The sequence below is a fragment of the Triturus cristatus genome, chromosome 3_2 (assembly GCF_964204655.1).
Source record: "Triturus cristatus chromosome 3_2, aTriCri1.1, whole genome shotgun sequence".
In the NCBI taxonomy this organism is placed as follows: Eukaryota; Metazoa; Chordata; class Amphibia; order Caudata; family Salamandridae; genus Triturus; species Triturus cristatus.
This window is the reverse complement of record NC_140584.1, coordinates 546072524-546360881: the sequence shown is the minus strand read 5'-3', so window position 1 is coordinate 546360881 and position 288358 is coordinate 546072524. Positions and strand designations below refer to the sequence as shown.

General features: G+C 43.0%; 1 protein-coding gene, 1 long non-coding RNA gene and 1 pseudogene across 2 annotated transcripts; all 3 read left to right on the top strand.

Moving 5' to 3' along the window:
• Positions 1–10367: 10367 nt before the first annotated feature.
• Positions 10368–26095, top strand: LOC146857680 (uncharacterized; annotated as a pseudogene).
• An 18835-nt stretch (positions 26096–44930) lies between these two features.
• RCN1 (reticulocalbin 1) lies at positions 44931–268416 on the top strand. The gene is made up of 6 exons (XM_085648260.1): positions 44931–45397; positions 178853–179046; positions 203540–203718; positions 211553–211613; positions 247388–247587; positions 267770–268416. The coding sequence occupies exons 1-6, from the start codon at positions 45183–45185 to the stop codon at positions 267875–267877; spliced, it is 957 nt and encodes a 318-aa protein (XP_085504386.1). The 5' UTR covers positions 44931–45182; the 3' UTR covers positions 267878–268416.
• Positions 268417–279203: 10787 nt separating this feature from the next.
• Positions 279204–285830, top strand: LOC146857678 (uncharacterized). The gene is made up of 3 exons (XR_014979942.1): positions 279204–280168; positions 283369–283468; positions 285258–285830. It is a non-coding gene; the product is annotated as an uncharacterized LOC146857678 (long non-coding RNA).
• The last annotated feature ends 2528 nt before the right edge of the window (positions 285831–288358 follow it).

The following is a 288358-nucleotide window of genomic DNA, read 5'->3' as shown; positions in this document are numbered from 1 at the left end:
TGCAGACGTCGTGGGCACTCCGAATCCAGCTGCTGGTTATCGTCGATCCCTCCTGGACCTCGTGAGCAAAGAGACAAAACACCATGGACGACCTGAAGCGACGTAACATCTGTGGTCATCCATCTTGCTGGCCACCGGTCACTGGCAAGTGACTTTGAACACTGTCCCCTCAATTTTCAGGTCCTCTTCATCTTCAATCCACCTTCGAATTCCAGCGGACACCTCGTCAGTCGTCTCAAGCAGCAAGTCTTCATTGGTCTCCATTGAAAACAGCATCGCGACCCGACACCAAAGAACACCTATGCACCCGGCTTCCCTGGGTAAGGTAACTCGCGCACTCCGTTGCCCAAGTGTGTGTTGGCCCTCGAAATACTTACCCTGTAAGTGGCTTGCTTGTTGACTTCTTTGAAGTGCCCTAAAACTTTAAAATACAAACCGCGACTTGCTCCATTGTAACCCATAGGAAACCCGCGGCTATGTTTAGACACTGCACGCGTCTCCCGTGGGCTTGTTGCTTACCTGCTAACACTGCAGTAGTAAAGCCCCAGCGATTCCCAAAGCCCTAGGCTTTGTCATTTTGCAAGTCGACTTTGTTAAACCATTTTTTTCGTATATGGTCTGGTACGCCCCTAGGGCTCCAGCCATATTTGTGCTTAATTTATTGAGAACTGTTGACATTTGAATGCGTATCTGGGTTCTAATCTCATAAAGAGATTAGTAGAGTGTATCTAGAAATAAATATATATATATAACTGATATATATACCTGTGTGGTGTCCTTTTCATTTGGTAATTCATGAGATTCTAAGGTAAAACAAGCTGCTTTACATTCCTCAGAGACTTAGCCTGAAGGCTGCTCTCCACAGCTACTACTAGGATAGCTTTCTTTAAAAGGTTGTCTTAAACCTATCTACCATAAGAGTCGTATTGGACTGGTGCAAGGTGGCCACTATAACTAGTGACCAGCATATGCCAGGCCAACTTCTCACACTGGCGAAATCACGACATTACTTGGGAGCGCGCGGCAGAATTTTGCGCTGTTTCTGGGTAAAGTTTTGTTGTGTAAAACATGAAGCACTGAATGGGACTACTTATGGTGTGGATGCGCAAGAGCTGAATATTAGTGTGCACAGTCAGGTAAGCCAATGGCTGAAGTGGGCTGGTTATGTGCTCTGTTCTATGGTGAGTGCAGGCAAAATGTGGATTACAATATAGCAGAAAAAGTCATACAGAGAGCTGACTAAATACCCTTGTAAGTATGTGTAGTATATCTTTATTTATTAAAACAAAAGGTCTTGGTTAACGCCAGACTTTAAGAGGACGGGTGATTCAACGTATCAAGACAACACTTACATTTCAAAGTGAGCTTTTCGTATGCAGTGCTTAATTTGTGCCAGTTGTTTCCAGCCCTCAGAACCAGGACTGATCATAGAGGGTCTGAACTTATATTATTCTGTGTCTCGATACTGCACAGAGATTAAAAACGATACATGCTGCGGTGGGAATAAGCAGCACAGCCTGAGCCACGGCCAAAGACAAACTCATACTTAATTTTGAATGATGGATCATGCAAAGAGTTGTGAGTGTGTAGCAATTTTTGTCACTGGGTGCCACAGCAGCAATGGAGAAGGTAGATCTAAACTAGCATGAGAGTCACAGTGCTGACTGTCCTTCCCTCAGTCCTTACATGTCACACTAGTGCATCACCACCTCTTGATCCTGCAGATTTTATTCTGTTCACACACTCTACCCTGCCTCATTCCACTGCAGTGAGTGCACCCGTTGTAGGCATGCAAGGGGCTCTGAGGCAGAGAAACGACCATTTGTCAAAATAATCCGGATATGCATTCCCCTTAGATTCAGCCCTGTTGGCTATGCCAAGGTAAGCAAGTGCCTTCGTTGATTTGATCCAAAGCATCTTCAAGAAGCAGCATGCTAAGAACAGAGTAGGGAGGACAGTAGAGTACTATGTTACTGTGCATTTATACAGATTACGGTCTACATTTGTGATTCATCCAGGGCAGGTTTCCTACTGGGACAATATTATTCCTGCGTCACCTAGTCTGTTTATCTCATTTTGAGGATCAGGGCTACCCTCATAGTAGTGTTCCTTAAGGTGGGTGCCGTGAGTCTCACAGTCTTCCAAGCTAACGTGTGGGAGTGTGTGGTGGGCCATTTCTGAGTGGTGGTTTGCAGAGGGGGATTGGGTATTTTACCCTCCACCTGACCCTTGTCAGCTGATGACAAGAATGTCCCAGATAGTCTGGGGGACATAGCACAATTGATCCTAGTGTCCCTGGGTGATGGAGAGATGGTACAGAGGATCCATATGTCTAACAAAACTAAGAAGAACAGTCAGTGGGTCTCCATCAATGGGCAGAGGGTGGAGGCTCTGAGAGACACAAGAGCCAGTATGCCAACTGTCAGGTGTCATCTGGTGTACTCAGAGCAGGTAGTCCCTAATGTATTCCACCGGGTGGTTGTCGCTGTCAACCATGTGGCTCTGGTTCAATTTGAATGGGGTGTCTCAGGTCTGCTTAAGGTGGCTGTGAGTCCACCCATGCCTGTGAATTGTCTGCTGGATAATGACCTGGAGCGTACCACCAGGAAGGAGGTGGAGATCAGGTTCCACGTGGAGATGTTGGAGTTGCCTGAGTAGGTGTGCCTGACCACACGGTTCATGGCAGCCAGTCAGGGTGGTAAAGAGGACTTTAAGCCTGGAAGAATGGGCCAGGCACCTGCCAAAAATAGAAAGGACAAGGGGTGCGGGAAAACTGCTCCTGAAATTCCCATGGTCCAGGAGGAGGCTGACCTGAGAGGGAAACTGCAGTACCTACAGGGGAGGAAGTGACCGAATTGGGAACCTGCCTGAGGCTGACCAATTGGCAGGAGAAAGGAGGTCGCTTCTGGTAGGAGATCTGCAGAACGCAGAAGGAATGCCCTTTTCTTGAGGGTCTGTTGAAGCAGATTGAGGCCCAGACAGCTGGTGATGCCTCTGGCAAGCACCTGATATACTGGGAGAATGGTCTCATCTATAGTGAGCCTAATATTCCTGACCCTGGTGCAACACATGTGTTGGTGGTCCCCCTGTGCTACAAGGACCTTCCTACTGAGTGTGGCTCATGGTGTGCCACAGGCATGTCATTTGGGGCAAGACAAGACCTTTGAGAGGCTAGCAACCCTCTTTCATTGCCCTCAAATGAGGAAGGCCGTAGATGTGTACTGTAGGTCCTATCCTACCTGCCAGTGGCAAGATGAAGGGAAGTGCAAGGCTCCACTGTAACCTTTTCCTGTCGTTAGTACCCCCTCTGAGAGGGCGTGTATCAACTTCATTGGGCATCTGGACCCCAAGACAGCCATGGGTAGCAGAATCCTTCTGGTCTTGGTGGACCTTGCCACTCAGTACCCGGAAGCTATCCCCCCGAGGACAGAGACTGTGCCTGTCGTGGCCAAGGCACTTGTGGAGATATTTGAATATGTGGTTTTCCCCAAGGAGGTGGCATCTGACTGAGGTACAATCATCATGTCTTACTACATGAAGGTCATATGGAAAGAGTGTGGGGTGACATACAAGTTCACTACTCCTAACCACCCCCAACCAATGGGTTGGTTGAGAGGTTCAATCGAACCCTAAAAGGCATGATTATGGGTCTGTCAGGCACCATGAGTTGTAAGTGGGACGTCCTCCTACAATGCCTTTTGTTTGCTTACAGGGAGGTACTACAGAAGGGGGTTGGTTTTAGCCCCTTTGAACTTCTGTATGGATACCCTGTGAGAGGGTCCCTCGGCTTGGCAATGGAGGGCTGGGAGAAAACTCACAGTAGAGCCCCCAAGGATGTGGTGAGCTACAGGCTGGCCCTCTGCAATCAAACAGCCCACTTCCTGACACTCGCCCAGCAGAATCTGGAAGCCATCCAGGAGGACATGTAATGCTGGCATGACCAGAATGCCTCTCTGGTTGAGTTTCAGCCCGGCTAAAAAGTGTAGGTAATGGAGCCCATGGAGACCTGTACTCTGCAAGACTGCTGGTCAGGGCCCTATGAGGTAAAGGAGTGCAAGAGTGATGTCACCTACCTGGTGGACCTCAAAAGTCATAGGAATCCTTTGAGAGTCCTGCATGTGAACCACCTCAAGCCCCACTTTGAGAAGTCTGAGATTACCATGCTCTTGGTAACTGATGATGGGGTGGAAGAGGAAAGAGAACCTCTCACCGACCTCCTATCTTCCAAAAAGAAGGATCTGTTAGTGGAGGGTGTCAGTCTCTCCCCTACACTGATCTAGACCAACAGCGAGACTGCTGTCAGTTGTTGGGCCAGTTTGCATCTCTCTTCTAACTTACCCCAGGGCTCACTACATGGTGTACCCATGATATTGACACTGGGTACAGCCCACCTGCGAAAAATAAAATGTACAGGTTGTCTGACAAAGTGAGAGCAAAGATTAAGGAGGAGGTCTCCAAAATGTTAGCACTGAGCCTTCAAACAGTCCTTCGTCAAGCTCAATAGTGCTGGTGCCCAAGGCTACACTTTCAGGTGTCACACCTGAACTTCATTTCTGTGTGGACTACTGTGGGCTCAATGCAGTCACTAAGACTGATGCATACCCCATCCCCAGAGCTGATGAGCTCATTGATCGGCTTGCAACTACTGGTTCCTCAGCACGTTTGACTTAAAACCTGAGTACTGGCAGATTGCCTTGACCAATGGAACAAAAGAGAGGTCTGTGTTCTCCACACCAGAAGGGCACTTCCAGTTCTGAGTAATGCTGTGCAGATTAAAGAACGCCCCAGCCATCTTCCAGAGGTTGGTCAAACAGGTCCTGGCTGGCTTGGAGAATTTCAATGCTGCATACTTAGATGACATTGCGGTCTTCAGCTGCAGCTGGGAGGACCACCTGTCACCTCAAGAAAGTGCTACAGGCTCTGCAGAGAGCAGTCATGACTATCAAGGCCACTAGGTGCCAGATTGGGCAGGGATCTGTGGTCTACTTGGGTCACCAAGTGGAAGGTGGCAAGGTGCAGCTCCTCCAGCCAAGACTGAGACAATTCTGGCTTGGGAACCCCCCCAAGACCCAGACAGAGGTGAGAGCCTTTTTAGGCCTCCCTCATTACTCCAGGCCGAGATTGAGATAATTCTGGCTTGGGAACCCCCCAAGACCCAGACCGAGGTGAAAGCCTTTTTTAGTCCTCACTGGTTACTCCAAGAGATTCGTCAAGGGGTATTGCACCATTGTTGCCCCCTTGACAGAGCTGACTTCCAGGAAGCAGCCACGTCAGGTGATCTGGACGGAGGCATGCTAGAAAGCCTTTGACGCCCTGATGGAGGCCATGTGCACGGCACCTGTGCTTAAGGCCCCTGACTTCTCCAAAGAATTCATTGTTCAGACAGACGCCTCACAATATGGTGTAGAGGCCATACTCATAGCTAAATGAAGAAGCCTGGATTCGCCCGTAGCCTTCATCAGTAGGAGGCTACTACCAAGGGAACAGAGGTGGCGCTCAATAGAAGGGGAAGCCTTTGCTGTGATTTTGGCGCTGAAGAAGCTAAGGCTATACCTGTTTGGCACTTGTCTTCCAGGTGCAGACGGACTACAAACCCCCTCAAATGGTTAATGCAGATGAGGTGTAAGAATTCCTAAACTGCTGAGGTGGTCCATTCCCCTACAGGGAATGGACTTTATGGTGGAACACTGCCCTGGAACAGACCGCGCCAATGCTGATAGTGAAGAGAACTCCCAAAGGGTTGGGTAGCTCTCCTCACTTTCAGATGGGGGACACACATGTTAGACCTGACATCCTTGGCGTGGTTTCCCTTGATTGATTTGCTTTCTGACCTCCTATTTTGCTGACTTAATTTTTGCTGGCTTTAGGATTCTGGGCACTTTACCACTGCTGATCAGTGTTAAAGTGTAGGTGCTCTGTCCCTAAAACATGGTAACACTGACTTATCCATAATTGGCATATTAAGTTTACTTATAAGTCCCTAGTAAAGTGCCTATAGCCTGTAAATTGAATGCTACTAGTGGGCCTGCAGCACGTATTGTGCCACCAACTTCAGTAGCCCTTTAAACATATCTCAGGCCTCTCATTCCAGAGCCTGTGTATGAAGTTTTAAACTGCTATATCGGCCTGGCAAGGAAACCCACTTTACATGCCCAAACCTTCCTTTTAAATACATATAAGTCACCCCTAAGGTAGGCCCTAGACAGCCCAAGGGCAGGATGCAGTGTATTACAAAATTTGGACATGTAATTTTAAGTTTGTTTTTCACTGCTGCAAGGTCTAACAATCATGGTTAACATTGGGATTACCTTGCTCCATCTTATAAGTGTAATTTCCAATTGGTACATATCATTTATGATTAAAATGAGTGGGCCTGTAGATTGAAAGGAAAGAACATGAGGTGTTGGGCTGTGATTTAGTAGTGAAAGGAATTTTCTGTATGGTACGCGTTTGAGCAATTTGTTTTCTCGATTTCAGTGCAATAGTGCTAGCCTCTGACCTGAATGCATTTATGTTGAATTTCCTGAAATGCCCATTTGAATTTTGGACTATCTTTAGTAAAAAAAAAACATGTGATTTCCTTCTGCTTTATTGCTGTTGCTGCAGTAACTACAGCCTCTAGTGCGGCAATGCTGCAACCTGCCTAGCCGTTGTACCATCTTATCAGATAGACAGCAGATGCTATGACCAAGAATGCTTATGTTTCACTAAATCTATCTTTGGAAGAGCCAATTAGTTGGCTTTGCAGTGTTCGGTTGAAGGAAACAAGATACAAAGCATTCCTCACATCTCCCTCCTCCCAAGACCGCAGGGTATTCTATGTACCTTGGATGGCTTAAAAGAGGTTCATAACTGAGCCCTGTTAGCTCCCGTGCAGTAGCTTCAGGCATGTGCAATATTCACTTGTTTCTAAGGGCACAGCATGAAGTTGATCTGTCTACTGGCATGGGTGGGGATGGTGCAACAGGCGTATCCCACTTCCGGAAAGAGAGACTAGTGTAATGACCTGGCTCTGGTCATTCAGGGTAGCACACTGTGCAGGGCAATCATGTATACAGACACTTCGGCGGCAATGTCAGAGATGAACCCTGAACGGTTCACTCTCATTTATTAACTACAATGGATGACATGCAAAGTACATCCGGTCCACACGTGTGCAGCAGGGCCGCTGACCTGCTACATCCCTTACCAACTTGGTCTTGTAAAATGTTGATGATGTTCCACATGCAAAGTTCTGGAGCCGCCAGCTCCGTTGAGGATTCCGCCTAAGACTATAGCCATGAAGTTGACCTCAAACAGGCAGCTCGCAACGCAGGGGTGTGACCGGTGGGATGCCTTGAGGTGTTTCAGGTGTGTCTGCTGGGCCTCGGCCCTCGGCGCATCTGCTGGCTGCATTGCAGCCACCCCAGTCCGGCCATCGACTGTCATCTCGGTCTGAATCAGAGGGAGATGGTGGAACTTCTTAAAACCAGGAGACATTTTGCAATATTTCCACAGTTCCCTTCTGGGCTGTCACCATGGTGCCATTGTTTGCAGTGACTGTCCAGGTTCCGGGCTCGTGCGGGGTACTGAACTCGCCACCTGGGTGGCAGTCTTTGAGGATGACTGTAGCTCCAGGCTTATTGATCTTGGAATGGCCCGACACCGTATGCTGGCCTGGTCATTTCACTGTTCGCGGTGTGCTTGGGTACCCCGGATGTCATGAGGTGGTGGAGTCCACCCTGGACAGATGGGGATCAGGTCTCTCCGTGGTCCGTTGAGCATCAGGGCCCACAGGGTTTGTTGCGTTGTGCAGTGGGAGTTCTTGGAGGAACAGGAGAAGACATTGTTCCGGGTCAGCTTGTTCGATCATGGCGATGCGCAATGTCTTGTTCAGCATGCGCATGAACATCTCGACGTCCCTGTTGGCCTGCTGTGGCAATTGTGGGGTGCTATGTTGGTGGCGGATCCCTCGCTGCTTGAGAAACTCTGCAAACTCAACCCCGTTGAACGGGTGCTCATACCACCCGATGGCATGGGGTGGTGAGACAGAAAGTCTGCTGGGTTCTTAGATCCTGATCGGTAGACCACTTCCACTTGATAGTGTTGCAGCTGGATGGCCCACCTCTCGATTCGCAGTGGCGGGTGAGGGGCTGAGCCTTAGGAGTGCGAGACCAAAGGTTGGTGGTCAGTCATGACCTTGAAGGGTTGGCCACTCAAGTAAAGGTAGAAGTGCTTGCATGCCCACTTGATGGGCATACCTTGCCTCCATTGGTGTCAACGCCTTACTGGCAAATGCTAGGGCAGACGATCACCCAGGCTCTTGTTCCTGAGTCAGCACTGCTCCGAGCCCCATGGGACTGGCGTCTACTAGCAGCACTGTGTGTTTCTCTGGGTTACAGTATACCAGCATGGCCTTGCTGAGGAGGGTGGCCTTGATCTTTTGAAACAATTCTTCTTCATGGTGGCCCCAGTTACATTTCGCCTCTGCTTTTGTGAGGGCCTTGAGTGGTTCGGCCAGGGTATTGAGGTCAGGAATGAATCTTCTGCAGTAGGTTGTCATACAGAGAAAACTCCTTTCGTCAGAGGGTGTGCCAGGGGCAGGTGCTCGTCTTATTATTTGTGACTTGTGGGGGTCCACTTGAATGCCTTCTTGGTTGAAGACATATCAAAAAAAACTCTAACGACGGTTGGAAGAAGGAGCACTTGTCGCGATGTAGTGTCACTCCGTGTTCGCTGAGGTGCCACAGCGTATCTTTCAGATGCGTGTGGTGTTCTGCTATGGTGGCAAAGTGAATGAGTATGTAAGATTTTGGTTCAGGACGGCGTTAGGGGCGTCTTGGATCAGAGACGGTTGTACTGCTGGACTCCCATTACGTTGACTGATGCCTCCGTGTCGATGATGGCTCTGACCTCGGACCCAGCTACCTTGATGATGCATGTCGGCTGTGGTCTCTGGCGGAGTTTCAGCTCTCGTGTGAACTAAATGAGAAAGGTTTCTTACTCTTCTTCTTCGTGATAGTAGCCTTTGAGCCTCCGGTATGGCCTACTTGCCCCTTTGGGGTCGTCTTGTTGTGCTATGTTTGTGATGGATAGTTGGTGTACCGCCCTTGACAGTGACCTCTGGTTCCTGGCATCTTTTCCTCATGATTTCTTCAGGTAGACCACAGCAAAATGTTTGGGAATTCCACAGTTGGCACATGTACGGCCCTGGGCGGGGCACTCACCGGCTGGGTGTTTGTCACGGCCACAGTATCTGCACTTTGTCTTGGTTGCTGGGGGGTTTCTGTCTTCTGTTCATGTCACTCTTAGTTCTTAACGGGATTGCGTCGGCACGCTCCGTCTTTATGCTTGCTGGTTTTTCCTGAGCTCTTGTGAGGGCCTGGTCCATTTTGCTGGCCCACGCTGCTGACAGATCGGGTGTTCGCGCCAAGATCAGGATGTCTTCTAAGCTATGTTGGGTTGGCACAGAACTAGCCTTTGGAGTACCTCATCTCAACATCCTTAGATGACTTGTGCCCTAATCTCCTTGGGCTGGTCGTCTGCTGTATAGGTGCTGGCCAGTTCTAGCATAGAACGCATCAATGAACTCTCCTTGGCATTGTCGTGCTTTGCGCAGCTTGAACTTCTCGAAATCCGGGTTGAGCTATGGGTCAAAGTGTGCATTGAGTGCCCTCACGGCTGCGTCATAGTCTGTGGCGATATCTGTGTTTGGTAGGTGCTTGAATGGTTTGAATACTTTGTCACTGGCATAGTGAAGGAGTAGCAACCTCCTGATGGCTCCATCAGTCTCCCTTTTGGCGATGAAGTAATTTTTGAGGCGTTTGGTCCAGATCTTCCGCCATGGGGATGTCGCTGCCGGGTCCTCTAGTTCACTGAATGGTGGCAGCACCCCGGTGAGGGCGTGTTGCACTGGGGCCCTCTGTTGGGGCAGGGCTCGCTCTTCATCTGCCATGTGACGTTATCTATGGATGTCACCTTGACCGTGCTGGTTAGTAATTTCCCTGAGTCTGCCTTCACAGTTGGGTTGTTATTATGAAGCTCACAGTTTTCCTTTTGTTTTGTTGCTATTTTTTTTCCTTCCTTTTTCTTCTTTCCTCTTTTTTCCTTCTCCTTTTGTGTCCCTGTATTTATTTTTTTCTATATTGTATATTTATTCTTTTTGCCACTCTTTTCTATTTTTTCTTCTCTGCGTCCTACCAGGTAAATGGGGGACCAGTCAGTCTTCTTCCCAGGCCTCTGGTGGCAGTGCAGCCGTCAAGCTCTAATTGGGCCATCTCAGTGGGTGGTGCAGGTGTGAGGGAGCCGCTCGGGAGCACACACGGCATCGACCAAGCCTAAGCGGCGTTGGGCCTGGTGGGGCATGACTGACTCACCGCTCACATGCCATGGAGCTGCTCTTCTTCGACCGAAGTGCCGCGGTGCTCCTGGACGTCTCGCTGCTCACAGGTATGAGCGCTGTGGCGAGTCGTGGGCACACATGCCAGAGGCAGGTCCGCGGCTGCCAGTCTGGAGTATCCCGACATCCAGGTTTGGGGAGCGCTGGGGTCCGCTGATGGGGAAGAATGGGCACTGCCCAATCATCACCAGTGTAATGAAATGGCTCTGGTCATTTAGGGCCGCGCAGGGTAGCACACTGCAAAGGGCAATCATGTATACGGACAATTCGGCGGCAGTGTAGGAGATGAACACCGAGCGGTTCACTTCCATATATTAACTCCCTGCGAGCCACACCTGGCCCACGGATGACGTGCAAAGTACATCCATATTCCACTTGTCAGCAGCCGGACCACCGACCTGCTATAACTAGCAGAAATGGCCCATTCCCTTAATAAGCTCCTGCTGAAACCACGGGCATTCATGCTCTGGGTACAAAGGATTTGCAGAGAGATTTTTAACCATAGAAGACATCCCGGCACAGATCTGTGGCGGAGCACCTCACTCTTACAGGAAAATGTTGTTGTTCACCCTGGTTGTTGCAAACAACAACATGAAAATAGGTGAGTGAATGATTTCTGCCTTTGTCTGTGAAGAGGACCCCTGAGCGTCTCTTTTTTCCCAGCCAGAAAACCACCAGATGCCTCGGCAAGAGTCAGAAGCGCTAGAGAAAAGCAATTGCAAAACAGTGTAGTCCAAAATGGCAAGCATTGGAGACAGGAGATGTTTCATGACTTCTGTATCAATATCAGCTAAAGAATTATGTATTGATTGCCACTGTGCGCCTTTCTTCGTCTTGAAAACAGACCTCTCTAATGAGCAATGTAAACACGTACAGAAAAAAATAGTAGTTATGGATTGCAATAATCAAGCATCAACATTTTTAATTTTACAATTTCCTCTGTTTGCCTTCTACACCAGCATGATGGTACAAGTAGAGAATGGTATCAATTGGGAAAATTGGTGGGTGATCCTCGAAACCCCGAGTCACCGGTACCCATAGTATCAATAACTTGTATGTGAAAAAATACTACCCATATCACACATAACATCTCTCCTTCCAGACAACAAACCTTTACACTATTACATCTTCCCTACCCACAATAATGGCTCCATCGGACCTGATTTTCATAGTGAGATGTAACAAGAGTAATTTTGGAAACATAAGGGATAGTTATCTTTGTTTTTATGACTGTAGAAGATGTTGTATTTGTAAGTCTTTGAAACATCCTGTTTGATTTAACGTATGCAGCAATGTATCTATTTTTAATTTCCTAATTTTATTTTGATTCTTCACTTTTTTGAAACTTTTTTTATTGAAACATTTTGGTTCTATGACATGTATCAAGTACATTTGGTATGATGGTGATGAAGCATGATTTTGCAAAATCAAATCCTGCTTCATTAAATCTACTCATATTTGTGTTACTGATGAAAATAATGACTAATAGTGTTAAAAACATTAACATGGGAGACACATTTTATAAGTATTAGTGAAAAAATGCAAAACAAAGCACTAAATGTGTAGAAGAATGAAAGTAGCATTAAACGTGCGGAGAGTATGAATAAATAAAGTTTCTTTTATGTGAACTAAAACATTTACGGAAGAGAGCGAGAAATAGAAATAATAGAAATGCTTATGAAAAATGTTACTTGAAAATGCTTATTTTTCTTCACTTATAATGTAAAAGAGACATAGTACTTAATAATGGGTCTAATTGGGTAATATTTGTGAATTTAATAGAATAATTATGATTAATTTGCCATAATGATCTTTTATGAATTTTCGTTGTGAACATTTAACTGAAACGTGTTTTCTTTTCCTAGAGAGAGATTCATCACAAAATCCTACGAAGGCCTCATACCTTGCTTGAATGATTTTTCTTTTCTTAAAAATGTAGGCCTCAGAAGAAATTTATTTTGTCCTTCAATAGTTCTAAAATGCTGTGTTAGTTTGTTTAGCTGTGCACAAATTAATCTCAAGGAATTTCCACTTAATTATTCTCTGTGAATGAACTTGTCGACGAAAGTTACAAATGAGCGAAACATGCACGAGGATGTGAATAATGTTGCAAGATGTTTTCCTGCTTCCGCGGAAGGGTGGCTTCATTAGAACTAACAATGAATTTTTTCAATGAACTTTGACGAGCTAGTATTGTCAGAGGACCACTCTATTCTGAAAACCAATACATTCTTGAAGAAGCTATGAATAATACTTTTAGGAGATTGAAAATTAACATTTAGGGTATACATATTTGTGCTAAAAGAGAAGTAATTAGTAGCTGTTTCTATGAGAGGAGAGCCTTGCTGGTGTTTTCTCTATGCTACTCTGGCTCGCTGCTGTCTTTGCTAAACCTGACTGAGACTGTCCTGATTCTTTGCAGTTCATCGGCTGGTGGTGTTGCTGTTAGCAATACCTTTTTGGCCAAGAGGTTAGCTTCCCTTCTCATTTCACGCTGTGCAAATATTCTATAGGTTCATATGAAATTGAATTGCATTTGATAACTGCAATGAAATATTTTTCCTTTGTCTCTTTCTCTCTCCACTCAATTGCCTGTTATTGATATTGTGATGAATTTATTATAAACTGTTTCTTTATATTAGTGATTTACCTGTAAGATTGTTTATGAAGATTTCCTATAATGTTTGCTAATGTATTCATGTAGTGACCATTCATATTCTGAAAATCTTAGATAAAAGTGACTTGATGAGTATATCAGAGTTTGTTGTTATTAATGAGTTATTGACAAGTTTAGTAAATATTATGACAGTTGGTATAGAGTTAGATATTTCCTTCATTTAGGGTCCTCATGAAGGGAATTGAATCTGTTTTTCATTGCCTAGTCACTATTAGTTCTACAAAGATCCATCGGAGGACATGATGTTGTAAGTGGGTATTGAGTTCTCATGGGCCCGAACTGCTAACTATATAAGAGTCTTGTGATATAAAATAGTGATATCATTTATGAAGTATACAAATGTGCCCTGATTCCCCTGCAACAGTTTCCGGTAGTTGCAGTGATGGTCAGTTTAGACTAATCATACTGAGTAATGAATAAGATGAAATTTATAGGGATAGACGATTATTGATTATATGTTGAGGTCCGTCGCTGACCTTAAGAAACTGAAGTAACTGGTCAGTCGTAGGCCTAAGATTCCGGGATAAGCCTAAGGGCAGACTTAAGTGTGGCATACACTAAGTGGAATTGCGTTGTCTGCTGTTGATGCAGTGCTGAGCAATTGTCGGTATTGCACAGGGAATCTTGAGTCACTTCAGAAAGTGCATCTGGGTAAGTCCCGAGAGTTTTTCCACTTGATTGAGGGTAAAATCGCGCTGGTTGAGATTTTGCCGGAAACTAGAGGAATTCTCAGATTACATGATTACTATTGAATTATTTCTTTTTATTGGAGTAGACAAGCTGGTTTTAATATAGTTTGTTTTGTCTAAGACTTTGAAAACATTGACATTGATTTTGTGAAGAGAGGGTCAGCTGTAGGAGTTACACTGATTTCACAGAAGTGCCTCACTGGTATTGGACGCTTGATGTGAAATCATCATAGAAAGTACCATGCTGGTATTGGTTGGTTTTTGTGAACCGCGCTGGGATTGAACAAGTGAAGTTGATTCTGGTTCATGGTAGAAATTCATAACATGGAAGAAGAATTGTTAGAGAATTACTTATATAAATTAGAGTTAGAATAGAATAAACATGAAGATACTAAAAGTGTTGAAAACATTATTGAGCAAAGATGAGCCTATACCTATTAGATAAGGAATTCCTGTACCCCCGAAGGAACAACTGCTTCCTTTATGACATTACAGAGAGGTTATCATATGTGTACTTGGTTAGGAAATTGGATGACATACACTGAGAAAGATGGTGTTTTAGCATTTTCAGAGTATGGTACTTTCAATACTAGAATTCTACAGAATTTGAGGAGACAGGTGAATGATTTGAGACCTACTCTTAGACCTATGCAGTATGAAACTCTCGAAGAATGGGAACATGAGGCATACAAAAGAGAAAGATATAGAAGTCAGAATAGATATAAAAATACTGTCAGTAGATATTCAGAAGCAAAATGGGATGCTCAAATGAAAATGTGGAGAAGAGACGTAGCAGAAGAGGCAAGAATGTTTCCAGTAACAGTAGCAGAGTCTAAAGAAGAAGAAAAATGTACGGAGAAAAAAAAGAATGCTGAAGAACAAAAACCTAATAATATAGAATTGATCAAAGGAAATTATGATATAGATGATGAATGAATTATTAATGAAAAGACCTCCTCCTTATCACGAAGAACAGAACAGCATAGAGACAAATTCCTTGCCAAAAGCTCCATTGATTAAAATTGAAGCTCCTCAAGAAAAAGATTCTGTAAATACAAGTCAAAATCAGAATTTAGTGAGAGAAGATTTGGTACAGAAAAAAAACACAATTTAATTTGAATCCAGATGTTTTGTCAGTTTCAGTCCCATTATATAATGATGGACAAGGTATTTCTCAAGTACATGCTTTAACAATACCCAACAGAAGTATGAATGGAGTTCCTGTAGTATATCGAAAAATTAGTGAGACTAATTAAGGAATAAATTGAAATTTCATAATAAATATGAGTGTAGAGTCAGGAGATTCAGAACAGTTGAATAATGTTTCAGAAAGGATTATTGAAACTCCAAGGTGAGGTATAAATATAGATCCAGAAAGATTAGTACAGGATGAGGAAAACTTAATGCCTACATCAGGATCGAGAAGTGGAACAAGTGAAAGTATTCAGAAATCATTAGGTTCTTCGTCAGACAAATTGGATAAGAGAAATAGCACCTGGTTGTAGTGTACAGAATAGAAATAATTCAGGTATAGATGTGAGTAAAGTAAAAGCAGATTTGGAAGAAATGATTCTTGGTACAATTAGCCGAGAGAGACTAAGTAAATATCAGGATTACTGTTTGTGTGTAAAAAATATTACAAAGAACGCAAAGGCGCTTCATGAAACTTTTGCTGAGATTTCACAAACATATGGAGATGATATAGTGAAGTCTAAAGCTTTACAAAAAACATATAGATTTGATTTAAGCTATAGAGATTTGGAGAATCTGAATGCTTAAGGAAAACGATTGCAAATTAAAGAGTTAATGAGCACACTAAAGCGATGGGGAGAATTAGATTTTTGGAAAGGAAGATGGGCTAAAAAGAAGGAAGTTAGTACAGCAACTACAGTGGATTTACCATTGTATCCTGTGAGAGAATCAGGAATGGGAAGAGTTGATGCTACAGTGTACCCGATGAGAGAAGTACCAGGAGGTGGATTTGTTCATGTTCCGTGGTCAAGACAAGATATATTGTCATTCACAAATGTTTTCCTAAGATTGAGAGAAAAACCAGTGGAATGGTACAAACAGGTAGAGAGGTTTGTGAAAGTTTCAAAAGTATTGTGGAATGATTTGGATGGCTTGTTTTAAATTGTAGTTGCAGCAGATTTATGGACTGAGTGTAAAATTGCTGTAGATTGGCCAAAAGAAGAATATCCAGGAGATTTAAAAACAGGAGCACCTTCAGAAGAAGTTATGAAAAATTATAATCAGGTTATTACCTATTTGAAAGGAAAGATTTCACCAAAAGAAACATATTGGGTAAAAATAGACATAACTACTCAAGAATTGAAAGAATCAGTGCATGCTTATTATGAAAGGCTTTTACAAATGGTTAAACAGTACAGTGGAAGTGAGAATATCACTGATAAAGAAATGGGACATTTTGTATATAGGTTTGTGTATGGATTGAGACCAGAAATTAGTCTTATTATTCAACAATGCTTGATTTGTTGGCCAAGCAAGACGATTGATGAGATTCTTCATTATGCCAAATATTGTGATGACATTGACACAAGGCATAAGACATTTAAAAAAAAAAATAATGCTAGCCCAAATGAAGGCAGCAAAGAAAGGAGGATTTGTGAGTACAGATTATGTAGATGGTTTTCAGACTACTACTAGTATGAGAGGTGTATCAAATGGAAATACTGTGACACAAATGATACCGATACCGCATGGTAGAGGTAAAAATAACACAGATGAGATGAGCCTTGCCATGTGTTTGGAAGTTGGGACATTGGAAGCGAGAGTGTAGGAGTTTATTGGCAAATAATGTTGCTACAGGAGTAAATGATATGAATCAAATGCAACCAAATAATCGGAACCAGAACCAGCAAGTGTCAGTTCAAAAAGGAAAAGCTATGCCTCCAGCTCTGATACCTGAAGCTCCTATGCCAAATCAAAATGTGAATGGTCAAGTACAGAGATTCAATGCGAATGTGGGTTTTCATACAAATGATCAAATGAATTCAAATATGCAGGTGACACCACAGTATTTGATGCAGTGGCCAGAAAATGATTCAGACACATCTCAATGACGGTGCCTGAAGGGGGAGGAGGTGTGTGTGCTAGGTGCATCCTTAGAGGTAGATCAGAGTGGTCCTTATGAGGATGGCGAGGTAAACGGAAATGCAATTATGTTCCTCGTAGATACTGGTGCTACCCGTTCCACTGTGATAACTGTGGAAATTCCCAACCTACCCCTCTTGGGAGAAAGTATCCAAGTCATAGGTGTCTCAAACAAATTGATTAAAACCCCAGTAACAAAACCAATGAAAGTGCAGATTTGAGGTTTTTATGATTTACACTGATTTGTGGTATGTGATACAAGTCCAGTTAGCCTATTGGGAAGAGACTTACTTTGCAAGATGAACTGCTTGATTTATTGTACACCAAATGGAATAGCATTCCATACAAAAGATGAAGACGTGGCATTCAAAATGGCGAGGCAGGGTACAGAAGTGAATGATCTATATCCATTATTTACAGCGAATGGTTTGCCTGTTGAATTGAGAGATATGGTGTTGTCTGATGAGTGGGATTTTTCTGGGAAAGATAGTGGACTAATGAAAGGAGTAGCTTCAATTCAAAATACAGTTAAACCAAATGCAGGATTTCCAAGAACACCTCCTTCCAAAATGAGTTCTGAGAGGATTGCAGGAGTAACTCCTGTAATTAAATGTTGCCTGAACAAGGTATTTTAAAAGAGATTTTGGGTAGTCCATCAATTCACGTATTACGGGAATTCACAAACCTAATGGAAACAACAGAATAGTTCACGATTTGAGAAAAGTGAATCAGATATTAATACCTTGTTGTCCAATAGTGCTAAATCCTGCTGTGATTCTTTATCAAATTCCCTAAAAAGCAGAATGGTTCACAGTGATTGATTTATGTCAAACATTTTTCTCGATTCCTTTGCACCCGGATAGCCAATATTTATTTGCGTTCCATTTCGGAGACCATGTTTTGGCATGGTGCCAAGTTCCTCAAGGCTATACAGAGAGTCCCTCAATATTCAATCAGATGTTGAAGAAATGTTTGGAGTCACTGGTAATGCCTAAAGACCCAGTCCTGGTGCAATACATCGCCGATCTGTTGATTGCATCAAAAACAAAAGAGGCTTGTGTGACAGATACAATTGCTCTACTGAACCATTTGGCAGTAGGTGGGCAGAAAGTGCCACCAGCAAAACTACAATTTTGCCAATAAGAAGTTCTTTATTTGGGTCACAAAATCGAGAAAGGTACCAGGAAAGTGTCTCAAGAACAGAATAATGCAATTTTGCAAATGAATCCAACAAAAACACAAAAAAGAAATTGGAATGTTTTTGGGAATGGTTGGTTAGTGTAGACAGTGGATCAGCAGTTTTTCTTTGATAGCCAAGCCATTACAGAGATTGACACACAATGACAAGTCAGATCCAATACATTTGGATGCTTAATGCATGAAAGCATTTGTGGAGTTGTGAGACAGTTTGTGTCAAGCACCTGCATTGGGAATTCAACATTGCAATAAAGATTTTGCACTGTTTTGTAGGGAACGATACCGATGTGCACTTTCAGTTCTAACACAAATGCATGGAACAGCATGCTGTCCAGTAGTATACTTTTCTGCCACGTTGGATCCTGTGGCTGCAGCATTACCTGATTGTCTGAAAGCAGTTGCTACTTACATGAGTTTGCAACAGAGTGAAACAATTGTGATGGGACATCCTTTGAAAGTGTATGTACCACATTCAACTGAAATATTGTTAACATGAACTCCCACGGAGTATTTTACCAGCAGTCGGCTAATAAAATATGAAAGTGTGATTCTGTGAGCTGAGAATGTGACAGTGATGAGATGTGCACATTTGAATCCAGCTACTTTGTAACCAAATCCGAGTTGTGAAGTGGTAATGGATGAAGCAGATCATGATTGTCTGGATGTTACTGAGTTATTTACGAAACCGAGACCTGACATCACCGAAATTCCTTTGCCAGAATCAGATTTTGTGTTGTCTGTGGACGGATCATGCTTGAGAGATCAAGAAGGTACTTTGCGAGCTGCATATGCAATATGTACGGAAGGCGAATGTCATCGAAGCATCATCGTTGAAAGGAGTGAGTCCAGCTCAGGTTGCTAAATTAATTGCACTTACAAGGGCATGTTTTTTTTAAAGCACATGAGAATAACCATATTTACAGATAGTAAATATGGTTTTGGACTTGTGCAGGATTTTGGGGGGTTGTGGTCCCAACGCGGATTTTTAACCACTTCGATGTTCACCAATAAGAAATGGAGAGTGTGTGAAAGATCTGTTGATGGCATTACAATTGCCGACACAAATTGGGGTGGTGAAATGTTCTGCACACAAATCTAGATATGATTATGTTACAGTTGGCAATAGATATGCTGACAAAATTGCATGTTATTGTGCACAAAATTCAATTACAATAAATGGGAAACAATTGAAAGACATGTATGATCAAGAAGAAACAAGACTAATGTTTTCATCTGTTGAAACATGGGAAGAGGTTAGACAGTTGCAAGACACAGCTAGTGTTGAAGAAAAATAGAATTGGATCAAAGCAGGTTGTACACAAGGAGCAGAAGATTAAGTATGGATTTACACTGATGGAAGACCAAAAATGCCAGATAGTTTATTGTCCCCGATAGCACGAGTCTATCATGGTCCTACACATGTAGGTAGAGATGCTATGATTAGATTATTTAAGCAGAACTGGTTTAATCCCAAGTTTAATGTCATTGCAGAAAGTCTCTGTCAAAGGTGTGTCATTTGTCAACAACAAAATGCAGGGGGTAAAACTTTTGTCAGTTTGTGTCAAATTCGAAAGCAGCAGGTCCATTTACCCGCATGCAGTTGGATTTTATGGAGATGCCTCCTTGCCATGGTCTAAAATACGTCTTGGTGATTATATGTCTGTTTTCTCGTTGGGTGGAAGCTTATCCAACAAGATGAAATTACAGTATAGCAGTTGCTAAATTGCTGATCAGAAAGTTAATTCCTAGATTTGGATTTCCAGTCTCATTAGAATCAGATAAAGGAACTCATTTTAATAATGAAAAATATGTGCAGCATTGCAAATTGATAAAAAATTATATTGTGCTTCTCGACCAGAAGCGGCGGGTGTGGTCGAGCAGATAAATGGCACAATAAAGTCTAGACTTGCTAAAGTTTGTGCATCCACATCACTGAAATGGCCAGATACAGTGCAGTTGGTCTTGATGAGTTTGAGAAGTATTCCTGGCAGAAGAACTGGACTGTCCTCACATGAAATTGTGAGGAGAAGGGCATTGAGACAGCCAACAGTCCCAGCAAATCAATTGATGAATTTAACTGATGACTTAGAGCTCGATTATTGCAAAGGATTGGCTGATGTAGTGCGTTGGAGAAGTTGCAGCTACAACACAATGAGAACAAGGCCATGATTTGAGCCCTGGAGAGTGGGTGCTCATCAAGAAACACGTAAGGAAGTCACTTTTGGAACCTCGATGGCATGGGCCATACCGAGCAATCCTTGTGACAGCAACAGAAATCAAATGTGGTGGCTTGCCTAATTGGATACACGCAAGTCATACAAGAAGAGTCCCAAGTCCACTTAACAGCACAGAGTCAGTTGAAGGTGAACAAAAAGAAAGAAATAAAGCTGAACAGACTGAGAATCAAGTAAAGTGGGCACAAGCTACTGGGTCTCGTAATACTTTCATTGTTGAAGCTAAAAGAGAGTTGGTCCCTGAGAAAAACAGAGAAAAAGAAAAAAGGGACTCAGTTAAGAGAAGTATTGAATCAAGTGAAATAGAAAGTGTTTCAAGAAAAAGAACGAGGAAAGGAAAGGTGATAATGGCATAAAGGAGTCAAGAGAGTAAAGTACACTTTGAATACAAAAGTTCCAAATACCATAATTGAAATTATTTCTAGCCAATCTGAACAAAGTGATACTGAAGGAGAAGAAAATACAGTGCGGAGAACAAAGAGAGCAAAAGTTGCAAACAAGAAGTACACAGCACCTGAATGAACATATTTAGCTGCTGCAACCAACATCTCAGAGAAAGAAATCAGAAGCAATTCATCATATGAGCCACCCTAAATGAACTGTGCGAAAGAAAAAGGGGTGCAGGAAAAGAGGTAGGAGATTTGAAGAAAAATCGAATGTGATAATCGCTCGAGACATCAAGATTAAAAAAAAGTGTGGGATACACAAATTTTAAATCTCTCGAGACATCAAGGTTCAAAAAAGTGTGGGATACACAAATTTTAGCAAACAAAAGCGTTTTTCAGTGTTTTCAATTTTTTTTTTTTAGATATAGATTTACTTACAAAATGGCTAGAGACTGGTAATCCAAATCAGGGTTTAATTAAGCGAAGATGTTTTATTGCTTGCTTTCTATGTGTCCTTTTAATGTTGTATGTTTGGTTAATATTAATTTTAATAATACCTTACTTTATGCATCCTACTAAAGCTAATATTACTAATAATGATGTTTCCACAAAAGTTAACATAAAGAAAGATCTTAAAGAAGATCCGTAGACTAACATTAAGGAACTAACAGGAAGTGACTTACACTAAGAAAATTCTAATAATGATTTTTCTTTAAATGTTTTTACAAAATTGCTGTATGAGTACATTGATACTATGTATGCAAGAGATTGTTATGTGTGCATGCAATTACCATTGTCTGTCTCAGAAGGAGTGACTTATCACCACCTTCCATTAACATATGGTATTTTATGTAGTGTACTAACAAGTTTATTCTATGGGAAGGATCAATTCCAGTATTTTTATTCCAATTATGATTTAGTATTTTCAGAAGTCCCTATTAAAAAGAACATGAATATAGTGAGTTGTGCAAGAAATGCTGAGTACAAGGGAGAATTCTTCCATACGGCTAAAACAATAGATACTGTATATGCACATCTAAATAATCTGACCTGTAGATTACAAAGTGTAGAAATAGAATTCATAAATACAGTAGAAGACAGGCAACAAGATTTTAAGAAAAAGCCTGAAGAACAAAAGACTAATATACCTCCTTGGGCTCACAGGGAAGGGGATTACAAGAAAGGCGAGACATGGTGCATTGGCTCTAGACTGGCATCACAAGGTAAAGGTTTGCTTAACAAGACAAAAGACTGAATATAACAATTATTACATTGGTTCTAGTGAATGTGAACATACCTTCCTAATTACAGGGGGTTGGGGATTGAGAGGTGGTGCTACCCCTGTTTATCCTGGAGTTTGGTATGTGTGTGGTAGACATGCTTATTATAGTTTGCCACAACATTGGTATGGGTGTTGTTATTTGGGAATAGTTTTCCCGAAGGTTTATCATGTGAATGAAAATCCTAAAACCAATGAAAAGAAGCTAACCTGGAGTAAAAGGGGAATTAGTGCCGCTGAAATAGTGGGAGATATTTTTGGTACATTAAGACCTTCAGTCGGGGTAATTTTGAGCTCACATAAAATCTGAAAATTGTCTACAGTAGTTGATTGTTTATCAACGAATACTGCTGGTGCGTTTTTAATGATTGATACGGAAATGGTGGCCAAGAGATCCATTGTTTTGCAAAATCGACTTGCTCTTGATGTACTATTGGCAAAAGAGGGCGGAGTCTGTAGTATGTTGAAGATTCAACAATGTTGCACATATATTCCTGACAAAAGCAAGAATTTGGAGGGATATATCAGCAACATTACACATTTACATAATGATTTAAATGAACTGAAGGTTGATGGTGCATGGGAAAAACTTGGTAAGGGATTTTCCTCAGTAGGTAATTGTTTTTCATCACTATGTAACAGCTTGTTAGTGAGAATACTAACACCTATAACTGCTATAGCTATTGGCATACTAATGGTAATTCTAATTTACAAATGCTGTAAGAACAAGCACACAGAGACTAAACGTAAAAAAAAGAAAAGAAATAGAGATGGAAGAAAGGAAAGGAGCTTATTATGAAGTAATGAGAGATGTAGAGGGTGTTAGGTTGAAACAGATGAAAACCACTTCTTTTTTAAACAAGAATCAGATGTAATCAGATTCTATAGATTATATGATGGCTTGGGAGACAAATTTGATAAGTATTAGTGAAAAAGTGCTAAATGAAGCACAAAATGTGTCGAAAAATTAAAGTAGCATTAAACGTGACGAGAGCATAAATATAAATAAAGTTTCTTTTATGTGAATTAAAACATTTACGAGAGAGAAACAGAAATAATAAATAATAACGCCCATGAAAAATCTACGTGAAAACGCTTATTTTTCTTCATTTATAATATAAAAGAGACATAGTAATTAATATTGGCTCTAATTAGATAATACTTGTGGATTTAATAGAATGATGATGATTCATTTGCCATAATGATGTTTTATGAATTTTCGTTGCGAACATTTAACTGAAACACGTTTTATTTTCCTAGAGAGTGATGCCTTACAAAATCCTATGAAAGCCTCAAACCTTGCTTGAATAATTTTTCTTTTCAATGAAATGTAGGCCTCGGAAGAAATGTATTTTGTCCTTAACCAGTTCTAAAATGCTGTGTTAGTTTGTTTAGCTGTGCACAAATTAATCTCAAGGAATATCCTCTTGATTATTCTCTGTGAATGAACTTGTCCACAAAAGTTACAAATCAGCAACCTGTGTGCGAGGATAAGACCAACGTTACAAACCAGCAAAATGTGTGCAAGGATAAGGATAATGTTGCAAGATGTTTTCCTGCTTCTGCAAAGGATGCCTTCATTAGAACTCAGAATGCATTTCTTCAATGAACTTTGTCGAGCTAGTATGGTCAGACGATCACCCTATTCTGAAAACCAATAAAATTGTGAAAAAGCTATGAATGATACTTTTAGGAGATTGGACATTAACATTTAGGGTATAAATATTTGTGCAAAAAGAGAATTAATTAGTAGTTGTTTCTATGAGAGAAGAGCCTTGCTGCTGTTTTCTCTACGCTACTCTGGCTGGCTGCTGTCTTTACTAAACCTGGCTGAGACTGTCCTGATTCTTTGCACTTCATCAGCTGGTGATGTTGCTCTTAGCTATACCTTTTTGGCCAAGAGGTTAGCTTCCCTTCTCATTGCACGCTGTGCAAATATTCTGTAGGTTCATATGAAATTGAATTGCAGTTGATTACAGCAATTAAATATTTTTCCTTTGTCTCTCTCTCTCTCTCTCTCTCTCTCTCTCTCTCTGCACTCAATTGCCTGTTATTGATATTGTGATGAATTGAGGGTCTGTTGTAGGACCTACGGTCTTCTTGGGTTTAATGTCTGTGTCTGCATTCAAGAGGAGGTGATGTTTGCCCTAATGGCTGGGTGGCCGAGTAGTCTTTCATGTCTATGTTTTCAAGGCTGGTTAAAAAACATTCTAGGTCGTTGTTAGACCTAGCCCTTTTTGCAAGTTTATCCTCAAAATTTGTGCCTTTTGCCTCTTATTTTTCTGACCCTGTTTTTGTTGGCTATAGAACTCTGAGCACTTTACTACTGCTGACGAGTGCTAAAGTGCATATGCTTTCTGCGTAAATTGTAATTATGATTGGTTTTCCATGATTGGCATATTTGATTTACTGGTAAGTCCCTTGTAAAGTGCACAGGGTGTGCCAGGGCCCGTAAATCAAATGCTACTAGTAAGTTTGTAGCACTTGTTGTGCCACCCGCATGAGTAGCCCTGTAAATGTGTCTCAGACCTGCCTCTGCAATGTCTGTGTGTGCAGTTTTAAACTGCAATGTCGACCTGGCAAATGCACCCACTTGCAAGGCCCTCACCTTCCATGTTCTTACATGTAAGACGCACCTAAGTTAGGCCCAAGCCCAGGGACATCTTAAGAATTTTGGGGGCCCTGGGCCAAATGTATTTTGGGGGCCCCTGTTAGGAAAGGTTTGAATATTTGATCTAGTTTCAGCTCTTTCATGCCCTCTTTGGCCGGGTAGTGCATAGGCACACTCGTCCAAATTCTAAATGTGTTTACATCGAATATTCAGGGATAGTGACATGAGTTTTCAATATTGTAACAATGTAGCAGCTCACTAATATTACTACAAATAATCTCAGTGACACCCTTCCATTTCTCATATGTGAGGTCCTGTTTTAATTAACTTTTTAAAGGATGTTGCATGAAACAAAAACAACATTTCTCTGCAAAAGGTGCGTTATAGACTCTCACACATTATCCACATTTAAAATAAATGTCAGGAAAACAGTATTTATAAAAAATCTGTTAAAGAATTATTAAAGGTAATCCGGGCAAGACTTTGCAGAACAGAGCTGGCTCTGTCAGGGGGCTGCCCTGAAAGCCTGGGGCCGTGGGCCAGAGCCCACTTTGCCCATGCCTTAAAGTGTCTCTGCCCAAGGTAGCCCTGTGGGCAGAGTGGTGTGTATGTGAAAGGTAGGACATGCTGTTGTGTATTTTACATGTCCTGATAGTGAAATGCTGTGCATTATGTTTTTCACTATTGGAAGGCTGTCTGCCCCACAGGTTAATATTGGAGCGGCCTTTTAACATCTTACAAGGGTACCTTTCCATTGGGACAAGATAGAGAAATTGAGTTTAGGCTCTCTGAACTCAGAATTTAATGACACACCTTTTCGTAGAGGTGGTTTTTAAATTGCGTGTTTGAAAATGACACTTTTAGGAAGTAATTCTAAGAAACAATAGTAGTAGATTGTGCACTCCTTATTGAAACTGTACTAATACCAAAAATGGTTTGATCAAACTACTTTGCGTGCTACATGTGAAATGTCTGCCTGACATGTATGATAAATGTTAAAAAACCAAAGCTTATACTTCAGAAGAAGCCAATGAGATCTACAATCTTATTCAAGAAACAAAAGCTTTCAACGCACAAAGTGGTACCATATCACAACAATTAAGACAGTTCGAATTTTTAATATGAAGCGAACTCGACCAATGGCTCCATGCGGCAACCCTTATCCAGTATCATAAAGTTAAACGCAGACCCCGTGGCTTGCGATTTGCAATTAAACTGATGTTGTTTAGACTCCAACACAACCACATATTTATGGAGAAGTGGCATGCAATACTAAATAAATGCTCCCTAGACCTCATCCTTCTTTTAATTGAAGAATTATCCAAAACCATCAAGGATCTTGAAGAAGAAGTTCATAACATCAGGAGTGACTTGTCGCAAAGGATGGATGAAGGACCGTGGAAACAGTTTCTGGAAAACCTCAACATAAAACTGGATAAATATGGTCAAGAGTTGAAAGAGGCAAAATTAAGGAAGTTCAAGCGTGATACCATAGACTATAAGTGGAATGAAGCATATACGTGCGGCTGAAGTATATGCCCAAAAGCACTTCACGAAGAGAACTCACATGGCATCATCAGAAGAAGGCGTGGCATCGGATAAGTATATTGATACTAGAAGGGCACCTTTAAAAACTTCTCTTGTACATAGTGAAGCAGCCAGCAGAGAAAACACAGAACGTGCACATGGAAATTCGTCAACTGTTTCTTTTTTAGTTCAGGCTGGGGATTCCGGACAACCATCGGATCGATTCATTACATACACTGTGAGATGTGATACAGTGGGTTTGTTATCATAGTGTGAACCCATTCCAATATGGCGTACACACTAAGCAGAGGTCTCGAGTCTCGCGAGACTTTTAATGTGTTCATATGCTGAATGCCGGCAAGTTGATGAGTATGGCTAATTTCTTTCAGGAAGGAGGCTGGTTGTTGCGCTGGTAAAGGCTTGAGCAGGAGAATCGGGACAACGAAGAACGTGACTAAGATGAAGGTGAGGGGTGTAGGTTTGCGCGCAGATCCTATATCATTTTGAAGGTTAACACATCGTTTTCGAGTGTTAACACGGGTATTTTTCACCCCGTTAGGTTATCGTGGGACAGCGGAGTTGAGTTGTTGGCGTTTCAACCTTTTCAGTGATCATTGAAACAGGTATGTGCAGTTAACATGATGAATTTGTAATTATCATGCAGTGAGGCTAGTTGTGGTAATCTTAAATTTTAATTTTCTTAGATATCGGTGGACGTGATAATTTCTTGGATACACGCATGCCATTTCGTCGTCTTTTTGAGTAAGTGTCTGTGTGAGTAAGTGCATTTTGCATACTTGGTGAGGAGTCTTCACGGGTAAAACCACATGTGATGGTATGAAGAAAGACACTGGTTGTCATTCAAATGCACAGACCGTTCAGGGTGCATTGAGTTAGATGTGGCACGCACGGTGATATAAGTAAGGCTCCCTGATTTGAATTTTTACTGATTTTTACAGATAAATACAGACAGAAAACCATTTATTTTCTTGTCTGTATTTATTTTTAAATGTGAATAAAAACGGGAATTGGGTGCTTTTTGAGTGATTCTAAACTGACATTGCCATGACTGCCAGGCTGTGCGGATTGATAGGTAAGGGGGTTAAAAAAAGAAAAGAAAATTAGCAAAGAGGCTTACATAGCAGTAGATATGCACAAGGCTGATACTAAAATATGCATATTTTCATATAAGTGCATTGATTTAGCTTCTGCGGGTATTCATATCCCTGAAACCTGGCAGGCATTCAAACATGACTACATATTCATTGGTTAAATAAATGTGGAAATATACCAGTTTCAGCTTTATTTTTTTCACAAAATCCATAATAAATATGGATACATACAGATAAAGTTGACAAAAAATAAATATGGATAAATACAGACGGAAATGAAAAAAAAAATACCATAAAACCGGGAGTCCTAGATATAAGGTACAGAGAGGACATCAGGGTGTTCTTTTAGAGCCCAAATTGCACACATTTTGGAAATACCACAAGCTATGTTCTTTTCATCCAATGACATTGTGAACAAGGTACCATGGAGTGTATGATGTATTATTTTACTATGTTTTTTCAACAGGTTTTTCCCCTGATGAAGGGACTAGCAGTCCCGAAATGTATTGGGCGTTACTTCTGTTTTGTTGCTTTGCTTGTATTACAACCTTTATAAATCAGTTTTTGAATATTGTATTTAGCTTTTGAATCATTGTATATTGAAATACATGTAGAGCGTGGACTTGCGCTCATCATTGATGATGAGAAAATGAAAAAACAAGGAAATGCATATGGAAATAAATACAGATTTAAATGCAAAATTTGGGGTGAACAACATGTTATAATTGATCTATTAACCTATCATGCTGTGCACGTTTGAGAGCAAGTTGCCGATAGGGACTTGGCTTTTTTTACTTTTAGAAAGTGGGCATTTCCTTGCTTTACCATTATGTGTGCCTCTGCTCTTTGTGTATTCGCCGTCTGGTTTTGGAGTGACAGGAGCTGGGGATGTGCATTCACTCTAAACAGTCACAGGGGGGGTTAAGGTATGTCCTGCCTTTCCTGGGCGACTCAAATAGAGGTTGAACAGACCTTTCTGCATTTAGAGTGTAGGGAGGAGTTTTCACTAGCACAAGTGTGTGCTCTGCACAATGCTGTCTCCACCACCTGTAGTGAAGCTGGACCAGAGAGAACAGAACTGTTTTTACTGAGAAAATACTTAAAAGGGATATAAGTAATAGACCTAAAACCCCTAACTATAGAATACTTCTGGAATCAAGAGGAACCTCTGCCAAGGAAGAAGAGCTGAAGAGCTATGAGGAGGAGTACTGCCCCTTTGCTGTGTGTTGCTTGTTGGGTTGGCCAGCAGTTGCTGCTTCTGCTAAGGAGAGGACAAAGACTAGAATTTGCTTTGAAACTTGCTTGAGAAGATTCTCCAAGGGCTTGTGAGTGCTTGCCTCCTGTTCTGAAGTCTCAGGCCCACAAAGACTTTACCCACAGCTTCCTGGAACTCCAGTGCAGGGAGTTCTGACCTGCCAGGAGGTGCCTCTTCCAGTTCTGGGCCTCTGGAGGTTGTTCTTGCTAAAGGAAGCTGCCAAGAACTAAAGCCCTGAAGAAAATTGATGCTTTGACCTCCTGGTAGCTGAATTTTCTGACACACAGCCTGTAAAGTTGACGCAGCACCTGCCAGAGGCCCGATAAACCACTGTACGCTGAGTCCCGTGCACTGATCTCTGGCGCCGAAGATCACCGCACCGGCCCCGATGCAAAAAGAAGCGATGCATGGTCGGTCAGCAGCTGGAGATATCGACACAGCACCTGGTTCACCATCACTGCATCGCCTACAGCACTTCCAGATTGTTCACGCATCACACCTGTGCGCCAAATCTACAACAACACCGGTTAAGAAACCGACGCATCAGCTCCCTGCACAGTAATCTAATCTAATCTAAGAAACCAACGCGTCACATCCTCTCCAGTAAGGAACCGACTTATCACCTCCCCTGCGTAGCAGTGAGGAACCGATGCATCACCTCCCCTGGAGCAAGGAACCGGCGCATCACCTTCCCTGCATGTAAGGAACCTACACATCCCAGGTACTTTGTGCTGAAAGTGACACATTCATAGTTTCCTATGGACAGAACTGTTTCTACCTTTTAAATGTCAGAGTTTGATATTTGTATGTTAGATTTTTGTCGTTTTGGTCTTGTTTGGTTTAGATAAAGATACTTTATTTTTCTAAACTGGTGTGGTGTCCATTTGTGGTGTTTTCATTGTGTTACTGTTGGTTATATACAAATGCTTTACACATTGCCTCTCTAGTTTAGCCTAAGTGCTCTGTGCCAGGCTACCAGAGGGTGAGCACAGGCAAACTTAGATGTGCACTTTACTCATCCTGACTAGAAGGAAGGGTCCCTACTTGGACAGGGTGCAAGTCACTGCCAACTAGAGACCCCCATTTCTAACAGTTGTTAAATTCAACATTTTCTGATGAGTTGCCATAGATAGCAATCCAAATAATGGCTTGTTCAATGAGGCCATATTTTATATCCCGTTTAAGGAGTCATGGGCGTAGCACCAATAAATCTTTTCCCTTCACATTAGTTTCAAGTGAAAAGTCAGCTGAACTGTTAACATTGTGTTCTCCCAGAGTGCATGGTACATTCTTGTGGGCTGCTTGGATTACTTGATGAGCGTGCTAATGTCTCAGAATGAATGCAATGATAGGTCGTTAGGACATACATCCATGGCTGCAATCTTAGACCTGATCGGTGATCCATTTGAAATTCCAGTGCTAGGGAAAAGGTGATGCTCAGGCTGGAGCATCATCAGGAAGTACTTAAAATCTACCTTTTCTAGTTTCTTGGGAATCCAGTAGAATTTTCAGGTTTTTTATGTAGGTGCCACTCTTCATGGCCCCAACCAAGAGCAGAGTTCGAGTGATCCTCAACACTGTTCAGAAGTTTTTCTGACAAGGAGAGAAAGGCCCAGAAGTATGCCCTCCCAGATTATATTTTTAACATCAATACCAATATTCTGCCATCCAGAGTCCCCATCTTGTGCCATTCATGGTAGGTTCCTTCATAATTGCCTTCAGTGTGATGGCATGAGTTTTTAGAGTGGCAGCACTCAGTGACACTTTGTTGCTCACTACTTCCAAGAATAACAGCTGTCTCGACAGTTGCTTGGTAGGTGAGGTAGAAAAGTGTCTCTTTTTGCATGGTCACCCCTATTTCTTGTGACGGATTATGCTGTTCCTTTACCTTGTGCACTGGGACTCTGCTAAAAAAAAACAAGTGCAAGTGCTCCAACTACTAAAACATATCAAAATTGCTTATACTCCTAATTTGCATATTTATCTTCCTAGGAAGTATCCAGGGCCTGCAAGTGAAGTATCACTCGTGGACCGCACCAACAATTGCGTCTGCCACTACAAAGACAGTATAAACATTGCTTCAGGTGAACCAGTGTAGCCTGACTGTAGGAGGGTGAAAATATGAAGGCAGGGGACGGCATCGGACAAGCCTGTCCTCCGCAAAGGCAGCAGGGAGGCAGGGGTGTGCGCCGCGCACAAGAGTGACGCGGTGCCTCACCTCCCCATCTAATTGGCTGTTCGGCACACGACCCGGAAGCAGTCGGCATCGCTTCCGGTTCGCGCATCGGATCTGAGTCGGGAAAGCCGGTTAGATCCGGCTCTCGGCGCAAAAGTAAATAAAAGACTGAGGAGCGGCGGGGACGCTCGATTTCCTCGCCACCCCCCCCACCCCCCCAGCTGCGCACACTGAGAGATGGGACCTCGCACTGAGGCCCCATCGGTTTTCATCTTTTGTTTCCTCTGCAGGAGCAGCGCCGGCAGTGTTCGGGGGCATTTCGAGGACGTGGACCTCGTGAGGAGGTCCCAACAATTTTCCCCTTTTATTTCCACTACAGGTGCAGCGCCGGCAGCGTCGAGGGCATTTGGAGGCAGCAGCTGGGGGCTTCTTTGACTCGAGCAGTGTCTCGTGGGTTTAAGGCAGTTTTCCCTGCAGGGCAGCGATCGGTCTACAGCAGGCAGCTGGTTCTGGCAGGGACACTCCGGTCCCCAACGTGTTTTTTTTGTGTTTTACAGCAGGGTCACAGTGCCTTCAGGGAGCAGCAACTGGGGCGTTGGCGACAAGCTCTTCTTGTCGGTCCAACATTGGTATTACCCGTGTGTTGGGGGGCACTGACGGGCCTGCATTCCAGCGCTTCCGGGAGCCACGCGGGTTAGAGTTTTCTCACCCGACCCACTGGATTAGCTGGTGGGCATGGCTCTGGTTGCGTGGGTGCTTGTGGCCGGTCGCGAGCTCCCTAAAACTGCAAGGTAAGGGTCTGGGGCAGTGTCCCAGACCAAGCAGCACTGTGGGTTTGTAATTGGTGACTAAGCACCTGGGCTGATACAGTTTGAGTGGGCTGTGTCAGGGGGTGTTTGCAATTCTTGCCTTAGCATTGTGGGGTTGTGCTACCAGCGTGGTAGTGGTTGGAGTATCTGCGCATGTGTTTTTAGCAAGGGGATCACTGTTTATATTACTATGGCCCCTAAGGCAAAGCGGAGTGACCAGCGCTCACGCATGGATAATTTCATGGAGGCAATGATGTGTAAGATGGGGGATATGGAGGCCAAGATGAAGAAAATTGACGAAATGTGCCAGGCTATTGCATACTTAAGTGATAAGGTTGATGGACAGGAGGGGACGGAAGACAGGCCCAGGAGATCCGGGGTGGCCCCTAAGGCAGCATTCCCACACGTGCCCAAGAAGAGTAGATCAAAGAAAGTTGGGGCACCAGCACCACGCGAGGAGGGGGAGCGGACGGGGCCACGGAGCCGGGGAAAAACTGGCAAGGCGTGTGACACAGGAGGTGAAAGAAAAAATTGGGAAAGGTAGTTATGTGAATATGTTTTCCTTACTACTGGGTGAAACTGAAAGGGAAGAGGCCAAAAAGAACAAAGATTGGATGCGCCCGAGAGAATGGGCAAGCCAGTTGCAAAAATATAGGGTTGAAGAGTCTTTGAATAATTGGGTCAGGGGTTTCTCAATGTATATGGAAGTCATGGCTGAACGCTTTCCAGGCTTAGCTGCAGAAATGGCATGCTATCAGAGTAGGATCACTAGCGCACACGATAAATATGGGGGGATCGGGTGGAAGGAATACGATAAGGACTTTAGGAGAGCCTGACCCTGCCCTCAAATGGGACCAAATTGATATGATTTTGTAGTTAGATCACTTGGGACATGGATCGCAAGACAGCTCTAGGGTGACAGTCCTTTCGGGCAGGCCCCCTCCCGGTTAGCTCGGGGGGTGGTGAGGCCAAAAAAGGGGCATTTTGGGATTTTACCAGACACACGACAGGGCAGCAGGCACGTGTAAATTCAAGCACTCATGTTCTTTCTGTGGCAATACATCCTACCCAGAGTCCAAGTGCTTTAAAAAAATCAAAGGATAGAGGGGGTAAGAAACAGGAATTATTCTCTTTCACTCATGAAAGCCCGTTCCCCCATAATAACCAGTGCTTTGATCCCGTGGTTGAACGAATACAATTGCCCTGCGTCTGCCAGAATGCTAAAAGAAGGTTTCAGAGATGGCTTCAGAATTCCCGTGCCTGACTACGTAGGGGTATCACACTGCCAGAATCAGCTATCGGTGAGGGCTAATCCTGGGGTGGCGGCAGCAAAAATTGAGAAAGAGTTGTGCCTGGGCAGGGTAGCAGGTCCATTTGATTGCGTTCCAGTGGAGGGTTTTGCTTGTTCTCCACTCCAAAAAAGAGCCAGGGGACTTCAGGTTGATTCATAATCTTTCAGCTCCCAAGGGTCAGTCTTTGAATGACGCCATTGATGAAAGACTGTGCACGGTCAGGTACTCATCCTTTAATCAGGCTGTTGAGATGCTCAGAGGTCTGGGCCCCGACGCATTTCTGGCAAAGTCAGACATCGAGTCAGCGTTCCGCTTGTTGTCAATACACCCTTTAGATTTCCATCTTCTGGGTTTCCAATTCCAAGGGAAGTTTTACATGGATAAATGCATGACTATGGGGTGCTCTGTTTCCTGTGCTTACTTTGAGAAGTTCAGTTCCTTCTTGGAATGGGCTTTTAGGCAGGTAACAGGGCACCGGTACATTTTGCATTACCTAGCTGATTTCCTCTTCCTGGGAGCGCTAGTCTCTCAGGATTGTGGCTGGGCACTGCGGGAATTCTGTGAGCTCATGCAGGAGTTTGGGGTACCCCTTGCGCAAGGTAAGACTGTCGGGCCATCCACGGTGATATAATTTTGGGGAATTGAGTTGGACTCGGTTCAAGGTTGCTAACGTCTGCCCAAAGAAAAGATCACGAGTTTCAGGTCACCCTTGCAACAATGCTTGGCGAAAGAGAAGGTTACACTGCACCAGCTACAGCAGACAGTGGGACAGTTAAACTTTGCATTGAGAGTCATTCCAATGGCGCGACAATTCTCACACTCCATAGCACAGGCCATGTCAGGATTTAAAGAAAAACACCATCACACCAGGTTATCCAGCGAGGTCAAGCAGGACATGCGTATTTGGATGGAATCCCTGCGGGACTTCCATGGTAAGGTACTATGGCCCGGCCCGCCCACGCCTTGTTTGGAGATAGGCTTGATGACTGACTCCGCGGGTAGTGAAGGGTTAGGCGCCATACTAGGTACCGAATGGGTAGCACAACGCTGGCCAGCATGGTGGGTTGAAACCGGTTTAACAGGTAACATTGGTTTCTTGGAGCTGTTTCCCATCCTGGTGGCATTGTCTGTCTGGCCGGAGCAACTGAGCAACCAATCGGTTATTTTCTGGTCAGACAACATGTCTGTGGTGGAATGCATCAATCATCAATCAGCAAAGTGTAAAATTATCCTGCGTTTGTTAAAAGAAATACTACTGCTGTGCATGAAACTGAATATGCAGTACAAGGCCAAACATGTCCCAGGGGACTTAAATCATGCCGCTGACGCATTCTCTCGCTTTAAGATGCAGGTATTCAGGTATTCAGGTCCCATCACCCGAAGCGGCAGAGCAACCAACACCTTTCCCAGAACAGCTTTGGTAGCTTGGTGTCCCCAATTACCAGACCTCGTGGCAGGTAGCCAAGCTCCCAGGACCAGGAGGGCATAAGAAGGGGCGTTTTGTGCTTACTTTACTGTTTTGGGGGACGATTGGGAAAGGAGTTGGCACGACACAGGGGTGGTGTTCTCTTACCTGAGGGCATTGAAAGATGAGGGGCTCTCAGTGGCAGCATCACGGCGACACATAGCGGCTATCCTTTTTTGCGCAAGTAAAGGGCAGACAGGACCCCACAAATACATTTTTAGTGCGGAAAGCCTTAAAAGGATGGCAGCGTCTGCACGGTCCACAGCTGGACTTAAGGCGACCAATAGGCATTAACAGACTGGCCACCATACTGGATGTGCTTAGTCAGATTTGCAACACGGAGGCCGAAGCTTTACTATTTAGGGCTGCTTTTTCACTGGCGTTTTACGGCGCATTCAGGATTGGGGAACTGGTTGCAAAGAATAAGCAGGACTGGCAGGGAGGGCTGCAGTTTAGCCATGTGAGAGTTCAAGGAGACTCATTATTCATTTCAATCCGCAGGTCGAAGACTGATCAGGAGGCCCGAGAGGAGGAGGTGGTGCTGCGTTGGGCACAGGGGAGCCCTTGATGCCCCATCAGCAGGTTAGAAGCATTTTTGGAACACAGGCCTAAAGGCGTAGGGGGCCCATTATTGATTCACGCCAATGGAATCCCACTCACGAGATTTCAGTTTCAAAGGGTCATGGGCTTGGCTATGCAGAATGCGAGTTTAGACCCCAGCAGTTTTGGAACCCATTCTTTCACGATAGGGGCCGCCACTGAAGCGAGAGCAAGGGGTTTTCCTGGGAGCGAGGTGCAGAGGATTGGCAGGTTGTCTTCCAATTGTTACAAGCGCTATGTGCGGCTGCATATGCTCTAGAATTCGAAAGGCGGCTTCACTGACAGAATTTTCTCTCAGTTTCATTTCAGTTTCTTCTTCCTGTGACTCAGGGGGAAAACCCGTATCGGCTCATCATCGCTCAGGATCTATGCGGGACTAGGTGCACACCTGGGAACATGGCATAAACAATGTATGGGTCATTGGACACTCCTATGTGACAAGGTTACAGCAATGTTTTTTTTCAGGCAATTACCAGTTGACAGCAAGGCAGGCTGGTTTTAGGGTCTCTTTTCATGGGTGAGGGGGGCCTTCATTTCGATCAATTCAGGAAGTTTGTGGTAGACCTACTGGACCGAGAAGGGACTTCCCCTAGAGTCTTTATTTTGCACTTGGGAGGGAATGACACTTGGGTCGAAGAGTTTTGGTGGAAACCTTGATCACAGAGGTTGGTTGGTTGGTTGGTTGGCAAAACGATGCCCTGGGTCTATCCTGGTGTGGTCACATATGATCCCTAGAGGGGGGGGGGGGGTCTGTGCGGGCTTTGAAAAATTTGGTTAAGAGAATCAATAACAAGATGGATAGACTGTTCAGATCTCCAAATTTGCAAACAATAGCACATGGGTGCATTAGGGTGGGCCCGTTTTTCTTACAAGACGGCGTTCACCTGTCCAGGTTGGGTAATAAGCTTTTCATGGAGAACCTTTGGTGGGGCAGAGGGGGGTGGCCAGATAGTCGGGCAACAATGCAGGCCTGTGGCGGTAAGGTCATGATTGGTGAGCTTAAATTTAAGGTCCTTAGTAGGCGCCGCCATTGTAAAATGGGGACGCCCGAGGGGGAGGGACAGATGGTCTCTCATAGAACTCCAGGGGCAGTTACAGCCGGTAGGCTGGAAGGGTGTGGGCGGGAGTTACGCTTTCCGGTAGGCAGGTTGGCCCCCCCGCACGTGCACAAGGGCGCAAGTAAGCTGCGCATAACTGCATGGGCCTCTTATGGAGATAATCTTATGGGCGTTGGGGGTGCTCGGGGTGAGGTATCCGGTAAACTGGGCCCCCTGCGCAAGGACACTCCGGTAGGAGTTTTTGGCATAGCTTGATCAGGATCAAGGGGCCAGTCATTGACCTTGCCGTAGGCTCAAACAGGGATACACAGAAAGTTAATCTTATTGTTGTTGAATGTTTTAGTCTAGGATAGGAATGTCTCTGCATTAGAAAACATGTTAAGGTTAGCCAATAAGACATCCTGTACCTATCAATGTAACGGCTGGACTTTCTGCGTATTATGTATATAATGTCAATATAGTAATGTTTTGAATATTGTTTTTAATAAATACGGCCGTGGTTTAATCACCCTTAATCCAAACTTTGGTGTTAATAAATGTAGGAAGGTGGAATCTGACTATATGGTTGCCCCCACTTTTTTCCTGGTGTTTGAATGGTTTTTGACTAGTCTGGCTGGGATCCTGCTATCTAGGACCCCAGCCTATCTGCTTACTCCCTTAAATGATTGGTGTGCATATTAGATGCACTAGTGATTGGATACTGTGGTACCTTATGAGCCCCTAGTATATGGTACCTTAGGTACCTAGGGCATTGGTACTTCACAGGCCTACCAGGGGCTGCAGCATGTATTATGCCACCCCTGGGAAGCATTCTCAATCTGACACCACAGGCCTGCTACTGCAGCCTGTGTGAGGTAGTGTTAGCACTCCTCACTGAGGTATAGGTTCCTATTTCTCACCATACACACACATATAAACCTATCAGCCACCCCTCTTGCAGGCCCTAACAATCCTGAGGGCAGGGTGCTTGGTTTACTTTGTGAGGGGGTGCTTCTGCATGAGCAGGACCCCTCTGCAGCTGGCAGAGTCTATTCTCTGCTACTGTTTGTGGATGCGGTTAAACCATATACTCTTAAGTGCATTATAACCTCGCGGTAAATGCTAACTTTGGAATGACTGCATCAAATCATGTCGTGTTTGGTGTCAAACAACTTTGAATCATACCCCCACACCAGTAACTGGTGTGGGAGTATGATCCCACCCTTCTAGAGGGGATGACATGTATCCACTGTACTAAACGGTAGAAATCTCCTAGAGCCCTGGCATCTCAAAATGGATGCCACCAGCACAGATATTGGGCTGCCCTCCTGCTGCTGACCGAAACTCGCAGTGGAGGAAGCCCAACAAAAGGCATCCTGTCACAGGGAGGTGTCACCACCTCCCAGACAGGATTTAGTGTATTGGAGCTGGGTGGGTGCACTCTTAGAGTGCTTTGAAGTCCTGCACTGGGGGAGCAGTAGGCTCCTCTGTGCATATGCCAGCTCAAACCGGTTCAGGGGCTACCTGCCCCTGCTCTGGCACGAAACTGTACAAATTGAAGTGGGGGTAACCACCCACTACTCTGACCCTCCTAGAGGAGTGGTCATACAGCTAGTCCCTCCCCTATCTTCACTATAATATAGCAAGCATTGCCAATGCAATTCAAATTACCCTGGACGACGCTCTACAAAGAAGAATCCTGGCCCTTTGACGTTCCACTATCTCTGGAAGACTGAAGAATCTCCCTTGGAGTCAAGGAGTGACTCCCCTGCTTGGCAGGCACCAATAACTTCAATCGACGGTTGCAAACTTCACCGCTCCCGCCGGAGTCCGAAGTCCCTGTGGCCCCAGAAGCAGATTTCCTGGCCTCTCGATGGCCATATAGAGTCCCCAGTGAAGCTGTGGCATCTAGACCCCACGAGTGACGAGGAACAGCAATACCTGGGAACCGTGCACTGATTTCGAGTGCAAACCTTAAACAACATTCTACGAACTTGTGCTTTGGACCATTTGTGGCCCAAATCTCTAGCAGGTCTTGTTCCAAAAATCAGCGGCCTACCCCATCCCGAGTGACCGTGGGCTCCTGTGAAACTTTTCCTGTGAAGGCATCTTCGCGGTTCCTTGCCCATTGGCTAGTGACTCCCCCGAAGACTTTCTAACTGACTTCAAGGGCTCTCCTGGTTGCTCCGGACATGCCCTCACTTACCTTTGCTGGGTAAGTCCATCAGACCTTGCTGGTTTGCATCACCGACTATCTTTAGTCCACACAAGACTTGCAGTTGCCAAGGCTTGTTGGCTCCAATCCGGTTGCTGACACCGTCATCAGCTGCAGACGTTGTGGGACACTCCGAATCCAGCTGCTGGTCATCGTCGATCCCTCCTGGACCTCGTGAGTGAAGAGACAAAACACCATTGACGACCTGAAGCGACGCGACATCTGTGGTCATCCATCTTGCTGGCCACCGGTCACTGGCAAGTGACTTTGAACACTGTCCCCTCAATTTTTAGGTCCTCTTCATCTTCAATCCACCTTCGGATTCCAGCGGACACCTCTTCAGCCGTCTCAAGCAGCAAGTCTTCATTGGTCTCCATTGAAAACAGCATCGCGACCCGACACCAAAAGACACCTATGCACCCGGCTTCCCTGTGTGAGGTAACTCGTGCACTCCGGTGCCCAAGTGTGTGTTGGCCCTCGAAATACTTACCCTGTAAGTGGCTTGCTTGTTGACTTCTTCGAAGTGCCCTAAAACTTTAAAATACAAACCGCGACTTGCTCCATTGTAACCTATAGGAAACCCGCGGCTGTGTTTAGACACTGCACACGTCTCCCGCGGGCTTGTTACTTACCTGCTAACACTGCAGTAGTGAAGCCCCAGCGATTCCCAAGGCCCTAGGCTTTGTCATTTTGGAAGTCGACTTTGTTAAACCATTTTTTTAGTATATGGTCTGGTACGCTCCTAGGGCTCCAGCCATATTTGTGCTTAAGTTATTGAGAACTGTTGACATTTGAATGTGTATCTGGGTTCTAATCTCATAAAGAGATTAGTAGAGTGTATCTAGAAATAAATACATATATATTTGATATATATACCTGTGTTGTTTCCTTTTCATTTGGTAATTCAAGAGATTATAAGGTAAAACAAGCTGCTTTACATTCCTCAGAGACTTAGCTTGAAGGCTGCTCTCCACAGCTACCACTAGGATAGCTTTCTTTAAAAGGTTGTCTTAAACCTATCTACCATAAGAGTCGAACTGGACTGGTGAAAGGTGGCCACTATAACTAGTGACCAGCATATGCCAGGCCAACTTCTCACAATAAAGTTGATCGACTTGGGGGGAGATGGGCGGTGAGCAAACTTGGGCACCGGTAAACTGGGATCACCCAAGGGCAGGAGTTAAAGGAGATGGGGGACTTGGCCGTACCTGGCCATACTGCAATTTGACCTGTCAAAATAACCCCTTTCGACAGAACAAAACCTCCCATTTAAATGTTAATAAGTCACCATAAGGAGTTCTTATAGCCCATAATGAAATAGTATTTAAAAGTATGATGTGTAGAGTGTAATGTTAACATGTCCTTACAGTGACCAACACCTATAAGATATTTTTCACTGTGACAGGTCTAGCTGTCATAAGTATAAAAACAGAGCACAAAATATAACACTCTAATACTATATCTTGGGACAGGGACTAGCTAGGAAAATAATTATTATTTTAATAGATATTAAACTTCCAGTTCAATGGTGAAGTTGGATTTTTAATAAATATTAAGGAAAAGGTACTTTTAGAAAGTTTCCTTTTCCATATCCTGAAGTTACTGGAGGCTTACTTGCTTTTGCTTTCCTTATTTTTCCAACCCATATTAGCACATGAATAGTTGTGAAAAATGTATGAAATGCATCCCTGGGGCAAACAATAGGCTGACCAGAATGGGCAGAGACGACTGCCCTGAGTCTCACAGAATATGCAGTGTGGAGGCTGTGAATATCCTCTTTGACACTGCAGTGTCAAATCCTGCTCGAGTGTCAACTCCTGCTTGACAGGTCTGCCGGGTTATCATATAACACTTGGGGCACACTTGAAAAGTACAGAATGGAGTACCAAGACATTTCTTGTGTGTCCACTGTCTGGTTGCTGAAAACCCCTCTTCTTTTCCTACATATCTATCTCTAGGTATTGCATATAACACTCGGGGTGCACTTGAAAGAAAGGGAACAAGATGCTAAGACAATTCTTGTGGATCCACTGTCTGGTTGCTAAAGGACTCTGTTTTTTTCCTACCAGACTTGCATCTGTGGGTTTGCTGTGGGCACACTACCTGTGTCAACCTGGATTTTAGTGGTAGCTGTGGGAGGACACTAGGATTACCATAGTACAATTCCCATACACACCCCCAGCTCTCAGAGCCCACGTTTAGTATGGCTGAAAACCTTTACCATTTTGAAAATGTCAAAAGTGGGTAAGGCTGGCCTGAGAGGTTTTACCCCATGGTGACATGTGCCCAAGAATCCTTCCCACCCACTAGTTTGTGCCAGGCATAAAGGTGGCATCTCCATACACCCACTTCGGAACACCCCTGGACACATGGAGAAAACCAAGAGGGCTAGACCTGTTGTCTGCAACCTGGGAGGAACTCTGACTGACTGGAGATGCTCCTTCTTGATATTAGGACAAATAAGTGGACTCCAGGGGTTATACGGCTGACCGCCTATTCAAGCTACAGGGAGTTACAAGTTACAAGAGACCTTTCCTGCAACTGCCCAGACAATGCTGTTGGCCTCTGCTTGACACCATGTGAATCTCTAAGGACCTCCCATGAGGTCCTGGGTGCTTTAGAGGTGTACTTCTGCGGTACAATCTTTCACAAGGATGAACCTGCTTTGCTCCATTGTGGCCAGCGTCGGTTTGAGCCTAGGTCCTGGTCTATCACCACCAATGACTATCATTGGTGCTTTGGCACTATTTAATATTGTTTTGGTACTGCATAAACATCCTACGCATTGCCCTAAGTTAAGCCTGTCTGCTCTGTGTCATAGCTACCAGAGGGTGGATCGCAGGTTAATTTAGTGATTTTAAGAGTTCACCCTGACAAGATTTGTGATCATTCTTTGAGGTGGGTAGTCACCCAACTCAATTAAAAATGTAATTACTTACGCTTCTCAACTCTGAGATTTGTGGTGTGGAAAAATATTTATTGTTGATATCCTGCAGATCTGGCTCGGGCCAGAGCATTTGGACACACTTCAAACATCCCTGGTGGTCTAGGGACTCTAGTTGTAGAAGTGAGTTGATAAGATATTCCTTATGGTCTTTTTGTGTGCACACTTGATATGGACCTAGGTATTTCGTGGTTGTTTGTAAGCACCCAAGCAGTCATGCTTGCGAACACAAGATTACTTATCGACTTTACATACCTGCCAGGTGGCCCCATGTCTCACCTTCAACTAGACATGTTTCCTGCTACCAGCTGTTCAATGGTGTGACTTTGAAAGCCCACTCTCATAACAGCAAGCCCAAAACGACAAGTTCTTAAATGCATATTACTGCTGAATAAAAAGCCAGCGCTGCCTTATGGCATCACAAAGGACATGGGCAACTTAGCAGCACTGCATTTCGTGCTCACTAAATTCAAGGTGGCTCTTAATTTCTTTCTGAATTCCAATATTGTTTTCTAAATGCTACCACATTGCTACTTGCCATGAGATCTGCTTTTTAGCTACCAATACTTTTTCACACCGGGACTTGCAAAACGCTCTTAGGTTCTACAAGTATAAGATTGCAAAGTGCCCTTGAGGCAAAGCCAGAACTAGATGAAGGTGACCCCCGTGAGATGGTACCAGTTTGGCTGAAATGTAGGATTGTATTGTATTGTAGCACTTACATAGGAATGTACTATTTAGTATTAAGAATAGAGATATTGTGGACAGAATATCAAGAGGCAAAATATTGAAAGGCAAGTGCATAGAGAGCAAGTATAGATTTACTCTTCCTAACTCCACAGCTATGTACCTGGAAGACACATATATTGTCAAGATACATATATGTGGAGTTAGTTATGGAAAATCTGTGCATACTTAAACCTTTCCATATTTTGTCCGTCAATATTTTTTCCATTATATTAAGGTCCCAAAACGTTTCCTGCTCAATAGGGTGCACAGCCTTATATAGTGCTTCATACCCTAATATGGTGTGCCGAAGTGCATTTCCAGTGGGTGGCACACTACACAAGCCTGTGGTTGGCAGATAGTTGTATTTGTTGTGATCCCTAGGTGGGAAGCATTAGGGTGTTGTATGCAGGTGACCAGAGAAGTACTCCTATCTTGTTTTGTGGCACAACACTTAGCAGAGTGATGGAGGAGGCAATATAAGAGATAGGAATTAAAATGATAATTATTGTTAGGATTAAAACATATAGGCAGCGGACTAGCCAGATGGGCAGCGAGGAGCTATGAGCATGCAAGTCAAAATATAGGGGGCCAATCAAAGAAGGCCCAGTAATCCATGTGGCAACATGATCAAATCAGAGATGCTGTTGTATGAGTAATTTGGTAAGAATGGAAGGTGATGAGCAGTAGCCATTCACCTATCTTAAAGGTAAGGATACTATCTTCTGCTGTACAAATACACCTCATAAACAAAGAAAGAAGTGGAAGAAAAATCAAGCTTGGCAACCTGAGTTAAAACTGCACAATCTTTAAAGGCCCCAAATTTCTCCTACTTCTGCTAGGCTAGTGCTAGGGACTATGTGAAAATCTGCCAGTATGACAATTTCTCAGGGTGAGAAGAAATCGTTCAGCATTACAAGATGTTGATGTAGAATCCCTAAACCTCATCCACTTACAGAAGAGTGTGTACGGGAGGTGCGTACAAGTCCTGGGATTGCAGAACACAAGAATAAGATAAATGTTATGTCCGCCTCTAAGTGCCGAACAAGGCAATAGTTAAATTGATTATGCAAGCTCCAAAAGAGTATTTGATCAGTGCTCAGTCCGCCTCTAAGGCCTGATTGTTTAGGTCAATGAGTGGCGAAACGCATGAGCATACCTTTACACTTTTGGTGACATTGGCAATTCTGTCATTAGTGACATGCCAAATTTAAAGGGAGCTCCCCATGTGACTGATTAATTACCTACTTCAGGCTGATCTTACTCTTGTTTTGGTTGACTATTCCACAGCACTCTGCATGCTATTGAACGGGGCAGGAGTTATGTTCTTCCTACCAGTACCTTGAAAAGTGTTGAGGTTTAGCTATATGTGAACCGTTTTCACACAATTTGATAGCACATCTGTACTTGCAGTCTACCATTTTGGGTGCTGTTTTGCTGGTAGTAGTAATATGAACATAATGTGTCATGATCTAAGGAATTAATTAGCATTACTACTGATTTTGCCTTTCCATACAGGATACATATGATAATTCCAATGACAATGTTGTAAGGTGAGAATCTGTAGTTACTAACCCCATAGAGGTAGGGCCTAAATAGAGTAGCCATTTTAGAGTCGCCAGTTAGGTCCTGATGACAGAGTTCACCAGAAGGGCTAAACAAAGTGATCAATATGGAGTAAGAGGAGGCTTCCCTAATAGTGTCAACATCCTCATACTCCATCTTTGCTTTTAACCTTGTGCGGGTAGGCTTTTTATTACTTCAATAAACATACAGAATCAGAACCCATAACCTGAAGCCATTGTAATACCATCAATTCCAGGCCCAAGTTATCTCAATCAATACATAACAACATCAAATATTTCCTACTGTTCACCCAGAGACTGCTGAACATCGTGATTGCTGCTCGCGATGAAGTAACCCCGATGATGAAGATGCCATTATTAGCAAGTCCAACAAGAGTTGACGTGTAAGTCATCATTAAAAGACACCACTATGGTGAGCAGTTATACCATACTAGTCTGAGTATAACATCCATCAGAGATTGGCAGTTTCGTATCATGAAATAAATTGTAATTTGGTAGCACAGCTTTTCGGGCTTTTACATATTCCTCTCATTTCCCTTTTGTGTCACTGACAAAAAGATGCAACATTTTTTAGCAGGGGTCCAAGGCGTGCACCAGTTGGGAAATCCCAAGTCTGGTCATGGGCCAGACCGGTTCCTTGTGCAGGTGAATGTGGGAGAAAAAGTTCTTATAGGTTACTCCCCTGACAGAACAAGAACGAATAGCCCAGCCCTGAGTTACCCTTCTGTCTTCACCCCTCCATGCGAGCCCTACGCTTTTTCGTAAATCTCAGAAACCCTTGTTGTTTCTCGTTATAGGCGAGGAGGCATACTCCACCTAAAATCACCTCACAGAAAAATGTGACTTTAATTATTAGAAAGGAATGACATGTCATGCTATACAATAGACAATGTGGTGAAAGGAGACTTGCCCTGGTTACATTATTTCAGCGAGGCCAGCAGCATAAGGTGGGCACAATGAAGTTGACTTGGTGCCCCAAAGCATTTATAGGCAACTGTAATGTGCCATCTTAACACCTTACACAGCTAAACAAACAACCAGGTGCCCGTTTATTATTATAAACTGTTATCCTATATATTTTTTATGGCTAACTACTTGCATCCCTGTCTGTAACAATTCATAAAGCAGCCGATTAAATACTATTTTAAGGAAATCATCAGACGGGTTATTAATAAAGCTTTGCGAAGAATTAAAGATGCACTCATTTTATTCACATACTCCACATTCTTCTCAGTGAGGAAACGGGTTGGGGAGAGATTAAATACGCTTTATTGCGCGGTTTTGCAAGTAGCCTTTCCTAGATTGCCATTCATAGTTCGATTTGCTCTGCATTTAGTGGGAACTCGGAAGTGACACTGAATGTGCACTTGGTGTAGTATACCTGGCATCTGGTAACAGGTTCGTGTCTGTCCCCATCATAAAAACAGAGACTGTCACACCGACCCTGGACGCTCCTCTCCCTGCTAGAAACACAACACCATAATCTCATGTTCAGTCCGTACTGCAGGCTGCATTCTCAGCGAGCACCACTCTGCTGCAACGTGGCGACCCAGCCCCTTCTTCTTGGCCAATCCGAAGCCTTCTTACAGCCGAACCCATTCCTTTAAGGGATCTGTTAACTGCCTCAGGATTGCTTCGTGCAGACAGCAAGGCGAAACTTTGGTGAACTTCTACACATTCTCTGGTCTGGTGGTGGAGAGTAGCTGCCAGTGAACTGATGCCAGTCTGAGACTTGGGTACAGACGCGGGCAGCAGGAGAGCAGCGCCTGACCTGTGCGAAGCGCGGACCCGGCTGAGCTTGCCACACGCGCCAACTTTCTTTGATTTGGATTTTTGAACCTGATCTGGTCCTGAGCTGGTTGGGTTCAGAGAGATGGGGGTCTGGTGCTGGCTGATGCTGCTCTGTGCTGGAGGGGTGCTGAGTAAGCCCACCTATCGAAAGGACAGGATGCGCCCGGAGCTGGAGCTCAGTGACCTGCTGATCGATGACAACCAGAGCTTCCAGTATGACAACGAAGCGTTTCTGGGCAGGGAGGAAGCCAAGAGCTTCGACCAGTTAACTCCGGAGGAGAGCAAGGATAAACTAGGGTAAGGACACTCCTTTTGTGGACAGTCCCGCTTTAGATGTTTATATTAAACCCCACTCAGCCCGATGTATGTGTAATAGCATGGGGGAGTAGCTGTCTGTTTTACACTCATGTGATGTCTGAAACTGTAGCCGGAGGTACCAGCAAGGGTGACTCCATGTCACCAGAACTTCACTTTTCCAGTTCTAGGGTCTGTTCCTACAAACCATTTTCAGTTATGTTAGTCCAGTGGGCTCAGCCGAACCCGACGACAGCTACTAATCCGATTCACGATGATTTCTTAAATGAAAACATTACTGGAAATGAGGTATCTCTGTGACATGGGGCAATCTTGTCACCAAGGGCGCAACAAAAGCCCCTGCAGCGCTTGGGAGGTTGTGGCCACCTTTCAGCCCACGGCCAGTGAATAGCAGTGAAGATCTGTAAGACTCGGGGGGGGCCCTCATCACATTCTGTTTGGGAGCCCCATTACTTTGCGTTGCGCCACTGCCTGCCACCCTAAACATGAAGGGGCAGATTTACAAGTCCCTTGCAACACTTTTGCGTCATTTTTCCTATGTTAAAAGGGAGCAAAAGTGGCGCAAGGGTCTTGTAAATCTGCCCCAAAGTTCTTTCTGTGCGCGGCGAGTAGAGTTTCCTTGGTGAAGAGGAAGCAGGCTGGCACCGGCCCGGCTGCCGTCCAGCTCGGGTCACAGTTGCCACTATCCACCCACCCAGTGCTGTTTTTTTTTTTTAGCCAACTATTGAGTCCGTGCTGGAGCTTGCTGACCCGAGTTTAATATTTAAACAAAAATCATTACCACAGGTGATAGCTAAAAAAAAAAGTCCAGGGTCGGGTTTGGTGAAGGTGACCCTTCTGACATGACAGGGGGCCCGCTCCAAATGTGTGTGAGTCACCTGACCTCTGACCTGAAGATGGAATTACTTTTGCAGTGTGCTCATGGAGTGGCATGCATTTTACAAAATGTGTCCAGGGGTCCTTGCCATGCTCTTCAAAACAATTTGGACAAATGGATAAAAATATCACCGACGGAGCCGTTTGGTGGTGCTGCCTTCGGTTGGTCTTGTGAGTTGACACTGGGAGTGCGGAGGTGGGTATTTTTAGTTTTTCTTCGTGGTGGGCTCGGCCAGCGAGGAGCATCACGCAGTAAGATGATAACGTGGCAGAGGACACGACAGAGAGGCGAGGCAAAGAGGGAAGGCCTAGGAACTTACCTCAAGAAGACTTGGTGTGAGGGCGGTGCCCGCACATCACCTCAAGTAGGCATGGTGTGAGGGCGGTGCCCGCCCATCATAAGCTCACAGTGTATGTATTAAGTCTTCGTGGTGTCTCCCGACGCGCAAGGCACTGCTTTTTATACATCAAGGCGGGGGATGCTGCATGCAAACAACCCCTGCAACCCGATCACCTCTCGCCATGTACCTCTCGGAATCATGGCAGTGTGCCATCACCCCTTCTATCCTTCTTCAACTGAACGTTTCAAACGTGGACTTCTGTATACCCTAATGTCCCATGTAAGACCAACATTCCGAAATCAGACGTCATGATTTGCAATTTTAAAATCATGTCCCATTTATTAACTACCCGAACTCTTTCCTAAAAGAATAAACCTAAACTGTAGACCAACCCCAAAAGGTTGCTTTGGTAAACAAAAGATGTGTTATAGCCTATAACACGTATTTTGTTTACCAAAGCAACCTTTTAGGGTTGCTCTACAGTTTAGGTTTATTCTTTTAGGTATAAATATTTTCTCCCCTGGAGAGGTTTGTAAGCTTTGCAGGTGTTTTCCTTCTTACTGGGTTTGTAAAATTTGGATATAGTGTCCATAGTTTCGAAGATTTATACCAGAACAATCCTGCATGTCAGGACACCGGGTGCCTCGTGTTTCTGGATATCGAAAATCGGTTAATTGCATCTTGGGGGGGGTGGGGGGGGGACCTTTGTCAGAAAGCATGAACAGCAGGAAGCGCACAAATAAGGATTAGAGTCCGCCATTCTTTGCCTCCTAACTCCATGTTTCCCATCGTGTCCTTTTCTGTGAAATAATTATAAGGTGTATTCGGCCTTTTTGTTTAACTGAAGCAAATCAAAAACCGTAGTTCCTAGGCTGCATCAGCTTGTCAAATGAAAGCCCACCAGTGGATTACAGCCACTGAACAGTAGGTGGAAGCTAAAGTGTCCGCTCACACGGAACATTACACCAGGCTCGTGGACTTGGTTATCTCGGGTACCGCACTTAAATGGGTGTACTCACACCTGACTGACGAGCAACAGAGGGTTATCCACCCTCCTTTTAAGTGTGAACCCAGAGTCCTTAACTGCGCTGGCCCACAAGGGTCTATTCTTTCCCTCATGCTTATAAACTCCTGGCGTCCTGTAGCCCAGCATTTAAATCAAAAGGGGGTGAAATTCTACCTGGTGCGCCGATGACACACAGTTGGTCTTAGGGTTGTCTAAGAAATCCTCACATATTTCGGTTATGAATGACACTGTGCTTAAACTAACCTGATGAAATGGGCTCCTGCCCGGATTATTCTTCATCTGTTGGAAATTTAGACATCTTCTTAGACTCTAATTTGTCCCTTGAAATGCAGGTGTCCAAACTGGCTATTACAGCAGAAAAAATTGCATCACATTTGACCGTGTGTTGATAAGAATCTTCATGTGCCTGTCATTCATGCTGCAGTCCAATCTCACTTGGCAAGGAGTCAACCAACACAAGGGGGGTAGCACACTGCCTGTTAGAAGAGCACACAATTTGCATTTGTGGTAAATGCAGTACTTGATAACACTCACTTGTTTCTCCATTGTTGGCGTAGCTGGTGTGATTAGCTTCTTTGAGCTATTGGGCTGACAAGTCAGTTGGGATGCACCTGCACTCTGGGAGGGGTATAGAAAGCTGAGAAGACTGTGAGCAGCATTGCCAGCACCTTCACATGTAACTTGTTACCCTCTGCTGAAGAAGGACAAATATCCTCTGTTGGAAATTGGGCTACTGGTTGAGGGGGTGAAACCGTACTCCAGCAGCAACCCCAATCTCTGTCAGGGTGAAACACAAGCAAACCCCAATTTAACCTTTGCTTAACCCTCTGGTAGCTTGGGGAAAAGCAGTCCGGCTTATATTAGAGGCAATATTTATTTATGCAGGTTACTGAGATGGGTGGATGAGTCTAGGTTTCACACTACAGTGATCAGGGCCCAATATTGATGGTGGCACACGCCTCACAAATGGCTGCACCCAAGTGCCATTGGGAATACAATAACTTCAGTTGTGGGTGGAGGTCTGTGCCTTCTTATTAGATGTCGCAAGAGTAATAATTTCCAAAACTCATTTTTTCATGTTGAAACGGTGTTTTCCTTTTAATAACTAGTTCCAAATGTAAAATCACACAAGAAACAAGCATTGGCATAGCCAATAGGTCTCTCCTTTGGGACATTATAAGTGTTTAGCCATGCAACAGTTGATGTTGCACCAAGGATATTGTGCTGCATGATTAAATACTTATAAAGTCCCAAAGGCGAGACCTATTTACTATGCCAATGCTTGTTCCTTGCTGTGCCTGCTGAAATGATAGAGGTACCTCATCCGGTCCACATGCAACCCCACAGTGTTTTGAAAGTTCTGCCTATCTCCTGCCCAATACTGAAGCAGCCTGCCCCCTTCCCCCGGGCAATACATCGCAGGTACCATATGGCTTGGGAAGTAAGCAACATTTTACCTGCCCTCCTGCCATGTGTGTTGGGCGTTATAGATGAACAGATGTGTAGGTGAGCACTGCGTCACTGTCTTTAAAGGTTCGGACCAGCTTGTGACTGTCCTTGATTGGCGGCTGCGGCGGCGACACTCAGTTGAGACTACAAACTGCACTGAGCTCCATGAATCTGTAAAAAAAGAGTATCAGCGCCTGCCTATCAGCGTGACCGCAATTTCAGTGCATCAGCACTTAAACAAGCAATTTAATAAGGCACTGCTAGAGACCACTACACTGGACTTGCAGCATTTCCCAGTTGGTAAGTGAGGTTATGCCTATCGGTCAGAGCTACGAACTTCAGATCTAGTGAACTAGGCTAAAATCTCTGCATCGACGCTCAACATTCTGTGACTCTGGGCAAATCACTTATCCTCCCCTTGCCTAAAATTAAAAAAAATAATGCATACTTGTGTAGTATAACTGGTTCTCATATCAAGCACTCCAATACCTTTAAGTCAGCTTCATGCTATATAAAAGTGCAAAAAAAAGTGTCCAGTCAGGAATGGTCAAACACTGCCAGAGAGTGAAGCCTGTTTGGAGCGGTTTAATGTGGTATGCGCAAGAAATGTTTCACGTAGGGGTTTGAAATTAATGATAAGTCTAGTTCTGGTAAGGTGCATGTAGCCAAACATGGTCTGGAAATGTTACACCCGAGACAGCAGTGTGGCCTGTCTGTGGTACAGCAAGTAGGTGCACTGGAGTGCACGTAAAAATATAGGATGTGACAGATCAGTAGGTTATTGTCCTAGATTTAAGTTGTTTTGGTAGTTGCAGTATCTTTTTAAAGGTTCACATTGCTCAAGGCGGGGAGAAAGGCAATGCAAACTAAGGTGGGAGGGGGCGGGAAGAAAGTGAACACAGACAATGGGAGGGGGCATGAAGAAAGGCAACACAAACTGCAGTGTAATAGGGGCAGTAGTACATAGTGCTTGGTCTGGAAATCTCAGGATCTAAAACGAAACACAGCGGTTGGGATTGACTATACTAATAGGAATGTATTACTACCCACGGAACCCTTTTTTAATTTGTTTTATATCGATCTCAGAATAAGGCTGAGCAAATAACAGGGATTTCCTAAACCTATGCCTTCCGTTTTCCCTGCAGCTCTCTGATGTTATCACCCCTGATAGCAAGGCGCTTTGCACCGTGATTCCAGAAATATATGCATGTGGCCGTTGTCTCAATTCAGGGTTATTTTACACATGAAAAGGAGGCAAAGGGGGGTAATTTCACGGAGTGTTATGCCAATAAGATGCGCGAAGCACCTCCTTGTCCCTTTGCAATGTCCGGAGTCGAAGCATCGGAGGTGTCCGTATTTCCTGGTGTCGGTGGTGCAGACGCCACAGAGCCTCTGAGGCAGTCAAGTATCGACGAACGGCCTGGTATTCTGAAGTCCAGTGCGTCACGGTATTACGAAGAGGTGTTAATGTCCCAGCGGATGGCGGTGCTGCTACACAGGAGCATGACCCCAAAGAGCAAGTAATTAAACAGGCCTTCCCATTTGCCTCTGTTTCGTAGCTGCCAAGGTTTCAGATTGAAATGTGTGACATTTTCATAATTCCAGTGTAATTATGAGTGACATTTCAACGCATATGAGTGACACTATCTTGCGGGCAAAAATCAAGCAATGAAGATGAGAGGCACATATAAATATCAGAGATTCTACCCATTAACGCTCTGCTGGTTTTGCTGCAGAGGAGACTGGCCTCAGAGGACAACGATCTGCTCTGAGTCAGACCGGCTGCCTGGGACCGAAATTATGTTTGGGAGTGGGGCGCAGTCAGCACTTCGGTAATTGCGACGCGGGGGAAAAAACATCCTGCCAACACCACTTAAGTTTAGAGCCAGGGACAGCCTAGGGCAGCTTGGTAAAAAGAACCAAACTGCCCGTTTCCGTCTGGTCTGCACTTCATGAAACATGAAGCGCAGTGTTGTGAAGCGGAGAGGTTGTGAGAGAGAGGGGGAGCAGGAGGTGAGCCCGCGAGTGGTGTGCGCACGCTTGGGAGAGCAGTCTTCACATTTTAAGCACTGCATTCGTACTTGTGGCATGCCGCTGCTCGCTCCCGCAAAGTGGATGCCGCCACAAGCACGAGTGCAGTGCTTAAAGTGAAGACCGATGGCTAAAGGTCCTCCTAGGGCAGCGCATGCGCGCTGTCTAAGCGAGACCTAAAAACAGCAGATACATGGCTAACTGGCCACCGGGTGAAACCTGTGTCAGCTGTTTTTTTTTTTGTGTGATTTCACATTTTGAACTAGTTATTAAAAAGGACAACACCGTGTTAACATGAAAATAAGAGTTTTGGAAAATATTACACTCACAACATCTAATAAGAACGCTCAGACCTCCACCCACACTCAAAAGTATTCATGCAGCACTGCAAACAGTAATAAAGTCAAAACAGAAAACAAGAAAGTTACACACACCAGTTTAGAAAAATAGAGTAACATGTAATAAATTATTTGAGAGCAAAACGACAAAAGTCCAATCAGTAGAACCTGCGATATGCAATTTTAAAGATTTTAGTCAAAACGGTGCTTAGAAGCACAATGCCAAACTGGTTATCTGGTCATGCCGGACCAGGACAAAGGCACAAGTTCAGGCCAACCACAATAGAGTGCGGGCCAGATACAGGGACACATTTAGGACCACTTAACAAAGTACCTTAAATCCTGTTTTGTGGAGGATTGCGAGACTCTGCTTCGATGATTCATCTCACAGCAGCAGTTCCCAGGAAGCGTTTATGGTGAGGTTCTGCGTTGGGGATGCATCACGCAGCAGCAGTTCTGATGCTGCTGTGAGGAGATGCATCAGTTCTGCTCGTAGAACCACAGCTGGGGTGTCAAAGCACCTTCTGGCCCACTTCCAAGGGTCTAGGACTGGGGTGGCACCACTTGGAGGGGGGTAGGACTCCTAGTAGGCAGAGTCCAGGTGCTGAGTTCTGGATGGTTGGAGCCTTTTCTGCCCCTGAAGCTCTGATCAAGAGGTCAGTCAACTAACCCTTGGAGCCAAATTGTTGGTCCTGGGTTCAAGATGCAGTTCCAGCTCTTCTCGCACAGGCAGCAGAGTAGCAGTCCTTCTTGCAGGTCATCACTGCAGTCCTTCTGAGTCTTTTAGAGTCCAGAGGTACACTGAATAGTTTGGTCTGATAATCCACTATTTATACCTGGTGCTCAGTTTGAAGTAGGAGATGTTTCTAGAGAATTCCCCTTTGAAGTCCTTGAATCTCCCTGGCTCCCTCCAAGCTGGATACATGAACAATGCAGTGGCAACAAGGCCTTTGTGTGAAGGCAGGGCATAGCCCATTCAATTTAAGTGGCGCTGCTCCCAGCTTGCCTCCCTGTCGTGCCACTTGATGACCTATCCAGGCACACCTACGTCCTTTATTGTGTGGCTGTCTGGGAAGAATAAGCAAGGTTCACCTGCCAACTACACCCATTCATATGACTCATGAACAGGCTGAACTGTTGCAGGCAGAAAATGACAACAAAAGTGGCATTTTCAGAATTGTGACTTTACCATTTAAGAGTATTTGGAATTACAATTCTTTAGACCCCAAACTTGACATTCCTATCAGCTCCCAATTGAAAGTTACAACTTATTAAAAGGAATAAGGGAACCCAATGTTACCCTATTGGAGAGATAGGCCTCACAGTAGTGCAAAACAAATGTAGGAGTTTTTCACTACCAGGACATGTAAAACTTAAAAAGTACATGTCCTCTTTTTAAATACACCAAACTTTGCCTTCTGGGCTAGGTAGGTCCTACGCTAGGGGGTGACTTATATGTAATAAAAAGGGAGGTTTGGGCATGGCAAGACGTGTATCTTTCAAGGTTGAAATGACAGTTTAAAACTGCACATACAGGCTGCTATGGTAGGCCTGAGACAAATTTAAAAGGCTACTTAAATCCGTGGCACAATCGGTGTTGTAGGCCCACTAGTAGCATTTAACTTGCAGGCCCTGGGTACATGGTGTATCCATTTACAGCGGGCTTTCAAGTAAATTAAATGTGCCAATTGGTTGTAAGCCATTTTCACCATGGTAAAAGGAGAGACCACAAGCACTTTAGCATTGGCTTACAGTGGTAAAGCATGCATAATCCTATGAGCCAACATAAACGGGTTCAGAAAATAGGAGGGTGAAGACTAAATGTTTTGAGATGACCCTGCAGAAAGGATCACTTCCAACATCCTTAAACACTTGTCTAGAGTTACACAGCACTAGTAGCACCAACAATGATGAATGCTAAATGCTTCCAAATAAAATGAGCATTATCATGCACTGCATTTACTAAAATGCATCTGGCTAAATTGTGGGCTGGTATGCCAGGTAGTATGCCCCCCTCCTTAATATGAGCAGTTGAAGAAAGTTTTCAATTAAGATTTCTCACATTGAAATCCTCTCTCAACTAATTTAACTGACTAATTCTCACAAACCGTCTGCAGACTTCTAACCTGAGGGAACCACTTCTTTTCTGCCTTCTTCACCTTTGAAGAAAAGGGCTTGCATCTCTCCAGAAGGCAGACCTTTTTTCTAAGAGTTATCTTGTTAATAAACCTCCCCAAGAGAATTGTTAAGTTGACATCAACTGGTTCCAGTCCCGGTAGTTCGACTCTGCCGTTTAAATGTTTGGGGGTGGGAAAGTATACTATTGTGCACAGTACACCTTTTACCTACATAACTGTGATGCTGTAAGACTGGGTGATTGACCCATGTAATAAAAGTTATCTTTACTTCATAAGGGTTGAGTCTGTGGAAGAGGGCGAGCACTACTTACTTACAAATTTAGCCTGTGTACTTTCTTTAGGAAAAGGGCTTGCCAAACCAGGCTTGAGCAGTTTTTGGGTACCTACAGCTCTGACATTAGAAACCTACTTTGCTTTTATAAGGCAATTTGATATATTAATTAGGGGTTTTATTGTGATTGATGAAACCAAGTTCCTAATTAAAATAATAACGAATTAGAAAGATGCAACCTACACCTGGTATTAGACCAGTGAAGGCTAGATAGCAGTATCTTCCGGGTCAGCTACATGGGACCTGTGGTGTTTTCTGGTCTGTATGGAAAAACTACCCTATCTACACAGTGTCGGAAATCTCTGGGTGTGAATTCTCAAAGGGAGATAACCAGTCACTAATTTATGATAAATGGATACATATTCATGAAGCGCCATTCCATGTCAAGAGGAGCACTTTACAATTTGAAGAGTGGGATAGGTACGTGCATGAGTTGTGGTCTAGTGGTTAAATTGCTGACCAAGGAAGCCAGAGAACTGGGATATCCTTCCAGCTTTGGCATCAAAGCGTGTAGTTCAAGGCAAATCACTTACTGGCACATGCATCAAAAATGTCATCTGCGATTCCTTATTAGCTCAAAATAAGGATTCGCTAATAAGGAATCGCAAATGCCTATGCATGTAGGAATCCCTAAAAAAATATAAATTCCTAAACATTCCTTAATTGCGACTCGCAAATTGCGAGTCGCAATTAAGAATTGCTACCCATTCATTCCTATGGGCCTAGAGGCACATAGGAATCAATAGAAATTGCATGCTTAATTTGCGAGTACCCAATAGGTACTCGCAAATTGCACATGCAATTTCATGGGTGCAAGGGTGCCAAAAGGACATCCTGTTGCACCCCTGAAGTTGATATGTGAACACATGTTGCGCATACACATGCCCCAAGGGCATGTGTGTGTGTAACCTGGAACTTTGAAAAATGCACTCTGGTGCATTTTTCAAAGTTTTCACTATATTACCATCAGGTATAATTTTCTGGTAATTAGCGGCCCCTAATAGCGAAATCGCTATTTTAAATAGCATCTTGCATTGCATTCAAGGCATCGCAATTTGCGATGCCTTAAAAGCAATCGCCATTTGCCATTTTTGCATTTTGGATGATGCATCCCAAGTGCAAAAATACCGGTCGCAAAGGGGCAGATTCTGAGAATCTGCCTGTGTTTTTCCTTAAAGCATGTGCCCCTTCATCTTTTTAAACCTAAAATATAAACTTATAATGTAAAAAAACAACTACACACTCCACTGTCCAAATTACATACTCCCACCCTTCTTGGGCACAGGCCTCAACTAGACTCCACAGGGTTCCATGTGAAAGCATAGGTTGCAGAAAACTTACTTTGTAAATAATTGAACTCCAAAAGAGAGACTGCCAAACTCTCTGCTTTACATAAATATTGCTCTATTTAACCTTTTATTTAATTCGTACATTCAGCTTTTGTTATGTGTCTGAGTTAGCTTTCTGTTCTAAGCCAATACTAACATAATTGAGGGCCAGCAGCTTGATAGTGGTATTAGTTGCAGGTCTCCATTTTTGTAGGGATATTTCCATGGAAGAACGAGATTTTGGTAGTCTGTTTGTGAAAAAACATGATTTTTGCAGTCTTCCCTTTATATATACGCTACACAACACATACTATTCAGTGGGCAGCACCTCTGGTCTGAGATGCTCCCAGCACGATACACTTCTTTGCTGTAAATCTATCCGCTACTAATTGGCGGGAGGTCCGTACTTTGCTCTATACCTTAAACAAGACAATAAATGAACTTCCCATTACTATTGAACTTTTGAATCATAGAAGATGTGTGTATCCTTGTAAAATCAAAGGTCCTTCCTTTACCACCACAAGTTGAGGAATGAGCGCTCCAGAGACACAGTCCATCCTTGATGACATTGGAAAGTGATGAAACCTCTGCCTGTGTAATGACCCGTGTGAAGTAACAGGTGAGACCACCATCAAGCAGACGTGTCTCAGTGCCAGAAGGGTTTGTAGTAATACAAAACTGGAAAAAAAAGACCTTAAGGAGAAAGGGAAACCTTGAATCAGCTACATCCATTCATCAACTTAATTTTTTGGGGACAAGTGACCACCCAAGACAATCTATGACAAATTTCCGAAAGTTACACAGCAGACACTCACCATTAAAGCATCTTTGAATGTATGAGTCAAGAAAAGAAGATATATTGTTACAAAGGAAAAAGCTGCATAGTGACCTTCCTCGCAACTCAACGGCGAAGCCTTACAAGATACAAAGTAATTCTCTGTGTCTAGCACTTGAGAGATAGTTCCGATGCCTGCCCTTCAAGTGTTTTGCCAAAGAGGTTCTGGTGAGGTCCTGAGGACAAGCTCACGCCACACTCTGATGCAAAAAAAACCCGTTAAAAATACATATCCACTAAGCCGATGAAACAGCAGTTTAGTGTTGAGTTATTACGTTAACTCATTTGTGCTAGTAGTAACCCTCACAGTTGTATTTCAACTTTCCTGTGTTCAGTCATGGCTTTTCCTAAGATGTGAATTAGAGACTGGATCAGGGAATCCGATTCTGTGGCTATGCGGCTCTATGAAAGGGAGGCGGTGGCTTGAGATCTCCACAACTACAGAAAAAAGTTCCAAGGCAAATGCATCTGTATTTCCACTGTATAAACACTGTGTAAATAAAAGGCAAAAGTATCAATCAATATGTTTTTCATCCATTTGCAAATGCATGTCTACAAAGAAGACAAAAGTTATCACGGTATGCAAGGTACTATCAGAGGTCTCATTGCTTGCGTCCGTCATGAGGAATATACTTCCCCCTGCAATGTGCATTCCATTAACAACATTTAAAATTCCAAGATTACTAAGGCACACAAATTACATTGCCTTAAAATATGGAGATATTTTCCTGTACGGCAACAAATGGACATTTTCACAGGTACATATATATTCTTGGCATCCAGATGTTTGGAAGTGTTACAATATACCCATAATTAATTAATGTGTAGCAAAATATCGCTGTCTTTTGTTTCTAGTTACACAGCAGATAGATCATCTCCTCATTTGTCTATTTTCCCCATCTACGAAGTACTTGTCTGACTGGAAGAAGCCCGGTTTCAACTGAAGCATCCATCTTCTATTCTGTATATGTCCATACTGTGTCTGTACAGCTGTGGGAATGACGATTCTCTGAGTGTTAGGAGTAGGAATCAAGATTTCATTAAAGACACAAAGGCTAACATTATGCATTACCCTTTTAATTGCCACTCCTGCTGCACCTTTAAAGAACTTGCAAACAATAAAACAACAATCTAGAATTAGAACTCCATAGTCCATTAATATTCCCCGCGTAGAACACTCTTCCTCTTTTAAATGCATCAATTATCTTCAACTCTTATTTTCCCTAATCTTCTCTCTTCTTGAAACTGTACAAACTCTATTCTTACTTATTCTTTTTTCACTGAGCATCTAAGAACAATAAACAAGGGAAAATTATTTTCCATATTCACAACTATGTATCTTCTGTGAATATATGTAATTGTTATAACAAGAAAATCAATTTGTGCATACATAATATTTCTGTCCCAACCTTTCCCTTTTTTTCTAATTTTATTTCAAGTTACGTGGTTGGTGGGATAATGCTAGCCTCCATGTCCTTAATGAAATCTTGATTCTCTACTCATAATACTTTTAGAATCGCCATTTCATTACAAGACCGGACGCAACCATTATGCATGCTGAAAGCCCTTCAGCAGTACATTTGCATATACTTTATTAAAATAACGCATTGCAAAAATACTCTCATTTGACCAATCTGCTGCTTTCATGATCTCTTCCAATCTTCCATTAGCCAAAAAGCTTTATTTCACATAGCACCCCTTATCGAATTTGCTGTAAATTTCCCCACATCTATACCTGTATGTTCCATCACCTATTTAATCCCTCTCACTATAATAGTAGTACTCACTGCACCATATGGTTTAACATAAGATATCAACAACTAATTTTCTTCATCCCTTCTGTATTCTATAATTCTGTTCTTATATGTTGACAAGCATTCCACCACACATAACTTCTTACATTCTAGAAAACTTGGAATTTTTTTTGACTCAGACATTGTTTTCACTCTTTTCAAAATGTCAAATAACACTCCATCTAAACCATACACTCTGTTACTTACTAAGATTTTACATCCCACACTCTCTGGCAAGAGATTAAATATAACAATGTTGTGAATTTAACAAAACGTCTCTTCACATCTAAATATTTATTTACTGGCCAAGACTCAAGCAAACTCAGCACCATGCTCACATCCCATAAAAACTCATGTTTAGCTCTAAGAGGCATTCTCAACCTCATACTCTTCTAGACTCTACATACCATAGTATGTCACCCTACTGATCTTCCATCAACTTGAACAGGACTAGCTGACATTGCTGACCTATTGCAATTTATTGTTCTGTAACTGAAACCTTTTTCAAACTGTTCTACAAGAAAATGAACTACCTCTACAATAGGAGCCTTCACTGGATCCAAACTCCTCTCCATGCACCAGCAAACCCACATATTCCAAATTCCCTTATACCTTAATCGAGTTCCTGGTGCCCAGAACTCCTCAAGCAGTTCAACAGCCCTGTTCAAAAGTCCCTTGAACCATTCAGATCTCCTGCGATCTTCCAAACAAGAAGGTTCAATGCCTTGCTCTGTACTAAAGGATGTTCCTCTCCTTCTCCATTCCTCAGTAAACCTTCTCTTGCTGGAATCATAAAAGGTATTTTGCAAGCCAATTACATCACTGTCGGAAACCGCAGTCACCAACACTAAATGACACCTCTCTGTCTTCACCTTCAACAGAACCCTCTGGGTAATTGCAAATGGTGGAAACATAAGCTTGCACTCCTGTCCAAATCTGCAGAAATGCATCCACTGTAGCTGCTCCTGAGTGTGAACTGAAATATCTGTATATTTGATAAGTCAACCTGCTTGCAAAAAGATCCTCTTCCAGAGGCCCCCCAAATCTCCTCTATTCTTTTGAAATATGCATGATTTAGCTTCCAATTGCTGAAATCTTAAGATTCTGTGAATTTTAACATGCTACAGTTTTCATCTATCCTGGTAAGTACTCTGCTTTCACGCTAATCTTGTGCTCCAAACAAAATGACTATAACTATTTTGCTAATTCTGTTATGTTATGTTAATAAAACTTATTGAGCGTGCAAATACCAGGAGGTGTCTTAGCGCTAGGACTGCGATTAGCGTCTAGTTCTGAAATAACCAAGGTTTTAGCCCTTTTCTAAAGATGGTAAGTGAGCTTGCGCTTCTGAGCTCCATTGGAAGCATGTTCCAGAGTTTTGCAGTGCCATACGAAAGACTTTGGCCTCCCCAGTTTGAAGACCAGATGCTCAGAACTTTCATGAGTCTAGTGCCTGTGGAGCGTAGTTCTCTGGCCGGTTCATACCAGGCAAAGAGATTTCTGAGAAAATGCGGTCCTGTATTGCTCAGTGCCTTGTATGCTAGGCATAGTGACTTAAATTTAATGTGTTGCACCACCGGAAGCCAGTGGAGTCTTTGAATTTCCTTGGCTACTGATTCGTGCTTAGGGACATTCAGAAGAATTCTAGCGGCTGCATGTTGCACCGTCTGAACCTTTTTTTGGTACTGCTTCTGCATATTCAGATAGAGTCCCTTACAGCAGTCCAGTTTTGACTGTATTGGTGTGGTTACAACCATCCTTTTAAAGTCGGTGGGGATGTAAGGTAGAATCTTCTTAAGTTTCTTTATCAGAAAGTGGGAGGCAGACACTATGGCATTGGTCTGCTGAGATAAGGTTAATTTATTATCAATCAACACCCCCAGGTTTTTTACCTTCTGTGCTGGTTTTGGCGGTTCACCCATCTCCGCCAGCCACCAGATATTGTCCCACCTGGGTTGCAGGTTGCCAAAGATCACTACCTCGGTCTTCTCCGAATTAAGCATGAGACAGTGCTTTCCCATCCATCTATTTATTTCACTCACACGGTTCTGGTACTGTGATGTTGGGGAGGCTTGGTCTTTATATGCTGCCACCACTATCTGGGTGTCATCAGCGTAAGACGTGAGACTGAAACCAAACTCTTGGATCAGAGGGGCAAGTTCAGATACATACATGTTAAAAAGAGATGGACTAAGTGATGAGCCCTGCGGAACTCGGCATGGGAGGACGTAGGGATCCGATTTATACTTGTCCAATGCCACTGTTTGTCTCCTTTCCTTCAGAAAGGAGGAAAGCAGGGCCAGTGCCGTACCCTGGACACCCAGCATTTCTAGCCACTGCTGCAGAAGATTGTGATCCACAGTGTCAAACGCGGCCGACAGATCGAAAAGAATGAGGGCGGCCGTGCCCCCTTTGTCCATCACAGTCCTGATCTCCTCGGTGGCCTTAATTAATGCCGTTTCAGTACTGTGCTCATGTCGAAAACCAAACTGAAATTGACCAAGTAGATCGCTTTCCTGGATGAAGTGACAAACCACGGGGTTTACACCCTTTTAATTGATTGATATATGCCTCCTCTGACACAATGTCCATCCTCATCAACACTATCTGACCATTCAACACCTCCTTGAAGCTTCTCGAAGCGTATAATCCAGCTGTCAACTCTAAGTAATTGTTGTGTTGTATCCTCTCCTTTTCTGAGCAGACTCCATCTGCTTACTGTTCTCCTGATCGAGTCTTTCAAACTGGCATCCGTTTCCAAAACAAAATCTGGGACAAATCCAAGAATAGTTGACCTTTCCATGCCTCCATATTGTTCAACCACCAATTTAGTTCCTCATTTTCTTACTGATTCAGCACTATTCTGTCACTGTACCACTGACCTTGTCTCCAAGCTTCTTCTTTTACTCTCTGTAACGCACAAAAATGCAAGGGTCTTGGAAAAATAGCCTGAATTGAAGATAACAGCCCTATCATCCAAGCTAAGTCTCTCAATGTTAACATGTTCTTCTTTAAAACATGCACTATCTCTTTTGTGATCATCCTCACTTTTCTCTCTGGTAACTATAACAATACTGTAACAATGGTGTGTGGTATAGAAAGCTAAACACTCCATATTTTGTAACAAGGGATTAAATGAACTTTTCGTCGATTTATCAAGAATCTCAAATTAAATTCTCCAAAAGGCTCCTTACCAACATAATTGACTCCTCCATTCCTCTAAACCTGACACATTATCAATATGTTGTCAAGGTATACTAAGATCAAAAGTTAGGCATTGAAACTGAAACAACTGTTTCCTCTATCTGATCTGCAAGTACATCTGACTTTGATCCTCCATTGGAATTGTAAAATAAGCATCCTTTAGGTCTGTAAACTAAGTACTTGATTAATTCCCTTAGATTTAAAACTGGCCTCCATTCTTTGTCTTTCTTTTCTACAAAAAAATGAGTGTTCACATACTTTTTGACATTTTCCTCTACACACTGTATTGCACCTTTTGTAACATGGGACCTATTTCGGAATCCACTACCGACTTTTGTTTTTCTATCAAATCTCACTCTCTTGAGTCTTTTCCCTACTTTGGTAACTCCACAAACTGTATCTTGAAACCCTTTATCTTTTTTTAGTACCCAAGGATCTTTAGTTATTTCCTCCCATGTTTTCACAAAGTATCTTAGCCGACCCCATACTTTCCTTGGAAAAAACCAAACATAGTCACCATACGCACCCTACACTCCAGAATAGTTTTGACCTCATGCATGTACAACTCATCCTCTTCCCATTCTTCCTCAATTTGGGTAGATACTTGTAGTGGCTTGGAAGCCCCTTCCATATGCTCTTTTTTGATAATTATATTAGGATCTTTGTATTCCTCGGCCAGCTGAAAGTCCCCTTCTTCTGCCCATCCAAAAACACCTCCTCCAAATACCTCCCTCAAGTTCAACTGTGCCTTATCCAAGGCTGTAACTGTAGAAACAGATTTAGCTAAGCTTTTAACTAACCCCTCTCCAAAAAACAATCCTTTTGCTTTTTCAGTAGTTTCGTTTTCAGCCATATCACCCTATTTTGTGCGTATTTTTATTAAAATGGCCCCCCTCTTTTAGCAATAAGACCTGTATGAGCATTTCGTAATAACATGACTGCCGTCTGACTCCATCCACAAAACCATTCCAAATCCACAGAGGACCCATTCATATGAGCCTCCTCTGCTATGTCCAATATCCATGCCAATGGACCCAAAATGTCTTATACCTTGTTTTGGCACTGTTTCAAAGACCTATTAAAACCCTTGCGAGGGTCTCTACCCAGCCAGAATAAAAAACGAATCATCCCTGGCTCCAAATTTGGGGTGCAGCAAACTTTCTCGTCTATCACTGATTTTGAGCACTCAACCTTTAAAACTCTCTTACTTACTTCTCCAAGGGTTTCCTTATCCTTTTCCTTTTCCTTTATAAATGTACTAACATGTTCCACAGTCCACCAATCTCCACTCCTTGGCTGCCTGATGTCATATGAAGAAAACATCTCCTTTTCCAAGTTGTTCCTAGTAACCTTGTTAGAGTTCGATCTCACAATATTTTTATCACCATGCTGCAAATTCAAACATATTCATCAAAATCTTCATTAACATCGGACAATGCACTATGACCCAATTCCATTTCATAGAATTCATCATCCTCAATGATTATGTGTGTCGCTTGGGATACCTTGTCCTCGCATGCCGCTTTGAACCTTCTTCTTTTTGATGGAGTTAAATTCATCCTTTCCTGTCTTGGACATGTCTGTGCTCTCAATATATTTAGTCTTCTTCAATCTCTTTCCATCTTTTTCACCTCTTATTTCTTCTTCCTCAGATATTGAATACAATTAATCACCTTATCCCAATTCCTTCCTTTTTAGGTCTAGCCTGGGCAGCGCTTGCTCTGCGAGCCATGCTGTATTGGAGTATGTACTTGATGCCCCGCCCACTCTCCGCCCATATTTGTAATTGGCTTGTGTCATTGTCCTTTGTAAATACTGGCTTCTGATTTGCTATTAGGCCTCTTAGTCCCTCCTTAGTACCTTCTTGTCTTCATTTGTAACCTCCCATGAGGACTGGCCCTTTTACTTCAGTTGTTATATGGTACGTCTTCTTTAGTCTGTAAGCACTATTTTCTTTAATGAGTTTCTCTTGCTGCAGGTGGCCAGGAGGGTCTCTCGTGCGCAGTTGTGACCACCGGCGGCTTGTTTATTTAACTTGTAGCAAACAGGGAGTTCTTCTAGGGCCATGGGAGACAGAAGAGGGCAACTCAGCGATACCTTTAAGCATTTGGAATGCAATAGGTCTCGCATTTGCGAGAGTTTAAGCTACTGGCATTGTAAATGACAATGCCTTTTATTTATGTTTTAAAAACCAAAACCAAAATAAAAGGCATTGTCACTTACAATGCCAATAGCTCAAACTCTCGTAAATGTGAGACCTATTGCATTGGAGATATTTGTTTCCTCTAGCAAGTTGTCTGTTGTTTCTTTAACTTGTGCCTTCATTTCATGATGTATTAATCTCCTCCTAATCACATCCTCACTTATTTTTTCTGACCAGTATTTCTACACTATTTCCTAGATCAGAATCCATTACTATTTCACAGTGTATCAAAACGTAAAAAATCTAGTTTAATGAACTTAATTCTGGTAATTATGTAAATAATCTAGCTCAGTGCTCAACAAGACAATCTCCTCACAAAAACTCAGTTTATTGTTAATCGTTGCCGTTTAATGTTACGTTTTAGAGAGCTAACACCCTTTCTATGCTTGTAATATATTTTTGCCCAATCTAAGATGGCCGCCAGTTCGCGTGAGAGTTTGTATGATGAACATGCACGCCTGAGCCTCTCCTATAGTTTGGTCTCATTACATGCTGTCTGCTGTGCGTGCTACCATCGTGCTGATTCCCATGGTTGGGGCTTGAGCAGAACAACTTGCCGTTGAGAGGCAAACCGGCTCTCAATCAAAATGTTTTGTAATTTTCAAACAAGTGCTTAGTTCATTGCAAGGTATGAGGTCTCCCTTCCCTCTTATGTGCACTCTGCTTGATTTTAGAGCACCCCCAACAATCGTGTACCGCTCAAAACATCAAACACAGCTGTTGCATTTATTTAAGATATCACATATTATACACAAAGTTCACTTCTAAAAATTAGAAGCCTAAACAATTATACAGCTCAATATTTCTACACAAACATTCCCACAGCTCATTGTACTTATCTTTCTCAGGAGGAGCATTTGAAAAAGGATGAGTGTTCTCTGAGGGGAATATTTATGCACTGGAGTTCTAATTCTAGATTGTTGTTTTATTGTTTGTAAGTTCTTTAAAGGTGCTGCAGAGGCGGCAATTAAAGGAGTAATTCATAATGGTAGCCTCTGGTCTTGTAATGAAATCTGGTGCTTTCTGTGATACAAATAAATTATATTTAAATATGTGTTTTTGCATAGGTCAGTATTTGCAATAAAGTTTGAAATCTCGGTATTTAATTTCACACTGACTTTTGCCTTAGAATCTGCCATATATTTTAGTTCTTTATGATCACATAAACCTGTTGACTATAGCACATTCGTAAGATTGTCACACTGGTCTTAATCACTGTTACCTTTTAATTTGTGCCTTCTTTTGATATATGGGTATGATCTATCTAGTTTCATAAGATTTAGAAATATTTGACAATCGTAGATCCAAAATGAAAGAGCACCTCTTCTTTCAACAGGATGTTTGTGTCCATTGTCATCGTTCAACACTTTTACAAGGTAGGAGAAGACAGTTATACAACAACGGTGATGGTTCCTTCAAATCGCGCATATGCTTTAGTGGATTGTATCAGACCCCATTTGGGTAAAAGGGGCACTGGGCAAGCAGGGCCTACCAGGCCTCAGAAGTTGAGGCTGGGGTAGTGTTAGACATGGCATCCTTGGCGTGGTTTCCCCCCAACCTTTTGCCTTCAGACCACTTTTTTTCTGACTTCGTTTTTGCTGGCCTCCGCACACTTTACTACTGCTAACCAGTGCTAAAGTACTTGTGCTCTCTGCTCAAAACATGCAAACATTGGCTTATACCCAACTGGCGTATTTAATTTATTAATAAGTCCCTAGTAAAGTGCCCTACATCTGTGCAGGGCCTGCAAATTAAATGCTTCTAGTGAGCCTGCGGCACTGGTTGTGCCACCCACTTAAGTAGCCTTTTAAATGTGTCTCAGGCCAGCTATTGCAGTCTGTATTTGCAGTTTTAAACTGCCATTTCAGCCTGGCAAGATCAACCTTTGGCCAGGCCTGAACGTTCATTTTTAATACATATGTCACCCCCTAAGGTAGGCCCTAGACCACCAAAGGGCAAGGTGCAATGTATTCAAATAGTTGGACATGTACTTTTAAGCTTGAATGTCCTGATAGTGAAACACTTAAATTCAGTTTTCACTACTGCAAGGCAATCTCTCCCACAGGATAACATTGACGTTGGCTTATTACATTTATAAGTGTAATTTCCAGATGTGAAAAGATAATTGGTTCATGTGTGCTGTCTCTGGAATCCTAATTTAAAATCCTAACATAGTGAAGTCAGATTTTATATTACAATTCTGAAAACACAACTTTTAGAAAGCTTGCCATTTTCATTGCCTTAGCCATTTGGTGCCTGTCTCTGGTCACATGACTGGGTCTAGTTGGCAGTTGGGCGTTCTATATTCCTCTTAGACAGCCACACACAGTGGGAGCTTAGGTGAGACTGGATGGGCCATCACTGGCAGGACCGGGAGGAAGGAACCGGGCCCAGCCTCACTTACACCTGAAAAGGCTGTGTCCTGTCTCCACACAAAGGGCTACATACTCCCTGTCTGGAGCCAGGGCCAGGAAGGCAGGGTATCTGTGCACTTCAAAAGCATGCCTCTATAAATTTCTCCCCACTTCAAAAGCACAACTGTGTGTAAAAGAAGGACCTCAGACACTACCACTTCAGTACCTGCTGATACCCTACGAGGAAGAAGGGCTGATGTGCTGCTACAAGGACTGCCACTCTGCTAGACTGCTGCTCTGTAGGAACTGCTGCCCTGCTGTGCTGACATGCTGCCTTCTTGCGGGGGAGAGAAGGACTGGACCTGCATCACTTGCACCCAGAGTGACTCCATGGGCTATTTGGCTGGCATCCTGAGCTGAAGCCTCATGGACATAACAGGCTTCCGAACACCTTGCATCCACACCTCAACTCTGCCAACTGCGAGTCTTCCCTGCCTAGTGGTGCCACCCCTGTCCTGGACCCTTGGAACTGGGCCTAAGGTGCTCTGGCAGCTTCTGTGGATTCAGCAGAACCGACATCTTCTCTTCTGCGTGGTGCAAACCTGAACAGATCTGCCATATCGCTGCACTGTGTCGATCGGAACTTCAGCAAAAGACGCGCATCATATAGCAGTACAATGCTGCATTGGAACCGCCGCTGCGTGACCCCGGTGCAGGCCCTCACATCTCTTGTCTGCAGCAGTATTGATGATGACACCAAGCTCCGCATTGCAGCCTCACAGCTCTTCCCAACCGACTCATCACCCGGCTGCCTGGCTCATCACCGATGCTGGACTTCACGTTGCAAGCCCTGTCAATGGGATACTCAGTGTTTACGCAGCAGGACTTTGCACCGCAGCCTCAAACGATGCATCACCTCAGCTGCGCAATGCATCTTTGCCTTGGATCCATGCAACTCTCCGTAATCCAAGATTAAAGGTATGCTGTTAAGCGGGCCTAACTGGCTCCCTGTAGCCGGGCCACACTCCATCACGGTTGACCTAAACTTGTGACTTTGTCCCGGTCTAGCACGACCAGATATCCGCATTTGGCGCTTTATGCCTTTTGGCTCTTTCTACTCTGAAATCTTTAAAATTCAATATTTCTGGTTCTACTAATTGGATTTATTTCATTTTGATCATGTTTTATTTATTACATTTTGCTTTAATTTTCTAAATTGGTGTGGGATCTTTATTATGTGGGGTTTTCACTGTTTTATTGTTTGAAGTGTTGCACAACTACTTCACACATTGCCTCCAAGTTCAGCTTGACTGCTGTGAGCCAAGATACCAAGGGGTTCAGCACATGTTAATTTGGGGTTTTCCTGTGCCTTATCCTGACTAGGATTGTGGTTGCTGCTTGACCAGGGCTCACAAACCAGTAAACCAGTAACCACATTTCTAACGGGTATTTAATCTCTGATACCCTTGGGCATGCTCTTCTGTGGGTCGGAAAATTGGTCCAAGTACAACTCCTTGAGCACTTGACTTTCTATGGTAGCGATGGTGAGCAGTCACAGGCTCCTCTGGAAGTGTTGGACCTGGCCTTTTTAGCACTGTTATCCCCAGACCTTTTGTATTCCTCCTGTATTTGTCTGACTTGGTTTTTGCTGGTTTTAGGACTCTGGGCACTTTACCACTGCTGACCTGTGCTAAAGTGCAAGTGTTCCCTATGTAAATTGTATTAGTGGGTGGCTGAGAGCAAGATGGCAGCGGCGTAGAGCTTTGCTGCGGAGCCTTTACCTTGTCCTCCCACACTGGCTAAAAAGTTGAGATATTTTCTAAGGGATTAATTGTACCTGCCTGATGCTGCTGACATTGGGAGAAACTGTTTGGAGTGTCGCGGGCCCCGCTCGAGCCGCGGAGTTCCCGAGGATCAGTGTTGCAGACGTGCTTTTTCAAACTCCGCGGAACGGAGTGACTTACTGCAGCTTGCTGGAGATGGAGTCGGGAGCATCGAGACGCGGAGCGGCCGCGCTAGTAAGTACGCCCATACAGCTGGCGGGATCCCTGCGATGCTCCGTGAGAATTTGGACTGAGATCCTGGTGGCTGCAAGCGGTAAAATCATTTGGAAGGCGCAGAGAGCCTTCACCAGCTGGATTTCTATTTTTGGTATAATGCCACCCAAGTCGACGCGACAACTACGTGAGCAGAAAGAGATGGCTGGGACTAACACTGTTCTACTTTCCCCCGCAAACATGGAAGCACCAGCAGGTAAGCCCCAAGAGAATCGAACTGTTAAAAAACAACTAGATACAGGGGCTGCTAAGCGGAGGGCTCTCCATGATAGAAACCAAGCTGCAGGCAAAAAAGGTGGCATGCTAATGGCCGTAGAAGAAGGAAAGGGAGTACAGGAAGGTAACAATTCAAACATTACTGCAACAACACCCCAGCTGGCTATAACAGCATTTTTTAAAACCCGGGATGGAGTGACAAGTACAGACCTGAACTTGGATAATCTAAAACCTAATCTGGATCCTGAAAACAATTCTAACAGATCGGTGGGCATTGATCATACTTTTGCTGTATTGGGGCCACTGGTAGCTAAGCACTTCAGTAAAGACTCTCGGGTGCACTGTGTCAGCCCAAACCACCTTGTCTAGATACTGCACAGTGCAACTCTCTGGCTGAATTTTTTATCGCCAAAATTGATACCATTTATTCTGATTTTGAAAAACTTGCCCCTCCTCCTTCTCTGTCTCACCTACCAGCCCCAATCACATCTTCTGATCGAGTGACTTTAGAGGATAGGTCCCTTACCCCTGCACAGCAGACCCACCCACAGTATCTAACCTTACGACCTCCTGTGATTCAGGGGTCCCACGGGATACCTGTCCTCCTGCTTCACAGTTGATCGACACATGGGATCCTCTTAACATCAATACTCTCTCTGATATTATCAGTAAAGTCAAATCCGGCTCCCCATTGGATCCTTTTCCCCCTCAAATATTAAAAATGCTGGACAATTCGTCCCTTGAACTCCTCCCTTAGAGAAGCTACAGTACCCTCTGCATGGAAACATGCGATGATAGTGCCTCTGCTAAAAAAGGCCAATGCTGACCCTAGCATTCCATCTAACTTCCGTCCTATTTCACTTCTCCCAGTTTTCTAAAAAATTATGGAAAAGCACATCAACTCTCAACTCTCTTCCCATGTTGAATCCAGGGGAATTTTACATCCATCCCAATCCGGTTTTAGGTCAGGTTTCTCGACGGAATCTACTCTATTGGGGGTCTCTGAAAACATACGATGCCAAGTGGATAGGGGGGAAACCTTGGCACTCCTTTTGCTTGATTTGAGTGCCGCATTTGACACGGTTTCCCACCCCATTCTTATCAATGCCCTTAGATCATCTGGCATCACCGGCTCAGCCCTCAACTGGTTTGTTAGTTTTTTATCAGACCGTACCTTCCAAGTCTTCTCTTCCTCATCAGCTTCCCAAACCTATAAATCGGCGTACGGTGTTCCGCAAGGTTCCATCTTGAGCCTCTTTAATTTGTATGTCAGACCTTTGGCTACTATTGCGGAGCAAGCTGGGCTCACTATTTACTCGTACGCCGATGATACCCAGGTCATCTACTCTCTTTCTACGGGTTCTCACTCCTCCCCCTCTTCCCTCTGCACAGGACTCAGTAACATCGCAGCTTGGATGTATGATACCAAACTGAAACTGAACGGGAGAAAACAGAGCTTCTTCTGTTTGGCCATAATACCACCTTATGGGGACCCCAACACTGGCCCTCTCAAATGGGCATTCTACCTACTCCATCTAAAACAGCACGCAACCTCGGCGTCATTTTTGACGACCAGTTATCTATGAAAAACCACATGGTTAAGACTTCCTCCACTTGCATCACTATCATTAAGTGGTTGCGTAAGATCATCTGGATGCTCCCCCAGGATACTCAGAAAACCGTGGTCCAGGCCTTAATCACCTCTAGACTGGACTACGGGAACATTCTTCTCCTGGGAGCTTGCAAAGAGGTGATTCGTAAATTACAGACAGTCCAGAATATGGCAGTGCGACTGCTCTGTAAACTCCCCAATACATCCCCTACCTCGAACACTCTACGCACTCTGCACTGGCTCCGCATTGAAAGCCGCACAAAATTTAAGGCCCTTTGCTTCATGTACAGAATAAATGCTGGCCTGGCCCCACCCTATCTTAACTCCTTGGTACAGCACTACTGTCCCCCCCCCCGTACTCTGCGATCATCTAATCAGCATTTGTTCTCGGTTCCTAGAATCAAAAGATCCAGAATGGGTGGCCGCTCCTTCACCTGGCTGGCCCCCTCACTCTGGAATTCCCTTCCTCTCCGGTTGCGAACGGAACCCTGCTACCTTAAGTTTCGCAGACAGGTAAAAAATTGGTTATTCAATATGTAACAGCCTTCCTTTCTGACTCTCCCCCTCTCATTTGTTTTTTAGCGCCGGGAAACCTACGGGTAGCTGAGCGCTTTACAAACTTAAATATAATATTATAATGAAAGACACACCCTGCGATCAGAGGACGGAGACCCAGGATGTAGAACTTAACATTCCAGCTTTAATACAGCTATCTCTACCCGCTGAGGCACAAGATCCACATGCTTAAGATAATAGGGTAGGGGGTTTTTCACAGGAGGGTCCAGGTTGTGGCACGGCGGTTGACAAGCCAAATATAACTGATGCTATATCTAAGGTTGCTTCAGACGGCCCGAACAAATTTAATTCTCTGACGGAGGATTCACGATCGGGGACCTCTGACACTACCTCAGGGTCTCGTACAGTTGAAGACCCCGAAACGACTCGCAAACGTCATAAAAATTCACGGAGGACTTCAAAATGGGCTAAGGACCTTAAGGAGACACGGAAAAAGAAAAATGATGTTGCTTCCGGTCTAAAATGGGATTATTCAGACACTGGGATTATCGGCCCTCTTGATCAAGTTTCGGGCTTGGGTGGTACTTCCTCCTTTTCTGAACATCTCGGGGAGCCTGCAACAATGGGTAAATCAATGGCGAACCTCATTTTGGAGACTATTAAAGATCATCAAGCAGAGATTAGAGCAGATGGGGGGAAAAAGACAAGACAGGGCACAAAAAAACTGGAAGGAGCTATCTGGAAAGTAGGGCGCACGTGCGGCGAAATCTGCGAAAGGCTGGATGCTATGGAACTAAGAACTGTCGTTGTCGAGAAAGATCTGGTTGCTGTGAGAGTGTAAACAAAGACCCACGAAGCTCAATTGTCTGATGTAATGTGGAAACTGAAGGACTTCGAAAACTGCCAGCGAAGAAACAATCTTCGAGTCCTTGGGATTAAGGAAGGCATGGAGGGGGAAGACATTTGGGGCTTTATGTTAGGTCTTTTCAAGGAGTCCTTTCCAGAGCTTATCGGCTGGGACTGGAATCATGAGATCCAGAGGGGTACATATGTTCCCCTTTGTCCGCCATAGCTTACCTAATGGAGATTCCAGTCAGCCGAGGGCAATTCTGGTATTTTTTGGTAATTTTTCTTTGAGACCGGCCATTTTTGAGAAAGCCCGCCCGGAGGCTAGACGACAGTTTAAAGGGGCCTCCTTTTTCGTATGCCCTGATTTCTGCCACATAACTGTGGAGCGTAGATGGCGTTTAAGGCAATTAATCAAGCCATTTCAAGATTCTGGGTTTGAGGCTTTTTTGTTGGCTCCAGCAAGGCTAAAAACGATTGTTAAAGGGGCTGTCAGATTTTTCGCGTCAGAGATCCAGGTCAAAGAGTATTTGGAACAAGCTCAGGGGGAGAAGAGAAAGGCATAGGAGGAAAAAAATGTTTTTTTCTTCATATATGCAGGCGACTCTGAGCAGTACAGGAGGCTTTTTACGTTTAGTTAAGAAAAAAAGAAGGAAAACCTTAAATAGGATATAGGAGGTGGGGGTGCCATAGCGCTTCGCATTCGCCCGATCACCCAGACCTGTGAGGTCTGGCTGCTTTCACAGGGAGGGGGTGGGGTAGGGGTAGTTGAGATAGGTTTGTTTTGCTTTTTTTGGTGATGAAAGCAAACCACAGATAAAAAAAACTGATATCTTCGTATGTTTGTGGTATTAGAAAGCAATCTGGAAAAAATTTGAAAGGTACTAAGGGAAAAAATGAAAAAAGATATACAATTTTGACGACGAATTTATACAGCTATTTTTTGTTTGAGGCTAATAATCTGCATATGAATTGTTTGATCATTTTGGGGAGATGCGCACTAATGATTTATGGCTAAATTGCGCATTGCAACTGTAAATATTTGTGGTCTCAATGATGGGGTTAAGAGAAGAAGTAGTAACAAAACATGATACCTCTGTCACCATAAATCAAGGGGTCGATTTCTTAACGTGGATTTTTATTTTCCACCTTGTACATGTATTCTTCATGGACTAAGTTTTATCTTTTTCATCAAGATCTGTTCAGTGCTGTACAACTTTAAATCAAATTACAAAAAACATTTAGAAACGATTAACAATAAAGACCAAATCGACGATTGGACAATCATGTACAGGGACAATATTTACATGGAAAGACAAAGACAGTTCTAAATGATACCTTATAAATAACGAAATGTGAAGTAATCAACAAGCAAAGGGAGTCCTATACATTTCATGTAAAGTACCTGGGACCTATTCTTTTAGTCCTCACAGACTAACAGTATTTTTTGAGTGCCAATAGGAGGAAGCCTCCAGACAGTAGGGAACAGGTTTATGACACTGCACTTGGGTGTCGGGCAAATGTTTTTTAAGGGACTTGACGTCGATCTTGTTCCTTGGAGTTCTTAATACGGCTTGCCTCCTCTAGAAACCAACGCGTTTCGACCTTCTATGTGGCACTGGTTTTGGAAGGTCTTCATCAGGGTAGGCACATGTTTGTGCAAAGGACTGGGTGTATCGGTTGGGAAGTCCTGTAGGAGTCCGGTGGTTGGGTCTCTTGCGACTTCAAGGATGGACGCTGTTTTAATGCAGCGAAAAAGGGAAAGGGAAGGGGGAAGGGGGGGGGGCCTCCAAGCAATGGAGGTCGGGCACCCCAGTACCAGCTTGTGTCTGGGTCAGGAGTTCTCCTTGGCTCCTGCGAATCGGGAGCTTAAGAGCTGTGGAGCAGAGTTTCACTTTCTCGCCAGCGTGGTCGTACAGCATGCAGCTCGGGGGCAGTCAGTCATCCCTCCGGAGTGTTAAGAGAAGAAGCATCCAAGAAGATCTTAAAGTCTTACATGCAGACTTGATTTGTCTTCAAGAGACTCATATAGCCTGTAATGATTACAAAATATTGGATAACTTAGGTTTTAATTTAATGGCCTACACAATGCAAGACGTCAGGACTAAAGGGGTGGCATTTTTTTATAAAAAACAAAAATATTATAGGTGCAAGAAGAAATTGTGGGTAAACATGGCAGATGGATAATTATAGAAGTCAGAGGAGGTACTGGGTTGTTTACTCTGTGTTCAATCCATGCCCCTGTCTTAGATGATCCTTCAGTGCTAAACGTCTTAGCTATGGAGCTCCTGTCCTGGCCTGAACCCTATATAATTTGTGGTGATCTTAATATTAACGGATCGAAGTATATGATTGATAAATCTGCGGGTGCAAGTAAGAATCGCAAACCCCAATCGTCCAAGGCGCTTAAAAATTTGATTAAAGACATAGGTTTAGTTGACGCGTGGTCTACTTTGAGAAATGCAGAGTTTGGTTATACCTACTTCTCTGCGCCTCATCTTAAATTTGCTAGACTAGACTATTTTTTGGTGTCCCCCTCTCTCATGAAGGATGCCAGGATTGCAATATTCAGAGGATAATGTCGGATCATAATCCTTTGGTTTTTGAATTTCCTGTGTCAGGAGTGAGAAGTGTACAGAACAAGTGGACTTTTGAGAGAGCATTACTCACTGATCAAGACTATGTGAGTCATATGAAACGCTGGATTATCGAGTTTTAAAGCTTCAATAAAGAAAGTGCACCCCCAGGAATGATTTGGGATGCATTTAAAGATTCGGTGAGAGGGGAGACACTGCGATATAGCTTGATTAAGCAAAGGAAGCGCTCAGAACAAATTAAAGGCTACTAGGAGAAAATCGCTCCTTTGGAGACAGAACTTATTGGGATGGTTAATAAAGGTGGGGATCTCTCTATGGTTACTGATCTGATAATGGTGACTAAAGCTGCTTTGAATGATTTAAAAAAAAAAAAAAAATTTATTTCAAAAAGTTTTATTGGTTGTTTCCAAATAAGGCAATACACACAATATAAAAAAGAGGAACATATGAAATAGACATAGACATACAAAAATAAACAATGAGGATAAAACAATAATTAAATGGTCAGCAAAGTCATTAATAACCAAAATGACATGGCGTTACATCACAGATTAAGCATATGTAGTATCATTGTAATGCCTCACAGGCGGTGAAATCCGCTATCGAATACATGAGAGGTATCCAAATGATCAGTATGGAGAGTTCTAGCAAAAGAGGTTCATGGCGGTTTGTGTGAACTAAAGTAGTGGTCGAGAGTGTCCCATATATGTCTGGTAGGACATCGCATTGAAGAGTTCTGGAGTGTTACATTATTAGCCCCTCTTAGTTTGGTGACCCAGTTTAGCCAGCAAGTAAAGGAAGCTTTGCGAGTGTCCTTCCAATTGCTGAGAATAATCTTGACCGCCGCAGTTAGGAGTAGATCTAGGAGCGCCCTATCATTTTCATTGAGAGACTCAGCTTTGAGGAAGCCGAATGCCAGGGTCGATAGTTCCCTGCTAGGAGAGTATGAGAAAAGTTTAGATAGAAATTCAAAGACCTTATCCCAAAAGGGAAACACGCATTCGCACTGGATCAATAGGTGTTCCAGGTCACCTACTTTATCGTTGAAATTCCAACACACAGAATCCTCTCTGATTTTGTGTGAGTGAAGTCGCGCTGGTGTCCAGAAGGCCCTATGTAGCAACCAGAACTTCGTCTGGTAGAGTGCCGGGCTAATCTTATATCTCATGGTTGATGTCCAGGTTTTGGTCCATTCCAACTCTGAAATCGGAAAAGAGGCGTGGGACTCCCAGAAATGTGTGAGCTGTTTATTGAGGGTAGAGTGGGGTGGGCGTATTGGCTTATAGAACCAAGAAACCTGGTGGCCTAGCTTATTTAGTTTTGAAAGGTAGCTCAGGAGGGAGGGGGGCATAGTTTTGCTTTAGTAACTGCTGACTTTATTTTTAAAAAGTTACAGAATTCTAGTGAATCAAAATAGTATCTGGATTGAACATCTTTGAAGGAGAGGGTAGGCGCCATTAAACAGCTGTTGGGGGAAATAGATACCCTTTTCAACCCATAAGTCGTTATGTAATGTTTTCCCTTTATAGAGTATTTTATGATTGTGCCAGAGAGATTCCAGATTAGACCGCCTAATACTAATGTCTAAGAGTTTGTCAATCTTTAACAGAGCGGATTTTGTTTTCTTAAATAGGGCTTTTGAGCATGTGACCGTGTTGAGGCTTGCGGTCAGGAGGGCCGCTGGGGTAAGGTTCATAAGAAGTGACTTCTCTAAGTCCAGCCAGACGGCGGTATAGTCAGCGGGAGGTACCAGTCAGTAGGAACCTTGTTTTGCCAGAAGTGCCGTCTGATATAGCTTGAAGTCCGCCAGGTTGACCCCTCCCAAGGACTTATCTAGTCGGAGCTTTTTCATGCTAATTCCTGCTTTTTTCCCCTTCCATAACAATTTGGAGAGTAAGACATCCAGCTTATCGTGGAAGTCCTTAGACAGCATGAGGGGTAGCATAGTAATTAGTTCATTAGTGAAGAGATCATCATCTTAATGGCCTCGACCCTACCCCACCATGTTATAAACCTTGGAGACCATCCGCCCAGGAGGGTTTTAATTTTCTCTAGGGTGATGGCTTCGTTGCGCTGGAGCGTCTGCTTTGAATGATTATTATCTGGATAAAACAGCCGGTAAGTACCTCGCGAAAAAGCAACAATTCTATGAATATAGCGAGACAGTAGGTCGATTACTAGCTGTTAAGGCGAGACAACAAACAGCTGTAGGGCACATTAAACGGATCAGGAATCTTCAGGGAGATTTAGTTACGGATCCTACAGAAGTTTGGGAAGCTTTTAAAAAGTATTATGAGGAGTTATATACTGCTGTAGATATGCCAGAAGAGAAAGGGATGTCATATGAGTATGAATTTCTACCTAAAACAAAAATATCTCAGGAGGAAGCTTTTTTTTTTGGGGCATTGAAATCTCGCAGGAGGAGCTTTATTTAGCTTTGCAAGATCTTCCATCAGGCATGGCTACGGGCACGGATGGTTTACGATGAGAATTTTATAAGATCTTCATTAGTGAGGTGGGGCTCGAGGTTTTGGGGCTTTGGGGTTAGAAAATGGGCAGCACCACCAGCATCTTGGGGGACCCCCAATATTATTATCTTTGTAAAGAAGGGGATGTACCCTTTGAACCTGGGCTCTTATAGACCTATCACACTGCTAAATAGTGACACAAAGTTATACTCTTAAGATATTTGCATCCCGTCTTAGCAAGATCATGCCACAACTAGTGACAGCTTGGCAACATGGCTTCCTTCAAGGGAGGGGGACGGATGATCATATTAGGCGCCTTATTGCTCTATTTGATGCGGCAGATGTTTTAAGGAAACCTATAGCTGCTGCCTTTTTAGATGCTGAGAAGGCTTTCGACCACGTGTCATGGAAATTTCTCTGGAAGTGCTTGGAAGCCAATGGGTTGGGTTCAGAGTTTATTACAGCCATTCAGGTATTGTATGCGAAACCTATAGCTCGTTTACAAATGATGGGAGGGGAGTCTGAATCATTCTTTATAGGAAGAAGAACTAGGCATGGTTGCCCTTCTTCCCCCTTGCTGTTCGCGCTATATATAGACCCTTTTTTGCGCTGTTTTGAGTCTTCTCCCAATATCTCTCCAATTACGCTGCATGGCTGGGAGGTAAAAATAATGGCATATGCCGACGATGTAGCGATAATCACATCCGAACCTGATACAACAATGGCCGAAGTTAAACTACTGGCAGATAGCTTTGCTTCACTTTCCGGCTATCGGCTGAACAGAGTTAAAACTCAGATTTTGGCCAATAGATACACCACTATTGCTGACAGCAGGGTGGTTGATGAGGCCCCATATTTAGGTATACGTATAAAAGCAAAGGTTGATGACATTATTGATATAAACCTTAACCCCATAATTGGAAAAATAAAAAATGATATGTGCCAATGGGATAACTTAACTATCAATAATTGGCAGATGTAATTTGGTTAAAATGACCATTTTGCCAAAATTATTATATATTTTCCACACGATTCCGCTTGAAATTTCTAATGATTGGTTTAAACTGATCGAGAGGGAGGTTTCCTGGTTTATATGGTCATATAAGCGTACACAGAGATCGAATGCTTTCTTATCCCTTCCAAGGGATAGGGGGGGGGTCTTGGAGTATCTAATTTTAAATTCTATTATTTGGCAGCTTCTCTACAATATTACTGGCATTTTTTGGTGTAAAAAAGGAGGTAGTAACTGATTCTAACCCCATAACCTCAATCTTTGAGTACTTAATTGGTTCACACGCTAATGGTTGTCTTTTAAAAATGTATGAACCTAGCTATTACAAAAAAGCCCGTTTCAAGACTTTGTTAGCGGCATTTCGAAATTGGACTGGGATTAGGAAGAAAATGGGGATCGGCAGATATAGCAGATACACACCATTGATTGAAAATGAGCAGATACCTGAGGCCTTGTCAGACTGGCATTTGCAGAGATGGGATAAAGCAGGTGTTCATAGGATAGACGATATTTTAAACAGAGAACATATTGCATCTTTTGAGGCATTTAGGATTAAATTCAAAATTGATCGTCAAGATTTTTTAAAATTCTTACAAATATGAGATTTTCTTCTTAAAAAAGCTGGTGGTGCGATGGGATTTTCAGTTATACCATTGATGGAAGTCTTAAGCCATACATCCAAACTCTCAATTTCTTCTCTTTATAGCTTATTACTGGAAAACGTAATGGATGATCTCGAAAAACATACACTGAAATGGCAGGCTAGGGTTGATGTCGTAGATTCATGTTTTTTAAAGTCTATAGAAATGGTCAATTTGGTCCTATGTACTGCCAATTTGCGGGCATAACATTTTAAGACTTTGTTCGATTTGTATATCATGCCCGCGAAAATTGTTAAATGGGGGGGCACAGAAGGAACCCACTGCTTTAGGTGCAAGGCTTATGATGCGGACGCAACTCATATTTTTGCAACATGCCCCATTTTGGATTTATTAAGAAGAGAAATTTCAACTTTTTTGCAAATTGTGCTGAAAAAATAAACTCTGCTTTCTCCTTAGTTAATGATACTTGGGGTAACAATACAAGATAGTCACAATAATGAGTTTCTATTTATAGCCATGGCAGTGCTTAGACTGTGTATCGCTTCAGCATGGCTTGACCCTTCTCCCCCAACTTTTTCGCACTGGAAAACACGGGTGGTTCATATATTTAATCTTGAAAGAGCACTTTATGCACAAAAAGGTAAAAAGAGCAGAGAATTAAAAATGAAGATTTGGAATCCATTAAAAGATTGGGTTAATGGACTGACCCAGGAATCTTTCTAGGGTATACTTCAAGTATATTATAACCTGTCTTGTGTTCTTTTTCTTTCTTTTTTTTTTTTCCTTCGTTGTTGTTTATTCTTTTCTTTTTATATTCTTTCATGATGATTAATTTGCCCAGATTAGAAATGCAGATGGAATACGTGTTTAGCTTTCAGTACACTTGTTCTATGCAAATAAAATGTAAAAAATGAAGAAAAAAAGAAAAGTAAATTGTATTAGTGATTTGTTTAACCATTATTTGCATATTTGATTCCCTAGTAAAGTGCACCAGGTGTGTCCAGGGCCTCTAAATCAAATGCCACTAGTCGGCCTGCAGCGTTGATTGTGCCACCCACATGAGTAGCCCTGCAAACATGTCTCACATCCGCCACTGCAGTGTCTATACATGCAGTTTTAAATGGCCATTTCGACCTGCAAGTGCATCTACTTGCCAGGCCCAAACTTCCTTTTTGCTATATGTAAACCACCCCTAAGGTAAGCCTAAGGCAGCCCCATGGGCTGGGTGCTGTGTGACATGTAATGGTGTGGTTTACATGTTCTAATGATGAATACTACTAATTTCGTTTTCCACTATTGCAAGGACTATCTCTCTCATAGGGTAACATGGAGATTTCCTTGAAACATCTTTTAAGTGTAATTTACCATTGGTAGAAGATAGAGATTTGGAGTTTGTGGTCTCTGAACTCACAATTTCAAAGTACGTCGTTTAGTAAAGTTGTTTTTTAAATTGCCTGTTTTAAAATGCCAATTTTAGAAAGTGGACATATTTATTTGCTTAACCTTTCTGTGCCTCTCTGTAGATTCCAAGTCTGGGTTAGGATGACAGTTGGGCTCTTGTGCATTCACTCTAGACAGTCACACAAAGGGAGCTAAGGTGTGCCTTGCATATCCTGATTTACCATCACCAGGGTGATGGGCCTTCCTGAGCCAGAGTGGTGGGAGGAGTTGTCACTGACACCTGAATCGGGCTGTGCCTGTACACACAAAACTGTCTCCACCCCCTGTAGTGTGTCTGGGCCCAGGTCAGGGAAAGGCAGGGTCTTGTGCACTACAAAGACTTTCATTTGATGTTTGCCTACTTCCAAGGCAGAAAAGGGGATAAGTATTGGACCTCTGACCCTCTCAGATCAGAACACCTCTGGTCTGAGGACATTCTGCTAGGGAGAAGAGCTGGATGCTGTAGGAGGGACTGGCACTCTGCCTGTTGCTTTGTTGTTCTGGCCTGCTGCTTGCTACTTCTGTCCTGGGAGTGAAAGGACTGGTCTTTGCTTCTAAATCCTGGTTCTATGGTTCTCCAAGGACTTGTGCATGCTTGCCTCCTGTTAAGAGGTCTCACAGCCATCAAAAACTTCACCTACCAGTGCAAGGGCTTTTCTGCTGAAAGCCCTGACTTGCCAAGGTGTGCCAAATCAAGTTCCCCATCCCTTGGAAGAGCAAACTGTTTAGAAAATCCACAGCACTGCCGTGCAGCTGAAAAATCAGTGCATCACTGCTGTGCGGTAGAAGAATAGATGTATGGCCTGCTTCACGGCTGTGAAGTTGACGCAGTGCCGTCTTCGCCGCCACATCGTTCTTGTCCTCGTGTCCAGAGATTGACGCATCACCTCCCCTTCCAGTAAGGAACTGACGTATTATCTCCCCTGGCTGTAAGGACCCAATGCATCACCTCCCCTAGGAGTAAGGAACCCCAAGGGGAGGTTTACCATTAAAGAGAGTTTCTCAATACAATTTCAAAGACAACTAACATTACATAACTACCTGCTCACAGTTAGAAATTACAGCTTATTAAATGTAATAAGGAATCCCCAATGTTATCCTATGGGAGAGGTAGGCCCTCATAGTAGTGAAAAACAAATGTAGGGGGTTTTCACTATCATGACATGTAAAACTTAAAAGCATACGCTCAACCTTTTAATTACACAGCACCCTGCCCTGTGGGCTACCTAGGGCCTACATTAGGGGTGACTTATATATAATAAAAGGGGATTTTAAGGCTTGGCAAGGAGGTTTAAATGCCAAGTCAACATGATAGTTTAAAACTGCATTCAGGCTGCAGTGACAGGCCTGGTGCATGTTTTAAGGTTCTGCTTAAGTGGGTGGCACAATTACTGATACAGACCCACGGGTAGCATATCATTTACAGGCCCTAGGCATATGGTATACCACAGTACAAGGGACCTTAAATTGGCCAATCAGGTGTAAGTCAATTTTACCATGTTTTAAGAAGAGAGCACAAGTTCATTAGCACTAGTTAGCAATGGTAAAGTGTACGGAGTCCTAAAGTCAACAAAAACAAAATCAGCAAATATGTGGAGGGAAAAGGGCAACAGGTTTGGAGGTGACTCTGCAGAGAGGGCCAGGTCCAACAGGACCCTTAAGGGGTTCCTGGGGGTCTTGAGGTCCGTTAGGTAGGTGACCTCCCCCTATAACTCCTACACCTCACAAGGCCCAGACCAACAGTCTTGTAAGGCTCTAGACTCCACAGGCTCCATCAGCCACACCTTTTGGCCAAGCTAAAATTCAACCAGAGTGGCCTTCATGCCAGAGGTCATCACCCCCTGGCTAGCTTGCAGATTTTCAGAGACCTTCTTCCAGAAGTACTGCATCTGGGCCCTGAGATCTTACTTGTAGCTAATTACACTGTGGAGGTGTTTCTTGGGAGCTTGCTCCCACTCTTCCTTCACAAGACTGAGGGGTCCCCTACCAGAGTGGCCATGCAGGAGCTCAAGGGGACTGAACCCAGCTCCTCTTTGTGGTACCTCCCTGTAGGCAAAAAGAAGGCATGGTAAGAGGACGTCTGTCTTCTGCCTCAAGGGCTCTGATAGGCCCATAATCATGACTTTGAGGGTATTGTTAAACCTCTCAACAAGCCCATTGGTCTGGGGGTTAAAGGGTGCGCAGAACGTGAAAGTTACTCCACACTTATCCCATATTGACTTCATGTAGGCTCATATGACGTTTGTGCCCTTGTCGGACACCACATCTTTGGAAAACCCCACAGTAAAAATACCCATTGGGCCCTGGCCAATGAAGGTGTAGTCACCGTCCTTAGAGGTATGGCCACTGGTTACCTAGTGGTATGGTGCACCAAGGCCACAATGAATCTGTTGCCTAAGACAGTCTTGGGGTCCATGAGCCCAATTATGTTGATTTCCACTCTGTGAAAGGGGGTGCCAACAACAGGTAAGGGAACCAGGGAAGCCTTTTCTCTGACTTCTCACTGCCCTGGCAGGTAGGACATAACCTGCAGAATGCATCTGAGGTCACTTTCATCTAGGGCTAACAAAAGTGGGTGACCGGTTTGGCAAAGGTCTTGCCCTGCCAGGGATATATTCTGAGCCAAATCCACTAGGAAGGCTCTGTAGCACTGAGGGACCAGCAACACATGAGTTGCCTCACGTCCAGGAACCTTAGGCTCACTATACAGGAGGTCATTTTCCCAATATATCAGGTGATCTGCAGAACTGTCGCCAGCTGCCTGGGCCTCGGCTTGCCGCCTGAGGTTCTCAAGAGTAGGGCACTCCTTTCGAGCTCTGCAGAACTCCACACTGGTAGTCCCACCTTCTGCTTGCCAATCACCCAGCTCCGGCAGGTCTCCCAGGGCAGCAATGTCCTCCTCTGTAGGTTCTGTAGTCTCACCCTCCGGTTCAGCCTCCTCTCTGATCATGGGACTTTCAGGGGCAGGTTTCCCACAGCCCTTGCCCTTTCTCTTCTTAGCAGCTACCTGGGCCATTTTCCCTGGCTCCAGGCCTCCTATACTAATTCTCAGGCTTCTATTGACCTTGTGGTCAGGCACACCCAATAAGGCAACCCTAACCTCTCCAGGTGAGACCAGGGCTCCACCACTTTCCAGATCCAAAAGGAGAAAAATCTCCACATTACCTGCCTTCAGTCTTTGCAAAGAATGAAAAAACCAAACCAAGCAAATCAAGAGTGCCTCTTCAGTGACCTTACGAAACAGAAGTCTCTAACTCCCACCTGCCGATCTCTGATCGACCTAATGGTCACTGTAGAATATGCCAAAGAAAGCCCCAGTCAAGACCGGCCACCACCCGAAGGGTCAAATCGGGAAACCGGAAAAGTCACGTCGGCCTGTAAAGACAAGGGTCTTCTCGTGCAGTGCGCATCTTCAGCAATATTTCGATCCTCCGTCGAGACCACTCCTTTGGACGGCCGCGTCTCCGATGGGGCCCCACGTGTCTGGAGCGCCAACTGTGGAAATCTACCCAAAAGTGAGCACACTGGTGCAGGGTCACCCTCTTGTCCACGGGTCCAAAGACCAATAAAATAGAGATCGGAACTGGAGTTGAAGTAAAATAAATCAAGTTTATTAATCACTCATGAGTAGGACCACGTCCACACAACACTCTCAAGTGCTGCAGGAGGTAGTACCCTGAACTCACAAACCATCGTCCTTATATACTCTTTTTCTGCAATGGAAGCACGTGGACAGAAATGGAAAGAACAAGTTTAGAAATATCCATCGGCAAACAAGGGCAGATGGATAACCACTTGGTCAGCAAGTAGGGAGGGGGAGCAGGAATGCTTATGGCAGCAGTAAACAGTCAACAGATAACGTCTAAGACCAGGTGCACTGGCAGCTACAAACCCCCAGCACCTACATTGCTTAGCCATGTCAAAAGAGGTCAACTAAAATAGATGACACAAGCAGAGTGAAAAGGCAAACAGAAGAGTATGAAAGAATTGCAAAGGAAACTAAATGGACACCACAGCCAAAATGGCTGTTGCTTATGCTAAGTAAAATATTACACATTTCCACAGCCCTTCCCTAGGGCCAGTAATGCATCCCTCCCTTCGCTGGGAATGTGCCTTCAGAGACTGGCTCCGCAATCCTCAGGGATAGTGTGTATCTCCAAGGCAACCTAATAAGTCTCAAACCACTTGTCAGTATCATCCTCTAAAATAAAGCTTGGTACCAGGGCTTTGGGGCAGTAGATCCTCCTGTCTCCACTGGGCACTATGGTATCGCTGCCACCATTTCTGCTGGACTGTGAGACTTGTTTTGAATTTCTGTCCAGCTCATTAAGGCTCACTTCATGAGCTAACACCATTTTCCTTTCTTCCAAGGCCCTGTCGGCCTCAGCCTTCCTCTCCTTCGAGGCCCTCTGGGCAGCAGCTCCCTTTGCTGCCCTTCTTGCAGCAGCCTCCTCTGCAGCCCTCTTTGCAGCAGCCTCCTCCCTGGCTACTTCAGTTTTAAGCTTTGCCAGCTGTAGCTTGAACTCCCTTTCGGCTCACCTACCCTCTAGATCTTGCTGCGACAGGTTGTGGAAGAGATGATGCTGCTACCTGCTCTGGATCTGGTTTGGACCTCATTCCTGTGGGCTCCCCTCTCACCTCATCTAGGGCCATGGTCTGGAGGTTTTCTCCCTCCTCCTCCTCCTCGTCCTCCTCCTCCACCACATCCTCCTTCACCACATCCTCTTCCTCTTGTTGCTGCTGTGAAGTAGACTGTAACTGGTGGGCCTTCTCCCAAGCCCTGAGGGCCTTCTGGAGCTCTTGCTTCTTGGAGCTATTGGTTACTAGTAGCCCCCTTTCTCTGTAGTATCCTTGAGCTCAGCCACAGTGTAGCTCTCCAAGTTGTTGAGCTCGGACTCCATGCTTAGAGGTAGAGTTACAGGCGCAAAAAGTCAGCTAGAATGGAAGTGAATTTGAGAAAGCAAAAGAACGCAAACAAGAAGAATTAAAGGTCGAATGAGGTATCATGTTATTTAAATGGTATTTTAGTTGTGCTCAAAACCATTGAGTGGCACTACACATGTACAAGTACTGGATCACAGCACTGAACGGATCACTGACAAAATATCGAGAAGGAGAATATCGACCTACAAAAATATCGAGGAAAAAATATAGAATGCCAAAATATCGAACCCTAGCTCCAAACAGGTAAGTACAAAAATATAGAATCCAAAATATCGTTGTAAAAAATATAGTTGGTCAAAATATCAAATTTTTTAAATGTCTTAAAAGTAATGTAAAATTAATGAAATAATACATATAATTAAATAAAACATACTTAAAAATACTTAAATAACTTTAAAATTAATAAATAATTAATGTAAGTAAAAAAGAAAATTAATACATACATATTAACGTAATATTAATTACAAATATTCAATATTTTTGGCGTAGGATAGAGGGCGGGTAAAATTTACTATTACCACTCCAGTAAGTGCAATAGTAGGTAAAGCGTTGGATAGCGGGAGGGTAAAAACTACTGTTCCCACTCCAGTGAGTGCAACAGTAGGGAAAGCATTGGATAGGGTAGGGGTAAAAATTACTATTCCCACTCCAAAGAGTGCAACAGTAGGGAAAGCGTTGGATAACGTAGGGGTAAAAATTACTATTCCCACTCCAGAGAGTGCAACAGTAGGGAAAGCGTTGGATAGCGGGAGGGTAAAATTTACTATTCCCACTCCAGTGAGTGCAACTGTAGGGAAAGCGTTGGATAGCATAGGGGTAAAAATTACTATTCCCACTCCAAAGAGTGCAACAGTAGGGAAAGCGTTGGATAGCGTAGGGGTAAACATTATTATTCCCACTCCAGTGAGTGCAATAGTAGGGAAAGCGTTGGATAGCGTAGGCGTAAAATGTACTATTCCCACTCCAGTGAGTGCAATAGTAGGGAAAATAATAATGTAATATTTTATTAAAAATAAATTAATTAATAATACCCCAAAAAAATGATTTAAATTAATTACCAATCACACAATATTTAATAATTCATTATAAATACCATTTTTTAAATTACCTATTAATAATTAACAACCAATTAATTTTCAATACCAAAAATTAATAAATACAAATACCAATTAATAATTATTTAATAATTTAATTATCAATGTACAATATTTATTTCAATAATTAATTATTTACAATTAAATTACTTCCCACCATATTCCCCTATAAACCCAAAACCCGCTACAAATAATAAATTAATACAATTGACATAATTATCAATTAAACAATTAATACAAATTAATTACCAATTAATACAAATTATTTACCAATTAATATTTAATCAACAACCAATTAATTTTCAATACCAATTAATAATTACCTAATAACAATTAAATTACTTCCCACCCTATTCCCCTATAAACCCACAACCCGCTACAGAAGTAAAACGCAAAATTAAATTAAAAATAATTAATAATTCCTAAAAATTTGTATTTCATGTACTATAATTAAATTAATTCCCACCCTAATCCCCTATAAACCCACAACCCGCTACGGAATTTAATTACACAAAAATTAAATAACATAAAATTCATTACTTTAAAAATATTCAAACATACATTCCAAAATTAATACATACTTTTAACACATATACTAACACTTAAAACACTATAACAAAATTCGATATTTTTAACAACTATATTATGACTGTCGATATTACTTACTTCTATATTATTTACATCTATATTTCTTACCTGATTTTTGATATTCTTCACCACTATATTTTGGCAATTCGATATTCTGTCCATTCTATATTTAAAAACTCGATATTCTGTCCAGTCGATATTTTTTTTTCGATATTATCTCTGTTTACCCACTGAATACCAATGTAAAAATGTGGGTTATTGGCTAAGGGGGGGATAAAACCCTACTCAAGCAACAACCACAATCTTTGTCAAGGTGAACCACAAAAGTCCCTAAATAAACCTGTTAAAGAGGAATCCGCTCTCACCTTCTCAGCGCCCGGCCCCAAACTCAGCAATTTTGGGTGGGGCCAAGTGTAGCGATGCATGCAATAGATCCGCACCACCACGCAATCCTAGTGTTGTCCACTCCCAGAAGTGTGCTTGCATCCAGCCGGCAGCATGGCAGTAGATCTACTGTCTCCATTGCCCCAGCGGCAGCCCAGTCCTGGCATCCGTTGGCTGTTCCATCGCTCCACTCCTCAGCGCTTCCACTGCCTGGTTTCTCAGGCCCCAGCTGTCAGCTGTCCTTGTAGCTCTTTGCCTCCAATCTGCAATCGAAACAATCATCCGGCTAATATTTACAGATTAATGGCAAGCCCGGCAGAAGCCCAACTAAATGGCAGCCATGTTCGTCAGCGCTCACGAGCACCCATTCCGCCTCTCACTAGGGCCCCCAGTATGATTGGTTAGCTACCACTCATCCCACTGTGGCTCTCTGTTGAATAAAACATCCATTCCTGGATTCAGCATCTAACCTCAGGATCCCAAATTCTAATGGAAGCAGGGGCAATAGGACTTTCATCCTTCCGAGTTAGAAAAAGTACCATTCAGTTGGGTAACTATAAACATCTATTGCTCAGTGCATTATTCAGGCTATGCATGTTACATGTATGTGTTTGCAAAAGTTTTCAAAATGAACGATATAAATATATCTTTCAAATGCCTCCACAGCTTTTTCCATGCTGCACTAGCCATAGCAGTGAATCGTCTGTGCCTTACTAGAATGTTCTTTTAAGATTTGAAAACGATATTAAGTTAAAAATGTACAGATACATTTCTATAATGTAATTGTTCTGTCGCTGCAGGTGCTGGCTGCAGATGCAGCCAGGCCAACACGAGCATTGACAATAACCTGTTCACAAAAGCAATGCTTGTTTTCACTTTTTTAAACGCCACTTTTTATATATAAAAGCATGTATAAACCTACTCCTAAAAGCATCACCCAGGTATTGCAACATGTGTTGTTGACTTAGGCCTGTGACGGAGACCGGTGTATGCCATCGATTATGACACAGGGTCGTGTCATTGGTCATGGTTCAGGATCATGCTATCGGGCATGTGACTCAGTCACGCCTTCGGAATTGAGATGGAAATCCTGATCCCTTGGCCCTGGCTCCATACTGGAGAGTAGAAAGACACCAGCAAAGGATCACCAAAAATATGCATTGCAGTTCAGCAAAATAGTATTGCAACAGATCCAGGCCCATAAAAAGAGAATTCAAGGTGTTCCTTGGGAAGAAGATCACTTCTTCGGTAACTGCCCAATAGAGAAAGTTGCATGCCTACTTGACCAGAGAGAAAGTATATGGTAAAATATCATTTGGAGCAACACTCCACAAACCTGCAGAGGCTGACGCAGCATTCTGGTAAGATAGGATCATTGAAGCAGTCCCTTCTTTCCCAGCAAAAGCTCTTTTATTGTCTGATGGAAGAACCTGAGGCTGTAACAGACGCAAAACGCAGAATATGCAATGTGCTTGCAAAATATAAGGTAGCTTTTACAGTAGCAGAACTAGTTAAGGAATGTTTCCTTTTAGGCGTCGACATTCCATCTGCAATTTACTCCAATAAAACAAGCATTCTCAAAGGAACAGGCGCATCACAACTTTCAGGTTCCACTTGTGCAAATATAATTGAGTCAACTGGTGAAAAAGTACAGGTGGTAGACAAGGGGAAAGAACTGCATTTCCTAAAGGATTCTGTGGGTGAGTAGGCAGATGTCAGTTATCTGGTCCAAATATTTTTAGTTTTAGTGAGTAATTTGGATCAATCACTATTTCCAGTAGAAGTCCAGTGCCTTTCAGTAGTGCATGGACACCCAAGATGGACGACATATTGAAAAGCATTTGTAACTTCTGCTAAATGCATCACATTGCATTTGGCTGTGTTTTCTCCTCGAGAGGGGGGTTGGCCTCAAACAAAGAGGTATCTAGTGCCAAATATTTCGTTTTCTAAAAATAAGGATACTTATGTGTCATTTAAACCACTGAAATAATCAGACAGACCAAGAGAAAGAATCACTGTTGTTCATGATATCGTTTTTTATGTAATACTTAAATACTCATTATTATACATCCAATACTCGTGTGTCGGACATATTTTAGCAAAAATGAATTGCAAAACACATCTAATAGCAAAAGTAATTTCCCATTAATATATATTAATTAACACACCTAACCAAGCAGACTCTTCATTCACACAGTATATATCAAAAGCTCGGTAACAGGAGATTCCATTCAGTAGTGCACTCTAATGTAGCTCACTCAAATGTACTTAAATCTTCAAGTGGGTGTCTGTATTTTTTGTGGGTCCCTCGTCCAGCCCACTGACCCGACATCAATAACATATAAGAACATGTATATTTGTGAATGCCACGGTCACCCTTGCCTCTCTTTGCTCTGAAAGAACAGATGTGCATTGTTAAACAACTCAGTGGTACTCGATACACACCGGAAATAGTACTTTTTGGCCCCTAAGAAAATATTTGTATGTATCCATCGTCTAAGACAGAACGGACTGACGTGGTCATCTGTGATTGGTGGACTACCATTAGATAAGAAGGAGAAAGCACCATTGCAGCTTCAGATCCTGAGGCAAGGCGTGTTTTGTGCTGTGATGTAATCGCACCCTGAAAGAAAGCCTGATACTTATTTATGAGACACAAGGTCCTGGTGATGTAGGGTTTTTTTTTATTAACTTCCCACTCGGATCCTTCTTCCATTTTCTGCTGATGGTTTTTCCCCATTCTACAGCATTTACCTCATATGGATCAAACGATCGGTCAGGGTTCTAAGTCTCAGAGAGGAGCATTGCCTCTCAGCCAAGCTCCTTTCACAGGAGGCTGAGGCTGCACACCACTCTGTAGCCCTGCTTCAGCAACTTGCGTGGTATTTTATGGAGTTGATCATTTGTAGAGCGCATCGTAGCGCTGTTGAGTCCCGAATCGCTCTGGTCTGGTCAGAGGCAGGAGTGGCAGAGTGTGAGTTTATAAAGTGACCCCAGTGGAAGGCCTTCATTGTTGTGTGTGAGGTTCCCAGGCGTGCTCCAATCACATGAGGTGACCTTATACCTGCGCCACTTGGGAATGGAGTGAAACAGGAATGTGTTAGGCAGATGTATCCGATGATTTCGTAGTCTGGCCTATTCCTGAGCTGGTCATTTGTTTGGTGACTCCAGTCTTTAGCGTTCTTCTCATAGTGTGTGTGGCGCATCCTTATTCTTGCCGAGCGCATATGTCAGCTCGTGGCCATTTGTACAGAGAATGATGCACCGCCTAAGCAAGACTTTATGAAGGAAGGATAGTCCGGAGAGCGGCCAGTGTTGCTTTTAAGCTATGCCAGAGAGCGTTGATCCATCGAGCTAAAAATGACTCCTATTTTCGTGTCATTCGGAACCCAGTTTGCAGAGATTTAGTTGATAACAAGGAGGAGCATTTCAGAGAAGTGCAGACGATCTGTGATCTGGCAGAGGCCCAGCTCTCTGTCAGTCAGTCACTCCTTTTTGCATATTCAACACACATTTGCGTTCTGCCACTGGTACTCAGCACTGATCCTTAAACCCACAGATCGTGATATGCAGTGGCTTTATGTACGTGCTATTTAATTACTTGGGGGCAGAGACGGAAACACAACTTTGGCCTACACCGATCATAGACGCCCCCTGAAATGTCATTAGCTGAAGGGTAGCTGCAATGTCCAGTCAGCTCTCCTTTATAACCTTCTCCAAATTTCAAACTGCCGGATAACGCAGCTCAGACTAGGCCTGTGAATAATTTTACTACCTTTATTGGGGTGATACATTTGTATCCCTTCCACATGATGTCCCAAGGAAGCCAGTTGCGTTTGCATTCGAAGCTGTAGCCACATTGCATTGTCAATGTGGAGTAAGTAATTTTTGTGGCACATGAATATCCGGTAAGGAATCTTGCACTTCTCGACTATGGATGCACACAGATACTATTTCAGGCTTCTCCAACAAGTAGCTCGTGACCCCAACTACCCACAAGTAGCTCTCCTTTGCGCATAAAAGCCTTATAAATTGGAACTTTTTGTTTAGCTAAATTCATATGTTCAGGCCGAAATTGTCTATTTAAGATGAACATTTGTGTATTTTCAGAATTCATAAACTGATGTTTATAGAAAAAAATGGTTGCATTTCCAAAATATGTTTGACACTGATTTTTAAGTGATACATCATGTGGGAAGACTTATTACTTTTGTACCAGGGCCACTGCACTGTGGTTGGCATGTATAACCTACATAGAGGCATCCCAAACCGTCAAAGATTTTTGTACTTTACTACTGGCAACTTTGCCTGATGCAGTAAGGTGGTCACTGCAGGTAAACTTTCATATGATGGTAACTAATGTTATCTTGTCTGATGTGTTAATTATTACAACACTACTAATAATAGTAGCTTGTGATGATTTCAATTGAACAAAAGTAGCTCATATTACACAAAAGGTTGGAGACCTCTGTACTATTTGATTTACAGCTTTTCTCCAGCTTTTTTTTTAATGTTTAGTGCACCAATATTTAGGTTATTGCCATACTTAATAAAAAAAAAATGAATCCCTTTTTTAGGTTTTGCCTGCACAGTGCCTGCACTGTGCTTGTGATTAGGTTGCGCCTGCACAGCGCTTGTGCTTGTGACATCTGTTGTTTTTAATATATCTTATCTTGTTTTAACAAATAGGTTGATTTTTATGGACTATTTGTTGTCATGATTTGATTTTCTTCTGTTAAAGAAGGAGCACTGCATTTATTAAGAGTATGGTAGTGGCAGAATAATTTGACCAAACATTTAGCAGGAAGCAACAAAAGTTCTGAAAGTGGCACTAAACTGGGTTCTTCGAAGATACACGTCGAAGCTAACTGCAAGGAGGTGGTGTGGAAAGCTATAAGGATAACTATAGGAGTCTTCACAGACGAATACATGTGATCCCGATTTAGAGTTTAACGGACTGGATGCTATGTAACACCTGGGACTGATATTGCATCCACCGTTTTATAGGTGCATCATAATCTATGGGATTTGTAATACAGTGGACGGAGTATGTCATCCCTGAACTCTAACCAGGCCCTTAGTCTGTCTCCTCGGTTCAGAGGGCCAGCTTCCTGAGAGAGCTTTCTAGCTGAATTCAAAGTCCAAGCAGTTGTAGTCTAAGCCACAGATTCACACTAACATACAATAATTCAGTTAAGCAAGCCGAGCCCAGGGAATGCCTAAGAACTGATGAGCATTCAAAGGTGCAAAACACAGATAACTAATACACTTCTTTTCTAAAGAGAAACATAAAGTCCACCAAACTGTAAATTCAATGGGCAAGTTGACAGATTCTTTGAGTAAAATAACCAAGCCTGGTGATAACCCACAGTCCAACATAATTCAGATATAATCTCCTTACTTAGTTGGGCCATTGACCATCCACCTCTATAGGCATTTGACTTCCAAAACCGAATTATATATACCACAGCAGAGCACATACTCTTAGGATCTATGCTAGTACAAGCCTCCCACATTTCTCTGAGAATTTTCAACCTTGTCAGATACTATATTCGGTGAACAGCATCATCTTACTGTCCCAGTTTCTCCTGCATTTTTTGTGCCACGAACTTAGGCTGATGGACCTAGCCTTCCATCCTCATTATCCAACAATGAAGTTATCGATTAAAATTGAGTTCCAAAAACCCCAATATCCAAGCACTACCCAAATACTGCAACTACTCACAAGAGGTGTGATGCCAAACATGTTACAGTTTCATAGGTTTCACAATCTGGTGCGAAACAGCCGCATAATATGTAACCAAAAACGCCCAGAAGCTTGAGGCCGCACAATACTGCAGATGAGTAACAAACTCTATTTAAACCAAGCAGGCAGCTTAACATCCCTTTGAAATCCATGGCCTGACGCGTTTCGATGCCGCTGTTTGCATCTCCTCAGAGGACGTGTCAGCGGAGGTGATTTATGGCTACCGCATTTCCCTTGCGTGTTTCCGTAATTGGGGGCTTTCGGTGCTCCTCCCTTGGTGGAAGTTCACCTGCAGTGTTGTGCGTCTTCAAGCTTCTGGGCGTTTTGCTTCAGCAATATTGGTTACATATTATGCGGCGGTTCCAGGCCGCAGAGGGATCGCACTTCCCGCAACCAATGGGATTAGGAGAGAGGAAGATTCCTCTTTCCGAAGCTGCAGGTTACCTTTAATGAAGCCGGCAGAGTCTCATCCAAGGCCCAATGGAGGGCCGAGAATAATTGTCCATAATTAGCTGCAGCGGAGGTAACCCACTAGAGGGTGTCAATTGGGAAAATGAGACCTCAGATCCCAGCGTGCATTTGAAAATGAACATCCACCAAGGGAGGAGCACTGAAAGCCAGTCAGTTATATATATATTATCTACTGGCGGTCGCCAGTAGATAGTTATAGTTAGGACCGTGTTTCCATAGGAAATCCGCAACATTCTATTTGGAATAACTTTAGCGTCGATTGACGAATCCTCGCGAAATTTTCAAAATAGGTGGGGCGCTCCGCTCCGCTCCTTCCCTGAAAGTCTCGGGTGAATTCGTCAAGCGGGGGCTGAGAAATAGGGGGGGGTCCCAAAACGCGTTTTCCCCATGCATTTTCCCATAGGACCTTTAGTCCGCGCTACAGCCCGAACGGCTGAACAGAAAACCTTGAAATTTGGCAGAGAGGTAGTCCTCAGGTCAGGGATGTGCCTTTTGCAGGTCTGGTGTAAATCTGTTCAGTATTTTCTGAGAAAATAGCATTTAAAAGCATATATATATCTATAGGCGCGCACCGTGCGCGTACGGTAAGCGCACCCTGCCGTGCGCGAGCGCAATTCTGATTGGTTGTTAGATCTTAGTAAACATTCAAATCGGTCGAAACCAGGAAGTGTCGGCCGCCATTTTGTCTCTCGCAGTCCGAGGGAGGTGAAAAATAAAGGTGGAGAACATGAAAAGGGGGCAGGGTGGACAGTTCCTGACCCCCTAGCCATTGTCAGGGGGTCCCCAAAGGACCCCCAAGGCCCATAAATGTTTTTAATATTTTTATGAAAAATCGCGGAGTGCGCTTACCGTGCGCGCACGGTAGAAACGGGAAAATTACGCGAACGGCGTAACGTGGGCACGCGGTGCGCGAAGCGCACCGCGTGCCCACAGAGCGCGCACGTTGCGCGAAGTGCAGCGTGCGCGCACGGTACGCGCACGGTGAAAAACCATAAAAAAATTAAAATAAATAATAAATACATAACTTAGCATTTAAAAAACCGTATAAATTCACTGAAAAAAACATAGGTTTCACACATGTTATAGTTAGCTGGACATTTCCCTCGTAAAAAAAACAATGAAATTCCCCCATTATAGTTAGTAAAGGGAACTATAACTCACGCGACCGCAATCCACTGCTGATGACGTCAGATATTACATCACTGATGACATATGTGTCTTTCTGTAAAATAAATATTTATTAAATATGTATAGCTAAAGGTTAAAGGAAAGAAAAATGGGTAAATAAGTGAATAAATACAGTGATGCAATATCTGACGTTATCAGCAGTGGATTGCGGTCGCGTGAGTTATAGTTCCCTTTACTAACTATAACGGGGGAATTTCATTGGTTTTTTACGAGGGAAATGTCCAGCTAAATATAACATGTGTGAAACCTATGGTTTTTTAAGTGTATATATATAAATATATATTTTCCATATGAAATCGCTCGCGATTGAAGACACTTCACGCAACGCTGTGTTTCCACCTTAATTATTTGGGAGGCAGCAGCGGTTTGGAACAAGTCCTCACAGCATACTCTTGCGCTGTATTGCCATACGTGTTTCAGAAGTCTATTCCCTGTTCACCGGCTTGGTGCTTCTGGGGGAATGAGGAAACATGCAAAATTGTTATATATATATCTATATCTATAATTCACTTAAAAAAAACATAGGTTTCACACATGTTATAGTTAGCTGGACATTTCACTCGTAAAAAACCAATGAAATTCCCCCGTTATAGTTACTGCAGGCAACTATAACTCACGCGACCGCAATCCTCTGCTGATGTCAGATATTACATCACTGTATTTAGACACTTATTTACCCATGTCTTCTTCCATTAATCTTTAGCTATACATATATTGCAAATATTTATTTTTCATAAAGACACATATGTCATCAGTGATGTAATATCTGACGTCATCAGCAGAGGATTGCGGTCGCGTGAGTTATAGTTGCCTGCAGTAACTATAAAGGGGGAATTTCATTGGTTTTTTACGAGTGAAATGTCCAGCTAACTATAACATGTGTGAAACCTATGGTTTTTGAAGTGAATTTGCAAGGTTTTTTAAATGCTAATTCGTAACTATAACGTGTGTGAAACCTATGGTTTTTTCAGTGAATTTGTACGTTTTTTTAAATGCTAAGTTATGTATTTATAATTGTTATTTTTTCAGGTTTTTCACCGTGCGCGCACCGTGAATTATTTTTATTTATTTTTTAAATCGCGAGGTGCGCGCACCGTGCGCGTGCTGTGCGCGCTCGGTGCGCTTCGCGCACCGAGCACCCACGGTTCGCAGTTCGTGCCGTGCGTGCAGGGTGCGCGCACCACCGCGATTTTTAAAAAATACAAAAGATTGTTTTTTCCTCCCTTGGGGGTCCTTCTGTGACCCCCTGACCAAGGCTAGGGGGTCAGGAACTGTCCACTCTGCCCCCTTTTCACGTTCTCCACCTTTTTTTTTCACCCCCTCAGACTGCAAGAGACAAAATGGCGGCCGACACTTCCTGGTTTCGGCCGATTCGAATGTTTACCGACATCTAACAACCAATCAGAATTGCGCTCGCGCACGGCAGGGTGCGCGCACAGTGGGCGCACGGTGCGCGCATATAGATATTGATATGCTTTTAAATGCTATTTTCTCAGGAAATACTGAACAGATTTACACCAGACCTGCAAAAGGCACTTCCTTGACCTTATGGCTACCTCTCTGCCAAATTTCACGTAATTCTGTTCAGCCGTTCGGGCTGTAGCTGTGTCTAAAGGTCCTATGGAAAATAACATGGGGAAAACGCGTTTTGGGACCCCCCCTTTTTTCTCGGCCCCCGCTTGACGAATCACCCTGAGTCTTTCAGGGTAGGAGCTGAGCGGAGCGCCCCATGAGTTTTGAAAATTACGCGAGGATTCGTCAACCGGCGCCAAAGTTATTCAAAATAGAATTTTGAGATTTCCTATGGAAACTAGGTTGTAACTATAACTATCTACTGGCGACCGCCAGTAGATAATATATCTATATATATATCTATATATATATTCACTTAAAAAACCATAGGTTTCACACAGGTTATAGTTAGGTGGACATTTCACTCGTAAAAAAACAATGAAATTACCCCGTTATAGTTAGTTCAGATAACTATAACTCGCACGCCCGCAATCTACTGCTCATGACGTCACACATTACATCACTCATGACATGGTCAATGGCATCACTCATGACATCATCCTTGTGATAGAGTTATAGTTATCTGAACTAACTATAACGGGGAATTTCATTGGTTTTTTACGAGTGAAATGTCCACCTAACTATAACCTGTGTGAAACCTATGGTTTTTTAAGTGAATTTGCAAGGTTTTTTAAATGCTAATTCCTAACTATAACGTGTGTGAAACCTATGGTTTTTAAGTGAATTTGTACGTTTTTTTTAAATGCTAAGTTATGTATTTATTATTATTAATTTTTTTCAAGGTTTTTCACCGTGCGCGCACCGTGCGCGCGCTTTGGGCGCACGGTGCGCTGCGCGCACCCCGCGATTTTTTTCAAAAATATTAAAACATTTTTTCACCCTTGGGGGGCCTTCTGTGACCCCCTGACAAACGCTAGGGGGTCAGGAACTATCTTCCCTGCCCCTTTTCACGTTTCCACCTTTTTTCCACCTTTCATTTTCAGTGCGACAGACAAAATGGCGGCCGATTCGAATGTTTACTGACATCTATCAACCAATCAGAATTTCGCTCGCGCACGGCACTGAGCGCGCACTGTGCGTGCACGGTGCGCGCGTATAGATATTTATATGCTTTTAAATGCTATTTTCTCAGGAAATACTGAACAGATTGACACCAGACCTGCAAAAGGCACTTCCCTGACCTGAGGACTACCTCTCTGCCAAATTTCAAGTAATTCTGTTCAGCCGTTCGGGCTGTACCTTCGACTAAAGGTCCTATGGAAAAATGCATGGGGAAAACGCGTTTTGGGACCCCCTTTTTTCTCGGCCCCCCCTTGACGAATCACCCCGAGACTTTCAGGGTAGGAGCTGAGCGGAGCGCCCCATTAGTTTTGAAAATTTCGCGAGGATTCGTCAACCGGCGCCAAAGTTATTCAAAATAGAATGTTGCGGATTTCCTATGGAAACGTGGTCCTAACTATAACTACCTACTGGCGACCGCCAGTAGGTAATATATCTATCTATATATATATATATTCACTTAAAAAACCATAGGTTTCACACAGGTTATAGTTAGGTGGACATTTCACTCGTAAAAAACCAATGAAATTCCCCCGTTATAGTTAGTTCAGAAAACTATAACTGGCGCGACCGCAATCCACTGCTCATGACGTCACACATTACATCACTCATGACATGGTCAATGGCATCACTCATGACATCACTGATGACATCATCCTTGTGATAGAGTGGCGGTCGCGCGAGTTATAGTTATCTGAACTAACTATAACGAGGGAATTTCATTGGTTTTTTACGAGTGAAATGTCCACCTAACTATAACCTGTGTGAAACCTATGGTTTTTTAAGTGAATTTTCAAGGTTTTTTAAATGCTAATTCCTAACTATAACGTGTGTGAAACCTATGTTTTTTTCAGTGAATTTGTACGTGTTTTTTAAATGCTAATTTATTTATGTATTATTATTTTTTTTATATATTTATTTTACAATAAACTACGTATTAAAAATTATTTATTTTTTGGGGGGGTTTTCACCGTGCGTGCACCCCGCGATTTTTTAAAAAAGAAAGCAAAAAATGTTCTGCCTTCGGGGTCCTTCAGGGACCCCCTGACAAAGGCTAGGGGGTCAGGAACTCTCTACCCTGCCCCCTTTTCACGTTCGCCACCTTCCTTTTTCACTCTCGCACTGAAAACAAACAAAATGGCGGCCGACACTTCCTGATTTCGACCGATTCGAACGTTGACTAACATGTAACCACCAATCAGAATTACGCTCGCGCACGTTAGGGTGCTCGCACGGTGCTCGCACGGTGCGCGCACGGTGCGCGCACCCTGCACGCGTATAGATATTGATATGCTTTTAAATGCTATTTTCTCAGGAAATACTGAACAGATTTACACCAGACCTGCAAAAGGCACTTCCTTGACCTTATGGCTACCTCTCTGCCAAATTTCAAGTAATTCTGTTCAGCCGTTCGGGCTGTAGCGGCATCTAAAGGTCCTATGGAAAAATGCATGGGGAAAACGCGTTTTGGGACCCCCCTTTTTTCTCGGCCCCCACTTGACGAATCACCCCGAGTCTTTCAGGGTAGGAGCTGAACGGAGCGCCCCATTAGTTTTGAAAATTTCGCGAGGATTCGTCAACCGGCGCCAAAGTTATTCAAAATAGAATTTTGAGATTTCCTATGGAAACACGGTCCTAACTATAATGATCTACTGGCGACCGCCAGTAGATTATATATATATATATATATATATATATATATATATTTCCATTACTCCGTCGACATGCATTCCGAAAAGACGAAGATAGACACAGGTTTGTGTGCTCTTTCAAAGATTTATTTTCCGAGCCCCTACACCATCGCCATTACGCGTTTCAGCCTCGCGCAGGCCTTGATCACATGATATGCTGATACAGAGTTTTTTTCAGTTTTTAAAGTGCCAGTGCGCAAAAACGTGTGTGAAAACACTCCCACCTCGTTTCATAGACATAGAGAACAGATCAACCCCACAACTGCAGGGTGTTCCCAGAATTGTGCAAATAACGCAGCGTAATACAGTACCATGATAGAATATCAAAGTGCAAAATGACGCCAAACATAGTAAATATATACAGATAAATATATAAATACATGAAAATGGATAGAATCATAGCATTGATAAAATATCATAAAAATGCTAAAAAATAATAATATTCCACTGTTAAAATGTTATGCTCATTAAAACCAATAGCACCTTGAATGGTTTATCTCTATTTGGAGTGCAAAGTTTAAACATAAACATCTTATTCATTTATCAAGGACACCAGTATTGGACCTGAATGCCCCTGGTGAATCCCAACAATTAGGGAAAAAAATTCTCCGTCTCTCAGCCTTGTTTGCTCAATGCATACAAAGAATGTCAAGTTACCAAAACGCGTTTTGGGACCCCCCTTTTTTCTTGTTCCCCCCTTGACGAATCACCCCGAGACTTTCAGGGTAGGAGCTGAGCGGAGCGCCCCATTAGTTTTGAAAATTTCGCGAGGATTCGTCAACTGGCGCCAAAGTTATTCAAAATAGAATTTTCAGATTTCCTATGGAAACACGGTCCTAACTATAACTATCTACTGGCGACCGCCAGTAGATAATATATATATATACACACACACATATATATATATATATATATATATATATATTCACTGAAAAAACCATAGGTTTCAGGGGTGTTATAGTTAGCTGGACTTTTCACTTGTACAAAACCATTGAAATTCCCCCGTTATAGTTAGTTCAGCTAACTATAACTCGCGCGCCCGCAATGCACTGCTGATGACGTCACATATTACATCACTCATGACATGGTCAGTGACATCACTCATGACATCACTGATGACATCTCAAATGACATCACTGATGACATCACTGATGACATCATCCAGTGAATGTGTGTTTTTCTGAAAATTAAATATGTTTTATATATGTATATCTCAAGGTCGATGGAAGAATAAATGGGTATATAAGTGTCTAAATGGATGATTTGTTTTTGAAAAATTGATTGTGTAACTGACTGATTAAGTGTATCATAGTGAATACATGGCTTAGTGAGTAATGTTTAAATATGTAAATATCTGTATCAGTCTCTCACTTTGTGTATAAGTGGCTGCATGGGTTGGTGAGTAGCTACATGGGTGTCTATATAGGTTATTAGTTGGTTTTTTGAGTATCAGTCTGAGTGTCTGCATGGTTCGGTGGGGGGTATTACGTAGTGCATAGGTGCATGAATGAGTGACTCACTGTTTGTATCTGTTGAACACAGCATGTGTGCAGGACTGTATGGGTGGATGAGTGTGTGTATGGGTGTGTTAGTGAGTGAATGACTGTCTCAATAGTGTCTTTATGAGTAACTACATATGTTTTAAACTAGTATATGTGACTATTGGTGTATATGTGTGAGTATATGTGAGAGTGAGAGATTGAAAGAGTTCCTGTATGAATAAGTATGTGTTTCTATAAGTGATTGTTTAAAAGACTAAGTATGTGTAAGTTTCCGTAGAAGTAAGTGTGGTGGTGTGTGTATAACTGTATATGCAAGTAAATGTATGTTTGATTCTTTATTAGCATGAGTGACTATGTGTGTGAGTAACTCTATGGATGAGTGGCATTGTGTAACAGGATGTATAGGTGTATGAGTACATATGATGAGTGAGTACATGTATGAGTGACTGTATAGGACTGTTGGTGAATGAGTGTATGTGTATGTGGATCTTAGAATTACTGAAGAGGTTGTTGTAACTGGTATTGGTATGTCCATTGTCTTGAACATTTTAGTCTCTATTTTTGAATGTGTGTATATCAAAGGTTATATTAGGGTGAGAGGAGGTCTGCCACTCTATCACAAGGATGATGTCATCAGTGATGTCATCAGTGATGTCATTTGAGATGTCATCAGTGATGTCATGAGTGATGTCACTGACCATGTCATGAGTGATGTAATATGTGACGTCATCAGCAGTGCATTGCGGGCGCGCGAGTTATAGTTAGCTGAACTAACTATAACGGGGGAATTTCAATGGTTTTGTACAAGTGAAAAGTCCAGCTAACTATAACACCCCTGAAACCTATGGTTTTTTCAGTGAATTTATGAGGTTTTTTAAATGCTAATTCCTAACTATAACGTGCCTGAAACCTATGGTTTTTTCTGTGAATTTCAAAGGTTTTTTAAATGCTAATTTCTAACTATGCCTACAGAGATAGGACATGTGAAGAAAGAAGAAAAAATGCACAGAAAGAAACAAAAGAAGTGCAGAAAGAAGCAACAGAAGTCCTCAAATACGAAGATAAGTGCAGGAAGAAGGATAACGTGCAGAAAGAACAAAAAGAAGAGCAGAAAGAAGCCTTGTTGCAAAATCATCCTGTACCCTCAACTTTTTCAGACGGATACTGGTGGTAACTGAGTCTGACTAACCAGTCCTAGAGCCAGTGCTATGTTAAAAGACACTTAGAATACAGTGAAAACACCTACATACACTAGGGAACATTATGCGTTGGGGTCCCCCTGTGATTAGCATGACCTCCTCTGTAAGCCCCTAGTATATAATAGGGCATGGGGATTAAAGCTACCTCTTAAAACAGGCCACAGGGCGTTTTTGCACACGTTAACTCAGGCCCCGTCCCCTCCCTTCACCACTGTGTAAACACGCCCTGTGTCCATTTTTAGTTGGGAGATTAAGTTCATTTGAATCCTGAGGGTCCCTAGGGTCCAACTAGCCCACTAGGTACCTCCAGTAAGTGCCACAGAGCTGCGTTGCAGAGAGGTGTAAAAAGTGGCACGGCCTGGACCACCTCTCTGCAATGCAGCTCAGTGGCGCTTACTGGAAGCACTTGGTGGGCTAGTTAGCCCCCAGGGGCCCTCAGTATTGAAGGGAAATTATATCCCCAATTTAAAACGTGCCATAGTGCGTGTTTGCACACGTCACCTCAGGCCCCGTCCCCTCCCTTCACCACTGTGTAAACACGCCCTGTGGCTGTTCTAAGTTGAGAGATTAAGTCCCCTTGAATCCTAAGGGTCCCTAGGGTCAAACTAGACCACTAGGTACCTCCAGTAAGCGCCACAGAGCTGCGTTGCAGAGAGGTGTAAAAAGGGGCTTGGCCTCAGAACACCTGTCTGCAGCGCAGCTCCCTGGCGCATACTGGAGATGCCTGTTGGGGGCGCGTTTGCAGAGTGCTGCACGGAGGGGGCATGGCCTCCGGCACGATGCCAGTCTTTTATTTATTTTAATTTTTTAAGAAGGGGGGCTGTGTGGTTCCCCTTCTTATTCTAATTTATTGGCCCTGATGACCCCATCCCCCAGAGCCTGTCTCCTAATTATATTTTTTTGACCCCAATCCCCAGGGCCGGCCACTGTTTTTTATTATTTAAAAAAAATACATATTTATAGACACACCTAGGGCATGCTGGACAAACCGTACGTACCTATCACCATGACGATTTGCGTGATATTCATTAAAGGGCGACTATGCATGCAATGAATCCACGTGGAATGTATTTACACCACTAGTGAAGCTCTGACATGTCTGATGCCCTACCGTGCCTAATCCCGGTAGACACCCTTGTCGTTTATTTATACAAACATGGGTAGCTATTGACGGGCACATTTAATACACATGCACACCAAGCCATTCAAAGCCATTCAAAGGGGATTCAACAAAAATTCGACCAAAACTATGCAAGAAACCTCCCTCACGGTTAATAAAACACACATCCACTGCCGGATGTGTAATACTTTTTATTTTACTCTCTGGAAAGGGGACGAACATCACTTGAGAGTCACAGCGCGCTCCTGACAGAGCCCAATGCTGTGTTACACCCACCATTGCCTGCCGAGTGCCACACACCTCTGTGTTGTTTTCCACTAGCTAGTGCATATGCTATGACTCTCTCTAGCCCATGTGCACTGTAACACCACCCCGTGAATATGTCATGCCACACTTGTCTTCGCACGGGTTATATTGCCCCATCTAACGTGCCTTCCTCGATGCCTATGTTATAACGCACAGTGCTATGCCATACATATTACAATCTGGGATCCATATCTTTGTCACAGTGCATATGCAACGTTACACTCCCCAGCACATATTTTATATTACAACTTTAGAGACTAGTTAGGTTACACAACACTGCCCTGTGCATATTACACTTCAAGGCGCATATCGCATAGCACGCGCTAGTGCCTGTGCTATCTCGCGCTCTCCAATGAATCTGTCATTGCGCACAATGTATTGCATATTATATTTCACGCCCGGTTCATCTTATATCACACTTTTTGGTGCATAGTTTATGCCATACACTATATCTAGTTTTCATTTTCAATCGTGCTCTCAGGACTATGTTCTATATAACACTGTGTTCACCTACCCTTTTCACGGGCATTACATTTTGCGATAGGGGGTGGAGGGTCAGGGGGTGTTTCTGCCAAGTGAGCCCCGAGTCACAGTCACAAACGTCCTCTTCTTCCTGAATAAAAGTGAGATTATGCTGCATACTTGTTCATATTTTAAGTAGTTCGCACACAATGTTTTAAAAACAATAAAGTTCCTAATACCCGCCTTCTCTAAACAGTTAGCTTGCTGCCCCATCCCCCTCCTCCCTATCCTCTGTTGTGTGAATCCATGGACTATCGTCCTCCCTCCTGCCATGCATGGTCTGATGTGCTGCCACTGCCCTCAATTTAGTATGATGTACCAGTCCACTCCTCCTGCCCTCCATTGCCCAATTCTAAGCCCCATCATTGACCTCCTGCTTAAACTCTGTGCTTAGCTTGCTGCCCCTATTCTCCTTCCCCCTGCCCTCCGATGTCTTTGTGCATGCCCCTGCTCCATCCTTTTTGCCCACCATGTCCCATGGACCTGCCACTCCTATCTACTCTGAGTGTTCTGTTGAGCTGCCACTCCCCTCCCACCTGCCTAGCATTGTCAGATGACTGTAACCTGTCCCTGCCACCTCCACCCTGCCTGTCCACATGCCATGCCCCTATCCTCTTGCTCCTGTCCTACATGGTCCATTGTACTGCCACACCCTTCTGCCCTCCCTGGTCTGTTGTGCTGCAACTGCTCCTCCTGCCTGCCCCGTGTGGTCTGTTGTGAGGTCCCTTCCCCTGAACTTTCTTGTCTGTGCACAGGTCCGGACCCTCCCTTCTATCCTCCATGGTCCTTTGTGCATGCCCCTGCACCCTCCTTCTTGCCCATCATAGCCATTGTGCTGCCACTAACCCTCCCACTTGCCATGCATGGTCTTCTGTGCTGCCATGGCCCCTCCCACCTTCCCTGTGTGGTCAGTTAGCTGCCCCTGACCCCCTCCCACCTTCCCTCCATGGTCTGTGTGTATGCCATCACAGTCTCACTGTTGCTCTTCATGGTGTGTCTTGCTTCTAGTGCCCATCCTGCCTGACCTCCATGGCTATCTTGCTGCTCCTGCCCTGCCCCCTTGCCCCCAGCCCTCTGTTTACATGTGCAGACCCCTACTCCCTCCCTCCTGGCTTGTCTGTTCCATTGTAATGCCCCTGATCCGTCCCTCCTTCCCTTTATGGTCTGTTATGCTGCAGCTTTCTCTCCTGTCTGTCCATTATGGTCAGCTAGCTACCATTGCCTCTTGCCCCTCTGTTCTCTGTTGTCCATGTGCATGGTCCTGTCCCCTCCCTCTTGCTTTCTATGGATTGTTGTGCTGCACTCCCGTCCTGCATGCCCTGTGTGGTGTATTGTGCTGCTTCAAACCCTGATGCCTGCCCTGCAGGGTCAGTTTGGTGCACCTCTCCATGTCCCTCCTGTCCTCTGTTATCCAAGTCCATGTTCCTATCCCATTTCCTTCCATGATCCAATGTACCATACTTGCGAACATTTTGAACTTGGTAAGAGGGAGATTTTGAAAAAAAACTGGGGTATTGATTTTCCCCTTTGAGTTACATTGAAAAAGAGGATATTGTAGACAGGAGACAGTCAAATAAAGCCCATTTGAGCTTAAAAACATTGGACGTTTCCTGGCTGAATCGGGTCTGTTGGCATGTATGGTTGTACTACCATTGCCTCTTCCTTCTGCCCACAATGGTCTATTACATTGCCACAGCCTTGAAGGAGGGTAGATTTTGTATCACAGGGGGCCCCTGGCCCGTTCTGTCCACACCTGAAGTATGAGACCCTTGTCCTTGCCCTGTCAGCCGCATTTGTAGGCCGTATTAAATTGACCAGCGGGTCCTGTGTTGCTATATAATTATCCTGAGACATCCTTACCACTCAGCCAGCATAAAACCCCTGTGTAGGCCCTTCTGTTCAATATGTAGGCCTCTTTGTTAAATTGACCATAGCTCTGCAATTTTAGTGTATAGCAGTCTGAAGGCAGGTCTGCGAGGCCTTCTGCTCCAAACTAGTAGCCCCCACCGAGTGCTCCGTGCTCGGTATCAAAGTTCAACATCCCCCTGAAGCTGTCGACATACAGTAGGCTGCATCCTGGACTGGTACTTGCTTCCTGGGCAGGTTTCCCGCTTTTAAGGAAGTGGCAACCGCAGAGCGTCAAGTTAGGAGAACTGAGGAGATTTTATACATGAATATATTGAATTCCCGTACAATACCCATTATTTTCTGCTTGCTCTATGGAACTTACGATAAGCGATTGGCCTGAGAGACTGACCTTTTCACCAAGTCCATTGTCAGCATTAAGTGGGTAAATGACGAAATGTCTGGTAAAATCTGCAGACGAAGCTTTTGGGTAGCATACGTAGGTAGATGTAGCGTGCAAAGGAGCCCACAAAATGATATAAAAAGGGAGCACCCACAAATATCGACGGACTACCTCGCCGTCTGTATGTAGGTTAACAGGCTGTGCAGGTTTTCCCCAACAGCTGGGAGCTCTTGTCTTCCTTTGCTTAAAATGTCTTGCTCTGCTTTGCTTGAAGTATCTTATTCTATTTTACCTATATGAAATGTCATGTTATGTTTAACCATTGTTCTCTTTACTTTTGCATTTAAAAGATTTTGTATTGTAATTGCAGGAATGCTTGCTCTAAGAGTAAACGTGAGTGTTCCTAGGTAACATTTTCCTTGGTGTAACTTGTTTCTCATGATGCATTTATAGATGTGTTTTCTCTCTCTCTCTGTCAGTATATTAATTGAGATACAGAGAATATCATGACAGCTGTATGAATATCTGGATTCTGTATTTTGTACTTTATGTCTCTATTCTGCGGTATCTTTGAAGTTGCATCTTCTCATTAAACTGCCATTGTATTCTGCCTCCAATTCCATGTCTCATATGTCTGTTTTCTTCATTTTCGGAGCAAGCGTTCCTAGGCACCCCGGCTAAAATTAAGGTGCCCCTTTTGTCCCTGACTCACTCTCCTGCTCAGTTCTGTGGTGGCTCCCGGGGCTCTGAGGACCGCCCCTAGCTTCCTTGACCCGTAAAAGATCTTCCCTCCAACAGCCTCTCTTGCAAGTCCTGTATTGTTGGTTTGTTGCCCCTGCCCCCCTTTCTACTGCCCTCCATAGTCTGTTGTGCTTCCACGGCCCTTTCTGCCTGCTCAGTGTGGTTAAATTGTTGCCTTTGCACCCTCCTACCTGCCTTCAATTTTCAGAGTCCGTGCCCCTGGCTCTGCCTCTCAACAGTATCCTAATGAACAACTAGATTGCTAACATTCTATATTTATTACAAAAGTGTGGAACGCCTGACATCATCTTGATGTAATCAAAACTGTAATACCTAGAGCATTTCCTTTAGAAATTACATATATGAGAGGGTCTTATTGGCATCAAAATTATGGTTAGTGCTCTAAAAGACTAAAATAAGGACATATTTTCTGAGTTTTCAAATAGCGACAAAGCACTTTTAAATTATTTGTTATCTTTATGTTTTTTTATCCAGTTGACCACTTGATTAAATGTTGCACTTAGGGGAGAGGATGTGGTGTTACTTCCAGAACTGCAGACTTTGCAACTGGGGAACCAGGTTGAAGTTTCTGCTTCAGCTCGACATTCTGTGATTCTGGTCAAATCACTTAGTCTCCCCATGTCTACAACCAAAATGAATTTGTTCTTGTGTGATGTAACCAATGCTCATGTAAAGCACTCCAATACCTGACAAGTCTGCACTATATAACACTGCAAAAACACAAAATAATAAGTGTTTTGCACACTTCTGTCATTGGGCTATATTTGGGCTACATCTGGGTGATTTTGGGCTACATTTGGGCTCTTTTGTCTCCGGTGGCCATCTTGGGAGATTTATTTGTTATGAAGTTTCCTAATTTCCTCATGTACTGCAGTCTCCTCAGTAGGAAATGCTTTCAGTTTTGTACTTTGATTCCATCATGAAGGTATTCAGATATGTCACACATTTGCCATAAATTCTGAATGTTAGCACTCTAGTTGCTCATTAGATCACTGTAGTAAAACTACTGTTCACCATGGAAGTCTGCTCCTGGTATTAAAAGTGCATGTTTCAGTCTGCATGTCAGAACTTTTTAATGAAATAGAAGAGGATTTGAGAAGTCACTCAAAATGTGCCCTCATTTTCTTCAGCATTAATCATAATTTCTATGGCAAAATGAACCCCCTCATTGTGTTCCTTTTTAAATTAAATGTTTTAAGTGTTACCAGTTTATTCCAATCAAGATGGCTTCAGGTGTGCCATACTTTTGTCATAATGAAGACAGTAAGCGCTCTAGTTGTTTTTAAGAACACTCTGGGACATTCTGTCATTGGGCTATACTTGGGCTACATCTGGGTGATATTTGGGCTACATTTGGGCTCTTTTGTCTCTGGTGGCCATCTTGGGAGACTTATTTGTTATGAAGTTTCCTAATTTCCTCATTTACTGCAGTCTCCTCAGTAGGAAATACTTTCAGTTTTTTACTTTAATTCCATCAAGAAGGCATTCAGAGTTGTCACACATTTGCCATAAATTCAGAATGTTAGCACTCTTTTTGCTCTACTGCTCACCAGGGAAAACTGCTGCTGGTATTGAAAGTGCACGTTTCAGTCTGCATGTCAGAATTTTTTAATGAAATAGAAGAGGATTTGAGAAGTCACTCAAAATGTGCCCTAATTTTTCTTTCTGCAGCACTAATCATACTTTTTATGGAAAAATGAACCCCCTCATTTTGTTCCTTTTTAAATTAAATGTTTTAAGAGTTACCACTTTCATCCAAGCAAGATGGCTTCAGGTGTGCCATACGTTTATCTTGAGTAGGACTGTTAGCGCTCTAGTAGTTCTTTGGAACACTCTGGGAAGCTGCAGTAGAACACAAAGGAATCAACTGACAGTCTCTGCCCTTGTTGGATGTACATGTTTTACTGAGAATGTCAGACTTCATTCTCACATGACTGAGAAAGATAATGTGAATTTACAGAAAATAAGCTCTCAGTTTAGCTTATAGATCACCTTCCAAACCTCTGTGGTAAAAGCATGAGAAAATATTTTTCTCTCAATCATGATATCCCAGCAGAAGGTTTTTCACATGGTGAAATCACCTTAGAACATACCACAATTCCTAAAATGAGTATGGTACCATCAACAAATGATTTATAATGTAACTAAAGTCTTTAAACCTTCTATTAACTGCAATGCTTTTTAATGAGGTGCTATCATGTATATTGGTCCCAAGATGGCTGCCAACACTTCTTGGATGAAGTGCTGAAAGCCAATCAGATCTCAGGATGAGATGTGTGGTTAGGCTCCGCCCACATATATATATGCTTTTAAATGCTATTTTCTCAGGAAATACTGAACAGATTTACACCAAACCTACAAAAGGCACTTCCTTGACCTGTAGACTACCTCTCTGCCAAATTTCAAGGAACTCTGTTCAGCCGTTCGGGCTGTAGCTGTGTCTAAAGGTCCTATGGAAAAATGCATGGGAAAAACGCGTTTTGGGACCCCCCTTTTATCTCAGCCCCCGCTTGACGAATCCCCCCGAGACTTTCAGGGTAGGAGCGGAGCGCAGCGCCCCACCTATTTTGAAAATTTCGCGAGGATTCGTCGACCGGCGCCAAAGTTATTCAAAATAGAATGTTGCGGTTTTCCTATGGAAATAGGGTCCTAACTATAACTACCTACTGGCGACCGCCAGTAGGTAATATATATATATATATATATATATATCTCTAGCTGTCGCCAGTAGGTAGTTATTGTTATGACCTAGTTTCCATAGGAATAGCATATTTTGTTTTGCTAATAACTTTGGCACCGTTTGACGAATCTTCACAGAATTTTAAAAACTAGTTTGCCAGTCACTCACTTCAGCTGCTGTGTAGAAAGTTTCAGGGTGATCCGTCAAGCGAGGGCCGAGAAAAAGAGGGGGTCCCAAAACACGTTTACCCCATGCAATTTCCAGTAAGAAACGCTGAACGGAATTGCACCAAATTTGGCAGAATGCTAGATCTTGGTCCAGAAAGAGTGCTTTTTGTAATTTGGTGTAAATCTGTTCAGTAGTTTTGGAGTAAAAATTCTTATGTATATCCAGAGATGCTGATACACAGAGGCAGATCCTCCACAGATCTGGGAAGATTCAGGATTCACGTGCCAACAGCGATGCCGTGATTGGCTGGTTGTAACCTGAGAGGAAAGTTGTGGCTGCCATTTTGTGCATCATGGCACGGTATACAGGGAGGAAAATAAAACGTACAAGTGATAGAAGGGTTCAGGGTAGAGCTATCCATACCCCATGGGAAATAATGGAGGGGTCTATGAGGGACGCCTCATGGGTAAGAAATTGTCCAAAAATGGTTTTTTTGTAAGCGCGTGAGGATCCGCCTGGATCCTTCCTGATCCTCATGGATTCGGGTGGATCTGCAGATCCAGACACCAATTTTAAAAGCAGATACACCCATTCACAGACCCACAAACCTACTCACGCACTCACACATCTACTTACACATCCACAGAACCATTCACAGACCCACACAGCCACTCACACACCCACTCACAGGCCACACACAGACTGATTTGCATATGGCTGGGTTCAAACTGGAATGGTATGATGAGCAAATATACGATGGATTTAGGCCCAGATCTCTGTACTGGGGTGAATGTATGACATTGTTCTGCATTCTGTCCATCAAATGTTGTTTTTGCATTTGTCACCGCGAGTGGGACGGGTATGCTCAGACGTGAGTCCCGTGCTCTCCATGCCACTGGAATCCAGCTATCCTGGCTGAAGAGGGGTGAAACCCCGAAACCGGTCCTAGGATGCTTGGTTCCAGTCCAGGGAGGACCTGGGTTGGCAGTTCGGGCTGGACTGTTCCCATGAGGCACAGGGTCAAGACTGATTTGCATATGGCTGGGTTCAAACTTGAATGGCATGGTGAGCAAAAAAATGATGGATTTAGGCCCAGATCTCTGTACTGGGGTGAATGTATGACATTGTTCTGCATTCTGTCCATCAACTGTTATTTTTGCACTCCTTGGCCACCACAGCCACTCACACACCAACAAAACCACTCACGCACCCACACAATCACACACCATTAGAGCCTCTCACACACCCATATGGCCATTCACATAGCCATTCACAGACCCACAAAACCACTCACACCTACACACACACAACCAGTCCTACACCCACGTACACACCCACACAGCCTCTCATACACTCATATACCCACTCACACAGCCACTCTCACACCCACACACAGACAGTGATACACTTGGATAAATTGGAATAGCATATCTTTGTATCAAATGTGTTGTTGTTTTTAGCCTATGTTTGTATTAAATGTGTTGTTGTTTTAGAACTGAATGAGTGCAATATTACCGTCAGACCCCATATTTGTCTGAGGATTCACGACAGATCCGTGGATTCATAAAATAAATTTTAAAAAAGGACTGGTACATGCATTTATAGAAAAACTACCTAAATTACCTTACCTTAATTTAACAAAAAATAGTTTTAAAATATATAATAGGAATGAATGTATGAATAAAATGTATTTATAAAATTGTGAAAATGTATATTAGTAAATTAAACTTATGGGTCAAATCCTAGTACAATTTATATTTTAAGAACATTTTGAAATTCACAAAAAGAACAAAGTTTACAGGGACCTTCTAGTTAGGAAGTAGCATTAAAAAACCTTAGCAATTCACTGAAAAAAAAACTGCAAGGTTACAGGGAAGTTATAGGTAGAAAAAAGAATTAAAGAAACCTTAGAAATTCACAAAAAAAAACAAAGTTTACAGGGACGTCATAGTTGGGTAATAGCATTAAAAAAATGTCAATTCACTGCAAAAACAAAGGTTACAGAGACGTTATAGTTAGGAAATAGAATTTAAAAAACCTTTAAAATTTCCTGAAAAAAATCAAAGGTTACAGGGATGTTATAGTTAGATTCAGATTTTGCACACGCAAAACCATTGAAATTCAGCAGTTATAGCTATATCAAGTAGCTAGAATTTGTGCCTTAAAAGTACTAAAACTTGCACCCTTGCCATGCACTGCTAATTACCCCACATAATACATATGACATAAGTGATAATATCACTGCAACATTTGCAGTGAAAATATTGATGAGAAAACTGTGCATGGTGAGGGGGCGAGTTATAGTTACCGTTGGGCGAAAGTTATAGTAGATAGTATATACTAGAGATAAGTAAAGTATAATTGCTGAATTGCCATGGTTTTGTGTGTTGAAAATCAATCTGAATCTAACTATAACGTCCTTGATTTTATCAGTGTGTGTGTGACTCTCTCTCTCTCTCTCTCTCTTCTCTCTCTCTCTCTCTCTCTCTCTCTCTCTCTCTCTCTCTCTCTCTCTCTGTCTCTCTGTCTCTCTGTCTCTCTGTCTCTCTGTCTCTCTGTCTCTCGCTCTCTCGCTCTCTCGCTCTCTCGCTCTCTCGCTCTCTCGCTCTCTCTCGCTCTCTCGCTCTCTCGCTCTCTCGATTATATAATATATATTTCATATTCCTTCCCAGCACCCGAATTCCAAAAAACACCAATGCAGTGGCAGAGCATAGAATATCAGCAGATGATGGTTTTAATGCATTCATAAAGCACTGCATGATGAAAAATATATACACACACAAAGGTTACGGCAACACTATACTTCTGTATGTTAATAGTTACTTTACATAAAAGCACCCTAGATATTCACTTAAAAAACAAGGGTTAAAGTGACATTATAGTTAAGTGAAAATGTCCGTCATAACACCACGTTGTAAATCTGAAAAACCACTGAAAGTCATCTGTGATAGGTTACTGAGCTAACTTGATCTTGCGCACCTGCCATGCACTGCTTATGACCTCCCATATTACATCACTCATAGCATGTTCAATGACCTCTTTGATGATATCACTGATGACATTTCAAATGATCTTATTACCATACCAAGCCTCTTGCCGCACATGGCCTTTGCCCATGTGTCAAGCAACCACCTCCCCTGTAAGCGACCAGCCCCCGCCGCGTACAGCCTTTGGCGTGGGGTTGGGTGCAGGGCATGACCGTAGCTCCCAACCCCCCGTTGACAGCCATCCCTCATTGAATATTTTCTGTGATTCTTTTTCCCGGTACCTCAGGAGTCCCAACGGACTCCCGTAGGATCGCATAAACTTTATTTTAGTTAATATTTGGCCCAGCAGGGGTTGTCTTAGACCCTTGCCTAATTGCCTGAGGGTGAGGTTACCCCTAACCTGCTTTTTTATATGGTATTTTTGTTAAACATTTGCAGGACGCGGTGACCAAGTCCCCATGTCCTGTAATGACACCTGTATGGCCTGAGGGTGAGGTTACCTCTACCCTGCAGCCTTATATGGTATTTTTGTTAAACCTTTTCAGGACGCGGTGACCAAGTCCCCATGTCCTGTAATAATGGCCACAACACTTCATCTGATGTTGTGGACTGCCAATCAGAAAGCTCGCTTCTGCAGGAGCGATCTCAGTCCCACAGGAGCGAATGACTGACTGGAGAAAGAGCCTGGCCAGCCAATCACAACACTTTATTTTTCAAATGAACTCTCCGTGGGTCTCTCAAGGGACAAACTTTAAATATATTCCAAATTGTCTAACATTAATTCCTACAAAACTATAGAATGGATTTACTCCAAATCTTAGAAAGCACACTTTCTAGGTAAATATCTAGCTTACTGCCAAAATTGGTGTAATTCTGTTCATTTGCTTTTCCTATATCGTTGTGTAGTTTTCTCTTTGCAAAAGGCATGGGGAAATTTCATTTTGGGACCTCCACCTTCTTGTTAGCCCCTCACTTGACGGATCACCTCAAAAATTACTTTCCAGGAAGGAGCTGTAGGAAATTAGTTCGAAAACAAAATTCGACTTGCATACAGTGTTAGAATTGCACTTTATCAATGCATTTAAACTGCTGCAGAAATGTTTTCACATAGAAAATGACTTGTAGACTAAATGTGCCCATTTCATAATGTCAAAGAATCCTTATGAATGCTCCAAATAGATATATTAATTCTTCATATGTAGAGGAAGCGTGCTTACAAAATGTTTATGAAATGAGATAATTAAATTTTGTTGTACTAAGCTATCATTCTTAAATGTGCACTTTTAGTTAGACCTCAAAGCCTTTTTCTCTCTTCTTACTCACAGCTTAATAGATGTTTATTAGAATATTTTGCCTAGCACCAGCAACTTTCTTAGAATATGCTGAGTTCAAACTCCTGTTTCATTCGGTTCCCTCACCCCATGTTGGGTAATTTTCCTTAATACAATGAAACTTGCTGCGATTTTATAATAAATACTGATTTAGACATTTTATGTATGCCTCATCAGAATAGTATTGTTGGTTTGCCTCTGCATCTCTGACAGGCCTTTGTCTTCACACTGAAACTCATAGTGCATCTTTAAGCTTGGGTAAGAAGGTTGTCACAAGAACTTTCCTCCATGTAACAATGTCCTGAAACAATGTTTAACACTATAGCGGCATGAAAGTTTACCTTGAGAATTGAGAGAAGAACATCGGAAGTTGATGACCCCATCAGATGAGCGGTTTCCATTGGCTGGAGGAGCTAATACCTAATAGAGTTTTGATACATTATTGTGTGGTTCATAATAATGACTGTTCTTAGCTAGAGGAATTTGAAGATCCTGATGCGAGACCCAGACCTACCTTCCCTGCTTTGCGGCTCTTCTCCTGGACAGTTGATCGTTTGCTTTGTTACCAACAGTTACTGCTAAAGGTTACTTATTTTCTTTTATCAAATGACATTTTCCTGATCATTGCTACTGCAGAGAACATTAGATCATTGACGGTTGCTACTGCAACTGTAGGGAACTCCGCTGAGTTTCTAGAACGACTCTTTAAGGCAAGTTCTTCTTTTATTCTCACTCTTACTTTTTCCCAAAAAGGATCTTCATGGGTTCTACTTAGAATATGTCCCCTAGTTAGTTTAGTGGCGTTTTTCTTACGGAACCCTGTGTATTGAGTTATGCTATCACTAATCAACCTTTTACTGATATTTCTGTAAACCGACTAATCTGAATGAAGATGACAAAACAATAATAATCCTTTAAAATAAATAAAGGTGTTGAAAACCTAATCAACTTCTCATCATTGACTGTATATTTAAAATTAAAAATGTCGATAATATATGCATAGTTTGTTCTAGCTCCTATTCACAAACGTTGGCAAAGGGCCATTGACCTTTTCAAAAGAAAACAGAATTTCCCAAGGACCAATTCTGTAAGTTGGGTGTTTAACCTTGAAACCATACTTGACTTATCCTCAGGCTTTCAAAAGTTGAGGTGGAGGAACTTTAAAAAAAAAAAAAGGTTTAGTGAAGATTTCTCAAACCCCACTATAGTTATTAGCAAAACAAAAAAAACATTGTTTAGATGATGAGTCAAGTGTTCTGTATTGGTGGACTCACCAAGGCCATGCCTGTGGCATCTACAGATTTTCCTCAACACCCATGTGTGTCTAGACAGGTGGATGTTCGTTAACAGCAAGTCATCAGCTGTGTGGGTATGGCATTTCCCTAAGGTAGCGCACTGTGACGCAAAATCTGTTGTGCTATAGTTATGGTTCCTGGTGTGTGTGGACAAAGGACTTATTGCTGTGTGGTGCTGGGTTTCCCAGTAGCGAAGCAAGTATCCCTGTCTTCACACCTCAATGTCTCTGTGTCACTGTCCCTCTGGGTGCTGTTCAGTTTAGCTTAAAGTAACTCACTGAAGGTTGAGCCAAGTAGATGGTGCCTCTTGCTGGAGCACAGTGATGTTTCTTTTTCATTAAAGAAACAAATTTTCTTTTGATAGCTTGAGAGCAATGAATTGTCTTTCAGTTGCTGCTTTTGTAAGACCTGTGACACTTGCATGTCGCTTTGAAAATCCTGTCAAGATTATGTTACTATTCCTTTGTAGACACTAGACTGACATGCACCCCTAAGACTACTACTCAGAGTGTGAGTCAGAGGCCCCAATGGACTGTTGAAATTATTTTTGGTATAACTAGCTTTTTAGCTTGGGCATGATGTTCCCTCAAGAGTTGACCCTTGAGCACCCTTCTAAAACAAGCATTTTCTCCAATGGTCCACGTTTCACCTGGAAGGGAATTCCAAAGTTTGATCCCAGAAATGCCTGAGAGTGAATCCTCTTAACCTTCAATATGTTTGTAAATCTGGGCACAGAGATGGATGGTGTGAATACTGATCTGAGACTGTACTCCGTCTAGAACAATTGCCGCTTTGCCCTCCAGTGTTCTGAATAGAACAAAAGGGGATGCCGATGCTGCACTCAATTTGAGGAGAAATTTTGTCAAATGAATAGATTAAATCAAATCCATTTAAACCATTTAATGGCTATTTTTAATCAGAAAATATATTTATGCACATTTTTAATTTTTTGCACGGTAGTATTTAGAACATTTAAACAATATCAATGAAAATTAAGACAAACATTAAAGTACATTTCAAATATTTACATAACATTACATAGACACATCCAAAACATCACACCACTAGCATACCTCAAACATTCAGACAATGAAACAACAAAATTTTTTTGAATTTATATATACACAATAAGTCCATAAGTGAAAGTCATTTGCAATCTTTCTAAAGCATATATTTTAGATCTGTTTTGGCAGTTTTTTACAAGCTGAAGGCGAAGACAAGTCAACATGGGTCAACGCGTTTCGAATCCCTTCACCGGGGATTCTCATCAGGACCAATATAATCTAGGAGAAAGGAGAAGAACACTAAGTTGGACCAACAACCCTTTAGTCATAACCAATTCAAGGCCGCTATATTCCAATGGTGAACCTTACCAAAAATGACGAAGAAAAAGCTCTAATTGGATGGTGGAAGGACTTTGCAACCAGGATCTGAAACCATTAGAGTGACAAAACCGTTTTAGACAAAGATTTTGAAAACAGAATAGAGCAAAGAAAAGAAAAAGCACTACTGTCCCTATGTATGGTCACTAGACACTGTGTTGTACTTACTATCAGATGTGTGTATAGTCTTCTAAACACGTCTTGGGCCCCTTAGATTAATCAAAGTAATGTAGAGACGCTTGAGTGCGAGGTAAAGGGTCGAGGACAAACTCGGCGACGCACGTTTGCAGTCTTTAGACTGCAAACGTGCGTTTAAATCATCCTAAAAAGGAACACTGATGTGAATTTGTAACATCACATAGTTAAACGCACTCTAGTGCAATAAAGTTTTATTGACGGATATATAACCAACATTCTTGTGTCCAAAGCCAGTAATACAGCTGATTTCGGTGCCGTCTACATTACGAGCACCGCTTTCATAATTGGTCCCGATTTCCAGAAGTATGATAGATCCGGGTTCTCGTACCTTCAAGGGTTAGTTTTGAAAATAGACTACACGTCCCAGAATTCCCTCCAGTACCGCCCCCGTTTCGTCAACCTCGCGGTTTGTTAAAATGGCCGCAACCTCCGATTTTAATCACCCACCCAGGTGCACGGTTCACGTCGGCTCCAAGGACGCGGGTCTAAAACGAATTACCAGGTATTTTGCAAATCAGATACTTTACAGACAATACGATCGTGCGAGTGAGAATATCGAATAGAGTTAGGCATTTCAATTGTTTTACGCCGACTCTTCATTGATTTTTAGATTTTGGCCGCCGAGTTTGTCCTCGACCCTTTACCTCGCACTCAAGCGTCTCTACATTACTTTGATTAATCTAAGGGGCCCAAGACGTGTTTAGAAGACTATACACACATCTGATAGTAAGTACAACACAGTGTCTAGTGACCATACATAGGGACAGTAGTGCTTTTTCTTTTCTTTGCTCTATTCTGTTTTCAAAATCTTTGTCTAAAACGGTTTTGTCACTCTAATGGTTTCAGATCCTGGTTGCAAAGTCCTTCCACCATCCAATTAGAGCTTTTTCTTCGTCATTTTTGGTAAGGTTCACCATTGGAATATAGCGGCCTTGAATTGGTTATGACTAAAGGGTTGTTGGTCCAACTTAGTGTTCTTCTCCTTTCTCCTAGATTATATTGGTCCTGATGAGAATCCCCGGTGAAGGGATTCGAAACGCGTTGACCCACGTTGACTTGTCTTCGCCTTCAGCTTGTAAAAAACTGCCAAAACAGATCTAAAATATATGCTTTAGAAAGATTGCAAATGACTTTCACTTATGGACTTATTGTGTATATATAAATTCAAAATTTTTTTGTTGTTTCATTGTCTGAATGTTTGAGGTATGCTAGTGGTGTGATGTTTTGGATGTGTCTATGTAATGTTATGTAAATATTTGAAATGTACTTTAATGTTTGTCTTAATTTTCATTGATATTGTTTAAATGTTCTAAATACTACCGTGCAAAAAATTAAAAATGTGCATAAATATATTTTCTGATTAAAAATAGCCATTAAATGGTTTAAATGGATTTGATTTAATCTATTCATTTGACAAAATTTCTCCTCAAATTGAGTGCAGCATCGGCATCCCCTTTTGTTCTATTTATTACTTTTGACTTGGCCCTGCTGCCTATGAGTCAAGACCCAAGCTTGTCTTGTAAGTTGTCTGGCGGGTGCATACCCGCGAGGTTTTTTTGGACATTAATTCAGTCGTATTGGTTGTGAAGGTTTTTTTCACGTAGAATTGGCAGCAATTGTTTGCAGCTTTTTAGGTGTCACGGTTGGTCTCGGGTGAGACACTCTTAAATAGGTTTTCTCTAGTCTCTTTATATCCTTTTTCACTGTGTTTTGTTATTCATTTTTATTTTATCTTAACATGTCCTCCAGTGACACATTTGCATATAGCGAAGAACACATACAGAAGTTGATCAATGACCCCCCTTCATTTTCTGCGGCTGCATTGAGCACAACAGCTAAAATCAACAACGAATCTGACAAATTAATCAGATTAAAGAAAAAACAAATTAGGACTGACCTACACGGGCATTTTCTAGTTGAACATCTGCGGGCTGGAACTATCCCAGGCGGCCTTCAAATACGGAATGTCCCGGTAATTTTTACGGAGGATCCTATCTATAAAAAAGGCTACAGCCAAATCGAGACAAAGTGTAGCAGGGATCTTATGGTTTTGACTGTAGAAACAGCACAAAGACTTTCGAAACAGCAACTGGAGGAAATTGCTATTCTTGAAAACGAGATAAAATCCAACCAACTGATTTCGGACGCTAAGGCGTTGCTTGACAAAGTTGATAAGGACATTCTGGAGTTTAAGGACTTTTCAATCAACCAAAAAAGCACTCAGTTTGAAAAAGATAGGAAATCCTTCTCATTGGAAAAAGTCTACCCGTATTTACAACTGGATTTTTACACCAGACCGGACTCACGTAGATTCCTTTCGGATTTCCAAGGGAGATCTAGGCAAAAGTTTATTACTTTTTCTGACACCACGTCATCTTCAAGTGGGAGCGACACGGAGAATACCTCTACAAGAGGCGAACCTAACAGACGAGGCAATTTTCAACAGAATTACCAGCCAAACTACCAACAACCGTCTTTTTTAGGACGGGGCCGACAGAGACAACGAGGCAGAGCAAGATTTACCAACCAGCCGTGGGAAATGTCCACGAGGCGCCAGAACTACAAGAATTAAATATACAAATGGCCTCGCCTCTACGGGAACCTCAGATACAAACCACCTCACCGATTTTCAATCTCTCAGACAAAATATTGTCACAGGATGAACTGGGAGTATTGGAAAAAGGTCTATCATTCGTGCCGTCTAAACCAACAAATTTTGTTCTATTAAAGACGGAATTCATTGAATTTTGCCGCAAGATACGCCTAATCACGTTTTTTTCAGACAATCCTACAGAACAGAGCAGTGAAACAACGGGCTTGAAGAAAAAATCTACTTTCTGCCCCCCCTCTGCTAAAACACCTAAAGAAGTGTTACTTTTTGAGAAAGTGGTGCTTTCAGCTATTGCTGAAACAGAAAACAAAAGGAAGAGATTTGTCAGACCTAATATTACAAAAGCACAGAAAGAAGCGCTGGTCTCACTTAAGAACGACCCGTCGATAGTAATTAAACAGGCCGACAAAGGCGGTTCAATTGTCATCTGGGCCACCGAGCGATACACAACAGAAGTCATGAGACAACTCTCCAACGTGCACTGCTATCGCAAATTAAACAAAGATCCCACTACCGAACTGCAAGGAAAACTCTTCAACATCTTACAAAAAGGTTTCGACCAAGGCTTCCTTGGAAAAAAGGAGTATGAGTTTCTAAGGAATAAAAATCCTCGGATCCCAATTTTTTATGTCCTCCCAAAAGTTCATAAAGATCAAAGGAGTCCTCCGGGTCGCCCGATAGTCTCGGGCTGCGAGTCTTTGAACGAGTCAATATCAAAGTTCGTTGATTTTTTCCTTAAACCTTTTATGAAGGATGTAAAGTCGTACATACAAGATACAACAGACTTCCTGACTAAATTAAACCTAATGGAATTTGATGAAAATGTACACATCCTTGCAACTTTGGACGTCACCTCGCTCTATACTGAGATTCCTCAAGACGAGGGTTTGGCAGTCTTGGAGTCATTTTTGAACAGTAGACCAAAACCAGAAAAAGTTCCGACGAATTTTATCATGGAGCTAGCCACATTTGCCCTCAAAAACAATTATTTTTGCTTTAAGGAAGATTTTTTTCTGCAAACCAAAGGAGTTGCGATGGGGTGTCCTTTTGCCCCAGAGTTGGCAGTGCTCTTCATGTCCAAATACGAGGACCAATTTGTTTATAACAACAATCCGTTTACAATCTATATCACAAATTGGGTCCGATACATCGATGATGTGTTTCTAACGTGGACAGGGGATGAAAGACAACTCCAAGAGTTTGTCAACTGGCTTAATAACAGAACATCAGACATAAAATTCAGTCTGAATTTTTCGAAATGTAAGATTTCCTTTTTAGACGTTGAGATCTATCCCAACAACGGCTGTCTGGTTACGACACTGTACAAGAAAAAAACTGACAGGAACAAGGCCTTGCACTATTCGAGTAACCATCCAAGGAGTCTAAGAGACAACCTGCCATACGGCCAATTTTTACGAATTCGTCGAAATTGCACCTTTAAAGACGAATACTTACATCATGCTGATAATTTGAAAAATAACCTACTATCCAGAGGTTATCCAAAAAAACTATTAAAGAAAGCCATCAAACGAGCATGGTGGACCCCACGAGATGTATTGTTGGAAAGAAAGGATAAATCAAAAACCAACAGGATTGTATGTGTATCGACCTATAGTCCCACCGCAAATTGGCTCAAGAAGACCATATCTCAAAATTGGCATCTCATTAAAAACCTTGATGCCTCACTTAAAGAAATCCCGCTATTTGCGTTTAAAAAGGACAAAAGTATTGCCAACCAGCTAGTCCGAGCTGCATTACCCAAAACAAAAAGTCCGGACATAAGAAGTCTTTTGAACTTACCCCCGATACAGGGGCATCACAAATGTGGGACATGTGTCTGTTGCGACTCCACAATCGAAGGAAATCATTTCACTCATAGGGATGTACATTGGAAACATAATTGTTTTTCAAATTGTAAAACAAAATTTGTTGTATATGGGATACTCTGTCCTTGTGACAAACTTTACATCGGGAAAACAAATCAAGAGGTACGGACAAGAATTCAGCAACATAAATCGAGGATACGCAAGAAGGTGATTAACGCTCCATTGGTGAACCATTGGCATCTCAATAACCATACAGAAAGAGATGTGAGATGGACTGTGATCTCAAAAGTCACACAGGATGACCGAGGAGGCGACCTCGATGTTAAACTTGTGAAGAGAGAGGCGATGCTCATCATCAAGTTTAATACATCAGTTGTAGGATTAAATGAGCTGTCCAAGATTTTCAATTTGTAAATATCCCTGTACACATTCCGATTGTGGGAGTCCAAAATGCTCCACTTTACACATGAGGGTATGTGTTGTCATACCCACTTTCTTATGGAATATGGGTCCCATTGGGCAACGAGTACGACCCGCCGTTGTACACTGCAAATGCTCGAGGAGCCCACCCTAAGAGTAATGCTCATGTGAGTCCAAACTGTACGTATCAATTATCTTAAGAATATGGGCCCCATTGGAATAAGAATATAATTTATCCCTGGCAAGACGCTGTCTAAAGACTGCAAACGTGCGTTTAAATCATCCTAAAAAGGAACACTGATGTGAATTTGTAACATCACATAGTTAAACGCACTCTAGTGCAATAAAGTTTTATTGACGGATATATAACCAACATTCTTGTGTCCAAAGCCAGTAATACAGCTGATTTCGGTGCCGTCTACATTACGAGCACCGCTTTCATAATTGGTCCCGATTTCCAGAAGTATGATAGATCCGGGTTCTCGTACCTTCAAGGGTTAGTTTTGAAAATAGACTACACGTCCCAGAATTCCCTCCAGTACCGCCCCCGTTTCGTCAACCTCACGGTTTGTTAAAATGGCCGCAACCTCCGATTTTAATCACCCACCCAGGTGCACGGTTCACGTCGGCTCCAAGGACGCGGGTCTAAAACGAATTACCAGGTATTTTGCAAATCAGATACTTTACAGACAATACGATCGTGCGAGTGAGAATATCGAATAGAGTTAGGCATTTCAATTGTTTTACGCCGACTCTTCATTGATTTTTAGATTTTGGCCGCCGAGTTTGTCCTCGACCCTTTACCTCGCACTCAAGCGTCTCTACATTACTTTGATTAATCTAAGGGGCCCAAGACGTGTTTAGAAGACTATACACACATCTGATAGTAAGTACAACACAGTGTCTAGTGACCATACATAGGGACAGTAGTGCTTTTTCTTTTCTTTGCTCTATTCTGTTTTCAAAATCTTTGTCTAAAACGGTTTTGTCACTCTAATGGTTTCAGATCCTGGTTGCAAAGTCCTTCCACCATCCAATTAGAGCTTTTTCTTCGTCATTTTTGGTAAGGTTCACCATTGGAATATAGCGGCCTTGAATTGGTTATGACTAAAGGGTTGTTGGTCCAACTTAGTGTTCTTCTCCTTTCTCCTAGATTATATTGGTCCTGATGAGAATCCCCGGTGAAGGGATTCGAAACGCGTTGACCCACGTTGACTTGTCTTCGCCTTCAGCTTGTAAAAAACTGCCAAAACAGATCTAAAATATATGCTTTAGAAAGATTGCAAATGACTTTCACTTATGGACTTATTGTGTATATATAAATTCAAAAAAATTTTGTTGTTTCATTGTCTGAATGTTTGAGGTATGCTAGTGGTGTGATGTTTTGGATGTGTCTATGTAATGTTATGTAAATATTTGAAATGTACTTTAATGTTTGTCTTAATTTTCATTGATATTGTTTAAATGTTCTAAATACTACCGTGCAAAAAATTAAAAATGTGCATAAATATATTTTCTGATTAAAAATAGCCATTAAATGGTTTAAATGGATTTGATTTAATCTATTCATTTGACAAAATTTCTCCTCAAATTGAGTGCAGCATCGGCATCCCCTTTTGTTCTATTTATTACTTTTGACTTGGCCCTGCTGCCTATGAGTCAAGACCCAAGCTTGTCTTGTAAACTCCAGTGTTCTGGGCGTGCATAATGAATAGCTTTATGAGCTATGAAGAACACATTTGCCCGCAAAGGAACCAGCATCCGGGAAAGGCAAGCCATTTTGGAGGAGTATGGAATTGCTCAATACTGCAGCTTTGCCATGTCATACATTGGACATCCAATATGTTGTCCGTTTCAGCACTAAATATGAGACACTACTTTTACCATTTATTTTAGGCAGCCCATGAATGAAAATTAAAACTGGTATAATTTGCGTGTTTATCTGAAGATTGATGTTTCAGGTTATAATACACGCCAACATTTGTTTTCTATGAAAGACTTTGTGATCGAACTAGATGCTTTGGTTTTTGATTGCACATTGAAAGTTGTAGCAGCACTGAAATGGTTGAGCCAAAGAAACTGCAGTAGTCCTGGAACTACATTGCCCTCTACCATGATTCCCATCATCCCCCGTTAATGTTCCTCATGCTCTGCTGTATTCCGTCTTTTGTAGAAGAACTGGGAGAAAATCCACAGGCAGTGTCTATAACTGCATGTCTGAGCTGGAGACTGAGCCCCACATGAAGGGAGGACTTGGTCAGTCAGTCAGTACTATGGGCATAATTAGAAATCTGGCCCATCAAATTTATAGTTTCTCATATTTGAGAGAATGGTTGTCATATTTAAGGGAATATTTCCTCTCAAATCAACACCTGACTCCACGGGGGAGCTGGGGAGGGGTAAAGAAAATGGTGCATGATGGTCTGCCAAGACTGGTCCCACCAAAGAAAGGAGCTTTCTTTGGAAAGTAGGGTGTTTCTCAGTGTGGGGGAAATCACAGACTTTTTCTGTCTGGGCCTGCTCTAAACTGGGTATCCTCCGTGATGTCATTCCCGCTGTCATCCTATCTACATAGTCGTTTTCTCGACTGTGAAGGTGGAGGCCACTCCTTCACTGCAAACTCTAAATGAGCTGGAAGAACCAAATGGTTGGTGAATCTGCTGTTTTTGGTGACTTTCCCATTCCCACTACAGCCCTACTCTAAATGAGGGGTTAAGTGTGACACCTGGAGGTGTTGCAAATCAAGCACCAAGCTGGCACTAACTTGTACAAGAGGTCAAAGCCTGATCTTTGAACCCACTTCCTGGGCTCTGCTGACGCTTCAAATGCTAATGACAAAGGATGGTCCAAGGCAAATGGTTACTACTTTCTAAGTGATTGCTCATCAGTGACGCAGATGAAGTAGTTGCCAGAATGTCAGAGGATGGAACGTGGCAACCAAATGTCTCAGTAGCCTGTGAGGTGACATGTTCTAGACTATCCTGCCTCCGCGTTGCCCCCTAAAATGCACAAATTAGCTCTTGCACTGGGACACAGCCTGTCAATTTATGGGTTATGGAGACCGTAGCACTGGCTCCTAATTACAGCCTCCTAGGGATCCAGTCCGAGACTAACCTGTTTCACCAAAGTATCGTTGTCAGTTTGAACGTCAGTAGTAGATGTTTTCTGAAAATACATAGCAAAAACCAAAGGAAATGATGGACAGAGTGTTGAACATTGCAAGCACTCACCCCCAGTCAACTGATCTGGGTTTAATCCATCACCGTTCTTTAGCCCACTCTGCCGCCCCAGTTCAGACATGGCCATATGCAAATCAGTCTGACCCTGTGCCTCATGGGAACAGTCCAGCCCGAACTGCCAAGCCATGTCTTCCCTGGATCGGAAACAAGCTTCCTAGGACCGGTTTCTGGCATTTCAGCCGTCTTCAGCCAGGCTTGCTTGAATCCAGTGGCAAAGTGAGCAAGGGACTCACGTCTGAGCATACCCTGCCAAATTATGGCGAACAAATACATAACAAATACATAACACACGGACCTAATAGGTTGTTCCCAACTTAGAAATTACTGCCCTGACCTGACAATGGAATTTTTGGAAATTATTTTCAGTTATAACTTTCTGTCCTGTAGAAGGCGGTTTGGGGGCGGCGGGAGGCGTGAGTCTAACCATTGCAGGAAAAGGCACAAGGGAAAACACCCTTTGGCACTCTGGCCATTCCTCGGTAGCCCAACGCCTTTCTCCGCCATCATTTAGTGATTTTGGGCTTGCCAATGTTCACACAACCGGCTGCAGTTGCGTCTTATTGAACATTTGCTTGTTCAAAGGACTGTTTTAACGGAATCTTGCTTTGACTGTCCTCTGATTAAGTGCCGTTTATGTGAAAAATAATTTATAGGAGGAACTTTTCAGGACGAAAGATTTTTAGCAAAGTCTGGCAATAGAGGCCTGTGTGAAAAGGGCTGGCTTCAGTGCTGAAGTCTTCGCCAGAGCTTGTCTTTCTGAAGACAAAAGCAGAAAGCCACACTTACGATATAACAAGAGTCAAAGTTTGGAAAAAGATAAAGTAATATCCATCGGGTGATAGCCAAACAATTCCTTAATTACTAATTGTATAGCAGGCAATGAGCGTCTGAAAGGATATCCAGGCATCCCTTTCACAGCCGACATAAATTGCTGATGCAACAAGAGAACAGATGGCTGCACACTCAAACTTGAATGGTCGCTCTAAGATAATGCATGGGCACAAGTGACATTCCTGGCAGCTCCGTCTTTGATGTTTACTCTCTCGGGAGCGACGCTGAAATTAGTGGACGGAGAAGTGCTGAAATTAGATACACTTATTCGGGAGTATCAATAAGAATATGTGGTTAAAACATGCTAAAAGCAAAGCTCCGCCCCCAGGCAAAGCATTTTACACGAGTCTTTACTTTGGGACTTTGTTTTCCCACCTCCGCTGAAGAGTTTCTTAGAGTAACACTAAATAGGATACCTAATTGCAAACCTTAAGCAAGCAATGATAGTAGCTGAAAACTGAGCACCCCTCAGCTAAATCGAATGAATTACCTCCTATTCCAAGTAATACATAAATTGTTCAGAGATGCTTCCTCGTGCAGTAGAGTTAGACTCCAGACAGCAAACCTCAACCTTAAAAAAAAAAAAAAAAAAGTTATTTTTAAAGGATCTCACTCTTTAGAGCCCCGGACTTTTATTTTTAGTAAACACTGGCACACAGAGTGACATGTACTCCCAGCTTTTCTGCCCCCCTCATTAAAGCATGTCTTTGCCTCCAGGCTTCCTTCATTGTTTTTCCTACAGATATTCCGGAGGAATCCTATTCTGTTTTGTCAGAGCATTTTTTAGTTCAAATATTTCATTAATTCTCCCCAACAAAAGGCAAATGACAACATAATTTAACATATATCCAAATCTAATCCACTGTCACATGCAAGAAGGCAGCAGAGCGTGCGGACATAACATACAATTAGTCGCTAAATAATAGTATTGTATCAAAATGACAGTGGGTGCGTAATGCACCATTCCCTTCAAGTACATGAAGGCAGTTGCATAGATTATGGTGTGGTTTGAGGGTCAAGCTACACATTTCAGTATGCCTCCATGTAAAGCAGATTGAAGTATACTTCTGTGTTCTTAGACCTTCTGGTGGTCTGATTTAGAATGTAGGAGAGCCTGCTGAATAGGGAAGCTGAAGGTGTTAGCGGGGTAAGTGCTGTCTTGTGGGGAGAACAGGCCAGTTTGAATCCTATATATTCGTTTGCGTTAAGGTTCTACTGCTTTGTGACCAACTAGCAGCCTAATTTGGAAGTGAGCTTTAAAGTATGTAGCAGACAGCATATTTGGTAAAATTACACCTAATGTGAGACATTCATCTGAATTATTAGCTCACTGACTTTCTATGATGGTCAGAAAGAGGTTGGATTTGCTTAAAGTTTGATTCAATGCACTGTTCAATTGAAACAACTGTACCTCAGCACTCTAAGTTTTTTGTCCCAATTTCGAAAAGTATAATCCGTATATAATTTAACAATATAGCTCCACTCAGGAAAATAATCCAACAGAAAAATTCTTGCAAAAAATCAATTTAATACCAACTGGGGACACTACCGCCGGACTACGGCGATTGCGCCGGGATCAGAGGGGCATATCATAGACCTGGCGTTCACACGCGACTGAGAAGATCATCACATGAATATTGAATTTTGCAACACCCTCGCTAACTTTATGGCGTAGGATACACATACCATTGATAGGTAGCACATATTTACTTTGGGAAGGACAAATGCTGAAACTACCCTTCCGCTCTCTACTTTGCATTTACTATTCGACTGGCTGGTGATCGACGCCAAACAGAAGGTCCTCCATTACTGCTACGCTAATTTCAGGATTTTTGTGCATATGGGACAATTCAAAATTATTTGGAACAAGTTTTTCGGACATATAAGCCTTGAAGTTACAATCATAACCAAACACGTGTCGGCTGTTTCCATTGTTGTCAACTGAGAGGTTATACGAATCGGACCTACGTGGGACTATTAGCGAAAATTAACACCTATGTAACATGATCTTTGTCTTTGCCTTGCACTTTGACGATTAGGTCTCCACATTTGGAATGTAACAGCGTTAGCTGGTATTAAATACATTTTTTGCAAGAATTCCTCTGTTGGATTATTTTCCTGAGAGGTGCTATATTGTTTAATTATAAACGGATTATACTTTTCAAACTTGTGACAAAAAAACTTAGAGAGTGCCGAGGTGCAGTTGTTTTGTTAAGACTAGCACGGGAGTTCTCTGGTACTTCAGTGTGTTGCCACCCTTGGTAGTGGGGTGTTTTTGTTTGTGATTACCTTGAGTGGCCCCTATACTGATTGTTGGTAATAGATACATTGAAATAACATACTGTTTGATAATTGATGTGCTACTCTATATACCACCACTACCCTCTCTTGTGCTTTGTCACTGTTCAATTGAAGACGTATTTTCACTGTGCATATTTGTGGTGGGGAGTTTAAAAACTAGAAGACTGTATATTAAATAAACAAGTATAAGTTGACATAGAATGCTCAGTTCTGATCCACCAGATAAGGTCAATTATCTATCACAACATTTCTGTTCAATCTGACATTTTAGGAGTCCGAGTCCTGCATTTTACTTGTGTCACAATCAGTTAAATAAACTGCATTAGTTGTGTCTTCATTGAGTGCTAATGTTAATTTCAGAGTTTCCTGCACCTAAGTTATTTGGGGACGAATTCAAGGAGAGTTACAATCTTTCAATTGCAGACATACACCAATGATCAGCATGGAGTAAGACATTTTTTAGGGATTCCCAGCCTTCCAGCGAATACACTATGGCAATCTGTACGAATCCTAGAATTCTAAGAAGTGTCATATTTGACTAGGTGCCCCCATGTTGGGAAACTGCGGTGGTACACATTGCTGGTGAAAATTGCTAGTACATCAATTCCATTTTAACCCTGAAAATTAACTTCCCCTTCCCCGTCTTTGCAGAAGTAGCTTTCAAGGGAGTGGAAAGAATTTCAAACTGTTAATAAAACCCACAAAACTTTACGTTTTGTGGGTGTTCACCAGCTTTTAGTAGGACACACATCAAGTAGAGCCACATTCCAGACCATGAATAGATATCCTCCAAGGGACAGTCTACAAATATGACTGCAGTAGCAAATCCCATCTGCAGGCAGGAATGTTTGCTGATCAGCATCAGGGTATTTCTAACAGTGGACATGTTTTTTTTGTGTGAAAATGTTTGGCATATATGCTTGAAACACTATAAATTGGGCACTTCATGTCTCAACGGAAGGGAAAAATCATAGAATTTGAGATTTGTAAAAAGTCTTCTGGCAGTTATCCTAACCCATTTGCCTGCTCCGCAAAGGTCCTTGCTATGACCACCAGAACTTAGGAATTGAGAGGGAAACCATGCACAGAGACCGGGTGAGGATTGGGTTGCGTTGACAACATCAACATGTTCATTTTATCTGGCTTAGCCCTTTTAACTCTAGAATTTTTTATTTTATTTTAACTGAATTTAGATTATGGTGGACCCTGTCCATCCTCTTCTGAGCTTTGGAACAGGATCTCAGAATATTTAAGGAGTCTATTTAGCAATTTGTGGTCTAAGTTTGGGGTGATAGGTTAGTCTCACTATGATGTACCAAAGAGTAGAGAGCAGTGACGGCAAGAAGTGATGAGCAGAAGTATTAAATCGCATCATCTATCGGTAGAAACATCTCATATGGCTTTGGTGAGAGCTGCTGAAGCACCCAAAAGATTATTGTTCTGTACAGGCTTTGTGATTGTAGTTCCATGAAAGTTTGCAATGGTTGCTATCTTAATTGTTTGTGTTTTTTGTTTTTCCTGATTGGTTGTAAGGTGCTACCGCCTCTGTTGGTCTCCTAGTGATTAAGGAGAAGTTCCTTGGTAATTGTGTTAACTGCTGTTGTTAAAATATATTTTTGAGAATCCATTATTTCTTTTATTGGAGTTTTAAGATCAAGACTGTTCTGCTATAATGTAGGGGGGCGGGGTCTGTTAATTGTACTGTTTCTAACCCCAGGCAGCATTCACACGTCCCTATATGCATGTATGCACTAACTCACAAAAATAATTTTACGGCACTAACTTTATGTCCGGTACTCAATTTGTATCTGTTGAAATTAATCCAGTATGCTGCTTCTGCTGTAATTAGCAACCCTAAGAGGAAAGAATGAACATGGAAAGAGTCTATAGCAGTACCACATACAATGATCTTGGCTGTGCTGTCTGTTAGAAACAAACTCAAATCTCAAAAGAAATAATACCTCTGTGACAGAAATTTCAACTGTACGATCTTTGCAGCTTGAAAAACACAAGTTTAGTCGAATAGGTTATTTTCTGTTAGCAGAATCCTGTGTGCCACTTGCATGTTACAGATTTCAGTCTAAATTTTGCCCAGTCTTCTGTTCATTTTCCCAAGCTTGAAAAAATAAACACTTTTAAGTTAAGTGAGTGTAATTCCGTTTTAAAGAATGTGTAAGTAAAGATAATGCTGTGACCGGAAAGGGTGTATGAAAAACAAAGCAAGTTAGTTCCACAACATTTGGCAGTTGTTCAAAAGAATAAAAATCTCCTTTTCGACTTTCATGTCCCTATACCAGTTTAGGGGGCCTGGTTTATGTTCATACTTTGTGGTAAATAAATACTTTTGTATGCTGTTCAACCTCTGTCTGGCACGAAAAGGAGGAAGTGTTTCTCAAATCTCTCCATGCTTGGAAAAGTGTTGGCCTCCTCCTTTATTATGGAGTGTTTGGCAGCTTCAGTTTAGTTCTGTAAAGTCTCTTCCTTATGTGTACTGCATGCTGGAGTTTTGGCTGTGTAAGCATGGATGGCAGTCCACGGACGGGCATTTTCAATCCGACACCCCAGGATTTGCGATATTACGTTTTGCACAAAAATTGCAAAATCAATACGTGTGTAAAACTCCTGCAATTTGTTTATTTAAATAAAAGCCCCTGGAATTTTTTTTAAATCATTAAAAACTAGCACATTCCAATAGGTCTTGCTTTAATGTGTGGAAGCAAAGATCAGTATAATATTATTGGTGTAGGATAAAAGTTTGGCTGACAGTTAAACTGTCAAGCCAGACCTAAAAATCCAGGTAGATTAAGGACTGCCCTCCTCTTGTCTGTGCTGCTGCCAGAGGAAAAAAAACAACATCATTTTTCCAGTTAGTTAAGAAACTTTAATAGCATTACAATGTCATGAGTGTGCCCCTGAAAGATCAACCTCAGGCAGCTGGATATATAAACATAATTATCACAGCTGTGTGACAGGCAAGCACTTTTTCGTGGCAGCACAGTCAAAGCATGTCATCCTGGCTCCTAGCATGTGGGTGCAGCCAAAGCCCCTCTCCTAGTGATTCCTGCATAATTGTCTGGTGACAACTGTGCTGTCAAGTCAGACTATAAAAACGGACACTCCGTTTGGTACACTGCACTGCTGGTGGGTCAATAACAGGAGGATGAACAGCAGAATGGAGAGGTGTCTCCCGCGGTCCCATGTGTTCTCTACTCCACCTACCCCTATAGCTCTGCACCTCCTGTACCACACTCTGCCCATAACTGCATGACTCCAGTGCCCACCTTAACCCTATAGCACCATTCCCCCCTTCCCTCCATTGCCTCATTACTCTAGTGCTCCTATCCTCCTGTAGTGCTGTCTCTTCTGTACTTCCCAGCCCTTGTTGACCCTTGACTCCAATGCCTAGACTCCAGTGCTTCCCTCGCTATTGGTTCCTGGGCCATCTCCACCACATGTCTCCAATGTCACCCTTCCCCTGCTGCACCATCTTTCCTGTGGGCCTGTAGCTGCCAGAAATCAGAACTTTGGTGCCAGAGAGATCGCAGTCTGCAATCTATGGCACCAGGATTCTTTCTGTTCTGTGGCGCAGTGCTGCTGGAGCCTCCAAAATGTCTTAGAGTAGACTGTAACATGGCAGTCTCCAGCAGCAACATACCATTGGCCAAGTGGTATTTCTGTGATGGGCACATTTTCTGCACGTTACAAAAATATCACACAATTTTGGGTTTTGCGATGCAGATTTTGCTTTTTTTATGTAAAATTTGCCAACCTATGCAACACAATCCTGGGGGCACTTTTCAGTCTACTGTTTTGTTATTGCCTCTCAGTTAAAGCGATCACAGGAGTTCTTCAAAGCTTTGATGACGTGTGGACAGGGCAAAGTTCGCCATTTATTTCTGTGGGATTCCTTCAGTAAACGGAGCTTCTTCCACTGTCCAAGTCTACGCATGTCTTAAGGACCTAACAAAACTTTTTCTTCCCATCAACTCATATTTTCGCCTGCTTTTTAAGCAACCTTTCATATATTCTGCTTCCATTATTACATTTCCTTTGTCATTGCAGTTATATAGCACACTACTTCAATAGTGTGGCATGGTAGTGTAATGGTAATGCTTGGAGGAGATGTGGATAATGTATGTGAAACCAAAGATGTGCTACGTTCACGAATGGCTTTCTATCCCTGAAGGTACAGTTCGGTTTAGAAATATACATTTAAGGACCCATCAAAAGCCAGGTATCTCATGTTATTTACTTCTGCTACATTTGATACATGTTTCTCTAAATGCATTAGCTGTCCCTTTCAAACATTGATTGTCTTTCTGCTGAGTTCTCAGGATCTTTGTCCTTCTAAGTATTCCACACAGAGAGAAATTCTCTCAAAACACACACACACAACATTACACAAAGCAATACACAGTATCATTCCCTTATTACTTCTCATGGATATATTCATGCATAACCTAATGCACACGGTACTAACCTAAGCCTTATGTGAGCACCTTGTGCCAGTGAACTCTTGGGTGTCTGACGCTTTGTTCCACTTTGAGGTGAATGGGGCCAATGGAAGAGTCCCCCAATCTGTATTTGAAAACAACAGTTATGGACATTGTTAAAGTAACCTTAAAACTCACTGTTTTACATTATCAATTAAAATTCAGTCAATGGAACCAAAGATAGTTTCTCCAGCTTCCCTTCTGGCTACCAGGTAAAGAATACTTTCTTAAGTTGAATTTTGTTCTATTCCTTGGATGATGGTAGGAGTGAGCTAATCCCATCTTAAACGAGGTGGCATGAATGTGCTGAAATCAACAAAGTTCGATAGTTCCTCTCATTAGCATCATTTGTCCAGAGCAGCTTGATGCGCTGACAGCTCTACCGTGGTCCAAGTGTATGCCGAATAGAGAAAAGGATTGAAGGAAACCAGAGATAATGTTCTGTATGCCCACCTCAAGGAACAAGGAGATGTTAGGAGGTGGTGGCATTTAGTCTGGGATGTTATTATATAAAATATTTTCCACCATTATTAATCCTGAGCAGCTGGCTCATGCCAGATTTCAGTGCCACAATTTGCTGTGAACCTGGTATGGACCATATCAATCTACAGAATAGGCGAGATTTCTTTCCTTCCATCTTTTGCTCTAAAAATCCTAACATTAACTACCCCAGGATGTAATATAATGGCGTGTCAATCTGCATGGCTTGCCCAGTTAGCATTGTCGTTCACCTTAACCTCCAAATAGACAAACTGTCTTAGTTGAGGTTGGGCGAACAGGGCACTCTGCTCTATTTAGAGTTAGGAGAACTGTCACATTTCAGATGGCAAAGCCCCCTCATGCACTGATGCAGGAACCTTGAACCAACAGCCCCACAGACATTGGGCTGACCAAGTAGCTTAGGCAAACTGGCCTGGCAGAGTTTGGCTCAGCCTGCTGGATCTATTTCATTCTTTCTTGTTATGTTACTTATATTTCTAAAGCGCAGCGGTTACCCGAAGGTGTCCTGGCGCTGGCTTCTACCAATGGAAACACAGGATGACATGGAAATCTTACATGCTGAAATGCCAAGTTTTTAATGCTTTCCTAAACACCATTAGGTCAGTGGCGGCTCTAAAGTGAAAGGGGAGTTCATTCCAGGCCCTTGCAGCACAGGTGACAAAGCTTCTCCCTCCCCAGTTGACTTTCTTAAAGGGGAGTACTGTCACCAACCTAGCTCCTGAAGAGCGAAGAGCTCTTTGAGGAATATACCATTGAAATAGACATTTGAGATATTCTAGTCCTATTCCTTGAAGGGCTTTAAAGACGGTGCATAGGGATTTAAACCACACACGTTGTCTGACTGGCAGCCAATGAAGCCTTTTAATTTATTTGGCGACTGATACAAATTTTGGCATGCCGGTAAGCAGCCAGAATGGTCTGCGGGGGGGGGGGGAGTTGCACAACCAAGGGACTGCTCCTTTTGAAGTTGCTATAGGGGTGGAAGGGCGTTGTGGCATCTTAAAACATCCCACTTCAGTTTTTAACCATGCACAAGGAAATATACTTTTTTAAGAGAGGAACAACAGGAAGAAGGATGTGCTCACAACATTAATTTGTCCCTTGTCTGAGTAAAGGGACTCTCTGTTCTTGCACTAAAAGGACATCTGTTGGGCTCTGACTCCAGATCTAGTGCACTACCTCCCCACTACTCTTGATGCCAATAGAGGCTAGAGTTTCTGGAGACCTTTAGAGACCCTTGGACTTCTTTGGACTGTGACTGGCACTGGGACTGGCAGAGGGTGCCATACATGGGTGTACCTAGGCCCAAGCTGGTCACTCAGGCGCTTTACAAGTGACTGATCCTCGAAGTGCCTGTACATTGCAGGCAAGGACAGCGGTCTGCCTTGAGTACTGTAGAGTGCTGCTGCAGGTCAAGAGACTTACAGGGCTAGGACAGGAGGGCAGTTCAAAATTGGTTTGGTCCACTTTGGCTATGAGAAAAAAGCAGCAGCACACAGGGGCTGTAAAATGTGTTTAAAACCATCACGCAAAACACCTAGAATTTAGAGGCCAGGAGGCTAGAGTACTCCACCAGAGTCAAGCGACTAACCCTATCCATATCTGTTTATCAGGCCCGAGTTATTACTGTATTTGATCTAACTGCTCCTGGGTGCTACTTTGAATGTCTGTAGCAAAGATCTGAGGATAGTGGGCAATGGTGCAGTGAAGGAGATCCTAGATAGGAGATTTGTTTCACCCCAGGAAACTGTATCCCAGGAAGCTTTAAGTGTTTTTCCCTCTATTAGGGGTGGGGAATTGCCTTTCCTTTCTTCCTGGGGAACCCCACATGGATAGCCCTGTGAGAGGAGGGTCTCATTAGGCCAGAAGACTGTCACAACACTCATGCCCCTGGTCCTCCTGCTTGTGTTTGAGGGGAGGGAGTAGAACATTACAGCTGGCTCCCCTTCTCTCGCTTGCCGAGTTCGAGAGCTGGAAAAGAGCAGGCAGGACTCGAAGTCTTCAGTCCTGGCTGATGTGTGTGTGTGGATTCCCAAGAAGATGCCTGGGACACCTCTCAAAAAGAAAAACTGCACCAGAGAGTGCTCTAACTTAAACCAAAAATAAAGAAGATGCCAGCCCACTGCTTCCATGTCAAAGGCTTTGTTGCGGGCCAAAAGGTCTCCCTATAAACTGGCATGGTAATTTTCAAATTGTATGGGGTGATGCCCCAGGAGGGCACTACCCAGTGTTATAAAGCGCATTGAGGTTTACCAGGAGAGCGTCCGAACCCCCTCAGGATCTCTCCTCACCATTCAACAAATTAGCCACCATAAGTCTCCCGTGGCCCAACCAACATTAACCTGGGAGAAAATGTCCTTTAGTTTCAAATACTGCAGGGCTGACTGGTCTGCTGGGCATTTGGAATTTATGGGCCTGTTGAAATTCCGGGTTCCCAGTAGTTGCTAGGCAATCTGGTTTAAAAGTAGAAATACCAATTTCACAGACCTGTTCCAGTTTTGTTTTGTTTACTATGGAATGTATGTCGTAGCCCAAAGAATGGCTTCATTAGGTGTGAACGGGAAAATAGGAGCACTTTTGTGGTAAGATTGTGAAATGCTAAATATTGGTAAAACGTTTATCTCTATTGAATGGCTTTTAATCCATTGTTGATTATATGGTGACATCCTAGTAGACCTACCTTTTTATTATTGTATATATAAACTTTGTTTAAGATCTATATCAGAACATTGTAGCTTTAGGGAATAAGGTCTATTGGTGTGCAAACCAATAAAGAAGCCTCTGGCATAACTGATCCAGGTACATTTAGGAGGTGTTTTGTCAGTACTGTGACTTTTCCTTGGTGTATTGCCAAACCCCCACCCCGCCTGTTGAAAGTCCTTGTTGTATATATGTGCAATTTTGTGTGTGCATTTGGTTCTGTTTACAGGAAGGTTCTTTAAATATTTTAAAGACAAATAGTGACTGGACATTGATTTAATGTTTTTGTTATTTGTTGTGTTGCTGAGATCGGCGTCTGTAGCCCACAACACCCGCATGAATAAGCCTTGAACAGCAGTGCCTTGCTACCCAGAGGGTTGAGGTACTAAAAAGGGGCGTTGGTTCCTAGTTTTGGAGTCTGCTGTACGGGGCCTCAGTATACAAAAAGCAACAGACTCCAGTTGTTACAGATTCTCTGAGCAGAATCTCTCAATAAGATGAACCCATTCCACACCCCCAACAACCATCTTCATCCCCTTTGTCAGCCAATGTAGATATTACTGTGGCAGTAGATTAGGGAAAGGTAGGGATAACCAGGAAACAGCGCAGTTAAATATATCTCTAGAAGCTCATGCATGTTCCCAAGTTCGTGTTACTAGAACCATTATTGTGTTGGTCTCTGATTAGTAGTTCCATGTGATTGTAAGCCTTTAATTGGGAGTGTGAGGCTGTCCTAAGCCTATTTTGGTTTTGTAATTGTGAACTAATCAGCTGTACAGCTCATCCAAAACCAAGTCCCTATATTGACCTGCAGAGTCATATGACTTGTAGGTAGGACACCAGAGAATCTTTGCCCAAGCATATCTGTAAAGGTCCCTTTCCGACACCATTTAATGACCTTGAGTAGAAGATTGGGTCACTATTCACTTACATTCTCATAGGTAGACCTCCATAAAAGCACCTTCCAAAAAATACCAAATGGCTAGACTTTGAGGCATCATACACAACCATTGGGAGGATGTGTGGTGTGCTGTAAGAAGCCACATCATAATTCATAACACTGGCTAGGTCATTTGTTTTACTTCAATTAATGACTGATGTAAAGGTAAAGATATTGTGCACCAGGAGACCGTTCGGTCTCTGTTGAAACTATAAATGGTCAAACACATCTATAATAGATGGCACCTATATTGATTACATTTCAACGTAAGTTGCTTTCAGCTAGAAGCTAAGGATGTCTGCAAATAAAAAGCTGCTTCCGATTAAAAAGAGCATTTGGTGATAAAAAAAAATGAAATAATTTAAAAAAAGTCCTGGGTAAAGCAAAAAGTGTGAAAGAATTTAGTGTGGGTCCTTGGGAGGAAGTACAAGTTTTTTTGTGGTGTCGCTACATCCAGTGCTGTATTAAATACTGCATACAGTGGGCTTTGGGACAACCGCTTTCTCATTATTAGATGGCTTTCTTGACTACTCTTGATTAAATGGATTTCCTTCCTATTCTTATGCTTGTTCTGACGGAGCATTTCTTTTTCACTCTTGCCTTTGATTGGCTGAGTTGTGTCCTTCCACTTTTGACGTCATTGAACTGTTTTTGTAATGTTTTATTTCTTATTTAGTATTCCATTGAAGCGCATGTCCTACTTCTGCCTCTGCTCCGTATACACTTAGAATGTGCTCATGCTCTTTCCTTTCGCTTCTGAACCTTTCTCACCCTATCTCTACCATCCCACCCTGATTTCTGAGGCCAGAGATGTGCTTAAATTGTCTGCAGTATGCCAAGTGTTGGATGGCAGACTTGGTGAAGCGCTGGATGTTGTATTATAGTGCTTTCCTGTGCTTCTTACTGAGGCCAGACATGCTCTGGACTCCACTGCAGCATGCCAGACCCCAGAAGGCGGGCTCGGTGATACTTAAGATGTTGTCCATTGCATTTTCCTGTGCCTCTTTCCTCCCCTTCTCCAGTTTTCACTTCCTTCCCCTCCATGGTGTTAGCAAAGCAATTTGGAGAGAAGAGCCATCTTGGAAGTTTCTTATAATACAGGATGGTTGACACATTGAGTCACTCAACATGGCATGCCATTTTGAAAGTATATGAAAATAAAGTTTTCATGATTTTAAGACGATGGCTGCATTGCATCGCATCACATTGTGTGACGCAATGTGGTGGCCATCTTAAAACTATAAAAACATTATTTTCAGTACTTTCAAGTAAGCCACCAAGTTGCATCATGCCGTGCTGAATCACATGCTCTCCATGCCACTGGAATCAAGCTATCCTGGCTGAAGAGTGGTGAAATCCTGAAACCGGTCCTAGGATGCTTGTCTCCAGTTCAGAAAGGACCTGGCATGGCAGTTCGGGCAGGACTGTTCCCATAAGGAACAGGGTCAAGACTGATTTGCATATGGCTGGGTTCAAACTGGAACGGCATGGTGAGCAAAAAAACGATGGATTTAGGCCCAGATCTCTGTACAGGGGTGAATGTATGACATGGTTCTGCATTCTGTCCATCAACTGTTGTTCTTGCCCGAATCACAAAACATGGCATCCATTTTGAAAAGCATAAAATATAAACTTAAATGATGTACTGGATCTGCGTAGGGTTTTGAGTATACAGGAAAAATGGCGCTTGAGCTGGTTCGCGGAAGATTATTAGAATCTATGAATAGTTGCGGTGCAGCCAGGTTAGAGGAAAAACCCAGGTAATCCCTGAAAATATGTGGGTGCGGACCCACATTGAAATTAGCAACCAAGTTCTGGGCACACGTATAGAGTAGTACTTGAGGTTACGAATACAAGGTAATGGAGCTGTGTATGAAACAAGGAGTTATAGTACAGGTCGACACCAGTAGGTTAATTTTTGCTCTAGAAAATTATTTAATCAACATCTTTGGATGTATCACATAAGAGTACCAGCCGACACATGTTTCATCACCTGGGTGATAACCTGTGACTCTTCGGGGCTGGGAAAGACATAAAAGTGTGGTATAGTACAGTATAAGAGATATATGATTACATATTATATGTAAGAATGACATGAGTGAGGTGACCAACTAGAAAACGCCGCTCTATTTGTGGAAACCCTATAAGAATCATGAAGAACAAGCATTTACAATGCAACGGTCTCGGCATTGTTAAAGTTAGAGCTATTGGCATTGCTCATGACAATGCCGTTTCTTTAAATGTTTTAAAAACATAAACAAAAATAATGTCATGAGCAATGCCAATAGCTCTAACTTTACCAATGCAGAGACCATTGCATTGTAAATGCTTGTTACACCTTGCCCTCGTAGGAGCAAGTGTGAAAAGGGGTGCAAATGTTATTAGCATATGGTGTAGCTCTTGTTCGTGTGCCTAAGAGACCTTGTTAGTGTGTTCTCAGAACCTGTCCTATAGGAAACAGCCCCTCCCCCACACCCAAGCACTGCTCTCGGTGGCTTATTTATTTTGGATTTTATATAGCGCGGGCCACGTGGCCAGAGCGGTTTACGCTGGCGAAGGCAGAGCGCAGAGAGCCATGTGCAAGCACACTGTGTGCAGTACAAAACACAGAAACAACGAGGGTGTAAATGCAAATGCAGATCATAAAATTATAGCTGCACCGTCAGTTGCCTCGCTCGGTGAGCCGCAAACAGGACAAAATGTGTCTTTGATTGCCGAACATCCTTGAGAGAAACAGGTCTTCAGCAGACAGTCTTTTTTCACTCACACCATTGAAGGTGACAGGTGGCATCCCAACATTAAAAATAAGAGTCCTCCACTTTCTGTTTTTAAACTAATTATTTTGTTCCAAAAAAATCTGATGACTAAAATAAAACATGGCGCAGCGGTAAGGCAATAATGCCACACTCGTATTTATGACGCTGAGAAACGTCAAACTTTCAGAGAGGCGCTATTTAAAGAAAACAGATATTAATGTGCCTAAAAGAGAGGCTATTCCAAAACCTCAAAGTTTACATAAATAATTGTGGTAGTAGAGGTAGTGCTCCCAAGGAAGGTTTTCCCTGGGGAATTATGTTTACAAACAGGACTATGGACCATTTACAGGCTAACCATACAAACAGGCGCCAGAAAATGTCTCCCAGTCCGTGAGGTGGCAAAGCCAAGATTTAAATATGGTCTCATTGTGTTGAAGTCGTCAACTTTGCCAGCAGAACACATTCCTTTCCCACCTCCTCCCATTCCGTTTCCAAACATACGCGTTTTACATTTACATGGCGCAAGGAATCTTAGCCTGTTGCCTGGCTCGTGGCAGGGGTTGGAAGAGCTTTTTCTTTTAAAATCGGGCTATTGTAGTTGGGATGAGCAGGGAGGCTAGACGGATGTATTTTTTCAGCATCCCATGATTTTCTTGTTGAAAAAACGATATGGAAACAGTATGAGAGAGGTGTCTAATTTAAGGATGTCGTTTTCAATGGCGCAGCAGGTGCAGTGACACCGGGGGTCACTTGACCCCAATCCATGGCTGTTTTTATTACCAAACCACGGGATGGGGACTAATTTTGTTGCTTCCATTACCGCCCATGGCCACTGCTCTGATTGTGGGCTGCTGAAGTCTCAGACTCTTTCGGTTCACGTGGCTAAAAACATGTACCAGGATGAGATGTCCTTTCACCACCAGCAGCTACCAGCATAAGGTGCACGGCAGAGGGTAATCCACACCGTGTAGGACAACAGCAGATTTCAGACAGCAGGGCCAGGGTGTTACCGGCGGGAAGAGGCAGACTGCCCCACCCCCTTGGCTTCCATCACAACACAGGGCGATTCCAAAACCATTTCCTGCAGCTCCCGCGACGCAGGGGTCCCCTAATCCCCCAGGGGGGCACGCAACCGTTCAAGTGGGGGGGCACATTCAGCCCAAGGCCAATGAATAGCAGCGAGATTTGGGGGGGGCATCATTTATGCTTTATGCCACTGACCTTAGAATGTCAGTGCTAAAACCAACATGAATTCAGCACAGGGAGGGCACTGTTGATTACCTTAAAATAAACGAGGAAAGCGAGAATGGAGAAGCCTGCGAAGCTAAACAGCTATTTTGGATCCGTTAGGGATTGGAAATAATCAAGCATGAAGGCGCCTTCTTTAATTAAGTGTTAATGAGGGCCTCCTGTCACCTCCTGCGACATCATTAGCCAAAAAGGCTTTGCATTGTGTGACTTGTAGTTTAGTTCATCCATAGCATATGCGCCTTCAAGCTGTGCAAGCAGCCTGTTTGTCGCTGGCTAAAGGTTTCACGCGGGCAACGTGGCCCGTTGGCAGTTGTGTTTGATGGACCTGCATTGTGGTGTTCTTGTATCCGGCTCAATGGCGGATCGAGGGAGGAGATGGCCCCAGGGGCTCGCTACACGCCGAGGAGCTCTTCTCTGCGGATTTCAAGCAGAAAGCCACGAAAGGCGGGGGTAGGTTTATTGCAGCCATTTGTCCTGACACCAGCTGCTCTTCGCTTCCTCCAGGAAGGAATGCGAACGAATCCTACGTTGGATCTCTCCACCGTGACCTACTTGGAACAAGGAGGAAGAAAACATAAATGATGTTGCATAGTTAAATCCAGGGCTGTAAGTGGACCGGGTCCTGCCCGTGCTTAAAAGCAGCTGCCGAGACAGCCATGGTTTAATAAGTCAGCAAAACAGATCTCTATGACGACGAAGCGTCGTATTACTTCTGCAGCAGCTGCAATGGCGCCCGCAGCTTAAAGGGGAAAGGTAACAAACAGCTGATCACGATGCACGGACACTTCCTTCCCAACGTGGGCAGAGAGAAAACAGAATATTTACGGATCGTGCAGGAAATCTATTCAGGTGAGCGGCAGAGGGAGCCGAGAGCAGGGGGAGAAGACAAGCACACCACCGCCTTTCTCCGAGGCAGAGCAAAAATGCCTCGGAGAAACGCAGTGTCCTTTTCAGATTCGGGGGCGTGTTTGTCTTTTCTGTCCTCCAGCCATTGGCTGGAGGAGAGAATGAGACTTTCTTTAAAAAACACGCCCCCCGATCCGAAAAGGACGGGGCCTGATCGGAGTGACTGACCTCTTCTCCAGTGGCTGGCCAGCATTTACGAGGCCAGCCAATGGAGAACAGGGGAGAAGAAGGGCTGGATCAAGCCCCTCTTCTCCAAGTCATTAAATCTCCGACTTCCGGTTCTGCCTTTCGGCAGACCAGTAGTCCTCGACCTAAAAAAGGGCACAAGTAAGTGACTTCACTGCATACCACCGGAGTTTCTCTTCTGTACACTAATGACTCAAGAACCCTTGGCCCCCCCCTTTTTTAGGTCTCGCCTGAGCCAGCGCATGTGCTGCTCTGCGAGACATTTAGTATTGGGGTTTTCAAAGTGCTGCCAGACCTCGCTGGCCTCAAGCTTGCGTTCACGCGCGCAGCCACCATCTGCCTCTCTTCCAGCGCAATCACTAAGGCGCGCGCACTACTGCTTAGCGCGCGCTGGCGGCAGCACGCGATCACTTTCACTTTCGCGCGGACCACTCGCACACAACTCCCGGGCTTGTTTATTTATGTTACTCATTTGCAACAGGTAGTTATGACTGGCATTCACAAAACAGCACTAAGTTTTTCACGATTGCACTTATTTTTTAAAATATGTACGGCATAATAACTTTAGCACAGCCGTTTTCATCTTCCAGTGCCCTAAACGTTAGTGATTCCTCTTTATGTAACATTGCAGCCTGTTTAGCTTGTAACCTCCTAACAAGATTCTATCAGCAGGCTTCCGGAAAGCAGCATTAGCTGCCTTACTCCGCGCAATAAAAGCATTTAATTTGTGTGGAGGGAAAACCGTTCCGGAGCACCACTTCGCTAAACTCCAGCAGACGAGGGAAGCGAGCATTGACAAAGCCTGTAGTTAGGCTGAAGTGTGGTGAACACGTAGAGCGGGCAGCAGAGTGCAGTCAACCCTCACATAGGGTAAGTGCAGTGTGGAACCCTATAAGCTTCGCCTCGTGTCACAGTATGTAAAACACCGTGAAGTATGAAACCCTCTCAGTCAACTCGGACCTCTGTTAGGGTAAGTCTCTGGTGTCAAAGCTCTAGAACCCTGTGGCGACTTCCTCGTCCCCTTCCCTCAACCTCTCCCTTAATTGAACTGTGCATATTTTAAATAATGTGCTTTATTTATGTCTCGATTCTGCAAGGTTGAGAGTCTCACGTGCGTACAGTATATTCTAGCTTGATCAACAATTTAATAACTGTTCTACTCTAAACCCTGTGCTTCTCTTCTTTACATTTCCTTCTGAAATTCTCCCGATTAACTGTTTCATTTGTTGAGTTTCCCTTCTTTGGAAGGGCTGTTTGGTTGCTCTGTGGACAGACACTTTTGTGACAGCCCCGCGTAAAGGAAGCCCTAGTTTACATACTGATGTCAAATTCTTTGTTCCGGTGGGTGACCAGCCCTTTCACTTCCTCCAGGCCCTCACCCCTCCCCCGTTCCTTTTAGACTTTCCTTTCTTAAACACTACAAGTCCTGTCTGACGCTCGCTTCTCCTTCCTGTTCGTGCTACTGAAGGTCAGATACGGGATTGGAAGTTTCCTTTGCATATTTGCATAAATGTGTTTTCAATTGGCTGCTGACTCTTGAAAACATGTCGTAGAACTTCAAATGCCCGTGTGTCTTTTGTCTTTGTGTTGCAGCTTACTGTGTGGGTGTTTCAGTTGGTTCACTACTCAGAGTTTTAGCCTGATCCAGTGAGTAAAATGTGGAATTGTGGACACACGAAATTCTGAGACCAAAATCCCAGTTGATTACAATTGTGACCTTTTCCTGATTATTAGTGTCTTATTTGTTTACGTTGTTTTTCTACAGCATCGTTTCACCAGTTGGTATTAGAATGCTTTACATGTATGGTTAACTGCGTATACATACATGGTCAGTTTACAACTACATCATCATAAAATCTACCAGTGTGCAGAACAGCACTTGGTTCCTTGAGATATAGCAACTTTTCTTGAAACTTCTTAGCTGAGGTATCTTGTGAACAAATAGGCCTTGAGATTTTCTTTTTTTTGCTGAAGTAAAGAATACCACGCACAGATGGCGAGGGTGTTCCAAATTGTTGGTGCGGGATTGGAGAAAGATTGCCTTTGACCTTGTCTTATTGTGCCCAATGTTTTTTCTTTAGAATTTCTGTAACTTGTGGAGATTATTGTGTTTTTTAGTAAAAAATTTTGGGGGCTGAGCCCATGTTAGCGAAGAGATTCTTCACCTGTGCGAACATGGAGCCCTTAAACAGGACTTTAACCTTTCACCAGAGCTGGACTCTGGATGTGAATGTATCTGTTAGGGCTATGGGCCAGAAAGATTCAGACCCTTTACCTTTCTCAGGCGGAGTACTGACAACACAGTAAAACAAGCATAGGCATAGCCAATAGGTCTGGCCTTTGGGACCTTATAAGTGTTTAGCCATGCAACAGTTGATGTTGTTGCACCAAGGGTATTGTGCTGCATACCTAAATACTTAAGAGGTCCCAAAAGTGAGACCTATTGGCTATGCCAATGCTTGTTCCACCATGAACCTTAATTATATTGTACTATATGTCATATGTACACATGGACTCGTTTCTTCAAATGCTGCTTCAAGAGATACCTGGTTTGGTCCCACTCTGGGCCTTACAACGAACTATGAACCTTATTTGTCAATGATCCTAAGTTTTTTTTTTTTTTATATTTCGCCCTTACCTTCCATCACGGAACCTGTGACCCTTGACCATCAATCCACCTCGATGAACTATGATGCACAATTATTGAGCCACCACATGGTCCAATACACACTACGTATTACTTTGATGTTTCTATTTTTGAGCTGCCACTAGGTTCAATATTACTGTGTATTATTTTGATGTTTCCATGTTTGAACCCTGCCATACAGCTACTTTGCTTATTTATTCTTTATTTACAACATTGCGCCTTTTCTACTTTCTGTCTTCCTGAGCTAGAGAACCGCTCATATTCATATCTAACCCTCAAATCAGTCGTTTAATTCACAGAATTGTCGTCTCCGTGTTTTTTAGATCTTACATTTTAACTGCATTATTATTTTCGCTAAAGTTCCTCACTTCATTGGGTATCTGCACGTATACTTCTTTCGTTTTCCAAGCTCTGTAACTTCACTCTTCTCTTTCTACTATTTTGGGCAGCATGCACACTCACTTCCGGGCACCCATCATTACTTGCGATGTGGCGTTCTAGTCTTTCAACACACCCAGTATTTTGTGATATCTAGACTTCCTGCCCTTTCCGCTCCTTCCACAATCGGAAAGAGAGACGGATACAGGAACACTCTCCTGCACTTCAGGTAACCTTAGCGCTAACGCTACTTCCTCCACTTGAGAGCCTACAACTCTCAGTGATCGCCCATATTAACTTACTGATTACACCACTCGTGAGTCCGTGACTCTCAGTAATCGTTTTTATTTACTTCTACTTATTTGCCCAACAGGAGACAGCTTTAACGGACGCAGCTGCCCGTTTACCTTTTGATTTCCCTTGGAACCGGAGCTTTGGGGATTTGGACTCATCCGTCCGCCCCAACCCTTGACTTACGCTCTCCCTTAACACCTCCTGCTTTTTTGCGCATTTCAGACCGGGTTGGAAATATCACCGGTCTAGCGGTGAGTTGTTAAGATATTTTCCTGCCTTTTCCACCCCGCCCTGCCCTTTCTCGCTCACCTAATTACAGCCCCTACTCATGTCTGCTTCCTTATCTCTTTTTCCCCTTTCCTCAGATTTTCGCTCATGATAAAATGTTTCTACTCGGGTATTTGCGATTATCCATTTTGCCATTAACCTTATTTCCTTACACCAAGCATGCGCCAGTCCCTTTTGCCTTTCTTGGCGTTCATCACTCCTTACGTGCTTGGGATCTACCCCTCTCAACGACCCCTCTCTGCTCTATCTTGAGCTCTTGCTTTCACCATATTCGTATTTCATTGTTTAAGAGCCCCTCCTTAATTTCTTTAGTATAACGTTTATCCAGTATACCAATACATATTTATAGTAGGATGATGCCATAAAGCTTGTCACTCTCTTCTCACCCACTTACACGTTCACCACACGTACTCAGTAATGTCTCTTGGTATGATATGTAATACGTGGAGGCGTAATATGTTTATTTTTTCTTATTAATTTTCTCACTCATCTGACCGCGTTGACACCTATCCCGCATGCTTTGCAGTGAAGTCACTTACTTGTGCCCTTTTTTCTTCACGATTCTTATAGGGTTTCCAGAATTGGAGAGGTGTTTTCTAGTTGGTCACCTCACTCATGTCATTCTTACATGTAATATGTAATCATATATCTCCTATACTGTACTATAACACACTTTTATGTCTTTCCCAGCCGTGAAGAGTCATGAGTTATCACCCAGGTGACGAAACACTTGTCGGCTGGTACTCTTATGTGACCCATCCAAAGACGTTGATTAAATCATTTTCTATAACATAAATGAATCTACTGGTGTCGACCTGTACTATAATCCCTTGTTTCATACACAGCTACATTACCATGTATTCGTAACCTCAAGTACTACTCTATACGTGTGCCCAGGACTTGGTTTCTAATAAACGTAAATGATGGCCGATTGAACTATTGGCGTTGCCAGTGCCAGCACATTTGAAAAGTTTCCGATATTGATAAAGCCTATATAAAAAGACCAAAGCAAATTGGCATTTTGAGACCAATTGGCATTGCCAATTCTTTTTTTTAACATTGAAAGAACAACTTTGATGGTCGTAGAATCACTTTGTCTGCCTGTGAGCTCGATTTTTCTTTTTTTTTTTTTTTCCTTTTCAAATAAAAGGCGGAAAATAAATGTGATTTAATCATCATTGTTGGCAATCACTGGAGTAATAACAATGGGTCAAATTAATTGTTTCACAAATGCTGGGAATGCTATTTTGTGACACCACTTTGTTAAAATAGTTTGATACTGTAGATAAAACTTAAAATGCAAGTTTATCACGTTCTTTTTATCCCTTAATCATTAGGTTAATCTTAACTTCGTGTAATGACAGCCTTAAGGCATCACTTCTTATTGAAATAACATTCCTAGGCAACTGAAGACCAAGTGAAAGTCAAGTCCTATACATCATGAATGGTATTAACAGAGGCTCAGTGTACTACATGAATAAAGTTAAAAACAGTTCATTTTATTCATACAAATATTTTAAAAATCAGACATAAACATACACGATGACACATCACTAACGTCACAACCAGTAGAACGACACATGTAATAAAATGATCAAGTCACATACAATTATGGAGCAAATAGCTCAACAACATATAAGACAGAATTCATATTTGTGTGGTATGAACCACAAGTGGCTAGACTTTGTAGATAATATTCTCTATGCGCGTTTCGGCGTGTCACACGCCTTCTTCAGGAGAAGCCACATAAATATCTGTATAAAAAAGATCATATAACATAAAACATATGGTAATAAGGTACACTGAGTCTGTGTGGGATATAGGCTGTACTATATACATGCATCTAGTGAACTCCATGTGTAACAAAGGTTTGACCTAGAGAAAAAAGAAATCCAGAAAGCAACCCGTGCATTAGGTAGAAAGAGAGGGGAAAGAGAATACCCAAGAACTCTACACCCGATCAAGTGATACATAGGCAGGACTTACAGTGTAAATTTAAGAAATAATTATAAATAAATCATAGCAAAAGATCCTGTAGTGTAAGAGCAACTTACCAAAGGAATAAGTGGAAGCTTGACACTGACAGTGAATCTTAAAAAAGATGAACAGTTCTGTTAAAGAGAGCGACCAAAAAGGACCCGTAAACAGAAATGATAATGAAGAAAAATTAAGCAGCAGACAGATATATTTGGATAATTACCTGTTGATGACCCTGGGTCTACCAAGTGTGTAGGCAACTGTAAGTGTTGCATGATGAAAACAATCGAAAAAGGTATCTAAAGAACATAGACATAACCATCTATTACAAATAAAATATATGGATAAACTCTAAAGAATAACTTCGAAATCTGATAAACGGAAGTTCACCTGAAAGTAATTAAACCGGTTTCAAAATGAGTGAAAAATGATACGAAGATGACGCTTGAGCCCAAGACATCAAACCGGCAAGACTTCGGGGGGAAGGAAAGAGTGACACACCCCTTTCACAGGTATCTGCAAGAGGCAAAATAATACCTTGTAGAAAGCCTGAATTCAATACTTTACTAAATGCTGTTTATACCTGCATAGATTAAGGATGAAAATACCTTTGACTCTGAACTGAGGGTCTTGACATATTGGTAATGGTTAGCTAGGAAATGCACTAGCCACGATGGATAAACTGGTTATGCTTGGCGTTTATCTAGGATAAAGACGTGATCATTTTTTAACAAAATGTACATGATTACAGTGCTCAAAAAGAACTACATTTATGTGTGGCAGTGGTGCTTACTTCTTGGTTACATACGGTAGATGATAATCCGCCCCCTACTCAATATAAAGGAACATTAGAGTGCGGGCATATACAGCTAGAAACTACGCCGAGATCATGCTAAGGGAGCCGCTCTAATGCATCAAAAACGTTTCGAATCGGTACCTTGCACTATACATCAGACAAACTGATTGTATTATCATGATATTGGCAAAAGTGTCAGGCACAAAACTTAGCCTGCCACATCCTACAAAAGGATACTCCTATGCAGCAATGCAAAATAGGGTCAGCCGGGAGTCCATGCGGTGAGCAAAAGGCTTTAATTGCAGGGATCCTTAAATAGTAAATTTGAACATGTCGATCCTCTCGAATCGTTGCTTCCGTATAGCGTGACCATAGAGCCCGCGTAGACAGTACACCAGAAGCTCTATGGTACACGTTAGAGAGATCGTCCTTGCCACTAGAACGCTAACTTTCCACCTTGACGAAATGATAAAAATAGACGCGTGTAAAAATCCAAATTGGTGCAGATCAAACAAAGAATAATACCTGGTTGAATAAAGAATAAATCAAGCTGTTAAAACAATTACAAGACAGAAGAGGGGGATTTCACAGATATGGTATTAATGAAGAGTGAAATCAGATGACTCCTCAAAGTGTGTAGCTATATTAGTCATGATCCTAGACAGGTAGAATGTCATTCATCAAGTGGAATTATATTTAATTGCGTTTTCCCATGGGATATTGTTTTTCAGGCCTTTCCTATTTGTGGCTACGGTGAAAATCCCCAAAACGTCACATTTTTTACGGATCTTATCAGTTTTAAGGTCACCTTCTGAATCCCGATTTTCGATTATAAACCAACGGATATCAGTTGGTTTATGTTGGTGTTCCAAATAATGCTTCACTAAGGGAGCATTTATTTTGGACGTGTGGATAGCAGAACGATGTTCAGTGAGGCACGTGCTGAAAAGTCTAGAAGTCTCTCCCACATATCCCAGATTACATGGGCATACGAGGAGGTATATTACGTTTTTAGTCTTGCAGTTCGAAAACGTATGGGGTCGGATGGTATATCCTTGGTAAATGTAACATGCACCTTCAATAACCGTATCACAGGCTTTACATTTAGTACATTTATATGTTCCTGTGACGGGGGCTGTACCATCAATAGTTTTCTGAATGAACAGGGTACCTTCTACAAATCTAGACTTAGTAATGAGGTCTTTGATATTCTTATTTCTCCGGTGAGCAAAAAGAGGTTTCGGTAATTTTTCCTTATCTTCCTGATTGCTGTTTAGTATATGCCAATTGGAGTTGATGATTTGCCGAACTTTACTTGTTCATGGTAGAGTGTTTGATAATGCATACCAATTGGCTATTGGTGGTAGATATTTTAGGTTGCAGGAGACGGTCTCGGTCGTAAAATCGTGCTCGTTTGAAGGACTCTCTAATAAGTCTGTGAGAATAACCACAGGCAAGGAATTTAGATTTTAACGTATTTGCCTGATTATCAAAATCATGGATATTTGAGCAATTCCTCCGAAGACTGAGGAATTGAGGAATACTCTGTTTCTGGGCACGAGGATGGTAGCTATCAAAATGTAATAGCGTGTTGCGTGCAGTTGGTTTAACAAACGGGTCCACTTCTAGAAAACCCTGGTTGCATTTAATGAGGATATCGAGGAATTCCACTTGATTTTTGCTAGTGTGTGACGTGAACTGGAGATTACTATTGCAAGCATTCAGCCACTCGAGAAATTCAGATAACTTATTTCCGTGTCAGTCCAAATGAAAATAAATTTGTCAATATAACAAGACCAATGCGAGACAGACTCAAAAAATGGAGCCACTTCATTATGAATGTGTATCATTTCAAAGTGAGCCATATCAATATTGGCTACCAATTGGGCTACAGAAGCCCCTATACTTACACCTTTTGTGTGCTTAAACAGGCTGGTACCAAACTCAAAGGTGTTCTCGGTCAGAACTATTTCCAGACGTTGAAGGAGAAATGTTTTGGGACATGCAACGTTATATTTATCTATGAACAGGGAAGTGGCCAGCATAGCTTTATCTTGGAGGATGTTGCTATATAAAGATTCAATATCTAGCGTGGCTAGTGTATTATTAGCCTGGTTAAATGGGAGATGTTCCACTTTGTTGATGATGGCCGTAGTATCCATATTTGGAAAGCGGTTCTGAAATAGAGCCAATGGTGGAAATTATTGGGTGATAGTTCACCAGGAATGTTTCAAGCACCAGGAACACATTAAACCGAAAAATAGAAAACATGCAATCAAACTCCAACATACAAAAAATACATGAAGAACATAAACAGTAATATTCATCAAAGTCCAAATAAAATCATTAAGGGCCCTAGAACTCAAAACCTTTAGTTAAAATAGATGAGTAAATAAATACATTTTAAAAACAATATTTTTGTGGGAATAAATTTCACTCCTGGGAATTAGGCGTTCATCAGAAAAAGACTCTCATTAACCCCAGCTACAGGTAAATAGTCATAAAACAACAGTCTTTGAACAATTTTGCCAGTTGTTTGAGAGCACGTCAAAGTGAAAAGGAGAAATTGAACATGGGTTGTTATCAATTTTTGCTCAGTTTCTCTTGTTCTCTGATGTTGAGAATGTAAGGCTTTGTGTGAGTGGAACTGATATACCAGGTCTTGATCAGTGTGGAAAACCCGGTACCAATTCCAATGTGAACCCACTGAATGTTCTGTACACACAAACCCACAGCACTATCCGTCCTTATCCTGCTGAGTTATCATAAGTGCCTCCTCTTTTGAGGTGGCCCCCTCCTTCCATTGCCTGAACACGGCTCTTCTGGGCTCTCTGTAAGAGTGGAGGTGAAGATATGCAGTGCACCCACTCTATCCAGTGAACCTTCTGCCTCCCGTGACCTACACCTCAACACAGCAGGAACAAAAGGAAGCAGAATCACTTCCTTCACATAAGTTGCTGTCTCCTCTAATTTGATATGGTGCGTACCTCATCTAGTAGGCAATGGATGTTTCAGCTGTTCACCAAATTGAAGAAAGACAATTTCTGTTATGGGGTTGTAGCACCTGAGAAACAAAAGGCACACAAAATTACACAAACCCCCCTCCTGCCTGCAAAGTGCCGAAACAAGATACAGGATATCACTGCTTCCCACTTTTTTCCATCAATTCACTTACAACCACATCTCCGACATGAGATCACTCATCTGAAATGTTTTGGAGATTCCTCAATTAATCTTGGTTAGCCCATACCTTAAATCACTGTTGATACCACTATCCCTGAAGGCTTTAGTCTTGCTCATCAATACCAAGTGGAAGTATTGGAAGTGGAGTAGGAGTAATTTACAAAATTGAACTTAATTGCTCCATTCTTAGCCCTCCCTCAAGCTCCTAGTTTCAAGACCTGTCCACAAACATCTAAATTAACTAATGTATATTGTTAACATTCCACTCCCTGTGCCAACCTCCGAGGTAAAATATAATTGATGTAATTAATTACATGGCTAACCAACTATTCTCCTGCTCAGACAGTATAAGTTGGGGGATTTTATCCTGAAATGGGATTAAAATAAAGGTCTGGCCCCAGTGAACTTTTCGTCCTTATTGAATAACAATAACCCCATGTAGCATTCCCGGATTCCAATATCCCCACTAAAACAAAGTTGGTAACCTCAATCTTATTATAGCTAATAAAGTATTAGTTACTGTTTATTCTATTGGACAGGGTGCAATAGCATGTAGACCTAAAAGTGCCTTGATTCCTTCAACACGGTCCGCCTCAGTTCAATGTCCCAATAGCCGAAATGTGAGCTAACCTCGTCAGGAGACCTATGGAATATTGACATTCACATTGGGGAGAAGCTTTGAAGTGCCCTGTTAGACAACAAAGCAAAATTTAACACTGAAGGGCTCTCCTAAACCCTTGTCCCTACTAATGAGACATCCACATGTTTCGACCTGTATAACACAAACAACCTACACAATGTTGTCCCTCTCAAAATACAAAGGAGACAAAAATGTGTTCCACTCTCCCCTACATAATGAATTGAAGATATCCACATGCTGGGAAAAAAGTGAAAATAGCCTACCACCTATCACATAGTACTTAAATAAAAAGATAGAACTACAAGAAACAGGTCAAAAACTAAGCAACATTCTTTAAATATTACACTCTGCTCAAAAAAAGGTCTTAAACACCAGGAACCTCAGCAGCAAAGGAAGATCCTAACTTTTGGATCATTATTAAAAAAACAATCTTACTAAAGCTTTTTCTGGAAATGCCTCCAAAATATGGCACAGTTTAAAGACACAGCAAGCTTCTTTCCTGTCGTATCCTTTGGGCTGAAGTTCTCCACCAGTCACCTTGGATAAGCTCGGCTTTAGTTTCATACATTTCTTCCCAGATTTCAGACTCATTTAAAGTCTAATTAGTGTTGCATACCCTTTCCAAACTGCAGAACATTAGTCAGTTGCTTTTATAGCATTCAGTAGTTTTTTAGGTCTGTGTTTTAACAGCACAGCTGTCAAGTATACCTACTGCTAAGAAGTAAGTGGGCTTTGTGTTAACCCTTTAAATCATTTCATTTCTTTGACTATACTCTTTCAGTCATTGGTTAGAGTCTTTTTTTCAGTTTAAAATGCTTTATTGAAGTTTTATTATTATTATTATTATTATTATTATTATTATTAACATTTGTTAGGTGCAAAATGAATCATCCCCAAGGGGATCTCTCGGCGCCACAATAGCAGAAGAACAGAGGGGAGACAACTGATTAGTGACTGAACAGCCAGGTTTTAAGACTTTTTTTAAACTGCCCTAAGTTGGGGCAAGTGCGAATGATGTCTGGCAGCTTGTTCCCGTGGGAGGGAGCAAGATGCGACAATGAACAGCCTCCCATTCTGATTTTATTGATCCTCCTAGGGCACAACAGCCACCGATCGCTCAACCTCAGTTGCCGGGAGGGAATATAAGGTATTAGCTTTTTACTGTGGTAGGCCGGACCATGCCCCTGTTGAGTTTCAAATACCAGACACAGAAGCTTGAATACTGCTTGTTTCCTAATGGGCAGCCAGTGAAGTAGTCGCAGGAGTGGTTCCGAAGGTGATCGAGAGGGCCGATTGAGGGCCAGACGTGCAACTGTGTTCTGCACAACCTGCAGACTAGAGAGCTAGGAGAAACAAATATAAAGTATACACCAATATTCGAACAATTCAATTCAAGCACGGTGAATAAAAGAAAAGATATGCGCTCTTAACAATTCCATAGACCAGAACCCGAATTGAAAAATATAAACTATTAACAAAACAATATGCCTTTTTAAAACATTTTAAGAGAAGAGAAAGAGAGAAAGAAAAAGAAGGAAAAGAGAAAAAGGAAAAGCAAGGAATCGGTTACAGCATTGCAGTAATAACAATATTAACCTAGTGAAGATTTACCAACATTTATGGAGGTTCATAACTAGTAACATTAGATTTGGATAGAACAGCTTGTCTGGATAGGAATCATGTGAGTGGTAACCATAACACATTTTTTATAATCATTAAAGGAGTGGAAGTAGCATGTGCACGATCCAATCTGTGATGATGACATAATAGATTCCACCAGCCAGTAAAAATAATTTTAGTGGTGTCTTTCCACTTCATGGTGATGGTCTGCAGGGCAATAGCTATAATCAAATCAATAAACTTTCCTACATTCCCTTGAGAACGCCACATGGGGGGAGAGTTTCCTCCAAATGAGCAACCAAAGCTTTTTAACCAAAGGGCAAAGAAAAAAATGTGTAGGAAATCCCTTTTATCTTGAGAACAAGGCCAACATTTTGCATTATTAGTCAGCTGGAACTTATGAAGGTCCTCAGGGGTCAAGAAAAGCATGTTATAAAAATAATATAACATTTGAATTGTGCTTGCTGAACGAGAGGAAGTATGGATTTTAGCCCATATGGAGCTCCAGGTCTGGAAAGAAAACTCCTGATGAAGTTCCCTCTCCCACAAGAGTTCCACCTTGAATTTTGTTCTCAAATCAGAAGGACAAGACAACATTTTATAAATACCAGAAGCTTTTATTTAAGAGGAGAAATATAATGTGTGAGAAGGAGGCTGACTTTGTGGAACCAAAGAAGAATCCTGAGAGAGGAGAAGAAGAAGGAAAGTCTTAAGATGTAAAAAATGGGTGGCGTGTTGAGTATGTGATATTTTTCTTGAAGCTCTAAAAAGTCCATAAGAGAGCTGTCAGTAAGTATATGACCGATAGTTATAATACCTTTGTCAATCCATTCTTTAAAAAAAAAAACTCTATTGTTTAGTTTTAAGTACTTATTGTACCAAAAAGGAGATTGCGACATAATATCTATATAAGAATTAGAAGAAGCAATTAAAGGTTTAGCAACTGCGATAGAATGGGCAAGAATAGGAGAGAAAAAGGTCCTGGGGGTCGAAAGAGATGAACCGCCGCATTTAAAGAAAGTGGAGTAAGTTGGGCTTGCTCCAGTTGGCCCCAGGTAGTTAATGTTGTGTGCTGGTTAACTGAAAGGGGAGTCAAAAATCAAAGGCAGAATGATAACGCCTAAGGTTTGGAAAATTTACCCCACCAGAGTCTTTGGGTTGTTGAAGACGGTTTAATGAAATTCTTGGCTTGCGCTTATTCCATACAAATTTGATCAAAGAACGGTTAATGGTTTTAAATAAAGAGAGTGGGAGGGTAACAGATAGCATGGATAAGTAGAAATTGATGATTGATAGCAGCATCATTTTAATCGTTGCTAATCAACCCCACCAAGACCGAAATAAGGGAGACCAACCTTCCATCAACACCGTGATTTTCGTAATAATCTCGTTAAGGATCATTCTAAAGGTTTCTTTAATGTTATTTGTATATAAGACACCTAAACACTTAATACATTTTGAATTCCATGTAAATCCTGTGTCTTTAAACATATCTGGGAGGTGATATTTATTTAGGAGCAAGACCTCTGATTTATCTATATTACGTTTATATCCGGAAACTATAAAATATTCATTTAATAAATAAAGAAACGCCAATACAGACATGTTTGGGTTAGATAGTTATAGTAAGATGTCATCCGCATATACTGGAAATTTAATGTCGATATTCTTAAATTGAAAGCCAGTAAACTGTGGAGAACAACACATTTTTTTATAAGAAGGGTACTAAAGCTAAAATAAATAAAAGTGGAGATGAAGGGCAACCTTGTCTAGTTCCTCTTTGGAGGGAAAAGTGGAGGGTGCAGAGTATAATAACTGAATGTAATGAATGATGTGGGGGCTGAAGCCGTGCCATTTCAGTGCTCCGAAATTGAACTCCCAGTTTACTCTGTTGAATGCCTTTTCTGCATGTAGAGTTATGGCAGCAATAGGTGAATACAACCTCGAAGCCAAATGAATTATATCAAGGAAAGTTCTGGAGTTGTCCGCAATAGAACGTCCCTTCACAAACCCTGACTGATGTTTATCAACTAATTCGGGGATGAACTGATTAATACGAAGAGCCAATAATTTGTCAAAAATCTTGCAATCCGTGTTAATTAGTGAGATAGGTCTGTAGTTCCCACATTGAGAAAGATCCTTGTCCTTCTTATGGATGAGACAAAGCATGGCCTGAGTAAAAGAGCTATGTGTTTTTTCCATATTAGACTAGCATTGGCATAGCCAATAGGTCTCTCCTTTGGGACCTTATAAGTGTTTAGTTATCCAGCACAATATCCTTGGTGCAACAACATCAACTGTTGCATGGCTAAACACTTATAAGGTCCCAAAGGAGAGACCTATTGGCTATGCCAATGTTTGTTTATTATATCTCACAGATATACTGCAAGTACAAAGTAATGACATCACCTGACTTGAAACCAAGAAGCCAAAAAAGCGAACGCATTCTCAAGAGATACCACCACGACCTGAACAATGTAATACCACATAAACGCCTTATGCATTCCCTCCTTCCCTTCAGAAAGAGCCTTAACACACAAAGCAACAGGCAAAAACATGGCTCTTTTAGCCATTGTTTGTTTTCAATCATCCCCGCTAGCCTCACAATGTGCACAGTTGGTTTTATTCTATGCATGCTTGAGTATATGCAAATACTAATCAGTGCAGCAGGGTTAAAGGTCAGCACGAAACACATACACAAGGGGAAGCAGACACAATGGATCATCCATGGTTTTAGGTATCAGTACATAAAATAACAGGCCGGGTTTATAAACGTGACGTGAATCTGAGGCATTAGCCAGTTAACCCCTTCCACTCAGGGGTAATTCCCCCACGGTGCGGGGGGAGGGGAGGGGGGAGGCTGACGAGCCCAGCTTGTCATGAGGCACAGTGGAGCTGTGCTCATGACGAGCTGAGCTGAGCTCGTCACGACCCCGCCCACTGATTGATTCTCCCGCACAGGGGGGAATCAACCGCGCGTGGGCGTGCCGTGATGGTTATGACGAGCCCAGCTCGTCATGAGCACAGCTCCACTGTGCCTCATGACGATCTGCATGACATATCAACATCTTGTTTGTTTTAGATGCACCCACAGTTAATTCCTAACAGGACAATGTGACACACCCAAAGTATGGCGTCTTAAAGGGGCCATCACATGATTGATGTCACAATAGAGCTCAAAAGCCAAGCAGACACCGTCAAACAAGCATTATAGAAATGCCTACTGCCGGTGACTGTGAGAGGTGCTGGGTTGGGTAAAGAAAACCCTTTTTATCTCCACACCAGACGGCCCCTTTAAACAGCCTTCTAGCTGCCACTCAAAGTCAAAGACTGGCTTTTAGCACAGCTAAAGGATAGATCCTGTCAACTCGAACATACCCATGGCAAGGATTTTCAACCCGACAACTGAAGCAATGCCATTGGACAATGGGAATGTCCTATAAAAGAACAGTGTATATCCTCGCCTATTCCCCGCTCCCCCCGCCCACACACACCTCCCTAGGTAAGTGTTATTACGCGTTGTGAGGTGGTTCGCTGGACACGCGCATTTGGGAAGCCGAAAACGCAGCCGAGGTTGGTATGTATGGACAGCAAACCACAGCAGACCCTGCTGATCCGGTCACGGTGGAAATAAATACTATGAGAGTAGCTCTTTTTTTGTGTAATGGTATGCTAATGAATGAAATGGGTAAAGTTCAACAATAGCACGTTTGAAAGTAGTAAAGACGGCTTAAACATGAAATAAGAGCATGCTGTCAGTACTTTAGTATTTCTTCAGTTAACTACAAAATTGCAAATAAAACTGTTAAAGATACAAACACCTGTAAATATTAGAAGTTCGAAAGATGTTACATTTAGGAAGATTATGGCCATCACTGGTTAGGTGCAGCAATAAAAGGTATTTATAATCATCATGTGAAGCTCATTTAGAAGATTTGCTTCAAAAAACGTACGTTTGGATGGGTAAAATGTATATTTTTGTCAAAACGCGAGACCTATATGGAACAAGCGCTAAAACACAAACTGTTAACTGAGAGGGGGAGCAAGTGGTGAGCCTGCGAGTGGTGCGCACCTGGTAGAGCGACGGCTAAAGGCCCAGAGAGGAAAGCCAGATGGCGCCTGTGCGTGTTACTGTGCGCGTAACCGCACTCTCTAGGCCACACAAAGCTGTGGTCGGCTTTTTGAAAGCCCACATACTAAAAGTTTCGCCAGAGCAGCGCATGCGCTGGCTCAGGCGAGATCTAAAAACTGAGTAATAAGAAGCAATAACTTAGGAACTAACAGGTGTTTGAAATGAAGAAAAAAACATACATAAAAACCTGTCAGGCCCAGGAGTTTTATCTTTTGGAAGGTGGTGAATGGCCTTAGAAATTTCTTGTTCCGAGATTAGGCTATCAAGAGAGGACAAGTCAACAGTATTTTCTGGAGGTTTTGGAATGGATTGAAAAAAAGCATCAATCTGATCACTTGAAGGAGAAGTCTCAGGGGCATACAAATTAGTGTAGTATTCTGTGAAGCACTCTAATATCTTGGAGTCACTAATGTTCCTAACCCCATCACCATCTGTTATAGCAACAATTGGATTTTAGTTTTTTAATTTTAAGGTAGTTGGCCAGAGATTTACCAGCCTTATTCTGACCACCATACATTTTAGCATTAAACCTAAGCAAACTACTATATGCGTTTTCCCAGGACTGTGTATTATATTGCAGTTTAACTTTAATGAGCTTAGACATGGTATCTGAGTGGTTTGAAGAGAAATGTTCATGTTCTAGGATCTTAATTTGTTTTAAGAGTAGCGTTGAATCTCTAAGTGCCTTCCTCTTTTTATTTGCAACAAAATCTATTATAAACCCCCTAGCTGTAGCTTAAAATGCATCCCAAATAAAATTCATCTGTGAATCCGAGAGAAGATTATTCTAAAATAATTCCTGTAAAAATAGTGTAAATTGCTCTGCAAAGTGATTGTCAAGCAGAAGAGCATTATTAAATCCCCATCTGGGTGAAGTGGGTGTATGAATGGAATAGTCCAAATCTACTATGACAGGAGCGTGATCTGAAATAAGTATTGAACCTATCTCGGCATGTGCCAAGGTTGAAGAGTGGATTGTGTGAAAAATATGTAGTCTAATCTAGAGTGGGAACTGTGTATTGGAGAGAAAAAAGAGATCTCTAACACATCAGGGTGTGAAATTTTTGAAACGTCTATCAGATCCCTAGAAGATATAGCATGTATTTTGTTTGAAACAAACCTAGTTTGATATTTACGATCTAAAAAAGGATCCATCAGTTGATTACAGTCGCCTCCCACTATAGATTTTCTGATGCATGGGAAGAAAAGATAGTGGAAAATTCATTCCAAAATACTAAATCTATACCATTAGGACCATAAACATTGCAGATTGAAAACTGGGTATCATGTATCTTAAGGTTTAACAAAAGCCATCTACCATTATCATCTTTAACTTTAGTCAGCAAATGAGTACATAGCGATTTATGAACTAATATTATAACTCCATTCTTATTATTCACAGCAGGGGTGGCAAAACATTCCCAACCCATTGTCTGTGTAAGTATGGTATATCTTGCTCTCTAAGATGTATTTCTTGTAATAAAGCTACTTGGCATTTCAATTTTGATAAATGAAACAACACTGTTTGCTTCTTGACTGGGTTACGATGGCCCTTAACATTCCATGAGACAATACGTAAACCACTCATCGAAGAGATATATAATAAGCTATTAAAAAAACGAACGGAGACCTGTAAAAGGTGACCATCTCAACCCGCCACCACATGTATGAGAGAAAATAGTGGAAATTTGAGTACACATGACTACCAATAATCAAAACAATTGTTTTAAAAAGGAGGACATGAAAAGATGTGAGGGAAAAGATAGTATAAAAGTAGAAAAAGTAAACCTGTTCATCCAACCCAACGGGATTGGGTAGAAAAAAGTAAAGAACCAAAAGAGCTTTTTTGCATTTAAGAGTTTGTTGTATAACAATGGAAAAAAGAATGGTAAGAAGTAAAAGAGGAAGACGAGAAAAAGATGGTGGAAGGACGAGGAGCAAGAGGAGAACGCGGCCTCCTCTGGTGTTTATATATAGAAGAGAGATGACAAAAAGCCAAAGGGCTTTAGCCATAAAATTCAAGAACAAAAAGAACAATAATAATGAGAAGGGGGAACAAGAATAACAGACACCACTCTAAAAGAAACACCAGGAGGAAAGACATATGATAAGAACGAGTAGTGGAAGGACAATATGAAAGTGAAAAACTGTAACCACCACAACACTGCACCACGAGACTTACCATACATTAAGGAGACAGAGTAACATGACAAAACGTGGACATTGGATTAGATGGACAATATTGAACAGAGAAAACTCCATCAGAACAAGGGGAGAGTAGGGACCTGCACGGACAAAAAGAGAAAACCACATGTTAAATAAGAGATGTGAAACATTTAAGATTTACTAAGTTCCATGTCTTCTCCTTTGTGCATTTGTATAAATTTCTTGAGCTCTGCAGGATCCTCAAAAGTAATTGTGCTGTCCGTATATGTCACTTTGAAGAAACAGGGATGGATAAGACCATAACAAGCGTTCAGGGTTCGAAGCGTTGGTCTGAGATCTAAAAATTCCTTTCGACAATTAGCAGTAGATCTTGAAACATCTTGACTGAAAAATATCTTCTGACCAGACCATAACATTTGTTTACGTTATTTGGCTTCTGTAAGAATCAACATGAAGTCTCAGTACTGAAGAAAGTAGGCAATAATCCCACGTGGTCTGTCGAGGTTGAAACGTTGAGAGGATCAATCCTGTGTGCCCTTTAGATAATGAGATCCGTAGGTTTCGGCAAGCCTACTATTTTTGGTATAGGCATCTTAAAAAACCGATCATGTTGGGGCCCTCTGAACTCTCCGTATACCATAAATTCATAAGTTATTGTGTCTGTTACGGTTCTCCAAATCTTCTGATAACTTATTTAACTGAATAACCTCTTTAGATAGAATTTCTACCTTAGTGACAACATCCTGAGCGTCACTAATCCTTTGTTCATCCTCAGTAAGTCTTGAATCCAAACCTGACCATTTGTCCTCAATTCTTTGAAGCGGCGCAGTAGTATCTTCGATAAAAGGTTGTACATATCTCAGCTCCTCCATAATGTCCTCTAGTGTCAAAGGCAGAGGTTATTTGTTTGAGGAAGAGGGGTCCTTTTTTTAGGTCTCGCCTCGCGTTGCAACGCACGCGCTGCTCGCTCGGCGAGACATATTGTGAGAGAGGACATTTCAGAAGAGGGCTTGAAGCCCCGCCCCTCATTTTCATTAGAAGGCGTCATTGTTTATGGTAAAGATGGCCTCCCATTGAAAATGAGGCTTCCTTGTTACTGCCCTTTCGCCTTTTGGGACTGCCCATCCGGACTGGATCGTTTGCTTCACGGCTGTCTTGAAGCAATTTCTTATCTAAAGTAGGCGTGTTATCTAAACAAGCCATGGAGCAAAGGATCCAGTCCGGATGGGCCGTCTAAAAAGGAGACAAGGCGGTAGCGTAATGAGGACAGTTTCCCCTTTCTTCTGTTTCTCTCCCCGAACACACACCGTGTCAACCACATGCCACCACACAGTAGCTTGCAGTGAGTTCAGCTCCGTGAACAGCCAAGAAGTATATATGCGTGCTCTGTCGAAAGCGGGACTGGGAGGAAAGAGCCTCAGACACACAAAAGAGCGAGGAAACCCAAGGGGTGGGGGCTGAGTCACTCCCCCTCGGGACAGCCCAGCAATCGGGGCACAGATTGCAACACGCCACGAGCAGGGGGGCACACCCAGTGCATTGAAACTGGAGCAGGGGACGGCGCCCAGAAGCGGGAAGAAGAGGAGCCTCGACAACAACAGAGCAGAGGAAGGCTTCCCGGACACCAACCTTTGGGGATCAGAGAAAACTAGGGAATCCTGCCCTGTCTGTGCCCAGTACCATGGACAGTATCTGGCACAAGTGTTGTCTTTCCTGTGTCCCGGTGTCGGTCAAGCAAACCCCATCACGTTTGACCCCATTAGAGGATCGCGTCGTTGCTGTTGCAGAGGACGCACAGCGCTCACCTGATCGCCTCCGGATGCCTCGCGAGTCCTCAGGATGCCTCGGGACACCTGGTGCACATGTTGCTGAGCATTTCGAGCAGGAATACGGCTCCCATGGCACACAGAGCACTACATCTTGACCTAGGCGCTGTGTCGAAGCGCTACATCTTGACCTAGGGGCTGGGTACCACAACCAGCACACTACTCATGAACATGAGCCCCTCCGGCTGATCGCCACCCCCGGTGCCCACCTCTCTGCTCCTGCCCCCACACCCGCCTCCCCCTGGAGCCCTCAGAGCCCTCGACCGGCCATAGGATGCTGCTGGCCTCTGCCGTGGTGGTCTGGGAGTGGCTGAATTAGCACAGGCGATGGAGGCCCTACAGCCCGGCTGTCAGCCTGCACATCTAGTCAATGATCTGGGCCAGCCCCCGCAGGGGCAGCGTGGCCAGCCCCCACGAGGGCAGCGTGGCCAGCCCCCACGGGGGCCACATGGCCCTGGGCCAGGCCAACACCCGGCTGGCCCCCTACATCTTGCACCTGCAGTCCATGCCCCAGTTCTGGCAGGACACAGGTCCGTGCATGCCTTATTCAGAGTTCCCACCCTACCTTTCTTTTCGTATTTTGTCCCCTGAGATCCTCTGCATTTTTTTGGCTGCGTCTGTGTGGTCCCTAATGGATGATGCACGCAAACACCGACTAAAGTGCCCCACGGAGGAGCCCTTGGTGGCTAAAGAGATACCCACAAATGCTCTCCCAGCCCTGTGATTGTTGAGGAGGCAAGACACATCTCTCCCTTACACAGAACTGGGGGTGTGCAGGGAAAATGTCCATAGACCACCTAGACAAATGTTCAGTGAAAAATGATTAATGTTTATGAATGTAACCATCAAAGGCTTTATCGCCCCCCTCCTTCCATTAACCACCACCTGGCTTTTGTGCTCTTAGCATATGGATTTTAACAGCTTCTACCAACAGGCTGCATCATCCTGTTGCACGACAGAATACAAAATAAGACAGTGTGGATGCGACAAAGGCCCTGATACTATGCAGTGTAAGTGTTTGCCGTTTCATGATTTCAAGTGTTCGAGTAACTGATTTTAAAGTACATCGCAGTCTGTGTAGTCCATGTACTCCATGTAGTCTCCTTCACCAGCACTGTAGGTTACCACCTCATCAAATTGCTTCAAAGATGTGCTGTCTCCTGAAGCTACTAAATATTTTAGAGGATAACCTTGCCAGCATTGAAGTTTAAGACAGGTTTAAGACATGGGCAATCTTTGTTTTTATCAATTATTTGATGGCCTCATCAATTCCCCTATCTTTTTTCCACCCAATTCCACACCCTCGTATATTAAACTTCACCCCCTTAATCTGATTGGATTCGTTTTTCACTTCTAGATGAGCTCACTTCTAATATAAATTCCACTCCCAGAAAACCAAAACTCTTTAAGCACTCGGATGGGTCATTCTGGACAGTATGGGGTGCAGGGTGAAGCTGTGTACCTGTTGTGCAGTGTTGCCAGATTTTGAGATCTTCCTCCTACTATCTTCTCTATGCCTTATTTCCCCTTCTCACATGGCTCATCATTTCTTCTCTCTCTGGCCCCAACACACTTTTTTTTAAATTCTTTTTTTTTTTACTTTAATAAGCGCGGCGCCGTCTTCACGGACGCCTGGCTATGCAATGCAATAGGTGTTGCTTTTGGTATTGTAAATAACAATGCCTTTAAATTTTTCTAAAGGCATTGCCATTTACAACGGCAATAGCTCAAAATAATGTCATTGCGAGACCTATTGCATTGTAAATGCTTGTTTACCCTTTTATTAGAAATGACAACAGATTATTTGCGTCCGTTAGCATTAGAATTGCTAGAAGCTTGAGGTTTACTTGAGTACGTAGAATCCATGTTGGTAACAGCCAAAGAGCAACAAGCTTGTTTAGGGCCATATGCATGAGCACATGTTCTCATAGACTCAGAATGGGCAAAACCCTTTGATGCATCTGGCCCTTAGTCTCTAAATAACCACCAAGGCGAAATTTATTTTATTTTATTTTAGGAGTTTTATATAGCGCTAGCTGGACCCGAGGGTATCCGAGCGCTTTACATCAAGTAAATTATGTGCAACTAGGCAGTACAGAGTATAGTACAACATGGGGATTGAGCCGGGTATAGGGCGAACAGAGGCGCAGTCGCACAGAGGGGCATGGAGGGCGCAGGTCAAACAAGACGGGCCTCCAAGAGTTTCTTTGTTCACACAGAACGAGTGTCCAAAAAGTTGTCTTAATCCGAGTCAGTGTCACCTGTCAAAAATTAGTTAGATAGAGTGCCGGCTAGGGTGCATCCTTGGCTCCTATCGGTTCGCTCGAGAGCAGTCAAGCAAATTTTGGGAATTTTGGAAATGAGAGGATCATTCTGATGTGGGGAGGGATGGAGTTCCAGATTTTGGGGGCGTTTACAGCAAACGATTTTGCCGCGTTTTTTTGCTTGCAAGTTTTCAGTGGGATGAGTAGCAGAGTGTTGGAGCTCCTGAGGTTCCTGGACTGGCCGGCCCTTTTGAGTTTGGCAGTCAAGTATTCCGGTTTGCCTCTGTGCAGGGCTTTGTGGGTGAGGCAGGCTGTTCTGAAGCTGGCTCTCAACTCAATTGGGAGCCATTTGAGTTCTCTGAGTGCGGGGGAGATGTGATCAAATTTCTTAGTTCCAGTGACTATTCTCGCTGCTGCATTAAAGGTTGTTTTCAGGGGGGCGAGGTGGGATTTTGCTGTCCCAGTCAGGGCTGCAATCCCATAGTCCATTCTGGAGAGCACCAGTGCTTGGGTGGCTTGTTGAAGGTCCTTTGGCGGGAGGAAGGGTTTTATTTTGTACAGTAATTTCAAATTGAGGAAGTCACTTTATGCGGATCTTGTAATATGCTTTTTCATGTCCAGTTTCGGGTCTAGGGTGATACCTAGAGACTTTACCGAATCCGCCAGGATGAGGTTACCATTGAGGGCATCAATAGCTTTGAGCCATTCTGCGATTTGTGGGTTTTCGTCCTTGTTGGAGATGAGGAGTATTTCCGTTTTCTCCTGATTGAGTTTCAGATGAATATTTGCGAGCCAGTATTGTACCTCTCTGAGCGTGGCGTTGAGTCTCTGGATGTCGTTAATGGAGGTGGTTTCCAGATAGAGTTGAGTGTCATCCGCATATAGGTGGAAAGGGATGTTGGATTTTCTGAGTAGAGTGGTAAGGGGTTCAATGTAAATGTTGAAAGGCTGAGGGGAGAGTACTGATCCTTGTGGGACACCCCTGTTGATTGGGTGGAGGTCGGACTCGAAGTTTTTAATTTTTATTCTTTGTGAGCGATTGTGGAAAAAGGAAGAGAACCAGTGGAGGACCGTCTCTTCAAGACCAGCCCTTTCTTGTAGAACCTTGATGAGCAGTTTGTGATCGACTGTATCGAATGCGGCCGATAGGTCTAGGAGGATGAGAAGGCAGCATTGGTCCGAGTCAAGTGACTTGTGTAGATCGTCAATGACATTGAGGTTTGCGGTTTCAGTGCTGCAGCCCTTTATGAAGCCCGATTGGTGGGGATCTAGGAGATTGATGTTGTCAAAGTGTTGGGTCAGCTGAGGAAGTACACATCTTTTCTGGATTTTGGACAGAAGAGGTAAGTCAGATACATGTCTAAAGTTGTTCAGATCCTCAGTGTCTAGACCTGGCTTTTTCAGCAGTGGAGTGACTTGGCCAACTTCGAGGCAGTCTGGAACGACTCCTGAGCTCAGTGAGCTGTTAATGATCTTGCACCATAGCGGAGCTGGGACGAGCTTCAGGTCCTTGGTCAATTGAGGGGGTAACTGATTCAGGGAGTGGGATGAGGGTTTAGCTTTGGAGATTAGTTTGATTATATCTGCTTCCTGAATGAGAATGAAGGAAGACCATTGTTTTGGGGGGTTTAGGGAGGCGCAATCGTTTGATTCAGACGCCTTGATCTCGGCGGAGGGGATGAGATTTGTGCCAAGTGAGAGGTCGATCTTAGCTATTTTGTCATTGAAAAAGATGGCGAAGTTTTCACAGCGTTCATTGGATGCCTGAGTTGAGGATGTCGCTGGCTTAGAGGTTTGGTTCCTGATGATATTGAAGAGCTCTTTGGTTTGTTTTTTTGCGGTGTCTAGTGTAGAGCAAAAGAAAGATGTCTTTTTGTTCTTAATGTGCTTTTTGTAGGTCCTGCGGGCTGCTTGGAGTTGATCGCGATGGAGGGCGGTGGGATTGTTCCTCCAGATTCTTTCTGAGGCTCTTAAATGTCTTCTTTCTTAATTGATGTCAGTGGTAAACCATTATCTGGATGGAATGCTCCTGGATTTTTTGAGTTTCAGAGGTGCAAGGTTGTCTAGGGTGAGCGTCATATTAGAGTTGTAAAGAGAGGTGAGTTCAATAGTTGAGAGGTGATCAGTGATGTTGGGGAGGAGCGAGCTTATTCTTTCTTCTAGAGCAACTCGAGGGATCTGAGCTGTGTTCCTAACCCATTTGGGGGGGTCCTGCTTGGGGTGTTGAGTTAGGCCCGCTTGGTTGATGCAGAAGAGGATGATGTGATGATCAGACCAGTCTACGGGAAGGATGTGGTCAATGGTGATTGCATTGCTTTCGGCAATAATTGCGTTGAGTGCTGCTCCTCTGTGATGAGTTTCTTCTGAGCACTGTTGGGTCAGATTGTTTTCTAGTAGGAGGTTGTTTATGGATTGAATGAGCGGGTTTTTTGTTTCATTCCATCTTAGATTGAGGTCACCTAGAATTATATTGTTTGAGTTACAGAGTGCGCAATGTGCAATCAAGTCAGAAAGGTGTTCCCCAAATTCGGAGGAGTTGCCTTGGGGGGGGGGGGGGCGGGGTGTTAAAGGAGATGGCAAATTGATGGTCTGTTATCGCATGTCTTGATGTTGACTGAGAGACACTCAAAAGTGCTATACAGGCAAGATGCAATTTCCGTGTTGGAGATTATGTTCTTGTGAATGATTGCTATGCCCCCTCACCTTTGCTCTAGTCGATCTTTGTTGATCAATGTGAATCCAGGAGGCACCAGCATGTCCATGCTGGGGTAAGAGAGATTGTTGAGCCAGGTCTCCGTGATGAATGCTATGTCTATGTCATGGGAGAGGATGGCTTCTGCTAGTTCGGTTGCATGTTCAGTGACCGATCTGCAGTTTAGGAGCATGCAGTTAATGGGGGACCCTTCTTTGCTCGAATTCTTAGGAGACGGGGCTCTGGGAAGAGAGGTTAGGTGGGCTAGGGGTCTAGGGTCTCTCAGTGGAGGGTGTTTTCTTCCGACTCCCGTAATTACTTGGATCATAGATTTGGGGGAGGAATTGGAGGGAGAGTCATAGGTTGAGACGAGGTATGCCGCTTCTCGAGAGTAAAGTGCGGCTTTTGCTCTTCTGGGTCTCTCAGAGCGATTTTCAGTACCCATACTGTTAGTTCAAGGCAAGGACCTGGGGGGACAGGGGACCCCCTGGGGGCGATGCCTTGGCACGCGCGGGATAGGTGAGAGTAGGCAGTGCTGTGGGCAGCTGGGTGGGCTTTCGGATCGAGACCAGGTTGGATAAAGTTTTGTTCATGCCACGGATCAGAGTTTCAAGCTGAGTTTCCAGGAGGTTTAGGCGCTGCGTCGTGATATCCACGGTGGGAGGTAGGGAGTCTGCGGCCGCACTGCAAGAGGGGGAGGGGGGGTGGGTCCCAATCATGGAGGCTATTGGGGGAGAAGCTGCCTGGTATGTCTCTGGGATGAATCATGAGCAGGGGAGTACTGACTTATGACGAGGGTTAGGCCTTGTGTGGCCAGAGGGCGTGGTGGGGCTGAAGGGAGACTGAGCTTGAGGGTGAGGCTTACTCCTGGATGGCAGGTTGGGATGAGAAGGGGGGGCATGAGTGGGAGGGTCGTCTGCCAGTGGGGATGGGATCTTTGATCGGAGGTGTAGCATTCTGGGAGGTGCCTCGGGAGGGCCTCAAGAAGGCGGGGATGGGGATCTCGAAGGGGATGTGAGAAGGGTCTGGCATCTCACCTGCCGTGGAAGGTTAGCTGGGGGGAGGGGGTGGTCGGGCCGGCTCGCGTGATGTGCCAGGGTGCCTTGCGGCAATGAAAATAGACTTATTTTGTGAAAAATATTGTATGTAGTCACCAGATGCGCAGACTAATCAGTATGAACCAATAGGAACCAGAACGCTTTAGTATAATTTCCTTGAATGTTGCCCAAATATATTAAAAACCGTGAGGAGGGCAAGTAAAAATGTGTTTCTTAATTTGGGTACTCTTATTCCCACCTCTAAGTCCACTTTGCTGGTGGTGAAAGAGAAGAAGGAATCACAGGTGCGCTGGCTCCTGAGGAGACTCTAGCGTCGGAGCTTCCAAAATGTCAGCCGATATGTGGAACGTGCCGCGAGCAGCAAGGCAAAAGAAAAAAAGGTATCAATTAGACCAATTAGACTAATAACCTACCTCGCTGCTCCAGGGTGCATCCGACATCCTTTCTCATGTTTAACAGCCGCGTTGTGCTGATTAGACGTCCCTCAATGAATGAAGGATTCTCGGTGCCTCGGAGGGGCTTTAGCGAGTGGCCATTTTGTCCCGCTGCCGCCGCCTCTCTGTTGGTTAGAGACTTTCTCAGTCATGTGGTGGCTAAACCCAGTTTAGTATAAACTTATTACTATATGCTTTTGTCTGTTTGAGTGCATACTTCTGCCTCCACTCCTTTACTTATATTGAACTGCACAAGGCAGTGTTTCTTAACCTATATAGTCCATGTACCGCTAGAGGTTCAGTATGTCTAATCAGGGTGTTTGCGACCACTTACAAAATTAAATAGGAGATTAAAATAGTATATATACATAAAAAGCAAAATAAAATATTAAAACTGCCTTTAATTGTTTTTTTTTTTATAAACACATTTTTATTGTTTTAACACACAATATCAGCCAATCATCTTGATACAATGAAAATGCATAAACATATTAAACGGCTTGACTTTCCCGAAAAGCGGATCTGGTATGGTACAAGAAGTAAAGCAAGTGGACATTCCCTGTAAGTCTATACCAAACCCCCCAACCACTTCCCCCACACCCTACGGTATTTCTTGGGATAACTATGTACCTTGTACATAGTTTTTTCTTGTGTGGCGCACCAGTCAACCCCGCTCCACCAGCGTCCAACGCTCGGGGGATCAGGGCATTTCCAAGAAGCAGCTATGTCCCTTTTGGCTACAAACATTGCCGTAGTAAAAAACATTTTTGAATTCCTATACCCATCCAGCCCATCTGTAATACCCAGAAGTGCGTGCAGTGGATCATAGGGGACCTCCCAACCCAACACCTCTGTGAGTTCCTCCTCAATGTCACCCCAGAACCGTGCCAAACGGGGACAAGCCCATACCATGTGGAAGAAGTCAGCTGGTTCATGGGCGCACCTGGTGCAGGCGGGGGTCGGGCAAAGGCCAGACGGTGAAGACGTGACGGGGTCAGTTATGCTGCATGCAAGTAGTATAGTTGAACCATACGGAGTCTGGTGGAAGCAGTGACAGTCCTGGGGGCCACAAGGGCATCACGCCAGTCCTCCTCATCCAGAGCCCCCATCCACTGCCTCCATTGATGTCGGATTTGGTCTAGCGTGGTCGGGTGTTATTGACCAGTGTGCACTAGATGCGGGAGATTCCCCCCTTCCCCAGGTCCCCAAGCAGGATCTGTGCCTCAGGTGGGCTGTGTTCAGGGATCCGTGTGCCTTTCGTGAGGTGCACATGGAGGGCATGGTGTAGTTGTAGATATTTGTAAAATTGTGACTGGTGCAGGGAGTACCGGGTTCGGAGGTCCGTGAAGGAGCGCATATGACTGCTTGCCCACGCATCACCCAACTGTGAGATCCCTATAAGATCCCAGGATCGAAAACCCTGTAGTCCACTCACCTCTTTCAGCCAGGTGCCTTGCCAGAGGGGGGTACACTGGGTCAACTTTCATGTCCACCTAGTATGCCGCAGCGCAGCCCGCCAGTCCAGCAGCACAGAGCGCGTGACTTCTGGCAGTCGGGATGGAATGGGTTCCCGTATAGCATAGATTGGATGTCGGTCAGATCCAGTGCGCCCAGGTCAAGCCTGTAGGCCGGGTCGGACCAACCTCTGTTAAACCAATCGTGTATGGAGAGCAAGCGCGTGGCCAGGTAATAGAGGTATAAATGGGTCATCCCCAGACCCCCATCAAATGACGGTATCCTACAGATGTTCAGGGCCAGGTGAGCCCTTTCCTTCCCCCAGAGGAACTTAGAGGCCATGCTGTCTAGTTCCCGAAACCAGGCCCTCGGAAAGCAGAGGGGGGTGTTTTGGAGAACGTAGAGTAACCTGAGAAGAATCATCATTTTAAACAGGGTGACTCTCCCTATGGTAGTGTCTGCCATTTCTGGAGATCCGACTTAGTTTTCTTCACCAGAGGAGTAACGTTGAGGGCTTAGCCCAAATCGGGGAGCGGACTCACCCATATCCCCAAGTATTTAAAAGATTAGCACCGGAGCGGTATGTTGGACTGCCAATCGTAGCATTTTCTGTATAGGTGGAGAGGGACCAGGACCAACTTATCGGGATTCAGATTGAAGAATCCGCAGGCAGTGGGGGCTGGACCGGGCGAGATCCGCCAGGTAAATAAGGACATCGTCTGTGTAAAGAGCGATCTTGTCAGCCTCTGCAATGGGCTAATCCCAACCCTGCACACACCTCTCAGACCTTATTAGGGCTGCCAGGGGTTCCAGCACCAAGGCGAGAGCAGGGGGGAGAGGGGACACCCCTGTCTCATTCCCTGGCAGACAGAGAAGGGCTCTGACAAGACCCCATTGACTAGGACACGAGCCCTCAGGCAGGCATATAGGACACGGACCAGACCCCGATAGTGGGGACCAAATGCCCATCGTGGCAAGAACGGCATCCAGAAACCACCAGTCCACCGAATCAAAGGCTTTCTCAAAGTCCACCAGGAGGACCTCCAAGTAGGGGGTGAGCAAGTGACAGTGGGCCAAGGCCAGATGCAACCGTCGGAGATAATGCCGGGTACCACGCGAGGGCATGAACCCACACTGGTCCGGGTGAACCAGTACGGACAGGTGTGGTTGGAGCCGCTGGGCAAGGTGTGTGGCGAAAAGTTTCAGTTCCGTGTTGACAAGGGAAATGGGGCGGTGGTCCGTACACCGTGGGGAGGGTGGCTGGGACTTGGGAAGAACCACGATGGTGGCCACGTCTGTCTCAGGCGGAAAGGAACGTTTGTCAACCGCCTCCTCAAACAACCCAGCAAGGTATGGAATGAGGGTCTTGCGATACAGAGCGTAGTATTCTTGTATGAGGCCATCTGGGCCCGGTGTTTTGCCAGAGGAGGTAAGGGTTATTGCCTCACTGATCTCCTCACGAGTAATAGGGCGGTCCAAGTCCACTTGGACAGTGGGGTCCAGGTGCGGAAGGCGAGTCCCCCCGGTCTCTAGCAAGCCCGGGAGCGAAAGTGTCGGGGTTTTGGCTGTATATAGTTGGCGGTAGTAGTAGGCGAAGCCGTGAGCCATTTCCATTTGGGAGCAGTACACCGAGCCATCTGGATCGACTATTTCGGGAATAATGTGGTTCACCCTTGGATAGGTAGCCAATCTGTGGAGGAGGGAGCCGTTCTTGTCACCCCATCCATATAGTCTGGCAACTGATGTTCGCCAGAGAAGTTTAGCCGCCTCCAAGGAAAGCTGACCAATCTCAGTGCGGAGGTGAGCAAGAAGTCTCTCCCTGGAAGCGTCAGCAACCCCAGACAAGGTCTGTTTGAGGCGCAGCGCCTGCGCCTCCCGCGAGGAAATCTGTTGCAGTTGCACTTGTCACTGGTGCTTAAGCTGACCTTAGCGACACCCCGGATTGTGGCCTTGCTTGCCTCCCATAGGGTGCCTGGAGAGGACACCGACCCATCGTTGGCCAAGAAATACTGCTTGAGTTCCCGTCCCACTACCGTCCGGAACTACCTATCTTGGAGGAACCAAGCGTTCAACCTCCACGTCTGACGCATTGAGGGGGAAGGGGGCCCCATGCTAAGTAGAACTGGAGAGGGATCAGATATACCCCTAGGGAGAATACGGACGTCCTGGATCACGGCACAGTCCGTCGAGGGAACAAAGATTGCATCAATGCGCGCCTGCGTGTGATGGGCTGCAGAGGTATGGGTGAACTGTTTGGTTCGTGGATGCCAGACACACCAAGCGTCGCAGAGACCCAGCGACTCGGACCAGTTCGTTAATTGTTTCGCCTGCACGATTCTAGTGTGGAATGAGGGGTCAGAAGTATCCAGGTCTGGGGAGGAAATCGCATTAAAGTCTCCCCCAATGAAAATGGAGCCCAAGGACAGTGAGGACAACAGCTCGGCGGATTTCGCCAGGATCACTGGAAGCATCTAAGGGGGCGAGTATGTTGATAAGAAGTTAAGAGGGTTGCCATTCAACGAGCCGCAAAGGGCCACTGATGTGCCCTGTGTGTCGTGAATGACCCTTGAAGTCACGAAGGGGAGGGAGCTCTATAAACAGGATTGCTACCTCACGGGAGCCCCTGGTGAAACCTGAGTGCCATACCCGATCATACCCATAGCATGCCAGAAAGGGGCAGTGATTACCCAGCAAGTGTGACTCCTTTAGTAGGAGAGCCTCTACCCCGAGGTGTTGTGCGTATCGCAGTACAGCCATGCGTTTGAAGCGGTCCAGGAGACCGTTAACATTCCAGGACAATATGTGAAGGGAAGCCCTTGGCACGGGTGTGTCAGTCATGGCGGTAGATGGTCGCAATGGCGGATAGAAGCCTTATCGAGAGTCGTGGCGGAGAGAGGGATCGCTGGAGCGCTTGACCAGGTGCCAGAGAGAGGCCAGACGTGTCTCACAGGGAAAGAAAACAGTGTTGTGTGAGTGCTGGTGTGACAAAACACTAAAAAACAAAAACAAACTTAGGGAAAGAACAATCCCAACCCCCTCCCCTGCCCCACCCCCCACCCTATAATTCGAGAACGGACGCATCTGTCGCCCCCCCCCTAGTAAAACTAAAGAACCAAACTAGAATGCTCGGGTTGAGATGCGTGGAAGGACCCCTCCATATGAACGGATATGCAGTGCCTTGCAGTGGCGGTTCGTCCATTAAGGGCGCTGGGGCGTTGCCCCACAAGCCGTCCGCACCGGCAGCTCCCTCGGCGTCGAGGGAGAATTTTCTGACAATCATGTCAGTCACAGTCAGCATGAACTCGGACCGCCCTCCCCCTTCAGAGTCTGAAGGGGGAGGGCGGTCCGACGTCATGCTGCTGAGTGACTGACATGCAGCAGACCAGGGGTGGCGCAGAGAGCACAGCAGGCAGCAGTGCGCATGCTGGGTGAAGGAGGCGAATTTTCGCTCCGTGCCCAGTCATGCGCACTACTGTCTGCTGTGGCTGGCGCATGCCCATTAGGAGAGCGAGGGTTGAGCAAAGGCTCAAACCTCGGTCTCCTAATGGGCAGGCGGGCGGTGAGTCACCCTGCTCTAAGCCAATGCTGGCGCTGCTGGAGCAGCGTCTATTGGCTTAGAGGGGTTGCCAACCAGTGCTGTTCCTACCTTAGAAGAGGCGCCAACGGGACCCGGCCGAGAAGCAGAGAGGCGCCACGCGGACCTAATCTGGTAAGCTTAGCTTTCTTTTTTAAATTGTAATCCCCCCCACCCCTTATGCGTAATTGCACTACACTTGAGCCATTGTTGTTGTGTGATCTTTAGAAAGACATTGCATTTAATTGTATGTTTTTCAAAGTAATTTTGAAGTCGTTGCTGCGGTAGTTTAGATTTGTAATTTTAAAGCTTAAGTACAAAGGTGAAGTCACCGATCTTAAAGTAATCGGGTCAAGACCATCAGGCATGGCAAGGAGTTGGAGAGGTTTTGTTTTCCTGTTGACATGAAAAGGAAAGGTTGCCAGGGAAGAAAGTATTGAAGAAAGCGCCGAATTCACATAACAGGTTAATATTGAAAATAGTTACTTTTGAGTGTTAGTTATTCATAAAAATCAATTTGAAGACGTCCGCAGTAGTGTCATGAATGTATGTGCGTTAGTAGGTATAGCGTGATGCGCGGCACCACGCTGTTCAGGGCAGGGTCGCACTTAACAAACCGTTAACACATTAAAAATGCGTCCGTGCATAACCCTTGCCAAGGTTGCTTAGCCTTACGTAGAGGCAGAGATTGCACAGCTTTCTGTTTGTTTCTGTACTTCAAAATTCAATGAAAAGAATTTTATAAAAAATGGGCCTTACGCTTAATCAGTTGTTTCTCATTGGCGCTGCTTGCTTGGTTGAGGTAGTAATAACCGAGTGCTTCTCGGATGCAACTTCCATGTGTGTTAAATGTATTACATTTAACACAAATACTCCTGTTAGGGGTATTTGTGTTAAATGTAATACACTTGGTGACAGCGCTTACAATTGTAGCAACAAATAAAACAAATAAAATGTGTTATTCCTTCTCATATCCCTAGTTTTGGCTTTAGGGATGTGCAGATGTGTGCAAAGTATGTTAAAAAAAGACATTTTAGGGTAGCATTCAAAATTACATCGAGAACGTGCTTGCTCACATTATTATATATTCCGTTTCTCGCCTGTCTGTGCGTGACACGTGCCAGCTGCAACACCTGAAGCCATGGCATGTTGTATGACAGTCAGCCAGACATGATGGTCCACAGATTGATTTGTTTGCCTATAAAATGGAATAAAAGGGGCTCACTGTCAACAGGTCTTTTAGTGCGGTCTTCCATCTGCATATGAATAATTATTTGTAAAGCCATGTTGTCAGCACTGTGTTGTAACAGTCTTTGTCAGTATTATAATCGTGTGCTGCTGCTGTAAAGGAGGCCAATCATGCTCACATTGCAGCATTCACCTTCTGCGTTTTTCTATGTGTATCTCTAGTCAGTGCTGCCAGTAAATTCGCTGCAAGGGCCCCTCCACACTTTCCGGTGCCCCTTCTGAATCTAATTACTTCACCTTCCTACTCCTGGCTGTACCAGTGAGTGAGTATCATTTCAGTCCGTGCAGCTAAGTGAATAGCAGGCTGCACTGCTCGCTTGCTCAAGGTGCACTTTCACTGAGACCATAAAAGTGCAACTTCAAGAGTGCTAACAAGACAACTTCCGGTCTCGGCAGACATTATTTAATATCAGTAATTTTTAGACTCGTTTATAATCTTGTCTGTCATTTACATTAGAAGAACATTGCATATTTCCTCGCTTTTACATAGTATTCAGGTTCTTAGGAGGTAGCATCAAGCCTTTTAAATGCCACGTTTGTCTGTAATGTATCCCTGCCATCGATTTGGTGAGTTTGAATTTGAAATGTCATCAATAAAGTCTAATTTCTTAAAGTAATCGCTTCATTTCTGAAGCTGTGAGGTGGGTGATTAGGGGCACAGGGTGGTGGTTCTCTCCTCTGGGATAGGTTTGCAAGTATGGCGTTGGATGCACCTTGAAATGCATCAGGTCACCACATATAAGTAAAATAACTTGTTCCTTCATGTGCGCACACTAGAGAGGTGGTGGCTGCTAGATGTCGCTCTCTAGAGCACTTTTGTCAAGGGCAGCAAAAACCTTAGGACTGCTGCCTGTCAGGTCTCATAGATCAGCTGTGGTGTCGGCGCCTCACTTCAGTTTCTTGTCTGGGCTGGCCTGTTGCTGATGGATGATGTTGTTTATTTGCACTCTCTCCTACTCCTTTCTGGTCTTCCCTTTCTCTGCCACACTACTCCTTCTTCTTTATCTCTATTTTCCTCAGTATCCCCATCTCGCTCTCGCTCTCTCTCTCTCTCTCTATTGTCCTCTCTCGTCTGTCTGTCCCCACTGACTCACTTTCTCCTTTTCTCTTCCCTCCTTTCTCCACTTTTCTTCCTTTGCACTTCCTTTCTCCCCCTCTCTTTCTCTTGCCTCTTACCTTCTCTCCCTCCTAGTGCCTGTGATAGGAAAGGCAGTCTCCGCTAATGTCCCCAATGCCCGCACTCTGGTGGTGGGGGTGCCCCACTCCTGATACCCATTATTGGCAGCTCGTGGCACTGCCAGGTGCATGAGGATCCCATTTAATAAGAGTGATTTCAAATCCCTTAAAAGTTTCCGGCTAATGCACTTGGTTCAGGGAAACAGGTCTTGAGCCAGAAAAAGTCTGACTTATTAGACATTATCCTCCCGGCAACCACTGCCAGCCCCTGCCAGGGTCCTCTCCTGTCAAAGTGGACGAGAAATAACTGTTAGTGCTTCTCGGCCTTTTGGCTAAGATCAAGTGTGTGTGTGTGTACTGCTAGTGCCTAGAGGGCCCTCTCCTGCCAGAGAGAGAGCAAAGATAGGATAGTGGAACTGGGTGTATTGCCAGCAGATTTGCTGACGGTCCTGGGAGTCTGATAGGACAGTGAAGCTGGGGCAGTGACGTTAGACTTACTGGCAGGCCTGGGAGTGCTAATGGGTGTACAGGAGTCTGTAAGGACAGCTGAGCTGGAGAAGTGCCAGCAGATTTATTGACAGGCTTGTGAGTCTGAAAAGACACTATGACCATTGCTTTATTAACCTTCTTGCTTTTGAAAATATGCTTTAAAATGCACCATTTGCCCACTCTTTTTTCAAAATTTTCTCGGGGGGAGAACCCCCCGAACCCTCCCTATGACATTGAAGCCACCGCGCACTCACCACAAACTCTCCGCCCTACCACTTTCAAATGTCACCAGCCGCCACTGGTGTCTTGGCAGAAAGACTGAGTCTCGGAGCAAAAAGTCTGCCAGAGCCCCAGGCCCTCAGGAAGTCGGAGCATTCCCTCAAAGTGTTAACAGCATCTTCCGCCACCCACCAGGTCGTCAGAGGGTCGGGCTGCGGGAGAGATCAGTGTCTGCCCTTGGTGAGTCACAATGAGCCAGAAGCGGAGGATCCATGAGTGGGCCGCCAGAAGATTGGTGCCTGAGGCGGGGAGGGGAGTCCGAGGGGCTTGAAGAGTCTCGGGTCTATGAGCTGTTAGGCTCGAGGATCTCTGGGATGCCACCTGAGACTGGCGCCGCCTGCGGGATTGTGTGCGCTGCCTGCGCGGGCGCCCCTGCGACCGGGGCTGCAAGGGCTGGGCGCCCGGCGGTCTGGGGTATGGGTTGCGCTCCAGCCCGAGGGGCCGCTCCTCCGTTAACCAAGTCCAGGCCGCTTGAGGAGAGTCAAAGAAATGTCTCATTTTGGAAGACAACCCGCAGGCGTGCCGGGAACTGAAGCTGGTATTGGAGGCACAGGGATCGTAGTTTCTTCTTGACCTCAATGTACAAGCGATGTTGGTCTTGCACTTCTCTGGTGTTGTCCGGGAACACCATGATGGTGTGGTTTTGGAATTTTAGAGGACCCAGAAAACGCGCTTCGCAGGATGGCATCCCGGTCCTTGAAGTTAAGAATCTTCAGGATGATAGGACGAGGTGTGGCCCGACCAGTGGTTTTGGAGCAAGGAATCGGTGCGCCCTCTCTACCACAAACCAAGATGAGAGGGAGTCTTTTGGCATCCAGGATATGAACCAAGCCTCCACAAAGGCAGCCGCCTGGTTCTTCTCGGCTCCTCCGGGGAATCCCACCAGTCGGAGGTTGTTGGCCACGCGCTTTTCGCATCTTCTGCACGTCGGTGGAGTTCCTTGGTGTGTGATCTTCCGCTGTCGAGATTCAGGATTCAGCTTCTGTTATTCGGGCCATTGCGGTGCGGAGGTCTTGCCGGAGGAGGGACACATCCACCTTGACCTCGCCTATCTTCCCCTCCACCGACACTTGTGAGGTACTGATTGCCTGCAGGATGGTCGTTAGGTCTGTGCCCGGGATGGGGGAGCACCATTGGCCTGTCCAGGCGGCTTGTGCCCCGGGGTGGTGAACCGGTCCATTTTGGTTTGTGTGGGGGCGGCAGTAGATTTGGAGGCCTTGTCTCTTCCCATGGTTGGTGGCCAGACAGGGGCCATAGGGGCTGCAGGGGCTTGAATGAAGGAAAGGGGGCCTCAACCACGCATCCGGCTGTCGTTGCATGATTCCTCAAGGATCAGCCACAGGACCAGGATGAGCGCCGCAGATCAGAAAGGCGACGAGGGGTGCAGCGCGGCCTCCCCGATACCACATGTCGTTGGAATCTTGCGGTGTGGTTGGTGAGGAGAGGAGTGATGGCCAAGGCCACAGGCACCCCCGCAGCGAGCCCCACGCTGAGTGCTGTCCAGGAAGGAGGAAGCGGGGGGCTTCCAAAGGGGAAGCCGTCCATCAGCACCCCGCCGCCCAAAGAGGCGGCCGACAGAGGAAGAAGGGGCCTCCACCCCCTGCAGGAGACATGCCAGGTGCGCCGGGAGTAGGCCTCACGTGCCCGGGCGATGGCAACAGACCCGGGGACACACCAGCCGCAGGTGACAACACAGTGCCGGGCCCTCCACCACAGAGCACCTAGGGCCAGGTTAAGGGGGGCAGAGGGCCCGCAGAAGTCAGGGCTTTTTGGAGGGAAGAGCCCCTATGCCCAAAGTGTACCGCCGGCAGAACTCCACAGGGCCCCACTGGGCAAGTCTCAGGTGCAGTCTCACAGGACGCTGCCCACCTTGGAAGACCGGGAGAGTGTGAGGGGGGCCCCCCTGGGAAGGCCCGGCCATGACCTCCCGGAACGCTGCTCGATAAGGCAGCCGCACCCCGGCCCACACCTCACTCACCGGTGTAGTCTTCTCTTCGGATACAGGCCTGTCACCGCCGGCGAAGTGTAGCATATGGGCCGGGACAGGAGGAGAGATGAGTGGCATGCCTCGAAGATTGCGCCAGGCCACAAGGGACCGCCCAGCATGAGGGATCGATGAAGGCGCGAGCGGTGGCAAACGCCGGCAGCATACCACCCAGGAGGAGGAAGGCATGGGGAGGAAGAGGTGCCCGCTGCCCGACTCGCGCAGCTGATGGGCCTCCCCATGCGGCGGTGGCCGATCTCATGCACCAGAGAGCGCCCCAGCACCATGCGGGGCCTGGAGGAGGGAGGGGGAGCCCTGGGAGGCCGAGCACCAACTGGACCACCGCTATCCGATATTGCAGCTGCCGCTCGGCGATCTGCTCCTTACCGGCAGTCTCTCCCTCCTGGGCCACGGGTCAGACCTCCAAGCTGAGGCGAAGCATTGCTGCCGCGGGTCACCCCAACTGCCACGTCGGCGCGGGGCACTCAGAGGCGCCCCCATGTATAGCTCGTCTACCCCTCACACAGCAGGCCCGCACAATGAGACAGGAGGCAGGTCCCGCAGGCCCAGAACACCAGGCGTCACCACCTCACATCCGTGAATCACAGAGAGGGCCTGCACACCAGGAGCTACGGCAGGCAAGTAGGGAGGACGGGTGAGTGTCAGAGATCGCAGGATGCGAGGTGGATGACGGAGAGGTCACGGAGCACTCTTAGAGTGCGACCTCCATCTTGACGCCTCAGGCCACGCCCTCTGTTTTTTTTTTTTTTAAACTCTTTTTATTAACAAAGATCAGGAGACCATACAGTGCAAAACCTTTTCATTAGTACATCCTGACGCAACTACAGAATATCAATAACAATGTGTTCATGAGGGGGACGGCCTTTAATTTTGAACGAGTTTGAAATTAAAGGCTAAACATTTAAGTAGGTATGCTTTGCATGATTTGTGGGAGCAATGCAAGTCAAGTAAGCAGAATATAGTATGGACAGCTGGTGGCCTTAATTGAAGCGCTGGTATGCATGTACAGAGAGCATGTATTAAGTGCAAAAAAAAGTGACATGCTAAAGTCTAGCATATTGCATCACTTTTTAGAAATAAAACCACATTTTGAATAGGTCCAACCTTCCCATTAAAATAAAAATTTCGTTTTTGTATCTTTGTGAATTAAATAAAATATTTATTAATTTGTGTATTAGTTCGATTTGTTTATATTTTTTTATTTTTGTGTACGGTTTGATGTTTAAATCATAGATATTACTTAATCTGGGGTCTCCGGCTTCCAGTAGTGGTTTAGTGGTTGTCCCCAGAAGTAAAAATATTAAGAACAATTGTAGTATTACATGAAGTTGCAAAGCCTTTTCCTCCACGATGTCACTTAGTTTTTATGCAAATCTTTATAAAGCAGGAGTTGGATGAAACTGTCTGGTAAAAGTGGGTTTAGTGAAAAAAAGCAGCAAGTAAACATTTTATATGAAGAATTCCACTTTAAAAGCTTTCTTTATGTGAAAAAATACTACAATAAAAGAATCATACATTTGGAATATTTACTTACCTGCGCTCTGATTTCAGGTAAAAATAAAATGGTTTCCGGTATTTTGTATTTTACCATTTGAAATTGAACGTGCTTGCTGATAAAGTTCTCTTTTGGATGCATCGAGTTTGTTGCGTAGATGAAAATGGGCAAAATATTTGCATGCCTTTTTTTTTTTTTATAAATGTGTGTATATTACATTTTTGGCTTATACCATGCAGGGGTAATTATTCAATACTGACAAATGTTTCTTTCAAACATTATTTATTGGCTAAATATCACAATCTGCTATTCGTGTGTGTTGATTTGTAATTTGTGTCTGTCTTTCAGAAAAATTGTTGAAAGGATAGATTACGACAAAGATGGCTATGTCACTGCTGAAGAACTGAAAAGCTGGATCAAAAGAGTGCAGAAACGATACATCTATGAAAATGTAGCTAAAATATGGCGAGACTATGACACTAATAAAGACAACAAAATATCCTGGGACGAATACAAGCAAGCAACATATGGCTATTATCTAGGTAAAGAAATTGTCCCTTGTAAATGCAACAAACCTCTTATTTCTAAAATTACAATCTAACTGATATGCTACAGAGAAAATAGCGTCTGATTTTTTTACGCTTATTTGGGAAGTACCAAAATATGCGGTCACCCGCGTGGACATTGAGCAGGCACGTTATAAACCTTTAATTTTTTTTTCTGAAAGAAGACACCAATAAATTACAAGTCCATGCACCATCTGTAATGGTAAAACAGTTGTGATAATTGTTATGGCTGTATTGGTGACGGGGTAGTTTCAATGGTGGTGGTAGTATTGGTGGTGAAGCAATTAATTCTCAAGATCTTAAAAAGGTATTGCATCAGCAATTTATGACTTTTTGACAATTATTACCATTGGAATGGCTGTCAGAAGCTCAGCACTGAGAGGTATTGCAGCACGGACGGGGCTGAGCAGAAGCCCCATACTGCTGGGAACTATGGTAACCAGGGGACAGGGTGGAACAGGAGCTCAGTTCACTGAGAGCAACAGTGAAGAACTCCTTAGGAGGACCGGGTAGAGCATGCTCCAGTAGCACTGTTAAACACAGTGACACAAAAACATCAATGGCAGTCTATTCTGCGTGTGAGTGTGTGAATATATATATTTATATCAGCGAACACCATCCAGCACTCCTACTCCTGCAACGGAATGACACCGCAATCACCAACTTGAGGTATGAAAACCTTTATTCTATTTTGCTTGGGGCTATTTTTTTTTTTTTGAGGTATGAAAACCTTTATTCCATTTTGCTTGGGGCTATGACGGGTTTCGGCAGGATCCCCTGCCTTGATCACATAAGAAGCCATTTTTACAAAACGCTTTTTTAAGTATATGTTCATAACATTACATGACCCAATGGACATAAAAAACATACTTCCCCGGATCGCAAAATGCACCAATAACTAAAAACATTATGAATTACACAAAATTTGTTACAATTACATTTATCTTTTGTCTTTTCTAATTTTCAATTTTTTATTATGTTTTTCTATTTCTATGTTTCTTAGTGCAATTTTGTCATTTTTTCATTTGAACTAAACTTTATTGTACCACTTTCCGGCACAGCCACGAGCCTGTGTGTGCCAGGTGTATGTTATCTAGTGCGTTGTTTACGGTGGTGTTTATGTTTTTGCTTTTATCTGCCTTGTCTCCAATGCATGTGTAGGAATTGGCAAGTGGCGGTGGTGTTAGGGACTCAATTTATTTTTCTCAATTCATTTTGCCTCCTCATAACTCTGCCGGTTTCTTGATATATTTCAATTATAATTCATTCTCTTCGTGCAGGGATGCACGTTCAGAATCAAAGTGGAAGTGTGCAAAAATGCAATAGCAGCTTACAAGATTGTGCAGCATATATGTTAGCAGCTTATTGCCTCTTGTGGCTTTTTGGTCTTCATAGGTGCAAGTGCTTTCCTAGAAATGTGCAAATATACAATAGCAGCCTACATGAAAGTGCAAAGTTGCAAAAACAATCAAAATTTGTGCAAAGTTGCAATAGCAGCTATCATAGCCACCAAAGTGCAAGTGCAAATATAAAGCAATTACTTCCAATAGAAACAATTTGAATTAATCTAAAACTGGCTAAAACATGACAGGCATGTATGAATAAAACTTGAATCCTTCATCTAACTAATCTTTTCCTACACTAGATCTCTCCTTATATCTCTTTCCCTGATGTGGGAGCAATAGTAAAACATCCCTCTGATAGGTGGTCAACCTCAGCGCAGATATGTGTAGTTTTTGGTACAAATAAATATCTAATTACAATACTTAAAAACTTTTCTTAGTCATCAAAAAATATGTCTCAGGCAAATCTCTCCAAATAAGCATCTACATTGTGGTTCACATTCGGCTCTTAAGTGTGCGTATCTTGGATCTCTTTGAATCTCTCTCTCTTGTTTTTCTCTCCTTTATCCAATCTTATCACTGTTCTTCACACTCACTCATTATTAGTTCTATTATTCATCATCCCAAATGTACATGTAGATCCTCATCAGAATTTAAACCATTGGGGGCCTTAAAGTCAAACATTAAAATGTACCAGGACTCTAATTGTCTTAATTTTCCTTCCCTGTTTCCCCTTCTGCTCCTCTTTGGTACAGAGTTAATTGCAAAATATGTCAGTTCCTCACTTCTGCCACCATGTACTTCATTAATGTGGGGAGCAACCGTATACGATTGGTCCTTGTTGCTGATTGCTCTGAGATGTTGGGGGATCCTAACGTCGGCCATGTGTATAGTGCAACCAACATATACCAAGGGCACATGCACTGCAGCACGTATACCACATGGTCACTTCTGCAATTAAAAAAACGAGGAATCCGCCACGGTTTGTGCATTAAGGGCAACTGTACTTCGTTTGTGTTTGTGCCATGCTTACAGCCCTTGCACTTGGGGCACTTATTAAAACCTGGATTGTTTGTGAGCCAGCTTTTGGATTCGATTATTTCAGTGCTGCTATTAACCAGATCCTGTCTCATAGAATTTGCTCTTCTATATGAGACCAGTGGTTTTCTAGAGACTAAATCTCCAAGTGTATGATTTCCTCTAACCAGGTGCCAATGCCTATTCATACAGTCTCTCACACGAGCATGATAGGCATTGTACCCGGTTATCATCCTTATGTCTTGTAGTGAATCTTTGACACTTGCCTTTTTTCTTTTAGTGCCCGATAGGATCTCCTCCCTAGATAGCTAATCAACCTTACTCATTGCTTGGCCTAGCACTGCCTGGCTGTATCCCCTCTCACTGAATCTATCCGATAGATTCATTTGAGCTACTTGTAGTGAGCCTATATCACTGCTATTTCTTTACATACGTAGTTGCTCGGCATAGGGAATGCTATACTTCAGTTTCTGTGGGTGAAAACTGTCACAGTGCAAAATGGAATTCCCAGCTGTGGACTTTCTGAAGGTGCGCGTATGTATTTTACCATTTGTAACAAAAACTTCCAAATCTAGAAAATGTACAATCGAGTCACTGATGGAACATGTGAACTTAAGGTTAAGAGTGTTAACATTTAAAAACTTCAGGAAAAAAGAGGCACTTTCTGGTGATCCATTCCATATGATGAAAAGATCCTCTATATATCTGACCCAGAACTTGATGTTTTCTTCCCACTCTCTTCCAAACTTCTCTCTGAGCACCTGCTCCTCCCACCAGCCCATGTGTAAATTTGCATAGCTGGGGGTGAAGTAGGTGCCGATTGCAGTTCCCCTGAGTTGCCTGTAAGTATCATTCCCAAAGAGAAAGAGATTATTGTCCAAACATAGTTCAGCCATTTTGAGCAGCATCTCGGAATGTTGATACATCTGTAATAGTCTGCTGCTTAAATAATGCCTGAGGGTTCTTACTCCATCTTTATGGGTGATACTCGTATACAACGAGGTTACATCAATGGTGATTAGCAAGTTGTTGTCCTCCCACTGTACATTTTGCAATTTTCTCAAAAAGTCCCCAGTTTCCTGGACATGTGATGGCAACAGTTGTACAAAGTCTTGTAAAAATTGGTCCAAATATCTTGATGATGTTTCAAATAAACTGCCAATTGCTGATATGATTGGCCTACCAGAAGGGGACACACTGCCTTTGTGAATTTTAGGTATTAAATACAAGATGGGCATTACCGGTTTATCCACCTTTAGATATTGATATTTGGCATCCGAAAACAGACCAATACCTCTCCACCTTGCTAGCTATTTGTGGTATTTATTTTTTATCACCACTATGTGGCACTCTTTGATAGCATTCTGTGTCTTTTAATTGGAGTTTTGCCTCTTCATTGTATTTGCTTAGTGGCCACAGGACCACATTCCCGCCTTTATCAGATTGCCTCACTACAATGTCTGTTATTGCTTTGATCTTTTCCATGACTTGTAGGTAGTTTTTTTCGTCTTTGTTCATGTTGTTGCTAAATTCTTTGCTGGAATCCTTAGCTATTTCTTTAAAGTTCTTGATCACTTGGTCAGCGAACAGGTCAATTGAGTCTTTTGGAAGGATCGGTGTGAAGGATGACTTCTTCTTAAAATGAGTGGCACTCGCTCTGTATATATCCATGCCATACTTTTCGGCTATTTCTGCACATGAGGTTTCTGTTCCTATCTCGTCATTGCTGTTCTCCAACTCGTCCATGATCCTGAGTAAATTTAAATCTTCAATTGCAAGATTGCTTGTGCATTGCTTTTCTGTCCTTATGCCACCCTGGCTGCTCCTGGGGGGCTGATTGCGAAAATATTTCTTAAGTTTCAACTTCTGCACAAATTTGAAGAAGTCAATGCGTGTTTGTGCATAATTAAAATTTGTACGTTTGTAAAATGATAAGCCTAGTGCTAAACAATTTCATCTTCAGTTAGAAATAAGTCAGATAAATTCACTTCAGTAGTGGATGTTTTTTTCTTTATTTGTTCCGCCTGTAGTTTTGCGTGTTGGAGCCTGAGTGCAATTCCATTCCTTTGCCTTATTCTCTTGCGTTTTTTCTGTACCCCCGACCTCTTCCCCCTCCTTGGGGTTTCTGTCTTGTGTTGAGTGTACCCTCTAAGCCTCTACTACAGTTCTTGGTTGGTCTTTTGTGCTCATGGTTCTTCAGCACTCTTCCAATTCTGTATCTACTTCAGAGCTCCATTCAGAGCTAGTGTCACCTGTCTTTTTCTTATCTTTATTGGTCATTGTTTACCAAGAGTTTTTTGACAGGTCTGTGCGGCGCAGAGTATCAAAACGTTTAGCGAAGGTATAGATTTGCTCCCTCTGGTAATCTAGACGGTCCCTGGTGAACTTTATTGCTTTACGTTCTTTGATCGTTATCTCATGTTTATTGAACTTTATTTCCAGTTCCTTTTCAAACTTGCTGATATTCTCAGAGCTACTCGGGCCATTTAATTGCTGCAGGAAGTGTTTAATTTCTTCTAAAATCTTCTCTCTGTCTTTCTTCGCATATTTGACTAGAATCTTCATCATATTCTCTGATGACTCTGCACTGTTGTTTGCCCATACCAGAAGCATGCCAGGGTCCAAGTTCTCAAACCATCACTTTAGAGATTTCTGAGCGTCCTAATTTCCCTAACTTTCGCATGATTGTTTGTGCATCATGGCTTTGTGCACTGCCTTCTGCTATTGAGTCTTTACTGGAACTACTAGTTCCCAGCCTCTCTTCATCGAAGGCGGCTCCCGCCGCCTCCTCTCATCTTTTCTCCCTGTCTTCCATCATAGATGCTTCTACTTAAAGGGATTCGCCCGTTATTTTTCAATGTCTGCTCTCCAAGTGTTCAACAGCGTATCTGATGTTGAACACACAGCCCTTTGCAATTTTATTCTTTCAATATTTTATTTTGAGTTGGGACTTGCCTCATAGGATGTTCTCCACATCCACGGGCACCTTTCCCCCTCTCGGTGTCTTACAGCTGTCTTTCGTTTTCAGCGAGCGTTCGCTTACCTGCTTCAAGGTGTCCTCCGCTCCGTTCGCGGCAGCATTTCCACCCACACTCACGATTTCCGCAGCCTCAACACTCTTCTGGGGGCGGCCCAAATTGTGCGATGCACCACTCCAAATTCTCTACCAAGTCTCCATATGTGTGTATGTGTTTGTATATATTCATTTAAAAAAAAAACAACGGTTATAGGGATGTTGAATTTAGGCTCAGGTTTTACTCCTAAAAAAACTGTTAAATTCAGCAGTTAGTTAGCAGAGCTAACTATTACTCGTGCCCACTATCACCCGTGTCCCCCACAATGCGCTGCTTATGACCTCACATATTACATCACTCATGACATGGTCAGTGACATCACTGATAACCTCACTGATGACATCACTGATAACATAACATCATCCAGTTACTGTGAGTGTTTTTAAAAACTTTGAGAGTTAAATATATATGCCAAGATGTATTGGTGAATCAGTGGGTGTATGAGTGCCTGTATGATTCAGTGGGTGCATGATTGTATAAGTGAGTGATTAGGTGTCTCAATGAATGCATGGGTGAGTGACTGGTTGTGTGAATGTCTGCATCAGTCTGTCAGTTGGGGTCTAAGTGGGTGTATGGATGTGTGAATGAATATGTGAGTGGTGAGGGATTGGTTGTCTGACTACATCTATGGTTGTCTGGGTGTCTGTGTGGGTGAGGAGGTGAGGAGGTGGGTGACTGCCTGTATGGATCAGTGAGTGGGTGAGTCAGTGGCTGAATGGGGTACTGTTGTGTGAGGGAAAAGTTGTGTGGGTCGTAAACATCTGTGTGGCTGTGTCGGTGATTGACTGCATGTGTCAGTATGGGAGAGTATCTGAGTATGTGAAAGGCACTATACACGAGTGACTGGGTATATGAGTGACTGTATGCATAAGTGAGTGCATGTGAGAATGGCTATATAGATGAGTGCATGCTTCTGTCAGTGACTGTATAGCTGAGTGAGTATGTTTTACTATGATTAAGTGGGTGGATGTGTCACTGTTTGGGTGAGTAAGTGGCTGTATAATTGACTGTATGGGTGAGTGTCTAGGTGTGTGAGTAGTTCTATGGGTGAGTCACTTAGTGTGTGAGTGGCTGTATGAGTGGATATGTCAATGGCTGTATCAGGGAGTCAGTGGGTCTATGAGTGGCAGTATGGGTGACCAAGTGGATGTGTGTGTATAGATCAATGAATCAGTGAGTCAGTGTGTAAGTACTGGTATGGCTCTGTGAATGGGTTTGTGAATGGTTGTGTGGGAGTGGCAGTGGCAGTGGTTGTATAAAAGATTCTATAGGGGTGTGAGTGGGTGCGCCGGAGATGCTGTGGATGTCATCACTGATGTCATCAGTAATGTCATTTGAGATGTCATCAGTGATGTCACTGACCATGTCATGAGTGATGTACTATGTGAGGTCATAAGCAGTGCATTGCGGGGGCGCAAGTCATAGTTAGCTCAGCTAACTATAACAGCCGAATTTCTCTGGTTTTGTACGAGTGAAATATCAGATTAAATATAACATCCCTCTAACCTTTGTTTTTTTCTGTGACGTTTTTTAAATGCTAATTTCTAACTATAACGTCCCTGAAACCTGTGTTTTTTTAGTAAATTTCTATGGTTTTTAAACTAGAAGTCGCGTTTGCAGAGTGGTGGAGAAAGGGGGCTGGGCCTCCAACCAGTGCTCAGGAATTCTGCTGCGTAGGACTTACAGGAGGGCATCTTGGCCCCAAGGGCCCTCAGGAGTAAAGTGGACTTCATCCCCCAACAAGTAGTGCGCCAGGAGGTGCGTTTGCAGAGTGGTGGAGAAAGGGGGACATGGGCTCCGAAGACCTCTTAGCAATCCCACTGTGTGGGACTTACTGGAGGTAACAGAAGGGGTAGCTGGCCTCCAAGGACATCCTTGGGGGGCCAACTACCCCTCCTATTACGTCCAGTAAGTCCCACACAGCAGGATTGGTGACTTCTGCTAGCAGGCCACGCCCCCTTTGTCCACCACTCTTCAAATGCACCTCCTGGCTTCCTCTTGGTTGGGGGATGAAGTCCCCTTTGCTCCTGCGGGTCCTTAGGTGCCAACTAGCCTACCTGTTACCTCCAGTAAGCCCCACACAGTGGGATTGCTGATAGGTGGTCAGAGGCTTTCTCCACCACTCCACCACTCTGCAAACATGCCTCCTGGCACTCTGCTGCTTGGGGGATGAAGTCTACTTTACTCCTGAGGCCCTTCAGAGAAATGGGACCTCATCACCCCACCAGCAGTGCGCCGGAGGTGGCGGTCCCTGGGGCTGCGGGGGGAGGGAGGCAGGAGCCCCCCATGCCTTTATTAAAAAAATAAAGCCCCGGGAGGTGGTGATCCCCAGGCTACGGGGGCCCGCATGTATTTTGATCATTGCTCGAGACATGGCCCACCTGGGGGCCTTATTAAACAAAGCGCAAGAGCCCGTGCTTCATTTTTTTATTTTTGTTTTAAAAAAATGCTGTTTTTGGTCCTGGGAAGCAGGCCTAGGGGGTCAGGGGGTTTTCTACCCTACCCCTTTTCATGTTTTTATATCATTTTTTGACCTTTCTTCTTGTGACTCAGTTCAACCAAGCCACAAGATGGCTGCTAACACCTCCAGATTTCAAGTGTTGGAAGCCAATCAGATCTCAGGCACAAGATCAAGAGGGTTCTCTGCGACCATATTTGCATATCTGAGAAATCTTTAAATTTCTCAGGAACTACTGAATGGATATACACCATTTAACAAAAGGAGTGCACACTGGACCAAGAGCTACCTTTCTGCTAAATTTGGTGTTATTCTGTTCCGCCGTTCCGCTGCAGCTGTGTCAACGGTTTCCTATGGAAATTAACATGGAGAAAAAGCGTTTTGGAGCACCCCTTTTTCTTGGCCCCCGCTTGATGGACACTCATGTTGGCTTGTATCTGGAAAGTTTCAGGTTGGCCCGTCTAGTGGGGGGCCAAGAAAAAGAGGGAGCCCAAAATGCTTTTGCTCCATTTTAATTTCCATAGGAAACTTTAGACATGGCTACAGCCTGAGCTGAGGAACATAATTAAACCAAATTTGGCAGAAGAGTAGCTCTTGGTCTAGTAAGCAACCTTTTTGTTAAATGGTGTAAATCCATTCTGTAGTTGCAGAGAAATGCTAAGATTTTTAAGATATACAGCTGAGGCCGTGGAGGATCCGCGAACCCTCCCGATCTCGTGCCCGAGATCTGATTGGCTGCCATCACTTCAAACCTGGAAGCATTGGCAGCCATCTTGTGACTTGGTTGAACCGAGTCACAAGAAAAAAGTTCACAAAAAAAAGGGGGCAGGGTAGAAACACCCTGACTTCCTAGGCCTTTTTGGGTGGTCCCACAGGAACCCTGCAAGGCCAAAAAGAGCATTTTTTGTAAAACATAATAACAAATTTGGCGGAAATTGCGCTAAATCTGCGAATCCCATCAATTTCTTTTTTTAAACAAAGCGTGGGCTCCCATGTTGTGTTATTAATAGGCCCTGGGTGAGCCGGGTACCTGCGGCAATGTATGAATAAAGGGGGGGGCACACAACCCCCCCTCCTGGGGCATAATATGCCCCCTGGACCACAATCTCCTTGGGGCCTATTGGAAAAAGTGATATGGGTTGCCTGTTCAGTGACCCCCCCCCCCAGCTCCTGCGACCGCCACCTCCCCATGGAGGGGGGCAGTGCAGTCCCCCTTCTGGGGGACCGCCACCCCCAGGGCTGGCTCCTGCAATGTCCTGTGGTGCTCACCCCAGGACACTGCAGTTTGGTATGGCTTGGCAGGAGCTTTACCACTCCCGCCAAGCCATTGCAAATGCTGCTACTCTTCTATCCAATGAGAACAGAAAAAATGCTCTTGCTTACTATAAGTGGAGCAGAATTACTTTTGGACAGAGGTAGCTGCATGTTCAGGATAAAGGACCTAAGTAATAGTTATATCAAACCATTGACTGCACATTGGCATCAAATGTCACAAAATAATCAAAAACGTCTGATAAGTCCTTATTGGTCAGTCTAATCATGGTTACTCATCCATCACTCTAGAACTCAATTTCAGTGAGCAGTCTTATATAGTCAATAGCAAATATGTTAGGTCCAGAGTATCAGCAAACCCACATGGGGAAGAAGCCGGTTCACCAGAATCTTGCTCAGGAATTTGTAATCAAGGTAACCATAGAGATGGGGCAGTAGGAATCTACCAGTCCTGGATCCTGGTATTTCTTGGGCAAGGATACTTTCACAGCAACACACATAGAGGGTGGAGAGCAGACCACACACCATCACCCCATTATAGACTTCCATCAATGGAGGGGCTAGTTCTGCGACAGAGGTGACCGAGAACTAAATGGGGAGCCTGTTTGACCTAGAAACTCTGCCCAGTACCAACTCGTTATGCGCATCCCTCCCCTCTGGGACAATAAAACCTGCACCTATTCACTCCATCTCGGTGTTCAGGGTGGTGTGGGAGGAATTTGCTATATACTACATTATGCCCGGCTCTGCAATTGCCGCACCTCCCATATAAAATGCGTGATACCGGGTGAACACCCAATTAATCTCTACCTGTGAGAACACGTACCTTCCTGAGGGGTCATGAATCTTGTGTACCCCCTGTTCTCCACCCGGAGGAGGCACACCAGCATGCTCACCAACTTATCCCTGTCCGCATGTGCCAGCACAGTATATGTCCTGTATACTGCTACAGGTGTTCCACCAAGACAAATAACTTCTCCTTTTCCTTCAGCAGCCAGACCCTGCCTTCGACCATCTCTCCTAAGTCTGGGGGCAGATCATTCATTAACCCCTCTTGTAGTCTGATGTCAGCGCGTAGTTGAGTGCAGACATCCAATTTATTAGAGATGCAATGCCCCCGCACCACTGCCTTGAGGGACTCGCTTTCCACCGCAAGCGAGGACACCGTTCCTGTATTTTCAACCAGTAATTATGACTCAGCTCTCCAAGTGATGCTCCGAATGCCAGTTCCTCCAGAAGGGTGCGCTCCAAGCACCATGTCGGGGCACTAGTACTGAAGGGGGACCATAGGTAAGTGCAAAGTAAGGGATTATGATCTGAGTATGACCCTGCTAAGTATTCCGCATCACTCGCTTAGCCATCGCATCACAACAAAAGTTTGCATCTAAGCACAGGTTCAATCCATGCAATACAGAGTGGAAGAAGTAACTCGTTCCCTCAGATTGCGTGCCTGCTAGCAATCTACCAACCCCCTGTGCCCAATCTACTGTCAAAGGACCCTGCTATTTTATACATCAGGGGCACAGGCAGTGGGGGATAAGACCTGTCCAAGTGTGGATCCGACATAAAGTTGAAATCCCGCTAATTATTTTCATGTAGTGCAGTGTGGCTATCAGCAAGTATGTCCAGCTAGTCATGAAAGTGTGTAGGTCAGAGTTTGGGGCATATAGATTTAGTAACGCAAAGTCCTTACCATCCAGTCGGCCCATTACTAAAAAGTAGCGTCCCTCGGGGTCCCCCATTACCTTATGCAATTGGAAAGGTATTCCAGGTCTAATCCAGATAAGAGCCATATTTTAGAAAAACATGAGCAACCCACATGTCCTTGCGAACAGGGTATTAAGCATTAGCTTCTAACAAGTGTTCACATGGAACTCATTTATAAAGACAGTCTTCTATTTTCACAGAACTTTTCTGTGTGGAATTAAATCAAAACAAGAAGATTTAGAATTATAGAACAATACACATCTGTGGTAATCAAAATGAAAAATAAATTCTGTAGCCCGATCCAAGCTGTCATAACACTCAATTCATCCAAACTGAGTTGTTTATTCTTTTATTTGCACAAGCATAAACAAAATATATTTATATATGTACAATGGCACGTTTTATTGAGTGGTAGGTGTTTTAAGAAATAAGTGATAATAAGTGTTGGACCTGGCATCTTTTGGCATGTTTTCCCTGTCTTTTTGCTTTCTGACCTCCTGGTTTTGCTGGTTTAGTGTCTCTGCGCACTTTCTCACTGCTGATCAGTGTTAAAGTGCAAGTGCTCCTATGGTTAATTATGTTTATGGATTGGGGTTCCCATGTTTGCCATATTTGATTTACCTTTAAGTCCCTAGTATGGTGCACTGTGTTTGCCCAGGGCCTGGAAATCAAATGCTGCTCGTGGGCCTGCAGCAGTGGTTGTGCCACCCACACAAGCAGACCGTCCAAGTGTTCTCAGACCCGCCACTGCAGTGTATGCATACAGTTGTGACTGCTATGTTGACCTCCTGGCAAGTGCACCCACTGGCCAGGCCCCAATCCTTTCCTTTTCTTACATGTAAGGCACCCCTCCGGTAGGCCCAAGGTACCCCCATAGGCAGAGTGCATTGTAGGTGAACGGTAGGACATGTACTGGTGTGTGTGACATGTCCTGAGAAGTAAAATACAGTGTATTTCGTTTTTCACTACTGAAAGGTCATCTGTCCCATAGGATAGAATGGGAGATACTTTGTAACATCTTACAAGTCTACATTGTCATTGGGACAAGATAGAGAAATGGGGTTTGGACTCTCTGAACTCAGACTTTAATAACACATCTTTTAGTAAAGATGGTTCTAAAATTATGTGTTTGAAAATGCCACTTTTAGAAAGAAGGCATCTTCTTGGTTAACCATCCTGTGTGCCTTTGCTGGGCTGTGGATTGACTGTCTGGCTTAAGAGTGGCAGGGGCTGGGGATGTGCATTCACTGCTGGCATCTACTGGGAGGGTTGAGGTGCGTCCTGCCTTTCCTGGATGAATCAGGGCTGGTCTGCCTTACACAATGCTGTCTCCACCTCCTGCCAGGAACCTGGGCCAGAGAGAACAGAACTGGTATGGACTAAGCAAAGCAAGTGTTTGCCACAAGGGAACAAAGGACATTGTGGTATAAATATTGGGGCCCAGAACCTTAGAGCTCTTTGGGACTCAAATATCTGTCAAGAAGTAGAGCTGGAGAAGCTGTGAGGAGGAACTACCACTTTGTGTTGGCCTGCAGTGGCTGCTTCTGTCTTGTGCAGAGAAAGGACTGCACTGAACTTTCTGGAACTTCTTTCTTTGAGTTTCTCCAACGGCTTGAGGTTGAGCTTGTAATAATAATAATAATGTAATAACATAGGGACAGCAAAAGGTACCTTATTAGATAGAATTAAAGCTTGTAATCAGACTAATAAGGTCACAGCTTTATGGTATGCTTACCCAAGGATAGAGGGCAATCATGTATTTCTTAGTATATCCTGGAGCAATACTGTTTCACCAAGGTGAGCCCAGCCGTGCTCACATCAACAACATGTAAGGCAGACAAGTTAGTCACGGGCTGATCACTAACCTCCCCGAGGCAGAACAGACAGACCAGCAGTAACCTCCAACCAGTGCTTCACTCCCCCATAGCTCCAGTAATCTCTGCACGTGGGTCCATCAGTCCTGCAAGGTGTACTGGTGACCTGCACTAGCGGGGGCAGCATACATGTCCAGCAGTTGGTGTAAAAGGAGGACTGTGGGGGGTGAGAAAAATCTGGGGGCGCCTTGTGCCCCAGTCATGGGCTAGTGTCACAGGGTCCCAGGTGCTATGCCCCTAATTTCAATATGTCCTCAACACTGGAGCCGCTATTTGTCCTCTAGCCGGCCCCAGCATGTATTACAAAGCCCCAAGGGAGGGTGGCAATTAGGCAGTTCCATACAATTTTGTCCCACAGATCTCCACTGTCTGGTTTGCCCTGTACAAGCCGCAGGCAGGAGAAAGTGGGTGGGCCAATAGGCTCCGAGACGCTGGCGATTTGGTAAGAAGGGGGGTGCAAAACGTGGCCATCCTCATCGCTTTCTGCCCATGTGATGTAGCCGATGAAATGGGAGCATTGAGAGCCGTGGGTGCCACACTGGTCAGTACAAAGCCACCATCTTGTTTCGGCAGGTTGCTCCAATCACCGTTGGGGCGGCACAGTCTATGGCGGCCATCCGGCCTACTTATTAAAGTGCGCTGTTTGCCCCCAGTTCTGCAGTGATCAGCGTCTTGCGGCATGCAGTTTCGGGCAGGCAGAGAGGGCGTGACTGGGGAGTAGCGAGGCAGCCGGGGAGCTCTTCCGCGGCGCTGCCTACAGCATGGAGGCAAGCTCCGCTAGCCCTTCTAGGCCTATGTTGTGTACTTATTACCTTAAGTGTTAGGCATTTTCTTTTTACTTGAGGGCCTCTGTGAATTTGAAATGTGTTGCAAATACACAATAAAGGGTGTTGCTATACCCTGAGTGCTGCTTCTCCTTCAGAACTATTTTTTGTGATACATATACATATATTTATATATTCACGAACAAAAACCAAGGTTAAAGGGATGTTATAGTTAGGTGAAAATGTCATTTAAAACATACCATTTTAAACAAACTAATCCACTAAAATTCAACAGTTATAGTTACCCCAACGGTAACGAAATCGTGCCCCCACCATTCACAGTTTTGTCATCAATAGTATCATTTCAGATGTTGTAGTCATGCAACCAACGAGGTCATAGATCATGTCATGAGTGATGTAATATGTGGGGTAATAAGCAATTTGCAATGCATAGTGAGGACAATAGTTTGTTACCTTGAGACACAAGTTATAGTTATTTGGGATAATATAACTGGTGAACTTCAATGATTTTGTTTGTTTGAAATGGCATGTTTTAACTGACATTTTCAATTAACTTTAACCTCCCTTTAGCCTTTGTTTTTTTTTCAGTGAATTTCTACAGATTTTTTTTTTTTTAAAGCAAAGATGTTATTACCATACCTAACTATAACATCACTTTAACCTATACTTTTTTCAGCAAATTTCTAGGGTTTTTTCAACATCAAGTAATATTTTATTACCATACCCAGCGCCGACCTAACTCCACACAGTCCCTTTGGCCATGTGAGGCTTGGGGTGGACCTCAGGGCTTGGCCTGTGGCAAAGCCCTGCGCTCATCCCCTCTCAGACAAAACCCCATGCTACGCAAACCTGAAGGCATGCGCAGCTTGCGGTTGTTTTCACAGGTCCTGGGCGCATTCAGGCAGACTTACTGACTTTGTTGAATAGTCAAAACACCAAGCAATAAAAAGTGAGCCTATTGGTTTTATCAATGGGTGAACATATCAATACATATGAAGCAGATCTATCATCTTTCTCCAAAACTTACTAATATTTTTTAATCACATGGATATTTCAGCAATTAACACAATGTAATGTTTACTAATAGTGAATATTCTAAAAATATTTTATAAAGGGGTGTGGCTAGCACCTGATAAAGATGGCTGCCTGTGCGCTCGATAACAACACCGGATGGCTGTCGAGAGTCAATGAGGCCCCCACAGCACACACTGGCAAAAGTCTACAGCTGGTACAAGTAGAAAGCATGACGCAACAGGTCTCTGTAGCGGCCCAAGTACCATGACCACCATTGTCTAGCCTCTCCAGGCATCAACAGGGGGATACATCCCATCCATACCTCCATCGCCACCCTCATCGAAGTGTGAGTGGCAAAGAGAAACTGTACCACAGCATGAACAATGAGCGGCAGCAAACAAGCAGTAAACAGTGCGACACATTGATCCTCCACAGTGGCTCGTGCATCATGACCGCCATTACCTAACCTCTTCCAGTGTTACCAGGAAGCGGTACCCATACCTAAGCCACTGCACTCTACAATTCATGATTGATAAACCATGATAATGGCAGCGGAACAAGTGTGACAGATATGGAAGACTTCACACCTAAAAGCTAGTGGTACTTTGTAAGGAGGACAGAGGCACGCAAACAATCAGCAGCAATATCTAGCAAAAGCGGGATTTAGAACCCATTACAAGACAGGTGCTTCCATGCTATTCTCTATCTAGTGTATCGAGGAAGGAGCATGGGAATTAGCACGCTACTGATTTGTTCCGGTTCGAATCACTTACAGGACGATTGTGTGTGCCAGGACTATGGGCCTGAGTTAGATCCCGTCAGACTGGCTACTCCATCAGGACGGTAACCGATATCCCAGCCGCAAATATTGAAATCCCATTATATCCTACATGATTTATATTTTGGTGGACGGGATATCAGTCACCGTTGTGATGGAGTAACCCATCCGTCAAGATCTAAATTAGGCCCTAGGTCTATCTGAGCCCCGTCATACTGCTGAGAAAATTCATGCTGAATAAGTGTCATCTTCCTCACATTGCAACTGTGTCAAACATACAAAGGGGATCTAAAAATCATTATCCTATCAGTAAGTCTTCTACCTAGCCAGGTGATAAAACTCTCGTCAAAGTCAAAATCCACAGTGGTTGGCAAACAGTGTGAGTATAACAATACCCAAGGGGCAATAAACCTCACAGATCTGTACGATGGTGGAATCCAGGGGTAAAGAACTGAGAGACCAAAAAGATATGAAAGTGGGTCAGAAACGCTCCAAGGCTGACCCTCCAACTCCAGAGCCCCCAATTAAACCAAAAATAGACATTGCTGCTAATATGGATATAATTTGAAACAACTGGGTGATCTTCACGATCGAGTGCAAGACACTAAAACTAATATGAATATTCTGCAAAACGATATTCACGTCATGAAGAAGGACATCAGGGACATTACAGGCAGAGTTGGTGAAGCAGGGAGCAGAATCAGTGTGTTGGAAGACTCAAGCACAACATTAAAAAAAACAAAGCAGCAATATTGCATCCAAGATGGCTACACTTACGAAAGAGATAACTGAATTACAAGATCACAACCAGAGGGGAAATCTAAGAATCTTTGGCCTACCCAAGGATGCAGAACAAGAAGCAAACTACTGTGCCTAATTCTTGGAAACCTGGATCCCAAAGACACTAGGCATCACCTTTGAAAAAGGTCCCTTGTACACCAGTCTGAGTGGATAAAGATGACACTGAGTGACGAGGTCCAATTGGCATGGGGCAGTACTGTAACAGTAACCACTCAGGTGGATAATTATTATATCACCATTGGAACCTCAATATGTCAGGCCCATGGGAAAAAAGTGTTGTATGCGGTACTTCCTGAGATAATCACCACCCAAATGAGTATGATACAATGCTGGAGGAGTCTTAGAATATCCTGCCCCGGGGCAAATATAGTAAATGATATTTAGATCTATCCTTATGGTTCTATACATAGTAAATTGGGAAATATTTGAAGTGGAGATTATTCCTATACTATCAATGACTACCAAGAATAAAGGACCTGAGTAATCGTTATATCAAACCATTGACTGCACATTGGCATCAAATGTCACAAAATAATCAAATAATCAAAAACTACTGATAAGTTCTTATTGGTCAGTCTAATCATGGTTACTCATCCCTCACTCTAGAATTCAATTTCCAAAAGCAGTCCTCCATTTGCAGTACTGCTATATTCAAGGAGTTTGTGTCTCAGGGCCTGGTTATGAGTTTGTGGGTCTCATGGGCCACCAAACCCACCATGGCGGTGCGGCTACAGCCACACGTGTGGTCCAACCGCCGTATTCCGAGTTGGACTTCGGACCACCATGGGACCTCTACTACCACCAGGGATGCGCAATCCCTGAGGTCTTGCAGCGGTCTGAGGCCCATAATATGCTGGTGGTGCAGTTGGGGCACTGCCAAGCATATTATGAGTTTCCTCACAACCACAGTTTTCATACCGGTGAGCCCGCCATGAAGTGTGGTGGTGAGGAAACCCCCCTCAGGACCAGGGGATGCATGCAGGGGGGCACATATTGTGCCAGTGACAAGTTAGGCAGCCTTGGAAGATCAGGATGGAGCAGGACACAGCCCCCCAGGACATCCTGTCAAGGAAGAAATCCTACTCCTGGTACCCTTTGTCTACTGTTTTGGGAAAAATACACATATCACTCCTGGGAAGACATCTAGAGCCCGGTGAAACTGAACTCTAACAGTAAGTTCTTTCAGGTTTAGGCAGTATAATGACCACTTTCTAAAAGTGTTATTTCCTAAAAAGTAATATAAAATCGAACTTTACCATTAAGTTGGATTTTAAACTACTATTAAAATAAGTCCTTGAGTTATCTTTTGACCAGCTCCCAAACTGAACTTAAGCACTGTACCTTGTTATAGGGTAACACAGTGTTTTTCTGTGGGACGACCAGCTTTGCTTCAGTGAAGATGACTTTGTAGATTTTTCACTGTCAGGACATGAAAAACGTTAAATATGCATGTCCTACTTTAAATGCCATGCGCCTTCCCTATTGCCATTTAGGACCTACCTTACTGGTGACTTACCAGTACTAAAAAGGAAGGGCTAGACCTGGCAAAACATGTATTTTGCCTGGTCTAAATTGCAGTTAAAATCTAGACAAACACACTGCAATGGAAGTCCTTTAGAGCTGTTTTACAGTGCTACTTTAGTACTGGGTGACACAATGAATACTGCAGCACACTTGTAGCACTTAACTTACTGGCGCTAGGTATGTGTAGGGACTCCTAAGAAAGTCAAAATGTACATTTAGGTGTACACCAATTTTACCATGCATAAAAGCGAGAGCACAAGCACTTTACCACAGGTTAGCAGGGGCAACATTTGCAGAGTCCTATCAGGTTCAGGTAAAGTAGGCATAAATCTGGAGTATCCCTGCAGAAAGAAATTTCCAACATTCCATTGCATGCTTTTGCCATGAATGTTTTTGTACTCCTATGATCAGGTGGTGACACGTTTCGGCCTATGTGTAAAGGCCTCCTCAGGACAACATAGTCAAGTGCCTATATATTCACTAAAATAAAGGATAAAATCACCAATGCTATGATCCATGTAGCTTCAGGATAGATTGCGGTGTGACCGTTAGGCTGAACCACATAGCGAAATAGAAAAGTGGATGCCTTGGCATCAAGTGACTGAGCAACAAGGATAAAGTCTAGTTGGACTCTGTATGACAAGATGTATTTTTGAGTAAATAAATTTTCCAGGGTGCATATCGCAGAGCATGCCATGAATGTTGTCATGCTTTGATGTATGGATGCAAAAGGATGTGTGCGACTCAGTCTGAAATAATAATCTCGACTGAATTACACTGCCCGTCCAATAAGATGGAGAAATATCATGCATTAAAACCTGGAAAAACTAGTAGTTTCTGAAAACTATAAAAAGTTTTTCTTACATGTAAATCAGGTACACTCTTATTCTCCTAATTACGAGTAACGTTCTTTAAATGTGTTTGCTGATACCTACCCAAAATTATTATTTTTAAATGAGTGAAAGACTCTGACTGAAGGTGCTCCTTACCATCCCTAAGTTTTTGTATACTTAAAGAATTTCCCATTTCCTTTATTTTATGAACAATTTCATTCAAAGGAGAAACCATTTCTGTGTATTATCCTATAAGTGATCATACACTATATTTTCAAAATGCATCCTGAAATAAAGTTTATAGCCTCTTGATTTTTGTAGACTTGTTCCACTTCATCAGCGGTATTAGGAGTGGGCAGGGCCCGCATGAACTGGCTAATAATTTATCATTGCCATTACTTTTGTTAACTAGCTTTTAGTGCACCATATATGTATTGCAATTTGTTTTGAATATCAAGTTTACAGTCCTTCTGGTTATGAAATGCCATGTGCCCCAGGCAAGTAGGAAGCCTGACAGTCTGTTAAGTGTGTGTATGCAAGTACCATTTGTAATATTAACCTAGGGAATGATCGAGTCAGGTAGAGCAGTACCTCCAAGGGACATAGCGCTACACTGGACTCTGAGAGATCTGGTTTTTCTGAACATGGAATGACTGGGTTCCCTGGGAATGCCAGGTCCAGAAACACTAGACCTCATGTAACCGGGTGTGAATCTGCACCCTGTAAAATCCAGTAGGAGGCTGCACTGGATGGAAAGATGCCATCCAGCCATGCACCCTTACCCTACAAACATCACAGGAGAGGTGAAAATGCTTTCCCGGGCATACAATACACCACTCTCGTAAACTAGGCCACCACCCCCACAGACATCACCAGAAATCAGAGACCCAGGCAAGAGGGTGAGGGCACAGACAAACTCCCACCAGAGTAAAAGTGATATCGTGTGGTAGCATCTGTATGAAAAAAAAACAGCTCGCCGATCATCTCCAAGATTGCCATCCCTCCTACCAGTCAGCTGACCCATCATGGCCAAATAGCATCCATTTACTTCTTGGTTAAAGCAGGTGCAAAATGGGAGCCTGGGACAGACAGAAATTGATAAAAACTATGCCGAATAGACATGGCTAAATCAGGTCTGCATTCTTATTTCCCATGACAGCCTGTTTAACTCCTATTTGGGTGGCGCAGGGGAGAAATTACCATCAACAATCAGTAAATCCAGTCCAACACCACTAAATAACTTCTATAAAGCCTTCTAATCTTTGCTTTACCATATGTTTTGCTTGTAGTTAGTGATATAACATTCCTAACAATGTGTTTTTATCTCTTATTGACCTTGTAATATGTTCATGTAGGACACTGTCATGTCAGTGAGCTTGCCACCCATATGCCAATTAATTAAAAAATAGTTGGATATTGGAGTCCAAATCCAAATATATGTTCATGATGTTTTGTATTGATAAGTTAAGACAAAGTGGTATCGGAGCGTCATCACTAAGTTAATGCACCTTTGTTGAAAGATCATCAGTCTCTTCACAGACAATTTGTCGTATGGAATTAAACACACACATTAAAAAAACATAGTGCATTCCTTGTCTGAGAAGGTACTACATTGTTCACACCAAAACTATCCTTTCTGAAGTTACTTCAATTCCAGGAAGTAAACATTATGACAAGGTCTTATCACGTTCATTCCTAATACCCACAGATTTGTACGTGTTGAGACATGTGGCCATCTGGTGGGTTTCACTTTTGCATCTGTGGTTTTTCCTGGATGCGTTTTGGTTAATTTGTATCTTTTTGTGGTGTGTAGAAGATCTTGAAGATAAAACGGAACACTAAATTCTTATTGGTGGTAAGTATGCATTTTATCTCAGGCTGTTTTTTATTCCACTTGGGAGTGACAGACCACAGATCATCTATTTTTAGATTCTGCACAAAATGTAATCTAGAGTTCTCATGAATAATTGAGACTCTAATTTATTGAAAGATATTCGCATGATCGATAAATTTATTGTTAAGTTTTAGTGACTGCAATAACTATTCAGTTGCAAACATAATTCATGCAGCTCGTACTATGATTTAAGAGTAATAGCAAAGATGGAAAAAGTTACATGCACCAGTTTGTCAGAAGTAAGTTTTATAGCTTGTGTCCAGATATTACAAAGACCACACCTGTACTTAGATAAATTAAAGGAGGAGTGTGGCTCAATGGTTAGAGCGGCAGACCCTGAAGCAGAGTTCTGGCCATGGACCAGGGTTCGATTCCTGCCTCGGCGGGGCTCGGGCTCAATTTCCTCGGACCTGTCTATTCTCGCCTCGGTGCCTATTCTAATCATGGGCCCCACGCTGCAACTCTGGGCAATAGCTTGCTTAGCCTCCACACCGGCCCCAACAGCGCTAAGGATGCCTGGCTTCACCCTGGGGGTGCCCAGGAGTGGACACTTCACAGGGAAAGCCAGGAGGGGTTCCACAGTGGTATGAGTATCAGCGCCAGGAAACCGCAAAAGGCGACACCGCAAGGTGGCCGTCTGGTGACAGTGCGCTCTATAAGTACCTTGACATTTACATTTTACATTTACATTTAAAAAATCCATCTGGCTTGGACATGCGTCTGTCTGTTAGCTGTGAGCTCACATCTGCCACGTGCTTTCATATAACTAGGAAAATATGTGACACACAACTGCAAACCTTAATTGAATCAAAGCACCATGTCCACGCACAATAAACTTCAGACCCGTAAATAGTTCTCAATCAGTTTTATGCTTTTATGATTGGCCGCAAACAACAGTGACTCCGGCTATCCCACTTAATTCACTCCTTCAAAGTAGCTTTACTTATGATGATGTTCTCGGCTCTGTTTAAGTCTCTGATAGATAGGATTGTTGGACACCTGGGCACCATAAGAATTGATCATTGTATTTACTGCCCTTTTGGCCTTGATCAGTCTATATTAATAAACACTTCTAGAACTCTCAAAAGTCAAACATACATCCATTTCCCCCCATTCATGAAATGGTGATTCTAGGATCCTGCACTTGAAATCTGTTATGAAGCCTCTTCCACGTTTTTTATTTAATCGCATAACAGCTGAGTCTGATCTCTTTTACATCAGATTTACTGCAAGAGCATTTATATAGTCTCCCAGTGCCAAATGGAGTTACCAGATTAGTACAAAGGCTAGCAGACAAGAAAGTGCAGCACCAGCCTTGGACAAGCTGTACTGGCTCCTGGTCCTCTGAATATTTACATCAGGTCTGATTCACAAAAAGATTACGAAAGCTATCCCCACACCTTTGCAAACTTTCATGCCTGCAGATTTCGGAATTATTGTAGTGTACAACGGTATGACCAAAAACCCATTATAGATGCAGATTTTCAGACATAATCCTTGAATTTGTGTTATGAATTTTGACTTAGGACTGTGCTTAGACATTGCCACATGCTTAAATATACCCTGTACAAAATTGTACATGTGGCAATACCTTGACTTATGCTTATTTGCATATTTTCTTATTTTCTTTTTCCATCTGGTAAAGTATTTTCCATGAGGAAAACCCCTCCTCCTCCCCAATACTCAACCAGTTTTGAGGGCGATTCTAGCCCATTCTCCCACTGGAATGAGATTTACTCCTTCTCTTAAGAGTAGTAAATCTCCGACCGTTTCAAGGGTTGCATCGGCTTGCATCAAGGTTTGTGAATACAAGTAAGTTTGTGGACGTGAACAAACTTTCAGGTCTTTCCTGGCAGGGCACGCCCATTCCGCACACATTTGACAAGATTTACGCATTTAAAATTCTTAATGTGCGGAAACACTTTTTAAGAGCTAAACAACACCTTTTATGGATTACAAAAATGTTTTTACACTCCTTAAAAGGGCATGTTGGGTATTTGAGCTAAACTTGAGATGTCAAGCCACATAGGGCGTGGATTGGCACTAGCAGGTTGTGTCGCCTTGAAGAGGGGGCACTTTGAGTTAAGGTTTGTGTGGACGGGCTGGCTGGAATATGTGAGGCAAGCAGGGAGCTCAATGAAGGGACGGAGTCTTTGGCCGGCCCCCATTGCCCTGAGTGGATGGCCTACATACTTTGCGTAGCTAACCATCGTTTAAAAATGCTGTGAGGTATCTGAACTTGACACACAATCAAGCTAGAGGGCTGATGTGTTCTAACTGTTTAAGTGCAGCATCACTGGTTTATTCAAACTAGCACTCTTATCATTATAAAGAACTAGTTATATACTTTTAAAGAACTAGTTATATCTTTTTTTTTAATCTATGTGAATTCCCCTAAGTGGAAGGGTTGTTCCCAGACATGAGCCTCGATGTGTACGAATGTGACAGGGCTTCCTTGTGTTCCAGTGCAGACGGAACGTGGCCCAACAATTCAGGACAGACACCTGATTTGGGATGAATTGGGGTCAGGACTGACCCTTGGGTAGTAATAATATTAATAATAACTTCATTTTCTGGAGCACTTCAGACCATGTTTGGACTTTTCTACGCGCTGTAAACAGCAGTTGTTAATATTATCCAGTTTATGGTACCCAATTCAATGACGTCCGTAGCATATAAAGATGAATTAGGCTTTTGGGGTTTGAACCCTGACGGGCAGATCATGGTAGGTGTCAGTGGTGAATTTCTATCTGACTGGGCCAGCTTGCTAGGAGGTGAAGGATGAGCTAAAGAATTGCGCAAATAAATGCTAGTCTCCTATTCATCTCTTTTTAAAGCCCAGTGAGTTTGTTATTCCATCGTCTGAACGACGAAATCATCACAGGTCAGGTACATGGGTGGTCGCGTGATTCTGGGGACCCTGCTGTATGTCCCCTAGTTCCTCTTTCAACCCCCTTGCATTCCAGCTCTGCTACAGCCAAGGTTCTAGAATACTGACAGTTGAAGCAACAACCAACGAAACATACTTAGAAAATTAACCTTTAGTAAATCCTTAGTAAGTAGCGGATGCTACATTAAGGGAAGTTTTATTCATTTGTCAAGAGAAGTATTGTGTACCTAAAACTTACACAGAATTAGTGTTGGGCCGAAGTCAAAGAGAGGTCTGGCGACCAAACTGCTGTTCCTGCTGGCATTCCTTGTTCAGATCACCCTAGCATAGGGAAGATGGTGGCGCCTTCACCAAATGGAACCATGCCTGCACTCCAATTCGAAGTGGTTTGCGTTGTGTTTTCATTTGCAAGGAGACATTTTAACGGATTTGTAGTGATGGTATCTTCTAAAATGTTTAATATCAGTCTGCGCTGCAATGTGCATATGTTTTAATTTGTACAGAATTATTGCCGACATCCTTAAGTTTGGTTTTGTAGCCAGCTGGGAGGACTTATTTAACAACAGCCTGCCGACCACTCTATCATTACAGTGCAAGCGTTTCTTAACATGCAGATCTGTGTTTTCCAGAATGTCGGCTAGTTTTGTACAGATCTCTACATATTTATTAAACTATATGGTGCACAAAATAAGAACTAAAGGATTTAGAGCTGGAAAGGTAGCCGTCGTGCTGGCTGAGTGCCTCCCCTCTCCCCCCCCCCTTCAAAACAGGACCACCTCCCACTTCAGAGGTCACTCTCAGCATGGTGGAATTTACATCCACTAATATGGCAGGCACACTTTTGCCAAAACTGAAAGCTATTTCCGGTCACCAACTTGTGCTCACTTAGCCCTCCTCTAAAGGGGGCACCAGGAGATTGGCATGGTGGGAGACCCACTGATTCAAAATGGTCCTCCAGTCACTCAAAACCCTAAACGACACCCCACACCCCTGCCTAAATGCCATGAATAGATTTTTTGTTACCATTCTCAAACGGTCAGTGCTTTTGTGTTAAGTATCCAAGAAAGTTATTTTTATCTTGTGCTTACTTATGTATGCATGGAAGCGAAACAGTTATTTTATTTAACTTTTTAGGATAAAGCATACTTTTTCTAATTAAGTCGTTTTAAAATATTTATTTCCAGCAAACCCAGACGAGTTTCAAGATGGAAATGACCAATTTAGCTTTAAGAAAATGATGCCTCGAGATGAAAGGCGCTTCAAAACTGCTGACCTTGATGGGGACATGGCTGCCAGCAGAGAAGAGTTCACCTCTTTCCTTCACCCTGAGGAATTTGAGCACATGAAAGATATTGTCGTGTTGGTATGAACAATGTTTTTGATATTTAGAGTGAGCTTTGGAAAATTACTAATATTTAACATTTTTAATGCTTATCTTATGGTCATACAAAAAAATCTGTGTACCTTTTTAAGGAAAGAAGTACATAGTCGGTATAATGCATTTGCTTTGAAGAACCACAGTTTCAACAATCATTGTTTCACATGTAGAAGTGGTTGGGTCATTTCTGAAGCAAATATTTCAGTGCAGCAGGTCACTCTGGGCATTATGCACACAAACCTCTGTCTTTCTCTCATATCTGTATGAAGGTGGTCGCTAACAGTCGCCTATCAGCGTCTGATTGGCAACGCCGACACTCGGGCAATGGCTGAGGGGGCTGGTATCCGAATTACTGCTGTAGGCTGCTTTTTTGGGCAGCCTGGGGGGCCGATTTGGGCGGTATCTGTGTTCGATGACGCCAGTGGCCCAGTGGGTACCTGAGTGCCCTCTCTGGAGGCAGATGGGCATCCATTACCTTCCTCTTATCATTGCAGAAGTGTCACTTCCTTTCTCACACTGGGCCAGCCCATTAATGCATGCATAGTGAGTGGGGCAGGCGGCCTGAGCAGAAGTGGCCTCACTTGTTTTCAGGTGTGTTTCACCAGTGTAAACTAATCTGTGTTTTTTTATAAGATTTCTCAGAGACAATGGTTTGCGGAAAGGCAATATGCAAATGTGGGCCACCTTTTTTTACCATGCCCGGGCTGATTTTTAATCCCAATCTGACCCTCCTGCCTATGGGTAGTTTTCTGTTTGTTGTGACTATAGTATATGAAAGACTCAGGCAAAATGTTTTTTTTAAATTGCATTTGCACTGCACAAATGTATGTTTAGTAAACCTAACAAAAATGGAAAATATTCAAGATCTATTTCTACGTGCATTCCCTAAACTGTGCGCACGCAGGTTCCCTGTATTAAGGTCCTGCTCGTTTGCCCATCTGCCATGTGGTCCATGCTCGTGGCTAGCACTCCTGTGTGCAGATCTCATACTCACAGGGGGATGGAAACAAAAAGCAGTCATCCAGAGCCCGCCTAACGCTAATGCAGGTCTATTTAGGTGCACACATGGTATGGAGAAAGATGGAAGTTTGACAGTGGTTGTTTTTGACCCCTTCGTGACTTACAAAGGGAAGTGAAACAGCAAACACAAACTGCATGTGCATTGCTGTAAAAAAAAATTAAGTCCCATCTGTTTGTGAAAGACCTCTTGTGGACCATACCAAAAATTTCCAGGCGACTTAAAGTCCTCCCATTGCTTACCATTGAAAGTTTTATTATCGCTCTCATTTGCTTGCTTCTTATTCAATGGATGGCCTTCCTCTCTTTGCCATCCATTTGATTGGCTGACGTATATTATTCAACTGTTCAAATTTAATGAACTACTTTTTTCTTTTTCACTAAGCATGCTCTCTTATGTGCTGCACACCCAAAATACCTGCCACATATTGCTTCCCCTTCACTCACCCCTCACCCACTCCTCCGGTGCTCCTGTATCCCTCCATCCGTGGAAACAAAATGTTTCTTAATTGTATTTTTTGGAGGGTGTTGCATCTGCCATTTGCTGCTGGGCCGCTCCACATTCCTAATTGTGCTTTTGCGTGTCTCTGCTGCTCCCTCTGCCCCATCCACACCCTATTGCTTTCCTGCATCTGCTGCTCAACCCCTTCAATGCTGCTTCCCTAGCCATTGTGATCCTTTCAAAAATGATTTTTAATTTATAAATTTGTTTTGGATGCCCAGCAGCTGCCACCTGATTCCGGGCTAGGCTGCATTACAAAATGTATTTTCTGGCAAATTGAATTGAATTTTTTTTATTTACCGATTGAAATGGCATCCGCCATCATGGATCAGAAAATAAAATAAAAATGTCACTTACATTATTCTGTAGGCACACGCATGCTTGCATAAGTCCTAATGTATGTGCGTTCTTACAGGACGTGCCCACATCATTGAGCATTCTTAATTTTCTCTTATTATTTTGCGAGACCCATATGCTTTATCAATGCTTGTTTATAATATCTCCCCCTTTAGTATGTTTGTTAATGAATAAAAAACAACACACAGTGCAGACTTATACCAGTCTATTTTTTTAGATGTACCAACCTTGCCCTGATCCCACAGGGATCAGGGCAAGGTTGTCTACTGATGCCGGCCTCTCTGCTTTCTCAACAGGGTTGATGGGTAATAATAAATAGCTAAATATTGATAGAACTCCTAATAGTTGGCTGTTCAAGGAGTGTTAGACAGCACAGCACATGAACTGCAATAAGCAAATCCCATTTGTTAATACAGATACCTGCATAATGTAAGGGTTGGATGTACACCACGATTGGCAAAATGTCCATGGCAATGGGCGACCAGCACTTTTTTGTAAAATTAAGGCCTACATATATAATTATTCAATGACAAAAAACAAAGGGTAAACCATAGTTACAATTAGGATAACTTTATTTATTCTTTCTATATAAATGAAACTTAAGCAACAATATTTAAAACTCCGAAGTTATAGGCATGCCTTAAATTTATAATTTATGTACCACTTTTAAATTACTATAATTTTATTTGAACTCAGTAGCCACACTACATTAACTATTACTTAGAACTTCTACATGCACTGATATACCGTTTCATATTACATCACTTACACCATCTGAAATCATAGCTTTTACAACAACGCCTATGAGATCGTACATCACGTTATTTGTGACAACACCATGCTTAGTAGAGTGGCGAGTTATAGTTAATTTAGTGCGGCTTCTGAATTGAAGTTGTTGCATAAATTTAAGGAATAAGTATAACTTTAGAATTTCTAGTTTTTGTGTAGTTTAAGTTTGGTTTGTACAGAAAGAATAAGTAAAAATATAGTAATTTAAAGGTGGTCTGTAAATTATAAGTTTAAGGTATAACTATAACTTTACAAATCCTAATGTTTGTGTTGTTTAAATCTGTTTTTATAGAAATAATAACTTACGTTTTCCTAACTATTACTATGGTTTAACCTTTGTGTTTTTTCATCGAATTTTAATGGGTGTTTTAAATAAAAATGTGTTTCACATTGTAGAGTGCAGTGTCGTCTAGGGGAGTGTCATTAATTGGAGTGTCATAAAGTAGAGTGAAGTATAATGTCATACAGTCTATTAGCACTTTAATAAAGTGGTAATAGGTAGGAAAAATATAAAACTGAATACTTAGCTATATCTAAGGCCCAAATCCAGAACATTCCCAAAGTGTACTTAAAACAACATGGCTGCCTTTAACTTTTGTAAATACAGCAAAATTAAGTGAAATTACAACTGACACAGATATCAAGAAGGTAAAATGCCTTATAACTTAAACAATACTTACCCTACTTACCTGTATTACCAAAAAGGATCATCTGTACACCATAATCTATAATCCTGCCAAGTTTCATGGAAATACAACTGTCCTTTTTCGCAGTATGTCCTATACAGAAGTCTATGGAACATGCATTGGGATCCCCTCTTTTTTCTTTGCCCCCCACCCCGACAAATCACCATAAAACTTTACATCATCTGCCAATGTATTTTTAGGACTGCAAAGTTTTGTGGAGATCTGTCAAACAGGTGCAAAGTTATTAATGATAAACAAATCTGAGGATTTCCTATCTCTGGGATACCTAACTATAACTACTCTGTAATATAGTACAAATAATACACTGATGAAATTCACCTGAAGCAAGACAAAATAATGCTGCCTGGTCAGAATTATAAAAACATATAAACAGTTTAAAAAGACCTACAACCTTGCTTAGAAGTAAATTCACAATTGACTTACGTACCCGAAAAGGAGAAATAAAGTAGATTTGTTTTTTACATAGAAATAGTTACTCTTCAGCGGTGGATAATTCATTTCCCATATCAACAGTTTCCCCTTTACATAGTCGACTTGGGAGCATTTCAAAGTAGAATGAACCATACTGAGTTTGATGTCCAAGGTTTGTGTTTTGTCCCTGTTAACATTCTAGGCCTATGTGTCTGCCAACTCAAAAGTAATTCCTAGCTGCAGAACAAAACCTCATTGGCAGCAGCTATTGGTGTAAAGTTCACCCTATCAGTAAAGAATGGAATGATATTATTCCTAATTTGCCAATTCAATGGTTCTGTACAACATGAAAAAGATCAATGGCCAGATTCACAAAACCATTTAGAGGTCAAAAAGGCTGTGGTTTGATAAATTACAGAGTTTGTTATTGCTAGATGACTTTTTAACCCCTTCCATGCTGCGCAAATTCCGCCGCTGTGCTGACGGTTTCTTGCGCGGGCGTGGTCATGACGGAACGGTTCCGTCATGAGCACAGCTCAACCGTGGCTCATGACGGAACCGTTCCGTCATGAGCACCGAAGGGGTTAATATGTGGATGAAATCCTCAGCACAGGCATAATTATATTAGACATTTAATTCTTAATAATCATGCAAGGAAATTCTATGTTTTTTCTGGTCTTTGTCTTTAATTTTCTGCGCCCAGACAATACGTGTTTCGTCGATAGGGGAATACCCCGCGACTTCTTCAGGGCTGTCGGGGTCGCAAATTCTAACTTCTTCTCCCACCTCTCTGCCGGTTCTACTTCCATCCCACCTGTCCATATATTATTGTCCTCTACCGTATATCGATTCTTTTTCAATGTAGTGTTTTCCCCTAATACGGGTGGTGTTCCAAATGACTCTGATCCAGTAGAGTGTACTGAATTCCGCACCTTTAAGAGTTCCATTGTGATCTCCTATCAGCGAGTACGCTCGCATGAAGATCCCCCGCAGAAGTGTTGCTGCACCGACAGAAAATTAAAGACAAAGACCAGAAAAAACATAGTTTCCTTGTGTTATTATTAAGAATGAAATGTCGTATATAATTATGCGTGTGCTGAGGGTTTCAATCATTTTGTAAAGACCTAAGGGTCTTGATTTGGAGAGTTTAGGGTGATTCCCCTCCCCTGGAGCACCTCAGTTAATTGGTTTGTGAAATATAATTAAGAAGTATTTTGTGAGCGCCACAAATTTCCTAGAATAAATTCACCCCAGTAGGTATAAAAACCTTTTTAATATGTACTAAACCCATTTGGCAATGCAATAGGTGCTTATCAAATCTCAAAATGGTTTAGAAATGCATACTGAATCTCAATTTGGAAGGGTTGTGTTTAAGTTGTCCCTTCCAAACTGTGGTTTAGCATGCTATACAGCAGCTGTTTGGGACCACAGTCTGTCGTAGACCATTGATAGGTTACCAACTTCTCAAGAGGTGGTAATACAATGAGAAAGGGAATACCATTAACTTTTTAAATGTTAAAAAAAGGTTGTTTGAGTGTGGGTACCACTGCAAACACCTAAACTTTTTTTTAAATATATAATTTTGAAACAAAGCCTTGTTTCCTTGAAGGAAATTGGGATGCATTAAAAAAAATACTTTATTTTAATTAATTCAGCCTTACTTTCTCTTGGTCCAGGCACGTCCATTTATGGCTTCTAAGGCTGGTTCTTGGGAGGTTTCAGTCTGATCCAGGGTCTTTAAATCCGTTGATAACAAAATTGAGATGCCTTTATTGTAACTACATTATAATTAATCTCCACCTCTGAGAAGATTGTCAGCCCAGTTCTTCACTTACATGGCCTAATTTTGAAGACTTCCTGGACATCCCTCAACTCCAACTGGCTCAGTCCCTGTACCTAGAATTCCTATATGGCACGCTTGAAATAGGTTCTTTTACATCTCTATGTAAAGGAGGCAATGTGCCAGCCACCCACTAAAGAAAATATCTACCACGTCCTGTTTTTTTTTGTCCTGCTTATGCAAAGCCAAGAAGCAAATGGATCCGTTCACTATGCAACAGTCTAGGCTTTAGGCGACACCACAAAGCATTAAGGTCACTAAATGGACATATATCCACTTATTCTGTGATTATCATGAGTAAATATTTATTCACAGTAGGGCTATCCAGGAAACAAAAAGATCTAAAGTTTTAATTGCCTGTTTTGTCATGCTTGACACTGTGCCCCCATGAAAGTATACCACCAAGTAGTAGAGTGTAATGAGTGCAATAGTCTCAAGAGACTAGTAAAATGAAGTATAAGGCATCTATCTGCACTTTATGTACTTCTTCATGTTTATTAGTGCACTTACCTCTTAAGAGTGTTACATGCCTCTATAAAGTGCAATTGAATAATCCAAAATGCACTAGCATTTTAACATGCATCTTATCGACCTCAAGGCTGATATGATAATTCCATTTTTGAAACTCCTTTTTATTTTTTTACCTCAACTAGTATATGCACAATGTTATTTGCCCTTCATGGATAACACATTGTGGCTATTATCTTTCAGCTGTTTTTAACACTTTTATCTTGTACTGTGTTTTATACTGAAAATGTATTATTTCTTGTATGTTTGTAAGGAATGTAATTTTCCCAAATAAACAACTACTTCTACTAAATTAATTCAAAAACATGGTGGTCAGCAAGTCACCATCCCTTGGATGGCATCCAATGAAGGTGAGTCACAATTTGGGACCTACCTCATGAATAGTAATGAGTTAGGTCGAATTACGACCCCAGCTGAATGGTGGTTTTGCAAACCAAACATAGGTCTGTTTGCAACATTCAAATCATTTTGCAAAAAGTTGGTGAATAAATTGTGACCACTTTTTCGGAATCAATTCTTTGTACATCTGGCCCCAAGTAAGAAGAGATATGGGATATCGCGATTGCATGCCCCTTTTGAGAGGGCAATGCCAAAAATTACAGAATTGAAAATGGTGGTGTAAATGTATTAAAAAAATCCCTAATTTCCACACAAATGCCAAATAAAATTTTCATCTACAGCTATGGAAAGCCTTTCTGCATCAATGAGGACCATTCCATGGGATGTGATTTTACTTTCAAAAAGTTCACGGGTATTGATTCTCTGATTTCTCTGGCTCAAACGGGAGTGATTGTGAATACTGAGTGTGTACAAATTGGGAATTTTATTTTGAGTATGTGCTGTGTTGTTAACACTAAGGGCCTCATTACGATGTCGGTTGAAAAGCAATCAGACCGACTCCTTTTCGGAATCGGTTCCAACCGACTCTGGTTTGGAGAGTCCGACCGACCAATTACGATGTTTCCGAGCACCGGTCGTTCGGACTCCCATTGACTTTAATGGGAGCCTTTGTTCCGACCGACAACACAAGCTCCCATTGAAAAAAGGGGTGGTTGCGGAAAACATTGCACCCTGTCACAGGCACCCCATGGTTCCTGCCACACTGTGGATGGTTGTAAAGAGAGGACCCATGGGTACCCCCACGGCCCCCAACCGAAGGCCTCTGGGTGAAGGGGGGCCTGCTACGGGTCCCCAAAGTCCGTTTCTGACAGCCGTTCCATGTCGGACAGACCGATTCGGAAAGGCTTTCCGAATCCGACATTGTAATACATTGATCGGAAACTCGGTCCATAGAGCTGTACAGTTTGGCTCCAACAGACTCGGATTCTCCAAATGCTGGTCAGAACCGATTCGGAATGACCAAACGGTTACCTTCCATCGTAATCGGTCGATCGGAAATATTTCCGAGTCGGTCGGAAAATGGGTTCCAACACAGGTTAGGAAAATAAGAATGCCGTTCGCAGCCTTTCTGACCGAGCATTGTAATAAGAGCCTAAATTTCAAATGGGAAAAGAATTGCGGTTGTTAACTTAAAGAATACTATACATGTTTTTAAATATGATCGGTATCCTCTCAGTGAAACCCCTAGGGTGTGGCACTATATTAGTCCTTCTCTATATATAACCTCATCAAGAACATACATATGAATTACAATTATTTTTTCTTTAGGAAACCCTGGAAGATATAGATAAAAATGGCGATGGATTTATAGATCAAGATGAATATATTGGTAAGTTCTACATTCTTATGTAAGGATTTTTTGTATATTTTAATCACATTGGTGTTTTTATACAGCGCCCACATGCCACCTTCTGGTCACTTCATAGCACTGAGGGATAGCTTTATAACTTCGTACATATATTACAATCTAGTCATTTGAGCTAGAGAGCCTGCCTCTTCGTCCCTGCAGCGTACCTCAGCTGATGTAGAATGTTTTCGTATCCTTTTATTTGAACTAACAAGAGCACACCAGAAATAGTTTCACAATGGTGCCCTATTGTGTTCAAGGATATGAAGCAGAACGGGTCTGAGTTTTAGAAAGCCTTGAAAAGTATCGAAAATGTGCAATGGAGCTTTCGTCAAACACATTATGTTTCTTTGGTCATACTTCAGTCCCGCTAGGGGCCTATCGGGAGCCCTGCTGATCCCGCCTCAAAGGCGAAGTGGAAGGAAATGTGTGCATTGTTTTTGCACAGTGTCATATGGCTACTGGAACAGACTTCCTACTGCACCTCCTTCATAATGACAGGTTTTTGTGTTTCTAAAGTGGTTTCAGTAATGACGAGATGAAAAGTACTTTGATTTCAGCGTTGTTCTAGAATGTTCGGTGCACAGCGGTAGAAGGATTGACATTCTGGTATTTAAGGTACACATCTGTTTAAATAGAAACTGCCACAGCGGAAGCAGAAAAACAGAACATAGGTTGAAAGTCTCCTATGGTTCAAACTCCCTTTAAATCACGTCCCCTTACATACTGTAATCGGCAACAATGTACACATGTTAATTAATGACAGGCCTTTTTCTAATCATTATAAATTCTATTTAGTCGCAATTTTGAATGCTTTTCATGTAGGACTAAAATAATAGAGAAGTAGAATTTCCACAGTAATTAAAGTTCATTCGGTGACATTACCTACACATAATTACGAGGTAGTTGTCAACATGTGTTACTGTGGGAGCACTGCTTCCTTCAGGCCTATAGATAGCACAATGGAGCATTCCACCGTTGAACACTTTACATGAACAATTATGATAAAATCGAATTGACAGAACATGCCAACTTATTAAAATAAACAATGTAATGCTTTTGATTAAATTAAATGCATGTGCGAAAAAAATGTGTGCTTCCTGAACCTTGCCCAAACAGATGGTAAAATGTGGTTGCTGAATTTGAATGACTTATTCTACACAGCAAGTGGTGACATGCGCCCACTGTACCATTATACCTATTTGTTTTAAATGCATTTTTTAACAAAGCAACAAGACATCTTTCATGGTAATGAATTCACTGTAAAATAAGCCTGAAATTATAAACTGTTATTCGAATTGAAAGCCTTGGGTAGCTGCTACATGCAGTTGGGAAGTAATGCGTGTCAAAGACTAACACAAATGACTTATTGGCTGACATTGATCTGATTGTAGGATTATCCATGAGTAAATATCCTTTGTTTTCCTAAGCAATTAACCCCAAAAAACAAACACGATCACTATTAACAGCACCATAATTTAAAATACAAATAAAAGTCCTAAAAATCTAACAATTAGCACATCTGTTTGTTACACAAAAAAATTCCTAGGGTCAGAGCTATTTACAATTTGCCATATTTGTGTTAGCAATTCCATAGCTGGGGTCTTGTGGAAACTGTATTTTGAAAACAATAGGCAGAGATACACGTGACAAAAGTTTGACAACCAAACATAATCGAAAAACAAATGAACATTTGTGAATTTATGTTGTAAAGAACAAGAACATATATCCCATCGTTATTTTTGCCATTCAGGGTTGATGCCACTTTGCCACCTCAAAATGGGATCTTGAATGATACAATTGTGAAAACAACTCAAAGAAACAAATCTATTTGAGTAATCCGGATATTTCCTAATCATCTTAATTGACGCTTACTCTCTAAATATCCTGGATTTTCCTATTTGCTTCTAATTATTATAAAATTATGTAGCAACTTTTTCCTCTGGAAGAGCCTTACATCTTGTAGGTCTGGCACATAATATTCAATATTTATTATTGGTTTTAACACAGATGTCCAGATGTATTCTCATACTATTCTATGCCAGATATACATGGAGTTCAGTTTTTTTTTTAATTAACCTATTACCTATAAGACAACAGTTCTAGCTATTCTGGGTTGCGTTTCGTGAACTCCCTCTGCAGCCTTTAATTGTCTACAGGTAATTAATAAATGTCCCTCAAACCCCCCCTCTGTCACCCATCCACCACCATAAAACCCTCCCCCCCAGCCGCTTTGTGTTCCCAGTAAAATATATGTTCCTCTGTTTCTCGAAATGCTGCGTGTATTCTCATTCCAATCTACTATACCTAGGGTTTTAACCACAGGAACCAAAGATATAATAGGTGGTGATTTTATGTTAATATACTTTTATCACTTGGTTAAGAGATTACAGCTGTCTTCATATTCTTACTTGGAGGTCTGACTGTCACCACATTGAAGTCGAACAATAGAATCATAATCCACCACTGCTTCACACAATTGACTTTTAAATACTCCAAATTACAGTGGTCTATGAACATGTCTCATTCACTGCTAAAATGTATTTGTGAATTTTGTATAATGACCTTCCTTCGTGTTCATTTTCTGGAATAATGTGCCACTTGATGCCTATTTCCATTTTAACAGATGTGTGATAAAACCCTTTCAAATGCTGCAATACAAGATGGCATTTGAGAAAGAACTTCATTGTCTGGGGGGGATGGCGTTAGTTTTGGTGCTGAACGAATGTCTGTTGAAATGCTTTGTTAAAATAAAACACAAAACGTCAGAAGGCCTAAAAGTCTATCATTCGCTTAATGCAAAAATAGCAAACAATCAGGCAACAGTTGTCATTTCAGTAGACCAGAGTTCTCACTCAAGAAAGCCAGTTGGAGCATGTAATGCAAAAAATGCATGCAAATTTCGATGGTCCTCACACACTTTTGCCTCAAAACATGTCCATGGAGCATAAATGTGTGTCAGAAACTGTTACTTCAATGAAGCTGTCTAATAAGCAGGAGGCAGGATCTTCTCAAGGAGAGCATGCACGAAGTACTTGAAATAAAGATACATTACCGGACTGCTGATTTCCCTATTTTCCTGAAATCATGCTTCCTTTTGCCAACATTGAAAAGCTACACTTTAATGCGAGATCCTGGGAATGTGCAGAAGGTACTGCCTCCAAATTAAATGGCTTCTAGGCCAGCAAGAATCATGAAAGTTAGCATTCACTTTAAGGCAGGTGAACATTTCAGGTTAATATAAAAATAATATCTTAATTTAATCATGTAATATATCCATCTAGGTTGTGATACACATGTTCCAGGAAGCGTTAACATTTAAGGCAACAAGAGTAGATGGTTATGTTTTCGTGGTCCCCATTTTTGCAAGGAGGCAAAACTCTTCACAATAATTTATTGCAAATAGTCTCAAAACTTCTGCTTTTACATTTTATTTATAAATGTCTTCATCATCCTCAGGGAAAGGTGCTAGCAGTGTCTTTATTTGTGCAAGGGCGTAGGATGATGCACATAACCAATTCTATTAGCACACAGAAAACAACCACAATAAAAGTGGCAGCAGTGCTATAAAAAATATGAATTCCCTGGTCACACCCAGATGCAACTGAGACTGAAAACTATTCTGTTCTGAAGCTTGAGTAGTTTCTTAATGCTGTCCCTAGTGTAGTCTTTTTTCTTATTTTATTGTGAGGGAAGTATTGGGAAGATGGTTGTAAAATTCCGAACCTATAGTAGAGCATCCCTGCCCCCCCTTTTTTTAGTGCTCAATGCAGGGTTGACTAAATTATGTGACAAGAAAGGGACAATTAGGCAGTTTACAGTGGCAGATTTTGTGATTCTATTACTTCATCACTCTGAGGCACCATAACATCAGTGGCACTATGGTGTGGAGAGAGCCAGTTGGACTCGCAGGTAGGGTTGGTAGAATCTGAGAACGAAACTGTAGAGCCATCATATAAGCTTTCTGCAATACTGCGAGACTGCATCATCATTCAGTTGTAAATCTAACTTTGCAGCTTTACCAGGAGGTTTTGAGGGCAGTATCATTTACTGGTCCTTGGCTATTTTGTAAGGGCTCAATTTTGTCTTCTCTGGCACCATAGTGCTAGTGTAAGGGCGTCAGAAAATTTCTGAACATATTATTTCTATCTTGTTTTTTAAGAGTGCCATTGTTCCTACCTAAATTTCTTGCTGATTCTGGATGATATGAACAGTGGAAATAGTGGTCTACTTCCCGAGACCCTTAAAAACTTCCTGTACTACTGCTGACACGCAGTGTGTTTCATCATCACTTGAGATCTGGTTCGAGCCCAATCCGAGCGATACAGTTTCTGAGGCTGGCATCTGCATGGACACAGTAGTACCCTTCTACCCATCCTGAAAACATACACATAATTGCTAAAACATAATAAGCAGCACATTTCATCCCGTGGAGTGAGGTGGGGAAGGATATGGAAAAATGGATGGGGTTCCCTCAGTAATATATTCCAACTGGTCGCATTGGAGAGAAGAAGGAAAGGTATCCTGCACTCTCACCCAAAGATCCCCTTACGTTCGGCATTTTTTTTGTAACCTTCCTTCAGTCAGCACCCCGTGGTGCTTTTGATGGAGACTGGGCAGCTGGATCAGAGGTCCTCTTTCTCACATATGTTCATCCTTCAATCATCCATGCTTCAGGCCATGGCGCTCCTGCCTATCTTCCCATTACCATAGTATTTCTAGAGCCTACTCACTGTAAACCAAGGATTCACACTCATGCACATTGTTCTGGTCACTGGACTCCTACTACTCTTACCTACCCAACAAACAATTTTTCCCATTATATTCTACCAGCATGATATTTTTAACAAAAAATTGAAAAGCATAAACTATAGACGCTATGCGAAGCAACAAATATATGATAAGCACACTTAGATTTTACCTAGAATTTTAGCTCAAAGTGCTCACACTGTTTTGCCAATTCACCAGATCCAGTGCTGGGCCACACTTCACACTAGTTGCCCCAGGGTAACTTCTCCCTTACCTCGAGTGCCGAGGGTCATCATGTATAGTCCGATCCAGCACTCTCCAGTCTTCTGTTTACAGAGTTTGTTTCCCGCTGACTATGCACCATCTGTTAAAATAAAATACAGTATGTTGGAAGACCTAAAAGTCTAAAATGCGTTAAAGGCAAAATATCAGACAACTGTCACTTCAAATAACCAGAACGATTGCTGAAACAACCAATTGGTTAAAGTATTGCTAATAAATATGCAGTTTGGGACTGTTCTTAAATGCTTTTCTATCAATGCAAGTCTATGGAGCTTAAACACATGACAGAAACTGATAGTGCATTGAAACTATCTAATGAGCAGGAGGCAGGATCTTCTCACAGTGAGAATGTGTGACATCCTTGAAATTAAGATTAAGATACATAAACATACTGCTGAATTCACTGTTTTACTAAAATCATCCTTTTGTTTGCCAACATTAAAATTGAGGATATGCTTTACTACAAGATGCAGGAAATGTGCAGATGTAATACCTCAAATAAAATGGCTTCTAGTCCTTCAGAAGTCAAGAAACTTAACATGCATGTTAATATAAAAGCAATAGCCAAATTTGATTATGTAATATATCGGTGAACGTTGTTATGTGTATGGAAGCATTAATATTTAAGGCAACAGGAATACATGGTTATGTTTTCTCAATTTTTTTGTATTTGGGAACACCAATATCAATTCGGAGCAGGCTGCAGTACATATTATATTAAAGAATTGGGTAATTCCAGACTAGGCTGACTTTAATATTTTTGCATTTGCATTTAGAAACCACACTAGAATAGCTTGTTTCTTAAACATATCTTGGAGTATTTTTTCCCTGGAAAAATAGTGATAACCCCAAGACCTCTATTTATGAGTACTGCTGATGGTCATATATTTCGTTTACATGTACCTGCTTTAACACTGCCTTTGCAGATTTCAGTTACACCACAAGAATACATGAACATGCCATCAAAATATATGGAAATAAAGACATCCAAACCTCATGGTTTTATTAAAAAACATGGTCTGGTATGAAAAATACATTTACTTGGCTCCTTGTAAGATCTTTTAGGTTGCCGTATGGAGTATCTCGGGTGTCTAACTTTATATTTAAACCATAGGACTTTAGTCTTTATGAATGAGTGAAATATCATTGGCATATTTCTGCCATGATTTAATCTGTTTCTCAAGGGTTGTACCTATTCCAACACAACCTTGACCTCTACATTTAGAAATGTCAATATACAGTGTGACTTTTGTTGATCTGTGTAAAGAAAAAACTGTATTGTGCATTTCATGTTTGGTTAACATTTCACCAAATGAAGTTTCAAGTATTTCAACTAAGTTTGAACAAACTGACAAACTTGTCTGTCATCCTTTTGATCTCCAAGTCATGTTTACTTCACATTTGTGCCTATCTTCACCACATGAAGTTTCTAATTTTTCATAGTGTTTTTAGTACATGAAATAGTGCAGAAATGTGTAAAACGTAACTTTTTCCTTGTGCACGCAGTAAGGGGCAGTCACTCAAGGTACGGGTCATGTGCCTATCACCGAGACAGTATAGCTGCATACATAAGATTGAGTACATAATCCTCTGAGATTGTTCTTTATATCTCTATTCTTTACCTACTGGCGAATCAGCAGCATCCATATGCTCCATTATGGAATACTAGCGGATGTTGTTCAATGGGCAGGCAGCAAGAAAGCAAGAGGGAAAAGGTGTACATTCCCGAATTTTTTTTTTATGGTAACAATCTCATATCCTGGGTATGTCAGGGATTTCACCCTGTCCACATTTAAAGAGTCAGAGATGCTCTTTTTTAATGGAGCTTAGTAAAAAAAACACATATGACAGCTGCAGAGTAGCTTTAACACAGTTTGTGTAGCATTGGTTACATTCCTAGCTAATGAGGGAAGGTGCCCAATATGACTGTACCACAGTGAGTTGACAGTCTGGCACATTGACCTATAGTGGCACTTTGTTCACTACATATAAGAGAGAGGTAGAGGACATCTAAAGTATACACTCCCTATGTGAAGTATCCACAGTTGTGCTAACTGATTAGGTAGATGGCACTAGACATTAGTGAATCAACCATTTCTTTCCGGTGTGTACCTGTTTCAAAGATGCAAACCCTCAGCTACCTTTGTGGAATGCTTCAACACTGGGTTGCTTCTCATCTGGATTCACCTGATGGGATCTCATCAATCGGAGTCCTTGATGGAGATTTTTTTTAGTTGAATGTTTTATAGACCATAAGATCCAAGCAAATTGTAATTTAAAAAATGTCTATAAGTCACTCTGGAGAACAATTTAATATGTCTACAAGCCAAGCCCTCATTTGGGGCAGTAGTATGGAAAGTGCCCCAGGGGGCGCACTGGTCATGTGCACCCTCATTGTGCGCCCTGAGGCACTTTACAGAAAGGGCCACAGATGCTTGTGCGGCCTTTTCTGTAATACAGATAGTGCTGGCGCACATATAGCACCAGCGCTATCACCATAGGGTGTTCCCTTATTTGCATGGTGGCATGCAAATGAGGGAATCTCTATGCCTCTGTGCCCGTGCCGTATTATAGAGGCATGTGCAGAGGCAAAGAAGCCATCCAGTGCACCCACTGATGGCAGCCCCAGACATCCCCATGCAGACAGGTGCAGTCACTCACTGCACTCGCCTGCAAGGGGATCTCTCTCCCCTCTTAAAAGTGCAGGCAGGTTGCCGCCTGCACAGTGAAACACAGAGCAGCTGCTTCAAAGCTGCTCCATTTTTCACTTGAATGCGCTGCACCCAGGGCAGGACGAATTTGCAGTTGCCCTGGGGCAGTTCATTCAATGTAATAGGGCACACTTTCTCTGTTTGCACCTGACACACCTGTTTTAAAGTGTACCGTGGCACAAACAGGGAAAGTGTGCCCTATGTGTAATAGGAACCCTGGTGTTTAATTCTAGATGTGGCAAAACGTAAAGCAAGAATCAAAAATCTGAGCATCTAGGACCTGAGATTTCACAACTGAGCGGACTAATAAACATATGTGCAGTGTGTGGATGCAGATGGAAAGCTACAGGGTGAGAGGCAGGGTATTGCACACATTAAGGAAAACATAGAAAGTACCCCTTTGGTAGTTGATCCAACTCCCAACTCCATCATTCAGCCTGGGTTTGACTGGGATATCTCCGTTTCTAAATTTAAAGCGATAGAGATGCTGTGTTAAAGGGGAACAGTCAACAAAAAGTATAAAAGCATGATGAGCCTAGCCCAGTAAAGAAGCCACACATGTAAACTTTTATCTCTCTTAAAAGAAATGTGTAAACTTCTGGCAAAAATGAGGCAGTACAAGTTCTGTAAAAGATTTAGCAGGATAGGCTCTTCTCTGTACCCAAACCTGAAAATGAAGATATGGAGGAAATAAAAGACCATCTCTAGCACACGACAGCCAGTCTACTAGAGCACTAAGGTTTCTGCACAGTGGGGTGCCAATAAAGGTATCAATCGCAAAACTTGAGGACAGTAGAACCTCACAATGCATTATACTAACCACTTAGTCAGGAGGAGTAATCCTCTTCAGTCAAATGCTCAAGAGGATTTGCCGACTGAACCCAGTTGGCAACTCCTCATGACTTCCTAAGTATGGTTACTACTTGACTTCGGTCAAAGATAAACCATGAGTATTTTGAGTTTGGTTTTGTTGTTGCACCTACACTGACTCCTCTTTAATTTGATTAGTATTAGGCTAGGGGTAACATACCACGAGTTCTGGTTCTGAAGAAAGCCACAAGTCCCATACATCACTGTAAATTAGTGGATGAAACATGTCAACATGTTTGTTCTTTTCAGTTGGGCTGTTCTAGACCTCTGGTGAATTTGCACTGCCAGTGATGCCCTTGATTAAGTGACTACTGAAATAGCTACCCTTTCCTGTATTTTTCCAGTGACTTCTTCATTGTGTGAGATGTATATGAAAAGATAAGTGAAAGCAATGGAAATACTAAGGCTTTTGGATCTTTGAGTACATTAAATTATGGCCAGGTGTGTGTGAGGAACAGTTTGTGTGTCTGCTGTATCTACCATTTGGTGGGACTTTGTTTCTTCTGCATTTACTTTGCTTTTACCTCATTATAGATTTCCATTCCCCAAAATGACTACTTTCCATGAATTTTCTGGCCTCACGTATTCACAAGTTACATAACAGTAGGTAGTGTGTATCCTGCAGACTAAACATTGTGCCGACGGAAAACAGTTTCTGAAAAAGGATCTGACTTCTACCTTGTTTAAATAAAAAATTGCATTTTTCCCACTCAATTCAAAATAATGGCTCCCTTTTTTACCTGATGAGTCCATACGATATTAATGTTTGGATACATTTGAGGCTCAGCATGGTAGCTTTGTCTGTTTTGCAAATATTAATTGCTAGTGACTCAGCTGAGTTGCGATTTGTAATCGTGCATTTATCAATCAATAGTCTTCCAGTCAACACTTGTGTAAGTACTGAAAGATCTGTCTAGATCATAGTTTGTGCATCTGCACTTTTAGGCGAATCTTAAATGCTCTCCAAATAAGCGAACCATTTTTTATTTGGGTTTTAAACTGCCTACACCTCAGCGTTGACTTCATGTAGGATAAAAAATATGGCAGTTATAGCTCAATTTAATATTGGAATTTCTGAATGCCAATAAAGCATTTAAAACAACATGGACAAGACCTGAAAGGGACAGCTCCTCGTAATCTGCAGCCACATTGAATATAGCTGCTGCTTGAACTCGTCAGTGATGCATTAAGGCAATAGGCTCTGTTGAGTTTATGTTCAAGTAAACAGGAACAACAGAAGCAGCTGGTAAGCAGTGATTTATATTGTTTTTATTCATCCTCCTAAGAGCCAGAAAGTTGGGCCCCATGGACCTGACCCACCCATACCACTGGGTATGATTTTTCCTATAATGAAAGATTATAAAACACTGGAAAATACTGTTCAGGTAAAGTTGCCCTTCTGAATCCTTCCCAAGGAGGCTATATGAGAACCTATATTGGTCAGGGTTATCTTCTGATTCCGAACCGCATAGGAGCTTAAGAACCTACACCAGCATCAAATGCATAGGAAAAACAAAATTAGGAAACAGAGCGATACTTCTTAGCCAAGGGCCTTACCACCCTGTTTCCCCACTCCCTTCCAGCCTTCATTTTAGCTATCATAAATAGCTAGATCAGTGGGTGTCCTGGACAATCTAGAAAATCCAAACACTTCCGAAAAGTAGACAGCATGGAGAGTCTTGGGTCGTGTGACTTATGCTGGACAGCAAGGGCTCACTACTAATTGTGCACTGATAGGGGAGGGAAAGGTTAAAATGTTAACTCTGAACATTGGGGTAATCCATGTATGTCTGGAATCGTTTCTATTGTTTTAGCAGAGTCTTGTGGTTGTGACAGTAAAACATGTTTTATTGTTTGTCATGCTGAACAGGCATCCTGCTTGTACATCATATGTCAAACAGGGGGCAGTAAAATGCTGTAAATATTTGGAAAATAGGCATTCTGGGGAATTCAGAGGGGGTCCCTTGATTGCCGTCCCAAAGTACTGTTGTAGAGATCTCGAAATACATAATGTACATGGCATATTTTACTTTTTTGGCACACATTTTAGTTTAATGATGCAGAGTGATAGAAACAATGGACCATGAGGTAGAATCTGCTGCTCTATATATCAAAATCGGGAGAGAGTGGGGGCTTGGCAAGGAACCCGAGGATTCTCATAGACAGTCTGGGTATCCTCTGCCAAATGTGGACAGAGGTGCTCATGCTCATCCCACCCATGAAACGTGAATGGAGCATAATTCTTCAGGTGAACATTTGCCCATCCCACATATTCCTACGACAACTTCGGTTTCATGCACAATAGCAGCTCCCATTTTGATCCAACAGGGCTAATGAAGGTAGACACTCTACAAAAAAGGGAGCGCATGCTTCATTCCAGCTCCTAATATGTAATGAGACGCTCTGCATAATAATGTACCTGACACATTATTTATGTTACTTTGCCTGCAACATTTTGCAGTAAATCCATATTACTACAGGCTGCAAGTGCTAGATGAAAAAGTGTTGATCACAATATACCATTATAGTCACTGCTGAAGACCATACATGTTGCTAAAGGATGTGAACCTGTGAGTTAGAGGCCGCAACCACACACGAGATCCTTTAACAACTGGTTAAGTGCGAGGCAGAAGGACTGTTTTGCTATTGGAGCATTCTGCCCTTTGAGGATAGAGTGAGCCACTCCTTTGTCTCCTTCATTCCACTGTTCACTGATCTAATAAGTTGTTTAACAATTGTGTTTGACTGTCCCAAAACACATTTAGATTCAAATATAATTAGGAGTAATTTACTCTGCCTATATGGGTGGTGCAAAATCTGCCAGGTCAGGTCACTGCTGAAATTATGTACTTAAAGTAAATGAACAAAACATGTACTTTCCTTCATTTGACTCTTCCCTTGAAGTCCCAATGAGGGCACATTTGAAGCTTCAAGCCCAGAGAGTTTTCAATGCAGCTGGATACATTCTCTCAAATGCCCCCTCTCTCAATCAGTGTGCACAGATTACAAGAATGGGTAGTGCACTGGCATGCCAAGGGGGGGGGACACTGGGGCACGTCCGTCCGTGCACCGGTCCGTCGTGTGGCAAAGCGCCTAGGAATGGGTGCGGTAGCCCCTGGGAAGGCTTGGCTGGGTGAAGATGCTCTGACCGGACCTCGGCTTAGAGCTCCAGTTGGTCAAGTGCTGGAATCCTCCATCCCTGGACTGCCGTGTTGCAAAGTGCCTGGAACAGGGTTCCAGAGGACTGTGGAAGCCTCTCCCGCTTGACCAGACAAAGAAGTTCTGACAGGGCCCCATGCCAGAGTTCCATTTGGCCCTGGTTTAGCCTAATTCCCTTTCTCGGGCCCCATTCTCCAGTCCACCCTGTCGCAAAGTGCACAGAATAGGACTCCCATAGACCCCAGGAGTATGCTTGACAGGGCACCAAAGCTCTGACCATGCCCTGGGTCAGAGCACCGGCTGGCCAGGGGGAGGAAGCTCCCATCCTGGGCTCCTTTCTCCAGGCTGCCATGTCGCACTTGCCCAAAAAACGGCAAGTAAAGATACACATCATTGTCCGCTGTTAGGCCGACTCAACACAGGACCCACATTGCATGGCCTTTACGTAAAGATTTCCTCTTGCCTCATATTACTGAAGCTAAGAGTATACTACTTAAAATAGAATGGACTGTACTCTGGCAAAAAACCTAACTGGTGTTTATATGGAGATCTTATAAAGCAACATTTCCTGAAATGCCATGTAAAGCCAACAGTACTACCTTTGGTGATGGAAGATCATTATTTGCTTGGCACACGTTATGTAATGTTTTTTAGGTGTGTTGTTTTACTTGTTTTAATTTTTGGTTACTTATTTTGAAATATTTTTGTTTTTTGTTAATGTCTGTTTCTAATAGAGATTGCTCTTGTGTATGGTAATAATTCATTCAATAACTAATTATGTATTTAAAAGACTAATTGAAACTAACGGATTGACTGCTACCCACATCAAAAAAATGTTTACCTTTTGATCTTCTGTAAAATACAATTCTGTGAGGTGCTTTTTCTTGTTGATTAGTGTTCCAACCTCACAGATAATAAGGATCCACCCCTATGCCTGTATAGGATTTCAGATTACTAAGCCACTTAGTCAACAGAATGGAAGCAAAGTTATTCTAAGACCTGAATGTGACATCAACGATTAAACAAGTGAATTAATGCACAGGGCTTAACGAGGTGAATGTGTACTACCAAATACTTACTCATAAGTTAGAGTAACATGGTACGTTAAGTAGGAAATAAGAACATGTGTCAGTTTTGGGCATTTACTGGTCAAACACAGTAAACTAGATTAAATTGTGTGGTAATATATTTACATGGCAGAAGTAAATCAAGAAAATGGTAGGATAAGTCTACAACTATCAACTAAACAAAATATAGTAATAATGTGTGGCTCCTACAGAGAGATGCCAACTATTCCTTGAATATACATAATACATTATAATAGCCAGGCAAATACACGACATGGTGCAGCTAGAAAAATGTGTGGCTCCTACAGAGAAATGCCAACTATTCCTTGAATATACATAATACATTATCATAGCCAGGCAAATACATGACATGGTGCAGCTAGCAAAAATGCAATTCTAACTTCAGTGTAAAATTGATGGTGACATTGATGCTGCAAGGTGTTACAAATTTATTGGTAGCATGACCCTAAATTAAGATGTAACTGTGCACTTCCAGACAGCGTTCTTATTCCGGCTACATCAAGGCAGTAAACCTGACTTTATCATGACAAATTGTGCCATTGCGTGCACTTAGACTTTCAAGTAGTGTTTTCTTGTTTGTTTAATGTTTCAAAAACAACAAGCAAATAAAAATGTCTGGAAATAAAATAATTTAATCGAGAAATAGTGCTTCTAGATTTTACTAATAATTCAACACATCAAAAAATGATGTGAAAGAAATCTGTTCTTGGATCTTCAATTTTAGATGTCCGAAAATGTTTACTATAAAAACAAAAACATCTGTGTGTTGGTGACAAGACTATACCCTGTGAACCCTGTGAGCTTAAAAGCTAAGCACACATGTACTGACCAAAAGTTTATGTTTTTTATAAACAGGAATGTAATAGAGGTCTATAGAGGTGTAGAAACTGACATCATGGGATAGTACATACTTGACATTCAATCTGACGCAAGAAAGTAAACTTTCAGAGACCAGCAGGCAGTTTGATAATTATGCCTCTGATACCAGGCATGAAAGTATTGCTTTATATGTCAGAGATGTGCACAACTTTGGTATTATAAGTTTAGCATAGAGCAAACATGGCTGTTACAGTTACGCTAAGGCATTATTTCTAAATTCCACAATCCCTCAATTGAGGGGTAATGTAGTGCAATTTTTAAAGCAAATCTATCAAATCATTCATCTTAAGTCTGTTTGCTTTGTGAGACAAGTCATCCTCATTAGGAAATTAGGAAATGTAAACGCGGCATATTCAAAATATCAATCTATATTATCCTCTGTGAGGGGGAAAGAGATTCCTTGTAAAGCTATTAGTGGAGCATATGCAAACCCTAATGAGAATGTAGAGCAAAACAAGTGAAAGGAGAAACGCTAAATCGATCTTTAGTATCTTCATTCCTAGTCCCCGAATATGCCCTTCGAACAAGACCACAAACTCCATCCGTGAAGACTAAAGCCATCTTTAATTTTGTTTTTAACGCTATGATGAATATGATCAATCTGGTCATGTATACTCCATGAAACATTTGGTATGTAGGCACCATATTTGGGTGCTATTATTGCACATAAGGTGGGCAAAATCAAAAGCTGTTCACAAATAATAAGTTGCGGGAGCAAGGAGACTAAAGCCAATCCCCTGCCTTCAAATGTCAAGAAAAAAACAAAAAGACTGTGTTTGAGGTACCGAAATCTGTACTAAGTACTATTGTTATCTCCTGCTTGTGTAGAGGACAATTATTATATACTAAGACCAAACAAATTATATACCTGTTGTAGATATTTTATTTCTTCTCTTGATCCTTCTTTAATGTCAATAACTGTGACTAGTCGAAAAGCCAGTGCCAATGCCAATGGTGCAGTTTGAGTTCCTAAATTTCCCCCTACTACCACGGACAGAGTGATTTCGCAGTCACACACACACATACACATCACACGCTGGTGGGGCCCATAACACCAACATTCATTCTAATCAATCTATCCGTACCACTTTATTCAGGAAAAGGGGAATAAACATTTAGTTCCGAACTACACTGCTTTCCCCTCGATGGGAACTTTTCACTCATATCACCTAACAGAAATCCCTTTCTCCTCCTCCTCCTCCCATCAAGGAGAACAGCTTAACTTTGCTGATGAATCATTTAGTTGAATTTAGTTTAATGACTCCTTAATTCCCTAAATCAATCAATAATACATTTCAATGAAACAACAACACCACACATGAATTCAATTAATCTTTTCTTTATCTAAATCAAATGCAAGTTAGACCTAATTAGTAAATTTCATCTTTTGTCATATTTACCTATTCTGGCTATTTGTCGTTTTCTAAGTCAGAATCTGGTCCTCAGTCAAATCGTTAAAGTTCTGTTCTATCATGCAGCGTCACCGTCCTCTCCGTCAGCATAACATCAGGATACTGGATATGGTGGAGTGCGTTCAGCTACGACCCTCTCTAGTCTACTAATATTTATACTAAGATTTACATTTAAAAAGTTACAATCGTCTTTTTCAGAGCATTTCATTGGACGGACAAAGTACATCTTAGTTCATCAGGTAACATTCGTTGTCGTTCCCACAGGCTAAAAGTTCCAAATCGAATGTATGGGAACGGTGGCAATTCATGGTTTAGGTTGCAACAATTTATGTTGAAGGGTCGGCTCTTCGCCTAGTACAGCCTTGATGGGCACAGCGATGACAGTTCACCGGCAGGTCGCAGCTGCTGAGGTTTGCGCAGGCGCATTTCTCCATTCCCTTCATTGATTTTACTTCATAAAGTCAGAGTCCGTCGGCGGGCATTTTATAGCAGGCCCATATGGTCAACTTAAGCAAAGAAACACAAAAACGTCATTAATACATTGAAATGGTTAAACAGTGTTATTTCCCTTGCTAATACCCATATGTGTGTGCATTTATCTAGCCATATGCCACGTTCAAAGCCATTAGTACTTGTTTATTTAAGCAATAACATCACATTTAGCAAAGTTTATTCTATTAATATGCATACAGACTTAGTTCACATAATATTTTAGCCATGCAAAGCAATCCCACGTATATTCTCTTGGTTAATATGGTTGATTAGTTTTGAAATCCACACTTCATTAATTATTATGATTAATCATGAGTCGTTTAAATACGAACATATATAAATGGATTGGGTATATAAAAAGAAAACATTTTACCCGCTCCATCAATCCCCCCTTTGGTGATTTTATCCCCAAAAACAAAACCCACAAAAAATTAATTTATTTTTTCCCTTTTTATGGAAATTCGAAATGTTTTCTTGCTCAATTAAAATTCTGTTTCTCCTTCATCTTCTCTTTTTGTTTTGTCATTCATACTCTCCTTCCATTCTTCCAATTCTATCTCGTCAAAATCCCTTTCTTGTTTCTTTTCCTTCTTTTTGATAATTTCTCGTCTAATTTTCTTTTTATTTCTTCTATGTTTGCAACACATACATCCTAATCTAAGTATTAATAATATGAAAATCACACACGTTAATGGAAATAATATTTTCCCTAATATAGTACTACCTAATTTACCTAAGAAAGTCTTAATAGCAGCCATCTTATTGCTAATTCTAGTCCAGATACTTTCAACCTCCAGTGGTACTATTTCATCATGCAGTTCTGTAATATTTTTAATATATACCTTTAGATCTTTGCTTTCATCAGGAATGTAAGTGCAACAATGTTGAACTTTCAGCATTCCACAGACTCCACCCTCTTTTGCCAATAAGATATCAAGGGCAAGTCGATTTTGCATAATCATAGCACGCATAGCAACCATTTCAGTGTTAACCAAAAGAAATCCACCAGCGGTGCTTGTTGACCAGCGATCCACTATGGTTGACAATTTCCGAATGTTATTTGCATTCAAAGATATTCCCACTGCTGGTATCAATGCTCCGAAAATATCTACTACTTCTACTATGCATTAATAGGTTATGTTGTCCACTATTTTCTACTCTATCCATGTGAAAAATCTTTGGGAAGACCAAGCCAACATAACGTGCCATAGCAATGGTCGGGCAACCTGTAATAAGCTTTGTTCCCACAAATATAGTACAGTCCAGGAAAAACTGGATCTTCTCCGCCTCTAAATCCCCATCCGGATGCAATAAAATATGTATCATGACACTCACTTGTCCCTATATAATAATAATCATATTGGGATCTCTCCCTCATAATGCATAATTTGCCTTTCTGTGGTGAATCTATAGCTATTGTTGGTCTAGCTTCACCCTTTGTCTCCTTTTTCCCATCTATTTCCCAAACATTTTCCCCTACTTCATGTCCTTCTGCATTTTTATGTATTTTCAATCTCCTTTCTTCGACCATATCTAGAAATGTTTTCTCTTCTGTCTTCAAACTGCAAGTTAAATTGTTTCTAAAAATATATTCTAAAGTTAGTTCTTTAGTCTCTATAAAAATCTCACCTAGTACATTAGTGGTTTTAGCTGGATTCAATTCATTATTCATGGGCAATTGTCCAAGAATGTTATCTATATTAGACAGATTATATTCTAATTTCCCTACTTGATAAAATATACTGGTTAAAACACTACATGTTATTCCATAAGTTGCTGGAAGGTGATAAGTCAATTCTTCTGAAACAGAGGCAGGTAACTGCATACATACGTATCAATCCCTTACGTCCATTGTTTTTACATATTCATACAATAATTTTGAAAATACATTGCTAGAAAAATCAGTTATAGACCTATCCTTGTGTATATGTTCAGTGCTTGTTTTAAATGGAACTACCTTTTGTGAATTCTTCACTACATTAGTCATATTCTCTGTATGCCCTTCTAGTGTATCTAAAGTTACTTTGAAAGAGATCAAAAGAGCGTGTACGCTCCAAAGAAGCATTAACCCCTTCCATGCCCATGACGGAACGGTTCCGTCATGAGCATCGGTTGCGCTGTGCTCATGACGGAACCGTTCCGTCATGGACCCGCCCGCGCTCGAACCCTTCAGCACCGCGGGGGAATTCCCGCAGCGCTGAAGGGGTTAATACTCCTGTACAACAACAACACATCTTGCACCATCTTCTCATAAAGGTACATCTACTCTTGTTATCATCTATGTTAGCCATCTTGTTAAATTGACCGTGTCTTTTGACTTAGCCTCTTCTACTCCGCTTCTTGTATTTTTCCTGCAAGAGCTAGGCCCTTATCAGGTTATCCAAATCGTTCAATTTCTTATTCAATCTTTTATATTTTCTACAAGGACCTTCTTGAAATCACTCAGTTTGGCATCTAATCGTTTTTCACTTCCTTCTCATCATCCACATACAGAATTTCCTGATCTTCCGCTTCTTCTCCAATATCGGATAGGATAACTCTCAGGATTTCCGCTGTTTCTTCTTCCTCCACCACTTTCAGTAAAGTCTCCTCTGGATTTCCTTGACTATCTACCTCTTCTCCTTGTTCAGGCAGTGCCACATACGTCCATTCAGGTGACTTCTGGTTTGGTTTTCTCGATCGTTTGTTTCCTTCTGTCTCTCCCTCTTTTTCTCTGTGCTGACTTGTTACTTCGTTCACTTGTTCAGCTTTTGAGGGTTTGACTCGTGTCAATCGATATCTCAGTCTCTTTATTTTGTTTGGCCAAAGGTCTCCTTTAGCATTTTTTCTTGTTTTGCCTTCTCTACTGTTTCTCTCTTCGATCCAAGTTCTCTTCCTCAGAACTCGACCTTCTGGTTCACTGTCTTCAGATTCTGTCTCATTTGACTTGTCTTTTCCACCAGCTACTTTCTCCACCTCTTGTGTTGGCCCTACTTATGTCCCTCCTCGGGTCTCCGACACGCAATCTTTCTGTTTGCTGATTGTCCCTTCACCTAACTCAGTGTTGGATGTCCCTACACCTCCTCGGGGGTCTTCCGCAGAAATCTGTCCCTCTCTCTCTATTTCTGTCCCTTCTTTTCCTTCAAGAATTTTCTCAGGTGGAATTTCTTCTACTCTTTCATCTGGTGTGAATGTTACTTCTGACGAGACATTCTTTTCTTTTCTCTTCTTCTTTCTGTGCTCGCCACTGGCGTTTTGCTCGTCTCCAGAATCTGAACTATCTGAAATCTGCAATCTCTTCCTCAGAATTTCTTCTCTTGGAGTTGGAACTAGTCTTGGCTCCTTTTCCCCCCTTTCAGGATTTTCTTTTGTCTTTGTATTCTCATTGTCTGAATCAGCACTTGATTCCGAATCATTGAAATATTCTTTTCCAATGCTATCTGCTGGATTTGGAACTCTCAAAGTGTGACTTGCATGTATCCAATTTTTCAGTCCAGCACACTTCACAGCAGTTGTTGTGATCAGGATAACTTGCCTTGGCCTTCCCCACCTTGGAACCAAGCAATTCCTTCTTCTGTGGACTTTTATTCTCACCCAGTCACCTGGGCTCAGGTCATGGGCTGGTTTTCTCTCAAGGGTGGTGGCGTCCGCTCCAACCTGGTGAAACACAGAATGGACTGCGTCAGCCAGGCCTTTATAGTAATCCAAAATCATGTCATCAGTTATTGTCATCAATTTGTTGACTGGAACAAATACGTGTCTCATGGCTCGTCCCATGATAATTTTGTGGGGACTCAAACCTGTAGTTCTATCTGGAGTAGATCTGATTGTCATCAAGACTAGAGGCAAGACATCAGGCCATTTCATTCCTGTGGCTAAAGACATTTTCCCTATTCTGTTTTTGATCGTACCATTCATTTGTTCAACCACACCAGAAGCCTCTGGTCGATAGGCACAATGTAGTTTTTGTTGTACACCCAATGCTTCACAAATCAATCCCATGATCTCATTGTAAAAGTGTCCTCCTCTGTCTGATTCAATGGTCACTGGGAACCCGAATCTTGGGATGAATTCCCTCAACAAGAGCTTGGCCACTGTGATTCCATCATTTCTTCTTGTTGGGTATGCCTCCACCCACCTGGAGAACAGACAAACTACCACCAGAACATACCTCAACTTGTTATAAGGGGGCATTTCAATGAAATCTATTTGCATTCTGGTGAAAGGTCCTCCCTCTCGGCCTATTGTGCCTAGGCTCACCACTGTTTTCCTTCCAGGATTGTACTGCTGACATATCGGGCATCTTTGACAGAGACTCTCTGCTATCAACCTGAATTTTGCATTGTACCAGGTCTGCTTAAAAGCCCTTATCATGGCATCTCTCCCTAGATGTCCTTGGCCATGATACATCCGTGCCATGGTTGACATCATGCTATCAGGCATTACTGGTCTTCCATCCCGATAGACCCACACATGATCTTTCTCCCTGGGTGCACAACCTGCTTTTACCCACTGTTTCATTTCTTCATCTCCGGCTTCATCCTGCAACTGCCTCACTTCTTCCCATGTTCCCACAACGTTAGTAAACATTATGGAGCAAGAAAACATTTCCTTCTCCTTTGCCCTATTGATTGAATACTGGTTTCTGGCACAGTACTGAGCCATGTCATTGGCATATCGGTTCCCAGTAGTGATATAATCACTACCTTGACTATGAGCAGCACATTTTACCACTGACAGTTCCTTTGGCAACTGTATTGCTTCAAACAATTTTCCCACCACTTCTGCATTCTTTATAGGAGTTCCACTTGAGTTCAGGAAACCTCTCTGCAGCCAAAGTTGGCCAAAGTCGTAGACAACTCCAAAGCCATACTGGCTGTCAGTTATCACAGTTACTCTCACATTCTTCCCAATTTTGCATGCCCTTGTCAATGCCACTAGTTCTGCTACTTGAGCGGATTTAACTCCTTTCAAGTGTGATGCTTCTATGACTGCAGCAACTGTGCATATAGCATAGGCCGCACTCAACAATCCTTCATCCGTTCTCAAGCACAATCCATCCACAAACAACACATAATCACTTTCTGGCAATGGTAAATCTTTTATGTCTGGTCGGGGTTTCGTGCAAAAGTCAAGCACATCCAAGCAATCATGATCAACAACATCTCTTACCTCCACTCTCTCTGCATCTGGCAAAAGTGTAGCTGGATTCACATTCACACATCTTTCCAGACTCACATTGGTTGCACCTAGAATGACCTTCTCATACTTAGTCAGCCGACTATGTGACATGAACTGTGTTCGGCTCCTTGTTAAAAGGATCGCCACATTATAAGGTACAAACACTCTTACTGGATATCCCATCACAATGCTTTCACTCTGCTCTAGGCTTCAGCAGGTAGCAGCTACTGCTTTCAGACATCCTGGCAAACCTACCGCCACTGGATCTAACATTGACGAAAAATATGCAACTGGTCTCCTCTGTCTTCCATGTTTCTGCATTAACACTGAGATTGCACATCCATTTCTCTCACTGCAGTACAATTCAAATTCTTTCTCATAGTCTGGCATCCCCAGAGCTGGGGCTTCACAAAGGCTGTTTTTTAATTGTCTGAATGCTGCCAATTCTTCTTTATTCAATTCAAGGGGGTCTTTAACCTCACTTTTCGTCAATTTTACCAATGGTTTGGCAATCAGAGAAAAGTTACTTATCCACTGACGACAGTAGCCAACCATCCCTAGGAACATTCTCACTTCTCTTTGAGTCATTGGGGCTCTCATTCCTCTAATAATTCTGATGCTCTCTATAGTTACTTTTCTCAGCCCTTTTTCAATATTATGTCCCAAATATTGTACTTCTTTTTTACAGAATTGTAATTTTGTCGGAGATACTTTTAGTCCTCCATCTGCCAAATGATTCAGCAAAGCTATTGTGTCCGTTTCACAAGCTTCGCGTGTTTTTGACGCCACCAATAGGTCATCAATGTACTGAACCAAAACTGAATTTTCAGGCATGGTTAGACTTTCCAGAGATTTCTTTAGCAACTGATTGAAAATTGAGGGGCTCTCTGTGTACCCCTGTGGGATTCGGCACCATGCCAAAATATGCTCTCCAAACCGAAATGCTAAAATCGGCTGGCTGTCATGATGCAACGGAATGGAAAAGAAAGCATGACACAAATGAATTACTGTGTACCATTCCGCATCATGGGGAATCTGATACAAAATCACTGATGGATTTGGAACAATGGGACTACATGACACAACAATTTTGTTAATCCTTCTCAAATCCTGCACAATCCTGAACTTCCCCTTAGGCTTTTTCAGTCCCATTATAGGTGAGTTACATGGACTGCTCATTATTTCCCTCAACACTCCTTGTTGAATCATTTTCTCAATTAAAGGGGTCACTCCCTCAATTATTTCAGGTGTCAGTCTATATTGTGGAATGTTTGGATAAATTACTCCTTCTTTTAGTGTAATTTTTACTGGATCTATATTTCTCATAAGGCCTACATCTTCTCCAGTAAAATCCAAGACTCCTGCCTTCACTGACAGCTTCAATTCTTTAGGTAATTCATCTGGGTTAAATACTGCATAAGTTCCTGTAATTCCATTTTCTTGATTAGCTATTGTCATTTTATACAGTACATCCTCATCTGGTGTCTCAAATGCTATTCCATCTGGAGTACAGAATATAGTGCAATTCATTTTGCACAGAAGATCCCTTCCTAACAAATTCACAGGACTGGTATCGCACACCACAAATCGGTGCATGTCTGTAAATTTCCCTATTTTAACCTTTACCGGTTCGGTAAGGTAGGTCCTAATCTGGGTGTTTGACACTCCAACTACTTGGATTGTTTCATCCGAGAGAGGAAGATTCTTCACATCTGCTGACCTGACAGTAGATCGCGTAGCTCCAGTATCTACTAGAAAAGTAATGTTTTCATCATTAACTTTCCCATCCACAAATGGTCCTGACTGATCTATTTCTAGAGTTGCGCCAAGTATGCACTCTTCTTCCTCTCCCTGGCACCGTCAATAATTCTCTTCTGACTCACTCTCGTCATTTCGCAGCCAATATTGTGAAACAGCGCTCGTGCGTTGCGGTTTGTTTACCTGTTCTTCATTGTAGAATCCCACTTCCTTGCTATATTTCTGGGTATTCCTGCTTTGCGGTAATGGCGGTTTTGGCACCTGATTCTGTGGATTAACAGCCTTCTGCTGTTGCTGCGGTGGGCCACTCACCTCACACTGCACCTGTGCATTCAATGATGGATTTTCATTATTAGTACTCGGTGGATATTTACACTCGGATTTCCAATGTCCTAACCTTCCGCAATTGTGGCATGGAAACTTCTTTTTAGCTTCTTCTATATTACCCTTCCCCTTTCCTGGGCCAAATCTCTGTTTGATTCCTGGGTTATTGGCTTGTTCGACCAGCTGAGCTTCCTGTCTTTCTGCGACTTTCACTTGAGCCCACATTGCCTTTTCTTTAGTTTTCGCTGCTTTGCCTCAATCTCATCACTAAAGTATTTTGTCTTAGGATCTCATCTATTTTCTTGCTTTGCCAATCTACACTGTGCTGCTTGATCATTTCCCCAATTTCGGGACGTAAACCATACACAAATCTGTACACAAAATGACTTAGATCCTTTTCTCCCAAATTGTCATCTCCACTAAACTGTTTGAAAGCAAGTATTAGCCTTTCATAGTAAGCATGAACTGATTCTTTCACTTCCTGATGTGTTCGATCTATTTTAACCCAATCTGTTTCTTTGGGAGGCACTTTGTTTTTCAAAAATACCATAACTTGTTCATATTTCTGCATTACCTCAGGGTCTGGTGCTCCTGTTTTGGGATCTCTCGGGTATTCTTTAGCTGGCCAATCTATGACTATTTTGCATTCTGCCCATAAGTCTGCTGGCACTATTATATCAAATAAGCTATTTAGATCAATCCACAGTACTTTTGACAATTTAACAAATCTGTCTACCTGTCTGTACCACTCGACTGGCTTTTCTCGCAATCGAGGGAAATCATTTGTAAATGACAAAATGTCCTGTCTTGTCCATGGGACATGCACATATCCCCCTCCTGGAATCTCTCTCATGGGAAATTCTGTCTCTACCTTTTCCTTTTCTCTCACAGGAAATGCTGAGAAAGTTCTGCCTGAGGTATCAACCCGATTTCTATACCACCTGCTTTTCCATTTGTCCACATCTCCCCATTTCCTCAACAATGTGATTATGGAGAGGAGGAGCCAAGATGGCGACCGGGACGGCAGCGTAGACTCCCGGCTCCGTGAACCTCCGCATCCCGCACGGATATCCTGCATGAGATCCTCAGCCTGCGCTACGCGCTCGTATTTGTGAATGAGAGTGGCAACCGACCGTGTGACTCCGAAGTTTCTGGCGGCGGTACCGCCGGAGAAATGTGCCTTTGAAATTTGCGGCCCGTGCGGCCCTGGAGCCAGGACCTCGAGTGGACGCCTTGGCCGGGTGGCAGTTCAACAACAGCGGCCTGTGGTGACTGGGTGGAGTCGGACCACCGGAGCGGTGCACACCTCGGCCTACATTTCGCCGTGGTCGTTCCTACCGCTAAGCGTAGCGGACCGAGTGCATGCCCGGGGTGGCAATTCTGAGATTCTCCGGTGATTGCCCCTGCCTTTGACGGTGAGCTGCCCGGACGCCGCCCGTAACTCGCCCTGATTCTTGCGGGCTGCTCCCGGATTTTCGCGGGCGCTGGTCCGTGGTGGGGACGACTGTTGCCCGTGACCACACAACGGATAATTTTTGCCTGCCCCCGGAACCCTGTTTCCAGCGACGTGGACCTTGAGGCGCTTGTCCCTGGGTCCCGGTCCCAATACAGGTCGGGCCTACCCGGTGGCCATCTTGTTATGATGAAGCCTACCATCCTGTCCACCGGGTCACAGCAGGATTGGGAGTGTGTGACTTTTGGGAGTGTGGCGGAGCGATCGCAGAGAGCTGTGCTGGGGTACGGCGACCTCCTCGAGGCTCTCGGTGCCCTTCATTCCACCTTGGTTCATGGCATCGGGGTCTTGGGGAGTAAGCTCGATGGTGTGGCATCAGCGTCGGGACAGTTGCGGCCTGCCTGTCCTCAGGTACACAGGGACTTCCCACACTGCACACAGGAGGACAATGTCGCGGCCACCCCTGAGATTAGTGAACAGCTGGAAACTCCGGACAGTATGCTTCCGTGTGATCGGCTGGCTGTGGGTCTGATCTGTTCCGGAGGTATTGGACCTGAGTGGGAGGTGGTGGCCTCGTCCCGTGCACGGCCTCCGGCGACCCAGGGAAAATTCAAGCAACAGTTGTCTACTTTGGCTGATTCCGCCTTCCTGGACCTTGTGTGCAGTGCAGATCCTGGGGCAACACTGGGAAAGACGTCCCTCCATGATGCGGACTGTGTTGGTACTCTGAGACTTCCACCCCACCTGTGTGCGTCGCTTCCCGGTCGTTTTTGGACACTCCTTTACCTTGTAACATTGGACATGGCGCTGGGTCGAGGGGTTTGCATGGGCAGATTTGCAAAGAGTGGTCAAGGATAAGGCTGATCCTTCAGGGGTGGTCATCTAGTAGACGGGCGGGCTCAGGGGTTGCGTGCTCTCATGGCATAGCTATTAGTATAATTGGTGCATAATGCTCCCCATCTTTCTTTGACATGGTCGATTTTGTGCTGCTTACTGTTTGCCTTGGGGAAAACTTACCGTGCGGGAGGGAGAAGCCGGGGGCATGTTTTGAAGGCCCTCTTCCAGTTTATTAATACTCTCTCTACCCCCCCGTCTGGTGGGGTTCTTTTCTTACTCCCTTTTCTCTGTTCTTCTATATTTCGGGTCTGGTTCCAGGGCGACAGGCACACTGCTGGGGGGGGGGGGCCGTACTCATCTGCAGAGGTGCAGGGTGGGGGGTTGGGGAAGGGGATTCTTTAGTCTTTACCCTTTTTTTTCCATGGCCTCCTTTTTCTTCTCTGATTCTTCTTTGTTTTTCTTTTCTGGGATCAGCGTGGTACAACTCCTTTGTTGTGAATCACTGCTTTTTCATGTGTGCCACAATTTCCGGGGTGTTTTCTGGGCTTTAGGGCATGGGACTGCAGGCGCAACTGGTCATGATACTTCTCTACATCCTGCACTTCCTGTTTTAGCGCCATTGACTCGATAGGTTGCCGTTTATTGTTTACGTTTGTTATTCTGCCTGCCATTTTTCGCTGCTGGGAAATTGTTTGGCACCTGATCCTTTCGTCTTTCCCTATTATAAAATGAAAGCCTTCTTAATCCTGGTGTCCTACTTGCGCCATTCACTGGCCGAGAATATATTAGCATGGAGATTCTGCTCCCCGAGGTTCTGCCTGTGTCAACATTGGATCTCTGTTGCTTTGACTGCTTAGCGGCCGGCCCCGGGGGGTTGTAGGCCCATACTTGTTATTGGTTGAAATGCTAATAAAGGTTTTAAAAAAAAAAAACAATGTGATTATGTCCTTAATCTGCCCTATTCGTCCTACAGTGTTCAGATTTTCAATATCCTTTTCCGTGAAATCCACTCGGTAAGGCTTCTGTAAAGCTTTTACCTTGTCCATGTCAATTCCCATTTCACTTCCTATTTCTGCTAGCCTGTCATGTAAATTCTTTGCTCTCCAAGTGACTCTCTTACATAAGAACAACAGCTCCTCATCCTGATAATTTTTCAGCTTTTCTGTGGGGATTGTCCCTACTATTAATTCTTCTAATACCATGCGTAATTTTGCCACATCAATGGTTTGGGATTCTTTTTCTTTACCTTGCAAGCCTTTCAGCCATTCGCTCAATTCATCTGTAGTTATACCTACCGATTTTTCTACATTCCCTGGTTCTGTCATTCTCTGTGGTTCTAATATTGGTCCCCCTACCATTCTGCTTCTTTCTACAGTATCAGGATTATAAAATGGGTTATTTGACACATGTAGTTCACCTTCACTCATGGTGTATCTCCAAGGATTCTCTTTTGCTCTCATTAGGGGTTGTTCCGTTTGTCTATTGCTCGCATACGGAACTGTTAGACCATGCTCACTTTCTTTCTGCCTCTCAAAAATGGGCATAACTGGACCTATGGTTACAGGGACTGTAACTGCGTCTAGATTTTTAGTCAATTCTCTTATTTTCTCTGTCAGTTCTAACGTGGTTTTTGCTAATTCCCTCGAATTTTCACTCTCAACCTTATTTTCCGTCTCTCTTTCCTTAAGAGAATTCCTTCTCTTTACCTCTGGAGTCGTAACCTCTGTCTTGATGATTCGCAGGGTTTCTCTCACTGGAGTACCTGAGGTCAGTGTCTCTGATTTCTGTCTGTACGGAGGTGGGCTTTTGTAAAACATATCATCTAGGACATCATCCTCTATCTCGTTTGCTCCATACCTTCTAGGTTCTACATTATGCCTCTTCTCTATACATTTCCTTCCTTCACTTTCCCCTGCAGTTCTTACGGGAAACAGTCCTTCAGTCATACTTGCGTCTCGCCACCTTCTCATTCGATCACAATGAGTTTCGCGATCATTTGGCCGCCCGAACATATATCTATATCTACTGCAAAATTTCTGTTTTTCTCGCTCATGCATTTCGTCTTCCCACTCAGTCAATGCCTCGAACTGTGTTGGTCTAGGCCGCGGATCAAAGGCCATCATTCTCTCCCGTAAGTTTCTTAAAATTGCCAAATTAAATGAACCATTTTCGGGAAACGCTAAAACTCCATCTTCCTTGGTATACTTGGCCCAATTGTCTAACCAAATGCAAGTATGGTATCCATATTTTGCAACCATGAAGGATGCTGGTGTTTTTGTCGGAGGAAGTAACTGTCCTTCCCTAGTCACAATCTTTGTCTTTCACAAACCATCCTTTTATTTTACTAAACAAGGATTTTTTCTTTTTCTTGGGTGAATGATAATACATCTTCCTTTCTCTTGTGAACCCTTTAGTCTTTTCTTCAACTGAACGATCTCTTCGTCCAATAGCAATGCGACTCTTACTCACGCACCAATCCTGGCGCGTCTACGTCACTGTCACAATCTCCAATCCCTGCGCGACTCACACTAATGCACCAATCCTGGAGCGTCTTCGTCACTGTCACAATCTCCAATCCCTGAGCGACTCACACTAACGCACCAATCCTGGAGCGTCTACGTCACTGTCTAGCTGTCCAATCCCAGCGCGGTCTTCCTGACATCAGTAGTCGCTGCAGCAGCTCCTGCTCCTGTCTCCAGTCTACCCCTCCTTTACAAAACTACTCGGTAGACTTTGTTTCAATTTTACAATACTGTTAGTTACAACATATAAACATCTCCATTGTCTGCTTCGCTAAACACAGAATAGCAAAAGACCTTTCCCACGAGAATCCTGTTTTCCCCGAGAGCAGCGCTTATCTCTGCCCTACCACAGAATCGTTACTTCCGTTGATAATGTAGCACATTCCTCTACTTCACCCTTCTACCAAGCATCAATTAACTGTTTCTCCAGATTTAAAACACATGGTTGGAAACGCAATGCTCCTGGGAAATAAACCCAGAGTTTCGCAATTAACCCGAATGCTATTTCATTCACGCACTTTCACACAAGAAAATGTAGTTCATTCACACAGAATCCTGTCTTTTCCGAGAACAGCGAACAGTCTGTCCTACTACAGAATTATGACATACGTTAACAAAGCAGCGCTTACCTCTACTTTGTCCTTCTAACAAGCTCAGAGAACACCTGCTACCTTTTCAGTGATAAGCGTTATTGGTATGCCAATTGGTTTCCTGGTACTTAAAGACCAAAATTTCACAGGTACCCTTCGCTACCATTCACACTTTTCTCACACAGAAAATATCACTAATGGTAACACTCGGCGATGCTACCGAATCGAACCCAGACAATGCGCCGTGCAACTTCAATTGTCACCCGGTTTTCCCGTGTACCTACGGGCAACCACAATCCCGTCTTTCCCGAGAGCAGCACTTACCTCTGCTCTGCTACGGAACTGTTACCAATTCCCGACTTCCTACATCCCAGAAGCCGTACAGACAACATAAAACTCAATACAACTTTAACATATAGTGTTAGTACATATATCAATACCAATCAATAATCAATAAGCTATATACATGCCAAATCATTAAACCAAAACAATAAAAACCTACTCTAGCTACCAGAAATACTGGTGCAGTTCGAGTTCCTCAATTTCCCCCTACTACCACGGACAGAGTGATTTTGCAGTCATACACACACATACACACCATACGCTGGTGGGGCCCATAACACCAACATTCATTCTACTCAATCTATCCGTACCACTTTATTCAGGAAAAGGGGAATAAACATTTAGTTCCGAACTACACTGCTTTCCCCTCGATGGGAACTTTTCACTCATATCACCTAACAGAAATCCCTTTCTCCTCCTCCTCCTCCCATCAAGGAGAACAGCTTAACTTTGCTGATGAATCATTTAGTTGAATTTAGTTTAATGACCCCTTAATTCCCTAAATCAATCAATAATACATTTCAATGAAAGAACAACACCACACATGAATTCAATTAATCTTTTCTTTATCTAAATCAAATGCAAGTTAGACCTATTTAGTAAATTTCATCTTTTGTCATATTTACCTATTCTGGCTATTTGTCATTTTCTAAGTCAGAATCTGGTCCTCAGTCAAATCGTTAAAGTTCTGTTCTATCATGCAGCGTCACCGTCCTCTCCGTCAGCATAACATCAGGATACTGGATATGGTGGAGTGCGTTCAGCTACGACCCTCTCTAGTCTACTAATATTTATACTAAAATTTACATTTAAAAAGTTACAATCGTCTTTTTCAGAGCATTTCATTGGACGGACAAAGTACATCCCAGTTCATCAGGTAACATTCGTTGTCGTTCCCACAGGCTAAAAGTTCCAAATCGAATGTATGGGAACGGTGGCAATTCATGGTTTAGGTTGCAACAATTTATGTAGAAGGGTTGGCTCTTCGCCTGGTACAGCCTTGATGGGCACAGCGATGACAGTTCACCGGCAGGTCGCAGCTGCTGAGGTTTGCGCAGGCGCATTTCTCCATTCCCTTCATTGATTTTACTTCATAAAGTCTGAGTCCGTCGGCGGCCATTTTATAGCAGGCCCATATGGTCAACTTAAGCAAAGAAACACAAAAACGTCATTAATACATTGAAATGGTTAAACAGTGTTATTTCCCTTGCTAATACCCATATGTGTGTGCATGTATCTAGCCATATGCCACGTTCAAAGCCATTAGTACTTGTTTATTTAAGCAATAACATCACATAAGCAACGTTTATTCTATTAATATGCATACAGACTTAGTTCACATATTATTTTGGCCATGCAAAGCAATCCCATGTATATTCTCTTGGTTAATAAGGTTGATTAGTTTTGAAATCCACACTTCATTAATTATTATGATTAATCATGAGTCGTTTTAATACGAACATATATAAATGGATTGGGTATATAAAAAGAAAACATTTTACCCGCTCCATCACCAACACGTGTTTCGTCGCCTCCGTGTATTTTACATGCGACTTTTTCAAGGCTCAATCGGCTTCTATCAGTACTTATTATTGTGCGGTGATATTTCCGACCCACACGGTCCTCCGGCGTGGGTAACCTCTCACTAGTGGTGTTCACTGAAGGGATTACGAAGAAAATAGATGTTGACTACATGAATGTTGGATTAAGCGAGGACAGTGAACACCCCTAGTGAGAGATTACCCATGCCGGAGAACTGTGCGGGTCGGAAATATCACTGCACGATAATAAATACTGATAGAAGCCGATTGAGCCTTGAAAAAGCCGCATGTAAAATACACGGAGGCGACGAAACACATGTTGGCATTGGCATTGGCTTTTCGACTAGTCACAGTTATTGACATTAATAGGCAGGTGGAATAAAGGACTCCTTAGGTAAGTTCAAAATGATAAGGATCAGATTGGCCCTGGAGAAACTAATCACTGTTGCTGTGGCCTTCATAGATACTGCCTTTTAAAATTTCTCAGCCCATTCAATGAGCTGTATCGGCGAGATGCATAGCAAGTGTTCTGATGTTTTGATTAGAGAAACAGCAGTCACTGACTACTATGGGCAGAGGGACAGTATATTTTTGCATTCATTGGGAAACTGCCAATGTAGATGCATTTCAAGACTTGGGGTCATTACGATGCCGGTCGGACCAGCCGTCCGACTGCTGCGGCTACGATTCGATTCCGACCGCCGAGGCTGGGAAAGTTTCCCCGTCATATTACGATGCAACCACTGCAGTCTCATCTATGGTGGTGCACACATCCCCGAATGTCGCTGCAAGTGCACACAAAATCACAGAAAACATGCGAATTGTACACACATGCATGACATATGTGAGGATATGCCTTGTGCTGCGTGTATCCCATTTCTGAAGTGTTGCAGAGTGTGCACAGTCCAGCCAATGGGGATACATACCACAGAAAGAGTTACCTGGATTCCGGGCTCCACAGGATCGTAGACATCGGGGTATAGCTGCTCAGGTATAGGGCGACCAGGACAAAGGTATCCACGGCGAAGACTACTGGGGAGATTCAGAATTGGGTGAGTATGCACCACAAAACTTTAGTTTCTGACAATTCTAGGCAGTCGGTCGGGTCGTCAGAAACCCACATCGCAATTCGGACAGCAGTCGGACATCCCTGCACTGCCCTATGGCTGCTGTCAAAGTCGGTGGTCTCTCAGCAGTCGGTCAGATTACACAATGCATGTATCGCAATCCGGCAGTCGGACCGACCGATTCCAATGAGATCGCTGTGGTCCGACTGCCTCTGAAAGGACCATAGAAACCAGTGTGACCGGCATCATAATGACCCCATAAGTTCTTTGTCATCAAAAGGAATGGGTATCATTAGAATGCCCCCTCAGAGGTCAGTGGATAAGGAGGTGCAGATCTTTCTTGAGTGCTTGAGAGAAGATGGATGGTAACCCAGTAAACCCCTGGTTTGTCAACACCATGTTAACTGGGCCCCTGAGAATAAGAATTAATAAAGACACTAGATTACTGGGGGTATAAGGATATAAAAGAAGGGTGAACTCAGATCTAATGCTGTAAGCCATTTAGCAGTGGCAGGAACTCAAGACAGTATGGATGTGGATTTGGGAACAACAAAAAACTAGGTGTCACATCAGCATTATAAGCTTGCAGGTCTTGCACAAATCTGTATGCGTCTTTATCAGGCTTTATTATCGGTAAAATAGGAGTATTACACACACTTTTTTGGAACTGGAACCCCTCGCTTGACAAAGGCACTAATAAGAGGCCTTATCATTGATTTCCCTTCTGGACTTAATGGGTATTGGGGAGTACAGGGCAGTTTCTTCATTGAATTTACCTTAATCTGCTCAGGGTCTGCTGGCAACAGCATTTGCGGGTTCAGACCACATGGTAACATTTACTTGTAAAGTAAGTCGGGAATAGATTTCAGTGCATTATTTTTACATTCAGAATCATCAGCACCATCAGTAGTTTGACATGAGACAGACAGAACTTCATTCGGAGCGCTTGTTGGCAAATTATGAATAAACATGATCCCTTGTGAAATAGACCACTCTATTCAATTTCTACAAAACTGTCTATTCTCAAGAGGTTCATCGGATAGAGGGGCTCAGCTGAGAGGTGCCTAGCTGGTTATAGAGCAATTGCATTTCCTGTGATACAACTGTCCACAACTGAAGCATGAGGAACCACCCGGTGGGGCTGACACTCCCAGGCCACATCGCTGGCTTTGTCCCACTCTCCCTCCCAATGCCCACGCTTGCTCTGCTCATTCCAACTTGCCCCTCCCTTTCACAGTCTTGTGAAATGAGTGCATTTACAAATATATCAATCCAGATTCATTTGATTCCTTTTTTACTTTCTTTCACTGCTAAGCAGTGCTTAACAGACACAAGCTCAACTAAACCCTTGGTCTGCCACCCAGTACAGATGGTGTGGAGTTGTTCCTATACCATGCTCAGCAGACTCTGAAGAAAAGCAACAACAAATGCATCTTCAGCACTTTCAGCACGTTGGGCAATACAAGAATACCATTTAAACACATCTTGCAAATGATCAAAATAATCGGCAGTATATTTGACCTTATTCTGTATACAATTTGGAATTTTAGTCCAGTAGGTGTTGACTGGACACCCTTCCATTATTCATAACTATAATATCTTCATACCTTGATTTAAGAATATTTTAATTAAAGAGATCATTCTTGGATAAATCCGTTTTAGACAAAAAACAGTGTATACACCAAATTATAAGCCCTTTGAGGCCACTGCTACTGATTATAGTACTGATCACAACTAGGCCCAAAGCCGCCATTATGGGCACAAACGCTTGTGTCCGAACTGCTACAAATTGCAGGTTCAAATTATGGTCGGCTCTGTTTGCTCCTGCTCTGTTTGTTCCTGGACCGGCTGAATAGGTGAAATTTTGCATAAATTGCATATCACTCATTCTGGGATGTGAACCCCAGAATAATGTTTAAATTATGCAACTGCTAATTACGCCACCCTGCACAATTTGCACCCACGATTTCCTGTCCTGTTGTAATCAAGGCTGCGATCTCCTAAGAAGAGTTTAATTCAGATCATTAATAGCCTTCGTTCTAAATTTATGAAACCCTCCTTCACTCAGATTATTCATAAAATAAAGATAATTCCCGAGTTTGTTTTCTTTCCTTTAAAACACAGAAACTCGAACTACAGTCACGAGTAATCCTGGTTATTCATCGAAGTTGAACCCCCGTCCTCATTCCAATTACGTTTATGTCCAGTAGAAATAATTGCTTTAAAGTATTGTTTGAGTTGCCTGTTTATTTGCTGTTTTCCAGTACGTTTAGCTTACTAAGGTGTTAGCTAGCATAATATAGAAAGAGTGTCAACTGCTAGAGCAACAAGGTGATGGATGGAGTACTTGAATTAATCTCAACCACTGGCAGTCACTCGGACCACATACCTGACCCTTCTCCTCAGGGAAACAGTCCAGCCCGAAATGCCAAGCTAGGTCCTTCCTTAAAAGGGAATAAGAGCAACCTGAGACCTTGTTCACCCTGATAAGTGCTCATCAGCCAGGTACAGCTTGATTCCAGTGGCACGGGGAGCACCGGACACACGTCGGGACATCCCCATTACACTTAGAGCGTCAACAGCAACAAGGTGATGGATGGAATGCTTGAATTAATCTCAGCCACTGGCAATCGCTTGCGCAACATCCCAATCGATGGTTTTTCACCCACCATGCCTCCTCAGTTTCGACCCAGTCATATACAAATCAGCCTTGACCCTGCTCCTCATGTGAACAGTCCAGCCTGAACTGCTAAGACAGGTCCTCCCTGAACAGAATACAAGCAACCTATAACTGGTTTCACCATGATAAGGACTCCTCAGTCAGGTCTAGCTTGATTCCAGTACCATAGTGAGCACAGGGCCCACGTCTAGACATACCCGTTGCACTTAGAGTGTCAACTGCAACAGCAACAAAGTTATCGATGGTATGCTTGAATGAATAATATATAACAAATATCATTTTGGAAGGAGCTACCATTTCAAAATTCTGCTTCCTAAGTGTTCTAGTTCGATTGACTTCTTCACTGTGATTCAATTCCATGTAGAGCATTTGTGACCGCACACCATACTTTTGCTTCAAGAGGATTAAAGACCTAATGCCATTATTTTTTTTTTACCTGAAAGGTACCTGTCATCCCAGCCATTATTCCTACTTATTGGTTTCTGCAATACTTTTGCCACATCACTCTACCATCGTACTGGACATCTAATTTGCAGTACTGAATGGCAGATTTAAAAAACAGAGAACCTACACGCCAAGTTTGTCTCTTGGGTTTGGGAGAATATTAATCCATCGTGTTTTATGGATTGATAGGGATGTTATTTCATACAGATTAAGGAACTAATGCAGACAATGAACACTGAATATCTATGATGAGAGCTAATATAACTAGATATTCTTTCTGCATTGGTATTACTTTACAAAGAAAGATAAGGGAACTGCTCAGTTAAAACTTGTGATTCCATGGGTATTTTGTTTATATTTTACTAAAGGTACTACCAGCCTTAATCCTGAAGCAGGCAATCTTCTAAGCCCTAGTTTAGATGTGGAAAGAACCTTAAATTTCAAGCTGGATCTCAAAGAGGTCATCAGTTCCTCCTGTATGCTTCTTGTGAGCTATGGTGGCCTGATCACTGCACACAGGCCTGTGAGTCCTCTAATGCATGTTGCTGTGCTCTTTAGTATCATTCATTCATGGAATACCCTCTCCAGATGGTATTCCTGCACTGCATATCGCAAGGGTCAAGACAGCAACAGTTACTTCACAGGCAGCCACTTAAAGTACGTCTTCAGTAAAAAGGTTAAAGAGAGAGGAGCAACCCGATCATCTCTAAAGAAACCTAGGCAATAACTATTGAAAACAACAATATTTCTATGAGGCTAAATGTGTGAGCGGTTAGAGTAATTGGTGTACATTGAATCAATCGAACAATCAGTAAATATACAAATTCAAAGCAATAGAAATAAATAAATAAAAGGCCCAAACATTAGAACGGTTTTGCAACCTAACTGTTGTATTACAAATACAGCATGAGTTACTTCATCAGGTATATGTGCAGAGTGCATAGCTCCAAGAAGCTACAATGTATGTCACACTTTATAAGTATGTTCCAAAGACCATAGAATGTACTCCGTGTAAAAGGTGGTTACACAGTGCAAACTGATCCAAGAAATTAAAGACATTACTGTTTATCATATTGAATCAATCACTTCAGTTGTATGTGACACTATGGTGTCTTTTTTGTATATGAGAAGTCATGCACGTCTGTGTATCTAATAACTGTTCTGTAATTGTGCATAGCATGTTAAATAAATTAGTGAAAATTAAACTTTTATGAAGACATTTCTCTTCACTCTCCCCAATGCACTTGAAAGTATTATGACGGTGCTTTGCAAAGGCATTTCAGTGTGTTCACTAGAAACACAGCAGCAAGATACCCAAGTTCTGACCCGTCCCCTGCAGTTATATATACAATTGACAAATGTGGGCTACTTTCCCCTTTCCCTCTCTTTTCCTCAGCGGACATGTTTGCCCATGAGGAAGGCGGCCCAGAACCTGATTGGGTAGCGAGTGAACGTGAGCAGTTTTCTGATTTCCGAGATCTAAATAAAGATGGAAAGATGGATAAAGATGAGATCCGGCACTGGATTCTTCCTCAAGACTATGATCATGCGCAAGCTGAAGCCAGGCATCTAGTATATGAATCTGACCAAGACAAGGTGAAGAACAGATCGCATGTCTTGATGTCCAAGTTTTTATGATTATTAATGTGTTTTGCTTTTCAAGAAAATGTATATTTATTTTTTAAAGGTTTCATTTCAATTTTCTTTGCTTAAAATTAGATAGTATTGATTTACAACGTTTTCACTGTAAGATAAGTGTGGCTTACTAAAGATACGGATTTCCATGTGTCACAACTGCTCATGGAGCAAAATTTTATATATTGTGCCCTGCTTGGCAGCTATGTTTGACCTTTTACAGTATGAAGTACAATATATGGTATGGCTTGGTTGGATTAGGCTTATTGCTCACACCCCTGGACCACCATGGCTATTAATTACTTTAAGAAATAGGAGCATTAGTGGTGGGGGTTAAGGACCCACCTCAAATACTAATCACAATGCTTGTCAGGGTGAACTATTAAAGTCCTTAAAGAAACCTGCACTAAACCCTCTGGTAGTTTGGAAAGAGCAGTCAGGCTTATCTTGGTGGCATTATGTAATGTATTTATACAGCACTCAGTCAGTCAGAAATATAATTATTTAGACCATAGGTCTTTAAACAACATAAAAATATGGCACACTAAATAAATATTTTAAACTCATTACATTACAAATCTTCAACACCACCATTGCAATAGTCTGATTTCCGCCTACTTCCTTTCAATTTACACAGCACTTCATATATAATTCATAGACAGACTTATAAATAAACAAAATATTCTAAAATCGATAAAATTCTATTCTAAAATGTATTTCTAAAGATAAGTATCAGGTAAAAAATTAAGATCAATAACCATCCTAACTCCTAACCTATCTTTGAACCATCCATTTCTTTTTCCAAGAAAGACCTTTTTACCGCCTTCATATACTTTGCAATAGCTATTGCTATATCACGGTTCGGCATATCAAAAAGAAGTTCAATCGCTTGGGAACGCAAAGTGACACCATATTTTAAAAAGATGGGGCGTAAAAACAGTTTCCGCAATGGTAGAAATTTTTGACAGTCCATTATAATATGTAAATTATAACATTTTGTGCCCAACCTACATGAGCATTTGCCATCAAGTCTTAGCATTACTGATTTTATTCTCCCATTCGATACACAATGATTAATGCCTATTCTCCATCTTAGAACTTCAGCTCTGAGGCATTGGTTGGGTAGTGTGTCCAGATAGGGGTTCCAGATTTCTTTCTCCCAACTGTTCATCATAAATTTCACAGATTCTTTCTTTCTCAGGTACCCCATCTCTTCCAACCTAGATTCTTCCTTCCCTAATGTTATAACTTCACCCTTTGTAGCTTCTAATAGAAGAGTCTGCTGATCAATTCTCACTTTTAGATTTTCACAGACAGAGAACAGTTCCTTTCTGACCTCTTTGGCCCATTTTAGGTCACTTGCTGGGATTCATTCTTACACCATTGTGACACTTTCATGTCTTCTCCTGTAACCAATCTCTTCCAAAATCTTAAAAGGGTCACTTGCACCTGTACATTCCGTGATGTCATACCCAGCTCCAATCTAATTGCCTGGATCATAGTGGAGCCCGGTATTGACATTAGAGGTTTTCTCTTCCTCAGTATCCCAACTGGTTTTACCACTTAAGCACAGAACTTTGTCTCCATGTTGTAATTTTGTGGGTATCATTGCATTATACGCTTTCTACAATGGTCTGTGGGACATATCCCCATAGATGCTGTTAAACTTTTTCAGCCCATACACCAATGTGAGAGCTTTAGCTTTCTGTGCCTCCAAATGCGTGTCCCATTTTAGAGACTCGTCAAACCAGACACCAAGATATTTATACTCGTTCACATTTTCCAGTTTGGTTGGGCCCAGGTATCAATTAAACCTCTGGTCTCTCTTTCCAAAACAGACTTTTGGTTTTATCCATATTTACAGCTAATTGCTTAGTTGCACAGTATTCACTAAAAGCATTTAACTTCCGAGAATCTCTAAATCATCGTCATACAGTAGGCAGGAAAGTTGTTTCCCATTCATTTTTGGGCTAGCACTTCTATCCACTGCCAAGATAGTTGGCAAATCAGCCAAGAAAATGGCGGAGAGAAGGGGGGCCAATACACAGTCTGCCTTAGACCATTATTAATTGTTTTTTTCGCTGTCAGGGCCCCCATCGTATCCTTAATGACTTGGGCCCAGTTCTGGCTATGTAACTTCTTGATTACAGCCAGGAGCCCTTCTGGGATATCATGTTTCCTTAGGGTCTCCCAGAGGCATCTCCTGTCAACCAGATCACATGCCGCACAGAAGTCTACAAAGCAGCAGCACAGCTTTCCTTGCTGCGTCATAGACTTCCGCGCCACAACCCATATGGCGAAACAGTGGTCAACCATAGAGTGTCTCTCCTTAAAACCCCCTTGTTCCACTGGCACGATCGACCGCTGTTCCATCCAATCCTTCAGGCTGCCCAGGATTATTTTAGCGAAGACTTTTATTTCCCGATGTCCAGCCGGTTGATCAATCTGTAATTCTTCGGGGCTTTCCTATCTCCCTTCTTATGGATTGGTCTAATTACTGCCCCCCTCCACTTGTTGGGCATTTGGCCAGAATCCAATATGGCCAAAAACATATAGGATAGGAATTCCACCCACCAATTTAACTGTGTTTTTATTATAATGGCCGGGAGGTTGTTGGGTAAAGTTTCGTATAGTGTCTATTATCTTTTCTACTGTAAAGAGAGTTTTTAAGTCTTCCACATCCCCTCCCCAGTGTTGAGTATTGCTTCCAGCAGACACTACACTTGTCCCATACAGTTCGCCAAGGTACTCTTCCCGTGCTGATTCTTCCACTACATAGCTCAAAGCCTCTGGGGTCTGTCCAGATGCTTCCGGTATCAATTTCCAGAACTAACGTATGTTTTTTGCTTCAATTGTTTCCAGCAAATTAGCCCAACATGTCTCTTTAAAAAAAACCCTCTTGTGATTCCTAATTAACGTTTTATATTCTTATCTCAATTTAATCAGTTTAAACTGTCTTCCCTGGTCATACTTTATTCTTAACCTTCTTTCTTCTCTCATTAATCTTTTCTTAGTCGTACATTCCCAATTAAACCAACTTTATTGTCTTCCTTGCATTGTTTGCTTATCATTTGGGCGAATATTTTTACTTTTTAATTTTACTTCAAGGCATTGTACAACTTCTTCTATCATTTCCTCAAACCAAGCCCCTTTCTGAACCCTTGTGTTTTCCATATTTAGTTTCTGTTTAAAGCTAGCTACCTTTTCGATGTATTCATCTATCCGAAAGAAACACGTTATAGTAGCTTACCTTAGAATTACCCCCAGGTGTCAGACTGAATCTAGAAAGTTTTTTCGTAAGCAGTACCTCTACTCGTCGGAAGGTGGCGTCAGTTGGCTCCGCGTCAGTCATCGGCGTCGTGGTCGCCTGGATGACGTCGCGGCAGCTACTTAGATGCCGCCCTCGCGCCCTGACGTCAGTTCTTTCTTTTTCCGTGCCAGCCAGCGCAGGTCCAGGAAGAGCAGTACCTCAGTCATTTTTTGACTAACTTTTTCTTGACTTTTGTCGACTTCTTTTTTGAGTCTTCGACTCCAAAGGTGCACGAGGGAATCCTGGTTTCAAGGCCTGCGGTTCCTGTCATCGCATGATGTCGGTGACGGATCCGCACTGCGTGTGTCTTTTTTGCCTGGAGCGCAACCACGGCCCCAAGTTGTGCTCGGACTGCAGGTCGATGACGCCGAAGGTTTCGCGGGAGCAGTCCCGAAAGCTGCTTGAGCACCGGCAGTTGGCTCCGCACCATTCGAGGTCCCAGTCTTGAGGGAAGTCGAGGGACCGGTCACGGAGCCATCACCATTCCGGTTCCAAATCTTCGAAGTCTTCGCACTCGCGGTCGTGTAAGTCGAAGCATAAGAAGAAGTTGAAGAAGCATTGTCGCTCTTTGACTTCTCCCAGTCGGTTGGTCGATCCCATGAGGCACGCAGGTGGTTCCCCTCCCGCGGCTCTGCGAGCGGAGCCCGAAGAGTCGACTCTGAGTTTCCCTCCCTTTCCGGGACCCGGAGCGACTCCCGCTCAGCTTCATATGTTCTGCGAGGCAATGCATGCCATCTTTGGGCGGACCGACATCGCCGGCACACCTTTGGGCACCGCGGACTCAGTTGGGGGTCCTAGGTCTTTGCTGCCGGCGGCTCCGGCCCCGGCACCGCAGGCCCCCCTTGGATCCAGGCCTGGATCAAGATCGGCGCGGGTTGACCTTGTTACACCTCCACCGGTGCCTTATCTGACTACACCACTACCGCGATCAACACAGGTCGGCCCCCTGGCCGGTGTCGACACAGGCCTCCATCTCGAAGTGGACACGGAGCCGGACCTGGTGTCGGGTGGAGTTTTTGTGCCCCTGTTCACTCCTGGAGCCTCTTTTCAACCTGAGTGGCATCCAGACGATGAGGAGGAGGACTGGGAGGGGTCAGGGGACCCTTTAACTGATCTGCCAGGTTCTGTCCAGGACTGGAGAGAGGAACTGGGGGATGCCAGTGGTCTTGACACTTCACCTTACCTGTTGGGAGCGTCGTATGCAATGGTGTTGCATAGGGCAGCTGAGGCTCTTAACCTTGAGCTTCCTATGGTGGCAGTCAGGACTAACCTCCTGACAGAGGTGCTTCAACTGGCTGCGAGCTCTTCGGAGCCCCTGCTGCCGTTTAATGAGGCCCTCACCGACATCCTTTTGGGCACGTGGTCCAGGCCCAACACGGGGGCTCCGGTGGACAGGATGATTACCCGATGCCACCGCCCAGCCCCGGGTGACCCCCACTTTCCTCTCCCAACACCCCACCCCAGAGAGCTTGGTAGTCCAAGCCTCCACTTCCAAAAGTGCCTTCCCTTGCGCTCCACCAGAAAGGGAATCCAAGAAGCTGGACCACCTTGGTAAGAAAATGTTCTCTTCCGCCAGCTTAGGACTATGGTCCATAAACACCGCATGTCTCTTGGGCCTTTATTCCCACTCGGTGTGGAATATGGTGGCGCAGGTGCTGCCTCAGTGTCTGGAGGAGGCCCGGGCAGTGCTCTCCCAGGCTGTTGCCGCCGGGAGGGATGCAGCAAAGTTTACAATACGTTGTGGGCTGGACACCGCCAACTCTCTGGGCAGAACTATTTCCACGTCAGTAGCGCATCGTTGCTATGCCTGGATGTGCTCCACTGGCTTTTCAGCTGATGTCCAGAACACATTGATGGACATGCCCTTTGATGGTCATCGCCTTTTTGGTGACAAAGCAGACAATTCTCTAGAGCATTTTAAGGACTCACAGGTTACGGCCAAGTCCTTGGGCCTCTCCACTCGCCCTGCGCAGTCTGCTCTTCGCTCCCTTTTGTGCTTACGGAGGGTTGCCCTGCTACGTCCCGCCCAGAGCCACAGGCCGCAGCAAGTTACCCAACCTCTGCGCGGCCGGGGACGTGGGAACAACTATCGTGGTTCCGGGGGCCAGCGAGCAGGCCAGTCCACCCCCCCCCTCCTCTGCAGCAGCCTCCAAACACTCCTAGTCCCACCTTTCAGGCCCTTCAAACGCCAGTGGGCAGCAGGATCCGCCATCACCTCCCCCACTGGCGCACCATCACTTCAGACAGGTGGGTTTGGCAAATAGTTCGAAGGGGCTTCTCCCTCCCCTTCGAGACTACCCCTCCAGCCATGCCAACGAGATACCACCGCATGTCAGAGGATCATCTGGCCCTTCTCCAGCAGGAAGTTACGGCTTTCTTGGCCAAGGGAGCCATCAAGCTCGTTCTTGTCCCAGAAGTAGGTTGTGGTTGTTACTCCCACTACTTTCTAGTTCCCTAGAAGGACAAGGGCCTGTGTCCTATCTTGGACCTCAGGTTTATCAATCGCTTCCTCCAGAAGGAGAAGTTCAAGATGTTGACGCTTGCTCAGGTCTTGTCTACACTCGACCCGGAAGACTGGATGGTAGCGTTAGACTTGCAGGACGTTTATTTTCACATCCCTGTCCTGCCGGCCCACCGGCGTTACCTACGGTTCACGGTAGGCCACGAGCATTTTCAACTTACCAGTGCCCCTCGGGTGTTCACGAAAGGGATGGCGGTGGTCGCAGCTCGTCTGTGTAGATAAGGGGTTTCAGTCTTCCTCTATCTCGACGACTGGCTGTAGAAGGCGGGCTCGCCCCAGGCAGTCGTCTCCCTCCTCAAGACTCCGGCAGACCTTCTGCATTCTCTGGGGTTCTCCATCAATGTGCTGAAGTCGCACCTGATTCCCTCTCATAAGCTCCTCTTCATCGGAGCGGTTCTTGACACGACACGGTTTCGGGTCTATCCTCCCGAACAGCGAGTGTGGGATATTCGGGTTATAATTCCGATCTTTCAGCCTCTATTCCGGGTTTCGGTCAGAATGACTCTGAGGCTGCTGGGTCTCATGGCCTCCTGCATCCTGCAGGTTGATCATGCTAGGTGGCATAGGCGGGCTCTGCAGTGGGACCTGAAGTTCCAGTGGGCGCAGCATCGGGGGAATCTGTCCGATTGCATCCAGATCTGGGAGGGCAATGCATGACAACTGCAGTGGTGGCTCACGAACCAGGATTGGGTCAGTGGCAGATCCCTCTCCCTTCCCCAACCAGACCACACTGTGGTGGCGGACACATCCCTTCTGGGATGGGGCGGCCACATGGGAGAGGTGGAGATCAGAGGCCTCTGGTCTCCGACGGAGTCCAGGCTTAACATCCACCTTCTCGAGCTCCAGGCGATTCGTCTTGCCCTGAAAGCATTCCTTCCCTCTGTCCAGGGAAGAGTAGTGCAGGTGTTCACGGACAACACCACCACCATGTGGTACTGCAACAAACAGGGCAGGGTGGGGTCGTGGACCCTCTGTCAGGAGGCCCTTAGTCTCTGGACATGGCTGGAACATTAGGACATATCCCTGGTGGTTCAACACCTGGCAGATTCTCTGAATGCCAGGGCAGACGAACTCAGCCGCAGGTGCATGATGGATCATGAATGGCGTCTTCACTCGGAGGTGGAGCAAGGTCTCTATCAACACTGGGGAGAGCCTTGGTTAGATTTATTCGCCACCGAAGAGAACACGCAATGTCAGCAATTCTGCGCGTTGGAATTTCCAAGGCGGCACTCGCTCGGCGACGCTTTTCGTTGCGAGTGGAGTTGCGGTCTGTTGTACGCCTTTCTGCCTATACCACTTGTGCCCAGAGTGCTGAAGAAGATCAGGTGCGACCGAGTCCAAGTCATTCTTGTGGCTCCGGATTGGGCACGAAGAGTCTGGTATCCCGAGCTGCTCAACATGGCCATTGATCCTCCAATCAGACTGCCTCTATGGGAGGATTTTCTGTCGCAGCAGCAGGGGACGGTACTCCACCCGAACCTGTCCAGTCTCCACCTCCTTGCGTGGAGATTGAGCGGCAGCAGTTGATGTCTTTCGACCTGCCTCCCGGAGTCTGTGACATAATCTTGGCAGCCAGGCGTCCCTCCACTAAGATGGTATATGCCTGTCGGTGAAACAAGTTTGTGGCATGGTGCACAGCAGTGGCATGGTGCACAGCAAATGCTGTGGATCCCATTTCTGCCCCTCTTTCTGAAGTTCTCTTGTTCCTTCTTTCTTTAGCCTAGTAGGGTTCTGCTCTGGGCACTATCAAGGGCTATCTTTCAACCATCTCTGCCTTCCTTCGGCTGCCAGATCAGCCTTCTCTTTTCAAGTCCCCGGTAGTTAACCGTTCCTTAAAAGGCTTAACACATCTTTTTCCTCCAATCCCCTTCGTTATGCCTCAGTGAGACTTGAATCTTGTTCTTACCTATTTAATGTGCGCTCCCTTAGAGCCACTTCATAACTGTCCTTTAAGACTCTTAACTCGTAAGACTGCTTTCCTGGTAGCCATCACTTCTGCTAGAAGGGTGAGTGAGCTCCAGGCCCTTACTTTCAAACCTCCTTTCCTGTCTGTTCATCCGGACAAGATGGTTCTCAGGACCCGTCCATCCTTCCTTCCTAAGGTGGTCACTGCCTTCCACTTCGGGCAGACCATTACTTTGCCTATCTTATTTCCGCCTCCGCAACCTTCAAAGGAGGAGGAGAGGCTCAACCGTCTGGACCCAAAACGTGCGCTATCTTTCTATCTGGATCGCACCAAACAGTTCCGGGTGGATGATCAACTCTTTGTTGGCTATGTGGGCACCAAAAAAGGTCAGGGCGCACACAAACGCACCATTTCTCGATGGGTCGTTTTGTGTATTAAGACATGCTATTCTCTGGCTAATAAGGAGCCTCCGGTCGGGCAACGCGCCCATTCAACCAGGGCGACTGCCTCCACTACTGCCTTGGGAAGAGGAGTTCCTCTAAATGATATCTGTCAGGTGACTACGTGAGCACTACACATGTTTACGAAACATTACTTCCTGGACAGCCACGTCCAGGATTTTGTGGTGTGATCTTGGTTCGCAGACCCACCACCCGGGTTGGTATTGCTGGGGTATCTATTCTAAGGTAAGGAATCTATAACTAACGTGTTTCTTTCAGATGAACAAGTTACTTACCTTCAGTAATTATATATCTGTAAGAAACATTAGTTGGTTATAGATTCCTTACCGCCCCACCTATCCTCCCAGTTCTGCGAACTGATTTCTAGGGTTAAGGACATCCTTTCAGGGCCCTAGTTTTCTGCACCAATGGTCAGTGTCTTGCATGGCTCTGTATATTTGGTGCGAAAAGTTGTGTACAGAACTGACATCAGTAGCTGTTGTGACGTCATCCCGGGGACCACGACACCGACGACGGAGGCAGAGTCGACCGACGTCACCTTCCGACGCACAGAGGTACCGCTGACGAAAATTTTTTCCAGATCCAGCCTGACGCTTGGGGGTAGTTCTAAGGTAAGGAATCTATAACTAACTAATGTTTCTTACAGATATATCGTTACCGAAGTAAGTAACTTGTTCGTCAATCTGGTTGTCAGGCGTTAGGGGTACTCTAATTGTTGGGGTAGTACTATTTCAAGGTGGTATCGACACCCCTAGCTAGCTCAAAGCGCAGGGTGTTATGATCCCTGCCTTCACTCTGCGTTACCTGGAACCCTTTTATTAGAGCAAAATTCCAAGCGTGAATAAACACATAGTCGACTGGGCAGAGTTGGGTACCTATCCTGAAGGTCTGTTTGGCCGGGCAGTCAGTTTCCAACCTACCATTTAAGCAGAACAACCCCTTTAACCCCAAGTATTTCCCTATCGTTACATCTTGCCTAGAAGAGGTGCAATTTGGGAAGACAGCTGGCACTATATTATATGAGCCCAAAAGTTCTTTAAACCAGCAATCTTGTTTTTTTGCATTCAATTTATGATTAAAATCTCCCATAACAATGATCATGTCATTCTCAAATGTTTCACACAATATGTCCATATCTTCTTTGATATACCCCATTTCCACCTCATACCCCTCGTTGGAGCCCCATTGTATGTAAACATTCTCAATTACCAGGTATTCACACTTCCTTTCTATGACCAGTAGGGATACCTTACAGACCAACAACCATTTGCATAGTACCTTTACTGACGTCAACTTTTTCGCAATCCTATTTGAGGTGAGTGTCATAATCCCCCCCAGCGGGACGACCAAACCTTTTTTTCCTTGCAGGCCTATGCAGTTGGACAAAGCCTTCAATTACAGGTGTATTATTGCATAGCCATGTGTCCTGTAAGCAAATGATATCTGCACCCTTGGCTAGATGTTTTTTTACTTTCAACTTTTGTCTCGCCACCTAGCCCATTTACATTCCATGATATAAATTTCAAGCTATGCGACACCCCAATTCCCTAATCAATATTTCAGAACCCCACCGACAAGACTTGGGGTCCCGCTATGGCTTTAGTTGGCGAGTATGCTGGCGGCGCTGGTTTTCCAACTTGGCCGCCAACGAGCCTGCTGTTCAGCGGTCCAGTCTTCTCTAGAACTCCCTCCCAGGTGTGGTGAAGCATGCACCAACATTCCAAGGCACACTTCACCAGAGATTTGACCAGAGCAACACCTTACCTGCTTCCCTCATTGCGTCAGTTAGTCAGGGTAGCTGCGTCGGACCGCGTTTAGATTCTGTTGTTTCTCATCCTTTCTGAAGACAAGGTTAGTGAGTCCTAGTCGCGCATGCTCAGAAACTCAATGATGTCGAGGTCTACGCATGGCGCATGGGAGTAGTGTAGGCTTGCGCTAAAATTCCGTTCCGCTCGTGGAAATTGCAATAATTTGACATTTTTGCGTTACGCAGAGAGCGCAAAAATGTCAATTTCCGCAATCCGCATCTTACCGGAATTTTTTTTCTTGCTCGCGCTGTAAAAAAATACATTCTCGCGTGCGCGCGATCGCCTTACCTGAATCCCCGCGTTCGCCGACAAGTTTTCCCGATCCGGTCGCGTTCTCCACGAGATATTGGATTGTTGGTAGCCATTTGCGCTGTCTCACAACAGTTCGCGCCCCCATTAACGTCATTCGTCGCGCGATCACGTCATTTGTCGCGCGATCCCGTCTTTCTTCTCGCGATCATGCACTGCGAGAGTATGAGATGATTGAGATCTCGAACATGTCATTCTCCACCGCGAGCGATAGTGTGAGGACACGGGCACGTCATATCGAACGCGAGCGGGCGGGACACGTGAAAACAAGATGGGCGGGCCCTTGAGCAACCGCATGGGTAAGTTGGCAAGCCGCGATCACGCAGAAAATACCGCGAACAGGCGGGAAAAAAACTTCTGTATCTTCGCGATATTTCCGTGTGTTTGCGGAGATTTTTAACATTTTCGCGATAGTTTGCGAAAGTGAATTTCGCAAATTCCGCCCACCTGGGAGATTGAGAGTCTTATTTTCCCCTATTAAAACACTACTTAAAGTATTGTTGCGCATGCTCGACTTTCGTTTTTCTATAGAGTTTGGCGCATTACGCTTCCGAAAAGGTCTGCCTGAGGGAGAGAGAGATATAAGAGATATTTGACATTTGTTTGAGTAGGCTATCTGCAATTCCTAGTTGCGCGCGTCCCTCCAGACAAATTCTGTATAATACAGAGAATTAGCTTGTGGAGTAGAGACTCCAGTCAGAGCGTCTGTCAGCTCTTCATTGCGGGCACGTATTATTTCCTCACGCCATATTGAATCACTGACTAGTATATCTTTTGTTCCTGTAGTGAGAGAGAGAGAATTACAACACCTAACGAAAACCAGATCTGAAGGGCTTCTAATTCTTCAGTTATTCTTTGCTTGGCAAGAACTAAATACAATAGTTCGACATAAATTACGGAGCCTAGAAGAAAGAACTCAAGTGAGTTAAAACAATAGAAAGAAGTAACCTAAGTATCGTAGTAATTCCTGATGTAAAATATAAACTCTACACTTACCTTATGTTTCTCTGTGTGAAAAGTAGAGTATTGAAAATCTTTTGTTTCAACCTACAAGACCGAGTTAATTTCTTCTCCAGTTATCTGCATTATCACATCACTAGAGAAGGTTATAGAAGAGAGGCTTGGGTCCAAGGTATTCCTGGTAAGATAAGACAAGTAGAGCCAGACTTGCCACAGTGAAAAACAATTTTGTTTTTGTGCCAGGACATGTAAAACATCAATTTCAACATACCCTACTTTTAAATTCCATACACCCTGCCTTATTGGGCAATAAGGCCTACCTTAGAGGTGACTTAGTGATATTAGAAATGAAGAAAGACACTTCCAGTCCCTGCCGTGGTGCGATCCTTCCTTGGCAGCGTAGCTGCCCGGCCTCTACTGGGGCCACATGGTTGGCTGGAGATGGACCGTGCTTAGCGGAGGGTTCCCCTCCTGCTCACCTGTCTTGAGGGGGAGGGGACTCTTGGCCGTTTGTGGCTCTTCGAGCTACTCAGCCCAGGGAGGCGGCTCTTAGAAATCTCCACAACATGAGGCCCAGGAAGACCACACCAGAGGATGCTAAAAATAGGTCGCAATGGAATAACCTCTGTTTCATACGGTTTGATTGGAAGCCCAGCCGCCACTACATTCCTGAAATCCTGGGTACTTTCACAATGGTTAGGTCTGGAGTAAACCCACCGATCCCTGACCCCACATTCCACCCCCCCACCGGGGTTCCTCCCCACCCGATGATAGCTTGTCTGCTCAATTATCGTGACAGAGACGCCATCCTTCTAGAAGACAGAGCGGCAGGCCCGTTGAGATACCAATCCACCCACATTATGAAATTCTCTGATTACTCTTGTAGTAAGTTCCTTTTAGGGCCCACTTGGTTCTCCCTTATTTTAGCCTAACTATGTTTTAGACTGCTTTTGTATTGCACAGCCACACATAACATGTTTATTTTGTGCCATGATATTATTTTTGAATTATGCTGTACATTTTATTATTATTCAGTTCTTCTTGAGATTCAGTCGAACAACATGGTACCCTGTTTTGCTATGATAGGTCAGCAGCATCTAATGTTTAGACACAACCCAAAGGCAAAGCTGTTGTTGTCCAACACAGCACTTTTTATCATATAAACCAAGACTTGCCCTTTGGAACACAGAGAGGAGGATTCTTGCAGAAGGACAGGTCATGGATCGAGTGACCCAGCCTTGTGTAAACTGAGTTCATACTTGCGATTGGACCACCCAACTACAAAATATCAGGTATGGGGTCCGGTGCTAATCCCAGAGATCACTGTTATATCCCTGTGCTCACATTGTGTGGGTAGGCTTAGGCAGATATCATTCACCATAATAGTGCTTTTCATTGTATACAATTTGCTAGTAATGTTGATTAATTTGCTCAGTAGTATATGTTTTCTATTTGAAGTACAGTTGCTTCATAATAGAGCACAATAGTTTCAATACATATTGTAAACTTTCCTTGTGTCTTTCTTTTGTTTATTATGGACATGCAAAAGTGAGAAAGCGAAAGGTGATGATCTGTTTCCATGGTTCTCTTGGGAACTAGAGAGTTGTGTTCTAGGTTGCCAGTTCACCTGTTAACCTGGGAAGATTAGGAGGGCAGGTAAGGCACTATGAGCTAGTCAGATTTGGGCCCATAGGTGCTGATATGGTATGGTGAATCAGTCCCTACATTCTGACATCCTGTGATCCCAGGCACAGTTCTGTTTCCAAACAGACTCCCTGCAACATTCCCAGGCCACTCAGAAACAGAGGAAGTCTTTCAGTGGAGTAAAACAAAAACATTGAGCCATGAACATCCAGTATATGCTAAAGTATCCTACACGACTAAAAGTGATCTTTCAGGAAAGTGCCTACTTCTTCAAAACGCTGGACGAAGCCTGGAAATGGGCAATAGAGCAGAAGGTTCTGAAAAGACTGCATACCCAGAAACCGTAATCACCAAGTACAAAGACCCCTAAACTCCTGCTGCGGGCGGGTACTGGATGCCGGATGCGTCCCTGGACAGCCCGTGCTCGGTCCCGGTAACCTTCAGCCTCTTTAGACTCAGATGCGAATGTGGGTGGGTGTACACAGGAATGTGGGAGGGTGTACACAGGAGACACTAAAGGACGGGTCCCCCCGTCTGCTGAGAAGCAATCATGGACTTGAACGTAGACAGGACAGACAGTACCTAGATACGCTCTCCTGCCGCCTGCTAACTCTTGAGTCTCTCAATGGCAGTCACATATCATCGTAATCCATCATTGAGGAGGTCCACCTCATATACCCGTCAAACTTTAGACTTGTTTTGATTTAGTTATGGGGATCTTTAGGGTGACAGATGAAACATGGGGGATGTATGGGTTTGGGGGAGTTGGGAGGATGTATGTTATGTAACACGTACATGGCTGCACCCACACTTAATGTTCACCCAGAAGAGATTCAGCTGCACTTCTGGTTGCCCTGCGGGGACCTCCGCTGGATTTTTGGAGCCATGCTGCATTCAGTATCCTACTTAAACTTGCGATCACATTTAACCATAGAATGACACCTCAGATTATGGTCTGGAATGTGAACAGCCTTCTCACCCGTATCAAGAGGACGGCTGTCTCAAAATATGCTAAGCAACTGCAACCCTAGGTCCTGATGCTCCAATACACTCACCTGCTGGGATCCCTTTGCCCCTTCATTAAATGATACGGCTACATTCCGGTGTACCATGCCAGGTTCACCCATGGCTCCAGGGTAGTGGTGATGCTCCTCCATAAGAACCTTTCCCCTGATGGTAATCAACACATTTGCGTTCCTCCAGGGCAGGTACATGGTGGTTGGGGGCTTCCTTGAAGGTAAGACTTATAACTTCCTAAGTGCATATGTCCCACCCCACCTGCAAACTACTACCCTAGAAGCACTAACTCGTATTTTCGCAGAGATGCCGCCTGAGATTACCCTGGTGGGAGGAAATTTGAACCCCATCCCGCACCCAAGAATAGATACCTCGGGTCCCCCCATGACAGACCCACTGACCAAATCCAAACAGCTCACGGAACGAATGCATGCCCTGGGCCTTTGTGATAGTTGGAGATCCTGGCTCCCACACTCTTTGGAATATACTCACACATCAGCCTCCCACAAGACACATTTGCATATAGACCTTCTATTGCTCCCTGCATCTGACGTGTTAAAAATGACCTCGCCCACTATACACCCCAGAGGTATCTCCGATCACTTTCCAGTGACGTCCCTGGATGATACAAGGGGGATAAAGAGACCCATGTGGTGCCTCAATATATGGTTCCTGGTTCATGGAGTAATGCAAAGAGCTCCTCACTACAGAGCTAGAAAGCAACTTCACCCACAGCAGGGGCACTATGGACTTCTCGGGTACCCTCTGGATGGCTTGTAAAGCCACCTACTAGGGCGAGCCAAGAGTTAGGTTTGCAGGGCTGAGAAAGATGAGGCCCGCTCAATGGTGGCCCTCAAGTCCAGCATCCTGGATCAAGAATAACAACATACTCGGTGCTCGTCACAGAACGTCAGCCTCCAACTGGCCCTGGCAAGAACATTTCCCTGCCAAACTACACTGGAAGAGGTGCATCAATGCTGGAGAGCCTTTACGACAAAGATCTGCGAACAAGGTGACAACTCAAGGAAACTACTGTACTGGTTGACCACCAGAGATATGTCCTCCCGTTTCATCCCAGAAACACTTGATAAACATAATCTCCCTGTGTGGACATCGGCTGACATTATTGCGGTATTTGCCACGCACTTTGAACTTCTGTGTGCCTGCAAAGAGCGCCCACCATGTGAAAACACAGCACCCGATCCTTAAAAATATACCCCTCAATACACTTACTTGCCCCAGCCGACCAGATAGCCCAATCACAGAAGGAGAAATTGGGGAGGCAATACAGGGACTGAAATCGGGCAAGACCCCGGAATCCGATGGGTTCCCGGCGGAATATTAACCCAATTATGCCTCGCAATTCACCCCTCACCTGCTTAACTTTTACACAGAAGCAGTGGATAGAGGTTACTTCCTCACCAACATGGATATGTCCACCGTAATGGTCATCCCCAAACCAGGGCAATCCACCAACCACTGTACTGTCTATAGGCCCTGCTCGATCAATGCCGAGGTCAAAATCCTCGCTAACCTTATTGCGACTAGACTCCGGTCAATCCTCCACAATCTGATCCACTAAGACCAATGTGAATACATGGCTGGGCGCAGTACACGCCATTGCATCCGCCAAGTCCATGTGGCAGTGGCCCGCATGAAGGAGATCGCAGAACCACTGGCCCTACTTCTCCTTGACTTCGAGAAAGCATTTGGCACTGTGTATTGGTCTTTCTTGTTTGAGGTTTCGAGGAGACTGGAACTAGTCCCCAAGATCCGTGGATACACAGGGCTGTTATATTCGAGACCCAGGGCATAGACATTGGTTAATGGAGCATTAAATGAGACATTGCCCTGAGATGGAGATCCACAGTCTTACCAATTCTTTCCAAGTGGCACACGGGTATGGATTGTTGGGCCAAACATGAAGAACCTATTAAATAAGGCTTGTTGGGGGTGTCCAAAGTAGCACTTAAAGATTTAGAGCAAGTGGTTCAGCTACTATGGTTTGGGACAGAACAAAGTACTGAATGGGTGACTCTGTAAAGATCATTATCTCTGTACTGGGAGGTGCTTATCGTTATGTGCTACTGTTTGCACATGCCAAAATATATATTCAAATTGTTTTTCAAATCTGCTCACCCAGGCTTTAGTGGCAGGTCTGGAGGCATTATTTACAGGGCCATTGCAGTGGGTGATCCAATTAGTAGCATTTAATTTACTGGTCCTGGATACACGTAGTGCCATATACTAGAGACTAAATTAAATGTGCTAATTAAGGGTATGTCAATTTTACTAGGTTTAAAAAGGGGAACACGAGCACTTTACCCTGGCTGGCAGGGGTAAATTGAACAGAGGTCCATGATCAACAAAAACAGGTTCAGCAAAAGAAGTAAAAGATCTGGGGGAATACCAAACAAAAGACCGAAATGTCCAACATTTACCCTCCTGAGCTGCAGGCGAGGGCCCATAATCAAGAGAGTGTATTTAGGAGCTGTTATTATCCTCTAGATGAGGACAATAAGGCTATTAGCTCCCTGGACCACCTACAAAATAAAAAGCCTCTGCAATGCAGATCCAGCCATATATGGTGAATCTGAAAATCAGAAAGCCTAAAGCTGCTTTACTGTTCTGCATCACAGCACCAGCATTTACTGTTGCTGCACAAAGGCATGGCTTTTCATTAAAACAATACTCGCTACAAAAAAATAAATTTAAAAGATAAAAAAGTGAAAAAGTCAAAGCTATGGGTGGGTGAAGGCCAAGGTAGAATGTACAGACTGTGTAGTAGAACCTGGCCAAAGCTTCGGGCCTATGGCCAACCCCTAAGGCGCACGGCCAAAGGTCATGGCAACTGGTAAATTTCAAGACTTTGTCTGAGTTCTTTAATGAATAATACACGTCAGCACAGAAATGTATATCAAGTTCTAACTCGTGGGAAGTGTCAACATCTAGGATTGAGAGCGATAGAGTGCCGATACGGACTTTGGTGCTCCCCGGCTGGAACTGTCTCTTTTAATTAGGAAAACATTCTCCGAAGAGTGACAGAGGGTCTCTTTTCAGCTTTAAATAAGTATTAATTGGCAAAATACAGAAATGATGCCATGAGTAAATTTAGCAGCAGAGCATAGGTCATAAGTACAAATAACTCAGTTCATTTCTAAATGAAATCTGGCATAGATTTGCCTTCTGAGATAGGGAATAGGGAGTCTCTCATGCTAGCTAAATCCACACTCTTATATAGGGCTTTAGATAAATAGGTTCTTACATTCTGCAGGAAAACATGATTCTCAGGGTTTTGGACCAATAGGAAACATTCTAGTAGAAACGTTTTACTACAGAATACGTTTGAGGATTCTCTCAGCATAGTGGTGCATTGTGATTCTCAGTCTTAGTTGCACAGATAAGCTGATACATTGTTAACATAGCCTGAGACAGTAAGAACTGTCCTTGATTCAGTACAACATGGACATTTCAATGAGAAAATGTTCTGCTTAGTCAAGTGAAAACTAGACCAGTTTTATTTAGAAACAGAATCAACAACAGTCTTCGCGTGATATATTGTGATGTTGAGGCAAGATCAAGGACAGTGTATAAGCACAAGCTAATGTTAGCGGAAGCTCAAATCATAGTGCTCTTTTTATTGACAGAAAATCGACGCTCACTTACATAATCATTCAAATCACAGTGTAGACACAAATTTTTTAGTGGGAAAAATGTGAATATTAATGTGGCCACATAAGTGTCTCTTATTTAGCCAATAGTAGGAGAGGTATGGCATAAGTTGAGAAACAAATATTCAACCAATAGTTCATTGTGCACTGTTTTGATATATTTTACATAACACTGCAGACTAGGAAAGAATAGAGTGCATTGTAGGGATCTAAAGGCCACAGACTCGGTGGGAATAGCTCTTTAAATAAAATGAATAGATATAAAAGTAGAGGGCGAGTAGGATGTAGAGAAGACGCTGGGTCAGCATCTATAAAAAAAAAAAAAAATAGATTTGGTTACCAACAAATTTACAGGAAAAAACACTCCTTTGATTATTCTACAATATCTTGAACGTTGTCCGAGTTTGCTTGAGATTTCAGGCAAAGAGCCGTTAACAAGCGTTGGCAAAACCAATAGGTCTCGCCGATAAGCGATCTATTGGCTTTGTCAGTTTTTTTTAGCCATATTTTACAGCAGCGCTGGCTTCAGTGCAGCATGGATGAAAGGAAAAACAAATAATAAAGTGCTATGACGCTGTCAGCTCTGGCTGTGTTCTACAGCTTTCTTTCTTTACTTTCAGCCATGTTGGAACATAGGCAAGACCTATTGACGTTGCCAATGCTTGTTAAAGGGGCTCCTTCATGCCAAGAGCCACCTAGGCGCCAAATGCTCAGCCAAATAGAGAAAATAGATTTTTTTCTTCTTCATAGCATAGCAAAATAAAAGGTGGCTCATAATGGATGCACAGCATTTGACTGCACCCTTAGGATTGTGTATTTAGCACTATTTTAACATATTGAATCCATGCTGTAGGCTGCTAACATTGTCGTCGGTATAGGTAAGTAGGGGAAATATGGCTGCGTTACTGATGCTGCTAACATTTTCGTCGGTATAGGTAAGTAGGGGAAATATGGCTGCGTTACTGATGGTTTTCTGCTTGTGAACTCGCTGAAGTAAGAAACATGCTCACATTCTTCTAGGGCCCACCTGTGTTTGGCCAGCCCTCCTCTTAGTCTGCAGAAATACCACAATGCCTGCATATGATCCATGCTCCTACATTGATGAAGGGCTTATTTTGTAATTGTCTGGCTCGGCTGGGAATACAAGGCAATGAAATCTGAACCATTTCCTCCAATGACTGCCAAGGAGAGTGACCGAAAACCAGTCTACTCTTCTTGTTGGGTGGTAGTGAGGAGCTGGAACGCAGATCCTTGTTTGATTAGAGCTGCCCCCTCGCCTGCTGCTCTGGAAATTCAATAAATACTGCACCTCTTGGACTGGTATTTTAAAGTCTTCTTCACCAACGGTGTCCATGAGGGGATGCAAACAGTATTGAATGGAGGAGACTGCAAGAAACAACGAGGAAGCATCTGCGGGGGAAGCAGTGACGTATTCCATGACAGAGTACAGGCCAGGGGGATCAATTCAGTTCAAAGCACCAAACGCTTTAAAATTGCATGGGCGGCCAGGTTCGAGTCTCTGCATCAGCTCAGCATCCTGTGATTCTGAGCAAATAGAACCGTGCTTAAAAACAAAAATTGAAGGAATGTGATGTTGTTTAATGTGTCTCTGTGCTTAAATAAAAACATAAACTAAATGAATGTAACGTAACGGAAGCTCATGTTAAGCAGCTCTCCAATACCTTTGGGTCGAGTTTACACTGAGGGGAAAGAAGCACAAGGCACAAGGAGGAGTGGGAGGAGGGAAAAAAAATTAAAAGGACCTTAATCATAATGCTAGCAGCAGACGGCCACTAATTAACTTTAATTCATTTTTACTTTGTCCATGCTTCAATAAAGGAATGGAACTGATGCAATGGCCTGTGATGCCCAATTAAACAGCCGCATTGAAAAGTGAAAATAGAGTGAACCAATGATAAGTAAGGGCGGCCTCCTACCCCGTTACTGTATACAGCACCCCTCGTAACAAACGGCACATGCGTGCTGTTAGCCAAGACCTAAAAATAACTCCATTTGGGAAGTGGTAAAGGGTGGCACTGGGGAGGTTTTTCCAGATTTCATTCTTGGGCAGTAAATTAATTGACTTTGTGAAGATATATCTGTTGTTGCACTATTTTGAATTGCGACAGTCCTCTTTTCTGCAGATTGTACTGATTATGGCAATCTTCCACATAATAACGATAATGATGCTTCGGGTTACTGTTCTGAAGAGGGTCTACACTGAAAAATGCTAATAAGATATCTGAAAAATGGCAGGGCTCCGAGAAATTTTTCTGTGGATGGAGACATGTCTTAGAATCAAAGCCGTACATTTCTAATCATAGAGCTACAAAGTCATGCTTAGATGAAAATTCAAAGCAAATTAAACATCCCCACTAGAGAATTCACAGTTTTTTGTAGGAAGGTGAGACCGTTTATTTTAATTTGTAGTTAGGTTTGTGATTGGTACTTGTAATCTATGCCCTGCATGTTAATTGCGTTTTTTAATTCCAGGATGCCAATGGCCCTTGTTAAAATTCTATTTTTTTCTGTTTAGGATCAACGACTAAGCAGAGACGAAATTTTAGAAAACTCTAATATGTTTGTGGGAAGCCAGGCGACAAACTATGGAGAAGACCTTACAAGAAATCACGATGAACTTTGATGTTTTTTGCAGTGCACTAGGCCAAAGACCGTCCTTTAGTTTTCCTACACATGCGAAATTCCTTGGATCTGCACCAGTCAAATGCATTTTACTTATACACCGCACAATACCTCAGGCACGGGCAGACCGGATCCCATCATACTTTCACACATCTTTTTGACAAATATGCTTGTGTAGTACTTCGAGATATGCCAGAAGCAAAACATCATCTTTTAGAACTGTGAAAGGTTATTTAATGTTCTTAAAAAGTCAAATTTTTACTATTTGTTTTATCAACTATGTGAACACAGAGGAATGAGAGTGTGTGTGTGTGTGTGTGTGTGTGTGTTTGTACATGTGTGTGTGAATTTTAGGTAGATATGTTATCTTAATCTGTGCTGTAGATAGTTTGTCCTTAAAAACACACTTTCAGCATGTGTATATTCTGTACTGTATATTATGTGCTACATGAACAAATATTAAATGGGAGGCAAAGTTTACAGACTTTGTCTGCTGTTATATGAAAGTAAAAACGGTGTTTTGATACACTTATTAAATAATACATGTTTAATGTGCACTATGTTGTTTAAGTTGCATAGAAAGGTGAGCAGTAGATCTTACTTTGTTTAAAAAAACTTTGATCATTAGCATTTTATATTTTGTGACTATTTCTCCAAGGATTTTATACCTTCTATGTACCGAAACATTCTATATACAAAACACCTTTCTAACAGGTAACTAAGCCCACCCAGGCTTTACTTTTCACCGTAGAAATCAACAGATAAACTGCGTTCTCATTCTCACTTCATTGTGATAAAATAGGATTAAAGCTGTATTTTGCAGATAAAAGTCGCTAGAGGTTCACCAACTTACCTTTTAATAAAAAGAAATCTGTGCAATATTGAGAGAATAAAACTGGAACACAGCACCCACTCTAATTAAAAGTCACATTAATCTGGTCGGACAGCAAAATGGAATATCGAGAGACACCCTGAGTGAGTTTAACAGACCAATAACAACGTCAGTGAGTGTAGTAGGAAACTTGTAGATGTCACCCTGCAGCAGCGAAGACATCACTCACGCTTTTAGGATAGTAAAGAAAAACATGTTCTGCTCTATTAAAGCACCTGAACACCCACCATGGCCAAGGGAGAGTCCTTGTTATCTCTGTTAAACAGGTACCAAATCCAGATAGAAGACAAAGCAGAACGAACTGAAGATTCTGGCTCCAGGTCTTTCTTTTAGCCTAATTAAATGTATTCCAATTTAACAGTGCCACATTGTCCTCCTCTCTTTGAAGACAACGCTAGTGTAGGTTTTCACAAAATGTAAGCAGTGTTTGGAAAGCCCCCATGAATGGAAAAGACTGTTCCAGATTAACATAACTATAAAGGCAAGCCTAGAAGGTCCACCAGAGTCTCGAGAAGATTGTTATAAAATTGGTGCATGGCATTATACTGGCATTGCATCCTAAGCGAAGACAAAAGACAAAATATTAGACCTGGGTGGTAACCTTAATCTAAAATTAGGAAGAAGTTAACATTTAAGGGACCCATTACTAGTATCTAGGTAGCAGCATTGAAATTAGGGGATGGCTCATCATACTGACCTGAAGGTTTTTCAGATGGGCCATAATTGTAGCAGGAGACTGCTGGGTGACAAATTAGTCCATTTGATGGAATTGGTGTGCCATCCACAAAGGTGACTTTGCTAGACAAAGGCAACTTTTCCTTCTCTCCATTCATTTCATGCACTCAATTTCATGTACTGTGGCAGACTGTGACCAGATAAGTGTTAGTGATCTAGGAATTATTTCAAATGAATGTGGGCACGATTGTGAGAGGGAGGGAAAAAAATTAAATAAAACAAATTAATTACCTTGCCACCACCCGGTCCCGCATCGCTGCTCCTGCTCTCCTGCTTCCTATTTCTGGAACAGGAAGCAGGCAGCCAGGCTCCCTCCCGAGAGGGCCGACCAACAGTCGCTGTGCACTTTTACGAGTGGGCAAACCACTACTCCACTGCCCTGCTCGCAGAGCAGCAGCACCCACCCGCCTGCCGCAAAACAGCTAAACATATAACATTATAGTAACTGAAAGTTATTATCATGTTCTGTTTTTGCTTCTGCGCTGCTTGAAAGCAGTGGGGCGATGGTCCTTCACCATAGTAGAGGAGCCGCCCCTAATCTGTTATCCATCAATCCCAGGACAGAGCAAAATTTGCTGAAGCTATGTTTGGACAAAATCGAGATTCTTATCATTTTAACGCTTATTGAACTTACTACTTGGTTTTCCACCTTCTCCATCTTTATCCACCCACAATTTGGATATTCCATTTGACCATGCTCTGAATTGGCTTAACCATTTTAAGACTGGTAGTTTATACATGTTATTTGCCTGCAATGAACTTTGATCAATATCCTTCCCTATCTTGCCACCTCCTTGCAGAATAATTTAGTGCAGACTATAATATCCCACTATGACTACTGTAACTCAATTTATTTAGGTATATGACATCCGCTTTCCAGGCTGTGCAGAATGCTGTTGCATGCTTTATTCTGGAGTTCAGTGGACATATGGTTGGGTGTCACATTCCAGTGGAATTTGGTTCCGGGTCAGAGCAATGTGGTGTGGCTGTAATCATGGCGGGTGCGACAAGTGCTGTGGTAGGGGTTGATCATCAGTGATGCAGTGCAAACTTTGAGATGTGAGGGAGTTGCTGGCAGTGACAGATGGTGATGCAGGATGTCCAGAAGGGTAGGGGGGCAGCAGTCTTGGAACCAAACGTTCCATGAGAATCTTCATCCCAGTGCAGACTGTACTCTTTGCTAGTTAATGTAGATGTTTGTGCAGCCCCTTCAGTAATACAGATAGGGCTAACACACACATAGCACTAAAGCTATCTCAATAGGGCCTTCCCTCATTTACATGGGGGTGTGGCCCATTGCAAATGAGGACATCCCTTTGCCTCTACAGACGCTTTGTATTATGGATGCGAGTGCAAAGGTAAAGTAGCAGTCAGCTGAGAGTGCACCACAAAATGGCAGTGCACTGTCAGTGTACCTAGGGCAATGCTCTCGAGAGATGAAGGGGGGGTCCCATGGACCCCTACACATGCCCTTGCATCATGTGCAGTCATTCACTGCACCTACCTGTAAGGAAATCTCTAATCTCTCTTGAAACTGCTGGCTGGGTGCTGCCTGCACTGTGAAACATGGAGTGGCTTTGAAGCATCTGTATTTCATTTGAATGCACTGCACCCACAGGTTTCCAGCTGCCCTGAGGGCAGCACATTCAACATAAAACGGTGCACTTTCCATGTTTGCCCGTGAGGCTGCTGTTTGAAAGTGTGTCGTGGTGCAAATAGGGAAAGTGCACCCTTAACATAATGTGGGCCCCGGTGTTTCACTAAGTTGTCTCATCCGTTTATTTGATACTCCTACACATCAACCATTTCAGTTATTTTGTAGTCTGAACATCAGACAATTCAGCCATCTTGCAACCTATGTAAACCTCTAAATGAATGGACAATGCTAACAGCCAAAACAAGGCAACCCAACTATCCCTCCTACCCTAAGCTGTTAGACACAAGCAATATTACAGCACGTTCCTTAAGGAAATATAGTAACCAATGTAGCACTCCTCCCATCATGTACACTTATTCAAGGATTACAAATTAAAACATAGAAAAAGCTGCAAAATTGACTAAACGTTTCAGAGAGTGAGAACTTATCAGCCTCGGTTGAAAAAACCAAGAAGCAAATAACAAGAAATGCTGTGAAGGACATAAACCTTGAGTGGTGTTTGTGTTGAAATTTTTTTTTATTAAAGTTTTGTAAAACAAATACATCAAAGCATAAACAACAGAAAATGAAGAGAAAATAGATCCATGTTGAGAGAAATAATGCAAAAAGATACTGATGAATAAATATTAGATAAATATGATATAAATATGCATTTAAATATATAAATACTAATTGAAGTAATAATTATGTCAAGACATAGAATGATATATTATAAAGACATAACCTATAAGGGGAGGAAAAAGGGAAGGAGCTTAGACAATAGAAGTGCAGGAAATATAAATAAATAGATAAAACAAAGGTAAAATGATTAGATAAAGACAGATGAACACTGTAGCGAATAAAACAGAGAGTACAGAAGACAAGAAAAAGAAAAGAAATAAACAAAGGACAAGAGAGGGTAAAAGCAGATTAATGTGCTTGGATAGAAGTAGAAGCAGGGGAGTTAGCAGAATTTGATTTAAGAAATGGAGACCAAATTCGGAGAAAGGTGTCAGCTTGATCCTGAAGGTTATAGATTGTGCGTTCATGTGAGGCAGTCTGTATCATCGCTACCAACCAATCTTCCTGAGAGGGAGGCAAAGATGATTTCCAATGACGCAGGATACATATTTTAGCAGTAGCCAGTGAGATATGAAAAAGACGGAGTTGTGGCTTCGAGAGCTTTGGGGAGTGGCGGACATCATGCAGGAGGATATTAGTTGGTGTAAGTGGCAATTTTAGGGGCATAGTGGAATTCAAAGTAGTACCAATGTAAGCCCAATAAGATCGGATACTAGGGCAATCACAAATGATATGAGTAATATCGCAACCTGAATTGGAGCATCTCCAGCAATTGGAATGGGAAAGAAGGCCAGCTTTGTGCAATTTGACTGGAGACCAGTGCCAATCGTGTAGTATTTTAAAAAGACAAAATTTAAGCCTTGATTCACGGGCTCCCTTGTTCAAATTCTCCAGAATCAGATCCCATTCAATGTCAGAAAAGGAAATTGAGAGGCGAACTTGCCATTTACGCTGAAGATCATGTGAAAGGGGTTTAGAGAAGAGGTGGGACGATAAAATTTTATATATGCCGGAGGTAACACCTTTAAATTTCCCCCAAACGTGCAAATAGGATAAAATAGGGGAATCTTGTAATATCCATGGCGGTGACCCCATATGGATCTTCAGACATTGCTGAAGCTGGAGGTATTTAGAAGAATGGTGTAGGGGAAGATCAAATTCTATTCTTAGCTGAGAGAATGGCTTAAAATCCCCATCATGCAGAAGCTGATCCGGATAGAGGATACCTGCAGCACGCCATTCAGGCCAGGATAACATACGACCATTGATACGAATGCCCGAATTATTCCATAGGGGGGCTTTGATATGAATTCTTGGATTCGAACCCAACAGCCTATGACTTCTCTGCCAGGATTTATGCATGGCAGATAAAATCGGATTTTTCGGGTCAAGACGGCTAGTGCCACTACCATACAAAGGAGTAAGATTCGATTCTGAGGATAGAAGATGTCGTTCTATTTGGACCCATTGTGGCAAGTCTTTAATACCAGGTAAAAAATATGAGAGTTGGGAGATATGTAACGCCAAGGAGTAGTGTTCAATGGATGGGAGACCAATGCCACCAGATAACTGATGAGCCTTCAGCTTAGTTATGGCAAGACGTGGCTTGGCATTACCCCAAATGAAGGTTTTAATCTGGGCATCTACTGATCGGAGTAAGGATAAGGGAATCTGTAGGGGAAGCATGCCTAGAATGTAAATAAATCTCGGAAGAGTAACCATTTTAACAGCCTGAGCCCTACCCCAGAGAGAAAGACCCAGAGCCTTCCATTTATCAAAGTCCCGACGCATTTGGGAGATAAGAGGAGATAGATTATCTGTAACCATGTCCTGTAACCCTTTATTAACTAGGACACCCAAGTATTTGAGGCGTGAGGCCTGCCAACGAAAAGGAAAACCAAAGATGGCAGCTTTTGTGGTACCATTAGAAATAGGTAGAGCCTCACTTTTGTCCCAATTAATCTTATAACCTGAAAAGGAAGAGAAATCATTAATAATTTGAAGAAGAGAGGGGATCGACCGAGGAAGACGAGTAAGGGTGAGTAAAATATCATCAGCGTACAGGTATATTTTAGAATGTCCAATAGGGAGGGGAATACCAGAAACTTCATCAGATTGACGGATGGTTGCAGCTAGAGGTTCCATAGCTAAAAGAAACAGAAGGGGGGATAGTGGGCAACCTTGGCGTGTCCCTCTCTTGATTGTAAAGGTATCAGATAGAAATCCACCACAGTTCACTTGAGCAGAAGGATGATCGTAAAGTAAACGCACTTTATCAATAAATTTTGTACCTAAGCCAAATTTTTCCATGACCGTGAAAAGGTAGTTCCATTCGATGCGATCAAACGCTTTCTCTGCGTCAAGTGAAAGGGCTAACGCATCATCTGTGAGATGTTGAGCCGACCACAGTGCATGGGACAGGGAACGCAGATGATTCCGGGAAGAGCGTCCCGGTACAAAGCCTACTTGGGAATGATGTATCAAAGAAGGTAAGACTTTACGCAGACGAGACGCAAGGATACTGGCCAGAATTTTAATATCAGAGTTCAACAGAGAAATGGGACGATAACTACTGCAAAGCTGGGGATCTTTGCCTGGCTTTGGTAGCACGACAATGATAGCTTTGTTAGAAAGGGAACCCAGTGAAGATGCAGCATCCGCCTCCTGGAATGCAGCATGTAGAGTGTCAATAATATTGAGACCCGCCCAACGATAGAATTCAGGAGGAAACCCATCCTCACCAGGGGCCTTGTGATAGGGCAGAGCAGCTATCGCACTGGAAACCTCATCCCTAGTTATTTCACCCTCAAGGATGGCCTTACCATCCGCTGAAAGAGAAGGGAGATGCACTTTCGCAAGGAATGCCGTCATCTTATCCGAATCCATTCGATTATCAGAAGTATAGAGAGATTCATAAAAGGAGGCGAACTCATTGACAATGTCATGAGGTTTTGTGCACAAGTGTCCTTGCGCAGATCTGATGGCCGGAATGGCCATAGATGCCTCCCTTTGACGCAACTGTGCGGCTAATAACCTTCCCGCCTTTTCTCCCTGCTCATAATGTCGACCTTTCATTTTCTGTAAGGCGTATTCTGCCTTAGATGTAAAAAGACTGTTTAAGGCCATTCGGGCTTGTTCAAGCAATTTCCGATTTTGTAGGGACGGAGAGGTGATATATAGGCGAGAATAGGTTTGTATGTCATGTTCGAGATCCACTTGCTTCCTCGCATTTTGCTTATTAGCGAGTGCTGCATCGCGCATTAGTTGACCCCTTAAAGTAGCCTTAGCAGCAGCCCAAAGAGTCCTGCTGGAAGTCACGGATCCCTGATTATTAGAAAGATAAGTTTGAAGGTGTGACTGCAGTTGGGATTTACCAACAGGAGTTCTGTGGCGCTGAATGTTCATTCGCCAGGGCTTACGTCCAGGATTAGAAAGTCCCAGGTCTAGGGAAAGGAGAACCGGAGAGTGGTCAGACAATGCCGCTTCCAAGATGCAGGAATCTGTGACCAACTTAACTGCGTTCTGTGAGATAAGGAAGTAGTCAAGGCGAGAAAACGTACCATGAGTCGACGAAAAGAAAATATATTCCTTATCCGTTGGGTGACTGATACGCCAATGGTCAACCAACCCGATATCTGACACAATATCGCCTAGCAAAGCTCTATCTGACGCATTACCCCTATCTAATGGACCAGTTTTATCTAGAATAGAATCTTGCGTCACGTTCCAGTCACCACCAATCAAATATTGCGATGCATTAATTTCAAGCAACAATCGGGATAGTTGAAGAAAAAATGTTTTCTTGGTACCTGTAGGGGCATATACAGACCCTACACAAACGTGAGAATCACCAATTTTAAGTTTAGCAAAAACATAGCGGCCATTTACATCTGACCATGTTTTAGAAACAGTGACCGGAAGGGACTTGCGAAGAAGAATTGCAACTCCACATTTGCGGAGGGGGCCTGTGTCCGTGGATTCATCTTGTTGAATGCTGCTATGTATAACTTTACCCACCCAATCCCTACAAAGTTTGTCTGATTCTAGAGCATCCAAATGGGTCTCCTGAAGCAAGGCTACATCTACATGCTTAGTCTGAAGGTAGGAGAGAACTTTTTTCCGTTTTATGTAATGGGTGAGACCATGTACATTCCAAGTAATTGCATTAAGAGAGTGTGTTTTTGCCATATTAGAACAACGTAAAAATCAGAAACCGTAGAATGGAGCACAAAACAACGTGTTAAACCAAACAAAGGAAAAAGAAAAGAAATGACAAAAAGAAAGGGAAACAAGGATAAAATAAATAGAAACGAAACTACGATTTAAATGGAATACATGAAAAAAGCGATAAGAAGAATGATGAAAAAAGAAGAAAAAGGGAGATAAGATTTAGAGAGGTGATATAATATTAAAGAGAACTAGAAAATATTGAGTAAAAGCAAAGAGAGAACACGAGACCGTAGACTGTTACCCGCGGGCCTGGGCGCACTAGAGCACCGCCACGGGAAAGGACCCCACAGAAAAGAGAAAAGATTAGGAGAGTAATAATGATATAGAAGGGAAGCCCAGAATAACATTGTGGAAAAGAACCTAGGTGTAATAAAAAGGTAGGTAGAGCAAAATAGAGGTTGAGAATCCAGTGATAATTAAATGTAAAGTAACCTAATATCATAAGGCATACAATGCGTGTTTAAATAAACCAACATAGAAACATGCAAGTAGAATAATAAAACTGTAATTAAACCATTAAGCGCCAAGACGCCCCAGTAGATACAAAATTGTTGGGGAAATATTTAAGGCAATAAATTGTAACAGGAAAAGCAATGAATGTAAGAAGAAGAAAGAGTGGAATTATTATTAGGCAGAGGAATAACAGTAAGCAGGCTGAAGGAGAAAAGAAAATAAGATGAAAAGCTAGAAAGAGAGAGGTAAAAAAGGGACAAGCAGATATTATAAGAACAGCAAAACATGTGAAAAATGTGGTAAATAATTAACAGTAAAAAATAAGACTCTCAAGACAAGAGAATCTACAGCTAACTGCCAATAGTATTAAGGACAACAACTTCTAGGAGTGAAAGGATTATTCAGTCCGCATCCGAAGGAGTTTTAAGAGGAGACCGTGACTTGTCTCTCTGTAGATCTTGTGAAAACGTAGCAACCGAGACCGATTGAATTGCAGCTTTCCTATCTTCTTGTGAGCGATGAAGACGTTCAAAATCCCTTCCCCTTGGTCGGGGGCTGCTAGGAGGGCGCCTGTTGCGATCTGACAATGTAGTGGAAGACTTAGAGGGTGAATGGAACTGAGCTTGCTGTGAGGGTGTAGTAAGAACCTCCATTTCTTGAGGATGAAGACGGTCCAGGAACTGTTGAAGATGCTCGGGGTCGAAAAAGTCCTTAGAGACTCCATCTTTGGTAACGCGAAAGCGTGCTGGATCGAATAGGCCATATTTGATACCTAGCTGACGCAGTTGAGGTCGCATGGAGAGAAAGGCTTTCCGCCGCTCATTAGTTTCCTTGGAGAAATCAGCTGCCATAAAAATGCGATGACCTTCAAAGGAAAAGAAGCCTTGCAGCCGAGCCGCAGATAATATTTGTCTTGTTTGTTCATGACGAAGAAGACAGGCAATAATCGGTCGTGGACGTGCGGCAGGATCATCACGTGGAGGACCAATTCTATGAGCACGTTGTATCTCCAGGGGTGGATTGAAAGGAATACCAGTTAGCTTTGGGAGTATACGACACAGAAATACACTGGAATTCTGCCCTTCAATGCGTTCTGGAAAGCCAAAAAAACGAATGTTGTCCCTCCTACTTCTGTCTTCCAAGTCAATGAGTTTACTATGGAAGAGTAAAAGGTCCCGGTCTTGATTTGGAAGAGATTCCAATCGATTCTCCACTGCCAAAACCCTAGAATCAAGGGATTCAAACTTCGTATGAAAGGTGGTGAGTTCTGTCTTAATAGATTTAGTCTCTTCAGCTAGTGATGTGATTGTGAGGTGCATGTCATCTAACCGACGACTGACCTCGGATATTTCGTGCAGGATACGTTGCAAAGCTGCCGCCGACGCCTGCCCACCATTAGAGGTCGACGCCTGAGGTGAGGCGGAAGGAGAGGAGGCATTGTCTTTTGTAGGCATACTGGTGGATTGCTTGAGAGCTTCTGCAAAAAGAAGTGGTTTAGAAGCCTTGTTTCCTTGCTTAGAGGCAGGCATTTGAGGAGAATGTTTAATAAAAACTTTGAAAGAACGTAAAGCCGTCTTGCTGCCAAGGAATGCTTATATATAGTTGCAGAACAACACCAAGACATGCAAAAGAAACACCTGATAACTGTATATGTACAGCATTAATAAGCAAAAAGAAACTTATAACGCGTTTCTAGACAGTAAAATGTAAAAGTGTATCATTGCTTAATGACCCCCACTGCCTACACTTGTAAATATGATAACAACTGTCGCTATATTCACAGGTATGTAAATAGAGGTAAGATAAAATGAAACATCATACGCGCGTTTATGGTAATAACAATAAGCACAGCTACATGCACAGCAATATGAACAGGGCTGCAGAATGCAAAGTAATCATAGTCAAAGCAGAAAAGGCACAGCCTGACTGAAGGAGTTGACATGAGCGCTATAATGGCGTTAGAAGAAAGCACTCTCTTGTGTAGGGCATATATACTGCGCTAAAGGAGGCCATGAAGCGTCAATTGTAACCAAAAGTCAAAAAGGCGCGAAACTGTAACTGCAGCAAAAAATTTCCCAGCTTTGAAGAACAGTTTAGCGTGATGAAGCGCAAATTGCTTGCTGACCTGATAATATGCTCATTGGCTGATTGAGGCGAATGACATGTGTGCCACAACAGGAGTATAGAAGGAAGTTATCCTACCAGTGGCTGAGCGACGACACGTCCAAAAAATCTAACTCCTGTCAGGTGACATTCCTGAAGAGAAGTATTGCAGGCAGGTTGAGAAAGGCGCGACCTCATGAGGAGGCAAACAGTCATCAGGAGCAACGAAGGCGCGGCCTCATGAGGAGGCGGGCGCCCGTCGTCAGCAACGAAGGCGCGGCCTCATGAGGAGGCGGGCGCCCGTCGTCAGCAGCGGAGGCGCGGCCTCATGAGGAGACGAGCGCTCTTCAGTAGCAGCAAAGGCGCGGCCTCATGGGGGCAGGCGGTCTTCGTGGCATAGGCGCGGCTTAAGGAGGGAGGAGAAGCAGCCTGTGTAAATACGTCAGGCGAGCCCCGCCGGACGCGCAGCTCCACACCACTCCGTCATCCGAGCAGCAAACACCGGGGAGACTTCGCCGTCACATCGCCGGAAGCACACCCAAGTCGTGCCCACCACTCTCCGGCTGTCGCAGGGCACAAGAAGAGGACTCCAAAGCAGACGTGAGGTAGGAATTTTTCTGTTAAGGGTCCATCCCGCGACGGAGCTCACTTGTCAGGCGGCCATCTTCCTGCGTGGCCAGACCACGCCCCCTTGAGTGGTGTTTGAAGTAGTTCTCTCCTACAGTAAATGCACAGTGGTGGTGTTAGATGCCAAGAAGTGTTTTAATACCTAGGCTGGCTTTACATTTAAAGGGTACTGGAATATCTGTTTTGGGCCACGTTTTATTGATTGGATAAACTTGCTTTACATCAATCCCTTACTTTGTGTCAGGAATGGGCAACTGATTTTGAGGAGAAACAGTCTTTACCATGGAGTCATTACAAAGACCTGCATTTCCCACAAAGTCATTACCATGCATGGGACATTACCATGCATGCCACTACAACAAATGTGCCCTTACAACAAATGTCATTACCATGCATGTTATTATCACACATGTATGTGTAAGTATATTGGTAAGCCTTTTGGGATAACAATTTTTTTGTAAATTGGTTGGGTGATTTTTAATACTGAGATGTTCATTTAAATACCTGTGTATCAATGTACACAATAATGTAAATATTGATAATAGTTTTATAAATGTTCTAAGAAGACATTTGTAACAAAATAATTTAGGAACCGGATGCAAGAGTTATAGAGGTATTTGGATGGGGGTGTAATAATACTCCGGTATGTATTTAAATACCTAAGTATTAATGTATACAATATTGTAAATATTAATAATATTTGTAGACATCTGGTAAGAATAATTTGTATCACTTTAATTTAGGCACAGGATGCAAGGGATATAGTGGGTTAGAGTGGGGAAGTATATTAATACTCATGTATTAATTGTAATACTTGAGTATTACTTTATACTGTAATATTATCACAAAACAAATGTATGTATATGTGCTTAGAAATTTTCAGTCACTTTCCCGTGGTTTCCCATTTGTTTCAATGGGAGAAATTGTCCCTTGTCAGTTTTTACTTTCAGCCATGACATACGCGGTTGTGCATCTGTTTCGACATCAGTCGAGCGTTGTTGTGGAGATCGATAGCAAGGAAGAGCTGCGGTCAGGTAAGAACAGCTTTATTTGCATTTTAAAATGATATAGGTGACTTAATTTATTGCAAGGATAGATGGGGGAGGTATGTGATATTAATGATGTTCGATGTTACTTTATTTCTTTGTTTTAAACACATTTTTATTCCCAAACCGGTTACTATAGAATGCATTAGAATGGTTGTATTTTTTCAATATGCGTAATGTATATTGGTAAGTACTTTTTAGAAAAATAATCAAAATTTTTCATTTTTTTATTGTGTTTTCGTATTTTGAGACTACATTATGTACATGATGGAAACAGGCCAGAGCATTTGGTAGGAGTCCATTTGGAATATTTTCAATTTTTTTTATGTATTTCTTTTCCTTAAAAAAAGAAACCGTTTGTGATTTTGTACATGCTGGTCCATTTTTAATGACTTTCGTGGATTGTTTTATTTCTTGTTTTGGACATCTACATCGGCTTTCTGCACAGGAATGGAGCACACTTCATTTTTGGAACATTGTTGCGAAATGGCATTTTGGATGCTCCTTTCTTCAAACTATGGATGGATTTTTGTATTGAAAAAGGAATTCGATTTTAATTTTATCATCTTTTTTGGGTTATTGACTTTGGTGTGGATGTTGGATACACATTTGGATAGTTGGAATGCAAAAGACTCTTGGTAACAGGTTGAGTTCAAATGTTGCCAACATTTTATAAAAAAAAAAAAAAGTCATCCGCAAGTAGGAGGGAATTGTTAAATTTTTGAATTTTTCTTTTGCAAAAATGGCAATTTGAATTTGAGGTTTGTTAAAACAGGCAAGTAATGGGATAGGGTGTTAGACAATGATAGTAGTGTAAAATATAGGCAGACCTGGTGCACCCATCAAAGACAAATCTTGGATCATTCCCAATAGTCTTTCTGACCTTTCTTTGCTTCATTTAGATACCCGTGGGTTCAGACTACCTGTAAATGATTGAGCAATTCTCATTTCCTGGAAAATGTGCTCCTTCTTCAAAATCTACAGGAAGTGATATGGCTTTGGGTGGTGTTTGCCAATAGATTTGTTGAAGGAGTTGTGCCTTCCCTCAATGGCATTCTTAGTCTTCGCACCTCCCTCTAAGCAGGTTGTGTACCAATTCCACCAGTCAATAGGGAACTTTGGCCTCCACCTGTGACCTGATCTGCTTAGAGGGCCAATCCAAGTGGCTCAAAAATAATTTATTATGGGTGCCATTTTCTGCTCGTTTTCTGTAAAATAGATTCACTAATTGATGTGTAGAACTAGTCTACATACTCAGGCGGTACAAAGCATCGGGCAGTACATTTTTGTAATTCAAATTGCAATTTTCTGTCAGACATATAATCCTCAACAAAGGATGTTTTTTTGTAAATTTTACACCAAAGTGGAAAAATCATTCTTGAGTTTGGGTGGTGGGGTACAATTTACAAATGGTGTTAAAGATTGGTAATTCAAGGTCAATTATCATTGTTCTAGGACTTTTATCTAAGGTTTTGGATTTTAGCACTGTCAAAAATGTAATATATGTTGAGGATTGTTTGTCTGGGCATAAACTGTAATGGTACAGTAGTGTTATTTATTTGAGAAAAATTGTGAATATTTGGACAAATGGGTAGGGTGTGGATTTAATCGTACCATCCATCATCCAAACATTACTATTCTTAAGTGTTACCAGGTTTGGGATGTTGCAATAATTAGTATTCTTTTTTGAGGGTTTTCATTGTCCTGCAGTAGGAAAGTTTCATTAGTGAAAGTAATACTTAGTTCTGGGGGAATATTAATATCAGAAAAGGTCTGTGGTCACACATTGGGGATTACTTGCCTGTTTTTGTCTCTGTATCATCCTTCTAAGATTGGGAATTGTGGGCATACAACTAGCTATACGAATGGAAATGTTTTGTGTTACCTCCCTCAAAGCTGCACCACAGGATCCATTGGAGATGGACGCAAGATTTTTTATTTGTTGGATGTTTTCTCGTACTTCTATCTCCATTGCAGAGTGGTTATGCTCAGAAGCGCTTTCAACACAGTCATCTAGAGTAACCACTGTGCCTGTGCAGTGGGATAAAGAATATTGCACACACCTGCAATGACTCCTGGGCTCAGTCAATCTATCCTTGCAATAAAGATAGCAATCATATTTCAGAAGTTGGTTTACCCTTCTTGATTTTACATGCATAGCTTGTCCATCTGCAGCCAATATTGGTGAATCTGCTGATAAAAAAATATACTTTGTTAGAGAAGGAGAAATGGAAAGGTGACATTTATTTACCTGTACTATGGTCTGTTTTGGTACTTTAGAAGAAGGACTGCGAATTGCAATTTACGGCTTGGACTTTTTGATTTCAGACTTCGTGTTGTCGACTTTCTGGTTGTGAAGATAACATAAAATAAGTTATTCGTTTTATATCCTTTGGTATTATTAGGTTTTGGTTTGTTGGTGACTTCTTTTTTTATGTTTACTTAAAAGTCGGTGATGCCTCCTGATGTTTTTTGTTTGTAAAGGTGTGAATTTTCAGGCTTTCCTCTATGTTTGGACTATCTGTTTAGTGCTGAAAGAAAATTTAAAAAAAAAAAAATTCTCTTTTTTTAGTATTCCATTCACCGACCCTACCACTGTCCAGAACCTGCCCTGAGTTATGACGCCTGACGGAGTTAGAATAGTAATTTTTCCCCCAGTCACTGTCCAGCACCTACCTTGACGGACGTCTACAGCAGAGTTAGAATAGTAAATTTGCCCCAAGTCACTAACTTACTTCAAATTTGGTGATGCCTCCTGATGTTTTTTGTTTGTAAAGGTGGGAATTATTTGTCTTTCCTCAGCATGTGGACTACCTGTTTAGCACTGAAAAAAAATTACAAAATAAAAATCTCTTTATTCCTAGTATTGTATTCACCTACACTCTCACTGTCCAGAACATGAGTTTGGCCCATCAAAGGGGTTTGTGGCTGAAAGATAGAGAATGAGATGAGATGCAAAGATCATTCATTGCAATCTATTATTAGTTCTAAAATGTAGTTAAGGAAATTTGGAATTGGGTTAGGTTTAGAAAATTAGGAATAGGTCCACAATACTAGTACTACAGCAGATCTGATTTAGAAAAGTTCAATATTACTGTGTTTGCTTTACACAGGCAAAATATTTTTGGGGATATTATTAACTGTAGCTCTAATCTTTTTTATTTTATTTTGTTTATTTCTTACATCAGCATCCACGGGCAAGAAGAGGGATGGGTCTTGAACACTGAGGTGGGTGAGGGAGCTGGAGATGCCCCATGAGTGCCACTGCAGATGGCTTTGCTGGCCCCAGTAAGTCCTCCTGTTGTTAATATTATTATTATTTCCCTTAATTTTACCACTCCACATTTAGAATTATTTCTCCTTTTTACTGTGCTTGTCTCCTAATTTTTTTCCAACTCCCCTTCGTTCTGTTTCCTAAATTCTTCTTATCCCTGCATTATCCTATTTACTTATTTTCTATATTTCAAGTTTCTGTACTTGACCTTGAACTGTCCATACTAGTCTGTCTGTAGCTTACTTTCTTCTGCTTTGTCAGTAAGCTTTCGTTCTCGACTTATATATCTTGTGTACTGGTGGTACTGTAAGACTCAGGGAACCCAAGATTAGGTCAGGTACTCTATTGTGAAGATTTCATGCCCAAGTAAGGTATTCTACGCATGTCTGTGCATGAAATGAGGAATGGATAATTACTTGGATGAAGAAACAAGGGAGCTCTTCCCTACTTCATTTGTTTGGAATGGCTCTGATTCAATGGGTTGGGGTGGTATTTCTGTTTACTCCATTGACTTACAGTATTTTTTAAGCAAGGCAAATATAATGTAGCCCATCTATCATCAATCATCACCTCCCTACCTAACCATGGCATTTTTCCAGTTCCACCCATGACCTGCTGCATGGTTCAATTTGGCACTGTAGTGTAGGCTGTGCAATGTACATCTGCTTGAGCTAATGTGGCATTTACAAAGTTATCAATGCATTGCAATCCGAAAAAAAGGTGCGTTTCCTTTCCCTCCCAGTGTCCACTCAGTCACTTCCTAGTACTTCACTCCTTTATTCTTTCCCAAGTTCTGTCCCAGCCTTCTCAAAAATTTGAAAAATCCATTCTTAACATGCGCCACATTTTTGTAGCGAAGTGATATATTTCATCGTGATTTCCTTAACGGATTTACGCCTGTTCACATTTTTCTCTTTCATCATTGTCAACCAGAGTGACTCGCTAGCCAAAGTTTAGGCACATGGTGATGATCAGCAAAACATCTACTTACCAGGCCTAATCCTTCTAACGTACCCTAGCAGTAGAGTATGTCAAGTTTCCTTTCCTTATTGCCATGCAAATGTATTTGTTGGAAAAAAAGTATTATAAAGTATGGTGGAGGGTGAGGCCAGGGAGTAAAGTGGGACTAAGTAAGTGTCTATGATGAACATGCCAAATACAATATCCCGTTCCTTAATCCTTTCCTTGTACTGCAGTGCATCACTTTTCCCACCGTCTACTCACAGCAGACAGAATGTCCGCATGATTGATTTTATATATGACGTGTATCATTCCTATTATTCATCTGCCTTGTGGTGAGGTTAAGATTGAAAGGCATTTTGGAGAAGAGCAGGGCCATTGGAATAAGATAAATGTCTATTACAGCTGCCCCAGCTACAAACTGTTGAGAGTAGCAAAGTATGACACCAGTAGGGCACCAGCTGAGCTAGCATGCCTTCATTAATTTAGCACAACAAGAGAAAGAATACTTGTACTCCATAGTGTATAATGCCTTTCTCATTAATGGCAGGTAATTGATTTTTATTTTTCCACACAAAGTGTCTGTTTAGTTTTTACTAGGAAATCCTTCAAAAGGATGTGCTGCGTTTATTCTGCCTTAATTCCTTTCAGATAGTTAATGCATTTGCCATTTGCCTTTAGTTTTATGAGCAGCATATGTGGGTAATGGCTGTGACTCTAATCACATCACATCGAATGGCCCTGGGTGACCAGCAATATACTGCTAACGTGCCATCCACTACATAACTTTATACAAGTGTTTTGCACAGAGCACTGTTTACAATTTGTCTTTTTTCTTTCTAGCTACTCCTGTTGGTCATCCACCTCGGCAGTATGTAGCAGCCTGCTGCGGAAGCAGAAGCTAGAGGGAATGCGGGCAGAGTACCATTGGCTGGTGGCCCAGGAGGAAGAAGCAGCTGCCCAGGCCCCCAGCAAGCCCCCAGCTCTTCAAGCCTGTCAACAACGCCAGTGTCTGAGTCCACTGGCATCCGCCCACCGTTGTCATTCCATCACTGCTGTCCCCCCCCCACAATTTCTGACAGCAACTTCCGCTTCATCCTGCAGAGGCTGGCACGTAGACGTCAGGCAGATACAGATGGAAGGGCTCTCAGAAAGCTCCTGGCCCGCCATGTTTAATGCCCTCTTCTGCCCCTTTTTTAACATTTGTTTTAGTGGGTTAAACTTGTTGTGGGTGGAGAGGTTGGGAATGTGAGAGTTGGGATTAGGACAGTTTGGACTTATAGTTGTTGGACAATCGACATTTTGAACATTGGTTGGGGACGGGGAAATTGTTTGGGTAGAGGAGTGGGCCAGATTAGGGTTAAAGGGATGGGTTTTATTATATTGTTTGTTAGGATAATAAATGTTTGTTTTACATTATTTGTGCTTCAAATCTTTTTTTAGGTATTATACTTTGCACTGCTGCCTTTGCGCTCAGGAGCAGCCTATATTTAAAATGTACTAATAACGTATAACCATTAGCTATGTGGTACCCTTGTCCTACTATTCTTAGTCTCTGCAGTTTGCAACTATATTGACCACTAAGGGAGGGAGATGGAGGGTTTCCACTTTCCATTTCCAAATTACCTACAAGTACAACAATGATCCATAGTTCTTTTACCTAAAAAGATGAAGGAAGGGCTGCATGGTTTCCCAAGGTACCATGGTGGGTAGTAGTAGTAGCAGGCTAGTGTACCAACAGTGAAGGAATCAGAAGCTAGGCCCCACTCCCACCTAGATGAACTCCAACTGTAGGATTAATTGGAAGGATTATTAATTGCAGGCAACTACATTGAAATAATAACTGAGTTAGTGAGATATTTATTATTATATGATAGCTTTATAAACAAGACTAGACTACTACACAACAAAGAATACCTGATAGTGAAAATATAACATGCAGTATTAAACTATTCGGAGCAATGGTGAGCTAGTATTTTAATTAAAACTAAAATAGTAAATACCTGAATCGTGAAGTGTACTCAAAGTCTGGAGTGGACAAGGTTTACATGTTTATGCAAAACAATGCTTGAATGATGATGTTGATGAATGATGTTCTTCTATATCTAAAATATCGATCACTTTTTATGCATGAGTTGGTAAATGGGGCCAATGTGGGCTATTGCTTGGGTTAAAGAAGAACTGAAGATCCTGCACTGAGTTGGTGTTGCTTTCACCACATCCACCCCAACTAGTGTGTGATCAATTAATATTGTAAATTATTGAGTCACACCTCAATAAATCACACAGCCTGAGGGAGAGGGTTAGGGGTTTGATGAATGGACGAGAAAGGGGATTTGGGGAAAGGTGTGAAAAAGACAAACACTAAACAAATACAATATTCATCTGGGCGATAAACAGCCAACCATCATCAATCTGTTGTGGGAGGAAACAAAGGAATGACTATGACACAGTTAACTTAAATGAATTGCAAACAGTCTGTCAGTCCCAAGTTATATTATATTATTATCTAAATGTTCTGTCACCTAGGTTTCAAAAATAGTAAATACAAAGAGTGCAACAAACACACAGTTCTAAAAAATTATTATTATATAAGAAAAATGATGCTGGATTACCAAATTGGGCAGTGCATCTGCATTCTTCTTGGATTGTCCGTCAATCTTGGGTTCCTGGCTGAAGCGGTCTGGTAAGCTAAGCATGAGTGTTATGGAGCTTTTGCCTTTTGTGCAGGAGAAAAGACCTGCATATCGTAAAATAGAAATGATATTGTAGAATCAAGGAGAAGGACAGAAGGTAAACTTCATGAGGAGTGTACCGAGAAGCCTCGGAGGCAGAGCAAGAGCATAGTCCTTTGCAATGATTCATTTTATGACTGATGTGCAGTCAATTAAGTGAGATCAATTACAACAACCAACAATCACAGACAAGTAGCTGCATGTATCGGGCTGATCGAACTCGCAACTGTCATGATCAGCATCATGACATTTAGCCTGCCGTATTCATAATGTGATGATAGGACATCATCACATGTCTGTCTCCAGTTACCTACAGCAACAAGTCCCCCACCCAGAGCCAGCACATACACTCAGCAGCATTGCATTTCCCAAATCAAGTAATCAACGCTCCTCTCTCCAGTCAACTGAGTTTAAGTCGGCCCCCTAGAGTCGCCACCATGTTGGTTTTTGTGGAGTTTATAACTTCCTTCTTCTGGCAGTTGTTGAAGTAGTCACGCCCTGAGTCCTTCCATCATCATTCTCCTCCTGACTTCAAGTATTAAATATGGCCAAATTCGTACCAACAAGAGGTGTTCCTCTGAGTCATTTTTATGTGTAGACTGGATTCGTGTTTGTTAGCTAAATGGACTGGTCAGGTCTTTGAGGTCTGTACCCGGCAAACAAACCTGCTAAGTGTCAAAGGGGAAGGCAAGGGTAACCTTCAAGAAAAAAATAATCACCCATTATGCCACCAACGTTTTAAATCATCACAAACGCAATCAATCTTAATATTTATTGTTGAACACCCACTCACTGTCTGCCACCACATGGATATTATCAACACTCACAAACAACAATCACTCCTATATCACTCATTGGTGCATTATTATCTGTTCCAGTTCAAACACAATGGTGCATTGCACATCATCTTTGATTCATTTAACACACTTGATTTATGAAACAAGCAGTCTTGTAAATCAAATGTTCCAGGGCAGTCCTGCTAGGGTATTTAAGAAAGGATAGGCACAGGATGGAGGCAGACATTGTCTCTTCAGTGTCCATGAAAGGAAGAAATGTGGGGGGGGGGGGCTTCTTCACTGCACAGTGGTCCAAGTCCAATCTGGCAATAGATGTATCTAAAATGGGGGTGTTGCATTAGTCAGTGAGACACAAACAAGCAAAATAATATAATATTACCCTAGCTATAGCCTATTTTCTTTTTCTTTTTTT

Coding starts and splice junctions, on each gene's coding strand:
- RCN1 (XM_085648260.1), top strand. CDS start 45,183: ATGGGGGTCTGGTGCTGGCTGATGCTGCTCTGTGCTGGAGGGGTGCTG. Junction 45,398..178,852: donor GAGAGCAAGGATAAACTAGG/GTAAGGACACTC, acceptor TCTGTCTTTCAG/AAAAATTGTTGAAAGGATAG. Junction 247,588..267,769: donor ATGAATCTGACCAAGACAAG/GTGAAGAACAGA, acceptor TTTTCTGTTTAG/GATCAACGACTAAGCAGAGA.